The 236,106-nt window shown below is 38.1% G+C and overlaps 4 protein-coding genes across 16 annotated transcripts; 1 reads left to right on the forward strand and 3 right to left on the reverse strand.

Moving 5' to 3' along the window:
- Positions 1–5,982: 5,982 nt before the first annotated feature.
- slc2a2 (solute carrier family 2 member 2) lies at positions 5,983–16,055 on the reverse strand. Its single transcript, XM_015361168.2, has 11 exons — positions 15,948–16,055; positions 14,362–14,457; positions 13,672–13,859; positions 13,319–13,443; positions 12,729–12,844; positions 11,405–11,567; positions 10,376–10,563; positions 10,164–10,268; positions 9,057–9,158; positions 8,607–8,810; positions 5,983–7,465 (listed from the first exon to the last, which is right to left on the reverse strand). Exons 1-11 carry the CDS (start codon positions 15,960–15,962, stop codon positions 7,262–7,264), a joined length of 1,506 nt encoding a protein of 501 aa, XP_015216654.2. The 5' UTR covers positions 15,963–16,055; the 3' UTR covers positions 5,983–7,261.
- A 2,167-nt stretch (positions 16,056–18,222) lies between these two features.
- Positions 18,223–136,309, reverse strand: tnika (TRAF2 and NCK interacting kinase a). 9 transcript variants are annotated; one of them, XM_015361160.2, is made up of 35 exons: positions 136,227–136,309; positions 135,968–136,034; positions 121,204–121,269; positions 83,063–83,119; positions 79,804–79,929; positions 72,919–73,029; positions 72,689–72,779; positions 71,011–71,141; positions 67,397–67,451; positions 64,629–64,707; positions 63,756–63,931; positions 61,678–61,744; positions 60,038–60,236; positions 52,785–52,901; positions 50,142–50,228; positions 46,941–47,141; positions 46,071–46,409; positions 40,130–40,294; positions 38,995–39,240; positions 38,418–38,521; positions 37,950–38,101; positions 36,548–36,642; positions 35,045–35,068; positions 33,002–33,180; positions 32,555–32,666; positions 30,684–30,851; positions 30,038–30,140; positions 29,425–29,595; positions 28,749–28,892; positions 28,280–28,414; positions 27,918–28,018; positions 27,110–27,259; positions 26,424–26,583; positions 23,714–23,853; positions 18,223–21,957 (listed from the first exon to the last, which is right to left on the reverse strand). In XM_015361160.2, the coding sequence occupies exons 1-35, from the start codon at positions 136,247–136,249 to the stop codon at positions 21,874–21,876; spliced, it is 4,425 nt and encodes a 1,474-aa protein (XP_015216646.1). In that variant the 5' UTR covers positions 136,250–136,309; the 3' UTR covers positions 18,223–21,873. The 9 variants fall into 9 exon arrangements, with proteins under 9 accessions (XP_015216646.1, XP_015216648.1, XP_006637755.2 ...); XM_015361162.2 differs by lacking the exon at positions 50,142–50,228; XM_006637692.3 differs by lacking the exon at positions 46,071–46,409.
- Positions 136,310–161,285: 24,976 nt separating this feature from the next.
- On the reverse strand, positions 161,286–210,382 carry pld1a (phospholipase D1a). 5 transcript variants are annotated; one of them, XM_015361282.2, is made up of 27 exons: positions 210,316–210,382; positions 188,401–188,574; positions 187,644–187,813; positions 187,256–187,398; positions 186,626–186,734; positions 186,359–186,424; positions 185,923–185,981; positions 185,428–185,520; positions 184,949–185,101; positions 184,291–184,440; positions 183,376–183,459; positions 181,926–182,007; positions 180,114–180,224; positions 179,677–179,868; positions 177,736–177,958; positions 176,448–176,549; positions 173,355–173,483; positions 172,795–172,913; positions 172,572–172,685; positions 172,332–172,442; positions 172,097–172,185; positions 170,745–170,858; positions 169,024–169,073; positions 167,346–167,480; positions 165,178–165,331; positions 164,750–164,867; positions 161,286–163,118 (listed from the first exon to the last, which is right to left on the reverse strand). In XM_015361282.2, exons 2-27 carry the CDS (start codon positions 188,540–188,542, stop codon positions 162,894–162,896), a joined length of 3,237 nt encoding a protein of 1,078 aa, XP_015216768.2. In that variant the 5' UTR covers positions 188,543–188,574; positions 210,316–210,382; the 3' UTR covers positions 161,286–162,893. The 5 variants fall into 5 exon arrangements, with proteins under 5 accessions (XP_015216768.2, XP_015216769.2, XP_015216767.2 ...); XM_015361283.2 differs by lacking the exon at positions 210,316–210,382 and adding an exon at positions 202,307–202,456 and having other exon boundaries at positions 177,736–177,955; XM_015361281.2 differs by lacking the exon at positions 210,316–210,382 and adding an exon at positions 202,307–202,456.
- A 7,916-nt stretch (positions 210,383–218,298) lies between these two features.
- LOC102694830 (transmembrane protein 212) lies at positions 218,299–224,544 on the forward strand. Its single transcript, XM_015361084.2, has 4 exons — positions 218,299–218,559; positions 218,988–219,047; positions 221,440–221,763; positions 223,071–224,544. The coding sequence occupies exons 1-4, from the start codon at positions 218,401–218,403 to the stop codon at positions 223,089–223,091; spliced, it is 564 nt and encodes a 187-aa protein (XP_015216570.1). The 5' UTR covers positions 218,299–218,400; the 3' UTR covers positions 223,092–224,544.
- The last annotated feature ends 11,562 nt before the right edge of the window (positions 224,545–236,106 follow it).

Raw genomic sequence — 236,106 nt, forward strand, 5'->3', positions numbered from 1 at the left:
CACTTTGTTACTTTTGTGGTCTTTTCCAACTACTGAGCCCTCAGGGTGCGTCGCAATAGTTGTCTATGAAGTGTTGTGCACATTCCACCTACCTCAGGGCAATACAAACTTTTCTGAGAGACACGAGTATTACATTTCCATTGTATTGTTATTACTATAATCAAAACGCCTGCAAAGGCCATTTCGTTTATAAAGATGCGGTCTTTCCTAGGCCCTGCGTACAGGTCCGTTAATCAACAAAAGAAGTTGGGAAATAGACAAACTCCTTAAGGAAATAATAAACGATCGTTGTAATTATACGGCTTCTTATGTTCTGACCGTGTAAATCTGCACGAGATGAAAACAGGGAACTATATTTTTTTATGAAAGCAGTATGTTTTTTTAACAAGAGCGGCGCAGAATGCGTAATGGCTGATCATTATGTTTAAATCTTACTGCGTGACAAAATGCATTGCTTATGACATGGGTATGGCATGTTCACAAATTGCTAATGACCCGGTTTCTAACACCAGTTAACCTCATAAGCAGCAGCAAATTCTAAGACAGCATATTGATACTGTAAACAAGACTAATCACTCCGCTGCAGCTTTCGTGTACTTCTAGGTTGTCAGTAATGCGCAATTTGTCCAATAGATGGCACTGCACTCAAATCAATATTTGCACAATACCTAAATGTAGTAAGCTTTTAAATTCGCAGTCTTACTGATAAGGCTGTATCTTATCAATTCTCGTCATATCTCCAAGGTCATTAAAGAAAGAAAGTATTATAATATATTGAGCAAAAGAATGCTGACAGTTTTCTGAAAAATATATATTTTATATCTGTTAAGTTGTAAGTTGAAAGCTGAACCTGACGAATATGTACATTTAAATGACCTAGCTTACTTTGCATCAGCGTTTCTTGACAAACGCACATCACAGCAATTCCTTGTAATATTCACGCTGTACATAATCTCTCTATATACTTAAAAATATTTCATCTTTATGCATACATGTCCTTAAATGGTGGGAAAAGTTACTTTTAAAAATAATCTATTACAGTTCCAAGAGGTCACTTTTTAGAATGAATAAACTGGAGAAATTACCTTAGTAATGCATGACTTTATGTAGTGAGTATACATGCATTATGGACATTACAATAACTGGTGCATTTTAAAATGATACTCTATTTCCATAATTTCTTAACTTTGTTTAAAAAAAGGAAAAAGTTGTTCCTTGCGCAGATAACTTTTGATTTGTAATATATTACTTCCGGGCAGCACAGTGGTAAACTGACACATTGCAGTGCTGGGGCCCTGGGTTCAAATCTGGGTCTTGGGTGCTAAGTGTGTGTAGGTTTTGTGGGTTTCATCTAGGTGCTCTGATGTCCTCAAAGAGTTCAAAAACATACTGGTAGATGAATTGTCCTCTGGGTGCACCCTGCCTTGTGCCCGTTGTGCGCTGGTATAGGCTCCAGCTCTCCCTTCATCCTGAATTGGAAGAAGTGGTTAGAAACATTTACAGCATGAATGGATTACTTCTACAAACTTTCTCCAACACTTCATAAACATGTAGCACATTTTGTATTGTAGTAAAATCATTATGCTTTTAGTAAGATACTTCTATCAATACAATCGTATCGCCTTTCATACAGATTTAATCAGTGATTCTAAGAATCATCTTAATTTCCCCCTTGATTCGTTGTCCAAGGTTGCAGAATTAACCTTGCACCCCTAGAGGGCGGTGCGGAGGTGTTTTGTTGAATGTGAGCCAGACTATGTTAAAAAGGACCATACGGAAGCCATTTTAATAACAGACCCCTTGAATGTGTGAAAGATGCGTCATTCTCGTGTTCTCAGTTGAGCTGCATTTATTTTCTCTACCTTGCTGTTGAAGGGAAGCAGGGTTTAGAATTTTATTAATTGACGTAGTTTTCAAGTCCAAAACATGAAAAACCTTAAACTGTTAAAAGAACAAGTATGTTATTTTAAAATACACAGCTAAGCATTTGGCAGAGATTGATTTAAAAGCATGCACCTGAAACGTCAAGTTCTGTGCTTGCATTCTCTTTTGGGATGTTGTGAGATGAAATTGAGGTTTTTCTGCCTCGTGGGGGGGATGTTTATAGCATCAACCATTGCTAACTGCCTTTGTTTTCTGTTACTTTTTGTTTCTTGTTTCTGAAAAGCATGCAGTATTCTTAATGTTACTGTTTTCCAGTCTGTAAAAAGTGAGAGGTTTGTTTTTGTTTCTTAACAGATTTAACACTTCTGCAGTTGTAGACTTGCAGTGTCTCAATCTGACGGAATACTTTCTGATGAGGTTGCACTGTTCCTCAGTTTGATGTTTTTTTCACACACAGTTCTCTTCAGGTGATGAGGCAATCGCTGGCAAGTGTGGATTGTGCATGCCTTTCAGCTTTTCAGTTTCCAGTGAATCACCAGCTCACAGATTTGGAATTTAATAATATGGTACTGTATTCTAATTTGAGGGAGTCAGACACTTCAAAATGAAACATAAAGTTCAGTAAATACACTCCATTAACATAAAGTACAGTCTTGTCAGGCTTTTAGATACAAAATTAGAGTCCAGAGCTGAAAAATATGTTTACAAGTCATTTTCCAACCAGTTAAAAATTAACAGATACCAGTATAAAGTCCTCCTTTTTATTTGTCCAAACAGTTGGTTGCTGAAGTTCAAATTCTCCTCTGACTACAAGTTGCTAGGTGCTGCAGAACTCTTACCTTCTGATATCAGTTTTTTAGAACTCTTAAAATATTAAAAATCAAAGTTTGCCGAAGATTTTTTAATCACATTGTTTTATGATTTTTTTTTTCAAATGGGGGGAAATATTAAATGTGAAATAAGACAAATTCTGTTCTCAAAAATCCTATTACTGGTGACACAACTGAAAATATCGAAACCTGTCCTATGAATTAATTAAAATATATCCCAAGATTGTTCACAAAATACCAGTGAAATACCTGATTGTAATTTTCTACTTAATTACATTTTCACTTGATTGTAATTTCCTATTTAATTCATTTTCACTTTACCTTTTTAGTTTGTTTTCAGTGTGTACTATAAATACTGCAAATACAGTATATTCATTATATTATCGTGTAATAATATCAAATGGAATTGTGTTTATTCTTCACTGATGCTCTTATTGAAGCTTCTAAACAAGCATACTGTACCTACTAAGGTCTGATTAACCTTAGGTTAATAATTTTAAGATAAACATCTACCCACTCTTCTGATATCCTAGTCTGAACAAAAACAGCCCTTTATAATACTGATTTTTATGCAACAATACATTAATTAAAGTGACTGGGAACAAGCAGCAGGAATTCAATAATTTTTTTATTAAAAACAACAGTATTTTTAAAACTGCAATTTCTAAATATGCAATAGCAATGTTTCTTAATCTCACAGTCCAATGTGTTTTTGTAAGCATTCTTGACTAGATAGTTTTATGTGATTCCTTTTCATATTTTACATTAAAATCCACAAAACACATTCTGATTGAGAACACATTGTATTAAGGTTAAATACAGTACATTATTAGTCTGGATCAACAGAAATGGTCAAAGCTACACCTTACAATAAGTAGTATTTAAAATTAAAATAAATAAGTTTGAGCAACTAAATGATCTTTTTTATGCTTGTTATTAATTCATATCCAAAATACAGAATTACAGAATAGCAAAAGCCCACATGTCTCACTGTTCTTCTGTGTCTGAAAGCTTTGACAGGTTTGCTTCCTTTGTGTAAAGATACTGTTTATGTCTGAGCTTTTAAGATCAAAAACATTCAGAAACTGGTTATATAACAATTCCCCTATGCCTTGGCGCCAGATGGAGGGGAAAATGGTCACTTTTCATCTGTTTCAGCATCTATGGGAACAAGATAAAAGCATAACTAACAATCATAACTAAAGCCTCAAGGGTTGGTCCAAGGTTATGCAAATTATGAGAATTTCATCTAGGAATGTCAAGATTCACACCTGACTGGGAAACAGTAAAACATTTTGACAGGTTTTCACAATCAGCCACGTCAGCCTCTGTGCCTTCCATTAGCTCACAAGGTGTATGCCTATCATGTTTCAGAGCCTGATCAGTCAGCTCATGTCTGCCCCTTCTGAATGACAATTCTTTTCTTCCTCTTACATTGCATCATTAGAAAATTCTTCTTGCGTGGGAAAAATAAAGTCTTACTATACTCTGGGACAGTTTGTAATACCGAAACAGACTTGCTTGTAGAAATTTGAAGCCATTGCCTCAAACACCGCAGATATTCCAGCTGAGCTACAGGACGCTTTCATTTTTCTCAAGGCTGCGACAAAACAAGCTGGGAGTGTAGCTGAAGCTGTCCACTGGCTCCTCCATCTCTTTCTTGCTTTCTTCCCTGTCTTCCTGTGTGTGCAGGGCCTGCTAATGCTTTTGCTACACACTGTACACCGATCGATCAATCAATCAATCAATCAATCACAAGCATCATCATCCTCATCATCGTCATCAACATCAATCTGGTGACAGACTGGTGTTCCCTGCCTTGTGCCCGTTGCTTACCAGGTTCGGCACCGGCCCACCCCATGAACCTGAATTGGACTAAGATGCTAGAAAAGGGAAGGATGGATTGATTTCAATAAATGGTAAGGAGAATAACTGGTTCTTACTGTAAGTGCATTACAGATGCTTAACTGGTATGTGTCTTTCTATATGTCTTTGTTATGCTGTGTTTTCAGGATACATAAGTTATAAAAACATGCAATTAACGAACATTAGGGCTTGTGACAGCTGTGCTTGTATTTGCTTGTCACTGGCTGCTGCTGACTGAACATGAAACATTAATGCAAAGAAAGGAATTCCTGGAAAGGCACTTAGTCCTTGCAAGATATGGGTATATATCATTAAAGCTGAACAACCGAATGTGGCACAGTGTGCTTTTAGTTAGAATAGTGTAATGCGTGGTGTTTAAATCGTTTTACAGTACAAATTGAATTCCACTAACCTACACCGTTTGATTTGTTTAAACAAAAAACATTTGCTTAAAGTTAGGAAAAATGTAGGTATTTTGAAGGCACTGGAAATACTTTTATTTTGGTATAACAGACATGGTAGTTTATGTGAATTTCATTAAATACTTCTTCATTATACATGTAATCAGTGAACAAAATGTGCTTCTTTGTCACTAAAGTGAAGATAATGATTATGCAAAGCCAGGCTGAGTAATGCAAAAACACACATTGAGACGAAAAACCATTCAGCTGCATAAAAGTGTTACTGTTGTTGCTGCAAGGCCAAATTGAACACTGCTGTACAACTTCAGCATGTGTTCTACTGTATCACATCTGAGGATCTAGGTGTAATTCTGTTCACACATTTCTCCTCGCGTCATTGCACACTAGCCCAGCATTTACAGCATATGTAGACACAACTACAGACAGACCTACTGTAACAGTTAGTAGTCTTGATGTGGTTTCATGTCTATCTCATGTGCCAGTCAATGTTGGTAAATTATTTTGGAGCACCATGCTTTCATATAAATCTCAGTGTTAAAAATTCTAAGTGTGTTGTGAGAAAAAAAAAATTAACACAAAGTTTCAATTCAAAGAAAATTAAACTTTATTAACTATATCTAATTGAAAAAAAAAGTGTTTTTTAAATCCATCATTCAATTTAGTTGTGGCTATATCTACAGTATATAAGTTATACCTGTAAATGACATGACTTAAATATGAAACAATACCCTTTCGCCTTAGTCTTTGAAGAAGACTTTGAACTGAAATATCGGGATAGTTTGCCTCATAAGTAAAGTAAGAAAAATTAAAAATTAAAGATTAATAAAGCATTTGGAATCTTGAGCGTGGTCCAGTTTGGGGGACTGTTTTGACCTGTGCACTGGGCTGAATGACACTTTCTGCTTGAGGGTGACTCAATACTTGAACACACTCTTCATAGTTGTGTATACACAAGTAGCTCAAAAAGAGACATGACTATGTTAGTCATATACCTTATGTATTTATAATTGTAGTATCACATAATTACATATAGTTTTCAGTGTGGACATGTTTCTAATACTGCACATAAAACATTTAATAAAAAACTACTTAATACTGTTACATTCTTGTGGACCATGCACACTACCTGCACATTAAAGAAATCTCTAGTGTTCTGAAAAACAGGAAAGGAAACAGACTGGGAAATCGAGCAGTTCCATTCACCTTTTCATGGCTACATGAGTATAAATGAATATAGATAAAATTATTATAACATCTTGTCTTCTCTGACCAGGTTTTGTTGCACTATTATACCTCTGTGGTAGCTATAATAGTTAAGGTACAGAACTTTTATATCCCCAGCCTGATCCCGATCAAATTCAGTGTAAATATAGCGATATTTCTATATGTTATGGTAGTAATAATTTTATCAGGAAGTCATCCATTTTATCTCCAAAGTATGTAACATCTACAGGCTTGTGTTTACACAGCATAATACCACAATGTTGTCTCAAACAAAGTGTAACATTAATACAGTGTTGTCACAACACTGCTGCCTGGATGATTTACAGTAGTGATATCTGCTTGTATGCTAGACCACCGCTTCCTGAAGTGTCCGTCGTGGAGATCTGGTGGGGTTGTGATCCCGTTTGTAAACAATGCATCTGAAAATTGACTGATCTAAAGTACAAAGGCTCTAAGCACTGGCAGTTCTATTTTCTATCACGGTTTATATCTGAATCTTTTGTCCATTCAACAGCAGTCCGTGGCCATGCATGTTACTGACTGCCGAGGGAGGACATGTCTTATCGTAGGCACAACAAATGACAAGGTGATGTCTTGGACACAATGTAACACAGGCTGCGAAAATGCAAATATTTCCCTGTATGCCCACTATAGCTGCAACCAGTAATGCATGCACCACTGCCAAGTGTAATCTATGTGGAACAGCACAAGGAAGCACTGTGCTGTACTACATAAGCACTACTCCAGTGACCTGCTACTCAATTACAGCAAACGGCAAAGTACTGTATATCTTCTAGTTCTCCTAGTGCTTGACCATGTTTATATTGTGCTTTACTTTGGATTCCCACGGTCTATATCGTAACTGACAGTTACGTACAGTGACTTCACTTTTACTCTTTACTCTATTTTTATCCACTGTAAACATTTATAAGGTGATGTTCTCTCAGTTTGTCTGTCCCATTGTGTCCAGCACAGCTCTGTAACAGTCATCTTGCAGCACAGCTCTCTGCTGCCTTCTTTTTTTGTTGGAGAATGTTATGCATCTGTCGATCCTGCCAGATACTCCATTTCTGTTGCGGTTTTAAGGCCAGCCGGTGCTGTGTGTCGCCTTCGTCGGAATTCAGCTGAGATTTCCTCAAAAGTCTTTCCTTTTGTTTCTGGGACTCGACAGTACGTGAACATGGTAAAGCAAAACAGCAGCACAGTGAAGATAATGAAGACGTAGTTCCCACACAGAGCCTGGGATGTACAGAGAAGAGATGGTAAGTTATCACACAGTGATCACACATCACACAGTTGTCTTGATCACACAATTCAACTCAACATTTAAGCCAGTGAAGCTGGATCTTCACCAATAATTAGCCAGTGGAAACCCAGGGCTGTGAACATTCTATACATTGACATGAATTTCTAATCACTGCCACTAGAGGTTTCTATGTCTATATCAAAAACGCCTGTTGGTAAATCAAACTAAGCAGCTACTGACGGTTCAGAAGGGAAACGGGCGCAGCGTAATGTAAGAAACCCTCTTGGAGAGGGAGAGGGAGAGGGAGAGAGAGAGTCTTTATTGTCACCAAGTTGTTTTACAGCAGCAGTGTTGGTGTACAGACAAACAGAAGAAAAAAGACAGGAACAACAATATACATATTTACATCGGAGGTCAAGAGTTAAGTGAGGATATGGCTACAGGTATGGATGAGAACTTAATTCTTTTGGTTTTGGTGTAGGGGAGTCGGTATCTGCGTTCTGATGCGAGTAACTGGAAATTATTAAACAAGGGATGTGAAGGATCTTCACAGATGGATTTTGCTTTAGGCAAAGCATGTGAATGACAGATAGAGGAGAGGGCTGGGAGATCAGCCCCAGACACCTTCTGACACAGAATCTACTCGGTAAACAGCAAGAGGACTAGATAACATCTTAAAGTTGATTTTCTTTTTTCATTTCTTCCCATGGTTACTTCTCTGTTTATAAAGAAACATCTTTATTTTCATAAAGAAAAGTATGGCAGTGCTAAAAAAGACCTCTCTGTCTGTACTGTATATACAGGAAGCTCATCCCAGCTCATCTCTATCTACTGTTTGGGAAGCTCACCCCATTTTTTATTTGTAAGAACTTTCTTTACAAATAAATACAGAAAATCTCTATATTACACAGTATTACATTTGCTGAGGTGCATGAGCTCATCCACCCCTGTACGTAATTTCAAATCACTTCCACACATGAAACAAGCTATTCATGTTAATTAACATCACAGGGTTCTGAGACACAATCCTACACCCTCTATTTTCCACAGATTTTCTGCTTCCTCATCCCATGCTGAGCTCATCCCAGCTCATCTCCAGTATATGCACTGTATGGGAAGCTCATCCCAGCTCACCTCTATGTATGGGAAGCTCATCCCAATGATGAAATTGCTGGTCCAGTTGCAGCAGCAGGCTAAGGCAATGGCAGCAGGACGAGGGCCCTGACTGAAGAGCTCCGCTACGATGAACCACGGGATAGGGCCCGGCCCAATTTCAAAGAAGCACACAAACAGGAAGATGCCCGTCATGCTTACATAGCTCATCCAGGCATATGTGTCCTGAGAACAAACAAGACTGAATCTGTTAGAATAACAACACACACACTTTCATTAAGAAGAAAAGTAAGTGCACAGCTTGTACCCTAAACAGCAATACCATTCGATGGTGTGAACTGTAGTGCACTATGTGAGAGGAATCTTTGTGGGTCTTTTTTTGAAAGAATGTTGTCTTGTTTTGCAGAAACCTTTCCTTGCAACATGTGAGATCTTACCAGGAAGAAGCAAAAACCAAGAAATACAACTCACCAGGTAAACCAGTCCAACTGTCATAATCACAGTGCAAATACACATTCCTGCCAATCCAATTAGACACAGTGTGCGTCTACCTGCTCTGTCCACCAGCATCACCTGAAATAAAAATCAGAGCACGAGTGTTGTTGCACAAGTGGCATGAGGAAGCCATTGTCCTGTTAAGACCAAACGTGTCCAGTGTAGATCTTATTTTTTTGCTTTTAACTAAATACTAAGTGATTTGTCAGCAGAATTAATTTAGTTTAGGTGGATTGTTAGCACCCAATTGATCATACACTCAATACTTTAATTCCAATTCACTCGCAACTATTTCCTTTGTTTTGAATATGGCATGTCAGCATTAGTCTCAGCAGGTAAGTGGGAGCTTGGCAAACCCCTCAATTTTCCATTTTAGCAACCAGCACATAAAGGTGTTAAAAATTAGCCAGTTCCTTAATCTTCGAAAAACACACTGGGTGCAGTGTTTTGGGCAAATGATCTCACAATTATTTGTTAAAAGAAGCCGCCCTCAGTCATAATTTTTGGTGACTCGCTTCTTTTGAAATGAACCCTGTAACTGAGGTGAACGCCCACAGCAACAGTTCTGAGTGGTAAGCTGGACATGGTCCTGAAAAGATCAAGTTACAAATAAAATTCAATGGCTAGATGATTAATGGTACGTTAGATCTGACATGCACTTTGTGGGATTTCCTGTTTATCTTTTAACTTTTTATTAAAGAATCCAATTTTCAATTCGCAGTTACAGTTACAGTTATTAGTGAACTGGACAAATACTCTGGATTCATGTTGCACGCAGAGCAGGTAACTGATTAGCCTTTGCTCTTTGTGCTGCCTGTCCTTGATTTTGCAGATACATTTTGCCTTACTTTCATGATAAGATACAGAACCATTCCGCTGGGGAAACAGTTTGTTTTGGCCAGACATGGGATTTAAATGTGCTACTGTACATCTCTCACGAATATGGTGGAAGGCTGACAAAAATATTAGGAGCCCCAGAGCTAATAAATAGATTAATGGCCTAAGCTTTTTACACTAAAGATTACATCAAATGGAGGAGATATAAAACTTTTTCCTTTTGATTTATATGCGATGGCGACTTACCGACACCAAGGTGAAAATGGTGTTTATAACGCCAACTCCGATTGTAGCGTAAACGGGCTGGGTGACACCGGCTTTTTCGAAAATACTGGTTGAATAGTAAAAAATCTGAGAGAAGTAAGAAATCTTGTTATTCCACATGAACCCGAAGACACAGAAAACGATCCGTAAGATCAGAAGGCTCTTGGTTTTGCAAGATCATGGTGTTAACTCACCGCGTTGACTCCGGAGAACTGCTGGGAAATGTGCATCATGAAGGCCACAAACAGGGGCTGCCGGTACCTGCTGGAGCGAAGGAGCTGTAGGATGGAGACCTTCTTCTCCTTCTTGGCTTCTTCCTTTTCCTTCTTCATCTCCGCCATGTCTTTGGTGGTGTCATATTCTCCTCTGAGCCTTTTCAGACCTTCATGAGTTTTAAAACAGGACAACAGAAGACTGCTGAACATTAATGACAGGACGCTGTGTTGATGGGACAGGTCAAAGTGTCACTCTTTCATGCAGCAGTACATTCCCACGGTGAAATAGGTCTGTGACCTCCGGTCAGATGGGAGTAACACACTTACACAAAACGCCTCAAAACTTCAAACGATTATTACAAGAAGGCTACAAAGGCAGGGGTCAAATGGGAACACTGATTTCAGAATAAACAACAAGGCAGGGACACCCTACACGGCAAATGGATCAGTGGAAATCAAACATGGATTGCCTGCACTAATAATCAGGCTGCTTATGCTTAACACTGTTTTCATTTTGCTCACGAACGAATCCTCCATTGTCACCTAACATGGAACGACTTTTTTTTACTGTGAAGCTAAGCCAAAAGGGGGCAGATGCCAAAACATTTCCAAGCAGTTTTCTCTGAGGGGTTTGCATGTGTAATAACCATGTGCTACGGTTCTTAACATAAACGTTAATGTGGGGGCGGTGCGGTGGCTCTGTGGCTGAGGATCTGCGCCTGTGGCTGGAAGGCTGCTGGTTTGTATCCCGCGGCCTGCAGAGGAATCCTACTCTGTTGGGCCCCTGAGCAAGGCCCTTAACCCCAACTGCTCCAGGGGTGCCGTATGAAGGGCTGACCCTGCGCTCTGACCCCAAGCTTCTCTCCCTGTCTGTGTGTCTCATGGAGAGCAAGTTGGGGTATGCGAAAAGACAAATTTCTAATGCAAGAAATTGGATATGGCCCATAAAGTGATCTTTTCTTATCTTAAAGACAAGCTCATCACATGGGCCCTCAAACGATAGCATACATTTCTGAGCCTCCTCTTCTTTGCCCGCTTTGATGTAGAGATAACGGGGGCTCTCCGGACAGAAGGGCAGCAGAAAGCTCTGGAGGATGGCTGGTGCTCCGGACAAGCCCAGGAGAAGCGGCCACATTGTGGTGTTGCCCAGCAGGAAATCCAGACCAATGACCTACGTACACGCAACAAGAGCAAGTCACTGGCAGCCGGATAACTAAGGGCAACGTCATGCAGTTTTCAATAGTCAGCAACAAACGAAAGCCACTGTTCATACACACAATGAAGGGAACATCAATCTCCGCATATTAACATTATTAATTATTACTAGCATGTAGACTACTTTTTAGCTCAGCTCTTCTATTCACTGTTTTTCAATAAGGTAAAAAAGAGATCAGTTTATTACAGGTACAGAGTTCTCGGTAGGGGTTGTTATTTTTAAGTGCATTCCTAGAGACATCACACGAACACATTTTGAAAAGGCAGGAGAATCTGAAATATTAAAAGTAAGCTGGGAGATAAAGTGAAGTTTGCTAATATGAATTTCGCTTTTAGGACACAGTCCCTTTTGCATGCAGGTACATAGGAATTTGAAATCAACCTTTATCTGCAAGTACCTTGCTTCCTGTAGGGGTTGTGTAGTGGGTTTGCCTTTGGACCCATAAGTGGTGCTTCATGAGTTCAAGCCCCTGTTGTAATTGCTGTTGTTATACCCCTGAGTGAGGTACTTTACCCCACTTGCAAAGTCCACCCAATTATATAACTGAAGGTAATTCCAGCAACAGACCGGTGTCCCATCAGTGGATAGGGGTTATGTGGTCTCTAGTTTACTTAATGTTACAACATAACATAATGACCTCTGGTATTGACGTGACCTGTATTTACCATGGTACCTTTATGACAAGGTATTTTAATTATCTAAGTGTATTCCATATTATCGTGAGGCTGATGTTTTAAAATAAAAAGCTGGATGAGCTCCTCAGATCAATTAATCAACTTCTACTGGCTACTAGCAACTAAATGATCTATATTGGCCAAATGTCATTCTCTCAATATCCTACCCTTTTCTATGTCCCTATGTTTTTATATGTAGCCTATGTTCTTGTGTTCATACATTCAGGTTATTTTGGACTAATTCTTTAACATGGAGAAAAAGAATGCATTTGTTTTATTCTAAGTTAAAAAAAAACAACAAAAAGAACAAACCAGCATGCATCTAAAACTCTGTCAAGAAAAGCCAATACTAAAATTACAAATTATGAAAACTTTAACTACATTTTTACACCTGCATTTTTTTACACAAAAGAAGATCAATACCAAGCATTTAAACACATACCTGGCTTATCAAAATTCCACTCACAATAGCCAGCTGGTGTAACGTCCCCAGTGCTCCTCGATATGCTGTTGGAGCAATCTCTCCAATATACATCGGAACAAGCCCAGATGACAATCCTAAAATGCACCAGTGCAATGTTATGGTACAATATTAATGCATTTCACCACATTTCTAGAAGCTCTGGCAAATTACCAGTGATTGAAAATGTAGGTAATGTGCTATTTGAATGTGGTCTTATATAGCCAGTGTAACATCGTAATTCCTTATACTTATATCAGAGTTTACATATACAGGTATAATAACATTCATAATTATTTATCATAGTTGTTCCCAATAATCTGAATATTACAACACAAATACACTTTTACAATACATTATTCATTGTTATTATTTCTCTTCAGGGTAGCCAACAGTTACCATGCAAAGGTGAATTGCTAATCAAACGTTAACATCCTACGGTAGCTCAAAATCATTCTGGATTCAATGCGAGGTGATGGCTATGTGTGAATAGGTCTTACAGTTCTTATTCGGGGGAAAAAGCTAACAAGTAGAGGACCAGCTCATGTACATAAGTGATAAACACAAATTACCACAGTAAAAGCCCATGACTGCTCTCCCAGCAATGACCATGATATGTCCTGGCCCCATTTTAGCTAGGCCCATCAGCAGACCTCCAACCACAGCAAGGATGTTCACAGCTAGCATCCCTGTTATTCTGGGGGACGAACAAGCACCAGGAACATCACTGATACATTCTTGCACTCAAACCTCACATTTTCATTACAGCATAGCTTCCTACGAATAAAATGAATGTGCATTAGGGGATTGTCCATGTTCCCCTAGTTCTGACAATAAAAAGTCTCCAGTGAGCTTGGTGTTGGTGGGTTATCAATGGCCGATAAGAACAAATTGACAGGGAATCTGCGAGGCTCAGTCTTCTCACCTCCCTCGTACATCTCCAGCCCACCCGACCAGGAAGGAGGAGAACACACCTCCAATGGAAAATATAGACACAGACAGGGACCAGTACATCCTTACGGAAGGATGCGGTTCTTCAATTCCACTCCCATTGGAAAAGAAAGATTCATTCAGTAGCACACCCAGAGTACGTCCATAATGCCTTTCAATGATCTGCAAAGGACAAACAGTAAGAGGTGCCTTTTTTCATATTTTCATCTTTCCTCAGCCAAAAGTGATCTGTAAAGGCTTCTGGAAAAGCTTTGTGAAGGTGTCTATCGGCTAACTCCTGGTAGCACACGATTTAAACAATAATAAAAATGAACAATCTACTTGTAGGCAGCTCTTTCAACTGATAAGAGCTATTTTTTTGTCATAAAAAACTCCACTGCTTCTGAGCAAAATATTAGCTGTAATCACAGCAACCACGAATAATTAAAACCTTCTCAAATAAAGATTTCCAGTTGTTATCCTTTCCTTCAAATATCCAAGGCACTGCTTCATTTAGAAACTGCCATACTTAAAATACGTTTTAAGGGAAATTAATTTTAGTGGATTACACTATTTGTTTTTGCATTAAAGGGTATTTTAGACTTCATTACTAAATCGACATATTTCATTGTCAGAAACGAGGACGACTGCAATGTTTTTAGCCTTGTTTTAATAACCTGTATACCTTCTGCGGAGCGTTAATGACCCCCAGGCTGTATCCGTACTGTAGAGACCCCAATGCTGCTGTGAAGACCGCCAAAATCAAAGTGCCAGATATTTGCTACAAGAGAGAAGGGTTACACAATTGAAGGAATATACCGCAGCACATGTTAAAAGTAACAGCGTTTTGTTTTGTTTTTTGGAGAAAATAAAAGTCAACTTAAAATAGCGTCCGAAAATATTTAAAACGTACGATAGGTTTAGTTTTTTTCCCCCACCACTATCTTACATTTTTATTTTTCTAACGTGAGTGTTCGTAACGAGATGCACTGCAAAGTGCCATGGAAATAAACCTGGGCATCTGCGAAGTACACTATACCGAATCCACTTCAGTCTAAGAAAAAAAGTGTTTTTCTACTCCATATGGCCTGAGTCTCATTTCCTTAGTCATTGGTACATTTCAGGATGTCTCCCTTTAATATTCATACACAGACACATGGTCTGATACGTTTAATGAAGCAGTCCAACAGATAATACGAGCCCCGACCCGTGCAGAGAAAGACCTGCAGGCAGTCCGAATTCTTTCAAAATGCATGTTTGCTATTTATGTAAGGAGTCGTTAGGTCTGCTATATTTACGAGCAGAAACACGAAGGTGCCAAACGTTAAGCCTGATTCAGGTCAGGTTGAAGTCAACAAGTGCGGGGATAATTTAAACCCAAGGAGGCTACAGCAGGCGGTAAGTGCAGCTAATATCTTTTCATTAGACTCAAGGGTGACTATGACTTCTTCACATACCGCACCATATGGTTTATAGTTTTAAACTAGCATCGGATGCTGCACATTGGTGGTGGTGGAGGGGATCTCCATTACCTGTAAAGCGCTATGTAAGCAATACAATTATTATTATAAACGGCCCTTAACGAGTGCATTATTTAAATGACATTTCTTATTGTTTTCCATGTTTGTACAATGTCATACCCATCATGAAAAGATTTACATTCAAGTCTGTAGAACTCGATGGTCCCTATAGATTGTATTAGTCTAATTTGTATTCATTTTCTCATTAAATGCATTTGTTTATATCACTAATAAAGTGCTAACATTTGTTTTTGGTTCGTAGAGAAAATAATTTTCTTATATTTTATATAACTAATTATTCAAGTTATACACAATTATAAGAACCAAGTCCTTTTCGTGGACATTTTAAAATCAACCCCGAGTTATAATTAATAAATATTTTTAAAAACGTAAAGTTATTCATGACTGAATGATGGAATATCAAGCCGCACACAGGTCGTCAAAGAAAACACCTCGAAGTAAAATAATTGAAAATGTAACAAATGAATGAGTAAGAACCTTGGTAACGTTTTCATTCAATGCTACTGATAATAAAAATACAATTAATTCTTAAATCCACATTATTTAAAACAAGTTTAAAGATCTCAGTGCACAAAATAATAATGGATTTCTCCTCATGTACACCTGTAAATCAATGTCTCCAATATCAAGCCAGGCTGACACACACATATATACAGTATATATATATATTAAATACATTAAAATTAATAAGAAAAATACATCTTGGTCATTTGAAATAAATCTCTATTACCTTTACACATTCCATCTCTTCTCTTGTACTGTCTTAGCCCCTTCCCAATGTAGGAATACTCCAACAGCAGTTCCAAGGTTCATACACACAAGTGAGTTAATCACTGATTCCCAAAGTACCTCTGGATAATAATCAATCCAGGTGATCATGCTCCAACAGCATGCTGCCGCCTTCGCCTTCTCGGGAGAACACAATCAATCTGGGAATCCATTTTCCATGGCCCGTCCAGAAAGCTCTTCTGAATGTGCTTAAACCCACTAAAATAGGTCTTTCTCAACGCCTCTAGTTCTTATCAAGTACTTCAACGGTTGAACTGTGCCTTTTTTCTAACCCAGAAATGATTTCAGTGACGTTTTCACTTCATTTGATAAAATATTTTCCCATTTTCAAGGCATTTGTATTTTTTCATTGTCCCTTTAACCTGTTGTGTCTTGTTTCAGAGGAAGAAGGGTACTTGCTACCGACGCTTCAGTTTCCTCCTCTAAACCTGTCTACGTTGTTAACATTTTTTAATTTAATGGGTAAAATAGTTTGTACCTATAGTGTAAATGTCATTTTTCCCATGTACTGTAAGTGCATGTTAGCATGCTCATTCTAACAACAGAGGCTCATCATGGGCATTGAATATAACACACCACAACAAACTAAATGGCCTGTCTGATGTTACATACTGTATACAGTCCCTATGCAGCAAATAGTTTCTTCTGAGTTACAGTATAAAGTACATGTATTGGAATAGCAAGTCGTTGACTAATACAGAGGAAAAAAAAATATTACAGTCCACACGTTGTAATACAAATTATCATTAAGCAGAGATCAAAGTCTGAAAGTTATACTGAGCACGATGTTCTATCAAATAAGAAAAGATTGCTCAAGTGCTGAGACAGGCTTTCTTACGTACGAAAATCTGAAGGACATGCAAATTTGTGCAGTATTATTGCTTGACTAAAGCTGAAGGAAGAAAATGCTTAGTTCCATTTGAGCTTGTGCTTTACCATTAGTTTCAGAATTAAACTTAACGAAAAGAGACATTACCAGTTAATTAAATCTCTTTGCGCGACTGTGTGGATTCAGAAATGGATTATGTGATTCAAAGCTCTTGCCTTCATTGAGAACACTCAACATCTCTAGTGTGATATGATTTCCGTAAGGCAAATATGGCAATTGTACACAGTACTACGATTAAGAAAACCTGTTAATTATCCCAAATGACCTTTTTTGATTTGGCCAGCGAGAGAACATGCAATCACACATTTTGTGATTAGACATAGTGCCTATTAGGAATTAATGTTATTAAGGTAAATTTGTATGTACGTGTATGAAAATAAACAAACTGTGGTGATTAGTCAATTAATTACAAATAAGGAATCACATCCTCTACTTCCATTAAGTGGTTATGAACCCTGAAATTCCTAATGTATCGCTAACAGAATCTCAGATTTTATCATATATCGTACTCTCTGGAAAGTGATAACTTATCATTGACAAAATGTAGTCACTACCATTATCAGTGCAGCCTTCATGAAAAAGTGCAGCTTGCAAATGGTATTGTTTCTGAAAATGCTTAATGGAGCCATTTTAAAAATGATTATTAGTAGAAACAGGAAATTAGAAATACCAATACCCACATTACTATACGAATACCAAATACACGCCTGAAGAAGGCTCCACAGCCGAAACGTTGTTTCCTTTCTTCTCTTTTCAGCGTGGAACAAAACCTTTTACTTGTTCCGCGCCAAATACTATACATGTATTGTAAACGACTGACAAATCCACCCGTGTGACATCAAAGTGTGATGATATAAAGATTGGTGGATTTCACTGATGGATTAAGTGCAGTAAAATGTTATCTGTACTTAGGGGACCCGGAGCCCATACTGGCAAGCAATTGGCGCAAGGCAGAAGACACCCCGAACACGAAGCCAGTCCATCTTAGGGCACACATTCGCACCAGGGCCAATTGTCCCCCCAAATCACTTAACCTTTGGACTGAGGGAGGGAAACCAGAGCACCTGGAGGAATCTCACACGAACACGGGGAAAACATTAATTGCACCCAGATACAGTAGCACCCCAGGAATAGAGTCCAGGGCCACAGCCCTGCAGAGCAGTGTTACTGTGCTGCCCTGCTCAGATCTCATTTGTGCTCTAATTTTTAAATATGTTACAGAAAACAGGTATTCAAAACTTGCAATGGCACATAACTTTGTGTATGTGGATAAAAACAGCACAGGACACAACGCAAAATCATTTTCAGGAACGAAGACAAACCAAAATCAGGTGCTAATTTCATTTATTTTTTTTTTAAAAACAGGACATTACTAATGCTTTTCATTTTAAAACAAACTCGTGACGGTACTCGGGAAGTCACAGATGAAGAGTCAAACTGTAAATAAGGAAGTCTTTTAATGTGTTCCAGTCCAAGCCCATAAAACCCCAGTCTAGGTATCAGTATCAGGAAAAAAAGAAGAAAGTGAGTATTCCTTTTCTCTCTACACCAGCTTTCAGATCTGAACAAGTAAACACGCTAAAATATTTCCAGAAAAAAAATCAATTCAGCAGTACAGCTTATTGCTAAAACCCTGTTCGAGACCTAATACCCCTAAGAGTCATTTTCCTTTAAAATTACTTATTCTCTTCTTAAAAATAAATCATTATGATGTGCAAACATTACATGTGACCTATTAATCCCTAGATCAAAAAGCTTTCTAACTAGTTTCCCCTCCTATTATACAGATATGAAGAAAATAATGCTAAAACATCCTTTTTCAAATAAAATGAAAATAAAATACCAGTTCTAATATATTTAAAAAGTCTAGCATTTTACTCCATCTGAACATTCTTTATGTTAAGTTCTTTACACATATCAATGGAGACCCACCAATTCACAGAAAAAAAGAAAACATTTCTTGTTTCAAAAAATACAGTGCACACATTTTCCGATCAAAAAAATAAAAGCATGTCCTGTACATAAATGTGTGTATATTTCAATATATACACACACACTTATTTTTACCTAGAGTGGTTAGCAAGGAAATTATCACGTATCCCATAATTTATAAGAAGAGATTATCTCATTGAATCATACCTGCTCTAACAGGGCCATTCACAAGGGGAAAAGAGCTTCTCCCAGATTCTTAGGCTACTGATACAGTAAATGCACAATGGAGAATTATTTCGAAGACAATGGCACAGCTCTTGAGGTGGAAAAGGGCTGGTCGTGAACATTCAGGTATCTCAGTTGTGAAAAGTGGGTGCCAGTGCCATGTGTGTTGCTACTTTTCTGGCTTGTTTCCAAGGCACAAGGCAAATGCATTATCCTGTTCCCTTTTAAAAACGATTCCTGCTGTTAAAGAACATGTTTTTTTTTCAGGGACTGATTGATGAAATAGACTGCAAATATTTTAGATGTGACAACAACAATGTGTGTCAAAATTGGAAAAACATACAAAAGAGGAATCAGTCCATTGTCTGTTAAAATCTTTTTCAACTGAGTAAATCAATCCAGTTTGAAATATACATATGTCTTTGTTGTTTTGGGGAAAATGTGTCTGCAGTAGTTTTACATAAAGTTTGTATCCCAGAGAGGAGAAAATCAAATTCAGTGTTCATGACTAAGTAACTAAAAAAACTATTAAGCAAAACAAAAAAATAAGTTATCAAGTGTCTATCAAAATGGCCTGTTACACCCCTCATTTAATATCATGCAATGCAATGTACAATTAGACGTCTTAATGGCAGGAGTGCCAAAAAAGTTCTGTGAAGACAAAAATAAATGTTATTCATACAACTACTGTACAATGAACTTTTACACTCAACTATACAAAAGATGTACATAGAGCTTGGGAGTTCAGGATTGACTGCATTTCAGTGCTTTTTCTGTTGCGGTTTGCACTGACTGATAATGTACTGTATGAAGTCACACACACTTTCAGAGGAAATCTCCTTGCATAAAGACCTGGAGATTTCCTCCACCAATATTGTAGGCAGTAAAATAATACAGTAACTCCAATCCAAGAAAATGAACATTCCCATTTGATCAAAAACCTACACAGACATGTAACAAAAAACAAACTTGAGTCTAGGCTAGAAAAAAAAAGAAAAAAAGCACACCATGACCAGAATAGCTTATTACAGAGACAAAGGTAGATTCAGAGAATGTTATTTTCTCCGATACAGCAGTTTCCAGTCTTTCTAAATGTTGAAAGACGGACATTTACAAGTCAAGGGAAATTCGCCCTGCCTTTTTCATCTCAATTTGGCTCTTACATAAAAAAATGATCATTCCATCAGTTCACTATCACTCCTTGTCACAGCCTTGCATTTTAAATTTGGCCACATTTTGGCAGTTATTTCCCTATGATTTATAAAATTTCTCTGAATACTGGTTTTTTACGTAACATCTTTGAGTATTTTGGCGTTAATTTCCAAGGTGGTGAACACAGTGAATTAAGAATGTCAAACAGAATAGAGAAGAAATAAAAAACAATCACACCCCCCTCCCCCCAAAAAAACGAGGTAGGTTAATAAGAGGAAGCGCAACACACATATATTTTTATTTTTTGCAACAACACCCTTAATTTGCAGGCAGCCATGCTTGTAGCTACTTGTCCAGAAAACAAATGAAACGCTTAAAAATGTGAACATTTCTCCCAACACCGTTTCAGTGCAACGGTTTGGAAACAGGAATATGTATTGCAACATATACCCTCCAGAACACAGAATGTACATTTACAGATCCATAAAAATACAAGTTTCACTCAGTACACTGAGTGCACTTAGGGGGTTCCAAAACGTCCCAAGTGGCAAACTTGGTCACAGCTGGCACCAAAGAACAGGCACCCTGCACAGAACGGCAGCCATTCTTCTCAGCTTGACTGCTTGCTTTCAGCATCTGAGCATGGCACTGCCAGTGATGTGTGCCAACCTTTGGCCAAAGGTTACTGGTGACTTCAGTACCTCTTGCTGATAAAAGGATTGCTTGTAAAACTAGATAATTGGAAGTTTAGCCCACTGACACCCTTAGCACACTGTTTAACCAATCCTTAGTTAGGTCTATTCTGATGGGGTATTCAGCTCCTTTGTCGCTGTTTTAGGGGCTCTGCTCTGCTGAGTGCACAGGGTTGCAAGCTGGTAGTTATTGATTTCAACAGTTCAGTGGGTATGGCACCCCATATTAGATGCTGACAAAGTGCACCGAGCTTTATCTCTCCTCAGTAGCTAGTGAGGTAGCTACATTTGGCAAGGACAGTCCTAACCAACTCTGCGATATGGAGAGCACACTTTGTTAAACACCAGGAAAAAGAGAAGAGATAACTGCATGGCTTTACTGTTTATCCTGACACAGAAGCATTTAATTTACACTTTTCACTGCTTTGCTTTTTTTTTAAAAAAAAGATATTTGTCTTGTTATATTTGCAAAGGTAGAGTGTTAAACATGTCTAAACTCCAGCAGGCAGACGTTTCTGCAATCTCCCTGGTCCAAAGAATAAAACCCTGTCCCCTCACAAACTCCCATTCAATCACCAAAAAAATATAATAAGGGAAAGATAAAAAAACGGATGATAAAGTACAAAGCGATTGACAAAGATCTTTTCAGGAGACCTCCGTAATGCCCTCAGCCACAACACAGAGGCACTACTGTTCTCTTTTCCCCTTTGGACGTTGTTCATGGTGCGATACGCCATCTCCCACCTTCACGAGTCTTCAAGATGGTGCAACACCAACACGAAATCGCCACACAAGGGTTTTCTTTGTTCCCTTCTGGTGCAGGAATCCAACGCTCACGGCCAAAGTCTTTTTGTTGTTCATTTGTTCGCTTGCTTTTTTTTTCCTCCTTTAACTTATTATTTAAAATTTACCTTAAGTCTACAAATGTAATGCTGAGACGATCAGAATTCACCATTTGGATGCTAGTAAAACGTCTGTTACCAGTTCATCATAGAGTTTCTATTGAGGGTCATAAAGAAGACTTGACTGCTGCCTCCAGATCGAACGGAGGCAAAGAACACCTGCCGAGAAAAAAAAAGAAGTGTTGCAGGGAGTTAGAATTGTGCGCAAAGGATCCGTTTCTTGCTTTTCATCCCCAAGGACCCCAAAGCACTTGACATACAGGAGGGAACCCACTTCGACCACTACAGAAGTGCAGCCCACTACTGGGTGGTGCTTGGTATCCACTATGCACTAACCACCCCCCTCTGCAGCAGTTCCAGCAGGGCAGTGAAAGATTACTGCAGCAAGTCAACTAAGGGGAAACTTTAGGGAAGCCAGATTGTGGAACACAAGAGAGAAATTAAGTCATTAGGCATTTCCTTGGAAACCCTACGTTCAACCTTGCTTAGCTGTGGAGACTGGATGAGATCAGTACTAGGCAGCAATGCTGTAGATTTATTTTTAGAATGGATATAAGGTATGTCTGGTGTATATGCTGAATGCAAACATTTACAAACCCTGATGCAATTGTTCAGTCACAAAATACAATGGGAAGAATACATTCCCATTTCACTATAGGTTATCCAATTGTACAAAACGTTTACTGGCCTCAGAAATGTCTGCACAGTACTGGACAATGTGCATTTCTTTAGATGATACTTATGCAGAAAGGGAAATGGTTACTGTGACGAAAAATGCAGTGCGGTCCAAAAGGTAAATGGCGCAGACTGTGTCATCAAGGACACAAGCATCTAAAAAATACATTTCATATCTGTGCGGAGGTGTACCAGAATGTTAACTGAGTGCACAAAAGTAAGGAATACTTTTAAAATTTGTCTATTCCAACAACACTGAAAATTGTGTACTGCTGAGCAATAAAATTGCAGGGAACATGTGCTCATGGGCAATGACAGTGGAAACTGAACAGTTTCATACAGCTGTATTGTTACCACATTGTAGCCTAATCTCATCCGATTTCAGATGCCAAGCATGACTGGGTCTAACAAGGGGATAGGAGACCAAGGAAAATCAGGATGTTGCTGCAAGCAGTGTAGGTGACCTGTTAGTAGCACTGTACTGTATGAGGTGATGTTAACGTTAACGTTAACCCAAGTGTCCTGGCTTCCTAGTACTACAGTATGCCCTGCCATTTGGAAGTTCTGCCTAAGCTGAATTAGTGTAGGAATGTCTCGATTTATCACCTGATCTGCTGTGTATTGAGGCTGCTAGTTCATAATTAGTGCCAAACACCAGCCAAGTAGCTGCTGCACTTCAGTGGTGGATGAAGTGTATCTCTCCTCAAGTGCTTTGGAATCCTTAGAGATTAAAAGCACTACATGTGGAGAAATTATTAGTGATATTAATTACCACTTCCTTCCATGTAGACAGGCCACCACTGACATAAGTATTTGTCACACAAAGTAAGTGCCCTCTGGTGTGTAGTGGTGTTGTCATCAGGAAAATGAACCCCATGTTTACACATGTACGAACTTTCACTGCTCCGTGGTACCATTTACAATGATAAAGTGTTTGAATAGACAAATACTTTCATAAGAAGTGTTGATATACGATAATGATTCGCATTAGATGATGAATTATTGTGTTCTACCATGTCAATAATAAAAAATTTGGCATCTCATGTGAAAAAGTGCCCAGTTATTAACACCACCACCCCTTTCTGGCAGAAAACCTTGTTATATGCAAAGATGCGCAGCAGCAGGTCCCATTACCAAGACCTTGAGAATAACTGAAAAACCGCGAGCAAATCCTTTCTGGGACCCCTCCTGGGACCCTAGCTGTCTAAGGGAGAGAGACGAGATGCGTTCATCCCGTTACCTTGTCGTTTCTTTCGCAGAGGAACTTCAATCGCTGAGCTCGCTTGTGCATGAAAACTCCGTCGAGGTGTCCCGTCTCCACGGAGCGGATCTCAATGGCCTTCTCTCCCCAGCCCATGATCTGGTTGGAATGGATGTAGGCTGGAAGAAAGAAGGAGAGGCCTTACTCAGAGGCCTGCTGGCCCGGACCTGTCCCTCGTCAACGACTTCTGACGTCCAAGAGAAACGCAAAACCAGGAAGCGCGAAGATTCGGCTCAGCAAAGCAACCTGCACAAGGAGGTGATTATTGCAGCAGTTTCTAATGCCAAAAAAAAAGTTTCCCCACGCATTCTGTAGCTGTTTTTTTGAGTGTGTGTTTAGGAACTTGTTTGTTGAACCTGAAATTTTTTTCCCCACCCGTGTCTTCAGAAGAGAGATGCGTAGACTTCCGGCAATCAACTGCAAAGTACTGTCACATAGTAATAAGAAAAATAATTACCTGTTTTTTTCAGGTCCACAAGATTATCTGGGTCCAAAGAGAAACCCACTACGTCCCTGTTAGGTGTTATCTACTTAAATGCTAGTAAATGGTAATAGAATGTTGTACAAGTTAATTCTCGGTGAAGGCAGAAGCACTGACACTTTTTTGTATCAGAAGCTAAATCTATACGGTTTCAGATTAAAAGGCTGGGCTTTACAACTAACTCAGATAAGGGGGTAGCATTAGGTCTATGACTACTCGCCAACTTTGGGATTCCCTACCTTGGAAGGGTAAAGCTTAGTAATCCTAACCCGACTGATTAAAACGTAACAAAATAAAAAAAGACACAAAAGATCAATTAAGTTTGAAAGACAAGACAAAAAACAAAGATAACACCCTCTTACTTGCTTTCCTTCATTAAAACTAGTGTTGAATTCTAATATAAATGACACCTGACTTCTTTCCCTTGTGTTCTAAATTCTTACTCATGATATGTGTTCAGACCCTGCATCAATCTTCATTTCAAGCCATTACTGCTGAATATTGAGTGTGTCATAATTTCCCTCAGGAAACTTAAAAGTCTTCAGGAAGCTGGCAGAAAGATATCTTAAAGCATTCATTTACACTGCCAGGCAGTTAGTATGAACTAGGCAGTACACCTAGGTACTGTAGCTAGAGCTGAACCATTTCATGACCACAAGGACTACTGACCCTACTTGCAGTTAATTGGCAAACTCAATTATTGACACAGTTCTGCAGGACTTTTAGACCTTTAATTATTTATGCAAAAGAGGATGAATTTGGATACAAATCAGTCACCGAATTAATTGAATAAAGAATGTTAAAAGACACTGAAGGTCTGACACAAGTGCAAGGAAGAAGAATGACTTGTGATGTTTTACGATATATGCTGGACAATCTATCAAAAGCAGCTGACAGCTCCCATTTAATAATTAATGAGCCTCATCATTAGCTAAACCCCCAACAGGGCTGAAAATTAAAAATTCTCTTTTGAAACGACCAAAGTCAACAAAAGTGCTGCATAATGAAGCAGAGCTAAGCACTCTAGTGGGCTGGCCTTTCACATAACACCTGCTTAGTATCTAGCTAACTACTGAAAAACAAATCAGCAAGGCCTCTAGCTACATTGTCGGCATGAAAAAATAGTAGTAATTAATACAGAAATGCATTAAAAATTCCATTTAGAGATCAGCTTTTCATTTACTGAGCTTGTTTGGAATGTATGCTGAGCACTACTGCACCAATCCCATTCATTGTAGTATTTTATTCCTGCTTGCCTTTTCTAACTTTCAGGTTTCTCTATATTAACTTTGCTTTACCCATTTGTCACTAAAATAAGATGCAAACATTTTTTTTTACAAAACCACAAATCCAATTTCCATCTATCCAGCATCAGTAATAAGCATCTACCAGAAGCATACTGTTGGCTACAAGACAGGACTGAGAGTCTAGCAGGGCTACAGACTAAGACAGCTTAGACGTAGCCAGTCAAACCTAACCACATATCTTTGGAAAGTAGAGGCACCTGGTAAAAACCCACACAAAGCCGGTGAGATCATGCAAAATCAACCAAAATCAATTCCAGAACCCTCAGGTTGGCCATGCCACCTGCAATTAATTTTTTTCCTAATCTATTAACATTTTAAAACCTCCTGATTCCAAAGGCTCAAAACACACTTTTTTTATAGTCTCCACACAGAACCAACTGCAAGAACCAAAAATGCCAGTGCCTCCTCATTACTGAATTACTGAAAACAATGGTAGCTTCCTTCAAGGACTTAGAAAACATTTATAGGATTGTAATGGTTAAAATGGTTAAGCAAGACAGGAAGGCCTGGATTTGTGACCACTAGACTCTTCAAGCAAGAGATCTTCATCCTGAAGCAAGAAAAAAAAACATTGTAAAACAAAAACAATTATTTACTTCTACTACGGGAGGCTGGAGTGGAGTTTAATTATCTTATTATTCTGTTGAACCAAAGTTGAAAGCAAAAAAATAAAATCAACAATCAAACAAACAGAAATAAAATAAAGGACAATAACAAAAAGCCTATAGGCTAGGGTGGGTGGTGGCGGTGATATTCACCTTTTAATTGGTTTGACTCCAAACCGGAAGGCTTTAAGCACCCCAATGTGTTTTGGGGTGTCTGTCTGAGGATAAAGAATTGCACCTACCGGTTGATTCAGAAAGCCAACCGGCTGAAAGCAGAATGAGCTTATTAAACCTACCAACAGAGGTGGGCATCTCTCCCCATTGTAGCACCACGTCTTTTGTGATTCTGCCGTAAGTGTTCACATAGACCCCCTCATCTTCATAACACAGAAGCATCTCCATTCCGTCTGTCTTGGGAAGGATCACAATGGCATGTGGAGTGATACTGCTCTGAATCTGGGGGAGGGAACATTGCAGATAAGCCTCTGTAGAACAGATCTCGATGCACAACAGAAACCAGGTGTCACTGGTACACCAACCCCTAGGCCAGAGCTGCTGCTGTGGAGAAACTGCTGCAACAATATGATCTCCCACTCAAAAGCCACGACAATGTACGTTTGGAAACCACACAGATGCCTGAAGAGTGAACTTTCCGGTTGCTTTGTTTTGCTGTCAAAAAGTCTTCAATTTTGATTTAGGTTTGTCAAAGGTCGTAGATCGGGGAGAAACATGTACATGACATCTGCTCTTGTATCTCTTTTTGTCCGTTTTCTAAGTTTAGAACTGAAAAGCAGAAATCTACTTTTATGTTCTTTTCGTGGAAGTATGACACTGTCAATGCGCTGACAACATAGCTGTAACACTTGAGAATAAAACATCCAAAGCAGCCAAAGAAATTCAGAAAGTTTACCTTTGCTGACTCTACTTTAAAACACTTGGACCATATTATGGTATAGTGATCCATTCCGTCATCTTAACTTACATGGGATGGGATGTAGACATCATAGGGATTCCCTGAATCCACATCAATCACGTGAAAACCAACGCTGGACCCATAGATAACCTTTAACCGCTGCCCTTCTTCAACAGTTAAGTCAACAAGTTGGGGCTTGTGTTGCAGGTCTGTAAAAGACTTGAAAGAAACACTGACAGCGTGAGCTATCAAGTCACATGAAGGCCACTTCCAAAACATATCCTGAAGTGCCAAAAAGCAGGTCTGTCTCCTTACTATTAGTTTGCCCTCAGCAACAATACCTTTTAATAGCTCTGCCACATTCAGTCAGATGAAAAACGTTTACTCACTAGAGAACACAAGAAAATGAGTTGCTTATGACACAGAATGGCAGTGCTGAAAGTAAAAAAATCTGTTGACTGTTTTTGCTAAGCTTCTTTGTGGAAGCTTAATTAAAAACCAGAAGGCCCAGTTAAAACTAGATGTTCAGAATGTCTAAATGAGATGACATGGTGCATTCAGAAATATGCGCTGTATGTTCACATTTTTATTTGATAAATATACAAGCACTGAATGACAATGTTTTATGGTTTTCATATTACCAGTATGCTAGTTAGAAGTATCTTACACTATCTGGAAACTATTAATATGACAAATACTGCAAAACACCCAAATCAGAACAGATTTCTATTATTTCACTTAAGACTCTTGTTGTTCATCATGTATTAAAGTACAAAACTGCCAACGTATTTTATTTTGCTTCCCTTTGATAGAGAGTTTCTCAGAAGGGATCTGGGGACACCATACAGGCCGCAGGGTGCTGTAAATGTGTTCATACCTTGAAAGCCATGAATTTATGGTAGGGTTTCGGAGCCCAAGCATAAATCTCCACCGAGTTCTTCAGAGCAATCACCAAGAACTTGATTCTTTCGTATTTTACTGGAATAAAGAGTTAGCAGACAAGTTACTTCAAAAGCAGCTCTTGGATTTGCAGGACAACAGCTTCTGCATTTCAGTCTTTAAACAAGCCAGCACCAATACTAGCTGGCACGAGATACTGGTATTTCTGAAGATCAGTCAGCTATAACAAAACCCTATCCAGCTTTTGGATTATAAAGAAAAAAACCCAGTCTTTGTTCCTGTTACTCTATTAGTCCTTGTTGGATTTTATTGTTGACAATGCGTAGCTCAAAGACGTACCGACTTTGTAGTGGACACAGCCCTCCAGCTCCCCCACGGTGATCCAGCCCTGCTTCTTTTCCACTTCTGGGTCATTGTGCAAAATCCGGTTCCTGAGCCATGACAGGTAATACACCCTCAACTTGTTCTTCTTTCCTATGAAGAACAGTACCACATATTAGTGGTCAATGGTGTGCATCTGCTTTTAGAATTCATCATTTCCCAAAAAAGAAACTGTTAAAAATCATCAGATACATAACTAACACCAAATACAAAAATCACAATCTTACACTCGTTATTATAATACAAGACTAATCAGTAATCTTTTCATGTTCCTCTTTTATCACGCAACAATGAAAACATACAACTCTAAGTGTGCTGTCATACTAGAGACTGCTGTCTTTAATAGTTATAACTAATCTGAATAAAGGGCAAACTGAGAAGCCTGAGGGAGGGTTTAATTGGATTTTAATGCGGACTATTAGCATACCAGATATAGTCACCAGGACATTGAGCCCCTCCAAAACATCCATCTGCTGAAAGCGCCTCCTGTTGATAAGGCTGTAGACCTTTCCCTGTCCACTCCTGTCCAGCAGCATCAGTCCGTTCTCAGTGCCCACTAGCAGGTTCACCCCTGAGACAAACAAACACATGCTGCTACAGAACGCTCCCACCAGAGGGCACTATGGGCAGCCACTGAGGAACAGCAACCATGCCGTTTCGTAAACATGGCGATCTCCAGAGCCAGGCTTCTAATCACAAGTTTTAAAAGATGGAACAACATAGGTGCTTGGAACAAGCCACAAGTGTTAATAAAATTAGGGAAAAAGCAGCATAGTTTTTAGGTTTTCTCACTGAAGCTCAAGTCTTACTTTCTTACAAGAAGATACACTTTCCAAATAGAACCAATATATTGAAACTGATTAAACAAAATTGTAGTACATAAAAAGAAGATATATTTGGCTACTTTCCATTGTGAATGCACTTTGTTTTGCAAGGTAAACTTTGCTTCCTGAAACATTCCCAGCTTTTATTTAAAAGACGGCTTCTCCAAGTTTCACAGCGATTGAAAACTGGAACGCTTATTGAAGCGGTTCACCTTTTCTCACACATGACTGGGTGCTATCAAGCAAATCTGAGTCTGGTGGTCCAGTGACTAAACTCACCCCACAGAGCTGCACACAGGATCTCCGAGCTGAAACGCTTCTTGTACTTCCGGATCTCTGGGGTGTCGCTGTGCGGCCGAATGTTGGTGGGGTTCACATTCACCACCGAGATCTTCCGAGCTTCATTCAGCTTGGCCTGCTCCTGTCGGAGCAGCTCGTTGGCAAACAGAGCTGTCAAGTTCATAGTACGCAATTACAGAGCTAATTCCAGGAGAACTACACATATTCAAGTAACTACACATTATTCCTGACAAACTAATACACAAGTGTTATGTAAGATAAAACCTGAACAAATAGTCAATATTATTCCAGGGCATAGGTCTTCAAACATTGATATGATTGCTCAAGGATAAAAGATAAGGCTTCTACAAGCTGTTACATCTAATGTGAGAGACAACTACACTTCCTTTCTGATCTCACTTCTGCCTAGACATGCTGGTTTTCCACTTCAACAGCACCATTTGTTCAAAAGCCAAAAGCATATTTTAAAATCTGAAACAGATCAAATTGCTATTAACTGGAATGTTGTCTGTTCCTCTTTGGTGGGTGACAGAACAGCTCCATGCTAATTTGTGCATTCGCCGTCCCTGGTCTCTGTCCGGCGCAGACTTACCTGCTGCCGAATTCTCGTCGTCGTCGTCGGTGGGAGATGTCTGATAGACCCGCGGGTCCACAAACGGGGTAAACGAGGCTTTCGACCCACTCCCGAGTCCATACTGTCAAACACAGTGTGTCCGGGGTTAAGACATTTTCTTCCTCGACCCTCATTTAGTTTTTTAAAATCAGGATTACAATCCAAAATCATTTCAACCGTCTTTCCAACCCTGCTCCTGGAAAAACCCTCTTTTTTAATACTGAACAATGCAATGAAGAGACTGAATAGAAAGGACGCTGTCAGTACTTCTATGTGGCTCCTACCCCAAGATATATCCAGACAACAGGGAAATAGCTTAATATGATTAATTCGCCATATATATATATGCACTCTTGACGTACAAGGTAAAATGCAGTATGTAACACAACATCATGAAATTGGTCCACAGAGAGTAAAGGAAGTTGAAAGCTTTAAAAAACAAAAGATTTTTGCTCTAGCTCGCTGTGGCTACAAAAACACAAACAAACCAAAAACACCAATACGTAAACCAACATCCAAATGCAAGAAGCAAACGCAGAAAAAAAATAAATCACCCCACAGTCACGACAAAGAAGACAGGAGAAGATGGAAGGGGGTTCTGTCAGACGGCTTTACCATCACCTACTTCTGCGATGGAATCCAGATCTTGTGCATGCAGACTTGAAACCCGTCCCAGGGCCTCGGAGGGTGTACCCGAGGGGGAGTGGCTTTGCTGCACCAGATCGGGCAGATTGATGTGGCCCGCAAAGCCATTGCTATCGGTATGGCCAGAATGTTTTCTATCGCCCAACGTCTGCAGAAAGAATACAGGAAAGCGCTATTCTACACCAAGATCCAGCACACCCTACCCCGGCCATGCAGAACCTCGCAGGCAAGCTCTGTTATGGCGAGACGGAGATATTAAAGGAAGCAGGTGGGACAAAGCAGGCCTGGGAGCCAGTCCTAATGAGCATGCTCACAGAGGATACCACCCCTGATTTTCTGCCCTAGCTTCTTAATGAGGGTCACAAAGTTAGTTCCCACAAGACTTGTGTTGACCAACAAACTGAATTAATTCATATGCAAAAGCGTTACAGTAGTGCCTGACAAGAAATGTCATGGAGAATTCAACTGGTAGCTGTATACCAATAGTAAAATGGAGATTTCATACATCACTGTGAGCATGTGCAGAAAGGGGTTCACAGAAATAATGGGAAGAGATGCATGAAAACTCAAATAAAAACAGCAAAGCACACAAAAAACGCAGAATAATTTACAAGCCCTTTAACCTCAGCTAGTGATGGACAATGAGTGGGTCTCACAGAGACCAAAAGATGGTTTGATTTAAAGGTCTGAAAGCTATTTCTTTTAGCAGATATAGAACACAACAGAATACTGTACTGTATATACATACAGTATGACAACTTGAAATAACTTGGTTATTTTGATTTATAACTCATCTACACAGAAATCTACTACATTCAATAACCTTTCTTTGATTTCACTTGACTCGTATCCAGAATTGCCACATGAGACACTTTCAAAAATTTCCTCCCCAAAACATTTCTTGCTTGGGCCTAAAATGGAAAAGGTCTTTTCAGCTGCTTTGTTTTCGTTTTGCACAGAATTTTCTACTTTTCCATCCTAATTTCATTAAATCCTGAATTTAAATTACATGAACATTTATGAGGGAATCTCCACAATTAAGGCAATAATTCTTTTTTTGTCTTGTTAGTCACAGGCAAGATTTGAAGGCACACGTTACTGGCACTTCCTGTTTGAAGTCTTTTAATCTTCACCACACCAGGATGAAGCAGCTATTCAATACATTTTGAAAAGACTGAATTCATAAGTACAATTTCCTACCCATTATTAGAGTTAAAAGACAGTTGCACATACAGTTTATAGTACTACTTACAGTAGTCTTGATGGCTCAATCCATGTGTCCAGAAATCCTAACTGTACTGTGGGCATTCAGCACTACAGGACCCCGTATTAGGTCAAATTTACTAACATGTTTGGAATATTCTTTCTCTGTGGGGCTGGCTGATTTAATGACCTCTATAAATGAATTGTTCAGGTTAACATGGAGAAAGTGCTGCAATTAACTTTAAAAAAAAAAATTGTAAGAGAGACGGAATTAAGGATTGTGTATGGGGCCAAACCCGCTCAAACTTGTTAAATAAACTGCTGCAATTAACAAAAGAAGCTTGTGATTACATCTTCCACTGTGATTTTTTTTTCTCCACTGAAGAAAAACACAGATGGTAAGATAACACAATGAGAACAAGTTGTTCATCTGGTAGGACTCTTACCATTCACTGAGGACAATGAATCCTAAAACGTGCCATGTGTCTTTACATTACCAGCCTGAGGCACATCTTTAATTTACGCTACTTGCAATGCGGATGTGACTCTAAGGAGGCTGGGGCCGTGCTCCAAGCTCAGGTCCAGCTCAATGTCTATTACTTGCAGCTCCCATGGCAGAAACAGCGCCAACCTTGTGGATGCTCTTACCTCTCTCATCATCAAGGTGTCATCCTTGGAACCGTTGCCGTAGTTGTCTCCGTGAGCATCTTCATGGCTTCCCATCATATAAGAGTCGCTGCTGCTGTGCACTGCAGAAGGCCTGTTCGGGGAGAAAGACAGACGTCAGCCACATTTGTCTATGTGTATGGAGGAGGCCTGACACTCCATGTGTGTAGGTCCCCCTTTACACAATTGCAGGGCATGCTGTAATTGAGCTCTCTGAAAATGCTGGTATGTGAGGTAAGACCTGAACCACGGCTGAGTCTTGGCTGCACCCAGCTGATAGTACAGACAGAGGTCCTGCACTGGTTCCAAAGACCTAGAGGCCTAGGAAAGGCGAAGTGAAGCCTTAAAAGAAGATTCGCCTCGATTAAAGACACTAAAGAACATTCATGTCATTTTCCATTTGCAAATCAAATTCCAGTGAGCTCTTACATTATCCGGGGAATGTCGCTGACTGGAACAGTGCCATCGTGAGTCTCATTGTCAGCATCCTCTTCCTCGCTGCTCTCCGATTCCTCGCTGGAGGAGGAGTAATCGGTCACTTTGATGGGCGGGCGGTTTGTCTCGTCAATGCGCAACTCCCGCAGCTCCTTAGCCAGGGCAGTCAGGTCCTACGAGGAAAAGGACAGAGAAGGAGAAGGCCGGAGGGAGGACGTTAGATGTGGTCAACGTACATCCACATGTGTTTCTTATATTGGTTGGACTGGGCACACCGAACAGTCGTTGATTTATAAGTTGTGTGCAATGCAGAGTGTCTTTGGGATAACAAAGAGTTTGGGAAAAGACACCAAGGGGATTAAGGTTTTGATAAAGGAGAATCAAGATCAATACAAAACAACTTTAAGTACAGGCAGTAATTAATTTGAGGGCAAATTAATTAACAACTTAAGTCTGTCAGATGTTTCAGGGAAAGTAAAAGACACCATTAGTGAAAACTAATGAAAAAATCCTCATTAATTTCCCCATGTTTTTAGCCTTTATTTTGCCTCAAGCTTATTTTCCTTTTCCTTCCTTATTTCCTTCAAACAATACTTATCATTTGATTAAATTCATTAAGAGGAAGACTACAATTTCCTAAGTCTTAATGGAACATAGCTATGTGGATTGTGCATTTCTGGTTTTTATTTTATTTAATATTCTTCGTTTTAGGATTTTATAGGAGGTGCAAAATGAAGTTTCCATTAAAACAGATTAAGGACGTTGAAATGTTGGTGGAGTCCTATATTTGCCTTGACCTGAGAACAACAAATTAATGATGTATGGTATACAGTCAAATATATGACATGCAATTACAATGCCTGATGCGTAATAATAATAATACATAAGAAATAAGGATGAGTATACAGTTAAATGACAGCCAGCACCATGTTACCCAGAAGATTCAGTCCACAATTGTAGGTTAAAGGTCCAGAAAACACAATATTATTCTACTTGCTTTCACCTTACTGTGTACCACCAATATCATAATAGAGAGAAATCACTGTCATGTCAATAAGTTCCTCCTAAAGAGGTTCACACCATCTTTCATGACCAGTGATGATTCTGTGAACAAACTGCTTAAGCAAGACCCAGATTTTTCTTCCTCTTTGTAATAAAAAGTGTTCTTCTTAATGAGAATCTGTACTTTTATTTCCAGGGGAGGGGAGTTCATGTTTATCATGCACTGCAGAGCACAAAGGGCACAAGAGCAGGAGCACAAGAGAATACTGCAGGCACCAAGCCTCTGACTGGAGGGGCTCTTCTGCAGGGGCGACTCATTCTATCACACAGCATGCAAGGGGGTGATCAATTTCTCTCCGAGCACCAGTCTTACCATCTCCTCCTAGTGACCAGCACAGTCATCGGGTGGGAGGGAGTCAGGGAGAAAGAAACCCATTGAAAAACCTATAAAACTCCACTCTTTTTCTGTACTGCTGAGGGGCTTTAGAGTTCACCTGAGGGACTGTCTTTGGAAAGAACAGCCTTCCAACTGGAAGCATTTTTCAAAGACTTCAGACGTTTCATAAAACATAAAACTATATGCACAGCTAAAATACTTGTCAATTGGTTAAATTCTGAAAAGAGAACTATAGTAAAACAAAAATTCTGAACATGAAAAGACCTGTTACTAAGCTTGTACAGATGGTAAGCACAATGTACAGTATATACAGTACTTTAGACAGTTTTTTTTTGAAGAACGGATAACTACTGTTGGCCACACCTAAAAGGGACACTTGTGGCCTTCTCATGCCACACTTTCTGAGAAAATGGCTGTGCAGGCAAGTGCAATAAATTGAAAGGCTAGCAAATTACATGGTTCATACTGTATGTACGCTGGATCAAAACCCAAACTACTTCACTTCTGTCTGAGCATCTGACCATGTAAGAAGGAAACAAGACTCGCCCCTTTTTGATCTTCAAATGCTGTGGCATTCCACCTAGGAGCCTGAGCAGCGCCAGAGAGAGACAGAAATGAAGAGGAAATGTGACACTAACCTCATCTATGGCTTTCTTATAGCTCTGAGAGAAGGAAGGAGTCAGCGGTAGAGGAAATGGAGGACAGCAAAGGCAGAAGAAAAGGGAGCAGGTGAGAGAGAAAATGAAGACGGGTTAGTTCACAGCTACCGGCCAGAATCCTATTTACTTCTAGGGTATGGCCTTGCTTGCCCTCTTCAACACCACACGCCTACAACATGAGACTGTGGTAGAGTCACTGTTAAGAATAAACTGACACTCAAACCGGTTTCTGGAAAGAAAGTATGAATTTCAATAACATTGATAGCTGGCTTGTACCAGACTCCCACATCCCTTTGTGGAAAAAAGTGTCTCCTGTTGTCGGTTTGTACAGTATCCTGTGCTGTAGCTAGAGTTCACCACCCCATATTCTACAAACTCAGTGTGTATTTTTGCAACTAATAACACAAAGTATTTTTCCTTAAAAAAATCAGGACAGGAAACATATTTCAACTCTAAAAGGACATACAGACCACAATGTGGTAAAAGAATGCTACCATTCACCTAGCTTTACCGTAATAAATGCTTTGCAGTGCGCATATGCACCTGCTTACTAACAGAGAAACTTTATCAGCAAATGTTTTTCAAGCATTGTCTAGAAAGAGATACACATTGGGATTCACAGTTTCAATTACCAGAATCTAAATTTCTACTAATAAATTCTATGAATAGAAATATATAAAAATTATGCCATTTGAAAAAGTTATCATATGGATCTCCTGTTTACATCAATAACAGCGAAAAATACTCTAAAAGATCTGAAACAAACAAGACCAAATCAACAAAAATCTCCTATGTTGTAGTGCCCTTGGGGGCATTAGCAAAACAGATAAAGGAGTAATAAGTACATGTACTTTCCTCAGAGAAAACTTTTAGAATGTCTTCTAACAGCCTGATAACATGTTGGACTTTAATTTCAGAGTTTGAATACTTCTCTTTAACCAATGTCAAAATGAAGCTGAATGACGTGCTGTGTTCTTATAGATAGGGATCCCCAATAACCTTGGCAGTCATTTCCCTGTCGTAGTTGTCTTTTAATCTTTTCCACAGGCACTCACACAATACTTAATTCTGTTCTTCTATCAGCTTACTTAGATAAAATCTACTTGTGCATATTTTCTTTTTGTCGAGCACACAACCCTTACATAAATATATGTAGTAAGCATGCTAGGACATGTGGACCCGTTACAAGCAGCAAACAAACAACCAGAATGCTAAATGTTAAACAAAGACAGTTGATAACAAATGGGTTTAGTAAAATGAAGTTAAGACTCGGTGATGAAACTGCACTTTGCATCTTTTGGAGCTGTGAAAAAGCACATCTATTTGTCAAACCTGATGAGTAATGTGGATGGATGTCAGAAATGTCGTTTTCAGCTGTTAAATTAGCGCTTAGCCCCTGCTGATCCCCGATAGGCCTGTCAGGGGGTGGGTTTGAGAGTGACCATGGGGAAGCTCGCTTTGGGATATTCTGGACTGACTCACAGCAGGTCTGCTCGGCCTGGTCACCTCCCGCTCCTCTGGTTTCCCCTTGGAGGACTCATGAGTCACCGCAGGGGTTCCTTCGGGCTTATTTGATCCTGTCAAAGAAACAACGACAGGAAGAATGAAAAAATGAAAAAAGTTCCTGATTTTACAGAACTCTGGAACACTATGCCCTCGGACTGTTATCCAGGCCTCTAGAAAGTGGGTGGTTTGTGAGTCCTGCTCATCAACATACTGGTTCTTTCTTGTTGCTTTTTTCCAGCACCTTGTTTCAGCAAAAATTAAATATAGCCATTAAAAAATGTGCTTATATCCCTCCGAGCAGCCAATGATGCAGAGCCGCCATGTTTACTTAGGCAGCTGCTACAAAGGTTGCCATAGAGGCAGATCAGAAGCTAGCAACCGTTTTGTATGGATCACTGAATCTGTGAAAAACTATGATCTGCACCGTCAATTTTTCACACACTCCATCACAAAATTAAAAGGAAAGCTTCCCCAGGTAATATTTCATGCTTAGGAATGAAAGCTTATAATATTATAAATATATTCCTTTATCCATCCCTTTTCCCACAAGAGCATCCCATTGAGCTCAAGGGGAGAACAAAACAGTTGAGCTTTTTCCTTTGGTAACACAACAGAAATATACAGGGTACACTGCCATTCATGTCGCCACCCAATGTGCAACGACCTAGATTTCACACTGCCTGCTGAGAAGACTTCGTGCCAGTTTGTCACTGAAAAAAAATTGAGTGGTTTGATGGAAAGCAGACACCAAAATCAAGACATCTGTATGCTGACGCCTCAGAGGTGATGTTCATGGTGCTACGAGAAAGGGAGAGGCTCAAGCCAGCTGGAGCTCAAGAGTCTTGTTTTCATCGGGTCTTTTGCGGTCACTGAAATTCATCAGCACTTCATCACAAAGATTCAAATCCACATAAGAAAAGAAATACTGATGTAACACTGTATTGTCAGTTGTGAGAAGCTGTAGCGTAGTTCCCAAGGAACTGTGAAGAACTGTGAGTTCTTAGACTATTTAAAAAAAAAACACTCCACAGAGGCCTATGGAGTTGATGAGAAACATTTATTTCTTCCCTCTTTAAAGTAAACTAACTGCACATTGAACTTGCCAAGTGTTCTATACATTTAGAAAGGATACTGCTGGAAAATGTGTATATGTATTTCAGCAGATAAATTAATAAGAACCTTTAGAGATGTGCAACATTGTCTCTCTTTTCGTAAACGCTGGGATGTAACTATGCACCGGAAGGGGTGGAACGGAAAAGGCCTCAGTACAGTTATCTTACGGGCCCAACATTAGCACGTCAAACAAGAAACCGCCCCAGCGGACACCCCTGACAGCAGTGCCCCCCCGCGCAGGCCCGTCTGTGCAGGGACCCCTTACCTCCGATGCGGTTCCTCTCGCTGGAGCCAGCCTGGGACCCCGGCTGTGACCCCCCCTGGGAGCTGGGGGTGCTGGAGCTGGAGGAGCTGCCGCTGCTGGTTCTCTGCAGCACTGTCTCCAGGGCAACCTCGGCCTTCCGCAAGTCCGGGTTACTGAATAAACACACGCGCACGGGCTGTGGCTTAATAACGGGGCAAACAAAAAGCCTCACAGCACGCCCGCCTTCTTTTTATTTAGATTTTCCATACGCCAGATTGAAGGTTACGAAAACAACAGCTGTTCGGTCAGCCTCAGAAAAGAAGTGATTAATATTTATGAATAGTTTCAAATATTAATAACGAATCTGCTTGCAGAGCATTACTGTACAGTACATTAGCTCTTTCTAAATTCTTTTTTTTTTTTAAACAGGGTTTTTCACCTCTTTTGTTCTGTAATTTAAGTAACCAGTCTGCCCCTTTTTTCCGTTACCTGGCGTGGATAAGTGACCCGGCTCTGATTCCCTGGCTACCTCCGTTGCCAGGAGAGTTCTTCCTCACCAGCGCCGGAGAGATGGATGTTGTTCTCTGGGGCACCTGCAAACACCCCCCGTAAAGACAGAAGAACAAATCTGAAGCGCAGGCACAGTGGCATTTTGGAAAAAAAAAACTGATACATTTTTTTAGAAACTGTCTTGCAAATTAATGCAGCCCTTCATTGCTCTTTTCAGTGTTTCAGGTGCCTGACCTACGTATTTAAGTAGTTAATACACATCTGCTGGTTCAGTGCACACATTCACTTTGCATTTGTGTTTAAAGATAACCTGTATTCTTTTGGGGTTTCATTAATGTTTATATGCCGTTACACGTGATCTTAAACTCATACAGTATATGGGCTGCTGGGTACTGCCCGACTGCCCTCAGCAGCTCATCTCTGCGTTCACATCCACACTCCGGTACATAGTACCACATGACTACTGCACTTTACACATACCTGTTTTATAATAGATTTTTTTTAAGAACGCTGACTACAAGAAAGCTTAAGCCTGCGCAGTCCCCTGCCCTCTGACCTTCGGTGGAATGTCTTCCTCCTGCCTGAGCCAGGAGCTGCGGTCGAACTTGTCTTCCCGGCTGGCGATGCGTGGAGGCAGGGGGGGTGTCTCAGAGGTGGGGTCCGAGTTCTGCCGAGGCATCTCTGGCCGGTGGGAGATTATACCCTCCTGGAAGGCAGAGACGCCCTTAGCTGACTGGTCGTGCAGGGACTGGGAGCCTGTCATGGACGATCCGTGGGATTTCACAGGGACCAGGTGTGCCATCTGCACCGGGGAGGGAGAAACTGAATAAAACTGACAATGTCCTGGAGCACATCAATCACAGTCACATGGCAAGTAAATGACCTACAGTACAATATGCTGTTCTAATCAGCTTCTGACCTCCTGGGACTGAACTTTCCATGACATGAGATGCACCCAAGGAATGACAACAACGTGTGTAAGTGTTATAGTTATGAAAGTTTTTTTTCTATATTACTGATAATTTTTTTTTTCCCAATATGTGTTGCATTATAGAATTCACATTTATTAAAGGCAACTGCAGTCCCAATTTCAAGGACTGGTAATTATATCTTGGTAACTAAATTGTCTTAATTTGGAGTTAAGCACCAAATCATGACCTTTGTGAAAGTCCTGTATGGTCACCATGTTACCACAAGTGAAAGCGAGGATTGCACGAATTGTGACTTAAACTGGCCCTTCCTGCTCACTAGTCACTGTGATGACTAATGTAATGTGATGTACCGGGAAATAAGTACAAGTTGTGCAGCAGATATTTCACCTCAGTAATGTTCCAATCTGATCAGCATGCAGAGTTAACAAGTAGTACTTGTCTGCTAAACCGTCTCAAAGTCGAGAGCAATATTTCTATTGCATTAAAAGAGATGTATTCACAATGCCTTTTTACAATGTAATAAGGCAGCAACAAGTCACTGGAAGTCCCGTTGCCTCCTTCTGAATCGCAGAACATGGTGCTGTACATATCTGGAAATGGTCTATTTTGTCTTGTAAATTGGAGATTTTTACATGTTACTCTGACATTTTACGTTCAGTGTGATTTGAAATGCATTTGCAAATTCTTCAAGGTAAGAAGACAGAGATTTGCACAGATAAGGAAGCTTAGCTTTCTCCACAGTGCACAATCCTGGGGTACCTGAGGCTCCACCGGACGATGCATAGGTGGGGTTCTGGCAGGCTGGATTCCACTGCTGCTGAAAGATTCAGAGCGGGGTGGCAGAGAGGGGTCAGAGATCCTGTTGGTTACTTTGTGCTGCATCCCTGGAGAGCTCTGCCGGTTCAGCTTTGAGCGTTCTTCCACCTGCAAATTCCCAGTCAGGAAGCCTATTAGACCAGGTGCATGACACAAACCTCACCAGTTCCCAGCCCCATTGACCTGCCCCCTCCCCCCCCTTCCAGACAGACAGCTCTCCCAGTACAACAGTGACCATCAGAGTGCCTAATGCACAGCAAACTGAACCAACATCTGTTTGACATCTGGAAATTCTTAAGTGCCTGCAGGTACTATAAAAAGTAATTTCTATGTGAAATGAAAATGTCTGCTAACGTATTAGAAAAATATATGCCTTATATAAGGAAAGATATGAAAGAGATTTTTAAAATGCTTTTCAAATATTAGAGGGTTATTGTAAAAGCATGAGTGGATTTCTAAAATAAACATTTGCAAATCTTGGCAAAGAAAGTTAGTTTCCCACATTTCTTATTGTTACACTATCAATACATTATTTGCAGGACATTTTCAGTCTGTAACATTATTGAACTTCTTTGCAAAGTAAAAGCTGTGATACCCTATTACAGATGAAAAGGAAAAGAAAGCAGCTCTAATCTTCAATTACTGCCTTTTGACTTCAACAGAGCTGCTTCCATTTTCAAAGTTAGCCAAACATAAATCAAGGCTTTGAAGGCAAAGCAGGTCCCTTTTATGTTCAATGAGTATTTCCTCTCAATAGAAATGTTTTATGCAGTTTTTGAGCATTGTGTCCCTCATTGTGCTGGAAGAGAAGTCTGTACAGAAACCAGCCAAGGGCCAGCCACCTTGTTCACTTGTAAGTACCCGCAGAAGCCCCACAAACCAAATAAAGAAGAGCAAACTCTTAAGTCAGCCCATCTATAGATTGAATCACTCAGTCAAAACACCTTTCAGAAGACTAGAAGAAAGTGATGGGATAAAAATGCTGCTTTTCTTGCCACCATCTTTCTCTTAGTATTCCCAAGGCTAGGTAGAAAAAGGGAAGGAAACATCTGAGGAAGTCCTTAGTGACTTCACCTCATATCTTTTCTATCATCTACATATTGCCCCCAGGAATAAGTTAGTACTATAAACTGCACCCCTTAGAGATTTGAAATGAATCTATACAGTATGTCAGTGCTAAAGAGCAACCTTGGAATGGGCAGCCTGAAAAACCTTTTCCTTTTACTCCACAAATTGCCAGGTTCAAAAAAAGGACCTTGGATAGAAACACCTTCTCATATGCACCCTAAAAAACACAACCTCGGGAACTCAGTCATGCCTTAGGAAAATGTTCTTTCTGTTTACATGACAGACTATCTAAATTAGAAATCTAAAATTCACAGGGAAACAATGACACAGTGAAAGTCAGTGAATACAGAGAAAAAGTCCTATGTTAAGACAAAATAAGAAAGTCACAACACTATCAACCCCTTTTTCTAGCAAGCCACCCAGCTGGTTGGTAATTGCACGATGATCAAATAGGTTTATGCAACAACTAAGCTAGAGCAAAACACCACCCTTAAAGAAAAGCAATCATTGAAATGCACCCACAGTTTACAAAGAAAAGCCCATTACCTACTGAAAGAAAAAGGCTGCCATTAGTAATTCACATGAGCAAGTATCTCCTTCTGGAAAGGTACAAGATACAGGAGTACACGATGCTGTTGGGCTGAACTAATGCTCAAACCAAAACATCCGATTTTAACCATGTACCTGACTAGATTAAGCTGACATCCCAATGCCTTCCTACACTCCCAACTTTAACCTTAACCCTTTCGCTGCAGTTATAAAGTCAGTGGAACCGTAATACTCCTGTATCAAGTCACATCCGGAGAAACTTCCTCAAGAGCCTGCTCCGGGAAAAGAAAAGACTGTTATTGCCTCACCAGAGGAATTACCGGATAGCAAGATCTGAAAGAAAGATTTTCAGAGGGGGGAAAAAAGGAAACCGGGCCAAGAGTTAAAATGGTATTTCTTCACAAATTGATTGTGGCGTGGGTTATTGTTGGCTGTTTAGCAGGAATCAATGCATTTTCCCCATCCAAGAACAATACATTATATAGAAGATCTGAGTGAACCATGGAGTTTTGTGAGCAGCGGGGACGTGACAGCAAGGAGGCAACTGATTGAGCATGTGAGGATTTCATGACTGAAATGTCTTCTTGGTCTTAAAGAATTAATGGGCTTCTAGTTCTGCTTTGGTTTTTGTGGAAGTGCAGCCACTGTTGCTTTATAAGCAATTTTATAATACAGGCCAACTCATGAGGGATGCAGTGACAAGATGGCACTACATTCTCTAAACTCAAAACGTCTATATTGGAAATAAGAACTAAGCTACCCTATTTAACACCTGTCAGAGACTGGAGTCTCCTGGTGTATGTGGTATATAAATATATCAGGTGTTGTCTTTTATAGAATTGTATTTTCTATATTTTCTTTGTATTTCTTTGTATTAAATACAATTCAATTCTGAATTGTATTTTCTTCTTTTATAGAATTGTATTTTCACAATAGCGACATGTTGCCATCCAACATGTCGCTATTGTGATCAGGGGTCATGGGTTAAGGGAAAGTCCATCAACTGGGATAATTGATGACAATACCAATCATCATTGTTCTATGATCCACATATCATAAAAACTAAAACAAAAGCAGAATCGTCTTGGTTACTTTATGCTGTATAGCATGAACAGTATCATGCCACATGCACTTCTACGGTTAGTTAAAATCTATTTAAACAATGCAATTCTTTCCAGGTTCTAGCAAACTGATTTACATGTGCTCCAGTGCACAGATGACAGAGAGTTTGAGTGGAGCAAGGGACTGGAGAGGAAAGGACAGTGATAATTTCTTATGGGTAGAAAACAAATGCAGGTGACATCACCCTTCAGCCAATAAAACCAGGTGATAAAAATCACATGGATGGACATCACAGGCCAAAAGCAGACATTATCAGCAGGTGGCTGACTGTCTTTGAGCCTGCAACCCAGCATTTCCAACAGCACTATTTGCATGGAGCGGTGGAATAGGCCAGTAGGACAAGCCTGGGAATTAAATACAGCAGACTTGTCCCTAAACTGTCTGTAAGGGAAGTTCAATTCTGCCACTGGCACACGGGATTCTGAAATGACTCCACTCTGCCCATTCTCTCTGTATGCTACAAGTGAAGTATTAAAACCCCTGTAATTAAAAGCACAGAGGACGTCTACCACTTTGTTCGTAATCCTTTGTTTGCTGAACCCTTATAATTGCATCAGGACACTAAATGCATTCAGGGTTAATTCTATGTTAGTTTTGTATAACACGTAGTTTGAACTTTTTACATGCTTCGCAAACCCTAAAGCCTTGTGTTCAACTGCCTGCTTGCTGCCTCGCATTTCCAGAAAGGCCAATTCACCACCAGTTTGAAGGTTTTGCGGTACAGCATTGCTGTGGATAAATGACAAAACCTTTTGCCATCCAACATGTCGCTGTAATCCGGTCACCGACTTCTCAGGCTGAATTTTCTGGATGGGCTGGCTGGATGATCGACAGCTTCTCCAAGATTTAAGGCAGGATGTTCACAGCCAGTGAATGGGAGAACTCCGTTTAAGTGGGCCGTGACTAATAGGTTGAGTACAATTACAAGCCGGAAAAGTTGGAATGGTAGGCCAGGACATTGGAGATGGATGAGGAGAAAATGCTATTCAATCAGGGCCTTGAAAAGTCTTAAAAACGGGACAGGCTCAGCAAAAATGATCAAACTGGCCAGCTGAGAATGAATTCAGGGCATTTGTGGATGTTCATTTTTAAGCTTCTCAAATAAAGCAATCAGAAACACTTGGCAAAAAGGAAAGGGGGAGTTGCTTTAATGACACTTAAGGGCTTTGGAGATGATGTAAAAGTGGTCCACTGAAACAGAGAAATTTGCAGAGTGCTGCACTCCAGTCAGGAACATACTGTATAACACTAGCAAAACTTTGCATCCTGAGAGAAGAAAGCTTCTGTTGGTATCCTGCAGGCTAAATGAGTCTTTACAAGGATAAAAAAGTATTTAAGATAATGTTCACTTAAATCAATTTTGAATCATTAATGTATTTACAATTGCAACATTAAAGTGTATGCAGTTACTTCTAAATGCTAAATACTACAATGTAGCAAGTTCACACATATGACTACAGTGCCCACACTGTCTGCTATGCTACATCTGATTTACCTAAACGTGTTCTTAGATTAAAATTCTTCACATATATTTTTGTCACTCATTAATTTCAAGTCTTGGACAAGAGAAATAACTGGAGTACATTTTCAGAAAGGGCAATGGTTTCAACTTTTCCACAAAATGTTACTGATGCATATTTCCCCCTATAGAGTGTTTTGAGCAGTAATTCTCAGTGAATTAGGCAGATAACAAACTATGCTTCATCAAAGAATGGCTGGCAACAATGTTTTTGTTGTCAATGAGAAAGATGAAGGAAAACACTATTGTTCAAAGATATCTGACATGAAACCGTTATCTTTGACTATCAAAAGACAACAGTTAAAACAATTCATTTCATTGGACAGTGCAACATTATATTCCTGAAATTTCAATTGGTTAACTTGGCTTTTCAATTAAGATTTACTCCAGCCAAAGTAACACAGTTCCATTAACAACACAATAGCTACATTAGAGGCTCTTTTTATTTGTAATAACAAACATGAACAGTGTGCAGACTAAAGACTTACTGAATATTACTATTTCTTGTCTTTTTAATATTTATAGAACAAATTTAAGCAGTCCTTTACCAGAAAGCTGCTTGATCCTGTTAAGGGCTGTGGTAACCAGCACCCCATCCCAGAGGCGCAGAGCATCAAAGGGGAACTACACACTGGACAGGACACTCGTTCATACCAGGATGTGCACACAGGCTGAGGGTCTGAGAGGCAGCACCACTGGATTGCAGTGACATTTTGGTACACTGCTTAAGCGTTCAATGGAAGACACTGTGTAGAAATACTATACATGCATATGTGTGAACTTACTCCATAAAAGATGCATATCTATCGATTTATGTGTAGGTTACATACACAACGTAAAATGGGTAAAATACCTCATCAAGATCTTGTCGCATGTACGATAGCAATACATGGTTTTCTATCTATAAGGAAATGGAAGTGACTTAAAAAAACGGAAGACGTGAAGTTAAAGACTTCACAGTAGGCCAGTGACTGCTGCCTATTGCCCGATGTCAATAGCTGGCAGAAGGTGTGTGGATCTGAAAGGAGAGTTTCCTGGAGAACAAGATCGGGAGCTGTGGGGAGAATTGGAATGAGAAGACTCGGGGGAAGGTGCAGGGGACGACCTAGGAGACAGACCCATCCACTGCAAGTTCTGCATGGAAACATCATACGTTTTTCTTCCCATGTTTTTTAACTCTGCGGCCCACTTTTGGCCTACTTTTAATGCGCTGCTACCACCCTGGGCCAACAAGTTCTGCTTTGGCAGATGGCTCAGCAAACCTTTTAAGGTGTGCTCTTGGGCAGAACCAGAGAGAAAAGCCTCCGGGGAACCAGCATCACAGTTTTCCAGTGAAGAAATGGAATTCCTCTTTCTGGGAAGGAGTCCCACAGGCACCTTTAAAAACTTATTGGAAGACTCTGAATAAGAACGCCTTTCTCTTGGGGTAAACATGTGCCTTAATGAGTTTTCAGGGGCTGAGCTCGAGAGCTTAAATTGCCATGAGCCAAAGGGCCCCAGGTCCCACGGTTCTTCTAGGTTGCCGAGACTCGGACACTTCTGAGGCTTACTTAAATCCTCTCTCCAGTTTTCATCTTCACTATCAATCTCAACCTCTATTCTTTTACAAGGGGAGTTAGAATTTACCCTTCTGCAAGGCTTGAAGTCCTGGGGAAAGACCTGACTTGCAGCTTTCCTGCTGGGGCTCCGTCCTCTGGCCTCAGCTCTTTGTTCTTTCAGCTCTTTGACATGTAAGTCAACCTGTTGTTTAAGTCTCTCCTCTTCGGTTGTCATGACTGAGATCTGAATTTTGGGTATGTTCTGAGGCAGGCAGCTCGCTTGCTTAACCGCCTCAGATCTGCTGGAGGAAATCGGGTTAGGTGGATGGAGTGGAGGTGCATGAGCATCTTGCACTTGGCGGAGGTTGGGAGTTTGATGGGTCTTAGATGGGAGGCGAGGGGAGTGACTTTGAGACCGTTTCATAACCTGGAAATGGGATTACAAAAGCAGTTACGAAAAGGTTAATGTCAAAGCAGATTACAGCAAACAAGCACCATTGCACCGTGCTCCGACTGAACACAGATCGTACGGCATACAGCTTCCATGTCCACTGAAATGACTGTACCCATCAACCATCTCTATCTGTGCACATGTAATCATTTTACACATTTGTGGGGAAGAATAAAAGTTCAATACTTGAAAAGATCCATCTAAACCTTTCATTAATCTTTGCGCTATTTGCTCCAGTTGGATCGTGTTGAACGCCACGATCCTCGTAGTTTCCAAAAGGTACCCAAACTCTGTCCAGAAGCAGTGTAGCCCAGACAGAACGCTTTAACAAGTGACGGCTTTGGCTAATCTGAGAAGTTGTTCTGAGAAGAACCAGCAACAGGAAGCGTCTAGGTGGGGGTTAAAATATACAAGATTTCCCCATCCCAATGGGTCTTCACACAAATCCTGAGAGAGAAATTTTGTGCCATTACTGTAAGAAATGAAGGTTTCTACTCCTCTCCCTACCTCTTTGGCCCATGCTGGTTTGTCCGAGGGGTTCACAGAGTCCTTGTAGTGGTAGAGCTGTTTCTTCTCTCCAGCCCTAGCCTCCTGCTGTTGCTGCTGTTGCTGCTGCTGCAGAGAAACCAGGTAAGCCCTCTCCTGCTGGAGCTGCCTCTGCAAGCGCTCCGCCTGCCTCTGTTCCTCGAGCTGCTTCCGTTTGTACTCCTGCGGAGAGGAGGGAGAGAAGCAGTAGTACTACTACACCCCCGACAAAAATGTAGAGCCGCAGCAACACAGTGAAAAGATTTACAAATGAGGGAGTCAGCCCAGGAACTCAAGTAAGGATGATGATGGCACATTCCAGAGTAGAAACGAACTACTCGTGCACTTGGCTCTAACCTTCATTACACACCTGCTCCTCCTTTTGTTTATCCAACTATACTATAAAGAAGTCTTGTGTAAGAAAAGCTGCATTTTTAAACTGTGGAAGCAAATGAATAAGGGATCAGTGAAAAGTCAAACTATACTATCACTAAAGCAAAACTGATCACAATTGTAATTAGACTTGAGTATCTTCTGACCTCAGCAATCTGATAATTAAATAAGTAGCGTTGGAGCTAGGGGTGGATAATGGTTGTAGCATATGGGCAATTGGAGGGAGCGTGATTCTCATAGCATAATACCAGCAGGTTACACTGTCATTTTCAGAAAGATAAAAGTCACTGTTACTTCTTGAATGGACTACAGTAGAATATGGACATTTTGCACACAAACTCTAGACAGTGCTAGTAAAGATATTGGCAAATATGTGTATATAGTTCAAAAAGTAAAAATAAAATCCAGCACAGACATATACTCCACATAACCATATAATCCTTAATGGTGCATCTTTAATAGCTCTGCTGCCAGCAGATGACTAAAACGCAACATTTCGTCAGAATCTGTGTTATATTTAGTGAACCTAAACAGCAGTACAATTAATACCTATGAAGAATAATAATTTAGCATGTCTCTAGTTCATTGTGCTGCTACTCTGTTAATTAAAACACAATTTTACCACCACTTGTCGCTGCGAGCGAACAGTCTTCTACCTGGAAAGGATCAAGATATCTGAAGAGCAGTGGGGGAAACGTGACCGGGTAACGACGGTAATTCCTGTTACAAACGGAGTTGACCCGAGATGGTTGGAGTACTGACTGCTTCCACCCTAAATCATATTGCAGTTGTCTTGTTTAATAAATACAAAGTGTGTTTTTCCCCAAACAGTATGATAATCTCTTAGCTTTTCAAAAACTAAATGATACTGTCAGTACTCACCGACAGGCATTCTAATACTCATGTGGCATTTCTAAAATTCTCTCAGAATATATAAATGGATAGCACAGCTTTAAAATGGACCAGAATGTAAAGAGAATCGGGACAAAAAAGACTGGAGGCTCTGAAGGCTCTTAGCACATGCAAGTGTCTCAGCACAGTTAATGGTGCCATCGCGCACCCAGCCATGTTGTTGAAGCCGATATCCTGACTTCTTTCAAGAGAGAAAGAATGGATGAGAACTTTGGATCGATTAGCTGCTAGCAATGAGACGCAACTGGGGCCAAATGGCCTTTCCTCATTTGTAACCTTTCTTATGTTCACTGTGACCCTGAAAGCAATTACTCACAATCGGCCACATTTGCCCTGATAAATGCAGCGCAATGTGTTTCACCGAGATAAACCCAATGTTGTCTGAAAGAAAAACCGAATAATGTCAATGAAAAAGATTTCAAGAATTCCAGTGAAGGTGTTCCTTTTAGAAAGAAGTAGAAACCAGGAATCAAGTAAGCAAATTTGATCTTAACTCTAGTTTTGAAAACTCATTTCAGAGACTTATTTTTACTATTTGTATTCTGACAAAGGATAAGAAGCCGTAAAGAGTTCAGGAAAAAGCTGCAAAAATGACAGGTAAGAGAAACTGACCCCTGATTCACAGGGTGGGAAAGCTCATGAATTGAAAACCTTAGCATAGAAAAAGAGCTTAATCCTAAATCTGTATCAATTTGTATTTCTACAGTACTGTGACCCAACAGAATCATTTATAGAGGGGATGAAAAATAAATCTGATGGGTCCTTTAGGCAGCTGACTGCATGCTGCTGACTCAAACACAGACAAGCAGATTTAAGTCTGGAATATTTGCATTCCAAGTCATTTTCATGTATCTCCAAGTCATAGACTGATTCTAAAATTAACACAGGAAATAATTAAAAGAAAGGTAATATCTTATTCATAACATGACGCAGGTTATTCGGAACAAAATTGATGCAAAACAAAAGGTATTACAGGTAAGTAACTGGAGTACTAAAGTTATAAAAAACTTTGTAGGCTGAAGGAAACAATTAGACACTCCTTCCAAAACTGGGTCTATATACAGTTTAGTCTTATCATGAAGACTCACTGTACAGTAGATCAAAGTACCACAATGCTATTAGAGAATGCAACACTATATCATCTCATGGATGGGTAGGTGAGGAGTGATTTTGACTCTTGAGCACTGCATGGAGAACTCTTAATTTATATAGTGATTTCAGAATTAAAAATGGTTGCATTTGTATATAAAAGGTCATGCATTCAAAAATTGTTACAAACTCTAGCCATACAGTTTCTTATGGAACTATATCTAGAAGCAGTTGCAACAGCAAAGGCTCATTTTACTTAAAATAAAGTTTACCATCCACACATACTTTTGCACAACTAGCCAAGTACAGTATATATATCTAACAAATACAGAGTACACATTTGTACGCTCTATACTGAACTTAATTTGTACATTTACAATATATAGAGTTAGACAAACATGTTATAATTAAAGAGTTTTCTGTTGAACCAAAAAGGCTGATCATTTGTTCTGTAAAAGTAATTTCTAAACTAACATTCTTTCAACAGCATGCAATGGATGAGAGAGACACTGTTTCAGCCCCCCTAAATAGTTTTCACCTCTCATGAAGGAATAAATCTTAATCGCCTACACAATTATCTACTTCCAAAAAAAAGTCTTTCGGAACCTTTAGGCCAGTCACCGATCAATCCAATAACTGATCAATTATCCAATCAGCCTTTGCTGTCTCTGGTCCTACCACAGTGGAAACATCACTGGAACATGAAGAGGCATGCAGACAATGGGACAGCACAGCACGACACACAGCAGAGCAAGGGAGCTGGGGAAAGGCCAGAGCCCACTCCTTTACCAGAAGAAGAGCCTGTTCCTGCAGTAGCTGCTGCTGCAGGATCTCTAACTGCCTCTGCTCCTCCTCCAGCTGACGCCTGATATACTCCTGGAGGCGCAGTCAGCAAGCAGGAGAAGGGAAAGAAAGAGAGGCAGTGATTCACACACGTAAGACCGACCCAGGTGGAAAGAGAAAAAAAATGGCCACGTCGAGTGCTTTTAATGTTTTCCGTGCTGTATCTTGGAAGCCGGGGAGAGAAAGGGAGAGAGAGAGAAATGTTGAATAACACAGCAACGGGCCTCTTGCCAGTGTTTGGGAAGGGAGCAGGAACAGTTTGAACATCTTTTATAAACCAATAAGGAGCAATTTCAATTAAAAAAAAAAAACTTAAAAGAAGAAAAAAGTACAAAGACCACCACTAAACAAATATACGACATAAAGTTATAATCATAGACTACCAAAGCTTTCTCACAAATTATAACACGGCTGTAGTATTTCCTCTTTATGATTAACTGGACTGCTCGAATCTTATTTGTTTCACTGACCTGTAGTTCTGCCTACAATGTAGTTCTGCCTACATTGCCAGTCCTTACTAGCCCTGTCATAGCACACATTATACTAATGTACTGTAGCCCTGGAAAGGGAAGAAAATACACCACACTGCAAAATATCCAGAGCTCTTGTTGCTTTATCAAGTTTTAACTGGAATTGCTTCAATTATTCACTATGATGCTGACTTCAAAACATTTTACATGATATTATCAGGATTTATTTAGTCTTTTTTTTCTCCCTGCCAATAAAGTACTAATTCAATGCCCTTAGCTCCTTTTTCAGTGTGTGATGTGCTAATAATTCACAGATTCCCTCCTATCCATCAAATTCATGCAAAGTAACAGAGGAGATGGTGGAGATATAAGATAGCAGCAATTTTATCCCTTGTACTGACTTACTGACCGAGAAAGTGATACCACTGATAGAGCGAATTTGCATTCCTTCCTGTCCTCTGATTCATTATAGCACTTACATGTGCAGCTGTAGTGCTGGAAATCTAATAAGCAATAGACAGTGAAGATACAGACCAAAATGTACTGTATTCATAGTAACTAAAGCATAACAATAACAAGCAGAAACAGAACAAGTTATCTCAACATTCTGATTCCCAGTAACATGTATTTAAACAAATATATGTGAAGCACTAGCACACACAACACATTACGCTTTGACAAGGAGCTGAAGCATTTGAAGTGCTCATCACATCTGCTACATTTTTAGCATTCAGGGATATGGACCTGCTCTCTGCGAGAAGGAAATAGCTTGAGCTAACTGTGACAGACGGCATTCTCAACCTGTTCACCTCTGGAGAAAGTAAACTGAGCTGTGAATGCATGGGCCTTCCTGGACACTTGGTAATCACTGATCCTCAGTGTCCACAAACCTCCCTCGCTCCTGCAGCACTGCTCACTGGCCTAGGCAACATGACCTCCATGCCCTCACTGCCTGAAGAGAGATTATTAAAGCAGTCCCCAGCTCCAGCCCAGAAATGGTTTTCTTCAATATACAGTGCAGTGCAGGACAGGAACTCAAAGCTAAGAATAAAAAAAAACCAAAAAGGGGCTTATCAAGTCAAATACACGAGAAGGGAAGATGAATTCTGTTGTTTTTTTTTTGTCTTCCAACTTATCATTTAAACTGAGTCCAGAACAAAAAATAATACAGTACATTTCCTCGGGCAAACTCCACACTATTCCTAAAGCGTACAAATATTTATTCCCTATTGCCTGCTCTAGGAACACCTAATGAAAAAAAAAAATCATTCTTAATGAAAACCCTGAATGTCTTCACTTTTAAGTCTGTATTTTGTTGTTAGGAATTCAAAACACAACATTGTTGTGTTGTTTTTGGACACTCAGGAAGAATTAAAAGCACACTAACACATCACATAAATGTGTAAGAAACCCTGTCTTCTGAGATCTTGAGTCGGTGGGTGTTGGCTGGCTATTTATAGAAAGCTGGCACAAACTCTTAAAACCCTACAGCTAAAGGGAGCAGATCATGAAGTATTACTGTAACATAAGGAGCTAGAGAAGAGGATTGTGTTGGATGGGCTAGAGAGACCTTTTAGAGGTCTTTTACAAGAGATTAGACATGTTGTTTCGCCTTTTCATTTTCATAAAATAGAGATTGCTTCTCTTCTGCAGCACCCAGAGCAAGGGGTCAAAACTAAATTTCACCTGTCACTCAGACGCTGCCACACCTGGACAGAAGCGAAGTTTCTTTCCCTTAAAATGAGTTCAGATGTGTTAAAATGACATTCTCCTCAGTCTACTGATGTGTTTTCCTTCGCGCAGTAATACGTTGCTCACCAACAAAAATGCCCAACGTCAGGACCTAGGTATTTTTTAGGATACAGGTATTTTCAAAACGTGGGGCAGTTCAAACTGAGAGATAACAAAATGTTTAAGGGGAGGAAATTCCAGGCGGACATTGGCTAAAAGTGTCTTCGCCACCAAAAGGTCAACTCCGGCTTCTGATCACTCGCCTCGCCTCAGCCTGCACGTGACTGGCACGTGAAAGAAAGCCGGGGTAAGTCAGCGGCAGGGGTCGCGCGCCCACACGGAGCGCGCGCGGGCTCCTGGGGGGGGGGGGGGGCGAGCTGGGCGTTACCTGCTCCCTCTCCGCCTGCCTCCTCTCCTCCTCCCGTCGCAGCTGCTCCATCTCCTCGTACCGCCGCCGCTGCTCCCGCTCCTGCTGTTTGCGGATCTCGCGCTCCCGGCGTTGTTGCTGCCCAACGACAGGTCAAAGGTCAGCGCGCAACACAACACACCCGTCGGTCCATCGACATGTCCCCTCTCTTGAGCCGTAAAACGTACTGTATCCTAGCCTAGCCGCTTTCGGCAACCAAATTCTCTGTTTCAATTCTCTTTTCACGTGATTGTATAAAAATGTGAAAAGCCTTAATGTTGGGGAAAAAAGGGTGTCCAATTAATAAAATGCTCACGTCACGCAGGCACTAGGCCTCAGTTAAAGGTGAAACTCCCAAACAGATTTTTAAACTATTAAAAAATGTTTGGAACGTGGTTAAAAAAAATGAAGAGTTATGAATTCAAGTAGACTTTGCCAAGAGATGTTTCACTAGCTGTGCTTGAGCCAGAATTCTGACACTTAAAAATGTACATATCAACCATTCCTAATGCTGAAGATTTATATAATAATGTATTTAACACGTTTTTTTAAAGTCAAAGCCCTTGATTTTCCAATCCCTTGGTATACCGCATCAACAACAACAACAAAAAAAAATGAGAAAACTTAAAAAAAACAAGCAGGATTGTGGAACAGTATTCTACTTTGTGTTCATAGAAAATCTTTACGAATTCATCTGCCTTGTCTCCCTCCACACAGAAGATACTGAACAAAACAATGAAGTGAACTCTCGGTTTTACAATAGAAGTACTTTACAGTGTGTTTGTTATGAGGCTGATGTGCTGTCAGATGATAAAAATTTCAAGGAATGGTAGCTGTAATTAAGGAACAGTATGCTGTGTCTAAACATTCCAATACTTAAGTAGTGAAACATGTTTTTTTTTTAATATTTTGCTTTCAAGGTAAATGTTTACACCACGTTGGGCACACTGTTTAGCAGGTGCATAATTCGAACAACTACACAACTACGCTGTGATTGTTTTCCACTAGATGGCAGTATTGTATATGATAGTTTTCTGCATTGTATGACTGATAGCTGGCTTTTTTGGTGCTGGCTTTACTAACATAAATGATGATACCCCCGACATAAAGAAATCGGAGGAACCTTGAATACAAAGGAACTAGAGAATATGAAATGTGTTGTTCCAGGTGGTGCATTCAGCTGGGAACACAGCCAATTCTTATCATGCACCTTCCCTGTGCAAAGAATCCCAGCTGCAACAGCGCTGGCAAAGCAGGTGCCCGAGCTCTGAGATTTAACAGCTGAGCAAAGTTTTGAAAGGGTAACTGGCTGCCTTGAGAGTAACAAAGAGGTGTCACCCATACAATGCCCAACACAACAGCATGGAAGGACAAGAGTATAACATACTGGGGGGCCTTCTTGTTGGCTCTTAAAAGATGGACCAAAGATTAAAAGCAATAATAAAACTGCCTCTCATAATGCAAAGCCCTTTCACTAATGATAATATTATTATTATTAATAATAATAATAATAATACTTAATTAAGGACAACAATAATTTTAATAATAAAAATGAAAAGCTGATCCTTCATTAAAAAAAGATTTGGAAATGTTAGGGTACAAAAACGAAATGGTGAACTCAAAATCTTCATTGAGAGCAAATATAGGTACATTTGTTTTTCTTGGATTGGGAGGTTCAGGACAGCCTTTTCCTTTGGAATTCCATCACATTTTAATGGACTGCAATCATCTTGGTGTCGCACTGGGCTAAGTCGATGGCACAAGTGACAAGTGAAGAGTTACAAATTCTGAAAACAAATTCATAAGCACCATTTCTTTAAATCACCCATTTCACATTTTCCCCATTTGTGATCAATACCCATAAAACGTCCGGGAGTTTTTGTATTTTGTTCTGCAGTGTTTTAAAGCATCTAATATTGCAAATCTTGTGTAGTGATTTTCCACATGAAAGTTTGATGATTATAGAAACCAACAGCTTAAGTAATTAAAGCCTTTTAAAGCCTTGCATTTACAGTATCTATACAAAATGTAATTTCTGTCCGGAACGTTCATTATTGCACTTCAGGAGTCAAATTATTCTGCAATTATGAATCAAAAAGGAGCGCTTTTGCAGGAAGCATTTTTTTTTATTTGCATAGCTGAAGACCTTTGTTTCGGTCCCTCTGCTGGCGTGACACGACAGAATGAAAAGTGTCACGCAGTATAAATCTGAGACAGAAGGTTCGTTCTGTCTGCAGCGACGTTAGTTGATCAGGTGAGAAAAGCCACAGGTTTCCTATGAAAGCACATCCTATACCACAGGGTGTACGGATTTCTGTTGTGAACTAAGCACATTGGAAAGCTTGAAACATACATTCTGCTGAAAAAATACTTACATAAAAGAACACAACTGAACAAATTAATAAAACAATATCTCAATAAAAGTGTCACATACAATTTATACAGATTAATTTTCAGGCTTTAAATATTTTATTTATCTTTTTATTTATGGTTGAGCGGACCGTTTCTAGCATGTTTTGGCTTAATTTTATTAGGCAATGAACTGAATTATTCATCGTCTCATATAATAAGTTATGTTAATGTATAACATTAACATCACATCTGCTACAGTGCAAAAAGGAAAGTAAAATCTCAGCGTATGGAGCAACATCATGAATCTTGGAACCCAAGAAAAGTTAATCAAAAGCAAGGTAATTCAAGGTAAATCAAGGCATTTCTTAAAGAAAAAAATATATATACACATATATACCCTTAATGCATTGATGGCATAAGTATTCAGATTCAAGAACTCTGTATTTAGTGGAAGCACCATTAGCAGTACTCCCTACCTTCTTTGCACACTAACTTTGAGCAATTTTTGCCCAGTCTTCTTAGCAGATTTGCTCAAGCTCTCTCAGGCTGCTTGGTAATCGCTTATGAACAGCAGTTTTCAAGTCTTTCCACAAATTCTAAGAAGGATTCAAGTGAGGACTTTGACTGGGCCAGTTTGAAGTCTACCACGCTGAAACAGGTTTTCTTCTAGTATTTGCCTGCGCTTTGTTCCGTTATTTTTTCCTTCAGTTCTAACAAGATTTTCAACCCCTTCTGAGAAGTGTACCCCCGATGCCTTGAGGCTGTCACTACAATGCTCAGCTGTAGGGATGACATTGGTTGGGTGTTGTGCTGTGTTTGTCTTGCATCAGACGAAAAGCTTTGCAATTATACCAGAAGTTCTAATTTGATCTTATCCGACTACAAGTCCTCGGCCATGCACTGCAGTAACACTTAAACAATGTGGGATACAAAGCGAATTTGCCCCCTTGCTACAGTGGCAAGATTTTTGAAGTGGTCGGGATATTGTTGTCTGTTGCACATTTTGCGCTGTCTCAGCCATTGAACTCTGTGGCTCAGATCTGCCATTGGCATCCCAAACCAGCTTCCTCCTAGCTTGGCTGCTCAGTTTGGAGAGAGCCTGATCTAGGCAGTCTCAAGGGGGTACGATACACCTTCCATTTATTGACAACTGAGTAGACTGTGCTCATAGAGATATGCAGAGACTTTGATATTTTTGCACCCTTCTCCTAATCTGTGCACTTTAATTTCTTCATGCCTGACTTGCTTCGAAAACTCCTTAGTCTTGTTAGTCTGGTTGAAGCCTTCCCTGAAGTTCACTATCTGTCCAAGGAACCTCACAGAACCTAAAACAGGTATTTCTAGTGTGAAATCACATGAACCACTATTATGGCACAAAACGGGGGTGACTCACCTGTAAGGCTTCTTAAGGTAACTTTATAGTTTGCCATACCACAGGGTTTGTTTAAAGAAATCCATTTTCCTTTCATATTATCTATTTTTGCTTTTTGCTTTGAATGTGTAGACTAGACTGTGTATGTAACTATATAACAATAATTGCTATTTCAAAGTGCCATGATTACAAGATTTAGAGCAACAAAACGTGAAAACTGTGCAAGGGCCTGAATACAGTAATTGACAAATGCATTTATGCCAATCTAAAAGCAGATAGTACCACATTTTTTCTTTCATGCAGCATTTTTACTTAGTACATAACATTCCACCCAAAATGAAAAAAAGCTCAGTCCTGCACAAAATCATAGCAACTTGGAGCCTATCCTGGAATCAAGACAAAACTACAGCCTACATGGGCTGTTAGTCCAGTAGATAAAATTCTATAATTGAAACCAGAAAAGGTTTACTGTTTTTGAGCAGAAAGAGTTTAAATTTAGAAATCAGTGCTTTGGCTAAAAAAATCATTGTTTTGAAGCTGTCATGTCAGTACAGAGTGTTCTAACCACAAAGCACAGCAAGACACAGAAAAACACAGTGCCAATGTTAGGAGTAAACCAAGAGTCAAACACTTCTGTATTAGAGCAAATGGCAGCCTCTTCACAATAGCTGGGAGATGTACTTAGTCATCCTTGACACATTTCGCCCACATATTTACATGCACACTTATTTTCATAAGTAAGAAACACAGACAAACTCCAGGTTTGCCAAGCTCTCACACAATTGCATGCATGTTTCAACAAAACAAGAGCTTTGTACTTGAACAGTTTTAATAAAAGTTAATAATACACGTTTTAATTAGAAAGTAACAGTTAGAACATGTTTTTGCATATTGCAACAGGGAAGCCTGAAGTTCTGAAGAACATTCCTAATATTACATTTTGAGCATGAAAATTTACACTGTGATATTGAGATACTGTGTAAAAATACATAAAAGAAATGTTACTAACTTTTTCCACTTCCACTGTTTCTCATTTTTAAATTTCAAATTAGCTTCACTTACGCTGCTTTCATTTGTAAAAAAACAGCTGTTTAAAAGTTCCCATTTAAGGCAGGTTTCCATTACGTTCATGTACAGACTACAGCAGGAGGCATTTTACTATAGAAACTGGGGCTCTGCTAAGAACTAATTGAAAAAAAAATAATTTCCTCTTCCCTTCCCCCTGAAACAAAACTAAACATGTAATCGGGTTTTACACTTCAGTTCAAAACAATGACACAGCAGTGTACAATTTATGACATTTTCTGCACTCTCTGCTCTCAGAATGAGACAAAATCAATCCATTCAGAAGTATACAAGTATGGGAAAGTTACTATGAAAGCACAGTTGGTAATCGGAGCAAAGCTGTATTGCTGACCCCATATAGTTGGCTGGGTTTACTTAATCCTGGCTTCCACTGCCAGGAGGGACTTCATCACAGTGCAAACAGACGTCACTCTTTGTGGAACAAGTGGCAAATTGCCCATGCTCTGGCCAGAGATATTGCGCTCCAGATTTTGAAACTACTGGCATTTACTATTCAAAAGACACCTTTCTCCTAAAAAAAAAACACCTAAAAACGAAGAATCTTCTGTACACTGTGGTCAGTGTACAATCTCTCAAGCAAATCAGCAATGCACTTTTACCACCAAGAATTACCCCCTAAGAATTAAGGTGGGGGGTGAGATACGGGGACATTTCCTTCATAGCATAAACTGAAGCACAAACATTCCGGCATCACTGATTAGTTGCAAAGCTCAGATGCTGTTGCTGATGTGGGTAAAATCTGGCCTGACCTCACAGAGCCTTCCTGAAATATTAATGCTGCCTTGAAGTGCAACATAAAAGACTACAAAAGGCAAAAAAAAAACAATGAAATCAATCAAAATGAAAAACTGTCCAGCACATATTGTAAGAGGTGGCAGTGCATATGTTCTTGACTATGTTAATCAAATGTGTGTTTTTTTTTGGGGGGGGGCTGAGTTATTTGTATTCATTAATGTTGGAGCACTATGGTATGTACATACATTATCCTAAAGCCACTTCATCCCAGTGAAAAGGCACAGTGAAGCTGGAGTCAATCTCAGCAGGCTAGGGTACAAGACGAAGAGAGAACATATCTCTCTCGTGAATGGAATTTCAGCCAACTGCAGTGGTTCAGTAGGCGTGTTGTCAGTGCTACTCGTTTTATGAAGTTCAATTTCTTCCTGGGTGATAGGATTATTTTTACAATGATCAAGAAACTACAGATGATAACAGTTTACGAATTAATCATTTTCTCAACAGTAATTTATTACTGCAGACAGCCATTACACGACGGGGACAGATTTCTGCCGCTCTGACTGAAATGCTGCGAGATGGCAACTCGATCTTCACCTTCTGAAGGGTTATATTGATGCCCTGAAGTAGCATGCTTCAAATAATACAATAAAAAGGTATCCATTAAATCCAGTAAATATTTCATTACTTTATTATGGATTTATTTATTATTATGGATCCTACAAGTGTAAATAGTGATTTCATAATTGCTGTGAAATCCTGTTTATAATTCCTGTTTGAATTTGAACTAAATTCAAAGAAAACAAAACACAGAGAATCAAATCCATGGTGCAAATAGCCCATATTATCTGTCTGAGCGATCCACGCGCTGGAGTTACTAGAGATTTTGAATAAAATTGCTTCTCGACAAAAACTGTAAATGCAGTCATAACCTTGGTAAAATATGTTCAAAAGGATGATAATTGTCTATCATTACAAAAAACTATGATGAACTATTGTCCTTTGTTGTATGAACTTTTCTATAGACTTTTACATGGCCTTTCAAGGCAGTGTTAATATTTACATAGGCTTCTGTACAGTAAAGCCATTCTTTTGCCCACATCAAGCATCTGAGCATGGTCCTGAACAGTGTTGGATATAATGACTTAACATCAGCACTATGCTTTGCATGATAATAGAAATTGGGCCTTATAAAAATAACTGCTTACACTTAGAACAGCACTTTTCTGGACACTCCACTCAAAGTGCCTTACAGGTAATGGGGACTCCCCTCCACCACCACCAGTGTGCAGCCCCACCTGGATGATGTGACGGCAGCCATAGTGTGCCAGAATGCTCACCACAGACCAGCTATCAGTGGGGAGGAGAGCAGAGTGATGAAGCCAACTCATAGATGGGGATTATTAGGAGGCTATGATTAGGGCGGATGGGAAATTTGGCCAGGACGCCAGGGGAACACCCTTACTCTTTTTGAGAATCACCCTGGGATTTTTAGTGACCACATAGTTGTGGGGACCTCAGTTTTATGTCTCATCTGAAGGACAGCGCCTGTTTTACAGTATAGTGTTCCCAGATGCAATAAAAGTTCAATTATACTGGGTAAAAAACTATGTTTCCTTTTCAGACCCTGGAAAAATGATTATGATGCACAGCAAGACTGTACCAGCTATAGTATAGTAAAGTGACTCCTTACCTCTTCCAGCCTTCGCCTCTGTTCCTTCTGCTCCTCAATGCGCTTCTGTCTTTCAGCCAGCAGTTGGCGCTTGTGCTCCTCATTCTGCTGCTGCTCCAGCTGCTGTCTTCGCAGGGCCTCTGAGCGCTCCTTATTGGCTAGCTGAAGGCGCAGGAAGTCCCTCCTCAATGTGGATTCACCAGGGATGTTGATGAGGGAGCTACAAAGAGGGAGGAAAATGGTCTCAACTCGCCTGTTGTGATGGAGGCCTCCATGTGGGCTCTCCAGTCAGTGCCAAGCTTAGCTGTGCAAAGAGTGCACCTAGCTTCGAAACCATAGGGGTTTTAAAAGGTGACTCAGTTTACCCTTACACAAACTACCTGCCTTAAGAAACTCAGATTATTCAAGTTTGCATTGTCCTTTGTGGAGCTACTGCTGACATATAAAAAAAACTCATGTCTGTTGCTCTGTGATATTTTTAATCCTTTATTATTTAACAAGATGCATCAATTGAGAATAAACACTCCTTTACAATGATGACCTAGAGAGTACTAATTTGCACAGCGGGGCATTTACTGCAGTAATGTTCATGAAATACCTTACTCAAAGGTGTAATAGCAGTAGTTCATATAGCAGGATTGTGGATTTAAATTCTGAGTGAAATCCAGAGCCCTCACCACTGCTCCACACTAAGATAATACCTCTAACTCCACACTTAACCAACTCTCTTCTCTTCAAACAGAAAATAATAACAGTGGTAATAATAATGAAAAATTGTCAAGGCGAAATTGATCTTCTCAGGTTTACTAGCTCAGTGATGTCCCGTGGGCAAAAGCAACGAATATTAAATAAAGACTCAGCTTGCAAGATTTATACTCCAATTCTCTCGCTCTGCCTTCTGAAACAGTACCTGGATTGTCTACAGAGATTGTCCAAGAGACAACTATCCACAGTGATGCCAATTCAGATCTTTTTCAAAGAAGAAAATCATGAGAGTCATGTCTGGACCAAAGTGTTTCCAGAGTAAAAAACAAACAACCAAGAATTGCAGCCACAAGCTTGGCTTCTTGTCTCCTTAAAGCAATGTGATATTATTGGTGGATGTACAACGAGAGCCTGACCTGAAAGCACCCTGTCGTTTCCTGTTTCCCTTCATGTTCAAAAGCAGGAGACAGCAATTACCCTTGTTTATACCCAATATTGTCCTCCTTCCTTGGCAGAGGTGTTAACTGCTTAAGATGCACACATTTTCAAAATATGGAAACAGACCCTGCCACAGAAGCCAACACACTGAACCTCTAGCTATTATCCGTGTAAAGACAATATGGAAAACGTTTCAGTGTTAAGACGCATCAATCCTACCAATACCCAGCAAATGCAAACAAAGGAATATTAAGGTTGAGTTTAGGCATGAAGTATTATTATTCTTTTTTGCATTGGAGGCCACCCCAATTATCTTGACCACCCATGAAGTAGGTTCCTTCAGCACTGTGAGCAAGCCAGATGAAAAATACAATAACAATTTATAGAAGCTGTAATGATTGTGGACTTTTTAGGTTCATCATTACCCACCCTGTCACAATTAGCTAAGTATACAGTCTTGTCATCTTGATTCGCCAATTTAAGATGTGAGGAAAGTGAAGGTGTACAGACGACCTTACCTGGGTTCTCCCATTTCATTCTCCTCCTCCTCTTCCTCGCTCCCACTGTACTCATACTCAGTCTCATCTGAAACAAAGGCAGAAGGAAACGCACACCTTGAGCATTATATTACATTTTTTAGTCTCTGGACAAAAGGAGACTGTTGTAGACTCTTATGGTGAAATCCAGTGAGCAGTAGTCAACGGGCTTGGGCTACATGCAGACTCGAAGTCTTTGATGCCATGTTTTTCAAAAGGAAAAAAAGTGCAATTTTTAAAGCAAACAATACAACTCCAAGGGGTATTTACATACAAAGAAATAAAATGCATATAAGCTACTTCACAAATCAAACGTATAAGGAAAAAAGAAACACTGAATCTCTTCAATTTTTAGGGGGATTTCAGCCTTCACCATAACTATTGCTTAAAAAAGCAACACAAAGCTAGAAAATGTCAGACTCAAGCAAGCCCTTCTTTGGAAGTGTTCCAATTGTCCATTACTGCCACAGAGAACACTAAAATGTATAATCAAACCATTTAACAGTATTTATCTTGTCCTGTTTTAAGATTCAACTTACTTTAACTCAATATCAATTGAAGTAGCTAAATTTAGCTTTAACAGAACTGTGGCAGTGTAACAACACATTTCTTTTGAGACTTTCTGGATTTGTATAATGGATTAAAAGTTTTATAAGCTGCAAATGACCCAGGTTCCTAGATGTGCAGTACCACAAATTGTTTTGCAAAAAAATATATAAAGATATTTCAGGATAAGAATGACTGCTTACAAGATTCCCTCTATATCTCAAATAATCTGTAAGAATATAACGCATTAATCAGGATGTCAATTAAAATTGGTATTAATGAGACCTTACTTTAATTCTGCATTTCATGACAAAACAGTAAATGTTTCTGGACTTTGACCTACTGTAAATCAACACATAACCAAAAACTCATTGCACTGTGGTAATATTGGCTTCATGTTCAAAATTAGTTTAATATTCAGTTAAGCCTAGTTTATACCTAAGCCATCTGAATTTTAACCATCATTAACCATAATTTTAATTTTACAAGGAGCAACTGCTTTTTCGGTCTTTAAATTTTAGAAGAAATAATTTAGAAATAAACTAGCAAAGAATACACAATAACACAAATTGTCTGATATTCCCAAACATGGAAGCTAGCAACTTAAATGGAAAAAGACTGGGAATTTCACACCCTTTTTGATTTAACTGTGAAACCCAACAAGAATCATCTTATGTTGGTTTTGTAGTTTGTCCTACTGAGAAAACAGCAGAGTTTACCTAGGAGGAGACCAGTGAGGAAACGGTATGGAGCAGAAAGCACACCTGTCTATACCAGAAATTCCAAAGTCAGCTACTGTTTACAAGAGAACCGAGATCTGCAGTGTCAAAAATGGCTGAAATAAATACGACAGAAGAGTACGTATTTAAGGAGCTCACCACATATGATTCAGTGTTTCTAGAACATGCGAGCCTGACGTGTTGAATGCATCATTAAAAAAATGGGGCCACCATTTTTAATTAGACTACTCTGAGTACACTCAAGTAGTTGCCAAAAAAGTAATTTTACGTGTGGTTTCAATTTAATGCAGGAATGCAGAAAGTCCTGCTCATTTCTGACATGTAAGTTACGTTTTCCCTTCACACAATCCATTTTCAATTGTAAAGTCTTGCCAAAATCACGATAAAACCCAAATATAGCTTTAGAGCTAGTTCCCAGGAACTCTGAAAACAACAGGTGTGCAAAGCAATTATTATACTATCTGCTACATCCACAAGAAAGCTAAATCTCTTTTGTAAGAAGTCTATTAACAAAGACATATGGTGTTAAGCACTTAAAATAGTGCAAGACTGGCATAAACACTGAAACCTGCCCCACCAAGAATATCACAGTTGGTAATAACGTCTTCCTGCATTACCCACACAGCTCAATTTGATCATTTCAGCCCCGGCTGACGATTATGGTGCTAGTCATCGTGAAATGAAAGGGGGGCCCAGTTTGGGCGCTTTGGCTGAGCTACTGGCCACAGCCCCTGCAAGAGAACGGGGGGATGAGGCTCGGATTCGGGGGCTCACCCTTCTCCCCCCGCTTTTTCTTGGTGCGGTCGATATGGTCCTTCAGCTGGATGCGGACCTGCCTCTCGTTGGTCTGGTCGCGGATGAAGGGGTGCTTCAGCAGCTGCTCTGTGCTGGGCCGCTGCCCGTGGTTCTTCACCAGACAGCTCTCGATGAACGACTGGAACTTCTTCGACCTGGACCAGGAGCAACGCTAGTTAAAAACGAGCGCCTCTGCGTCTTCAATTAGCCTTCCCTGTTCCTTGGTCTGCCTGCCCTCTTTCTATTTTTTAGGTAACGGTTAAGATACTGCGCAGTGGAGATTTCTGGTTCATTAAATGGCAGTGTTTCGATTAATCTTGACTGTTTAACATGCAGTCGGAGACTTATCTGTTAAAAAAAAACATAAAACGGACACCCAGTAATCTTGTGCACTTGAACATTAAGTTTTCCCGATATATTCAGAAGCACACCAGCATGGTTTCTACTTTAACTGATTTCTTTTCTATTCTTCTGGAAGGTACCAAAACAAAGAAACACTACCAACTATTATTAAATGTACATTTAGACTCTGCAAATCTCAAAACATTGCAGGTGTACAGTATGTCATCTTCTACACAAGACCTTTCCAAACAGAAAGTGCACTGGCAGTACTGACAATCACTTCAATGTAGGACTTGAATTCTGGGGTCCTTTTCTTTCATCAAAATTGCAACTCTATAAAATTCAGAATCATCCCAGCCGTCACAGCAGGACTGTTTGAGGTACTGGAGACTGATACAAAACAACACAAATCAAGGAGCAATTCAACATAATGAATGGCTGGTGAACTCATTCATCTTGATTTATTCAGTCTGTTTGGTGAGAAGAGGTGTAGAAGTGGTAGAAACTCACCACTTCTTTGATTTCAGCCTTGGGGCGGGGTTCCTTGGGATAAGGAATAAAGCTCTCATCGGATGCATGTCACACAGAGCTGTTGGGGAAAAAAAATCAGAAACATTGAAAAGAGCACCCTACAGTTTTGCATAGAGAGAACTTCAAAATTCAACCCAATAATCAAATCTAGCCATCTCCAACTATACAAAATCCACCAATTATTAATATAGCAGACGTATTAATAAATAAGCCCATTACAAGTACACCTCAAATGATGCTGCATTTTAATGCATTTTTGTTGGGGGAACATTGTGATGTGTGATGTGAAGGCACTGTATTCTCTCCTCATGTGTACTCTGTGCTCTAATTTTCTCAGATCCCCCAAAGACATGCAATCTATTCTATATTGTTCTGTTCTAGGGGAGAGCGGATGACCAATACTGGTGATATGACTAATACAGAGCCTAGCATGATGTCCTGAATGACCTCCTCTCATTTGCAGTCATCCTGATGATCTGACATTATGAACTAGTCCTGCAAAACGTTCACCAGCTAGCATTCCTGAAAGATGTGTATTCAGCATGTCCCCAGATCCAGCCCCTTTAATCACCTTCTTCTACAAACAAAACACACTTTGTTTCAGCCACAGTTCCCCCTTATCTCCTATTGCCTACTGTCTAACCTCCTGGAGATAGTACTATAGAAAAATCAGAAAAAGAAATTATGAAAAAAGAACAAAAGAAAAAAACTGCCTGAGGGACTACTCTACAGAGAAGAGTGATTATTTCTGGACCATAAGTTTGGCTGTACTAGTTTAACATTCTCCTCACTTCTGGGGGCCACAGGATACCACGATGACTCATGGTCATATTATGCTCTTTTTGCACTTATTACCTTCATACATTTATTTTTAAGGACACATTACTGAAATAATATTCACATAAAACACAGCTCGCCCTACTTCAAGACAATAGGCTTCCACTGACTCTTTTTTCTTTAAATTCTAAGTGATGGAAAAAAATAACAGGGCTTACATAGTGTAGACCAAACACAGACAGCCTAATTAAATCAATCTGCAGCTGCAATTATAGACAAATTTCAATATCTAACAAAGCTTCTATCTGCCATTTCAGGATCGACAAATGCACATCTTTTTAACTGTTCCCCAACACTGCTTTTGCCATTCAAAAACTTTCATTTCGAATCTCAACCATTTTTAGGTTTAAGAAAGTAGCTCTAAATTTAGATTTTTAATTTGCAGGTATTTATTCAGCGAAAATCAACTGGTCTACAGTGAAAGCTGAGGTTGCTTATTAAGCGTTTCCAGAGTTCTTGCAAAGGTGTCAGCTTTTAGGATCAACAGGTATCACCATTCGCCTAATGGAACAGGAGTTCTTGGTGTGACAGAAGGTAACAGTTCCAAAGATGATACCACATTGAGAGCATCTATCTGGCTGTGCTAATGCAAAAACACGTTTGTTTCTGAGCTGCTCTGAGTTAATTAACAGAAATCTTCCCATCTGCAAGTAACCACAGTCATTTTGGACAGGGCTCTGGATTGTAACTGAACGGCTGTAGATTCAGATTCCCAGTGAGGCACTATTGTGCCCTTAAACAGGAGGCTTCCTTCAGGATGTTCCAATAAGTTTCTCTAAAGTGCTATAAATGGATTCAAATTTAAATTAAAGCATGAGAAACTAACTTTAAGAATAATAACTAACCAAGCTTTCTGAATATGAAACAAATTCATCTCCAGCTGGCAATATTGTGAGCTGTACAATACCCCTCAGACCAATCACTAAGACTATAGAATGGGTAAGGGAGAAAGACATTAGCTTTTCTTAGGAAAAAAATATTACATAACGCCAGTGATATTCACAATGTGGTCAGTCTAGAACTAATACTTAATGTAACTGTCGAAAACAAAACTACAAATAATTGCCCTGGTTTCAGACAGAAGTCCTACACTTATTTTTCAATGGTACAGGTTTCTGAATAAGAGACATTAAAGCCCGCTCAAAACGCATCCTTTGGGGTAACTGTTCAGCATATTTTGTAGCTTTCTATAAATCCTCGACATAATGATACAACTGTCCCCCTTTATGCAGGCCCACTTATAACTGCTGTTCTTGCATGCTGCCATTTTTCAACACCGGACCAAAAGACCCCAACACTAGAACGCAAGATATCTCAGCCTGTGCACTTCCTTGGCAGCACAGGCAAACAGTCCTTTAGCTACAGTATGTGCACTGGAAAGTAAAGCTGTTGAGAAATTCACACAGGGGAACTCAAGGGAAAAAAACCCATAGTGTATCGGTAGCTGTCAGTCAAGCTAAGACACTGTTTTTTCTTTTCAGTATCAATAGTGCTGGATGGCCTGGTTCTGTACCTCACCGCCTGAGACACTTACACATTTCCTTGTCAGCCTACTCAAAGAAGCCCCACGTTATCGAGATCACCCCATCAACTTTTACACTGAGTAGCTGTCAGGGCTGCCTCTCACTCCACCAGAATTCTACAACCAGCGTCTGCAACCCTGTTTCTTTATTAGTAGCAAAGCAGGCACAAAGTCAAGAAATACCAGGATCTAGACATTAATTTGTGACTGTTTTAGCATGGATAAAATTACTCAAGCAGATCTATCATCTTTGTAACTGCCGATCTCTCAGTAATATATTTATTTCTTACTGCTCTCCGTTATGCGCGGTAGGACTGCCTCTTTCTTTCACATACCCGAATAAAGGTATAAAAGAGTAAAAGTCTAAAAACTGTGAGAATGTACTCACGTGGGGCTCCTTCTGCCATCTCTATGGCTGTAATTCCTAACGACCACAGGTCACTCTGGAAGGGAAAGAGAAAAGAGCACTCTTTAAGGGTGTGTTTATTCCTGGCAGTTAATCATACTACTAGCTGTTTCAATGTATTTTTTCAAACAGAAAGAAGTAAGGTTTGCAGATCTTTCCGCTTGGCCTTCAGTGACTTCACTGATGTGCGAGGTGCGATGACATTAAATAATGTTTAGAGTCTGTACAAACATTCATCATGCTACTAACCAAGAACTACAAGAACTGCCAAGTTTAAACCCACCCCCATATCAAGAGGGTAAAAAAGGAACAGAGAACGTTTATGTATTTAACAGGCATATTTCTGACACTGCAGATATTTTAATCTTTTCTCTACAAGATTAACCTCCTGGGCAGCCTGTGTGATCAAAGAAGTGTATTTTTTCAAATTTCAAAGTTCAATTTTGACATTTAGAGGAGTGTTACTGTATTTCATTCATCTAACCTTCATTGCACTCACTGAAAAATTGGTCTTGTTTTAAATTGGATACCACCTCAAAAAACCTATGTCTTTGCTAAACTCAATTGCTTTTCACCTTGACAATCAACTAAATAGGAAGGCACTGCTTTACTAATTTGATTCTCAACAGATGACAGCTAGATGCCCTACAGAAAGCTTGCTAGAGAAGGAAACGTCTGTTCAAGTGTAACCACGGCCGAATCTCCATTAAGTAATTTATTAGCATTAAAATCAAGTGTCCAACACGTAGCACCCCAGAAGAGTATATTGTCTGTTTACTCCAGCTGGGCTTCACTATTTATTTGTTTGAGACCATTCAGTAATTTAACACTTTTTCACTCTGTGATTGCTAGGCCATCTTCGACAACTTGTAGGGTCTGAGCACATACGATCTCTCTCAGGGATAATTTTAATGAATCATATACACAGGACCTGCATATCAATTAGATACATACAGTATGCAGTGCAAGATTGATGCCAATGGTTTCCAAGTGTCTAAACATCTCCATTAAGGACTTGTTTTATTCCCTTTAGACCTACTGTATGACCTATTAAATAACTGCATTACGGAATGTAGAAAATAAGACAAACCGAGCAGTAAAGAATTCTGTTAATCTGTATCAAACAAGAAAAATGTGAATCTTTCAAAGATAATAAAAAAATAGGGAGGGATAAGGAAACTTTCTACTTAGAAGCAGGTTTAAAAAATTACTCATGAGGGCGTAAAAATCCTCAACTGGAGCAATGGAATTTGTTTCCATAAATACCTTCACGGGTAAAAAAGAAGTACTGATCACCATTTTGCACAGCATTTTCTAGCAGCAATTAGTAACAGGTTTATCGAGTTGTATTTATCTGGCTGATACAGTAAAACAATTTTAGAACACCTGCAATGGATTAAATGTGCTTGACGTAAACCGTGAATACATATTCAAATTTATTTCAAAGTTTTCCCAGTTGTTAATTCTCCAGGCTGTGAATTCGAATTTTACTGGTGACAAACCAGGACTAAATTTTAGTGTTCCAGCTTCCAATGTTTCTCGAGCAAAAGCACATGCAATGTTGTCCGGCACTTTAAATATAAATATGGAAGCAAACACAGGCAAAACAACCAAACCAACTCAATATCAATACAAAAATCTTCCTTGGGAAGTTGTACTAGCCGTCGCTATGTGTAAGACAGAAATAATGATCACCTATTGTTGTTCTTGGCATCATTCAGTGTAAATGAACCCCGAGGATTTTATAGTTTGGTGAACAGAAGCTCAGGTGATCTCAGCCCACCGTGATTCACTTGGTAACTTCAGAAATTTGTAACTCGTGCAATTTCTGCAGCTGGGCTGGTGGAAGTGAAGGGTGATTCATGGCAGCTCAAGTGGACCTGTCATGTGTCTAAGCCCTGAGCTTCCCTGTTGGGCTGTCTTATTAAAATGGTCAGTGAGATCAGTAGCAGTATGGAAGACACTCTATTACAGATAACAGACCACAGGAATATGGTAGGTTCCCGCTTCCAGCTGTGAGACCTGTTAAAATAGCTCTTTAGCATCTTGTCCAAGAGAAAAAGAAACGTCTCTTTCAAGTTTTCTGAAGGCTGAGCACAAACACGCTCGTACAATGTGGTCGGCAGTGGACGTCAGTCAACAGAAAAAAAGAACTTTAACACCAGTGTTGCAACAAGACGCAACAAATATTCGATGATTGTTCACAGTGGATTGAAATCCCAGTTTTCAGACAGCAACACACACCTGGGTATCAGGGAGTGGAAAACCTCTACATTTCCACAACAGAAAAATCAAATAAAACCTGACCAGATAAGCAGACAGAAGGCCTGCTTTGATCTTTTTTTTTATTTCAATTAATGGCAGTCCAAGCCATTAAACATTTAATTCTGGGATCTGATCTTATTTGGTATGAATAAATTAAAGATCTGGGAGTATGTGTGTGGGGTAATATATGTTGAAAGTGAATTTGAAAATGGCATTTTACATTTAATAAGGCACTTATATTACCTTTAAAAAGAGTATCTAAGGTAGCATAACTCTTAAGATTTCTATGGCTGATTTCAGTTTTAGACATCCAAGAGCATGACTGCATTTAGTTCTGAGCCGAGTGTGATGTGAAACCCCCGCAAACACCTAATGAACTTTTCTTCCCTCCTGAACACACACATGCATTTCATTTATGACCTTTGTGACTGTAGGCTCTGATATTATAATACCTGTCCTACCAGACATTAACATTTTCAGCAGTTCAACAAACCCTGACAAAAAGCTGAAAGTATATTCAATTGAACACCCTCAAGGTTAAATTTTCCAGTCAGTTCATAGCAGTGATATTAGCATCAGGGATATGAATTAAATATTATATAACAACGCATGAAAGAAACAATGGAAAGAACACATTAATTTAGATGGAATTAAGGTTCAAAATTGCTCAGAAACATTAAAAGAAAAAGACCCCTTTGTACTGATAATCACATCCCTCAAGCTCTTTTACACATACTTTGCTCCACCGTTGGAATGAAGGAAATGGACCTATGACCTTCCCCCCAGACAATATGAGAGACTAATAATGGGCACCCAACTCCAACTTTAAGCCTGGTATATGCAAAAGCTTCTATTTATCAGCTCATCAGCAATATGCTCGTTGAGGAAATATGAAAGCAGGGAGAGTTATCAAAATATTCAAAGTGAGGTCTGAAGTGTCACTTATCTATTAGCAGGCACTCAGACTGCAGTTCTCAAGTACTGGTAAAGACCTCTTTTGGAAAAATGCACTTGAAATGTAGCCAGGGTCAGCTGTGAAATTGTTCAAAAGCCATGCTTCCTCTTTCACACTGACACACCACTGCTGTGATATGTGATGGGAAAAAGGAGATTTGTGTACCTTACGATTGCATTTTTGATGTTACCATTTGGGATGTTGAAAAAGTGTGGTCATGATCTTGTGAGGCCTTTCCTTATAAAAACGAATGATTCATGGCAATATGTACTGTACAATTTGTTTGTTGCTTTCTGAGAAGGTCCCTCAAAATTCTACAGACGTCTTTCTTCTGAAACAGATGACGTAAACAACGTCTAGCTGAATTAAAAGTTACCTTAAAATCATATGTGGCGTCAGGGTTTTCATCACATGCAATGACTTCAGGAGCCATCCAGTATGGGGTCCCGATGAAAGTGTTTCTCCGACCAACTGTTCTGTCCAGCTGTGCACTGACACCAAAATCAACTGGAGACAAAATCATTGCAGATAATGTAAAAAAAGCTCTGAAAACAACACAATGGTCCAGAATAGTAACAGGACAGGAAGATATCAACCTTTTATTTTCAACAGCCACAGGCAAAGTGGAGGCATTACATCTAACAAGGCCTAGTTGTAGCCAATAGTTTGTGACTGAAGGCTATGTTTCCATGGTAACTCAAGTATGTCAGATAGCTGCAGTTCCCATACCCAAAAACAACTGAAGTCTCAGCTTTAGGCAGGGCGATGAAAACTGAATGGCCCAATTACTTTTGCTGTTTGTATTTTTCAAGAAGAAACTAAACTAAAACTGACTTTTCCAGGCTTAAAAAGAATTCTGCAACTGATTACGCTGTCAAGCATCAGCTCCATCAACTTGCTCTGCAGAATTAACGAGCTTCATTGAGCTGTCGTATTTCCTGTCGAACAACACTGTTTTGCAGTCATCACATTTCCTGTGTAATGATACAAAAAAACGATGGTCTGACAGTTGTAAGCAAAAAATTAAGTTGCAAACATAACAGCCTTTTCCATTAAAACCGATTACAGATTATAAAGCACTGCTATCAGTCTTGCACCGAGACAGACTCATTTCTGACCTAAAATGCGAAGCCAATCAGATATTTCACTTAAGTAGTACACAACATTTTGTGTTAAAACTGTGACAGATGTTTTAAATACCACAATAACTAATGTTTATTAACATCAGGAATTGCACTTCCTAGTAGGTAAACTGCTATATTAAAATGAAAAAGGTGTTTTTAAAAAAAAATACTTAAATTTCTTAAAATTGCATCCTGACAATAACATTCATATTTGCACTCATACTGACCTCCGATATTTTTACATATTTTTTATAACAGTTTCACTCTGTGTGTTTTACAGACTAGTGAAAATGATAAGCATTAGTATGTACGTCAGAAATGTTATTCTGATGCGAAAATAAGTACAATTCTCTATGGTATCTTTATTAGTAATATAAATTCCAGTTTAATCTCATTCCAAAAAAAGTTAAAAATTAATTCGCAGAAATATTAAGAAGCTGCTTTTAAAGCATTTGGAATTTAGAAGCCATAGACAACAGTTGGAGAGAAATAGAAATAGTGCAACAGCCTTGAAGACGAAGATGAGAAGGTATCTGATCTTAAATACAGTAACAACACAAGACAAACATTCTTGTTTAGCTGGAAAGTTTAATGTACAGTATTTACCAGCAAGGCCACTGACACAATTCTGAGTCATGCTGAGCTACCCGGTTAATACATTAATAAGGCCCACTTTTTAATCAGGTGTTAAACCAAGAGTTCGTTTATTGGGCGCGTTTCATTTCAACAATGTCATGAGGACATCATCTTGGAAAGCTTCAATGGACATTTGTTCTCAAAGTTCTTTTTTGTCTTCAGGAGTAAACCCTTCCCTCAAAGAGATATACAGCAGAGTACCTCACGAGACCATTCAGATTTGACATTCCAACAATTTCATGAAAGCGGTTTACATTTACTGGCAGCTCATTTCAGAGAAAGCCGGCCTCTCACCTAGTTTCACCTCTGCGTTTTCCGTCAACAGGACGTTCTGCCCTTTTATATCCCGATGGATGACTTTGTGCTGGTGAAGGTGAGTCAGACCCTATAAGAGAGAGATGAGTAGCGATGCGTCAGTGAGCACAGACAGAAGGGGGAACAGGATGGGAGGTGGGGATATTTTCTTTAAATTACAAGTATCTTGAAAGACTACAACTTGAATACGTCCCTTTGCCTTTCCTTACCCTCAGGATTTCTCTGCAAATGTAGGCGGTCCATTCCTCCTTTAGAGAGTTCCCCTTGGTGTTCTTGATGAGATCGGTTACAGAGCCCGCACCACAGAACTCCATCACGAGCTGTACATGGTAAACACAACAGGAAGAGCATTACTACTCAAATGCATCTGTAGAATACTGGGGCAACCAGTACAGTAGACAGTCTCAAACGGTATGTCACAATAACCTCACACCATGGTGTTTAAAAACAGATACAAGCAGAATACCGAGAGCCATGAAAAACAGTAAGACTTAAGTAGAATTCCAAGACTGAAACGTATCAGAAGAAAGAAATGTTAATGATGAGACTTAAAACTCAGGGTCCCATGAAATGAAGATTTGTAAACACAGCTTGAGCAGCCTGAAAAGGAAACAAAAACACTGCTGGTACCTGAAATTGTTACAATCCAAATTTTACAAGAAAATGAGTAAGCTAAAATACGCTGTACTCATTCTAACCTGACAGATCTGTTTAAGGGCAGTGTTAAGCTTTCTGCAAGGAATGTGGATGTTTTCCTCATGTTCGTGTGGGTTTCCTCCGAGTGCTCTGCTTTCCTCCCACAGTCCAAAGACACACAGATATGACTTGCTGGCTTCTGGGAAGATTGGCCCTGGTGTGAGTGTGCACTGCTGTACATTCGTCTCTGTATGCCCTGCAATGCACTGAGTGTGATCTGCCCTGCACCCATTGCTTAGCGGTTGTGACTCCCCGCAAGCCCTGTACAGGGTAAGGCCGTCAGAAAATGGATGTCAGTCCTAAAACATTTAGTTGGGCTATGCCTGGTTAGTAAAGGTGAACTCTAATGACCTGTCCCACAGTCAGAAACAATCCCACACATCTCATCGTTTGTTTCCTCAAGAATAACTCGTAGCCAAGGCCACAGTCTTCGGGCAAAGAAGGAAAAAGCAACAAGATGGAATCCTGCTGCTCTGACAATCTTTCTCGACTGTATTCCAACTCTCTTGGCTAACCTCCAGATACTATTCTTTTTCAGTACAGTAAATACCAGCTGGTGATCCCTGTAATCAAGATGCCACAGTTCCGTTGTTCTTTCGGAGATTAATAAAGAGGTTAGAAAGCAAAGGCCCCCCAAACTAAAACAGCAGTAGAACGTGCTCCTAATCCACACTGTTCACAGTACCCCTTATAATTCATGGACTTCAAATCACAGGACTGGCCTAGAGTTCACTAGCCTAACCCAACAATGTGCATTCATTTGCACAATTTTCTTCTGTCTTCCCACATGCAACTTGCCAGGAACTCGAAGTCACCTTTGATCAGGCAAAATTGAATAAATCTGACAGAGGGCCACACATCAATCTCTAAAAAAAAGATTACCACGTTTATTTCATCCTTAAAAGGTCACACATGACAAGAATTGTATTATTCTCAACGAGACTGAAAGAGGACATCAATTAAAGAGGAGCCAGAGATGGCACAGTCGTACTGCCCTGACAGTTATTTATAAATTGGTTTAATCCCATTTAATAAATGGGCTACTTTTCTGTGTATGGAAAGATAGCAAACTGTTCAGATTCACTGCATGATACAGTAATCTCAGATTTGAACCAGAACTGCAATGGTTTAAGGTTTTATTCCAAGAATTTAGTTCACCTTTTTTGTACATTAAAATGCTATCATGTGGCCTTAGAGGAAAAGTTGTATTTGAGTATGTGTAATGTCTCTCCGATATATATATATTCACAGCAAAATGCCAGTAAACCTACAGGTATTTGTTTCCAAACAATCAGCAAGCTGATTAAAACTAAATGCAAATGTTTGTAGAAATTGTTAATTTCAATTAAATTATATGACATATATGCAAATTGTGGGTCAGTCTGATCTGTATAAAACATTAAAAACAGGGATGTGTGGTGACGAGGAATTGTTTTTGTAGAAACTTATCTGTTTTTTTTTTAAGTTGTGAAATGTACCAATCACTGGAGTGTTTCTGTTGAAGATACATTATAATCAAACCTTAATCCTGCTTTTATATCCACACCTCTGACAAGCAGCTGGAACTAAAAGCCTTGAAAACATTTCATAATCATTTGGCAGATTCTTCTCCTCAGTGCAGTGGCTGACACAATGCTGCTATTTTTTCCCCAATATCACAATCTACAGTCTTTCTTTTTTCATTTAAATGGAAGAGTACCGGACTTCTTTAAGACTCTCAATGATTTACTGAGTCACAGGGGCCAATTGCCTTTCTTAATATGCATTGCTAGGCAATCACAAAGCCCATTTTGTATAGCTTGGGAAAACTATTCTATGCAGTGCAGAGCTACTACATTCCCCTCCCCAAATGACAAATAGTTCTGGTCTTCATATACTTAAGTTTGATTCCATAATATTCTCTGTAGGTTAATTCATGTACTGGACCACAATATGTCAACACCACTAACTAACCCAACTGGATTTTTTTAAAAAAGCTTATTTTCATTTCTTTTTAGTGAGGTCAGATTAGATACTGGGAAATATTTTCTGAGAGAATTTTATGCATTTTTCCAAGTGGTTATCAGACAATTGAGCAATTGTTTTTTTTGTCAGCCCAAGAAACTAACTGTGACAACGGGCCCTGATAAATAACTCATGGATATTTCATTATTAAATTCCATTTGCTTAGGAGGCACAGGATGTACTTAAAAAAATCTGGCATTCAAAATTTATAAGCAGGGCACACGTAGCAGCACTTGGTGTCTACATGTAAAATAAATTTAAGAGAGGCAGAAAAGGCAATATGGTGCAAACGCTTGAATATGCTGCTTGGTAGACTGAAGTTTGCATTAGCAATATAAGCAGCTTTGAAGATGGAAAAAATGAGAAACGAAAAGAAAAAAAAAAGATTTTGAATTAATCCAACACATACAGAGAGTCCAGGCAATACAGAACAACAATTTCCACCATATATACACTATGAATGCTTGTTCTAACAGTTACTTGAAAATCCAAATGGCTTTAATTTAACAAAATTAAACAAATTTAACAAAAAAATTGCATACTGTAGGCTATTTGGAATGCCAGATCCTCTGATCTCAAAAGAGAAAAACAAAGCTTTTTAATTTGAGGGAGGGGGACATGTTCATTTATATTCCAAAACAGACCAATAGAGCTATTATTTTTGAATTTCCAGTGCTCTAAAAGATCATTAGTTAGTTTAGTACCTTTATTTTGGGACACCGTTAGTATGGATGTTGCTGCTAAAACAGGTTCTCTGACAAAAACAGAATGATTAGATAATGTCCTGGGGCTAAGTGGTGTGCTAAAAGAGCATACATTCCAAACTAACCTTTATTAGCATTGTTCTGAGATGCAAACTGAAACTCTGTAGAGAGCCAGGAATTATTGCTACCAGGAAACAGAAAACAAGGTCCTTAGGAATGTGAAGGCTGACAATATACTGTAGCTCACAGAAAAAGAAAACAACCACTTACTGAACACACCTTATTTTGTGCATAAACTAGCAGACAACATACAATTACTACAGGACTACGATTTAGGCTTTTGATCAAATTTCCATGCTATATAAATCGGTAAGAAATCCAGTCATGCTAATTGCCTGGTTTCTAATTAGCAATGTTTTTACATGGGAAAATGCGTTCTTAACTACTGTATTAGTTCAAGAACTTTCCTTTTTTTAAAAAAAACCTGCTCAAGTCTCAGTTTTTCATCAACTATATGAACTAACTCAGACAACACATCTCAAAAGAATATACTTTTTCCTCAAGTGATAATAGTACTCATTGTGCTAATTGAACAGAATCATAGGTGTCTCTCATTGAAAACCACAAACTGCTACATTTGATAACCTTCAGTGGTGGACTTCAGTGGTGGATTGAGATGTTTTACTTTACTGGTTTTAGTCTTGATCTCAATGGCTAGCCAAAGTGTTTCAGTAAACCCACACAAAACATTCAAAACTTCTAAAGGGTTTGCTGAAAAGAGCTGTTGGCAGGTGTCTTGAACCATAACATATTTTTTCGGTTGAATCTCCCATCATTAGTAACATTGCAGGGGTATACCTCCATTTAATCTTTACTTTTAGTAAATTTCACATAGGGAAATCCAAATACAAACGCTAAAACTTGGCTCATAAGTTACAACACTTAGTTCTTGGGACTGCACACTGTAAGAGATGCTTTTGTAAAGATAATACACAATGAAACTTAAAAATCACAATATTGATTTTACAGTACATCTTTGAGTGGGCTGATCATTATTGTTATTGCACTGAATTCTGCTCACCAACACCGATAACAGCTGAAAGAAATGTCTATTTGATCATTTCAATACAATGTCCACATACAGTATTGCTTATCATATAAATTAGGAAAACAAATAGGTCAGCATATTGCTGGGGACAAAACTCAGATTATTTAGCAATTATCAGACATACTCCTTCTACGGTCCTTCCTGATAGATAAGCATGAACTATTTGAAAGCTAAAAGTCTGTCATTAATTTGTGCCTTCAAGCAAGTCCATAAAAGAAAGTGTCAAAGTTCAGATTTACGACATCTGAATGCAGAGCACTGTTCTGAACCTTTACCAGAAGAGGAAAAAAAAATGAGACACAGGTCATATTGTCTGTCCAGACTACCCTACACATTACTCATAACATAACACAATTCGAGCTGTAATAAGCACAAAAGATCAACTGTGATATTAGAGAAGACTGCTGACTATTACACATATTTTATTCCTCACTTGGGGACTATTTTGGGAAACAGCTTAATTGTGTCATGAAAAAATGTGCATTTGTAAATGTGTAATAATTTGTGCATTTCTTCCTTACCGTCAGCTAAATTCAGAGATTGGCAAATAGCAAAGTCTCCTGGGCCACAATGAGTGAGCGAAGTGAAGTCATACATGTACACATGATGTTGAACAAGTTTAAAACAAACATAACATTTCATGTGTTACAATGCATCACAACTATTTCTGTAACTTTAAAAAAAACAATTAGAGATGTAGGCACTGAAGTAGTTCAACCGCAAACTAGTCTTAACACAGACCAAGGTATCAATGTTTCTGAGGACTCCAAATACACAAGAGAATATATTTAAGTGTTTTCTTTTCAGAGAACTTACACCCAGAACTCAGTAACAAGCAATACTGTAGAACCATCAAACTACAACAGTATGCCTAAAAAACAGGATTGAAAAAGCAAAGAGCTACAAAGTTACTTTTGAATCTTAAGTTGTATTTTATATTTTTCACCCAGCATTTTTCAGATTTTACACTTCTTTAAATAATGGGCTCAGAGGAAGGAAAACTGTATGGTACAGAAATGATTAGGAAAGGCAAACATATCTTCTTTTGAAATACTGCAAAACCCACATACCAAACTTTACTAAGGACCTCAAGTGTCTCAGTATGATTTTGTTTCTCACACTATCCCGGTTTTACACTACAACAAATGTCTGTAATGGACTGAAAGAAAAATGGATGCACCAAGAGACAAGAAGTTGAAGTCTGCTGGCCTGTACTCTGAATGAAACATCGCCCTTCATCTGAAAGGTCTCTCCATTCAGTGGAAGCCTTTTGGCACTGACATGTGTCACAAGTGAGCTTTATTTCCCCTTGATCCTTATCTATATTGAAGGAGCTCCTTTTCTCTTCACCTTGCTATCAGCCCAGCTCCGACCGCTGATAAACAAAAAAGGAATTACTTGCCGATTATCAGGACTGCCCTCAATTTCTACCGACAGCCAGTGAAAAGTACAATGAATAGCTCTGGGTTTATCTCCGGATAGGGATATGACAGCACTTACAACAGGCAGGTGTATCGATGGGAGACTTAAAATACATCAACTTGCTTCTTCTCTGGGACAGAAGTTTTAAATCCTGTCAGCCAGTGCAGGAGTATATCCAGGAAGGATTCTGTGCATTTGCATTAACTATGTGAAATGTATATGAAAGCACACCATGCAGCTCTTTTAAAATTGATGGGTTCCTAGTCTGAGCAGATTATTGGATCCAATATTTAGTAACATTCCAAATAAATTCCATGTCGAAGACCTTGCACAACCTCATCACAGCAAAATGCATTTGCTACCTAACACAAATCAGCCATTCCCTCCCCCAAAACTCCTCTCTGTCCAGTGAACAAGGCAAACAATGGATATCTACCACATACCCAGACACTACAAACCTCCTTCTTTTATTTCAGATTTGTGATTCTCATTCACTGTGACCTGAAGATGCAGCTTAAAAGCCTACATCACTCATACACGCTTGGGAGGGTTTAAGAAGCATCATTTCTTGTCATTCGTGTTCTCTTGTGCACAGTTGGAATTTGATGTTGTAACCCAAGCAGAGGAGGGAAAAAGCAGAGGGTTTCAAGAGCTTATAATAGGTTTTTAACAATATCAAAAATATATCTATCATACAATGACTGATGTTGATGCTTACTACAATGCGTGATCTCGCGTGTTTCTCACTGCAGATGTGTCCGAAACAAAGCCGTTCATTTATTTGCTTGAATCACATCTAATCCTCACGTTTAACTGGGGCTGAATCATTCATCTCCTCTGCGTGGCGGGCTGACTCAGTTCATAACAGTACACTGTAACTCCTTTCGCCGATTCCCAGATCAAGCTGCTTGTTATTTGTAATCAGCCACATCCTTTTTCTTAAAAAGATACCATTAAGGGATATCAGGGAAGATTTGAAATGGTATGGCTTGCGTTATCTAAATACGCATAATTCTCTCCCCCTTCTCTCTGTGCTTCAGTATCTACACAAGGTTCAGCCATAGCCAACAAATTACTTTCACTTTTTTTTTGTCAATTTACACTGGTATTCAGAGAAATTATAAGAATAAAATCAGCCACTTAAAAAAAACTGTACATACCCAAAGCTGGTCATCAATTCCTGGAGGGTTCTTCTTGATAAAAGCACCATAGTAGGTGGCGATGTTCCGATGATGTGAATATTTTTTAAGCATGTTAATTTCTTGTTTGATCTCCTCCTCTTCATCCTGCCAGTAGAAAAGAGAGATTAGTATGGGGGCTCCTATAGCAATTTCTCTTCTGAGCTAAACAGATTGCAGCTGTAAATTTGCATCAGATTTGGGCAGATTCTTGTTTTTCGCATGAAGCATACCTGCTGCCAAATTCTTTAAATCTTCCATCTTTTTTAAAACTCAGGAAAATGGATTACTCTTACAAAATATCAAAACTGGGAAATGTGATTGAAAGCATTGCTTTAGGGAGTGTCACCTTGCTTTAATTGCTTAAAAACCGGTAAAAGATACCATTCAACGACTAAAACATTGACAAACCAAATGGAATGTTTTAATAACTAATATTGGTAACACATTTAATATTGAAAGATATGCTGGCTGTATAGACTTGAAATGACACTAAGTCTTCATGCGCAATGCAGCCAATGAAACATTACACTTCCAGTATCATGAGGCGAATATATATTGAGGTCAACGCACAAAGTGTCATGATGGTCAGTTCGATTTTTATGAAGTGTGAGCCACTGAAATGTAATGTAATGGGATGGAAAACTGGTTTACTGATATTAGAATGCATTTTGGAGTACATCAAAGGTAACACTAAAATAATGTGGAAAAGAGACATGGCACAACGCCAGATAAGAGAATAAAGAAATAATGTGCTATGGTTTTCTGAAATCATGCTTTCAAATAAATTTCATTGGCTCCGTTTTATACATTTCACAAAGCTGATGTTTACAATCTTGAGACAGTGTCTGTATTTGTCCTGGGGGTTAAAGTGCAGCATTTCTAAATTACACAGCCATTAGCCTTGGCATATTTTGCTCTTGTGGTCTCTAGTCACACAAGACTGTCCCTTGATACAGATTAAATGCAGGGCTTAACTACATCTGAAGCTTTCATTTTCTGCTTTACAGCAATTAAGGAAACTGCATGACTGCCTCTTTCCCTACACATAGGTGACTGGATTGAAAATAGCCATTCCTATGAGCAAATCCATTCTATTGCTGGCAGTCTGCAGCTTGTTTTAACTACTCGATACTGGAAAAACAGAATACTGCAAATCTTTCCTCCTTCCCAAGCAGCAGTGTTTATAAAAGGGGCCAGTAACCAAAGGAGAGCTTACAGATCTAATTAGCAAAACCTGCCACCCAGACAGAAATCGGGAAGGATCTTTAAAAACCCAATAAATAACAGTCTAGATTTGCAGTACAGAACAGTAAGATCACGGGCAGCTGGCAGGTCACGTACTACACAGTATTTCTTGTCATTTCTACAGACTAGACACATTTTGCTGAACAGCACACAGAACAGCGCAGACTCAACAGTGAAGAAATGGCTGATTGTAGATGACCAGCAGCATTTAAAATTTAAAAATGGCATTAGTGGAGGGGAAAAACAAAACCAAAGAAAATTACATGAAAGACTTACACCTCTCTAAAAATTCAATGGAGCTAATTAGCAGAGAGAGAAGCTAGAAGGAAATCAAACATATTAATCACTGCATGCCTACTAGACCATAAGAATAATAAGAGTCACTTCCAATAAGCTACAAAAAGCTAGCTGCTGGATCCAGCAATCTGTGAAAAAGTTTTAAAAAAGCAGTAAAAAGAAAATATCGGGGGAGGGGGAATAAAAATAGATACATCCACATTGCCCCATTAAAACATCATGACAGCTCTTTCATAAAACCACCATCAGAATATAGAATGTAAGAATGGTCGTGATGTGCTGGCACGTTAAATGTCATGGAAAATTACTGGCAAGTGTGAAAGCACCAATAGAAGCCGGGATGCAAGTAAGTGTCCAAGTCTGAGGACGTAGCCGACTCTACAATGAGCTTAAGAACGGCTCATGGCATTTAAACTAATATGACAGAAAGGAAAAAGGAGCTCAAACTTGTCACTCAGAAATGATATTCTAAAGAGGCACTCATGAAAAAGACATAAATTATTGAAAAGTGTCTGCAGAAGAGAGAAAACCCATCTGGCGGGTTGAATGCTTGAAATAGTCACAACTTGCCATCATCACATGATGTGAAAAATGCGAGTGAAAGAGGTTATTATCAAGGCTCCATAATGGCTCACTGCTCACTGTAGAGACATTCTGTAGGAGATATCAGAGCTTTCTTCACATTTTGTTTATTAGACAGGTAAAAAAGAAAGTGTCAGTGAAGAAATGTCTAAAAGAAACTGATGGTGGTCAAAATCTGAGCAGTAGTCAAGATCTGATTACAGACACCAATTTAACTCAGGCAACTGAAAATGGAAAACTACTATATAACCTATGCAACCAAACATGTAACTGAATACCAGATAAATATTTTGAAAAGGGTAAAATGTGAGACTTCTTTAACCTGTATTTTGTTAGGTATTCTCAAATTAAAATTATGGCAGTTATTAACAAGGCTGTGAAAAAGCATTGCTGGGCAATAACCTTGTCTAGAATAGAGGGGATTTCATGAAGGAGACTGGGGGACACACCATATAGAATGTTTTAAATTTGGCGTGCTTGTGTATTCAAGGAAAAAGATTCACATATAAATAAAACATGGTGTTTTTTTCCCTAAATGCAAGGCAGAAAAAAAGGCAGAAATCAGCAGGGGTTCATCATTTATCCACAAAGCGCTATTTAAATTAGGAATTGCTTTGTGTGACATTGAGGAAAGTATACAAGGGAAGGTGAAAACCCCTCATACTTTGCCATTACTCTGTTCATTCAGAGCAAACAAGAAAGCCAATAATGTTCCACAAATGTTACAGGCTCAAAAACATGAAGGTATTCTGTTGAATCATGGCTTAGTTTCAATTAAAACCATGTTGGTTTTGTTTTTGCCTCTTCCCTGTATTCATGTGATAGTTTTTTTTCCCCTGCTATGGGTGAATCCTGACATCTAAGTTAGACCATGTACAATAATAAACAGGATTTCAAATAATAATGGTGAAATTAGCTGGTAACTCATTTTTGCTGCAATGCACTAAACCTTTGAAAAATGAACCAAATGCATAAGACATGGTGTATAGTTAATGTAGCTCTTGGGCTCTGTATAATCAAGACTTTCCTCCATTACAGAAAACAATCCTTTTAATAATCAGCACGACTTAAATGATAAGGAGCCTGACTGTGGAGGAGAGGAAAGCAGCCTTACCCCAGTGACGTCCATGACCTTGATAGCAGCAAGCTGGCCGGTCTTGACATGACGACCCTGCAGGGGCAGGAGAACGGACGGAGTTATTGAAAGCATCCATTAAAAACACAGAAAATGATTCAGCCATCTAAACAATTATTTCACTCATGTGCACACTGCTATTGTCCTGATATAGGGAACCTCCTGTTTCCATTGAGCATTCACTGCTACTGTAATTTCTCTCTTCATTCTGGACTTTTTTTTTTAATATGGAAAACTCTTTCATTTGATTCTTCTAAAACATAAATATATACATGCGATTTTTGGAAAATTCAAAAGTGCTGTACTATGTGTAAAACAACATTGAAGGAAAATAAAGCACAATGAAATGACTGAAGAAAAACAACACTAAAAGAAAACTAAATGCTACAATAAAAAAAGATTTCCACTCTGTGGAGGTTAGTCTTACATAGGACAGGAAGACCCGAATCAGAAGAATTTCAGATTAAGAGTCTGACCTGGAACTAGACTGTTTACTATCTGCTATGTACCTAGGAAAACTTAAAAATAAAAATTTCAGATTTCACAGGGAGCCAATTCTATTTACATAGGTCATAATATGTTTTAGTCAGCACATGAACCACAGACTTCTGTGGCAATATTAGTTTAATGAAGCCAATATTAGTCTTAGGTGATACCCTGGTAAGGCGTTACAGTAGTATGAAAATCAGTGGTTAAAAAATAGGGCTATTAGGGTGTAAATTTATTCTACAGTACAGTATTCTTTTCAACTCTCTTTTTACCAGCATAAAATGGCTGCATTGTTATTAGTTATTAACAATAATTCCAAAAACAATTCAACAATCTGCACTTAACGTGACCTAAATATATAAATGATATAGTAGGTTTATTCCATGCTGAAAAAAAAGAAGAAAGAGAACAACGTTTCGGCCGTGGAGCCTTCTTCAGGTGTGACACCTGAAGAAGGCTCCACGGCCAAAATGTTGAGTTCTCTTTCTTCTTTTTTTCAGCATGGAATAAACCTATTACTTGTTCCTTTGCAGCCTACGCATGCCGACGCAGCTACCCACCTAAATGATATAGTTATACAACTACCTCCAAAATCTGGACATGTTCTAGAGAATCTTTCTCGCATGAACAGAACAATTATGAACTACAGGACGTTACTGTGCGATTCTGTTCATCATTCAATTCTTTTACCACTTGGTTCAATGCAATGAGTAATAACGAATTCTTAATACGCTGGCAAGACTGGAGCAGAGAACAAAAGCCACAGGTTAAATACATCTCAATCAAACTCTAGGAATTTAAAAAAAGTCTCCCTCAAGCAAGCCAAGTAAACAAGTTTGTTTAAGAAACATTTTTTATGGGATCATGACAGCATATTAAGCACTGTAGATAAGATAATTATTTTGTCAACTCTGTTAGCATATTACCACCTAGGGCTTATATATATATACTGCAGTACATTAAAGAGGTGCTGTATCAATTAATACAATTGAACAAAATAATTGCCTGGTATTTACATTTTTTGATTATGTAAAACACCTTCTCATGGTGAAAATGGATTTGCACAATAAAAAGTATTTATATACATTATTTTTACCTCAAGATTTAAAGTGAAAGTACACAGAATTCAGGTAGCTCTCTCAAACATTGCAGTCCTGTTTTCAGCACTGTATATGCACACAATACTGCTTGAATTAGGCCTCAGTTTCTTAGTTTGCCACTGAGTGCTGGTGTATGTGAGAGGAGCCTTAACCTAAACATATTGTATCCAATGGAAATACCATAGCATTTCAGTATTGCTGAGCACTGTGGTAAGTTTCTCTGAACTCAATTCAAACGAACTGATTACAAAGCACTTGATGAATGACATTTCCAGTTTTTTGCTTTTGCAATGAAGGTAATAACTACCTGGAAAAAACACACTACAGAACTTTTTACAAAGCCTCCAAAACTTATTATATTAAGGAACACATCTGATAAATGTCAAAAGTGAAAGAAAGCCATTCCTAATGCATGAAAGTTATAATCTGTAAGACACTATAGCAGTGCTACATGTCCAAAACACCCTTGAAGGACACTACACTTTAGAACAGCTTCCAGTTCAGTCTGGGTATTTTGCTAAAACTCCACAGCTAATTTACGATCTGTACAACTTAGATGATTTTTTACTTTGTTCTCGTATGGCCACGTTTCACTACAAAATTAAAATTAATAGTAACAAATTAATATTATCATAAACCTAAATTCCCTCATCTACTGTAGCTCCATATGACTCATTTTTTAAAGCAGTCCTCAACTTAAATTACAATTTCACTGGGTGTACAGTACCTATGTAAAAGTAAGAACTATATTAGCTGTAAAAAATGTGCTTTCATACCTCATTTACCAGGCTAATGGGGCATTTCATAAATTAATAACCATCAATGGATTCAATTAATTCAAAATAAAAAGGAAAAAAATCATAAGGTTAAGTGAGACTTTGTGGATACAAAACAAGACCTGGTATAGACAGATCAAATTTGGCATGGTGCTAATTCAACTCCTTGAGTATGTGTAATTGTTACTCATACATGCAGATATTTATAAAAGAGAAACACATTATCAAACTCGGCTGTGATGAAAAGGAGAATTACACTTATATGTCGAGATGGACCTATCAATGTTTTGTGAATCCCATATTGATCTCTGCTTTTCTGTCAGCAGGATCGGCCGATACTGATATGATCCAGGGGTGGGTGGTTAGGGTGTTACTATTCAGCCAAAGACGCAAAAGATGGTAACGGCTAAAATTGTTTTATGAACAAGTAAGACCACGACTGTTGCAGCCAACTCACGTGAAGTAACAAGCTGCAGTCTAACAGTTCTTTTATCTAAGGAAGATGACCAAATGCCATAACCTGAAAAGTATTTCCGACCAGGAAAGGCATAGGTGAGATATCAAGGGGCAGAATCCTACATCTCCAAAAACCGAAAATGGTTGGTTATCTATAAATTCCATTATTTTGGTGATGATTCCTTTTGCTTTAGGGCAATTGTTGCTGTACTTGTGGTATCTCTCAAATGTCGCCTGCACTGACTGTTGTCTTAATGTAAATATATCGGGAACTAACGGAAAAAAGGGCCATAAGGATTTTGGCAGCTTTCAAGATTTCAAGTACATTGAACCACGCAGTTCGGTACAACTTGGAACATTTGTTCATTTCACATGCTGTTTTAATAGGATTAGTATTCTCAGAGCAGACTCCAAAACGGAAAAAAATTAGGAACACATCTAAATCTACAATACCAGGGTTTACTGAGATGAGAGAAGTCAGAGCACGAAGCTACGGTGCATTTAACCTCTTTAATTTGCATCTACAGTACACACAAGTTGTTCACATTTCTGAGCAGACTGGTTCGTGACTTTTATGAGTTTATGACAGTGTTCCTGTGCCATACATATTAAACATATTATCTGCAACTTCACTTGTGATGTCGCTGCAGAGAGCAGTGCTTTTACTAAATGGTGGTTATCATTAATACAGTCCTAAACCATAGTGGACCATAAACCATAGTTTATGACCTTTGCAGATCTTGTCAAATGAATATTTATAGCACTATGGCGTGTATGATATAGTGCTATCACTTCCTGTAAGACAATAAAGAAAACCCTAAAATGTAATTAAAAGACCAGGTTTGGTTGCTTTATGATTGGTTGTAAAAATACCCATGCATGAATTTTGTACTATTTTCTTGATTTTGTTAAAAGGCTTAGGTTAACATAAAAACTTGAAATAATTCTAATGCCTTATCAGAAATCTGATCAATTTCAAAGGATCACAAAAGAGCAACTCAGACAACAGACCCTGATTTCTCTTGGGCCCCTGTCCAAAAACTTTTCACGGGTCTTGAAAACATTTGGCAAGGATCAATCAGCTGACCATTAGGACTTAAAGTCACAAGACCTCTGTTGCAATAGGAGAATTAGAGCACAAACACTGTAAAACCATTAAAAAAAACTGTGCAATTCCCTGAACAATAGGCACTCTTGACTCACAAAGCTGAGCAACAAATGACACAATGCACTGTGGCAGTCAGGGACAAGTAATAAACACAGAAGCATGAGAACAGTGTGCAAGAGACAGAGACCACAGTTACAGAGGCCTAACCACAGTTTCCTCACACTCCTGAGTCTGTAAATGGAGTAAAACAGCAGTGTCTGGGCATCTTGGATGACAGCTCTTTGGCTGCTGAAAACAGTAGCTAAAAGATGATGCAGTTTGGGTTTTGCGGTTGCATTTTAAGACTTACCAGATTTTGCAATAGATCTCACAAACTAATGACGTCTACAACTAGTCTGGAATATAGGAAAATAAGCTTGTGCTATGAATGCTTTTGACATAAGTATTAGTTGAGCATGCATAGGTCAAAACAATTTGCAAATGAGAACTTCACATACACAGGAAGCTGGTAAAATATAGCACTTTTCTAAAGGTAATCAAAGGTCAACTTTACCTTCCAAGAGGAACCAAAACTAGTGCAGACCGTAACTCCTCTGAAAACAGTGTACACCTGTAAAATTCTGCTCTTTAAAATGTATTTACCTAGTGTGTACCGTCTTCAGCTGAGCTAAGAGGAAGTGATTTAACTGAAAGACTGAAAATTAAACATTGAACACATCCATAGTGATCCACAGTGTTAACCACTTTTTTTAGCAGTAACAAGTGTGATCCAACCACTTCCCAACAAACCAGGAAAAAATGCAGCAAGTGACACTGATGAAAAGGCTGCTTCATATTCAAGAGTCATCCCTGTAAATGACCAGTCACATACATGTATCTAACAGAATATCTACTGTACACTTCTCAATACAGCTGTCCTCTAAAAAGAAGCTAATGGTACTGTAGCTGCTATTGCAGGTTAGAAGAGCAGTCACAAATAGGCTATGCATACTACATCACAGGGGTACCGCGCCGAACCGGAAACAGAAACAAACAATAGATCTTGCATGTCTACAGTATGTCACTGGGGTGGGCAGGAGAACAACATTCAACACAAGGTCAGGGCAGTGTAAGACACCTGATGAGGTGACTGAAAGCACAACCTCAAATTTCAGAGTTGTTTAAATATTGCCTGAGATAAATACCTCAAAACAGGAGAGGTGTACACAACTCATGCACAAGATGAATGAGAGGCTCTCTAAACCATTTATCATTAACAAACCAACCCAGTGAAAAGCTGATTGAGGCCTGCAAACTCCATTCATATATTTAACATAGTGCAGATGGGAGTCTTTGAGGGATTAATGCATTCTCACAGTACAACACAGATGCCTTGGATCTGACCTTGGCTCAGACAGATGCTTTAGTTGTTGCCTAATTAATTTTGTTACTCATTTTTAAACAAATGAACAGGAGAAAAAGATTTAAAGATTTGCTTAACTCTTATTTTGAAGTAAATACTGTCAACAATTAATGTACAGGTGGCTTTTCTCCTCTGGTGCAGAAATGTTAGACAGGCAGATTCCATTGACAACACTGCCTTCTTTTCTAGATAAAATTCCAAAAAGAAAGATCATAAACACACAACATGAAGTTATGGAAGACACTTGAATGGCACACATTTGAAAGGGGAAGAAACACAGGCATGTTCAGATGCTAGATTCTTCTTTTTTCCTCCTCTTCAACAGCCACCTCCCACACAGCAGCTCACTGAGTAGAGAGACGTGTTTCCATGTTCTGAAATCTCAACTGTGAGGGCAACACAGTTTTTAAAAAAAGATAAGCTAAATAGGCCATTACAGAGTTAATGAATAACCAGCCCAACCAGTAGGCTGCAGTGAAAATGGAATATGACAGTGGGTGTATGTGGCTGACATGACAAAGAGGATTAGCTCTGCTCCATGGCAGTACATCAGTGAGAGAAAATGTATTAATAATGAGATAAATGGATCTCCCCTCAGTAATGGGCCCTTGCTGGCTCTTTTCATCACTATTCCCTACTGTATATAGTCTAGTACATAAAATCCAATCTAAAGTTAATGTGCAGAGCTACAAAAAAAGCATTTTTAGAACCATAAGCGCAGCTGTAGGACCTAAATACCATAGCATTCTTTACTTAAGGGTGCTAGATAAAACACGTATGATTTTATTCTTTGAAATGCAAGAGACTGAAGTCCTTGCCTATACACAAGTATCACGAGTCCCATGATTCCCATTAATTTCCTTTTAACTCTCTACTACGGTTGAATTTAAAAGGGTTGAGCCGTTACATGTGTGACACACATTCCTCTAACTCACAAGCTGCAGCATTTTTATGAGTGACAGTATAGTAGTTTTAAGTTCTTTCCATGTTACAGCAACTGGTAATCGAAGCAGTGATCTTATCAAGCTGAATGTTTTGCTATTGTATCCAAACTGCAAGCGATGTGGGATTCGTTTGGTGGTTTTACTGCAATGCATTATGGCTTCGTGTTGTAGACATTAACATAACTTATTAAAGTGCTAGAGACGGTTGATAAAAAACCCCGCCACTCACATAAAACCTGTAATGGGTCTGGCAACACTACAAGACAGAACAGAAAGGATGGAAAAACACTGGGGTCTGATAGCCAAAAAAGTCCAGATTCATTCTTGAGCAGTGTGCACTGACAGAATTGTCTTAGTGGGTTTGAACACTAACACAGTTCTGTTGATATAGTAATTAAATCAGATACATCTACAGGAAACGCTTCTTGGTAGATAATGGATTATACAGGCTGTTGAACCTTATTTCAGACTCCGTGGTCTATTAACACCTTATAGATTCACCTTAAGAATGCAAAGCTGCTCTGCATATGATCACCAATCCTGGAGCACTGCAGAATATTTTTTGTTTTTGAGCTCTTAGTTACCCAATTCATTCATGTAATTTTACATTTTCCCTAGCTCTGCAGTAGCTCTTGAAGGATCTTCATTCCATCGTCCTGGTCTGTAGCCCACGAAGATTGCTATGCACCTCTGACTTCAAATGCAGTGTGTACTGAGTAACTACCCTGAACACTTGTGTTCACACGTAAGACAACCACTGCATAGAAAGGAACGTGCTCCACTTCAAAAGCCCAGTCTCATAAACTGTGATTTAAGCAGAAATGCATGGACTACTAGAGTGACAGTAACTGTTACAGTGTGACCTAGGACAAGTTTACAATGAACAAAGCAGAGGAATTAGACATTTGAGGCTGTCTATTTAAGTAATAAAATATCAAGGAATTCACTGCGTCTCTATTCAGAAGTCATGATGAAAATGAACAGGCAGAAAATACTGGGGGCTGTACTAACAGACACTGCATTTTAGATTTTTTTTTTTAAACTGTGGTGCCAAGTCCCAAGGCGGTGATTAATAATAGCAACTTAATTTCACCAGAAAGGAACTTGAAATACCCGGTATCAGGAAATGAAAAGACATCCCTTTGTTGTCAAGACTGACTTTCCAGTTCAATCAGCATGCACTGAGGCCTCATACAGTGTACTTTTTAACATTCGAAAATTAAGAACTTTATTCAAGACTTTCCAGGAGTCAATGCTTCCAAAATCACAATTAAGGAGATACAGTAGTACGGGCATGGGAAGCCAGGTTTGAGAAGCTACAGATATAACATGCTGAATGGAAGATTGAGGCATGCACCTGTGAAAGTGCCATCTAGCAATGCTGCTCACAGTTATACCGCAGAAACATCTCCGTTTCCTGTCGCAGTGGCAATGACTCAAAAGAAATCGGGAACCACCTCCAGTGTTAAACATTGCTGTTTCCTGGCTGTAAACAGTGGCCATGTGACAAAGAAACAATTTGTTGCGTCAATAACATGCATGTGCTCAACCAAGGATACAAACTACACTTCGCAGGGACCGTTTGTCATTGGGGAAAAATGCCATTTTAATCCACTGCCTTTAGAAGACAGTTACATAAACCCAGAAGTTTAAGTTTGGAAGTGTACAGTACACAGCTATTTACACAAAGAAAACCACGTGAACTGCATTATCCATCAACAAAAACCCATAAACATTGAACACTTAATATGCAATGTTCAAGATATCAAACGTTCTTTTTGAAATACAAATAAAAATATAGAAGTCCATGCAGGTTTTTGATTTTTTTCTCCAAATATACAACATACAAAGAAGAAAACAGGATATATTGTGTTATAGACCATTAACTGTGCACCACTAAAGCAGATTTACCACCCAAAGGGTTTAAGCATCAAGACATATTGCTATTTGGATAATTAAAACAGAGCCAGAACACATTAGTCCAGCCCATCAGGAACAGGATCTCAGTACAAAGTAGGTCAGCACAGGCTGGATTCTCACTCCTGAAAGAATGTCTGGCCAAATGGAATTATCCACCATACTTTAAAACAAGCTTTTCCTGGGATCCGAGTAAAAATGTCAGCTTGACCTACATATCGATGGACACCCAGAATGTATCTCTGTCAAAGGGGACACACCCACCACTGGGGTAGGAACAGGGCAAGCTTGTTCAGCCATATAGACTGCTAGGCACACCAACAAGAACCTCAGGCACCCTGTTATTGCCCACCTCTGTCAAATTATTCAATGAGTCTCTGCTTTATTTGGAAAACAGTAACAGAAATGTATCATTGCCACAACCCACAATCACTGCTTCAACGGAATGTGTTTTATCAAAATGGGTTCAATGCAATTTAATGTGTGCATGCTGTATAATACAGAAATAATGTTTTGTAAATTTCTAAATTAAAAAATGAGAATAAAGGCAAGGAACACTAAGTGGACAATTAATTACTCTTCATCTTTAAAGAAATGTCTTTGAGCTGTTAATATGCTCTACTGATACCAGTTAAAAGTTTTTTTTACAATAAGGACTCCACAAATGATAGTAAGTTGAAAAATTGAATAAAAATATATACAAGCAATCAATTTCTAATACTAATAAAAGACTGCCTTTATCTACTACTATCACCATTTAAGTATTTTTGTTACAGTGTCATGCACTGGTGTGCTCTTGAAATAAATGCATACATTTAAGTATTCCAAATTGAGCAGGCAGCTCTGAAGAGACATGCACAAGGGCTTTTTATTTTGTGAAGAGGGACCCTTGTGGATAACTCTAGAGAGCACAAAGCAGAATTAAAAAGCAGCTGAGAGAGTGTTTACAAGCCATCAATATTAACCACAGCAATGAGCGCCGTGCTGAAAACCGAGCGTCGCGCATAAAGCCCCAGAGCAATCGGAGGTCCATCCCTTTGACCTAATTGCCAGCACAAACTCAACTGATGTCTCCATTAGTCACTCCTCTGCAAGCATGGCTCCCGGCCACACGATTCCATTCACGACTCAACAGAAAGACGCACCACCGACGCCTAGCGCCGTCTTGCACCATCCACAATTTCTGCATGGCAGTGCAGTGTTTATCTATAATTGCATGTGTGCTTTTCCCGTTTGTGCTGCATGGTGAGGCTGTCAGAACGTGCGCATTACAAATGGAACTTGAAACCCAAATATCCCCCCTATTTGTTTATGTGGAGGTAACCTCGCGGCCCAGGTGTCTTTATCAAAGGAGCATGTCAGTATCCAGCACGTGGAACTTTCTGCACTTCTCGACACGCAGGTGCGACTGGCCGTGAGAGGAAAGTGAGGGTCAGAGAGCTTTTTTATTTGGTCCAAGACCATTTGTCATCTGTAAAAAAAGAACCATTTCTGAGCTCTTCATTCATAATTCACAGACCCGCAGGATTTAAATGGGTTTTACTGGTGGTAATGAGATAAAAACAGAACCGTTTTCCAGGGCAAGCAAATAGGTCACCCTTCCATCGCATGTTTCTGCTAATTAATACTTTTACGGAGATAACAGGGACAACAAAAAGAGGCATGCTGGATATCGGCAAACTCATATCTTATTTTGGTAGAAGTCTCCAGCTTCTATCCAATTAAATTTAAATGAGATCTGACAAAGAAACTGTTTTGAAGCACATAGCCCTCCACATTAATTCATATTGCTGATGAAATATGAACAATAAACATCACATAACAGAAAAATGTACAGATTGGATGTCTTGAAAAATTCTAAAGCTGTAATACAGTAATCTTCATAGCATTTGTCAATCTTATAAAAAAACATTTGTTTTTGTTAAATGCTATTTAAGGGGGATGTGAATAAATGTGACCTTCTTGTTTTCTGAAATTTAGTGATTTATGGCAAGTATGAATTTGCTATTATGAGTACACTATTATGACAAAGGGGAATTTCTCATTTACAAAATTCCTACAATCTGTAGCTCATTTTGCTGTATGATGATTTTGAGCTCCTGTTTCATTAGATATACATAAATCTGGAAGACACTGAGCCAACACAGACACTGTTTTAATGTGTAAAAGAAATCTAACGAGTAATCAAGTGATGTTTAAAATGCTTCAGAAAAAACTCTTCCCCTTGAAGAAAGACAAAAATGCGTCAAACAAACTAAAGTATGTTACCCAATGACCGTCACAATCAAGAAATCTGTTTGGTCCCTATCAGTCTGCATACCAATTCAATTAGGTAGAGGATAGAACAAAATTAAAATGAATGACAGTTCCGTACTGTATCTTAGCAACGATTATTGCACTGTCTGTAAAGAGTAACCAGCGTACAGATTATTACATACAGTAGCTCACAATTTTTTGTAGGTCCTATACCAGTTCAAAATGCTAATACAAATACTCTTCCACCAACTTTCCGTTACAGTTTTACAAGAAACATTAATTGTGTTCACTGGTAGGTCTTTCAAGACAAAACTAAGAACATAAAATGGAAATGTACTACAGCTGGGACTTTTTTGTTGACAATCCAGTAGCAGACTATGTACTGTATGTAAAGGGAAATTACAGCAATATAACATTTTGGGAAAACTGGGACAATCAGCTTAATTCTCAATAGGCAGCTCTGAAGCCTGCATTCCTTCCATTGTTTGTAACTCCTGACTGCTGTAAATTTTAATCTGCTCCACATGGTAATTTAAGTAATGGGCAAAAAGCAAATTACTTTTTTTTTCTTCAAACCACACTACTGTATATACTGAAATTTTTTTAAAAAAAACTATATTTGCAAACTTTCCCCAGAGCATTTTCAAAATATTTTTTGCAAACCTGAGTGATGTACAGTATGAGAACATGTACTGTAAGCATCAAGTAATATTTCAGTATGTTATTAATGTCTTGCCTACTCATTACGTGAGGTGATCGGATGATACAAAAATTACAATGTACACAAAGCATAATACTCTGGGCAAATTTACAGCACATACTGTATATATGTTGGCCCAAGATATAAGACACATGTAAAATGTTTATGGTGGTCATCAAAATTATACCCTCACAAGGTACTTGTACAAAAGTTCTTGAAAGATTTTGACCACAGTTATATAATCTGAATGGGATAAGTGTAATAATGGCATTGATTTTAGGACCTCTGTATGTCTTGAAGTTATAAATCATTCATAATTTGGGATTTTTCAGACTAATATACTTTTTTTATTAAAATTACTTATATCAATCTAAAGAGAAAAGCTTCCTGTTAAAAATAAGAATCCCTTCAGCTGCTTCTCAGAGACAATCCTGTAAAAGAGATTGTTTTCTTAGTCAAAACACCTGGAAAAAAAAAGAATTCAGGATGGTGTTAAAAGCTAAAATGACGAGGTGTCAATGGTTGACCACAATCATGGCAATAGGTTAATTGACTACGGTGCATTGTCGTGATATGCTGAAGGTCTGTTGTTCAATCCCGTACACAGCCAGAACCAGAAGATCAGAAAATAAATTCAGAGATTTGCAGGGCTTCTGAAACACCAGCGAGGCCAGCATTTACCTCGCAGACACAAGGTACAAAAATATAGTACATCCATGTCCACGCAGTCTCTTAAGTATGAATCATGATTTCCTGCAGAGCTGCACAGAAAATTCAATATATGAGCAAAGCAACTCCTCCACATACATGCAAAAGAACCACCACGTCAGTAAAGAAGTAAAACAAAAAACAGGAAAGTTACAGAATCATTGTAGGTGTCTCAAATAGAAAAGGTGGCTGCTGAAAATTGTTTTCAAAAAATCAATTGTTTGAAAAGGCAAAAAAACGAATGTGATCAAGCAGGACTTTCCAATCCTGGTTGTTGTGATCTCAGTGTCTGCTGGTATCCATTTCAGTTAACTCTTAATTTCTTTAAAGCAATCACAAACATACTGTATCTATCTGACTGCATTCTGCCTTAATTTAGTTGATGAACCACTTCCTCACTTCCCCACCAGATCTGTGGTGTAACTGGTGCTGCTGGTATATAATGGGTGCCATGTCTCCCTCAGCTAGGCAAGAAACTTCAGTGGTAGATGAAACAGGTCCCTCCCCCATACGTGAAGCGCTTTTGACATACAAAGAGCTAAATAAAAGCAATGAATCATAAATACCAGTGAGACCCTTTTGAGTTGTTTTTACCCTTTTGGGATGGAAATGTTTTTAGTTTACCTGCAAAAATTCCTAACACAATAACTTTAAGAAGAGCAATCAATTGTGAGTTCAATTAAGGGTTCAATTGCAAAACTGGAGTTACAGCAGGACTGAAAATCAGCAGATACAGGGTCACCAGGACCTAAGTTGGGAAACACTGCTTTAAAGGCTTATGCTTTAAAAAAAACAACAAGCAAACAACTTTGAATGCCGAAATGACATTAGCTGATTTGTTTCAAGGAGCTGCATCAGAATGACCTAACAAATAGATATTAACAAAATGACCTAACAACCAGATTATAGCTTCTTTAAGCATATGTGATGTACATAGAAGAACTGTAACTCTGGCAGTCCCACTATTTTCAGCTATTTTTTACCTAATGAAACTGAAAATACCGAACAGTAGGTTTAAAAACCTCCTGAAACACAGGGAATGTTCACGAGGGATCTTCATGGTTTAAGACCGTGGCACTGTCAGGCTCTTGCCAGAGGAGAGGTTACAGAATGTCTTAGAAGCACACGGTACTACACAGGCACAGCAATATAAAATGATCTGATGAGAGTGTTCACTCCAAATGGGAGCACTGGGGATTGTCTTTTTTAAATAGCTTTTTAAAGAGGTATACAACCATTTTGGAATTCATGGGTCATGCTCTCCCTGAGCAACCAATAGGTCACACCTTAACCCTAAAACCCGAGATATAAATCAAACTGGGTGTACGATATTACTATCCTTGGGGGGGGGTGGATCAAATGCAAACATGACATCTAACACAAACCATACAACAAAAGGTCAAGTGAAAATATCAGGAGAGTGAATCATGGGAACTGGCTACAAACATCAAGACAAAGCAAGTGAAGCAAGAGTCTACCAAAATCAAGATGAAAATCAGTATAGTGCAAACAACCCTTACTGTAAGTACTCTATGAACAGATTCTTACCTTTTAATTATATTTAGCAGATGTCTAAAAATACAGTATGCACACCTTAACATCTTGGCTTAAGTCCTGGCTCATGAATCTTACTGCCAGAGAGTATGGAGTTTTAGAGTTTGTGGTTGCAATACTGTGACCATGCCAGTATTTCCCGTATAAACTTGCTCAGACAATGCTGTATATGTTTTTTATAGACAAGTCTGAAAGCAAATAGTTCAACAGTTGTGGTAATATATCAGTTTGTTTTTAATTTTAATTAATAGTACTGAAAATGATTGAAGGTGAACACCAAGTTGTCAAGACTTTTTAAACAATTAAAAATATTGATATTTTAAGAGTAATGTATCTAATTATTTCAAAAAGGGGTATTATTTTGGCTCTGAAATTGTAATGTAGTAAGTAAAGTAGATCTTGTCATAATTGTTTAGAAAACAACCCAATCCAGAGAAAAACATGTCTTGTTTTGCAAGATTATTTTTTTGCAATAGAAATCCAGACAGCACATGATAAATTATGCCTGTGAAGAAATTGAGAAATGTAACCGTTTCCTGACAAAGAAAACTGCAAGTATTCACCAAAAAGTTTTTTTTTTTTAATTACCATATTTTGCATTACATCCTGACATAAAAGGCTACACTCCAGTATTATCTTACAACACTGGATTCCATCTGAGCAAAGCTGTTTGTAATGTACATTGGTCTTGAACAAAGAGAATCACTGTAGATCTTCAATATTTTCAACAGGGAATTCAAAATCACATTCTCACTTTCCCACAGTTTGGAGAAGTGATAAAATGTTCCTCACACAATTCGTCCCTGTTCGTGCAAATGCATGTAGCACTGAATTGAACTGAGCTCAGACCTGGAATAAAAATTAGCTGCATTTTCATTTCTTGTAGTCCTTTCAGTCTGGTGTTAAAATCCTCCCTGTTAACTCTATTTCCAAGCGGAGAGATGCACAAGCATATAAATATAATTTCTCTTTGCCGTACACTGCATTCAATTCTAACTGGCAAATGGGTGTGATTAATCACACTATGGTCACAATGTTTCTTCATTAAGAATCACAAATCAAAAAAGAAAAGGCAGCTTTGCACTGACTTTTAACAAAAAAAGGATATTCCTGGCTATTTTAAAAAATAATCTGTGGAAAAGTAGTGTTAAAATCAGATGGCTTTTGCAAATTCAATAATGCCTTTCAGCTGTAATATGGATGATATGTTAACACATTAAAAGGCACAAAACAAGCTTAAGGTAAAGAAGTAAAGAAACAAAAAATGCAAAGACAATTAAATCAGTTTATCATAATGCAAAATGGAAGATTTATAAATCTCTCTTATGTTTTGGGGGGGGATTTCTGAAGTAGTAAGGTAAAAAAAGAATCGATAGAAGAATTCACAACTCGCTGAAAATCTTTAATGTCTTTAATAGAAAAAGGCAGCCGAGCTTACAAAGCAATTACCATGCAGGAGGAGAAAAAAAATAAAAGGGGGCTTTTAAATGACACTGCATGTAGGCTTCTAATAGGTTACGAGCTGCAAACTAATACAAAACAAGGCATGTAGTTCTAAGGTAACTGCTGGACCAAGATTAGTGTTCCAACATGTTGGTGCTTAAAAAAACTACACCCCACCCATCCAACAGATTCACCCAAATACTAGAATCTGAATCGCACTTCACAATGATCTGGTTGAGGACTTTCTCTTCCATCTAGGTTTGTAATTCGGGGTCGCTCACATGCAGTACAGCACCTGCCATGACAACCTCAGCAGAGGCCTGTAAGTGCTTTCAATTCACTGTGAGGTATCTGTCAATCTCTCCTCTTGGGATCAAAGCTGGTGATGCAGACAATAATCCCCCTAAATTAGAATGAACAAAATTGCACTGCTGGCTTTTTTACTTATTAGATATCAAACCTTCAGGTATTTGATTAAATGTAGAATCATGAATTTACGTTGCCAACAGGACTCATCCCCACACTGTGTGCACGCATGTTTGTCACATAGGATGGTTAACGGCTAGAGAAATTAAATGTTTGGAGGCTGGATCGTCAGAGGAAAACCCAGAGTGCTCACAGAGGAAAACCCAGGAAGATCTGGTTCTTTACTTTATACACCTTTAAGACAGAAATATTATTGCTGGATGGCAGGATTGCATCAGTCTCTGAATGATGACCACTGATTAATGCCAGTACAGTACCACAGAAAACAGCACCCAAATAAGTGACCTCCTCACTGTTTCTTTTGTCTGCTTTTATTTTCCAGGTGCATCCAACAGGACACACAATGAAATCCATGGTCATCAGAAGTACAGTAGGAGACATTTCCTCCAACAGCAGACATAGGTAGAGATTATGAAGATCCTACTACGCTAACATCTCTAACCTGCATGTTTCTCATTTACTGTTTTAAGTTCCACGTCATATTTTGAAGAAAATGTCTGAAAAGTTAAATGTTTAGGCCGACCAGTCATGCAATACAACATTGGTAGCCAGAAAAGTGCTTACTGCCCAATTAGATTTTCGCCAAGATCAAGAAACTTAAGATAACCCGATTGTAAAATCTTAGATGAATCATGGTCATTTTGAAGTTACTGATGCAGGAAACAGGAATGACAAAGAGGTATGCTTGATTCTTGATGTCATCTCTAAATTAACTGCCTCAGGTTTAGATGGGCCAATACAATACCATTTGCTTCAGTTGTCATACCATGAAAAATATTAGCAGTCTGTAAAAATCAAGTTGTCACCTCTTTTCTTTCAGATTATTCAAAAAACAGTGGTGGAAAGTAATGTTTTCTTCACAAAAACAGCTAAAAAATTTTCATAAATGGGATTTATTACAGAAAACACCTGGGAAGTAAAACTAATCACTTGAACTATTTTTGTTGCTTCAAAATGTATTTGAAAATGCTCAAATATGTAAAGTTGCTGTGAACAGATAGTACCTGCATTTCGCACTGATTAAGACATTCCTGATAAGCCCTGATTCTTTGTATATTCAAAGGAGGCAGCAACTGTATTTAAGCACAATTATAAATAGAACCCAAACAAGCTCATGTCAGTGTCAGAATAAAGCCTACACACAATGGCAGCTTTAATTACTATAACCTCTTGTCCTGCATTTCTGAAGGGTAACAATTAAATAAATGCCTGGTTTTAGTCATGATGGAGAGAAATGCGCCCACGAGACTGCAGAATTATAAGCACAAGCACTCACACTTCTCACACAGTCAAGGCCACTGGAAAGATGCTGTCACTTTATTTACAAGGTGGGATCAATAATTTTTGGGGGGGGATTTACTGCACAGCAGAGAATCAGGGGCTCTGAAGTCTGGTCTGTTCAATTTCATCACTAACACCGAATTCCTCAGCACCAACAAAATGGCTTTGGCACAAAACAGCAAGAGTCTGTTTAAGTCTGCAATCACAAAGCCATTTAGATTTTTAGCACCTCTCTCTTCAGGTAATGTTAGGAAATAAAAAAAACATGGAAATGTTGAAACATTCTGACTAATAAAATCAGAAATTAAAACCTTGGGATGAAAATCCTTTGAGAAAGTGGCAACATCCAAGCATGCTGTAGTAGACCAGTACTGTAATGATACCAACAGTTTCACAAACTAACCATGGTCAGCCATGATATTCACTGTTGGGAGCTGTAAAAGCCAAGGAGGTTGTCATGAGACAAATTTGATTGCTTTAAACTTTGGTTGCACAGTTAATCTGTTAATGATATTAACCCCACCCCCGCGTGGGTAAGTAGAGTGCATGGCTTAACACCGGTAATCCAAACCAACTGGACTTGAGCAGCTACAGCTATTTCCTAAATCCTGTGGTTTGAGGACAGACCCAAATCTTACAAAGAACTCAAGTATACCATTACATTTTCCCCTTTTATCGCTAGTTTAGAATTTGTGCCATTTGTACCACTTTGCCCAGCATTCTTGTGTGTTTGTTCAGATCCTCAGCAGAGGCAGGTACAGTATAGCGCTCGCAGTAATTTCCCTAAGGCTGTGACCTATTTATTCAGGTGATTGCTGGAGACTTACCAAACATACATCTGATTCAATCAGAAACATACACACCTTATTTCATTGCAAGTACCAAATTCATGTTTTTACATGTTCATGATTAAATAAATTATGACTTAATAATAACAAAAGAACATAATTAAATAATAAACTTAATGGCAGAGTTAAGCACACAGGCCATAAAGTGTCTTTCCTTGAGGTGAAAGAAAATGTAGGTCAAGGAAAAAGTAGCCAACATTACAATTAACAAATACTCTACAAAATAATGAATATATATAAATACACTTAATTTAAGACGTGTAAACTGCTCGTGCATTTTTGAAGGGTAACAAATCACGCAAGAAATGACTCATAATCAGAGGCATGGACAAAAAAACATTGAAAGATTTGTATTATTGAATAATGTATTGCTTTAAAGAAATCTAAAATTAATTTACTGTTACTTTAACATTCATAGCACTGCACAAATCATAATTGTCATAACTAATTAACTCAAGTCCAGAAAACACAGGGATCACTTTTGTTTAGCCTCCTGTAATTAGTAGTTTATACACCCTCCTCTGAGGGAGAATTCAAACGAGATGCCTCCTGCTGTTAGGCATTAGGATTTGCAGTATGCTTTGGATCACTGTCATGGTGGGAATGATCATTCAGATCAGCTTCAACTTTCTAATGATGGACACTGTGCCCGGAAGTGGCAGATTCAGCTTTCTGTGCATTCTAATTTGTAGAGGTCCATGACCATTCACCTGCAGTCTTCAGGGAGCTCTCTGACCTTAACATGCTGCAGAATGTCTTGTGTGTGTGTTACTTCCTTTTATACCCTTGGGAAACAGGAAATCTTTGGAGGCCTCTGTATAGTTCTGGATGCTACTACTGTACTTCCAAAAAGCAGAATGTTATTACAGAATTTTTTATTTAATATGATGGAATACTTATAGGTATTGTATGAATACATTTGACCCTTGTGTTTTGGAATTCAGTTATATATGTATACATGATTTTGCTCTGTACCATGGTATTAATTATATTTCTTTATTTTTAAGACATTATCCAATCCATAACTCTTGTTCTTACAGTATGTCAGAATGGGTTCTGAATAAATCTGGAAGCACTGCTTCATATTCTGTAATTATCAGTATTGCAATATTATATGTGTAAAAGAAATCTGTGTAAAGAGAAAACAGAGAACAGCTTTTTTCATTAGTGCTCATTATTCTAAATAAGCAAATTTAAAACAAGACAATTGTTTGCAAAAACTAGTTTTCAAACAGCTAAGTTTTACTTTTTCTAGGTTGATATATGAAACAAAAAGACTTCTTTGTAGAACATACCATAGTAAGATATTTTCTATACAAAACAGTTATAAAGTATTGCAGAACTAAGTGAAAACAAGCTCCTCAACTTTCTTTCAGTTTAGAGTAAAGAATTAAGCTTTCTTCAGGGTTGTGATTTTTCTTTACTTTGTTTGGTGTGAATGACCAAGTAGCAAAGCAGTTTATAACCATCTCATCAAAACTGCTTGCTAACAAAGGAAAGTCATTTCTAATTCAGTGCTTTATTCCCAGAGCTCAACCGGTAAATAGTCTAACAATATCACATTAACTTAAACTGCACCTGGCTTCATTTGCTTCTAACAGAAGTTATTAAAGCATAAACAGTGAATTATGTCTCTACAAGAGATGGGTTCAAGGTTGAATAAAAATAATTGTACTGAGGTTTCACATGAGAGTTCACATAATTTAATATTCATCTTCATCGCAGCTTGTTAATTTCACAATGATAAAGACATATAGACCAGAGAATTGTTGCAAGCCTTTGAACTAACTTTGAACTAGCATGTGAAATGGATACAGGTGCTTAAAAATGACATCACCGTGAAACACGACAAGGGTTCATGAACTGATGTTCATGACTGCTTTGTTAACTTGAGACTTAGTGTTCATGCCTTCTCAGATCTCTCTTGCACGAAACAAAATGACAAATCTTGTTTTATTGCTTTGCTGCACAACAGAGGGTTCAAGAAAATGGAAAGCTCTATAACCCTCCTTTGGTACTTACAGCATGAAGCTCCAAGAATTTAATTCCCAAACCCAATCCTACTTTTCCCAACTGTTCTCAAAGATCACTTCCGCTTCCTGTACACAACACCAGCTGTCAAGCAGGCAATGTTTTGTACAGTAATGACCGAGTACTGCAGCTACATAAAATCAATAGGCAGATTTCAGCACATCCTTGGACAGAACCATATAAGGATGTACTGTACACAGAAAAGCAGCAATTAAAAACCAAACGAGTTCATTCTGCAGTATTAAACACAAAAGCACCGGGGCCCCGTAACCTTTGATCTACTCCGGTAGATCTAGTTGTAAGCTCGCATGCTTTCACCCCGAGAACTGCCTCTCTCCTAATCCCACGGCAGAAGGGAATGAAAGAGGACAGCAGCGGCACACGGACTCGCAGGCTGCTCCACCTCCAGCTGGCCTGCTCTGGGTAACGCGGGAGACAGGCTCGGCTCACAGTCTGCCCGAACAACGGGAGGCTGCATGCGGAGTGCGTCATAATCCGGTGGCGGGCATTAGCGAGGACGTGGGGCATCAGATGGTAGGCCAGACACCCAGAGGCTGTGGCATCTGGAAGTGGGGCAATTGCAATTAAAAAGATCCAGCCCATCACTTGGTAATGAGAAGAGAAGGTTTGAGTGGGAAGGAAAAAAAAACAGGAAGGTGGAACCACCGAACAAGGCGTCTAAGGATTTCAAAGTCTTATTGAGCCCCAGCTGCTTAATATTATCTGTGTGCTATTTAAAGCACAGTTCCTAACCATCAACTTTTTCTTTACATTTGTTTCTCCACTCTCCCTCCCCCTCTCTTTCGCTTTCTCTAAGAACAGGACCCCAAACCACACTCTCCCATCTGCAAAGACGGATTGGTGTTGTAATACCCTGCTTCCTTCACTGATAAGCTGCTGGTAGAGTAAAAAATAGTTTTACCATATTACAGTACATGCACAGTCTGCCCAGGATCCTAGAGATAAATGACACAGCATTAACTGGCTGCAAATGTCTATTTCAGTGCACATGATTGAAGAGCTAAAAAAAAAAAGAAAACTGAACCGGGGTGCTTTTTTTTTCCCGATGCTGCAGGTGGGTACTGTTCACAGGCTGCACAGAAGATACAAAGCAGCTCAGTTTTGGGAGCTGCAATTATCTCCGAGCTGTGGTCTCAGAGATAAGAGAAAAATACAGACTTATTTCGAAACCTTGCAGACACTTGTTGATTAGATATTTTGTATTACACAACACAATAAATCTATTATTGACACATGGGAATGCATTCATGCCCAAACTAGGGCAAGGTTCCTCTCCCCACTCCGCTGGGGTGTAAACCAGAATATTATGCCCCAGGGGAGGGGGTAAAGAAATGGGTTAATGGGTAGGTATTCACAGATTCATAGCTGCCAAATGTACAGCTGGCTGATGAATGGGACTGGGCACAGCTGCTGCTGATCTTGTACCACATAACACAGTTCACGGGTCAGTTGGATAGGTAGCGAAGAAGAGGACTCCCTGCACGTATGACTGTGAATTTGGGTGTGTTCTTCTTTCACCAGCTGTTGACTGATCAGCACTGTCTTAACTTGACTCGGTGCTTAATCTAAAATCTATCTTGCACCAGACAAAGGAGAGACAAGAATATACATCTCCATTTCATGTTGTCAATAAAAGTACAGCATCTATAAAATTAGCTTCTACTTAATATACTGTATACTGTAATACCATCAAATACAAGAACAGAACAGGGTCAAGGAAATTTTAGATTTATGTTTAGATTTAAGTGATTTTTAACAACGGCTTCTAGTTCTATAGAGTATTGTGAACCTACTGTAGGACAGCTCAGCAAATACCTTCTAGTCAGGACTACAATAAAGTCACAGTTTCTAGGCATGAAAGAATTGTTCATGAGTAATCAAAAATACTCATCTAATCATTAATACTCTATAGATCATTTCCTTTATCTAGTAAGCATAAGAGTTCAGGACCAAGACTGTTGCTCTTCCACAAATTTATAAAGCAAAAATGAAACAATTCAGACACTTTGAAAAATATATTACAGCAGCATAAATGCCAACTGCTTGGCAACAAAACTACAAATCTATTGGAAATGGAAAAATTGAAAAACATTAGGCAGAAAATCAAGGAGAATTATTCCAAATGAACCGAATTCAGAACATTTATTTTTTTAATGAGTCGCTGTGTTTCATTTCAGCAATATTAGCCTTCCATTTTTTTCCTCAAGCCCTGAATGTTTAATTTATTGAATTACTACAGCAATTAACCTTATCTAAGGCACGGTTTTAACAATAAGCAAAGAACTCAAAAAAAAAATTTCAATTTAAAACCAGATGAATGAAAAACATTTTTTTTTTAAATGCCATGACAAAAAAAGGTAATAAACACGTGGGAAGACACTAAGATACTGGCAAAGCAGATGAAGGAGCTCAGTTTTCCAGCAAGCTGTTCTGATTTTTTTCTCCTAACTGCAAACTACATTTTTATGAAACTACATTTTTATGAAACTACTGTGCATGAATAATGAAATAGTTACTTCGTTTGAGAACCTCATAATCCTCAGTGTTACTTACCACCTGAAGTGCAGAGTACAGCCAGGTTAAGAAGAGTCACCCCAAAGTGAGACAGACAGCAGTGTCCCATGTTTGCTCTTGATGGTATCATTTAACCACTGGACCACCAGAGTTCCCAATGCCTATCAGCACTGGAATGACGAACCAGCTATGTTTAAGCATTTAAAAAAAACTTAATCCTTGACCTGTTCGTAACCACAACTTAATCTTTACATTAACTACAGTATTTAGAATCATGTGTCCAGTGCACAGTGGCATTTTCTACATGGACAAAAACCATACCAAAATGTTTTTTGTAATAAAAATATGCTCTACTTTAAAATGCAATCTTTAAGACCTACATATCTCAGTTGTTCTTAATACGTGAACATCTCAAAGGCTAATGGCAAAAGGATGCAAAAAAGGCTGTTAGCTCAAGGTTGTGCTGGAGTAAACATCAGCGTTTATCATCTGTTAGGGAAGAGCACACTGGGGGCTTGCTTTATTACCATTTAGACTTAGTAAATTAAGCATGTAGTCCATTAAAAACAGAGACATGCAGAGCAGTTCAGATATTGCATCCAAAGCAAAACTTTCAACAAAGAGAAGAAATAGCAGATGAGGACTACAACATCAGTGAAAGGAACCCCTGGGAATCAGGAGCTGATCTACAGTAAGCTTATCTGTTTTCTCTAATCCATTCAGCTCATTATCCAATTACTTCCCATGCTTCATATCATTCATGCACAACCTGCCTTCATACTTTGTCCTGCCAACATGCACCCCCACTCACTCCTTCCTGTTCTCTATTGGGTAACTGCTGACAGGCAAAAAACCCAATAAAAGCGGTAGATATTCATAACAAAACAGTAAAGAAATGAAAATATGCTGCAATACATGACAAAGATTGACATTTTACTGCTTAAGCAATTAGATTGGCCACTACCAGTGAACATTTGGGAAGAATGAAGACTTAGGTAGAAGGCAGATTATGTAACACATTGACATCAGATTTGTATCCAAGACTCATCTAAGCTGGCCACCAAGTCTATTTTTTTCCATTATATTCAAAATTTGATACAATATGTAAAGTAAAAACAAGACAAGAGTGAAATATTTCTGGAGCATAACGGTATGAAATGAAATCACAAAATGACATGCTATCATCTTTTATGGTAGTCTCAGAAATACGATCTTAAAAATCTTAAGCAACTATAGGCCAGTTTTGACTTCATCTGTGCAGTCTGTCCTGTAGTACTGAGCCTTTATTATTGGGTCATTAAATTTAGATAGGAGCATCAGGACATAGATATAAAAATGTCAAATTTGGATAATTTAGTTGCAAACATACAGTACATATTTCCATACAAATTCATGCCACCACTCCAAAAAGTCTCTGTATCCAAAATAATAATATTCTTAAAACCTCCTTGCCTTTCAAATAAAGAAAATCACACCAAGAATTAAGAGAGCCCATTTTTCCTCAAAATACACATGATTAGTGGAGCAAACAGCATGTACTGTGTTCAATAGACGCTGTACTGCATAAAACCCAGAAGCAAGGAAACTCATCTGTTCCCCTTGAACACATCCTCAGTCCCAAATCTGAAAATGTTATTGAACCTTCAAATGAAAAGAGGGCTTGATGGAGAACAAGAAATAATGTCCTCTGCAGTCAAAGTTAAAGCAAACTTTCAGTGCAAGTAAAACCCTCAGTTTTGTTAACGGTCTCCTCAAGTGCACAGATTAACAGGATTACTTTGTGGAAAGGACAGACTGTTAGGACAAAGTTCAGCATTCAACATGACCTTTTTGCGCAGGATAAACCACTTTTTGTTCTGTCCCCGTCACTAGATAGAATTGTGAGGAAAATGTGCTCAACTTAATGGAAAACCACGAAACAGATGGCATGGGAAGCAAATCAAATCTTCCATTTATATCCTTGTAATGGACCTCAGCATTTATTTCCATGCAAGAAAACTAAAATGCAGCATACAGTGCAAGCTTACCAGATTTAACAGTGAAGGACATTCTAGCAAACATAAGGAGTTTGCTCAGTGAACGACATTCTATTAAGTGCCTAGTACTTCATTCAGCTTTAAGGCCATAGCTTTACTATGTCCTTATATTGTTTTTACGTTTCATTCCCCCTTTTTCCCACAGAAAGCACAACAGCAGTTTTGGTATTCATTTCAAAGGTGGCACTGAATCACAAAGAGAAAAACAAATAAAGGCGATTAAAAGCGACACAAGCCAAGAAGCTTGTGACTCATTCGGCAAAATTACATTTGAAAGAACAGCAGGGAACCTGACTGGTTGTCTCCTGTTCCGTCTCATAAGAAATCTCCAGCACAAAAAAAAACACAGGCCTATGGGGGCCTATGAACTGCAGATAACCAAGTAAAATCCAAGCAAGGCAGTAAAACCGCTGTCTTTGTTTGAAAAATCAGGAAAAGGCATTGGATGTAATTGGATGTAACTGCTGACATTTCTTTCAAAAAACAGTTGCAGTCTCAAAACAATTCCTAATTCTACCCCTAATCCATTATGAGCACTGCAAAGGAAAGACATGAGACACAGATGAGACCCCTAAAGAGACAAGCCCTACAGCAGAACCAGTTGAGACACTCCTGCCCTTCTCTCACATCCCCAGCACAAGAGATACAGTACATACAGTACAATCCGTATGCTGAAAATCTTTAAAAAAAGACCACTCTAGTCAAGAAGAACAAAAAACCAAATGACAGCAGGTCTGAAAGATTTGTTGTATAGTAATAAACATTTTTCAGTTTAAACAAGAGAAGATGTGACAGAAGTTATCATAATTCAACAGGTGATTCTCAAAGCTCATGATGGACCATGCATTATAGGATGCAAAAAACAGAAACTATAGTAGAAGGCTTTTTAGGTCTGTAAGCATCTGTGACAAGCAACATTTCAAACACTTCAAGCTTTTCTTTAAATCTTATCTACAGGATATGTAGAAGCATGTCACACTAGAACTCAAGTCAAAATTTGAAACATTCAGTATTTTCTGTATTTGATATAATATGTTAATATTGTACTGCATTTCCCCCGAATGAAAAAAAAACATATAAATAGAAAGTACCTCCAAAAAGTCAAGTACATAATCATCCAAAAAAACATCCATCACACACAAAATGGTTTGCTTCAGACACCAATGGCATTCCAAAACTATTTACAGAATGGTTTCACTGTTTCATACCACATTGATATTGCTTGCACAGAGGCCATTGTTGTGCACAAACACTATAAACAACATAAAGTATTTGTTATATTGTAAATCTTGAGCAGCTACTGTAAGTAATTACAAAAATGTTGCACAGGTATAATTATCCTGCAGACTTTGTGGAATCTAGAAGTAGTGTTATTGGGGAAATAGCAGAGAAAGTAACAACAGTGCAGAAAAAGGTAAATTTACTTTAAGCACTTTATTTAAAATGTTTTGCAATAATTATGCAATTGCGTAACAATATAAGTACAGTATGCTTTCGAATACCCATGCAAATACCATACAAATTTATTTTTTAAGACTTCCATTTTTATACTTTTTCACATTTTCAATTTGTATTACAATGTTATAAACATACAGTACCACACAAAAGCCTGGATCCATTCTTCTTTGAAATCTCCATTGTTGGGAGTTTTCGGACACCAGACAAAACAAAAAACATATTTAGAGTTATCAATTTTAATTATACCTGTGATAGAGTCCAATATCTCTTAAATGGTTTATCATGCTGAAATTCTGAATTTAAACTTAAAGGCTTCAGAATAACAATCCAAAATCTGTCACATTTTTTCTCAAGCATCTTTAATCATCATCTCAAGCATCATCTCTAATACTTTCAGTCTATGATGTACATTGTTTAATGAATTGTTTTCTCCAAGCACTAGTTTTTACAATGGATTTAAACGGATAAGTCACATTAAAAATTGCACTGTTTTGTGTTCAATGTTCAAGAAAACGTGACACACTTCTTCCCAACAACCCAAAGTTAGGATTTAACATTAGCATGATCTTACATGATTTGCATGTTTGAACTTGATTATAAGAATTCCTCAGATGTATTACTCACAGATGTAATTTCACAAGTTATAGTGTTAGTCATAGGTTTATATGAAACAACAAACATTGAACAGAAACAAGCAAACTTATTGAAGCTTTTTTTTGGAGGCACAAATGGTAATTTTACATAGCAAAATGAAACCTAAAATAGACTGCAATTACAGAAAAATTGTGAACTGTTAGTTAAAATGTATTTTCAGAATATATACCATCTGCTGCAGAAACTTTTTGGGGAAAAACAGAGGTTTGCAGATTTTTAATATTTAGGCAATGTCTTACTGTATATGGTGTTTTATGTACACTGAATTGACCATTTTCATATACTGAAATGTACAAAATACGAGGGAAGATAGAGTAAATGGGCCAGTAAACACATTTTCATTGCTTTGGTGGCAAAAGAGAGAAATCGTTTAATTTTGGCTTGTTTCCTTGTCACAATTCCTCACTCCTGGGTTCAGGCAATCTCTGAAAGACCACACAAAGTTATCAGAAGAATAAAAACATTTATTTAGCAGTGGCATTTTACCAAGCTCCATTGTCTCCAATGTTTTTAATATCTGCTGCTGGTGTTCACTGAGCCTTCAGGGTACCAACATGAAACAAGGGAACCTACTGTACATTGTAATTGTAATTATTCAGGAGATGTCTCTCTCTCTCGGTTTTCATTTGTAGTCAACCTGTCATTTGACTACTATTAAACATGAAGTAACAACAGAACACACTGGAGCAAAAGAAACATGCACCAAGAAGAGCAGTTCGCAAGCTCACCCAAAGCACACTCAATTTCTCCTACTGGCATCTGGTGCCAGCTGGTGTGCTACCAATAACACTTCACCATGCCTAACTAAAGGAAGTGGAGCAGGCAGGTCTTTCCATGCAGACACGGTAAACAGGAATGTTCAGATACAAGGCAAGTGGTTAATAAATTGTGCAGTTAACTAGTAAAACCACACCTTAAAAAAGACGTCTGTTCCTTTTGTTAATGGGAAAAATTGCTATAAGGTACAGTACATGCCTACTAGGCTTTCTCACAGCATTCTGGAGGTGCAGGACTTATGATGACAGGTTGAAACAGCTAAACCTTCGCAGTACTGGTAAAATCTGGGTCCAGACAGGTTTGTTTGAATTAGACCAACAAATATGCAAATATGCATGGACATAAAACGGAAGAGGTCAAATACGGTTTATAAATCTCAAATAGCACCCTTTTAAAGAAGAGACTAGGTCGTGTTGGCAACAATTTGCAACATCTACTGTACAGCATGTACCCTGGGAACATTAAAGAAGTGCTTGGGATGTGCACTGCTATCATAAGACATGTGGCAATGAATTAACCCTCTGATCACCTGCTTTGAAACACCTTGATTAAAGATACTGTCCTAAATGAGAGTACAAATCAATCAGACTCACAGGAAGCCAAGAATGCAGAAATGGCAAGATGATTCTTGGGAAATGAGACGACAAACTGAAGAAAGGCACCTCTTATGTAATGCTACAGTTTCTTCAGATACAGTACATGTTCTGTATCATAGCAGCTCACCCTTGATTGAACACCTTGACATCACTTGTCAACTGTCCTGGATCTATTGCTTTTAAGACAGCCCACCCTAGCTCTGTCTTGAAGCTTACAAAAGAGAGCTCCAACACAGAAACCTATCAAATATTCAGAGGGAGAGGTTTAAATAATTCATGTTATAACAGTATTTTCTATTTTAAGAGCTTGTATGAAACCTTAATAGTTTTTTAAAGGAATCTGTGCCCAGGATATTTGTTTTATTCAAGTGGACGCAACGAAACTCGCTGATGATAAAGAGAGGAGCAGGACTTGGGCTCAGGTGGAAAAATAATTTCAGTAAACAAGCAAGGCAACACAGGAACAACTGAACCAGAGGCAGGATAGGACGAGATCATCTCACAAAACATGATGCAAGAGGAACTGAAATTGAGCATTTACAGTAGCACACAACATAAGGCATTACAACAGGAGACTCCAATCTAAATGGACAGTCTCTTTAAAGACTCCACTGCTCACAAAAAGACTTGGCTTATACAGGAATTTAGGATTTTAATAAGGAAAGGCAGAAGACCAAAGAGGACTTGGAGAAAATCTGACTTATATGATATAAAGAAGTTTGGAAAGATTTACTGCATAAAAACAACTGAAAACTAAGCAGAACTTTTTTTATTCAAAACTAATTAACAATGGTAACTAGACCTCAAGGCTGACGTTTCTAAAGTCCTTTTTTAATCCATTTCAGATTTTCCAGTTTAAACCTGATATATCTGGAGAGGCCATAGTTGGATTCTTCCTAAATAAAATTTGCTCAATTCAGAAGTTAATATTTTAGTGTGAGGAACCCAGCACACAAACCTTAAATTTTATAAAGTCCTTACAAAGTGACTATAACATCCCCCTGAAGTGGTCCGCCTGGATTTGTAATCTATAAATAGCAGTTCATAATTCTGCTGTTTTATTGCTTGCATAAAGGATGAAAAGAAAACACTGCTTTTTGTATTGATTCTAAAATATTTTGTAGATTTATGGAGTGTAAAATGACTGTGTAAAATGACTCCGCTCCTCTTTCGCAAGTCCATCCAAGAATCTGAACCTATTTTAAAGCTCTTAAGGTTCTTGCTCAGCACTTATTTGCTTGAGGATGCAATGTGACTCATATTATAAAGACCATAAGCTCACATCTGACTTATGTCACAATTTGTTTTGTATTATAAAGTTCAAATAACCTTCATTGTTTAAATGGCAGATTTGAGCAAAATGAAAACATTTCAAATTCTGGATTAAATGACACTGAAAAAATGAGGAATTTTCTGTTGACGTATCGAAATTTGGTTGATTTTCCTTGATCGTAAACAGGTTGGATAGGTAGAAGTGGCTTGAAGACTTCCTGGAAATCTTCTCTTACAATTCAAAACAAAAAACAGCAACAAAGCAGCCAGTTAAATGCAGTTGCTTAGTTTTCCCCCCTTCTTGTTAATACCATCTGCTATTACTGCGAAGTGAGCTGTACATGTACGGGCTTGAATATCTTTAAACTGCCAGGAGGAAAAACAGCCACGTATTGATTTTTATCTCCCTGCTGGAATCTCAGAAATTCAGAAAAGAGTCCCAAGCAGAACAGAGGTAGATGTAATGATAATACCAGCCGGGTAAGAGGTTTTAATTGAGAATTTCACTTGTCTGCCTTCTTTGTGAAGTAGCTCCAATGGGACACTGTTCTTCTAAGCAGTACAAAAATCGTCAGCCATACCCCTGAATTGTTGATACTAACATTTTCCAGCATTAGTATTTAAGATCCTATTGGTTCCATTGCATATTTGTTTCCTGAAATTCTGAAGGTATTTTCCCCCACCAATAATGGCTAACATGAAGTTATCTACCATTCTGATAATATTTCTATCAGCTGCCAACACTGCTTAAAAATCAACAGGCAACACTTCAACCTACATATACAGTAATTAATATAAGTGTACCTCCAGTGCACATGACAATGGCCAAATGCTGCTCTAATGCTTCAGTTAATCTTTAACCTTTGTAGTTTAAAGGGGATCTGCAGTCCCAATTTCTCAGACCGGTTATTAAATCACAGTAACAAAATAAATTCACTGACTTTATAGAAATTATACAAAAATGTAAAAAATTCTGAATTAAGCACAAAATCATGAACTTTGTAAAAAGAACTGTAAGTCGGCATGTTGTCCCAAACCCCTGGTCTCACCATGGACGAGAGCAAGCGTTTGAGCAAACTGCAATGTGATGGGGCCCTTCCTGCTCACTAATCACTGTAATGACTAAAGTAATGTGATATACGTGTGAGTAAGGACAGGTTGTGCAGCAGACATTTCACCACAGAAATGTTCCAATGTGATCTGCATGCAAACAGGTAATTTGTATGTGTTGACAAAACCTCGTCGAGAGCAATATTACTATTGTATTAAAAGGTGTCTTCACAAGCCTGCTTCTTTACAATGTCATTGGACCACAACACGTCAGTGGAAATTTTGTTGCCTTGTTCTGAATCGCAAACTTGGATATTTAGTCTATTTTGTGATGTTAATTGTAGGTTTTACACGTTATTGTGTGCATTTTACTTTTATTGTTCTTTGAAATGCACTCATCAATGCTGATTCTTGTATAACCCTGAATTATAAGAATAGCATTGCAGGTCCCCTTTAACAATATTGGATTCTAATAGACCAAGTTAACTTCAAAACGCAACTGGGCAAATGTGGTATGACCTCCAGGCTACTAATTGAGTACAAAAATAAAATGTAGTCAAGGTATGAAAATGTTTCATTCTATCTGGAACAAAAGTATATTTAAGGTGCAATAAATCTCAAACTACTTTTGCATGTCTTTCTAGAAATGTCCTTGACTTTATTAAAGTAATATGTTTCACTGTGCAATATTTTGTACTGCATTCTTAAGTGTTGCTGCTTTCCGTCCAGAAAAACTGTACAATTCTAAGCCTAGAAAGCAGGATACTCCAAAACCCCAAAAGTATTCTCAGCGTGTAACAGAAAATGAAATGCTTCTTCGCTCATGTGTTGCAGATAAGATGAAAATGAAAAGTTGAAAAATTCATTTGCATAAATTACACAAGAATATATTGGACTTTGCATACATTGTAATTATTTTCTTCATCAGAATTTTATGAATAGGTAATTAAGAGTATGAAATAAATGTTTTTTTTCTCAGACAATTAGTTATGAAACAAGAAAATAAAAACTGTACAGAAGCCTCATTCCTCCAAAGTGCTTTTGGTGTACATGGGGTAATTGTTTTCAAATACTCAGAAAACAAATTAAGACATTCTTTTAAGTTCATGTACATCCTGGAATCATCAGGTGTAAAACATTTCCTCCTTTTCATGCAAAACTAGCTCTTCATGTACCGAACACCCAGAAGGTGAACATACATAATTTAACATAGTCCCTCCCAACGTTTTCAACCGTGGTGATATACTGAGCTTTCTAAACCCATAGAACAGATTCATGAGGCAAAATGACAAATGTGACTGTGGAATATTAGGTTCAGAGCTCTGCGGTTAGATTATAATCAGACTGGAAAAGTTACAGTCTGCAGTATCTGAGGAGAACAAAATGGAGAAATAAATCTGCAGATGCCATATTCTCCAGGGACAAGCAGTCACACAAACACACCTACTCTTATCAGTTTTTACACCCTTTCAGCTTCATATTTCATACAACCTCAGCCTGCACCCACCACCCCATAAAGATGAGTGGACTTTACATTGATTGGTATGACACTACAAGAAATCAGCCAGAACACAAGAATACTGCTTGAAATTTGTTACTTGCCTTTTCTTTAGATTTCAGATGACAAAACCTGACATGTACTGTACTATTACATACACATCACTGTGTTCCAGTGTGGGAATGCCAATCTGCAATCCTGGAAAGAGCAGTCACTGCACCAACATGCTTCCATAGTTTGACCTTGTGTAGTTTCTCCTCTGTTAATGCAATCAAAAATTGCCTGCAGTTCTGGTCAGTCATGGTTCATCTCCTGCACATGTTATTCTGTGAAGGTATGGGCCAGTTTGACAAAACCTAGGAGTCAAGTGTGATATGGTTTCCAATTCAAAGTTCAGCAGTGATAATAAAAATGTCCAGTTCCACAGGGATAATAAAAATTAGGTATTTCCAAATCTATCCACATGCAGGTGGTTGTTAGCATTAGGTTTTAGATTATTAGTTCGTCATCTACTAAACAATAAAGAAATAAAGAGAATTCAACTACTTTAGCCACAATTACACTGAGCCTGTTTGAAACCAGACATCCAGCCCATTTCAAGTGATGGAAAGACCTTTTTACTAAAATTGTGTTTAATATTTTTAGTTTAATTATTTTTAATAATCGATAAATATTTATAATAATTGATAATTATCATTATTATGCCTTCACTGTGGTGAAAATATCAGCATACAGCTTGGGTATCTGTAAGCAACTTACCGTATCGGGCCTGAGGTATGTACATGAATTGCATTTTCAAGAGTTTCCAAAAGTAATCCAAAGGAAATCCTAATCAAACCAAGTAATCTGGCTTCCAAAACCAGGGTCTTTGGGACTAATTTTCAACTACACCTGTTTTATTATTGCTTATATACTGATTTTACAAGGCTTTTGTAAAAGCATAATACAAAGTAAACGCTTTTAAAACTTGTCAGTATTACTGTATGTATTTTATTATACTGAAGATTGAAGTTTAACTCCAGAGAATAGCTTTTGAACAAGTCAGGTTTACTTGCTTATATGGACCCTACATCATTCTTGTTTTTTTACCACTGGTTTAATTTCTTGCACTATGTATGTATGTATCTCACACTCCCTTTTATCTGCTCCCTTGCCAAACAATACAGGTCCTTGCACTAGGAGAATTATTATAAAGTTGTCAAGATGAAAAAATATCCCTCACATTCCAAAACAACTTTCTTCCTAATGGTGTAATAAACAGAATTACAGTTGAGATCAATACCTTGTTCCATACATCATCTTATCTCCAACGTGCTTCATGGGTGTTCCTTTCAACTAGCACAACACCAGATTCACAAAGTCAAATTCCCAGAGAACAACACCCTTCTCGACCAGCACAATCTCTTACCTAACTGACAAGCAGCTCAAGACCATTTACCCTGTCCTGCATTTTAAACTCTTTTCTGCACATTTAATTAATAAGGTCCAAATGAAGTGTTTTACAAATAACAAAACAAAGAATCAAATAATAGTCACAGTTTCAACATGTAGTATGTATTGAAAAGATGTAGAGCAATTGAATTTACAATGGATAGTTATAAGGTGAAAGATCTTCTAAAAGATTAACCAATATTAAATACTGTTTTTTCCATTACTGATTGTGAACCCCATGTTCATTGTTAAAATGTTTACTGGACTGTACAATTTAGACCTATCCTTGTACAAAACTAATACCAAATTCAAAAGATATATTTCAATTTAATATTTCATTAATACTAATCTACAAACCTCGTATAGGCTGATGTTTGCCTTCGCAAACCAAGAAAATTGTCTGTATAAAAGATTAATTTCTTAATAGTCCTACAAGGCCTATTTTTTAAAACATTACAAATGGGAAAAAAAGAGGTTCAATATTATTTAAGTTTAAAACATCTTCATCTCATCCACACGTACATGGTGAAAGGCACGTGGTTTTAAAAAATAGCACAACAAAAAATAGGTCAGTGTGTTCTAATATAGCTTCAAAAATCACACTTATTTTACTGGTTAGCTGAAAACAGAATTGGAACAAAACACACAGTTTTGGGTTTCTACACAAACGACATCCAAACGTGTATTTTATTTTATACACAAGTGCAGAAAATGTTCTCAGGACGCATGACTAGAAATTGTATGTTTTACATGGTAAAGTGTGGGAAGAGGATGATTACAGATACAGGAGACTGAAAAGCAACTTTTGATTTTAGGCACACAATGTTGTTGTGTAAGGTTTTGTTATGAGGCTGACATCCTGAGAAAAATGTTTTGACAAAATTCACTATTTCTGTGTTGCCACACGCTGCCCTGATAGCAGAACTTGGCCACTCTTCACTAGAAAGAAAATTTCTAGTGCCCGTCACGCAGGTGGCAGGATGTGTCCTGTACAGTACAGCCTTACCCAGTTTCACCACTTTGAGCAAACACACTAGAGGGCTCACAGAAAAATGCCTAAGCCACTGAGCTAACCCAGCCTACAACCATACAGGCTTCCTCTCATCCATCTACAGTATATACTGTATTGTGTGACTGGCAAAGTTGTCTTCAATTATCTTAAAGCTCTAATAATCTATGGAAACACAATAGCTTCTCTGTTTTGACAAAGCTGAGAATTCTACTACGATCAAGACAAGTCCAAGTTCAATCTCTTGAAAGTGTGTGGCAAAACATTTCTCCTGAAGTAGGCAAGCGCATATCTTATGATAAAGGACTTTGAACAGAAACAAACAAGAGTAAGAACAATTAACCTAAACTTAATTACACAAACACATTTCCATTAATCTGCCTTCTTTTGTGTAATTCATGCAATAGCACAGAACTAGACATTTCTTTTCATGCAGAAACAGGTTCAAAACTTTCCTTGTTCTTTGTGTACGTCACTTTGTAAGACACCACAGATCGTCAAAAATCAAATCCTGGCTTGGCAAAGTAACTTGGCTTCCTGATGATCGAAGTCAAAAGCCAATATACTCAAACACTGAAAGAGAGGTTGCCCTCCTGGGTTTTTGATTTAACTTAGGGGTTAACTAGCTAATTGTCTGATATAATTATGCGCCTCAGTTTTCATTTCTGTGTTGAAGACAAGTGATAAAAGACCAAATTATTTCTGCCAGGTCACACCGGGGGAATACTGCTCCCCTCCCCCTGACGCTGACGACAGTGTGGACGACTCCAACATCCCAGGTTGTGTGATTTCCAGTGACACTTGACCGTGGGCAACACATCGGCCCTCATCTTCACAAGACGGTGTGAGGTCACCCTGCTCCCTTTGACTATTTTAAAAGCACATCTTGTTAAAAATCCATGGAATTACTCTGTTTACAGGCCTGGCAAATTTAAAACGGTGAATGGAAAGCACGCTACTGTTGCAGATTATTTACTCTGTGTTATCCTGAGTGAGCTTGACAGAGGCTCCTAAGCTTTTTATTTTTTTACTAAGAGTATCTTCTTCTTTCAACTCTGCATCCTAAAATAAATTAGGGAGACAGGGATTGGACAGAGAAATCTGAAGGTTCACAACATAGTTTAATCAATTCTGGATAAATGTATAAATGAATAATAATATTTGAGCGTAAAGTAACAGTTACAGTACGTACAGTAGTTACTCCCTGTGTTAAAAAAACAGTTTATCTGTTCACACCTAGACATGATTTGAAGTAGCCATTACAAATATTTTATTTACACGGAGCTCCTGATTTTAATGTTTTATATGGGGGTAAATTTACAGGTGTGTATTCTCAGAAAAAAAAATCAATTTCAAACAAATGAAGTTTTCCGTTTTGTGTGCACAACCTCTAACATTGTTACAGCACAGGAAATTGAGTCAAATCCTAAATGCAGAGCGCAGCAACTACTAAGACGTGCATAATGTTGGGATATGCGTGGGCACTGATGGGACACATTCCAGCTATAATGCCAAATGGGAGTGAAGAAATTGACATTATTTGTTCCAGTGACCCAATTATACTTTTACCTGTCAGAGAAGCCGGCCTGTTTTCTCCTCGTGGAAAAATGGTCTGTGGGATAAGCCGAGTGCAGCTTTTACACACACTCTTGAAGAGGTAAATGGATTTAAACAACATTACCACTAATGTAAAGCATTTGGTCTCACAGCCCGTCCCCATGCTGGTCCTCTTTTCCAGTTTTTTTTTTTGCTCTCCACATAAAAGGAGAGAGCTCTAGCACTGCTAGCTAAGACTGAAAAGAATGAATTAAAAAAAAAACACTGGAGGTTGGGAAGAGTTATTTCAAGGAGTGAATTAGTTGGATTCCCATAACAAATTGCTCTGAAATCGAATGTGCTCCCTATGCAAATCACTCATTGAGATGCTGCCGTTTCAAGTGACAGAGAAGCTGCTTTTTTGTTCCAGACACCTGCAGCACTACTGACTTGCAAATGAAATCGAATAAGATACTGTCATCTTTGAGACACAGCGTTTGCCTTCCTTTTAATGTACCTAAAAGAATAGCATGCTTCTCTTGCCTACTGGTTTTACATAAAAAGTACAGGGTGGTTTTCAGTAACAAAACTGTCAAGAACGAGATGAATTGTGGCTTCCATTTGTAGAGACCACTAATGCCCTTCTTCCCGACTACATTTCCTGATTTATAATAACGGATGTCAACTTGTCACTATGAGTGTGAATTTTAATTATTGCAAGAACTGCAAACAATCAGTATATAATATCTCAATATCAGTTTGTAAAATCTTTTAGTTCACTCCCTCAAACACTAGAAATGCATTAAAATTGATCATGGATAATGTACTAACCCAAGTTGTAAATGCACTTAAAGTGGGAGGAATAACAACTCGTAATTTCTGCATTCATAAAAAGAAACATCCTAATCTGTTATAACCTGTACAGTAGAAGTACATCCTAAGCCACTGAGACTGCAAACATTTATAACCCTTAATAATTGGACGGCATCTGGCCCAGTAGGAATTAAGGGACCTGGACAACCAGATTCTGTCTGCTTTTCTATTCCAAAGTTTATCCCTTTATGTTGATATGTGCAACATCTATAATCTTTCAAAATTTGTCAAACTGTTACTAAAAAGTACTAAAAAAACATGACTGTCTTTCAGTCTAGTTGCACTGCGTAGCTTGTTAAATTAATTATTATTATTAGGAATTGCTTGCATTTGTGCAGTGATTTTCAAGCCAAAGTACTTTACACACGAGAGGGAATGCAAGTCATCCCCCACTAAAATGAAGCCATTAAGTGCCAAGAGCTCTACCACACCACACCAGGTAGAGAAGAGAGAAATTGCTTCTCCAATTGAATGAATGGAGAATTTAAGGAAAGCCAGACTGTTCAAGCTCAAAAGTGAATTTGAACCAGGACAGTGGGGTTAACACCGTTTTCTTTTGAAAAGTTCCACATGATCTCCCATAACCAAGTTAAGTCACGGCCTTGCCTCACCTCCAACAGGACAGTGTCCCTGGTCACATTACTAAGACACTTACTTGAAAACTCTGGTCCAGAGAGCAGAGTGTATGTTTCTCTTTTGACATGCACTTGGACTAAGCAAAAAAGAGAAAGCAGCCAATTTCATTAAAGTCTGCCAATATATTTGATTTGAAGAAACACGCGCACACAGGAGAGAAGCAGGTTTCAAGTAATATGCACAAAAAGACCGATCTTTTGGATGGCAAGTCTCAGTTGTTCATTTCTTCCACCCCTCAGTCTCCATTCAAATACAAGATTGAAAGCCATGGATTTCCATTCCAGTGGACAATTCCCACAGGGTTGTAAAAAAAAGCAGCTTATGCTTTCAAAGTGTCAGCTCCCTAAGAGATAGTGCTAAAACCCATCTTCTCAGCTGAATGCTTCTGTAAATTTGTGAAACTAAATTATTAATACACCAAGAAAGCAGGAAGAGTAATGTTTAATGCCACATCTGTTTCTTGCCTTTTACATACTCTGGTAAGATCATGCGTTATGACTGTGTGTTTTGTTTTCAGATAATGGGATGGATTTTAAATCAATAAGGTCCAGTTTATAAACGCAAAAGGATTCCAATCTTCCAAGAAGAGACACTGAAATCGAATACTCTTAAAATCTATCAAATTAAAAGAATATGTAAAAGAATTTAAGAAATCAGTCTATATTGAGATACAACACATTAACAAAGCAACTGCAACAAATCGTGAAGTATTCAAGGAACATACAGCAAGCACACAAAAACTGTTTTTTCCCCAAAAGAGACAACCTTCTAAACCCTGGAGGCTCAAAGGAAGCAGTTATTCTACGTTTCTTATATGGCTCCAAGTCTGTAAAACTTTTTAAAACTAAAATGGTGTGATGAATGAAATGTAAACCATTCAAACATAGTGATCTCGGTTTTCTACAGCTAAACCACAGGCAGTCTAACAGTGGCTATTCATTTCCAGAACTGACAAACACCAACCTTTTCACTTTGAATCTGTTTTTCCACAGCTCAGCACCTCCAGCACCAAGTGGTAAATGTTTAAGATGACCCCTATGGGATGGGAACTCTTTGAAGAACTCGGCAGCACTCAGGAGAAAAGTTTCCTTTTGAAATACAAAATTGTCTGTCTGGCTGCTGTTCCCTATTGAAATCTGGACATTCTAGCCCTGGATAGATCCAGGAAAGGTAAGATCAGAAGTGAACATTTGTTCACACTACATTAAATTTTCATGACGGCATTCCAAAGCATAAAGGAGCAAAGATCAGAAGCTTTACCTTGTACACCTGCCCATATGTGCCATTTCCAACGAGTTCAACCAGTTCAAAAATTCCTGCAGGGTCCTGTAAAAAAAAAACAATGAAAAATTAGGATAAAAAGGAAAGCACTGAATTAAAAAAAGTGAAAAAGTGTAGAATGTTCTTGCTAATTTTTTCATCATTGGGAAGAAATATTATAAATATCTTTTCAAAATAACCAGCAGATCTTTGATTTATAATTGTCTTAAGAAAGTCTGTAATAAGTCTACAGTAGTATAGTATTACAGCAATGAAACAGAAATTTTAGAAATCGGATTCTGTTTTTATTGGCATCTATGCGCATCTCCACGTGAGTGTTTCTTTATTTCTTTTTTTTTACTGTAAATTTTATATGGCAATTTGCTTCTTTACACAAAAAAAGAGAATATTTATCTTAGACATCACTTACAGCACTTGCAGCATTACGTTAGAGGAAGTGAATTACAAAATGCAGACCATGCAGACAGTAACGTCCTGTGGCTTGAGCAAAGTTAACCTCATTTGTCATGTTACTCAAAAATAGAACATGAAAACTAACATCTGCTCTACAGGTATATCGGAGAGCCACAAACAGGTAAAACCAGGTTACATATCACACTTCATACAAGCACAGTCTTGTCCATGTTCCACAGGAAAGAATCCTCCAGGAATCCTACTTAATTCTCCATTTGCACACGACCAGGGATTGTTGTTAGCAGATAAGATAGGTTGTAAACAAAACGCCATTCAGATCATCCAGCTTCTTTGGCTGGCAGAAGCAAATAGTGACACAAGAATCTCAGCTTTTGATTCTGAAGAAACTTGAATCAGATCCTATCCATAATCCTCTCTGTTCATAACCAAAAAAGATTCAGTTCTGTTAGTCTGTCAGTGTAGGATACTGGTTAAAGTTGCTTTAAGCATGGGTATATACAATATATGGTTCAAATTCCAGAGCAACAATTTAATTTTTCTTAACTTTAAGATCAAAACTACACTCAATATTATTTCAATTGTCTAATGTACAATTACTAGGGTATTTGTACTAGGTTTAATATAACTTCCTTTTGTTAATTCTATTGTTTTAATTAAATGCACTAACATTGTTTGACTCTTTTGGAGAGTCCGAACAGAAGACAAGGTTTTGTGAGTGCATGTATTCAGGTTCTGCTATACAGTTTATTTCATATTATAAGACAACTAGAAAGGCACACTTCTATTGAGCAAGCTGGAGCATTTCCAAACATGCATCACAAAACAGAACACAATGGAAAAAAAGAGAAAATGAAAGGAAACTGAGGCTTTCGTTTAAACTTGTTAAACCACACATTCATCACAGAGCTCACACTTTTTTTTTGGGGGGGTGCATTAAATTAAAATGTACAGAAGTGTAGAGTTATTTTGTATAGGAAATGGAAATAAACAACTTTCAAAAAGCATGAAAACTTGTGTTTGGGTAGCTATATTTAAAAATGCACAAACTAGGAATGCTAAGCCCCAGTGTCATATCAAACATGAAAGCACCATGCCATCTAAAATTAAAGCATAAGAAAAACACACCTTTACTTGACATTTCAGGTAGAACTGAAAATGCAATGTCCTCATTGGCCTTTAGAAGTACAATATACTAGCAGTATATTATAGTAGCATATAAGAAGGATTTAATACGTTATTTTATTGAAAACTGCTCTTGCACCATGTGATCTTCTGGGGGCTGTGACAGTAACATCCATGACAAACCACCCCCATATCAGCATGTGAGGATGTGCGATATCAGCGAGCATCCCCTGAGCACCGCTGATTGGCTGGGGGAACACTTCTCAGGGAGTGCAAGAAGCCGGGAGTTGAACAATGATGCACAGAAATCACAGCAACAGCGAGGGGGTTTGTGGTCAATTAATGCCCAGCCAGCCAGCTTCCACCACTCAGAAGGACACTGTACCCCCGCCGTGTACTACTGCACACAGAGTAATCCAACATCCACAGGGAGGGGAGCCTGACTTGAGGAAAAATAAAACACTATGCACCTATAAGGTGACCATCCCAGGAATTCTTTGAAAAAATTTAACACAACACCCTCACAGATAATCAACTATATTCTTTTCTTAGATTAAAAGCAGGTTCTTCCCTACAGTTGGACAACACCGATCTGATCACAATAACCTGGGTGTCAGCCACACGTTCTGAATTCTGCCCATCTAGGTGGAGTGTACACCATGCACAGTACTGTAATCCCACATAAGACAAAAAATACGGTAAGCACAAATGCATCTGGAAATACTGTGAAAAATAAACACTCCAAACACTAACCACAGTTGAAAGGGAACTTTGCTCTCTTATGCCAGCAGGAATTTCTTAGATCAGATTTAGCAAGGGCAGAAGTGACCAGTTACAGCACACGGTCGCACTCGTTCACACTAAATTTTTGAGGTAGGATTGAAGAGACAGACAATCCCCGCCTGTACTATGGAAGGAAGATGATCACTCAAATTAAAAATAAACCAGAAAATTCCAAGAGACTGCTTTGTCAGGGTGTAGCCTCTAATGCAGGTTAAGTTTCAAAGAGAGAAGAAAAATGGCAAGTCATCTCAAGCAGTGACAGTAGGAAGTAGATGATAATAATGCAAACGAGCTGTGAAGTTATTGCCCCAAAATTCCCTGCTATCTACATCCAAATAATGAAGATTACAAGTGTCATTTCTTGGATGTGAACTCATCCATTCATGAAGCAGACACTGCGTTTTGCGGAATAGTTTAAACTGAATGAAAAGCTAGCAATGTTTTTTTTTTAAAGAAAATTCAATAAGGCCCTACAACAAAATGAAATGTCTCCTGCACCCCCGTAATTTTGGAGATGAGTAACAGAGCCCGAGCTATTATTGTTCTGTGCCAGAGATCCGGGGTGTCTAATCTACATGCCATCATAAATGCAAGGCTGAACACAGGGGTTTGGAGAAAAACCACAAAAATGACTCTGGATTCCTCTGCCTGCAGTTGCTAAGCTATTTGAATAATAGTTGGCATTCAAGTAACACGCATACAACCTTTTCACTCAATGCTTGCCTATTTTCAAAATCAAAGTCTATAATCGCTACAAATCACAAAGAAGTTTGCATATCTCACTAAAAAACAGAACATCAGGTGAGCAATCTGCATGGTTCATTTTAGATATAACGTATTATGTAAGTTTTGTGGATTTACTTTAAAAATCACTTTAAATTAGCCCTTCTCCTTAGAAAATGTGATTTTCATGCTTTTATAGCAATGTTTTTTATTCAATTTTTGAGTCAAAAGTGTATTGTTCTGTCTTAAAATAAGAAAACAGACAGAGTAGGTTTATAAAATGAAAATCAGAATAAATGAATAATGGCCCATGACAGAAACAAATTAATGCTTTTACAACTTTTACTGCTTACAAAGCACCAGGAAACATAAAAAGTGCAGCCACTGAGATTTCAGCACCATGTTGCAAAGTGTTTTTAAGTTTCCATCAGAAACCAGAAACATTTCTAGAATGAGCAGTGTACTGCATCTCTCCGCTCAATAGATTTTATAAAATTACATTTGATATCATCTCTCACTGAACAGAGCTGTATATTAAATTACAAGATCATGTTCTGAATTGTCGATCAAGGTCCAAATCAAAATCCAGACAGACCAGTTTGCATTACTACTCTCAAAATGTCATATTATGCTTGTGATTCTTTGACCCCTGACATTTCAAATGAGCAAGGAGATTTTCCAGCATGAATTCCACAAAAACCACTAGCGAGAACCAGGTAAATCCTTCAGAAACAGTTTGTTGACGTACTCTGAAAACTCACTCTGTAGGACACAATCATTTTAATTGAAAGACTTGAGAAAAACCCTCCCAATACAGATATTCGGTATGTAAATAGGCTTGGGTGTCATTTTGTCCAATAGGTCAGTTGCTACATGATTATGAATCTGTCATGGTTGATTTACATAGGAACTTCAGTTGTTGTGGGGAAAAATCCCATTTATTGGCATCTCATTCCTCCTTCCTACATTTTACAAATTAATGGGTGGAGAATCCCAGCTCTCTCTCTCCGATCCTGTGGATGGTTCAGCATTAAGCAAGATGTTAATTTGTTTCATTGTTAGAGAGTGATGTATGTCTGCAAACAGTTCCCTTCGTAGGTGGTCTGCAACTGCTGTCACTGAACAGGACAAGAAGAACCTGCAAACTTTGGAAAAAGGGGATCCTGAAGGGTGTGAAAGACTGATGTAACATTTTGGATGCACTTCTGGAGTCAAAGACATCCCATCTGATGTGTCATGTCTGTGTAATATCTGTGAAACAGCTTAGTGCTCAGGCCCTTCATTACTACTTAAATCTTTGTTTGACTGACTGAAACTTTGTTTGACTGGCATTTGAAACACGTTGTTTTGGATAGAATGGAATACCATTTAACAACACACAGAGACAGATTTAGTGAAATTTGAATCTATTCAAATAGATGAGCATATCTCAGAACTATACGACTTCACTAAATAGGCATAAAAAACTGATACCCACGTTAAAATCAGAGCAGATTTCATCCACTAGAAAATGGTTAAATTACAAACCAAAGGAGGCCACATGCCTTCAGTTTACTCAAAAATACAACCAACACAGTTTGCAAAAGTTATAAGAGAATACCAATAGACCAACAGCAGATATTTCCCACTACTTTCTGTTAAGGGACCACACCAATATCATTCACAAAAGTGTCCAGTAGTGACAGAATATAAGATAAAAAAAATTAATAAACTGACATTTTTTAAACAAAAGAGCTACAAATCTTGTCCTCAGTCATCATGTTCTTGGTCAGGCTTTCAGTTAGAACAATGTGTACCAATAAATAATTTGAGAAGTATAAATACTTTATCATCCAGTTCCTGGTAGCTTTAAGAATGTATCCAAGATGGTAAAATGTTGTTCTGGACACAAAAAATGAAACAGTGACTTATATAAGGGTGGTAGGCAGATGGACAATACATCATGTTTCCCTGTAGCATAATGTAAATGCTCCTCACAAATATCCTTCTATTTAGGAACAAGTAGTAGGTTGCTGAAAAGAGAAGAAAGAAAACACGTTTCTGCTGTGGTGTCACACCCAAAGAAGGCTCTACAGCCGAAACGTTGTGTTTTCTTTCTTCTCTTTTCAGCATGGAATAAACCTATTACTGTACTTGTTCATTTGCAGGCTACGCATGCTGACGCAGATACCCACCTGACCTACAGTACTTCATCCTTCTATTTATACCTCTTCATGGGTTGTTGTAACATGCATATCAATATATTGTACAGTATCTGAGGTGACACAGGGAACAGAATGTTTCGGTTTCACCTGAGGCTGTTCTATTTTATAGCCACAATAGCTTGCACTTACTAAGGCCTACATGTCTACAACAGGGTCTACTTTATGGCAGCCATGTACTGTAGTGCTTGAAATACGGTGAGGCCAAAACATGTTCTCTGCCACACTGCAAATCACCAACGGCTCATAAATGTTACAGATTAGAAGACCGACTTAATTTTTTAAACATTTTTGGGAAATAAGAATTCTTCTTAATCCTCCCGAATTAAGTGCAACTTTAGGGATTCACCTGATCCCTAACAGACTTGGACAAAACTTAAATTTATTCTCTATCCTGCTGATGATTGCCAGCAACTTTGATGGTCTTTGGAAGCTCTGTACAATCATTCACTCCTAGAGACCACTAATACTTTTCACATTCACAGGCTCCTCTCCTCCTTTCAAAAATGTGAAGAGCACACAAATATACTGTATAGAGCAATAGATTAAGTAATGCACCTTTGTATCATTTTTTCCAATCAAATGTGCCTCATTTCCCATGACAGGATTTAGCAACTTTAAAACCACAAATATTCGTCCCAATATGGTAAAATTATGATTGATCTCTCATTTATCTCAATTTATCTTATTTATCCAACAAGTTCAGAAACCGATGCCAAGGAAAGTGTCAGTTTCAAGAGATCAATATTTTATTATCCTCAAAGCTGAAAACCCCATGGGGTGGTCCTTAGAATGTATCGATGCTGACTGTCAAATCATCTTTGCATTGGCCATTTTCAAAACAACAGAAAGGAAAATGTCTGGAGAGAATAAAAGGTGTAATTTCAAAACAAGCCAAGAAAAAAATCCATACATAACGACGCAGTTCTTCTATGCCTTGACATAAAGAGACTGAAAAATATTATATGAAGTTTTAAAAACAACCTACCAGTGAAAGAAAACTAGCTAAAAAGGGAAACTTCCAATTAAGACAACAAAAACTGGAGCTCTAAAAATTCACAACCTCTTCATTAAAAAAACTCCTACTATTCTTTAGTTGATCAAGGCTAGAAATAAAAATAAAGACATGCACAAAAAAATTGTTGCCTCACTAGAGAAGAAATGATGTCACTGCTAATTGAATTCATTACCTTTTTCTGTCTTCATGAGAATCATTTATTTCACATAGCCAAATTCCAGTTGGACAAAAAGAAAATAAAAAGGTCCACAGAGAGCATCAGATCAAACAGAAGACTAGACAGAGAGTAAGAGTTTAGATTTTAAAGCACAGCCTTAGGGTCGAAGACGATATGAAATTTATACTGTATTGCCTTGAGGGCTGTGCCTGGTCAGTCATACCTACTGCATTTCTCTCACTTCCATGCCAGAATAAAAAAAGTCGCAGATGCACTTTCTGCAAAAGACAGGCCTTGCTTGTGGACTTTTTTAAAATAACTCTTTTGCCAATATACCAATGTCATAAATAAAAGAAAAGATTAAGGTGGAGCAATTTATGGACAGACATTAGGGTGTGAAAACTGGGCTTGCTATCAGAGCTTTAGAAATTGGCCTAGAAAGTCTAAGTTGGAACACTGGATGTACAGGAGGCCTGTTCCTCCTGGTGAGAAGGTGGCCCAGTGGCCTGTTTCAGAGGCAGGATTCAACAACACCACTTATTTCGGATCCCATAATGCACTGCCCCAGACAGTACCGCAGCAGATGCTGCTGTGCTGACAGACTATATGAAATGTCATTTCTCACGGGTCTCGTTAAAGTTTTTAAGAAATTAATATTTTTAAATGATGACTCCTCCCTCCCAGGTAATCCAGTTTCCTCATCTTTCCAAATACATGCTGGCTATGTTGACAGGTGTCTCCGAAGCATTCCTGCATGTGTGTGCCCTACAATAGACTGTCACATTGTCCAGGATATAGCCATGAAGTGTGCCCTAGGAGTCTGTAGACCTTTTCCAGGATTAAGCTTTCTGATAAAGGATATATGGATTTTCCATACAGATATTTAAAGTATACTATACACATATCATGAGTCCTAATTTTTTTGGTCCTTAAATTATGACAAAGATTGCTTGGATCTGAATTCAAGTCCTAAATCCTTTTTTCAATACAAATCAGTCAATGAAAGACATGCAAGGATTTACTTCCACACAATACTGTCGTGTTGTCGCATAATTATATAATATTACTTAAGCATAAATCAGTGCAAACACCTGTCCAGGCCCTAATTCTGAAAGGGGCCGACAGAATAAGTAAAGAACACTCTTAATATCTACAGGGATTTCCGTCTGCATGGCCTGCTCTTTCCAGCTGGAATTAATCCTCTCTCCCTTGCCTCTAATTGCCTGACAGCCAACGTCATCCAGGAATACACATACACAGACGCAGAATGTATAACTTCAGCCACTCAACACAGCTTGGTTCCCTATTAGTGCACTATGTTGTCCATATATATTGTGAAAAATAACCCAAAATGACAGTATTTCAACTGTCATGCATCTTTTTTCCCTGTCTGGCAGTTAATGTCAACTTTGCTCATTACAAGTCACCAAACACCATTGGAACAATGGAAAAGACAGCATGGAATCATTTCTCAACGGAAACGTATACCATATCATCTTCCTATGCAACAAACAGCCAAATACATGTTAAAGTCACCTTCACCAGATTTTCAACTATGTTCTGTGTCTATCTTTTTAAGATTAGCAATCATACCACTGTCTTAAATTGTAATGCAAATAGAAACAATTCTAACCTTGTTCAAAAAATTAAAGCATCATACATTAAAATAAGGCTAAATTCCATCCTACGCCACCATTCTGAAATCAATCACTTTACAAAACCCAAATGACAGCGTAGCCTTTTGTGACTGTTAGCTACTATAGGTCTCCTTACATCAATGCACAGTATTATTTATCTCAGTTTGATGAGGAGTCTGACTGCAAACAGACCTATGAAAAATCAATCCTTCTGTAACACTGGCCTTCATAGGGAAGAACCATTAAGGATTGTATTCCTATGAAATAAGAGGAGATGGATCTCTCACCATAGTAAAATAACTGCATGAATATATAGTTGTATTTTAAAATGTCAAAAACAGAGTTTTAGCAGTCACGTGGCTCAGAGATTTACTCAAACTGACTGGCCTTTTCATTCTAGGTCACACAAAAAAATAATAATCCTTCAGCAGTAAAGTCCCAGTGAAAATATCACCATCCAACAAATTGCAGATTAGAACTATACACAGTGTTTGGCACAGCAAGATGTGCCTTTAGAACTATTTTTCAGGCAGTTCTCCACAGTACAGACAGAAAGATTAAAACTAAAAAGTGAGAAATGTATTGCAGGTACATATTTCGTATGTAATCCTTCCTACTTAAACAAAGACTATACCTAAGTGTTTTTGATTTAATGTGAACTAATGTTCTTGGATTGTAACTAAGCACAGTTTTGCTGATGATACTGCTAATGAAACAAATAATAAATACACAATTTAAATAAACTCTTCCATTTACATGCAGAAAATGGGCCAATTAAAACGTGCTTCAGGCGAGAACAAGCAGATTTCAAGCTTTGCAAATTGAACGGGGAAGATGGGCAAAGAATCTGCTTGTCTCTACCACAGCTCAGCCAAGTGCTTCCTCCCGAAAAGTCTTGAATGGCTAATGAACGTTATTGTGTATAAACTCCATTCAGTCTTCAGCGATAGCTCTCAGATTCTCTCTCTTCACAACAAAGGGCTCCAAGACAAACTGGGCACACAGACTCTTATGTCGTGGCTCGCCATTTCTCCCACCTATTCTCAACGGCAGTAAAAAAAAAAAAACATGCAGCCTACCAAGCCTAGCTAGTTGCTAAACCACAGTTCACAAACCTCTGAAGAGACTCTGCAAAAACCAAGCTGGAGCTGAAGTATAAAGGACTGCTATCAGCGAAGTTCATGCAAATTTACATGAGACCACGAACAGCCAGAATATTCATACTATAGCAACGATTTCTCAGGTGACAATGTGATTCCTGTATTTTATTTAAGTTACACAGCTAAAGACATTACTCCTTCTTAAGTACCAATGAATGTAACAAGCTATAGAGTACCGTCAGTATTGGTGTAAAGATAATAATGAATGCATGTGCATCTGCAGGGTCTTCGGTGCCGCTGTATAACCTCTCTCTCATTTTTCAGTTCCCTCATGAAGCAATGCAGATTAGCTGCCTTGTCATGCACTGTACACAATCTCATTCCAAATCACCATCATCTTTAGTAATGAAAGTGCCAATTTATTTCAAAGGGGAATAAAAGCCCTTGTTCAGCTTATTAACATCAGTTGTTCTGTGGCAGTCTCTCTTCCTGTTTTGCATGAACCCAGGCCTTCATATTTTGACCTTTTCCACCACTTAGTATGTAACAGCAGTATCTGAGAGGCCTGGCTGACTTCTTGTCATCTTACCTAAAGAAAAAGAAACCAGAAAGGAAGATTTGTTTTGTCCAAGACGTAAACAGGTCACCACACACACTACTGTCCATCCTCCCTCTCTTCCACAGTGCCACAGCGAATGCTTAACTCAAATCTCTCAGGGTAGTTTGCATAAGCAAGAAAATGGTTTACAAAAACCATTCATGAATATCTGAGAGGAGCCATGTGATTGATTGTTGTGTTATTACTGTTATTTATCATTATAGTTTGTATTGTCTTGAGCTGGCCAAACACTAGAGATGACATGTAAAGTTCATCTAGATGCCTATTTTGAAGCCAATATTTGAATTACAGGCCGTGATTATCTATGGTCATATACTAAAGTGTTAGAACCTCTATATATTAAAGCAAAGGTTTATCACTTCAGATTTCCTAAAAGCCCAAACATTTTAATGTAGCCAAAATATCACCCTGGAATTAAACAGTCCCCAAAACACCCAGTGAACAATTACAGAACTATATACAATACACATAGCATTCAAAAACTTAAAACACTATTTATTTCCTCCTGAATGCAACATTTATTATTAAATTTAACACATTCGCTGTATTTCCTCCAGCAAAATGCCCTTATGCATAAATGGGCACCTTCCAGGTCATTACTGTTGGAGCTCCAAGGCAGAACAGAATGATTGTCTCTTTTCCCAGATCCCACTGGGTTAAACAAATTTGATCTCTTCGTGATCTGGCTCATCCTTCACAAGGAATGGCACAACCATCAGAATTGCACATGCACTGCTCATGGTTGTAAATGTGGGATGCTCAGGCAGCTCATCGTCTGAGCATGTGCAAGCGTTCAGCTTCTGGGTGACCTATTTTCAGAGACTGGCTGGACTGAGGTTTCTGGGAGCAGAGTTCTCTAGTCACCTAGTTAAAAACAGAAAGAATGCAAAATATACCAACTCAAAATTAATGAGAAACAACCACAAATAAAAGGCGACTGCTTTTCTTCATTAATCTCCGTGTGAACAAAAGATATTGCTAGCCACTGTCTTCCCACAAAGTCCTTCCAATAACTCAGCAAGTAACTGGAGAAAATCGATTAATTCATTTCTAATATTTGAGCAGATAACACTAGTAATTGACCTTCTCTTTTGGAAGTAAGGGCAAAAACATTTTATAAAACTAAGCAATTTAAGGATCAGCTGTACTACATAAAACCTGTCTGGAAACCTATACAGAATGAAGCCTTGGCTCAAATCAAATGTTGTGACTTAAGTACATTTTATAGACTCATTGCAAAATAAAGGTTTTATGAGACTACAGTATTAAATGAAGGTGGAAACTCTGTTCACGGGCACTGAACAAATTGAACTACCATAAAGCCACTAATCTGGCCCAAAACAAGTGGCGATAATTTACTTTTCAGGATTCCTGAAATGCTCAGTCTTGTGTTAAGGACTATTGCAACAGACTCCACACTTCTGTGGTGTAGTTAGGCTACTCTGTGTTTTTCCCAACAGTTGTACAGTAAACAGTTTAGGTAAACAGAGATAAAAAGTAAAACAGCTGAACTGTTTGGTTCATTAGTTACCAAGATTGATAAATGGAAGCTGGTTAAATTCAGACCAAAAACACAGCCCACACATTTTCAAAATAACCTACAGTATATACAATTCACCGTACGATATGCCATTACACATTGCAGAGACAATTTGGTTTTTTCCCCCATCAGGATGCCTTATAGGCACTTATGGGCTAAAACAGAACCCATGGAAAAAAATGGCAGCAAAACAACCCAACACCAAGAGATCATGAAATGGAACTGCTTGGAAATTGTGGTCAACCGTTTCATATAAATGTCCAAAACACCTGACCTGTTTAACAAAACTTGCACTTGTTTTAATTGTGCTTTTAGAATATTCAACAAATAAACTCTTCATATCTAAACTATTCAAAAACACAGCCAAATACAACTTGGAAATTGTTCCTGCCCCTCAAATAAGACACCAGCAATTTTAATTGGTTCTCACAAAGAAGTTTCAGGTGCAGAGCAGAGTCAGCAGCATGATTAAGGAGGTGGAAGGGGAGAATGACTGGCCTTCAGTAGAAATAATACTGTAGAAGAGGCACTTGCAGAGACAAAATCTCCAGAATAATTGAAATCTCCAGAATAATGGCAACTCCTACTTGCCCTACTACAGTGCATTCTGTTAACTCTTTCTTCCACAATCCAGCCTTCTCAGTTGTTTTAGATTTATGGATATCTAGCAAGAAAAGGTTAGACCTGTGTTCTACACATAATAGGAACATTGACGTCTAGCGCTCCATCCTCAAAGCCACATCTATCAGTCCAGTATATGTGCAGTATTATGATATTGGGGAATATTTACACGGAGAAACAAATAAGTGGAACCACAACAATAGGAACAAGAAATGAATGACTTTTACTTTGTCAAACTTTCCCTCCTTAAAGCATTTTTTACTGTTTAATTTGGCAAATACTCTATAAATCAGCTAAAAAAGCATGAAATCCATACCACAGTGTTAAAGTACAAGAAAATCATCTTACACCCTTAATAGGCTTGGGTATGAAATCTCATGGGAGAGACATATGAACAGCTAGCCATCTGTATAATTCAAAGACAGTTTTTCATATCACAGCTAATTGGCTAATTACAACTCTTAATAGCGTGCTTCATTTTCCATAAAAGGCAAGACTTGTATTTCCAATGATATATTATTTGGATTGCGTTTCTGAAAAGGCCTCCAAGTATCAGAGTAAAGTCATTAATGGTTATCAGTGTTATCTGTTTTTACAATGTATCCCTGGTCTATTTTGCCGTGGAGCAAAGTTTTATTGAACCCTACCAGTTACACCTCCCTATTGCTGTGGGAATATAAAACATATACTGTTCATGGTATAGGTGCAGTGCCAATAGACAATAACTGAGTGCCATTTGCAGTGAAGCTATAACAGATAAGAAGCAAAAAAATCTACAACATTTGTACAAGTGCACACAGGCAGCTATTGCATCCAGCCATTATCTCCTGTAGAGCATCTTAATTATCCTAAACAACTCAACACACATCACTGGTCCTGTTTTTTGTTTTTATTTTAAAAAAGGTTTCCTACATTTCCCATACCAAAGTGAGTTCAGACCTGTAGCACTATTACAAATGAAGACTTTGTGAAACAAATATTCTGCAGCAATCAAAAGTGAATTTTTTGCTTGTGCAGAGGTATCACATATGTACAGTAGCTCACATGGTGTAGAAATACATTGTTACATACAGTACTACACACAGGAGGACTGCCTTCTTGAATAACAGAAAACACACTTATGCAAGTTACAGTCAATTACATCTTCATTCGTGTATATGTAGGACACGTGACTGCTAAATGATTTGCCTATTATAAATAACTATTCTGTTGCCTGGATTTTAGGCTGTATGGTTCAAGTAGAACTCAACATTCAAAATGTAGTCCATCTCTGCAAAGCTGCTAATAGACATTCCAATACCAAAATACATAACATTGTTGAAACTCTACATTCCGGGTAATCTTAAATATATGTATTTGATTATGAACCATGAAATTAAGGGAAACGTCTAAATCATAAATGGAAAAAATATGTTTTCAGTGAGTAAGCATTGTAGGTAATACGGATGAATCTATCAGCATTTTACAGAGAATTAAAAAACTCGTAAAAATTAAAATGGGAGGCAATATCCCACAATATGTTATATATCTCAAAGATATGTCCCATGTCTTTATGTGCCCTTAAATTAAATTAACAGAAATGCTGCAGGATTAACATTGTTAAGATGATCTGTTTTAGCACTGCTTATAATGATGATATTATGCATAAATTAACTTAAGGCACTAACGAATCAAAACCACATTAAAGCAGGTAAGGTTACATCGCATAATAACTCATTTTGAAAATGAGCACTCCACAGGATTTAGTTGGACACGTTCAACTTGACACAAATGGTGACAATAAGGTAACAAATACACCTTGCGATAGGCAAAAACAGAAGCTAGCAGCAAAGCCCACAGCGTTACCATACAGTATATTAATAGAAAAATTGAGACAAAAGAATCGCCACCAAACATCTAGCATTGTGCACAAACCGAGCCATATTCAGTTATCATTTTCGCTCTAATGCTGGCAGCATGAAGCTGGGTATTAAACTGAAAAACGCTCCATACCGTGAAATGCTAAAAACATCGTACAGTACATGAAGATATACTGTATATGTTTGCTTGGCAAACAAATATGGTATATTAGGTGATCCGCTGTAAAACTGAGAGGCTCTAAACTACATCTCATGCCGCGATTATTGGGTGGTAAACATTTTATATTTTCCCTTCGTAAAGGCATTATAATTTGACATCACCACAAATCACAATTGTGACATTATAAAAAAAGGTGGGATTTTCTTGTCTTTTATTAGCCGTGGTTTTCTGTTAAATGTTCTGCAGTGTTACAGCAAATAAAAACCCCGGATTACATAAGAATTTTGGATTTTTAGTCTATGTCCACTCTGTCTAGAATTCAGAAAATTGTTTTAAAAAGGATTTTCACAACTCTCCGTGATCCGCTTGAATGTACTGCACTTGACTGATTTTTTTTTGTAATGTCTGTCAAATAGGGCTATATAGGGAGAAAACACAAGCACAGCATTTCTGGGGTGTGTGTTTCTTTATGTGGACGAGTACAATCCAGCAGCCTGAAAACCCTATTGTATAAAAGGTACTCAGCAGCATTTAAATATTAATTCAGCGAGAAATATGTTTCATTTTACTCCAAGCTCGTACTACATTAAAAGCAAAGGTGCAATTGTGATAAATTGTGAGGACATCGTCGCCCGTTACATCAGTTCAAGTTGGTGTCATCTCTGGCTGTGCGTATTATTCACAAGAGCTTGATCAGGTGCAAAGCGTTCTCATCAGCCCCATTTTCTTCGCCGTCTCGATAGCAAAAAATTCACTGACAATTAACATCCAATACTTATACAAACTTACCCTCAAAGCTGAAAGGTCTATTTCATCCAAGCTTCTGGCTGGAGAATCGCTCGCCATGTTTATTTCACTAATGAAATTAAACAAGAAAGATAAATGAAAGGAGACAAAATCCTTTCTGTGCGGTGTCCTGCTAAGTTTGTGGCAAACGCAAGGTCCCGACCGTTTTCCTTAAAAAAATAAAAAATGTAAAATAAAAATCCCTGCTGATATCAGGAAATACGGATAATATGTACAAGCAGCACAGTGCTAGAGGTGATACCTTGATGTATGTAATGAGGACATGCTTAGCACCGTATACACGGCGTCCACACGAACCGTAAGCTACAACAAAACAGAGCGAACGCACAGATAGCAGATCTGCAAAATACTGTCAATCAGAGGCTTCCCGGGAGTGGTCAGAGAGAAGGGGCGGTCGGATTGTTTCCAGCCGCCCATTCTTTCCTTCTGAGCGAGTATTTTCAAAGCAGGGCACTGTTTTAACAAGCAAGATTTTCTGATAACAGGTAACTGCAGAGCTGCAAGCATACAATAACGATACAGTCCGGGATGCTTTTAAATATCATTAACTGATCCGTCAGGGTCTAACTCCTTTCTATATGCCGCTGATGTGCTAACTAAAAGACTGAATTGAGCGCTAAAATATTTCAGTTGGACTGTAAACCGCACCGCCTTAATGAAACGGTTCTTGCATTCAAACATAGTCTTAAATTGAAAGCAAAAACTCCACTTACCTTACCTGTCTTATTTAAGCAATTAGGTATCAACTGTGCCATTCATTTCCAATCCTAATACAATAAATTGTATATGGCCAATAAAGTGATCTTACATACGACCTGACGCATATACTTTTCACCACGAGCTCATTGGAGCCACACTTAAAGCACTTTTCATTGAAACGTTGAGTAGATAGGCTTGTTGATTGTTTGAGAAATGTTGCTCCTTGGGATACGAAAATACTGACCACAAGTCATTTGATTTAATTAAAACACTGGATCCTCAGTGGTTCGTGTGACTTTACTATGCATTTGTATAATTAGGCATTCAAAAAAGCAACAGTTTATGCAGTGTAAAAACCATGAAAGATGTGATCAGAACCCTCTTGGAAGTTATGAAGTTGTCCTGGTTGCTACAGTATGTACATGATTGAAAGCCACCAATCTGTGAGAGACGTTGCCTGGAGAATGAGATATATCAGCATATTAGTCCAGACAAATCAGGAAACTGGCTGTGTGAGGGACAGACCACATCATGGAAAGCAGAGGGTGATTGCTCTGTGCAATACGTTTCAGACTGCACTGAATACACTTTTAGAAATTCTAGGAATAAATAACCCGAGCATCAGCAGCATGACTCTTATTGTCTGTCTTACAGTAGCATGTTAATGGTAATAGCCAAGTCCTGTGGTTCTTAAAACATCTGGGGTGGAAGAGATGGAGTGCTGGAATGTTTTATTAACTAAGGAAAGCCATTTTCATATCCTTGACAGACCTGATGGAAGGACTTGAGAATTACACAGACTGTTGGTCTTTTCAATACTTATAATACTGAATAATTCTTTACCTTTATATAGCACATTTCTGGATACTCCACTCAAAGAGCTTTACAGGTAATCCCTTCCACTACAATGTGTAGCACACACCTTGATAATGCAATGTGTGCAGTGTGCAAGTACACTCGCCACACATAAGTGGGGTGGAGAAGTTTAAGCCAACTGTTCAAGCCGACAGCGACCAATCAACCTTTACTAGGTGACTACAAGCCCACAGCAGTCTGTCCAGAGGCTGATCAGGTCTGCATGTCAACAGATTGTGTCAAAACTCAAACCCAGTACTCACTTCATAATTTTATTTTCACATTGATGGGGTTTTGTGTTACATGTCAAACACATATCATGATTCTTTTATAGTATTTTTGTTCATATTCTATTATTTTAGAATTGAATATGAATATTTTAGAGTTGAGATTCATGCTTAAAATATCGAATTACTGTACATCCTTTAGACCTGAGTGTAGTGTTTCTTTTACGTGTCGGTATATGATTATTATTGTTGTTAGTTAGCTATAAAGAGATCTACTGAACCTTTAATGTGTTTCATTTTTTTTCTCCCTGTATCTTTGCAGCCTGTGTACTGTTATGCTCAATAAGTTTAGAATGCATGCTTTGTCTTGTTTTTTCATTGAACTTGAATTTCAAGCAATGCTAGGCACACACATTTGTGGAAGCTGGCTTGTTTCCCCGAATGTCTCACTTTGTGGCTGTCTGTGCTTCTGCTTGTTTGTATTCCTTAAAAATGTTGAGGGTGTGTACCTCTCAGTAAAACCTATTGTGTTAAAAGCATTCTCGCACCCTTGTAAATGTTTATCATAGTGAATTTATCACTTTTATTTTGACTCTTGTGCTGTGGTTATAGACATTATACTGTATATTCTTTGCACTCTCAGTATGGTTTCTTATGACTTTACTGTGCCATTGTACTTTAAAACACTGGTCTAAGAGAAAAAACATCCGTAAAAAGGTTTATTATTGTATGTTAAAATATTACCATGTCCCAGTCTAGTAAATTTCAGAAAAGACATGACAAAATTATAGCATATAGTGAAAAGAAAATCATGATAAAGTCACCATGCTTTAGTTTTATAGGTGAATCTTCACAGTGGTTAATGTATTTCCTGTCTTGCTGCCGTGTGACAAGTGTTGATTTTGAAAGACAACTGTTATCATTGTGCTTATGCAAAAAGAACATTTAAAAACGCCTTAAATAGCGCTTTTCAGTTCACTATTGAAATAGCCATGACAAACGTTCTTTAAGTGCTGTTCTTTTCCAACTCGAAATGCAATACAAAATGACATTTAAAGGTAATACAATTATTATTCTATATATTCTTGTACTACATTTGAACTCTCTCATGACAAAAATGATATTATAAAAACAGTACTATGTTGAATATTACCAAAGATACTATTGAAAATACCATTACTGGTTTGTACTTGTGCAGATATGGATGATCTCATTAATTAAACAAAATGAATATTGCAAACCACTCCAGAAGTTTTGATGGTACACTAGTGTTAATACATGATTGAAAAGGCCTATGCCACAAAATGGCTGAAATCAGAAAAGCATTCTCTAAGCCTTTTTTGCCATTCAGATCCCATGAAGAAATACATTATCCAGTCAGTCTGAAACAAAAGAAACAGTGTTCATTTGAAATTTTACACTTCTGCATCATCCTGGAATTTCTGTTTCTTACTTTAGATTTCTTTTTCTGCCTGCCGCTGCATAAAAAGTAGCATTTGCCCAGGAGCCTTGCTATGCTACAATAAGTTAAATAATTGTTGTTTTTAAAAAGTGCATCGAGGGAGATCATTCCTCAAACTATTTCACAAAACAGACCCATCGTTCAGCAGCGCTTGTACATTTTATCTTTTAAAACATCCCATTGTTTCATCATCTAGCTGCAGCAGACTGGCTAGGTACAACTTTAGTTTCCTTTCCCTCTTTAGCAATGGAATTGACCACTTGGAAATATTGTGCCCAAATGGACTCCTGTTCAAAACTGGATTTTTAAAGTGGCAAACATATGTGTTCTCCTTTATGTCCCATATCTTTGTGCTTCCACTGAAAACTTTTTTTTTACTGAGGCATATTTTTGGTATGATCATTGAAGTGATTTGAATGGACTAGTTATAAGCCATCTGTTTCTGTACTCAGGTTCCCCTCTTTTCTCTTTCCTGCTTTACCAGTTATGTCAATAAAAAGAAATGTGTATCCTGCCCAGCTGCTATACACACTCAAGATGATCTGAGGTATTTAAAAGACACCTATCCCACACGAATTTCAGGCACCAGGTAAGGGTGCCTTTTAAATAAATCCAAAGATTTATTACATTCAAACAACCATTATCTTCTTGTAGGTTGCCACAGCCGAAACATTGCCACGCTCTCTCGTTACTTTCAGTGTGGAGCTGACTTTTACAGATGGCACCGTCTGCTAGTACTGTACAGTATGTACAGTATACATTAAGTATTTGTAGCATTTTTACCCATGTGATTAGCTGAGGCTATAGTGATATTTCATTTTAATAGGCCGACACAGATATTCCATTTCAGCAATTGGTAAGCAGTTTTTTGCTCTAATAGATTTGTTTTAAGTGAGTTTATGAATGTCACACTATTATTGTTGCAGGGTAAGTACCTTGCCCCAAAAGCCAAGAAGAGGAAGTAAGGGAAAGAAAAAGAATTGACTCAAACATTTGCCGGTTCTGAGGACACAGGCCTGCGGCCCTAGACTGGATTAAATGACTCACAATTGAACTGGGGTAGAGATCACCCTTGAATGCCATATTACACCACCAAGTTAGTTTCTCAGAAAAAAAAACAAATGAATCAGCAAAATGTAAATTGCTTTTAGGATTGTTTTCCTAGAAAATCACATTTTCTAGTCTGTTCCATGTATTTTAATTCATAGACTGTTTTGGGATCTGTCTCATTTTCCATTCCTTCTTGGAATACAATTTGAGTTTTCTTCACCTGGATGAATGCCACCTTGTTACTAAACTACAGTAAACAAACATATTGCTAAGATCTCCATGATTTTATCCTGTAGTTCCAGGTTTAGCACCCAAGAATTTGTTGCATGATTTTAAACCTTTCCTCTATGTCACCACATGTACTGAATCGAAATTTCCCCCAAAAAATATTTTTTGAATAATTACACATTACTGAATAATGGAATAACATGGACATAATGTTTAGCTTTCATGAATGTTTATTTCCTTATGAAGTGATTGCATTTTCTACTGGGTTTTGAGACAGGCCCATTTAGTATGTGCATTGACAAATGTGTTTACTGTTTTAGATAGAAAACTGCTTTTCTACAATTTTGATTTATTGCGTAGGTTTTCCTCACTCTTTAGTAACCTCCTGTTTTACAGATTTGGAGTCACCAGATATTTGTCTGTTTATAACCCTGCACTGTAACCCTTTAGTTAATAAACTCACCTCACGGCTACAGCATTCATGTCAGCAGCACCAGAATGAGGACCAATAAGACCTCGTTTGATCCAAACTTGACAGAATCATTCCCCTGTAATAGCATAGGTGAGAAGGGTGCTGAGGATCTCTGACAACCCAGCAAGTTCTCAGGCAACTGACACATCACGGAAAGGAGCTGCTTTTCCATAGTAAGACAAGGACACCCTAGATACTGTAGTTTCAGCTTACAAAACCCCTGTAGCACCTACAGTAGCAAGCTCAGGAAATCCCAGTCACAGTTGTTTAAAGACCTCAAAGTCAAATCAGCAATATATGGACTACACAGTTTAACCAGTTCTCTGAAGTGCCTATAAAGTTGAGCCACTTAAACACCTCAACTACTCCCCTTAATCATGAAAGCAAACCAAGATTCTAAAACTGGAAACTGCACACTGACAGCTTCCATATCTTGAGCTGCATACCAGGTTATAAATAGTCAATGTTAGATTTTTAGTAGTCACCAAGGCCTTTTCAGAAAGGCTTTGGTTCTCTTCACTAAATGACTGTGTGATGGAAGGTATCTAATTTGTTCTTCTAATCACCACTCCTGATCATCATTTCTGTCAATCAACGCATCACAAACACAGTCTGCCAGAATACTCAGTCAGCCTTCAAAGAAATGGTCAATGGCTATGCCATGGAAGCACAACACAGGACAAGTAAAAGAGGTGACTGGCCAATCATCATGGTCATTTTTGTAAGCTGAATAATGGTATCCCTCTGTCTTCCCACTGTAAATACCCCATCTTCCATGGCATTTGAAATGGAGCTTTGTTCTCCCTACTCAGACATTTAAAATGACAGCTTACAAGTACACGGTTCAGTGGCTGAAGTGATTTATCCCAGCTTTGGCTGCAAATTGCAAAGCATTACAAACTTGATATTACTACTGAAGTGGTGGATTGTTAAATTGGACTGATGGATGACACTCTGTTAAGATAAAGAAAATGTCATTATGGCAACTTCAATTATATGTCATATTTCATTCTGTTAGTTTAAACCAAAATTATGGATTTTTATTAGATCTGGCAACTCATATATTTCATTGAAACTCAAAAAGAATATCTTTCATGCTTACGGTGTATGTTGAGACCATGTTAATTTATGGTAATGAATACCAATTAATTCATGCCATTTCACAACATACAGGAGGACAGAACTGTATAGAGACATATCTGATCCCTTTTGTGTGAGCCAGCGTTTGATAAATAATGTGTAGTTGTCTAGACTGTAGATCTGATGTTTAACATGACGTAGTTGCACATGACAAAGGTGTTATAAAGCAGAAGGTGATATTCTGCCAGTCAACCTTGAAACTGTAACTTGTATTCTGTAGAAGACGATAATCCATGGTAAAGTGAATGAGGAAAAAACTGAAAGAGAATTTCCACCTTCTGTAAATACTCTCATGCAACAGGATGTATTTTTCAAGAAATATTGGAATTTACATGTTATACCCATTCCATCCCACAGGCTGTACAGTACAATAACCTAAGTAAAGCTAGTACTCATGAAAGTAGAAGTATTAAAGACATTAGTTTGCATTTGTAAATAATAGTAATTGTTCATTTTTACTACAGTCTTTGCAGTTTTCTATGTTTCTCCATGTGTGTATGCAGGGTTACTGAGATGAAGCAGAAGATTTTATGATTGGGTGATACTTATTGTACAGGTCATGCCCATTACTACATGTACACTGCCTCTGGTATTGGTACATTCATTATGATTTCACAAAATCACAAGACACAATACATACAGGATGGAGCCCACCTCAACTGCCACTGCCATTTCATTCTAGCAGCCCTACTACTCAGAAGATCAGGAGGAGAAGTGGAAAAACTGCTTCGACAATCGAATCAAGGACTCAAGTTTAGGTACAGTAGGTCAGACTATGTAAGCCCATGTTGCAATTTAGCTAGTACAATGGGCATTGGTTCATAGTTCAATCCAAATGAAGGTATCTCCTACAGCATTCCCAGTCCCAGAGGTATTGATTTGGAAGTTCTGGACCAGAAGGAAAAGCGCCACCTTCTTTTCTCTCTCAACCATTTACAGCAGCTACAGTACAGTATATTGTTTTCCTTACATGTCTCTTGTCTGAATACTGACCAAGCCTAGCCTCAACCATAAGAAAGTTCTTACTAGCAATATCAGAGTTTAGTGCAATCAGCATCAGAAAATCAGAATTCAGATCTCTTGGGCTGTTGAAAAACATTTATAATTCATCTATCCATCCATTTGCTGACCTCTTCTTCCAATTCAGAGTTGGGGTGGGGGTGAGACTATCCCAGCAAGCAACAGACACGAGGCAGTGTACTCTCTGGATGGGATGCCAGTCCATTGCAGGGCAGACTCACACAGCTCACACAAAGGACCAGTTGTCCATGAAGATAATTTGCCTACCAGTGTGTTGTTGGATTGCGGGTGGAAACAGCCTGAGGTAACCTGAGGTAACCCAGGTGAACATACTATACAAACTTCACACCAAGAGCATCTCAGGAATTGAACCCAGGGCTCCAGCGCTGCGAGGCAGCAGTTCTAACAACTGAGTCACCATGCTGCCCAACATAAAAAAACTAAATAAAAATAAGATTAGTAGTAGTAAACTTACAGTATCAATATATTAGTAGAGCATAGTTCGGAGATATGGAGTTATGGACCTAGATCAATGAACATAGTTTCAAGACACTGACAAGAGCCATCTAGTGGTTAAATCTGTTGTGAACATTACATAGAAAAATAATATTAATGAGTGTATGCTTATAATGCGTGTGGAAACACTTCTGTGCAAGGAAGTGTTCTGGAGGGATTTTACCGGGCACACCAGTTCTCCGGCATTCATTCGTGTTGTGTGTGATTAATGGATCACAGTCACGCACCAGGATAATACTACATATGACATATGTTGGGGAAATTTTGGTTTACAGTACATCTTTTTTGCAGCTTCCTTGAAAAACAGTGAATATCTGGAATTAAAATACTCAACCAACACTTTTTCCAGTGAATCTCAGTGCCAAAGTTAAACACCATTCCAGCATTCCTTGAAAAATGAATGTGCCACCATGTGAATTACTTGAAATGGAGGGAATCTGTTCAATCACAACCCATTGTTAAACTTCTGTACTGAAAAAAACAGTGATTCTCTTAACATGCAGTTCCTTAGTCCTACACATTCATTAAAATGCCCATAAACAGCATTATAATTTAAAGTTGGTTAAATTGTGGGTTATAACTGCAAAACGTTCAATAGATCCTCTGATAATTAATATTTATGCCTACAGTGCATGCAAAAAGAAATATGTTTCAGATCTAAATAATTTTAAAGAAATTTGAAGAATCCGAGTTACTGTATACCGAGGGTACGAAAAACCTGGTTCTTCCTTACAGCCACCAAGTCTATTTAAGACAATTACAGAACTATCTGCCACATCCAGCTTTTCTAAATCCTGCAGAGGCCCGATGGCATAGGCTTCATCACGGCGTCCTGACCTGCTCAGAGTGCCTGGCCTCATTACTGTTTTTATCCTCCTGGTTCCATCTGTCATGGGTGTCGGTAGGGACGAACTGTGGAATGGCAGGAGAGTGGATAAAGACCCGCGGAACGGGGAGTTAGCCCGGGCTCAGCGGTGCAGGAGTTCAGGAATTGCCGTATGGAAACCTATGCCCTCAGGCCACAGACGGAGCGGTGATCTGGTGCTAGGCGGGTCTCAGGACATCCGAACATCAATGCTGAGTGAAGGGAAATGAGTGACCAAGAAATATATAGCCCCAGACAGAGAGACACCAGAAGGACAGCAAAGCACAGGAAACTAGGGACAGAACAGGGTAGGAGTGCCCTCTGGCTGCAGAAGGCGTGACACTGTCCCTGTCTCGGATCCCGTTCCAGTTTTAATCTTGTGTGTCTCCCATTCAGACGTTTTTTGTAGAAAGGGAATCAGCGTGAACAAAATAAAATTCTCCACTGCCTTCAACTTGACAGTTTAGGAAAGCAATACTATAGCCAATAAAATGCTTTAATATATCTTTAAGAGTTAAAATGATCTCCCGGCTCCTGGACCCTGGACTGCGCCCCGGTTTCCCCTTTGGACTACCTCAGGACTTGTTTGTCTGTGCCACGCCCCCTTGAGCCCTAGATCACAGCTGTCACGGCCCCCTGTCTGTCATCCCATCCTGCTCCTGCTGTGTTTCCCTTGAAGTCTTATTCCAGGCACTTCCGGATTATATCGTCTGCATAGGGTCCAAAATATTCACTACTCGGGAGTCAGGACTGGCTCCTCTGACAGCCCTGGGTTCAATTCCTGGGTTACTGTCTGTGTGGAGTTTGTACTGTCTGTTCTCCCCATGTGTGCTTGGGTTTCCTTCCACAGTCCAAAGACAAGCGAGTGGGTTATTTAGCTTCTGCCTTCAAATGTGGGTTTGCGTCCTGTGTTGTACTGGTGTCCAGTCCAGGATGTATCCCACTTTGTCAGCCTGATAGGAGCTGTTGCTTGATAGGATGGGCTCTGGCTCCCCTGTGACCCTTTATTGGATAAAACAGTTAGAAAATGAATGGGTGGTTAATTTTGTATGTTTTGTAAGGTTTTCTTTGGAGGTAAAAAAATGTGGAGGAAAAAGTTGAAAAGGGTTGTCCATAGTGTGAGCAAGAGCCTTCCCCTTCAGTAGTTTTCCAGGGAGGAAAAAGAAGAGCTGCTGGCCCCTGGCATGAAGAGGAATGAGCAGAGTTGTCTTACCCCTTATTGAAATTATTGGTTGTGGAGATTTATTTCTGTAAACTGAGGGCTTGGAAGCCATCAGTAGAAAAGAACCTGATCCTTCAGCAGAACCTTGTGAAGACATGAAAAAATATGTAGTTCACTGAAATACATCTGGGAAGTCTCTGTGAAGACAGAACTATGTTTCTGCATGTCAGCTCTCTGTTTTCTTTCTGCATCTCACTCTAGCCGACTGATTGCTAATGCCAATTCTGGTAAATCAGAAGACACAGTGGGAAGTTTCATATACACTACTATCAATCATGGTCTCAGGAGGTAAAGAGGAGATATGACTAAAATAAAAGTTTCACTAAAAATGCCTAATCCATTGTTTTAGGAAATGGAAATAGTTTCTCCACTCCTTTCCCTCTGAATTAAGTAATAATTCCACTGAATAATTAGTTGCCTGTGCTTAGGTCTGTGACTCACTTGGCAATTGGGTATAAAAAGAAATACCACATTGGAAAACCTTTTTCAGGTCATCTCTTAATCACATAAGCCTCCACCCTCTATTATAAAGCAGTATATTCCCAGTGTATGGTAACCTAGAGTCTATCCAGGAACCACAGAGCATAAGCTGGATGGGATGTCAGTTCAGTGCAGGGCACATGTTCACACAAGTTAGAAACTCGAATTCATCCAGCCAGCATGTCTTTGGAAGGTTGGAGTACACTGCAGCATATGGACAAAACTCACACACAAAACATCAAAACACCACTTTAAAAACTACCCAGTGCAGAAACTGCTGTGGGAAACAGCACTAACCACCATGCAACTGTACCATTCCTCACAAGAAATACAAAAAACATTTTCACAGGTAACTACTGTATGGTGCATACATTGTTTGTTTGTTTATGTTGTTTTAAGAACTAAGAACCCTAAGAACTTACAACCAGTTGCAAATGAAAGGAGTCCATTTAGCCTATCATGTGTGTTTGGTTACTAGTTGGAAGTTTAGTAAAATAACAGAATCCCCTGCATAAATCAGTGCATCCTGTTTTCAATACTGAATGCTCCTAAATGTGTATCCTAGTCTTTGCATTGCTGTTCATCTTAAGGAAGTTCCCTGACTTCACTTGATCAATGCCTTTCAAAATTTCCATTCACCTATCTATCCATTTTCTAAACTGCTTTATTAAGTACAGGATTACGAGGAAAGCTGGAGTCTAACCCCAATAAGCATCTCTGGGCCATCTTTGGAGCAAAGCAGAACATCTGGAGGAGAATTACAAATTACACACAGATAGCACTCCAGGTCCGGAATAGGACCCAGGCCCCCAGCGCTACAAGGAAGCAATGCTAAACCACTGCACCACTGTGCCACCCGATTCAAAATTTGAAATATCTAATATTTGTATCTAATAATTTCAGTTCACTAAGTAAAATTCTCTCTTTCTGGCTTAAGCTTTCCTTAGATTGTCTGAACGAGAATGAGATTCTCTCCAGGTTAGCAATTGATCTGGTAACTTTCCTTTGTACTGCCCCTAGAACAGCAATCATTTTCTTTTTGCGTGGTGACCATAACTGAACTCAATATTCCAAGTCATTAAAGAATTTTAATATGACTTAACCTTTTTTCTTTAAATTGTAAACTCTTAAAGATATATTAAAGCATTTTATTGGCTATAGTATTGCTTTTCTAAACTGTCAAGTTGAAGGCAGTGGAGAATTTGATTTTGTTCACACTGATTCCCTTTCTAAATAAAATGTCTGAATGGTTAGCACTGAAAAAAGATGCCATTATTAAACTTTTATCTCCATTTTCATGTCAACTTGTCATCTTCCAAAGACGAAATTATAACTTTCACTGATAATCAATTAGTTATAATGCTGAGTGAAGCATGCTCTAATTTTATCATCAATACTTCACAATATTTTATCGTGTTAAAATTGTCCACAATCTAAAAGATAATTGGTTTTGGATTGTTGTTTTTTTTTCAAATGGAGCTTAAATTACTTGATCATAAGATGAATGCCATATGTTCCAACTTGCTACACAATGTATTTTGAAAGAAAGTGGATTGTGATCTTGTTGGAACAAGAAGATGTTATGGAGATAAAAAGATTCTGAAGTAAAATTTGGCATATATTTGTATAAACAATTGCTTTGTTCAGTATTTCAGTGTCCCACTTTTGGCTACTATCACCTGCTCTTATGCAAAAGCAACTTCCATAGTGCACACTCTTCCCAGCTAACTGTGTGATTTCTTTATGTATTTCAGAAACAGAATGCTTATATAATGTCTTTGTTGTATAATTCATTAGATGGTATGCTCTGTTCTGTTAAAGTGAGTTAATCACGAAAGGAGAAATAAGATCTAAAATAGTTCAAATGACTTGGTAGCGACATAAAGTTATCTCTTCTGCTTCACTATCAAAGCAAATGTGGTTTAAAATTCACTTTAACACAATTAAAATAATGAGACTGTACTGCACCTAATTTACTCTGCTTTGTCTGCACTTACATAACCTGTTTTTTATAGAAGGCTGTTTTGCAAGGTAAACACTAGAGGTACATTTCAAGGACAGTCAGACACTTCATTAATTTAAAAGTATCAGAGCACTCCACACCTACAGAGACAGCTTGTCATCTTCATTAATTGAAATCTTGCATCAAATAACAGAATGCATACTGAATTTAGAAGACAAAACAGGTGTGACTCTATTACAGAAATTTCTCATAAAGCCAAAACCATTACATCTCGAAGTTTGGCCTTGTAAGAAATCTAAACAAATGTCTAACTGCAAAAAATATTATGAACCTGAATGGAGCCTAAGTTTGTCTTCAGATATTATGTGAATTTAGGTGGTTTTTATGGTTAGAATTAGATTTAATTGGAAGTAATATTTGTGATTTATCTAGATTTACTTTTTTCTGATATTATTTGTATTGTGTTCCTATTTTGAATTTTTGTTTTATTGGGTTACATTAAGTATTACACCTAATAAGAAATAGTAATCCAAACTGAAAAGCTGAATCTAAATGTAACACTGTCTTGATTTCAGTATTTAAAGCAAAACAGGAGATTTTCACAAAGTTGTGCTCATCCTAGACCAAACCCTACCTCAGTCTTACCCCAGTAGTAGTTTATATCTCCAAAAGTGTTTGGAAAAAACAAAAAAAAGGCAAACAAAATGGTAATCTGTTTGTTCAGTTTAGTTGGAAGTTGGAAGATTTTCCCCTGCTGTACTGCAACACCACGTTTTTAATGCAGGGATAAATTATGGAACCAGGATCTGTTTGTGTTCCTTGTGATCGTCCCTTAGCACTTTCTATTCTCCAGAGACAGCTCTCAGCTGCTACATATAACAAATATCTCAGTTTAAATATATCTGCGTAAAGAATAAAAAAAAAAGTGATTTTCTTTTGATTGGTATGAGTGGAGGTCAGAAATGTAAGGTCCCTAGTAAAAGAATGCAGAACACTTGAGAGGCAAGAGTCTGCTGTGACACATACACAGTATGGATCCTTTAATTTCCTGATGGATCTATTTGGCTTCTGTACAAACATATTTTACTTCAAATTATTTGCAAGAGAACACATGACCCTGTGCCAGCAGCTATATCACCCTGCAGCTCTCAACTGGCTATCCACTGAAGCTCAGCAGGGTTGAGTCTGGTCAGTACCTGGATGGAGACCTCTATGGTTGCTGCTGAAAGAGGTGTTAGTGGGACCAGAGGGGCTCCTAATGCCCCAGTATAGTGACAGGGACACTATACTGTATTGGGCGCCATCTTTCGGAGGAGACTTTAAACCGAGGTCCTGACTCTCCGTGGTCATTAAAGATCCCCGGGCATTTCTCGATAAGAGTAGGGAGTTATCCCAGTGTCCAGGCCAAATTCCCGCCCTCGGCCTTTACCGTGGCCTCCAAATTGTCCCCATGTATGATTGGCTTGCACTTGCCCTGCGGTGGACTGGCGCCCTGTCCAGAGTGTACCCTGCCTTGCGCTCATTGCTTGCCGGGTAGGCTCCGATTTCCCCCGACACTGTGTGGTACAGTATAAAGCAGTTTGGTACATGACATACCACGGAGGTGGAGCAGTGGCTCTGTGGCTAAGGATCTGTGCCTGTGGCTGGGAGGTTGCTTGTTCGTATCCCGCGGCTGGCAGAGGAATCCTACTCCGTTGGTCCCCTGAGCAAGGCCCTTAACCCCAACTGTTCCAGGGGTGCTGTATAAATGGCTGACCCTGTGCTCTGACCCCAAGCTTCTCTCCCTGTCTGTGTGTCTCATGGAGAGCAAGCTGGGGTATGCGGAAAGACAAATTCCTCATACAATAAATTGTATATGACCAATAAAGTGATCTGATCTGATGACATGACATGGCCCTGTTTTGTCTCTGGCTCGCATACAATCTGTACATCACTCCCCACATCAGTTTACACTGGCAGTAGCAGGATGTACAGTAATTGTGCTGCTGATTTTAAAACTGCTGATGAAACTAACTACAGTGGATAGTGACGAGTTTCAGTGGCGCTATTTAAGAAATGCTTTTTTAAACATATTAATTGAGGTTTTCTCTGATGCTAAAGTACTTAGGTTTATCTTAGCTGTGAGATACTATTAAATGTTAATAAGATGCTTATGACTGGGACAGCTGTAAACATAACTTTAAAAACTTTCTTAAAAAAAAACTTCTTGGACATATCACTGGTGGAACCAGAAAAGCTAAATAATATATATTCCGTGCCTTTTAACAGGACAGGTCTTTTGATCCTTGCCTGTTACCTTTGTTTATTTTTGTCCAGTCCAGGACTGTGTTGATGAACATAGTAAAATTACTTTTAAGCACAATGAATCTTTTGTTGATTAGAACTGTTTTTGATTATCTCTTTGTTGCCAGAAATGTCATTATGAAACAGAAGTGGAGCTCTTCAGTTCTATCCCCATATTGAATCTAAACATTTCCAACTGTGATTAGGATAATTGATAGGAACTTAATAGTAAACATTAAGAATAGAGCATATGCCTCTGAAGTGCTCTCTTTCAGTCGTAATGACTCTTATGCAGGGTGTACGGTCTCTGAATGCATAGAACAAAAAACATGTCAGCAATTTGAAGACTCAGAGAGCACTTTGAACTGAAAATTAAATCGGTATTGTTGCTCTGTTAAAGAAAGGCAAGCATTATCATACAGGATATCACAACAATTTTGTACTCGGCTCTAACTTTGCATTTCAAGCAGTGTTGTTTTAACGTTCCTTTGAATGATAGCTTTTTCCAAGGGCTCATCAGAGTTATAGCCGCAATTTGAAAGCGTGTAACTTCCCTGTGTGTCACAACCTGGAATTGGAGACATGTTGTTCCTCCTTTCAACTTTGTGAAATAACATCTTTTGAAACATGTTGTCACTAACTCCGCGCATGCAGATTTCATGGACAATGCATTTTAGTACTATTTTTTTTATTTAAAGAACCAACACTTCTAGAGTGTTGAAGTTTTGAATATATATAAATGTACAATCCCAACAATAAAAATGACTGTCAAATTCTATTGCCATCTTACCTCAAGTTCGGCTAACATGAATCAATTTCATAAGCCAGTGCTTTAGTTACTATGGTGTTTTTAAAGAAAAATCCTGTTAGATTAGAGCTTGACCTGTACAGACATTAGAGATGGTAAGTCTATAGGTCAGAACCCTAAATTACGTGTCTGAACAGTGACCTGAAGACATCTTTGAAACTATCGTGCCAAGACATGATTGTGATAAATTACTTGCTATGAGTAAGAAAAAAATATGCTTTGCGCAACATACTGTATTAATATTGTTAAAATAATGACGAAAGGGTGCTTGCATATTTACCAGCAAACAAAATTTAAGAGATTTAAAAAGGTTTTCTCTATGTTCTAATTGTCCTTTCAAGATTGATATTACTGTACAGTATATTTTGTCTGTTTATGTAACATAATTTTAATTTCTGCTATCCTGATTGCATCTTAAACACATTGTATTAAAATTAGATTGGGAGTTTCTTTTTCAATTAATGAGAATGACACTGCTGTCTTTAAAAATAACAACAAAAGTGAACTAATTAAAAAACTTTGAATTAACTAACTGCTTTCAGTGACTTGTAGAACAGATTAAAATTGCATTTTAGCTTCAGATATGGGTGTGTCTCAAACCCAGGCAAAGCCATTGCTTATGATATTGCAGTGTAATAGTTCCTTTAAATTGGCATAGACAATTAACCAGCATTTTGGGGCAGTTGTGCCCAGTGCATACTGTACATATATATTTGCAATTAAATTTGTATTTGAATGCTTTTTACGCACACTGTATTTACAAAATAAATAGTGTGAAACATATTCCTGTAGTTTGACTGCACTTTAAGAACTATATTCCACAAAGACATAAGATAAGTGGGTAATTCCTAGAACAGATCAAGATAAAATCACTCTTTGCCATCACAAAAAAGAATCGCCCAGGACTATTACATAAATATGATCTATATATCACATGTACAAATAGCATGAAACACCATTTTGATGGTATTTATTCTAAAATACTACTGTACATAAGGTCCTGTTTTTATTTAAGTAAACAAGATCAAATATAGGAGTTTTTTCTAGGTACAGTTCCTCTCACAGGTTTGGGCACTGCACTATTTGTGCATTATAAAGGGTGGTGATAAATTATCAATTGTCTGTCTGCCCCAAGGCAAAGACAAATTGTTCTTTAAACTAACATAAAGTTACACCTGCTTTGGGGAGTAGTTCTAATGAGTTACATATTAAAAATATATGGGTGTATATATAACTTTTATTTTATAGTCATTGTGGGGAAGCAATAAAAAGACAAACAGAATGTTAGGATATATCCTATATATGTCGGAGCCTATCCCAGCAAGCAGTGGGTGCATGGCAGGATACATCCTAGACCGGATGCCAGTTTATTGCAGGGTGACGATGTATAGTGTAGAATTTAAATAAAAGGACGTTCGATTGAGATTGTTAGATCTTGTTAAAAAAATGTATTCCTTCTCGGGAATCAGTCCATAAAATGTATATAATGTATATATTGAGCTCAAAGTAATATCCTTGTGACCCACCCTGCAGCGAGGTGTCATAATCAGGAACGCTGACAGTCAGATCTAGGTAAGACAGACACACAAAACAGCCATTAGGTAAAGAGACAGTTCTCTTTAATTTACAGTGCAATTGAAATAAACCAACACCACAAAACGCTTGCTAAGCTGGTCTTTGAGCTTCTCTATAGACTTTTACAGTTCCCTCTCTCTTACTAGCAACAAAAGCACATGTGAGGCTCCAAATCTCAGATGGCAAAACTCAAGAGCTCCACTATTTTCTTGTTCAGTCGGTTTCTTCCTTATATCCTTCCCCTATATAAAAAAGGATCTGCCCCCTGTTCCCAGATGGCAGGTCTTGACTGATACTGGAAGCCTCAGCTTCCTCGTTTTTAACTCCTTGGAGATCTACAGGATGACCAGTGAAACATGAACCACAGAATACGAATGGAAACTAAGGGGAAGTGAATTTAGAACTTGGAACCACAGGATTTTTTTCACACATAGGGAAGGCTGTGTGAAGTGTGGGAGTCTGGAACAATCTACCAGCTACAGTATGTTGTTGAAGCCGGTAACCTGGCTCATTTCAAGAAATGACTGGATGAGTTATTAGCTGCTAAAAACGGGAGGAGCTTAGATGGGCTGAATGACCATATCTTGTTTCAAAACGTTCTTTTCTCATAGGTTCAATAAGTACTGTAAGATTTGAAAAATATTACATTTTGTGTAAGAAACATCAAGCTGCTGTATCCATGTAATATTTTACTGTTAACTTGCATATATGAATATAGGATATATTCCTTGCATATAGGATGCGTTTTCCTACATACAATTTGATTTTGAACACACTGTTATTATGGTGACATGCAGAATTGGACTTCATATTTAATAATGTTTAGGACTTACTCAAGGAATGTAATACAGAGTTCACTGGAGGGCATGTCTTTATGAAATCCCCTACAGTATAAATCTATTAAAGTATTCGTTATATGTCAACCAGGAGAGACAGAGAGAGACCCTCTTTCTATTGCATAATCAAGAAGACCACTGAGGTCAAAGGTGAAAGCCACACCCTGTGTTTGGAGACTACTAGTCACCATGTCACATAGTCCAGGCTTGGCTCCTGAAAGGATTGTCTGTACAGCATGTTCAAGGATCTGCTGGCAAGATCAGACATCTTCTCCAAAAAAAAAGATATGCTTTTTGTAAAAAAATCTTTAATACTCAAAGTGTTTTATAATACAAAGAATACCTTTAGGAATATTAAATAATGGAAATTTGCCTCGTATCTATACAACTTCCCAAGTCTTTGTACTGTGTTTTTAGCATACTTTTTTAACTTTCACAACTTTTACATTTTTGACTTTTCACTCAGTCCTGTATGTTTTGTAAGGGTTTAACATTGTTTTCACTATACTTAACAAACAACACACAATTTCACACAAATCCACTGGAATGTTCCTGGCAGCACATAACAGCAAACCTTTAAAACATGGGAAAGTGGAAACATCTTTGCTGTAAGCCAAAAATATATATATAGTTGCCTTTCACAAGATAGTGAAAGCTAGATTAAAGATAGACATTTCTGTATTTATACATGTGCTGGCATTGGCAATGCTTCTTTAACTGACATTCTAGAATGGCACGTTGAGCTTTGTCAGTATACGGAGAGTGTGCACAAAATTAAACTGTTACAGTTAAGGCACAGATTAAAGCAGAACTGCAAGCTGATTGCTAATTGCAAGTCACAAGCCCAGTATCGTGTAGCAGATCTCTAATGGGCAGAATCAAACAGACCCTGGCAAACAAAGAGCCAGATTCAACTCCTGGCTGTGGAATTTATGACTGTCAGGTGAGCTGGTTATGCTTTATGTGTATTAAAATAAACCGATGCAATCTGACCACGACTGTACCTGCCAACAACCACGTTCAAAAAGCACAGAAACCGACACCACAGCTCCACCTATTGGACACTTGCAGAGGTAAACATTAAAGCGGGAAGACATTACGGCTCCGACATCAAATGAGAGGACAGGCAACTAAAAATCTGAAATTGTACCAAAGAACAGAATGGCTCCTGGATTACAAGAGTGTGAATGATAAAATCCCAGTACACTAGATCCACTCGTTTTTTCAGGTCATCCCTAATTATAGCCTGTAGGATAGGGATGTTTTTACTACCTCAAACGCAGGTCTCTTTAAAGAAATCTCGAAATTATTCTTGACCACATTTTTACTCATGGGATGTTCTCGGAGGAAGATAGAATATCTCTTAGTAATGCATGTTTAATGAAAATTGAATGAATTAATAAATCATTTGTATCGTTGCTTTCGTTCACGAGAAATAGCACCTTGTTTTCCTGGTGATAACGTGACCACGCAGTGACCCCGTCTGCCGAGTTCAAGCGCTCTGTTACAGTTTTGCTCGTACCCTTAACATTTTAAAAACAGTCAATAACCATAAACATATGAGCCTCTACAATACTAAGACATGACGCATGCCAACAAGTTAACCATCTATGTCATAAACCTGTGGGTGTAATGTATGTAAAATCACCGTGATTGTAAGATCTATGGTTTTTATTTTCTAAGGCACGTTTTCCTTTCTTTCTCTACAGTGACACGCTGTTGCCAAACGCGTAACTGTGGGATACCATCGCGACAAGTCCTCAGCAGCATGTCATGATAGGGACCCCCTGTATATGACATGTATATCACGGCAGTGTTATAACACTGGCGCCTTGCTTCAGTGTTACCCTGGCACCGCTGTCGCAACAAAGGTCTTATATCAGGACATGAAATAGGATAGGAGGTGTGGAGTGCGATATATAGACTCTGTGTTGCGGCATGGGGTCTGCATATCCTGTCGGGGTATGTCATATCTCGATATAGGACCTTTTATGTCGTGACATAGGGCGGGGCATTTTTGCCTGGGTATATCATATCGCGATATATCGGCTTCATGTCGCGACATGAGCAGGGGGGGGGGGGTTGTCATATCGCGATATGTGGACTCTGTGTCGTGACATGGGGGGTGGGCGTTTTGGCTGGGCATGTCATATCGCGATATAGGACCTTTCATGTCGCGACATGGAGCGGGGCATTTTTGCCTGGGTATATCATATCGCGATATGTGGACTTAATGTCGCAACAGTGGCGCCACGCCATTCGCAATAGGTATCGTGACATGCTATCGGAGTCGTGAACGCGCTGTGGATGCCATGTCATTCTTTGTCTGCTATTCAGTTTTGACCTCAGTGCAACTTATCTTAGATTGATTAGTAATTTGAAACCAATGGATGTGTTACTGTATATCCAGCGTGCTCATACAGCACACACGGTTGACCGGGCGACAGTATTTGGACCAAGAAGAACATCAATCACCTGTGTATCTACATGTTCTCGGAACTTCCGCTGTGGCGCTTTACCCAATCAGAGTGTCGATTCTCACTCTTCACCCAATCGCGGCCCGAACTGTTCGGGGGTTTAGCCAATCACGGGTCTGAGAGCTGTTCAAGCTAGCGGCGCCAGGTGGATCGGCTTGTTAAGTGTCAATGAGAATGTATTTTTCAAATGCTTTACTTATTTGCAAAATAACTACATCGGCTTATTTTTAACGTCTTTATTGATTCGCAATGTCACGTACCCTTCGAAATAAATACATTTTTATTTTCAATATACCTGTCTCCGCTGCTTTCTGTAATGGATACTGTAAATTGTATTTGAACACTTGTAATTCTGCTTTTTATTTAAAACAATAATAGAAATGTAAAGTTGATCATTATATTATTATGCTCGTGCTTTCAATTTTGTTTTTTATTGATAAATTAAATCTATCTTGAAACTAGTACCTAAAAATGTGAATATGGGCTCTCGTGTTGTACCAGCGGTAATTTGGGTCTCTTCACCAATGAAAGGAGTACACAAGCAATACATTTTCGAGAACATGCCTAACACCTAACCCAACGAACTAACCTAAGTAACTCCTCCCTAAATGTAAGACTGTTTATTCCCGTAAAGGCTGGAAAGTCTTCCGTGAACTGATCAAAAGATCACAACTTAAAGATCTGGTGGTCGTGACTTCGCTGTTTTGTACGTCACAGAGTGACGTCACAGTCAGGAAAAGAAGGCGCTATATTGAAATATATTGAAACTTCCACCCCACCCGACCAGACAGACTCAGAAAAAAAATTGCCCCCGTTGTTTTAATCACAATCAGGAGTTCAAGTACCGAGTTTATTCGTACCTGTGAACTTCCTTGTAGACAGTCACATGATTACCCGACAAAAGGCACAATATCTCGGAAACGAAAGCAGCAAAAACGCTACATTATAGGCTACAAAGTATAAAGACATGCTCGTTAAAGCCTCTAAGTAAGAACATGCAATTGTTTGCTAGTGTTCGCTTTTTGAGACTACCCCCACAACTCTTCTGATTATGGTATGTGATATTCGTGACAAATTTAATTTTCCTGCTCACACAAACGCACAGAAGACACTGATATTACATACAAAATCCACCACCGCCCCCCACCCGGGAACACAATTGCAGAACTGTTACTCTCGCACCGGTAACACACGCTTGAACTCGGCAGACGGGGTCACTGGAGGTCAAAGTCACCGTGCGTGGTCACTTGATCACCGGGAAAACAAGGCGCTATATCTCGGGAACGAAAGCAGCACAAACGCTACTTTCAACGGCACAAACCGGCATTTTCGTCGTTCGTGCTGTCTAGGGGGGCAACTTCGCGGAGCTCAAGGTAAACCCTGATTGTATTTTAAAAACAATATTTCGGACGGATGTTGAATCTTTGCGTTTTTCATTGTGTTTTGCAATAAAAAACTAACTTCAGAGTAACTCGTAAAACTACTGAACAATCTAAAAGCAGGCATACGAAATACTTAGAACTGTTACAAGCGACAAGTGAAAATGAGCTCTTGCAGTTCTTTCTTTAGCTAAAGACAAAGTCCTCATATGAGAGACCTTTGCGAACTAGCTGTCATTTGAACTGGAATCTCTAGACAGTGACGAGATTATCCCCATATTCAATTCCAAACCCCGACGCCTGCGTCTGGTCTAGAAGGCCAAGACCTCACAACAGAGGTAGGCACTGGTTGTTTTTTTGTGTGTCCCCGCCGTGGCACAGTAGCGTTCGGCAGCCTAGGTAATTGTTGCTTAACCCGTCGGTGTGTGTGTGTGTGAGAGAGAGAGTATATATATATAAGGTTCTGCTAATTCTGCTTGCGGATTGCATTGTAAATTGGAGGGGTGCCCCTATGCTGGCAGGGCGATCAGTTAGAGTCCGGGCCACCCACTTTTGCACAGGCCCACCCAAAAATCAATTCCTGGCTACGTCCCTGCTACAGTACAAAGGCAAACTTAAAAGATTCCAAGATAATCTTCCTTTATTAAGTCAATACAGCACATGGAATGTAGATCTCCACATGCAATATAACAGAATAACAGAACTTCTATTCTGTCAAGGATTTATGAGAACCATCCAAATAAGCACCCGGATCACCAAATATTATTACGTATTATAAATTTAATCTCGTTTTGAGGACGAATGAGTAAATTAAATAAATTAGTATTGTTTACATCATTTGGTAGGAGAGAAACAATATTAATAGCATATTGATTGGTTTATGTAATCCAGTGTTCTCTCTGTTATCTTAATGCACTCTACACAAAAAGAACTTCCTAGGAGATAACATGGCAACAGCTAGAATGAAAAAATGGTAAGAGGTTTGTGTTAATGAAATTAAATTCAATCCATTTATCTCCCATGCTGTTTCTTACCTCTTTCAACATACACACTAACTGATTTACTGAACAAATTCAAGGTAACATTAAAAAACGTTTTATTTCATCTGTATCATTTAATAAGGTCATTTTGAATTAAACAGTATTGATTTCTGCCCTGTGCAATTCTTTTTGATGTGCTGAATGCTATCAAGTTATTTTCATTGTCATAATTTTTTACACATACAGTACATCACTATCATTAATATGAGGTTTAATAGCATAGATGGATAGCTACTGGGCTTGCTGGGATTATCTAATTTTGAGATTGCACAGGCCCTGTCTTTCATTTACATGCATGATATAGTTTCTTAGTTGTGCTCAAAGGACAGCATCAGTGACTATTTACTGCTTTCAAATTCCTGTTTATAAAGAGATGACCTCAAGCAACTTTCCAAAATTTGCATTTACATTGGTTTCTAATAATGATCTTCCATATTAGTTACATGTGACTGTATTTAATAAGCCATCAGGCATCAATTGCAGTTAATGCCTACTGTCTGAAAAGGCAAATACTGGAATAAGATGAATCTATGTCTGTTAACAACTGACATCATCAGATGCATAATTATAGCCATACAGGTACTTCCTTCTGACTTGTCTCTGCACTGGACTCCAGCTAAATACTGTATTTTTAAACGTGCTTATGTAGGGGACAGCATGGTGGGGCATTGATTAGCATTGCTGCATCGCAGTGCTGTGATTCTGGGGTCAGTTGCTCCTTGCTTCTCAGGATGGGCTCTGGTTCCACTGCCAATGCTGAACTCGATAAAGTGATTAGATTAGATACGCCAGCAGCCATATCACCCTGAAACTCACAACTGGCAACCCAGTGGAGCTCAAGTGGTCAGTACCTGGATGGGAGACCTCCTGGGAAAAACTAACGCTGCTGCTGGAAGAGGTGTCAGTGGGGCCAGCAGGGGGTGCTCACAGGGGGTCTGTGTGGGTCCTAATGCCCCAGTATAGTGACGGGGACACTATACTGTGAGAAAGGTGCCGTTCTTTGGATGAGATATAAAACCGAGGTCCTGACTCTCTGTGGTCCCTGGGCGTTTCTTGAAAAGAGTAGGGGTGTTACCCCGGCATCCTGGCCAAATTTCCCATTTTCCTTTATCAGTTCTGGCCTCCTAATAATCCCCATCTATGAACTGGCTTCATCACTCTGTTCTCCTCCCCACTGATAGCTGGTGTGTGGGGAGCGTACTGGTGCACTATGGCTGCTGTTGCTACCTGTAAAGTGCTTTCAGTGGAGTGTTTAGAAAATTATTATTATAATTTACATATTAGAATAATATATACCATGTATATATATTTTAATGATAAAATGTAATACATGATATTATAAATAATATATACAGTACAAAAAAATTATCCTAATTCCAGCACAGTAATATCTTAATATAATGTGGTTACCTAAATTGTTCACAATATAATTAAAAACATGTTACTAGTGCACTGCAAATCTTTAACAACCCTTGATTGAAATTCTGCACTTTTAACTGTACTGTAAGTCATGATGTTCTATTTATTGTTCTCCACATTGTCAGGAGGATGAAAATGATGCAACAACATAAAACACCTAAGGCTTTTCATAAGTTTGTTTTAAAATTTAAAAAATGTTTTGCTACCAACATGTAAAACTTTAAGTTTAAAGTTTAATGGTAGCTGCCAGATGTTCAACAAGTCTTACATTTGTTCTAAATTTCCTTTATTTTACTTCTTCAGCTTTCTAATTCTCCCCCTTTTGGCATCATCTGAGAACATGACTAAGCATACCAGAATGTATTACCAAATATAAATCAAGAAGGGTTGTGATCCCTGAGTAGACCCTTGTTGTACTCCACTAATCATGTACTGTAACTCCAATTGGAACACTTGTTCCTTTTCTGTACTGTTTTCCATCCCTTAATTAACTATCAGTCCCAATACAGTAGCTTTCAGACAACTGCATGCAATTATTGTCTTATTGGACTGAAATTTCTATTAACATTTCTTGTCTTTTTTAACTGAACTGAACTACACTAGCAAATCCACTGTCTTGAGTGCAGTTTTGCTAAGATCCTCTAACATGTTGTTTCCTTACATACAGCTGTCAGAATACCATCAGGCCCAGGGGAGTTGTTTATCTTAACTGCTTCTAATCTCTGCAACACTTCTGCCTCTTCTCTGCTGATACTACTTAATTTTGAACTTCGTTTTTTTTTTCTCAGCCTGAGGCTTACATTTGTTTTTCCTGGGAAACCTGTGAGTGAAATATTAATTTAATACATCAACCTTTTCCCTTTCAGCCTCCAACATTTTCCCATTTTTTTCTCTCTGAAATGCCTTATTTCATCCTTTACTGTTGCTTTGCTTTTGTAATACTGAGAAAACATTACATTTTTTTTATTTTGGCCTCCTCTGCAGTATTCTTTTCTGTGACCGTTGCTGCCTTTCAAATATCATAATTTTATGTGGGCTTGTAAAATATTGTAATTAAATTGTTACGGTGACAACAGCAACATTCAAAAACTATTCCTGACTGGATAGGTACATAATGCTACAATTTCTCCATCTCTCCACATGTTTACTCATTAACCTTGCATGGAAGCAGTCTGACATGGGAATCTAACAGGAATATAATGTACAGGACTACCACTATGACACAGTGTTGAATGACTGCAAGCAAGACAATTCCAATGAGAAAAAATGACAAAACAATGAAAGTTATGTTATGGAACATACAGAATCCAATCTATTTTATTTCTTAGAAAATTGTTTTTAATAGAATTTCCAAGTTACAGTTAGCCCTTCACAGAAGGTGTATACAATTAGTGCCATGGTCAGTCACCTACTTACCTGTGACGACCCAGCATAGTATTCATGGTTGTCAAATAAGACATGGCAATGTGAACAGTTATCAATACGAGACGAGAACACATAAACACGTTGTCAAAAACAATTAACTGAACTGGAGCCGAAGATGGCAAGTCCTCAATGCAGTTCTGTTGGAGTAATGCAACAAAATACCATCTAAAACCTTTAACATAAGGAAAGATTATGTAAAATCACAAGGAAAGAACATTCAACAGATTGTCGTGTTATTTTTTTAAGATGAGATGAAGAACGCAAGAAAAATTAAGACAGGCAACAAACTAAGGGAGTCAAATTGTTATTCAAAAACCCTCTTGGGAAGTGAAAACCACGAGAGCTGCACTTTTCGAAGTTAGAAGACAATTTCGACTTTAAAACAAAAAGTAATGTGTTTCTGTGTGTAGTTGTTCAATAATATTATGAAGTGGAGCTCATTATGAGTACAGCTGCATCTTGGTTCCTATTTCTATTCTGGACTGGAGAGCTTTCTGTACAGAGTCTGCATACAGAACCAGTCTGCCACCTGGTTCTCCCGTTTTTTCTCAGGTGCCCCTATATCCGATGGCATCCAGTTCAAGATGTAGTACTACAATTCACCCTATGCCTGTAGGACTCGGCTCTGTCTAACCACAGCCCTTTATAGTTTGAAACAACCGTGCATATGGATGGATAAACATTATCTACACCCTTTGTGAAAAAGGTTTTGTCTTGACTCAGGCACTGTGCAAACATGCATTTAGTGGAAATCAATTTTGTGAACACTTAAAAGCATGGGAAGGGATCATAAAAATAGAAACGTATTCCTACCTGTATTTGACAATGAGCAGTGCTAACATTGAGATTCATGAAAGTAGCTACTAAGAGTGCAAAAGAGATGCCTTTACTACTTTCAGGAGGTTCTACTACATCTTAATGTGCTTTTACCATGGCAATAGTAGTACCTAGGTCAATAAAAGCTGATTTCTTAATATACTTTATCAGAGAGCAAAGAGAGTAAAAGGAAAGCATTCTAGCTGCATATACATTAGAGGAAATAGATTATTTTATAAGAAATGTATAGTGTTATATCAGCATGTAACAATTTTAACGATTAAAAAAAAATAAAATCGTGGAATAAGAACATAATAAAAGTTACCAATGAGAAGAAGCCAATCTGAACTAAGTATCTCATTTGGTTGTTGATATTTTAAAATCATTGGCTGTCAAAGTGCTTTTTGACATTTCCTGGTCTGAAATTACATCTTAGACACCAGTCTCTTCTTAATCCATTGTCTCTTCGATCTTTGTAGATGAAAAAGCTCTTCATTAGAGGTCAGCTGCAATCTGTTCTCTATACGACGTCACTGGTTTCAGAGAAGTTTATTTCCTTATAAAAGCAGCAACTCCCTTCCAGGAGCAGTAGTTGTGGGCCGTGAGCTCTGCTTGAGAAGTGATGTGCAGCTGAAAGAGGGGTGTCTGGTCTTATGTCCAGGTTTCCATGGGAACCATGGCCTCTTTTGTCCCTACTGAAGGCATAAGGTTCTCCTCACACAGGAAGTACAAGGGGAACTGCACTATGAAACCCCGAATCCTCTTCAGCTCCTCGCGAGCTCTGGCGGGATCGTCCGAGGCCATACTGGAATTTAAAATGAACCTCTGCAGTTCGGCCATGCTTCTCACTAGGCTGGAGGGCAGACAGTTAAACACCTGGGGAAATTGGAGCATGAACAAGGTGCTTTCAGTAGGATGTATGTGTACACAGGAAATACTTTAAATCGTTTAAAAAAATAATTCCGATTCATACTCAGTTGAATGTGAAACTAAATAACTTCGTAGTTTCTATTCTAAAGTTATCAAGATAACCCAAAGGAGAGCCTCCTTTGTCCTTCTAATAACCACACCAACACTCTTCAAAGACAGTTTCTTAAATTGTAAGACCTCACCCAAAGGTCAGCAAATTAAATAACACACAGGGTCGTTTAAAATTACTGTCTATGCAAAGGATTTTAGCTAACTATTCTAATGAGCTAAACCTGTAGTAGTATTTAACAAAAAAGTCGTGTATTTTTTTAATGATATACTGTATTCAGCCAGCTATAACATAAATAATCAATTAACTCAGCCTAAAAGGGTCCGCTGCTCTAACCCATGATGACATTGAGCCACCTCTTAGTGTCATTTCTATAAATTACTCTCGAACATTCCCCCCTGTAAAGGAGCTCACAAAAGTCATGTTTCTCTTAATTAATGGTTGTATCACTTTGACCTTGCAAGCTGTATGCAGAGAACTGCAGGACAGCTGTGGGGATGAGCTGCCAGGGGCTGCATTACTGGCAGTGTCAGCTCTTGATTGGTTTTGAAATGATGAATCCCTCGGTTTATTAAAATTCATGGGTAGGCCATGCAATGTCTAAGCTGGCGGCACGGAGAGTTAACATTCTCAGGCGCTACAACTTTAAATGCTACACTAAAGTAATGCATTTTCCCTTTACTTTTTCTGCTTGCTTCCAACTGGGGGGTATGCTGCAATGGAACTGAGCCTTTGAATTTTATGAAGGCCACCATTCTTTTAGTTTTAAAGCTCCACCCCACCCCCCCACACCTATTTGTGCCAGCCAATTCGTCATCAACGGGAGCTCGGTAGAGATGAAGGCAGCACATGCGCGCCCTCTGCAATTCGCACGGACAGGCCGTCTGTTTCTTCTGCCACACTGCGAGTCCCCCAGCTCCAGGGGGAGAATTGCAGGTTTGGCAGGAGGACAGATGAAGCTCATTCATAACGACGCAAGTGCATCAACACCTGGCAAAGCCACAGGGGTTACTGCTGTCTGATAACCCAAGAATAACCTGGGTGAGCAAACGTTTATCGGCTTCTGACAGCAGTCAGTTGTGCGCAACTGTCTGGAGAATCCTCCAAAAAAACACCCTCTAGTGGAATGACTTTGCAACTTTCAGCAAACGTTTGAGTAGAGGGACCTTTGTGTGCTTCACAAAGGCCCATTTATGGGTTAAACAATTTGGAATTCTAATATTTGATGACGGATGACTTTTATGACATGGGACATCCAAGCTGTAAAGCATTACAATGTATTATCACCCCTGCACAACATAACCAAAAGGGCTTTAAATGTGCAAGTGTGGTTGTTACATTCCAACACAAAACTGACAGCAAGGATCTTTTGTGAATGACAGAAGATCATGGCTAGTGACCTTGGTCTAGTCAAACTGAGGGCCTTGTCATTTTTGGGGGCCTCTTCGTTATTCCCTGTGTTCCCTGCAGATCTTATTCAGTTCCTTAGACCACTGGGGATCCTGTTTTTTTTTTAAATTAAAAGTACCTTTTCATAAATGGTTGCATTCCTCGCAGATGTCCCAATCCACACTTCCTTGTAGAAACGGTCACTGATAGGATCTGTTACATCAATTGTGGGATCTGTGAATGCCCCAAGAATGATCCTGTAAAGAAAAAACGCCATTTTTTTCACATTTGAAAACGACATATTTACTTTGTAAGAACCAAAGGGCACAAGTGGAAACTGATGGCAGGGATGGTTTGGACAAAGAACAGGAGACACATCTTTACATGATCATTGCCTGGAACTACCAAGCCATGTTGCTGATACCCTAGCTTCTTTCAAGAAATGTCTAGATGACATCAACACATCGATTACCTGCTAGAAACCAAAAGAGCAAGATGAGCCGAACGCCATCCACTTCCTTATATGCTTCCAACGAAGAACACGAGCAGCAGAAAAAACGGACTTACTTGAAGCACTCCAGACGAAGCTGAAGGGCAAACTTTCCTGCCTGATAGTCTTCCCCATCCATCACAGAAGGCACCATCTCTGTGTCCTCAAAAATCACGGCAACCTCGCTGTCCCTCTTCCCCAGCATGCTGCGGTCGTTGATGTTCGCAGAGCCTGAAACAGTGCAAGAGACAGACAGAAAACATCTGCTTAAGCAGGCTACATAATTTCATAACGTTCCCTTTGGGGATCGAAATGACCTGTCTGCAATGAGGAAAGCAAGCATGGTTAATTTTGCTGGCTACAGCATTACTAATTGCCCTGACAGAAGCCTTTATGAGCTTGTGGATGGCGCAGGCTCCTCCGAGGACATACAAGCACAAAGTCCATGTAAGCACGGTATGTGACACTAAATGGTACAGACTGATGATTGCTGCAATAAAAGCCTCTCATGTGCTGTCAATACAAGTACTGGAAACAACAGTCAATCTGTAATAAGATACTCGAATTCAACAGAGTGCTCTTGTTGCTGACGTGAATGCCTCAACAAGAATGAAGGACTTCCAAAGACAGAGTGTTAGTATCCCAGACCCAGGTGTGAAATTCCAAGCTGAATGAAAAATGTCATCTGCAGTTTGAACGCGGTGACCTGCTGTTTTTGCTTTGATCTTTTTTTTTAAAGCAGTAGATGTTGGTATTAAGTGACCCTAACAATTATTTGATTTTCTGCAGCTGGCTAATTCAGCCATCCACTTTCAGTTCCCTTGTCCCAGTGAGGGTCGCGAGACAGGCTAATTCAATAGTGTGTAAATAGAGCTCAATTCTGATTTGATTCAGGTCAGAAGTCAAAATGATCTGGTGGCCTTTACTCATTTTTCCTAAGTGAGGTCAGCAAAGGTCCCCATTATAACATTGCTAATACTTTAAAAAGGACAGACAAGACAAATATTAGAAGTACAATTTCAAATTGCCAAATCATTTCGGCTCCTTGGATTTCCCTGACTCCAGAATAGCATTGTTTTTTTCCCACATGCAGAATCTTCATTAAAGTCAAACACCACTTACCAAACATTAGTCATCAAGAAAGAAAACTATTTTTGCATTTATATGTTTTAAGGCTCTTTATAATCCACTCTTCAAATAAAATTCAAATGATATTACAGTGAGGAGGCAGACTTCTGGAAATTAACACTACAGTATGTACGGATAAGCCTGGTTACCAGCATTTGAAACTGTATGGAAAAGTCCAGACACTGACAGCTGGTGATGATATATTAGTGGCAGCAGGACAAATGCCTGTATGCACAGCCTGTCATATGTTTAAGATAATGTCCATCTTGAATAAGACGTTGACTAAGAAATGCCAGAGCAGCCAAACTAAAGGCTTGTGAAACTGACATCATCCAAAGCTAGACGGACCACTGTTACAACCCAACACATCATCCCCAGCCCCATTTCCTGCACTGCATTGGTTTCTGCAACTTCTGTCCAACAATCATATAAATGATTATACCCAGGTGCTGCATCCTAGAAAATTGTAACTTCAAAATGAGTTCAAAGTGTTGTTTGAAGACAGTGTCATAGATTATTTTTTTAAATATAATTTCAGAAAGGTTTAATACATTTTTAGAAAATATTTCTAAGATTATTTTTGGTCAGTATCTACTTGAAAGGCCAAGTGTGAAGCCTGTTGTATTTTATGAAAAGAAAAACTTTGGGGCCAAAAATATTCTTCTGGGATGTTTAATCAAAAAATAAAATTCATAATGCCCACACCATCAGACACACAGGAGGAACACAGGAAAGACATTGTACAGTATTTGACCAACTGCAGATACATTTTGTCAGCAGCAGGGGGAGCTTAAAACGAATCCAGACAATCAATTGCAATCTACCGTACTAACACAATCCGCGGAAATAGTCACTTTTGGCAAAGCAGCAGGGCTATGTTACAAAGCACAAATTTGGAGTATGTATGTACTTCAGAATGTTATTTCATACCGTACTAAGAACTTTTTTTGTTTGCACTTTAAGATTTTAACTCAGAGGTCTTGTTCAGCATGAGGAATATAGTATACTTTGAATGCATCACCATTTACCTGGTATACACATTTCAAACTACCTGCACAGTTGTTGAAGTAGTAACTCCTCGGCCTTCTGCTTCAAATGCCCCATCTTGTTCACTCACCAATAATGACCGTGTTGTCATCGGCGATCAGCATCTTGCTGTGGACGTAGATGAGCTCAGTCACCAGCCTTCCCTCAAGCTCGGCATGAGTCCTCAGCCCACAGAATGAGATGTAGTTCATCCACTGGTCCCCCACTGGAAATACAATACAATAATCACAGGTCTCACAGTGGAGCTACATTTATGGGTCTTCAGCAGTCACCCGTGGCCACAGGGCAGACCACATGAGCCCTGAAAGGCCAAACGTTCTGAAATATAATTAGTTTATATAAACTAACAAAAGTTCTTGGAGAACTTTAATGCTTTGTTCGGACTATCTGAGATTAGAGAGACTAATAACAGATGGAACTATAGGTAAAAACCAAACCAAAGTAGTTTGTCTCAAGTATTAATATAGAAAAAGATCTCACAAAACAGTGTCTATTAGCAGATAATGAGTCTATATCATACTTTTTGTAGAATTATTTTCAACAAAGCACCTCAGAGTGGATACAGTGGAGCAGAAGAACAAGCTGAAATCAGGATCCCTAAAGTGTTGTACATCTTCAGATGATCTACCTGATAGGTAGAAAAGAGATTCTATTTGGAATGTGAGGTAAACTGGCCTTGAATCCACTTTGTTTATGTACGAATTTCTGTGTTCAGCAGAAAGTGGAACAGAATATTTAAATTAGACAGAAACCCCAAAAGATACACCCCACCCCACACCACAGCACTTCTGCACCAGGGACAAAACAGCTGAACTTTGTAGATAGTAACCACTATCATGAAATTTACTGGCTGGACCTTTTCTAATTTAATGTGTGTTTAATTATTTTAAATCGTCCAGTAATAACCCATTTATTACTTAAACGTGTGTAGTGACAGCAGCAGGATACCTGCATATCATCGGTAGATTCAAATACATTTAAAAAATAACATGTCAGAAGATGAAACAGGAGGTTTCTGAAGCATGTCAGTCATGACAATTCTGTAAGAAATTCTATCAGCCCTAGAAACCAGAGATAACTCGGGAAGAAAACTACTGTGATAGCCATTACATTATTTTTCACGTATCATCCAAGGATGGCACAGTGGCGCAGAAATTAGTACTGCTGCACTGGGATCCTGTGTTCTGTTCAGGACTTGGGGTGCTATCTGCATGGAGTTTGTACTGTATGTTCTTAGCGAGTTCATGTAGGTTTCCTCCAGATGCTCCCTCACACAGTCCAGAAACATATACTAGTAGGTTAATTGGTTTTGTGGAAAACTGGCTCTGGCATGAGCATGTATGTGTTTGTGTCTGTCTGTGTGTGCCCAGGGTTTATACTTTCTGCGCCCATTGTTGCTGGAATAGGCTCTGGCTCTCCCACGACCCTAATTTGGATGAAACAGTTAGCATGTTAGCATGCTAACTGGACATTTTCTTTTTCACTCAGTTTTGTTTAATGAGTTTGGAAAGCCGCCACAAAATTTCAGCCCCCAATGTCAATGTCAAGACCCTAAGATCTAATTTTGATATCTCGACATTCTCCAGTGTATTTTTTCAGAATACTGAAAGTAGATATAAAGTATATAATTAGAAGACGGCATACTTGTGAGACAAAAAAGCTCCAAAAGTAAGAAATACACAGTACATCTAATGAAATGTAAGAAATGTATAGCTAATATGACCTTATTGCCAAAACAAAACACTTACTTTCTCTTTTCAGCTGTGAAACAATGGAATTATCTCCCCTGATCATCGTTCTGGAAAATAAAAACAACCGTAATTACTGTACATTTTATATATAGTACTGCATTTTCTTAGACAGTTATTACTGCACTGTACGTGCAAATAAGTACAGGTTGTGCAGCTGACATTTCACCTCAGAAATGTTTTTGCGTGATCTACAGTACATGCAGAGTCAAGTCAAGTCAGTAGTTTTTGCCAGCAAAACCATCTCAAAGTTGATAGCCATATTTCTATTGGATTAAAAGAGATTCACAAGCCTGCTTGTTTACAATGTAATAGGGCCACCACACATCACCAATGTACTCTGTACATTTGACTTTTATTGCAGTTTGAAATGCACTTATCCTACCCCAAAATATAAAAATAGCATTGCAGTTCTCCTTTAATTTACCAACAGAAATCATTAGCTCAGTTTTATTTGCCTGTCTTTGTAGGCTATTGATTTTATATTTGACATTTCAAAAATTTCAAAATTTCAAATTTCCAATCATTGACTTGGTCTAAAACGTTTCATGTATCCCTATTTAAAACCACTAAAAGTAATAATACAGAATATCAATCACTTGCCAATAAAGAAAATGAATAGACATAAACTCATACTTGACAAATCACACAGGTTTTAAATTGAATGAATCCACACAAGACTGAAAAGCTCTGTCTTTTTCTGAGCCATACAGCTCTACAGCAGGAAATTTGAAACATTACAGATCTGGAACACAGGTTATTTATCTGAGCTTTGAAAAGAGACCAAATATTTTGATTATGTGTTACTCCAACTACAACAGCTGATCCCCCTAAAAACAAATACTAAAAAATGCAAAGTAAATCTCTTAAGAGTCAAAGACTAAGAAACGTCTAGAGAAGGAGACTTTTCTTTAAATGGAGGTGTTTGTTACAATTTGCCACTTACAGAGTGCCTGACAGACAGTTCTTTGTACCTGAACAATTCTGAGATACTTCACAATGTGACTGCTTTTGTGGCTGTTGCCCGCAAAGAAGCCGATATAGTTGGGGAATTTTAATATTAGCATTTTACTTAAAAGTCTTGTTAGGTATTCATTTGCACAGTAATACACGTGTTCTGACCCGATAAGAGATAACATTGTTACACCATACAATTTTACAGATCCAAATTGAATTAGGAAAATCAATTCTCAAACAGTTGTACATTTACTGTGCAACATTAAGAGCTTACTGCCCCAAAACTCAGTGGTTTACAACCAGATCACACATAGAAACAATAGACACTGAATACAGTCTCCCTGACTTGTCAGTCCTCACAAAAACCTGAATCTTCTGCTTTTTCTTAGTCATGGAAAGATGGCAACATTACCTTGGACCCCCCTTCATGCATTAAAATTATTTTTTTAAATGTTCTTAAAATAATATGTTCTTATTCTTACTGTAATAATTAAGCAGATGTGATAGTGACAGTGTCGCTGATGTCTCATAGTATTTAGTGCTCAAGACTGAGACAAAGATCTTGCTCAAAGTAATAGCCAGAACATTAATATTTCTCAAGAGTTAAGATGTGAGAGCTCACAAGCACACTGTAAGCACTGTAATGCTAGTTTTTTTTTTACAGCGGAGAATAGTAATAAGACTGACAAGGAAGCTGTTGAAATTCCTGTGCTGTGGCAGTCTCTACCTGTGTTATTGAAAATCTGAACTTTATTTCACCTCACCTATAGTTAAAGTGCATGACTGCCTGGATAGAATTGCCTCCTCCAGTTTGGATGTCTCCTTCAAACCCAGGCAACAAAGGGGTCACCACATACACACGGTACTTTTTGTCTTCCCTGGAAGAAAGCAGAAACAATGGAGGAATAATGAAAAGCCACTGCACAACCTCAAGCAAGCTCAGGTCCAGCTGGGGTTATGAATTATGAAAAGTGGAATAAAATCAAATTCTGAACTCAGAAGGCAACAGAGGATATCTGGTGCCATTATTTTAAAAGAAATGCAACGCTCATAAAATTAAAGAAGTAGTACCTCTGACAACAGAGTTGGGATTTTTAAATTAGTCTGTGTCATTAAGTTCTTGCTAGTGTTTCATAGAACAGTATAATGATCTCCTTTATAACCACAGACAATTTTGCTGTATAATGAAGATATTCAAATACTTTGTGATAACAGATAAGAGATATTACAGGACAAGCAAAATATGTACAGTCACATGGGTTTATTACCAGTTTGGTACAGATTCCAAACCAGAACCTAAGAACCTAGACCAGCAAAGTACTCTCATGACAAGCATCTTAACCAGCTGATTACATCACCCTTGGTTAAATATAGACCTTCTTATGACAGCTAGGCACACATGAATATGGAATTTATAGCTGGTGAGCAAATACTGAATAGACAGCCTCCAAAATGACTTCTGCCACGTACAGCCTGCTCTTGGCGGTGCCTAACTTCTGGAAAATGTTGCTCATTTTAATACACACAATAATAATACCTCAAACTTTTACATTTCTGCACCAACGAAGCATGAAGGGAGCACATGGCCCTGTTTGCAGGCTGGCATCATGTTTGAGATCAGATAACACACCATATGCTTGAATTCATTTCTTGGCTAAAAAAGTCACTTTCAGAATTCATCTGTTTCACTACTCTAGTCACTGCCTTTTTTCATTGTTTTTTTTAAAATTCCACTGTTTAGTTTACAGGTCTTGTAAATTGCATTTAAGTTAGGTATTTATCATTTGATGTAAGTGTGTATAGGTTTATTGCAGACACCTGGGCTGCCAAAGGCCAATACAAAGTCCAAGTCAAGCCTGAGTCAGAGGAAAACAGCTATATCGACTCTAACTCACACTGAATAGGCAATAAAAACAGATACTAAAGCATAGCAACTGCTGTTGAATAACACAAGTACCGACTATTTCTCAGTAAAGAACAAAATATTTACTGAAAGAAATGTAACGAATTGATTTACAGGTCAAAAATAACCAAAGCTTAATTCAAATGATATTTTCCACATACAGGACACACACGTTTTTATTATTACAACTGAATAAGAAAAGAAAACATTTACTTGTAAGCTCTGTTGATCCTCTTTGCAATGGCATCTCCAATTCCATTTAAAACGTGTCTGTTGTCAGAACAGCTAATGAAAAACTGGTTCTAAAAGACAATAAAATATACGGTAAGAAACATATTACAATAACCATCCCTGAAACAACATCTTAACAGTTCTTGTGGGAATCTAACTTTGAAGTTCAAAGAAACCTTTGTTAATTCCATTGGATCGTATTGGCACGAGAGCTGACCTCTATGTAGATGTAGTGCTTGCTGTTTTCAATCACATGGAGGTAGGCATTGTGGATGGAATCCTCATGGTACTTGATTCCTGCAGACCAGTCAGCTGCAGATCTCAAGATCTGGAAGAAATGGTCATAAATCTAAAAGAAAACTATAATGCAGCATTTGAAATTCCAGTAACTTTAATATCAAATAACAATTTGACAAGGCAGTTCCTGTCTTTCATTAAAGCCCTATTATTATCCTACCTGTACTTTAGTCTGGATGCAATCTGGAACCTGGTACCGCAAATCGTTGGCTGTTGTGTGAGACTTCGGCAAAAGGTAAGGATACGAGAGGGATCTGTACTTTGGCTTCATGATCTATTAGAGAACAGAGCGAATTTAGCTTTACATGCTGCCTGTAACATGCTTGTTTGCTACAATAGCCCGAGAAAAGAAACCTACTAGGTATATGGAGGAACAGACTCACTTTAGTGAAGTTCCATCGTTGTATAAAGTGTCTTGCCACATCTCTGGCTGCTTTCCCATGAACCACTGAGGCAATGTCATGCCAGGGCATTCTTGGAGTGGTGTACCTGTTGATGAAGTCTGTAGAGCCAATGAGTTAGACTGGCAATAAAGAGGCCATTTCATGCTTCAAAGGTTATTTACTGTACATTACATAACTTCAGCTTTCACACTATGCAACATAGCAGACAGTACACATGACAGCAGGATACCAATCCAATAATATAATTGTGCTGGGTCTTACTCTGTTCTAGATATGAATATGAATAAGAATATGATGGTGTACTGGACATCACTGTTATAACTCTGGCAGTTTTAACGCTATAACATTATCTCTCTTTCACTTGAAATCCAGTCAGTGCAGCCCTTTGCAGCAGTCATTTGTTTCGAAATAAAGATGTGTTTTCTACACACCTCAAAAAAGAGAAGTAAGAAAATCCTCAATACAATGGATTCAATCATCTTTGCTCATGGGAGCAGGTGCTTAGCCAGTGTCAAACAGAAGTACAGTACAGTACCTACCATCGAAAGGTTTGTCCAGCTGCACCCAGTCCTTGAAGACAAAGTTACAGTAGTCCTTGCCATGCCAAAAACGCGTGTTTCCCATCAGAACGCTTGCGTCTTCCTCTGTGTCTCTTGATGGCTTCAGCTCTGTTGTCACAGAGAAAAGCACAATTATTGTATTACTTCAGCTCCTCTCAGTGTAAGCCCTGGGATACCACATGAAAACAAAGCTCTTCACTAATTTTCTACTTTATTTTATCATTAACCGTATGGGTGAGCAAAACAATCTTCTCGTTGATCTTTTTTTGCATTTTTTAAAATGTTAATGCTGGAGTTGTCATACAATGTTCTGGTAAAGTTAACTTCACTAAAAGCCAGGGTAATATTGTTCTATGTACTATGTACCTTGTCTTAGTAACATTCTACAGCTGTGACTTGTTATATCAGCTGGAAATGTCTAGTACATTTTGGTTAAGAAAAAACAAGCCATGGATGTTTTATAAAGTTTTATCAGGAAGGACTTCTGGTAATCCAAGGAGGTGCACAGGCCTAAACCTGCCCAATATTAAAGATATGACTTCATTTGAAGAGAAATTGCAAAGCTACAAGAGGGTTATGGAAGTAAAAATTGTTTTACAGTAAATGCAGTGGGATTGGTTATGTCATTAATACATAAACATTACTAAGGGACACATCTTTGCATTGCACGCTTCAGGCAATTTCTGTACACCTTGCAGAAGAATGAAACATCTGAAGATGCTGGAGAGTGCCTTCAAGGTTTTATATGGAGGGGAAGATATCATTACTTCAAAGATCCACAGTTACCACTGCCAGATATGACTTCTTTAAAACGTTTGCAGCATGAAAAAATCTAAACAATGAAGGTTAACCTCAATGGAGCCTGATTTTAGAAGAGCAATATTCACATTTTATTCTACTTCCATTAGCCTAAGATTTAGCTTTGACAAGTAATCCAAATTATACTTTCTTTTGTTTCAGCCAACAAACTCTTTTGATGCGCACAAACACCAGCCAGCACATCTCTCTTTTCAAACAAGAAAAGAGAGAGACAATGGGTTAGCAGGTTTGTTTTCAGCCTTCGAAATCTGATTAAATATCAAGGAACACCAGCCCACATATGAAGCACCTTCGCAACATAAGCACACACCACATTTCTAGCACAACCAACGGCCAACAGCTGCTTCAGAAGGAGCCAGAGTTATTCAGCAAGGGAACCAAAGCCAAAACAAAAGGGGTTACAAAGCGTAGCAGACATTCAACACATCGGAACAGGTTTATTTCAGCAATACCAATACAGTGAGAGATGAATTTCCTCTGACAGACACAGAGGGTGACTTTCAAAGCTTTCAAAAGTTATGTGTTGTTTTGGAATTCTTACATCTGTCCCTGAACAAGGAGCAATTTTTGATGTGAAACAAATGTGTTGGAAGAACCTTCCTTACAGTAATTGTGCTAGCATCTGTCAAACCACCAGAATATAGTAACTATTGCTTATGTTTATTGTGCTACTCAACCAAGGTAGCATGCTTAGAAATGGGATTTAAGGGTGGTGAGACAATAATTAATAATTTACTGTATCAATGCAATAAAATAAACAATCTAACAAAATATATACCTATGCTTTGCTTTCTGCAGGAAAAAAACATAGTATACAATAGTTGTTCATAGGTACAGTAGCTGATGAATGAAGCTTCTTACAGAGTACATCTTTAATGCTTTTTTAAACGTCTTCGTGTTCTGGGTCTAAAACAAAACAAATTAGACTGATAACTTCAGTTTAAAATTTAGGCCCCTCAAGAAATGGCAATTTATACACTGACATGCACAGGAGGCACAACCTTAAAATAAGGTTCCTTATTTCTTCCTTCAAATAATTGATTCCCGACAACTTTTTAAGCTTCACTCAAAATGTTTAGAAATTCTCATTTCAGTCTTGAACGTGTTCTGCAATGTCAATAGATTGTTAATGCATATCACAATCTCTGCTTCATTCTCTTCAGTTTGAATATTTTCTGCGAGTTTGTACACCCTTTCAGCATTGTTTTCAACACTTGCAAGAGAAAAATATATATACAACGTAATGTGTGTATTTTCAGGAAAAACTCACAGAACTGAAGGAAAACCAAACTAAGCAAAAGAAAAAACACTCCGATTTTCAGTACTGTCCAAAGATAAGTTATGGATTATTGGCCTTTTACTGGTCTCAGTTTATGAGAGCTGTATGAAGACAGAAGAGATACTGTATTTTATCTAGTTTTCCCAGTGTGGATTAACAGCTGCACTACTGTTATCCAAACAACTGATAATATTACAATGGAAGTATTACTACTGTATGAATAACAGTCTATGTGATCTGGAAGCCTACACATTTTCTCATAATATTCTTCATTTAATCTTTCCAGCTGAAACTGGGGACTGGGATACATTAAGGGGAGTTTTTTTAATTGTTAAAGGCCCTTTCTTGACATTGTGGAGAAGTGCAAATCCTGAAACAAGGTGTTTGTTTTGGAGCTACAGGCAGACAGACTGGTATTTCAATTTGATGTTAATCAAGAAGACTGTCCAGTATTTTCAAATGGTACCCTCTCTGTGGTTAGCGAGATCTCACCTAGGCCTAGATAATAAATAACAAAGTACACAATTATTTTTTTGGAGAATCTTTTGTTTAGTTTTTAGCCCATGATTTTATTTTTTAGCACCAATTTGTTTCAGTTCTGAAAAGTTATGTAACAGATGTAATAAGGTGAATAAACAGGAAAAGAGCATTGGAAAAATGTCTACAACTCTGTATGTGTGGTATGTATGCACCACTATATTCCACATTCAGGTTATCTCAATGACTTTTACTTCTATGGGATATGCGGAGCATAGCTATGACATAGTTTGGGAAACTTACAGTACATTTCTGTTTACTATTAGACTTTAAAATGAAAGTGTATGCATGAAAATACAAAAAAAAACTAAGTCTTCTTAGTCTCTCACTGTAATTGTGCTGAGATAACTGCTGAAAGTCACAAGCCAAAGCTCACAAGAGAAATGAGAGTTCATGAAGCTTGGTGACTTTCTCCTCCAGCACACAAGCACACTTACCATCCTTAGACAATCCCTGTTCCGGTGCACTGTGGGTTAGCTTCAACTGGGCCTTTTTACCTGGGATTAAATTCTCCTGACTGCTAGTAGTCTGAGACCAACCTGCAGAGAGTTGCTGCATTTTAAAGCTGTTTGGTGGAGTGAGTCCAACAAGACGGGGAATTGGTAATCTTGGTGAAGCCCAGCCTTTCTTTTTTACTTTAATTCTTAAGAGTGTCTCTGAACACTCCAGAGGAATCAAGCCAAACTTTACCCACTCCAAAGAAGGAATTATTAAAACATTCCAGTACATCATAATGACATCCAGTTTATCTATATGATTTGTTTTCTGGGATTCTAAATGAACAGTTATTTTTTCCAAAATATGGGCATTACCAGAGATCTGTTGCAGATTAATATATGTTTGCAACTTTTTATTGTCTTCTGTTCTAAATCATTCTATATTGGTTTGTTGTAATTTCTCTCTATATTTGTACTTATGGTCATTAACATTGTGGGAAACTGCAAAATTCTCAGGGTTTGTATTTATATTATTTTCGTTACATAAACAAGGTCTCAGATAAGAGCTGAAATTCCAAAAATGTAAGCAGTGAATGCATTCGTTGCCAAAATACTTCCTACAAATTGGATGTACACAGCAAAGATGCAATTGTTTCTGAATGATATTCTATACAAATTCTTGAAAACACAAAAACAAATTGAGCTGATTGAGCAGTAATGCACAAGAACAACTAAACACCATAATTAGACATTCCTATTAGGACATATTTATCGGCTACCAGTTTTTGTACTTGCATTTAGTATTGTATGACAGACAATGTAAAGTAAATACATCTTATTATTGTGTACAGTGTTTAGTATCGTATGTTAAAGAAATGGATATTGATGGAAGCCGATCTTTTCATATCTGGATCTGTACAAACAATAACAGATCCATTTTATATTGGCTTCTTGCATTTAGTTGCCCTGATTAAAAGGATATTTGGATAGAAATATTACACTCTAAAAGGTGTACTTTTACTTTGGGTTTATGAATTTTTGTACAGCTTTCTTGAAGAGAAATACACCTTTACCACCCCATAACTGCCACCAGGAGTCAGGCTTCAGAAGAGATATTACAGAGAAGGGATTAGTACTGAAAAATGCTAGTTAGATGGGAACCATCACATGTAACAATTGCCACCTTTACACACTTTGTTCTATTACCTTTCAGCACATGCTTAAGCAAGCAAATCCTCAGTTCTTTACCGGCGTTTGACACGTAGCACCAAAAACACCTGGAACTTACTTTCCTCTGTGCTGTCGATGCTGTTGACACTGTCGGTATGACGCAGGGTGTGCTTTTGAAGGTGTTTGTAGAGACTGAAGCGCACATGCTTCCGTGTGCGACTAACCCCCCTCAGCCTCGGCACATCTGTTGTGTCGGCCGATGCTACATTCTTGCCATTACTGTGTGCTGCACTGCCACCAGGGAGTCCCGCACTGGTTGAAGAAGCCTTCACACTGGGCTGCTGGAAGAAAAGTGTACGCCAATTACCGCTGGAAAGTAAGAGCTTGAGTGCAAAACAGCTTATGGTCTAATCTGCAGTGTTGCCCTATTTTATCTGTTCTCTGCATTTAAATATTTTATTGACTGCTTTTATTCATTTTTTAAAAAAAAAGCACTGTACATTATAAAAGGTGTTGTAATGAACAACACACAAATAACCTCAAGGTGAAACTAAGCTGTCCGAAGGTCTGAGAGTCTGAAGGTGAACCCACATGCAGGGCAAGAGCGCGTGGTGTGCTAGCAGTCTAGGGACACAAGCAGAGCATGGTGCAGGCACATGATACAGGGTTGTCATCCACAACTAGCAAGTGTCAAAGCTGAGAAACACTGTAGCGCAGCACCAATTCAATCCAAGCCGAGGTGCAGAAACAAGCTGTGTCCATAACAAGGTTTAGGCAGAGCACTGGGGAAATCCAAAACTTAAGGTTGGGAAGAAGCGGGGTAGAGAAGCCAAGAGAAATCCAAGCAAGGAATGTTAAGCGACTGTAGATGGTTGTGATTCAGAGCAAAACGTTAAGAGAACAAACTCTATACCAGAGCCATGAGTATTCGGAGAACAATCTTGCATGTTAAACATCTTGCACCACCTGAGGCGCGCATGGTTGTAAATTGCCTATAGGTAATGCAGATTTCCTGTCAGAATGCATTTCAATGGCAGCTGGCACTGGCGGACAGGTGAGTCGGTGTGGCCGGCTGCCACGGCTGAGCTAACTCACTCAACAGAGTTTCACCAGAAGCGAGCCTGACAAACATTTCCTGTTTCACAGAATCACATTATATGCTAGAAATTAAAATATTTTCTGGGTTGTACAGTGACAGTATTCAGTAATCAGGAAAGGAGGGAAAAGTAGAGAACCTGTGGTAGTACATCTAATTTTCTAGCAACCAATTCAGACAGGACTTAAACAGAGATTTAGTTCTTTTTCATTCTCTGACACTGTTGCGGTTCTGACACTGTATCTCTAGGACAATGTCCACTTGCTCACTGGTCCCCAGAAGTACACCACAGCGGTGCACCGAAAGTAAACTGCAGAAACTTCCCTCAGGAAGGAGTGGTGTCCATCACTTGCTCATGGTAACGTTTTGGTGATGACTGAATGGAGGTGTCTCCAGGCCTGAGAGGTGGGAAGCTGCTTCCTGATGTTCATGCAGGGCAGTGTCTGGTTGAGAGCTCAAGAAATCCCACTTTTCTGTGGCCTTCATGGTGATCCTAGCTATGAATACTTTCCTAAACTGAAAGTGTATTTATATGAAGGAAAACTAAGGCTAAATATGATGTTTTTTCCAAATTTAGTACCAGTAATTTACGATGCAAAGCTAAACACCGTTCTAAGAAAGTATCTTATGTTTTCCAAGTACCGACAATCAGTACTTAACATCCATCATCCACTTCTTGCCTGTATCAGTTGATCAGTGTCTTATTTTTATGGAAATGTATAATACCTAAAGATGTGCTGCTGCTTTAAGTAAGCCTCCTGCCTTTAATTCATCAGAGACATGGTATACATGCAAATGTTAATACAGTAGGATCTAGGAGCTGATTACCTGCAAGCAGCCTCCCACGAGCTCAGACATGCACAAAGAAAAGATCACAAGCTCAATTTAGTTATCAACGTGACCAAAAGTGTGTATATGCAAAGTCCAGGCGAAAAGGTATTTGAAAATAAACGGTTCTCTTACATGTTCATCGGAAACCGCTGTTGTCCTCATAACACTCCCCACATCAGTCAGCCTGTGCTCTCTGTCATCCCATCTCCCATAGGCCAAATCAATTCCACCTACAAAGGCTACCGATTGGTCAATGACAACGACCTTCTCGTGATGTGCCCAGAGATACACAGTGGAGGAGACGTGATCTGGGTGTCTCATCACCTTCATGTGGAAAAACACAGCAGGGATTTTTTTTTAAAGACTGGACCCTGTTAATAGCTGTTTCATCACTGGAACATGACGAAACAACATAACAGAACAGCTAAAACAGGAAATGCATTTAAAAAGTACAAGGAGAAGATATCTGCATCACCACTAAATTTTATAAATACTTAGAGCTTCTCGTCTCCCCTATTAAGAAGATTCAGATTCCATCCCAGGAGCATCTGAATGAGTCCACAATGTACCTTAATGTTAGGGTGAAGATGCAGTAATGTTCTCTTGCTGTACTCGCTGTTGATTCCCAAAGCAAGTTCAACTTCTTTGTACAACATCACAAAAATCCGCACACCTTGTTGCTAGAAATGAGAAAAGAGCATGCTGTCGGTAGAGGGCTCATGATTTCAATCGAGCACTGTGACTGAAAACAAGAATCAACGGTGAACTGACTGAAAGCCTGATAATTTATAATTATCAGGTATATACTATAATTAGTTACTGAATATTTCTTTAACAAATGGGAAAAAAGTATTTTCATTAATGCTGAATCTAGACTGCATTCCATCACAAGACCATTTTTCGAACATTTTTTGGTGTACAGCTTTTTGTTACACAGTTCTGTCTCTGAAGCATATCCTGTTCCTGCTGTCTATTGTGCAATAACAAGAGCTCCTCAATTTGTTCACCATTTCTTTCTTTTCAACACTATAGCTCAGACATCAATGAACCTATATAAACAAACAATATATTTGATAACTACACAACAGGTGATACTGTTTGATGAATCTGAAATGAAAATTAGATGAATATGAAATTAGATGAAAATGTAGTTCTATTTTTTTCCCGTCACATAGTTTATTAAATACAATACTCATATTGTGAACTGACAGTAGATGAAATTCCAGACCACATTTTTTGTGTTATGTCCTTGTATGGGTCATAGAGCTCTTTGCAATTCTCTGCCTCAATAATAACAGAGTCATTGTCCTGACTGATTGTCTTAAACTATACTTTTCTTAAGGCAAACTGAATTCCAAGAGATGGTTCGATACCTCAGGTTTACTTGGCCCATGATCAGGGTTTTGAGTGTCAGAACAGGGAAACTAATGGCACTGGGCTCAAAGGCACCCCTGCAAAGCATTCTGTGACTTGTTTTAGGGGTAGTAGACCATTGAGGATTGTATAATGAAACAATGAAATATCTGTATTGCATTATGTAGCTATTTTTGTATTTTTATGCTCCTAATGCATACACAGAAGCAGAGAAAATACAGCTGTGTATAAAAACATAACAGGATGGACAGCTTTGTGTTTTGCTTCTCTGGTGATGTGCTGTTCATTCTGCGAGTGTAGATTGCAGCATTGACTACAACAGAAGCAACTGATGTATATCAGAAACACATAAAAATGATTCAAAAACAGTAGTGTAGATTATCCTTAATCCAGTTTAGGAAATACACATTATAAGCATGTATCTTACCTTACTGATTTGAAATACCATAAACCTCTGAGTTCAAGGTGTAGTCCTGAATTTACTCGAAATCTTCTATTTTCTTAAAACATTTTGCAAATAGTAAATTCATAGCAGGCAATGTTACCAGACAACCGGTCGAGCCCAAAACAAACATAACATGTTGTTTTATTTAATGTTAGGTTTGTATCGTGAGGCTCTACCAAGTCAAACAACTCAAAAACCTGTGCATTCTGCTAGATACAGATTTCCTTCTGCTTCTGGATCTCTAAAGCCTACATGAATCTTTACCTGAATGCTTTCCCATCCCTCTGAAATATATAATTTAGTTAATGGTATTTCATTAAAGGCTGTTCCATTGAAATATCCTGCTGGATGAAGCTATTATATTCTTCTGTACATGTTGCCCAATTCTGACTAATTATTGGGATGAGTACCTACAATATAGTGCTTATTCACAAATCTGGAAAATAAAGAAGACAGCACACTGCAGTTTGTAAAGTTGATGGCAACTGAAATTAAAATGGCAAATACCAATAACCTCCTAAATTCTATGGGAACTATGGGTTTAGGATGCAGTGCTACTCACAGCTTTCCTCTTCAGTATATAGTCCAGTCTCCAGCGATTCCCCTCAACAACAGGCCTCTTGAGAAAGATTTCTGGGCTCAACCTGTCAAACACACCAAAGACATCAAATACTGATGTGATGTTTTTGAAGGCTATTCCCTGTTTGATGCAATTTTTCACAAGCTAACTACAGATGGGTAACTATATTGGTTTTTTTAAACGATTCCTAAAATACTGGAGATTTGTGACCAGAAAGGAAACATTAAAATTAAACTTGCTAGACTGTAGTGTATATCAATGAAAACAGCTGTGACTTTAACATAGTTTCGTTGTTAATAATGAAAGACCACAGAAAGTAAAGTGTCCTGTGGAAAGGCTTATTATTCAAATTACTGTTTGGCTCCTGTAACACTGTCGGTTTGTAGCTAAAAATACACCCTTCCACAACAAGTGATTTAGTGTATGTACTAGGAGTTACTTCCTGAATTCATATTTTTCAAAACAGAACTTCGGACAAAATATGAAAATAGTTTTGCCACATGTTAGACTTCTCAAACAATCCAATGTCAGAGAATTCTCAGAGCACATTGAAAGAAAAGAGATACACAGGTTCCTCATATGCTCACCGTTGAAGACTACTGCATAATGCCCTATTAAGATAACTCTGTAAATGAAATAATTAATTACCTAGTTTAATTGTTTCACTCTTATCTCTGTGCAGTGAAACCATTGTTAAACTTTTATCAATGTAACAAGAGAAAACAAATGTAATAGTATCTGAATACTTTAACATTCTCCTGAAAGTGATACAGTATTTCAGTTCATGGTATTTCATTAAAGGTTATTCCACTACAATTTCCTTCAGGATGAGGCTCTGCTATTCCTCTGTAAGCCATTTCCTGGCTACAGTGCCAAAACAGAGAGCTTGTCTTTTCAGTAGGGTTTGTAGTTGATTGGTTTTAAAGCCAGGAGGAATTCCAGTAAATAATAGACACTTGTCTTCATGCTTCTAGTTTAGCAAAATCACAAACAACAAGCTTCAGTGTTTTGGAAAAGTCTAATGAATCCTGTAGGATCCTAGGATTCCACATACAGTAAAAATGTACTGTAACTGTAATGTGGTCGACAAGAAGAAGCCAAGAAAATTTGTAGAAAATTGTAGCACTCAACCTTGACCATAAACTACATGTTTTAGAAAAACAAAAATGAAACAAAAATGTGATCAAATTCTTTTTTTTTCTACGTTGTTTAAATGTATAGACTGTGAAGGACTTTTTGCAAGAAAATGAACTTTAGATAGGGCTTTTAATTATTGTCACTGTTTCCTGTATTATAGTTACAGACCTTGAATATAGAAGTATAGAACTAAGTTCATATCCTTTCTACTTTTCTGTCTTTTGCCATTGTTTTCACTTTTTAACTTGTTAAAGATTACAATAAATATTGTTAACAGTTTTATGATAGAACATACCACCAGTCTGTGATGAAAATTTCTTCTTTAGCTTCCTCCAGAGCATCGGCCAAATCATGCATGTATGTTTTTCCATTAACATACCTGGAAAGCACATAAAAACACTTCCTCATAAAAATCCGAAGTGAAAGTAGAACACCATAAAAGGCTTCGCTTGCTACCACACCATAGAGTGCGTTTTACAAAGCCATTAAAACCTTTAAAGAAAAAAAGTTTTAGAAAGAAACCTGCGGCACATAAACGTATTGATACAAAGACATCCATCCACCCATTTTCCAGTAAGGTTATCTGGGGAATTGGAGCCTGTACTCTGTTGGCAGGCAATGAAAGCAAGCTACGATACAGCCTTGAATGGATGCCAATCCAGCGCAGGGCACACACAGACACAAACACACACACACATTCACAGCAGGGCCAGTCTTTCCAAAAGTCAATAAAACTACCTGTATGTCTTTGAACATCCAGCACCCGAGGAAACCCAAACAAATGTGGAGGGAACATACAAACTCCACACTCTAGGCAGCACCCCAGGTCCAAAATTGAACCCAAGGCCCCAGGGCTGAAAGCTATCTATTTCTAAATGATTTTCTTTACCTTATCCTAACTGCATTGATCTCAGTATTGTAGCATAGCTACCCCACTCAGGGTGGAACAATGAGGAAAGAGCTCCACACCCGCTCTTCATGAAATGACCAATTTAGCACCGACCACCTACTTAGTTGATGGAGTATCTGGAAACAAAACCGAGAACATGCAAACTCCACAAAGACAGGTCCCCACCTAGAATCAGACCCGGACCCAAAAAGCCAGGAAGGAATAGTGTTAACCACTGCACCATCATGTTGCCCTGTTGTTTTTACATTAGTATCTATCTGATTTAAAATCTTATAAGGTATGAAATAAACAATGGGATACCATTTAACAAGTGTGTTCTCCTCTTCTCTTGCAAAGGATCCGAATCTGTGATCCCGAAGGAAGGGCTTTCCGTGTTTGTGCACGAAGTCATCAATAGCTTGACCCCACCATCGGGCGTGGCGAAAGCTGACACACTTCAGCACCAGCGTCCTGCAGACATGAGGACAACTGAAGCACCTCTTCAAATGCATTCACAAATGCTTAAATTCTTTTTTTAAACCGATATCACAAACGTTATTTAAGGATTCTTTTTTCATCCTGACTCTACACAAAACATTAGTGGCAACAGGCTAGCATTCCCACATTTCCTGTGCTTTATCATATTAAGCCAAGAAACCCATGCATCTTTTTTTGGTTGCAAAAGCAAAAGCCTGAAATTTCTGCTTGCATAATTAAGGAGAGTCAAAGTGCAGGGTTGTGTAACAATATTCAAATATTCTTCAGTTCCCATAAAAGCTCCCTTCTTCTTACCAAGGAAATAATAATTACTATAACTTATCATTTGAAATTACTACAGAATAATGTAGTATATCATAGAAACCCAGATGTTTTTTCCACGTATACAAACTTAGAAATATAAAACATATTTTTTGCAATACGCTGATATCTGCATGTTATAGGTTCACTTGAAAGGAAGATATTTTAACCTTCCAGTTACCTGGAAAGACTGTCAATTCGAACTCCATATTTTGTGTCTGTTTCCTTTGAGTCCATTTTAATGTTGAACTCCTTGTCAATCAGAAGAACAAACGAAATGGCTCCTGTGTCTAGTTGCATGTACATCAGGAAAGAGTCTTTAACAACCAGCCACCTGCAATTGGAGTTGGTTCAAAAGACAGTGTCAATATTTACTTTTCCTAATCCCTTAATTAAAATGGAAGACACTGACAAAGTGTACAGTTAATTAAATCTACAGCTTTAACATAAAATAGGGATTGTGTGTTTTTACTCTAACCAGAATATATTGGATTTAGAAAGGCATTTCAAACTGTATAAATTCTCACAGGTTTATGTGGCATCTGCCAAGAAGAAGCATTCCTTTTAAAACCTACACAGGTCTAGGAAGACTTAAGACATTGAACTGGTCGAACCTCTTCTCACTCGCTAAACAGGCACTAGAAACTAAAGCACACTGACCTTTTAGACCAGCGATAGCAGACTTGACTGTGGCCACAGCAGTTCAAGCCTGGTATACGATGACCACCAGATCGCTTCTGAACCATGCCTTCTCTAAGAGAAATGTAAAAAGGATTACAGAAAAATGAGCAGCATGTGGGGAAACACTTTCAGCATCTCTAAGGTGCCTGGTGGATTCAGCTTCCAGAACTATCTAATCCCGAAATGAATCAATCAATGGAAATGGATTCTTCCTGTCAAAATGTTAATTAAGGCCTTTTGTTCCTGTTCAGAGCACAACCGCATACAACATAACAGCAATAGTAGACAATTTCTAAATGTGGCACAGATTAAAAAGCCAACAAAACCACATGAACTCCTTTTAAGATGACAGAGATTTCAGACTTGATGTGATTTTTTGTTAAGTTTTCAACTCCGATTTTTTTACTTTCACAATGTAGCCAGAAAAATTTAAATATAACATTGGATGTAAGAACAGCAGTAAGTATAGCTTACAAGCCTTTGGGTCCCAAATCATGGATGAAGGACATCTGACTCACATCAATAAACTCCATCTGTAGGAAATAAACACTTCTTTGTAAAGAGACAGTAAAATTTGATTTATGTTATTGATCAGATTTTGTTACTACAGAAAAGCTTCAGAATTGCAGAAGATTTAATGCTGTAAAATAACTATTTGTGAGCAGGGAGACTGATTCTGGCAATAAAGACTGCTAGGAAGAATATAAGGATTATTGTAAAAAGAACGGATTGTTTTATCACTGGAATGTAAAGTGCCAAATACTGCATTAAATACTGTGTTATTATTAGAGTCGCCATTCAGAATTCTTTATCTCCTCATAGAAAGCCCATGACACAATTAAAATGTTAAGTCTTTCATTCATAAAATTGATAAATACTGTGTGCTAGTGAACTACAGGAAGAAACTTACTGTGGCGTGGTAGTTTCTATACGTTGACATTCGTAACAAGTTGTTCAAGTAGTCTTCTAGTTGTTTCTAAAAAATAGTGACAAAATTTCACTATATTACCATTGTTTAAACGAACAGATTTATTAAAAAGTTCCAGCATGTTAATATAATAATAATCTCTTGTACTTTTGCTTCTATTCCAGAAGAAATATACTGCATATCTGTGGAGTCCTAAACCCCAAGACACATGCGAGATTTATGTACATACTGTACAGCAGTTACACTCACCTTTCTGCTAGAATATTGTTCTTCTCTGACCAGGTTATCTCCCCCACGTGGAAGAGAGGGCATCTCTCGGACTTCATTCTTCTTGACAGTCTGTCTTCTAACTGTGTGTCTGGGAAGGAAAGGAAAACAATTTCACGTCATGCGACTAGAGCGTTGCTACCTAAAGTCCTCCTCAGCTACACATACAGCAATGTATGATATTGTGAGTTATTGCATTATTTAGCCCGTAAAGGACATAAGTGAAATATAAAAGAAGAGCTAACATTTAAATACCCAAAGAGGAGCAAAGGATTGAGATGAATGCAAAATCACAGGTAAAAGTTTATTTAAGGAGTTTAAAATTTTATAAAGAAGAGACACAACATTTCAGCTGTGGTTGCCTTCTTCAGGTATGTGAAGGCTGAAGAAGGCTCCACAACTGAAACGTTGTGTCTCTTTTCTTTTCCTTTCAGCATGGAATAAACCTTTACCTGTTCCTTTGAAGCCTATGCATGCTGACGCAGCTCCCTACTTGAAATTCTTAAACTCTAAATTAGTAGAGCCTTTCAGCCTACAAATAATGATCTAGCAATTTCTTCTAGTTGAAGTCTGAACATACTGTAAGTGGTTTTCATCATCTATGAAACTTACCTTCTAGAAGGTAATGGGATCCTCATAAGGGTCTTGTATCGAAGGAGTTCTCGGTGAAGCTCTAGAAAGTGCTTCTCTTTTCTTTTTACATGCCAGGTAAAATTTCCATGTTTCAATTCAATTTTGAAGACAGCAGGAAGTACCTAAAAATAAATAACATTAAATACAATTACGGTGTATACAGCACACCAGTAAAATAATGTTTGGATGTTTTTTTCCTGGTTAAATTTTCACAACATCATCAAACTTTTAAAGTGCTATATTTAACTTTAATAGAATGTGCTGCATCTCCAAACATTGTCTGGTTTTCTCTTCTTGACCCCAGTAGCAAAGGTCACGTGAAAACCTTTCAGAAAAGGAATTCAAGCAAAACTGCTACAGTACCAACCTTTGAAACACTCCTCTGATTTGTTCTGTTAAAGCGATCTTGTGCTGATGTGAAACGTTCCACTTCCAGAATTTTGGCTGTAATGGGAACACCTGTGAGGAACACCTTGGCTTCTGTTTCCTTAAAACCTCTGGTTTTGTAAACTGCAGAAAATGGGATCCGAGAGACTTCTGAAGTGGGACATACAGAACAAAGCCTTACTGAAGTGAACATAACCAACAGAAAGACCATGCCTACCCAGCTTTGGTTCCACAGCTTAATCAGAAATTCAACTGCCTACGTGTAATGAATTGGTTAACTATGCACATATTTGGTACTTCCTGTACAAGAACTTCAGAGTTCACAAAACACACCTAAAACACACCCGAAATACTGTTCCAACAGCTGTGACCTGTATTTTGAGAAGAACTTTGTAACATGCAATGAAGGAAGCCTGTCACTGTGTACTACACAATGAAGAAACTATCAAAATAATGAATTACAATCACAAATAAAAAAAAACAACTAAAATAATAAATCATAGTGAAAGGATAACTATTTATATATGTCTAAACTGGTGTCTACATTACAGGTGAGTTCTAAAACATTCTGGGAGTGTAAGTTCAGTGACAATGGTTTATCATGCTTTTTTAAAAGTCTTATACTGGACTGATACTTGTCAATACAGTAAAAGTGAGTCACATATCTTCTACGATTGTACCTGTTGCCAAAAAAAAGTTTTCTGGGGGCTCTTACAGCTGGCTCTAAATTACCTCACCTGGATGATCTGAACCACTCCCATCAAAGTCCACCTCTTCTCCTAAATCCAGGTCTCTGGTGTCCAGGCTCTCCATGATTTCGGACATGTCGGAGGCCACCAGATGTAGCACACTTTCAGAGGCTTTATGTGATTGCAACATGCTTAGCACTCAACCTGCAGAGCAGGGACCACCTAGAGAGAAAACAACCGGCATGTGAACTTGTTTAAGGCACGCACAGCACTTGGTCTGTGCTGTTCAATTGACTTAATTCAATTAAATGTTTGTTCTACCACATCCAAAGCACTGGTTTTGTCCTCTGACACTACAATGAGAAAAAAAAACTGTGTTACAGGTAACGGGCTTGTCTGGCTCCGCTGCAGTGATGAAATCCCCTAGGAAACAGACTAGTGTCAATTTCCCCAGCTGTGGGAGAACAGGTTCTATGGCATGACTGAATACTTGGCTGTCATGAGGGAGGTGTTTGTGAATTAAGGGTTGGGATGCATCCTGGTAGAATTGGATTTAATTCTTATTTAAATCCTGTTAAGGACAGAGCAGTACTCACTCCATATGCGGTATTAAGGGTTATTTCAGTAGCTATCTTTTTATTATGCTTGACAGACAACATTTAAATGTAGTGTACACTATTATTTTAATTACACTAATATTTTAATTGATCAAAAACTGGAAGCATCAGACTTGTGAATTGAGAAATGCAGTACAAAGGGAGTGCTTGATTAATCTATTTTCTAAAAGCATTATCCAATTTAGGGTCACGGGGGTGTTTGATTAATATAAGCAAAAAAACACTATTTCTTCTACCAGTCATGATTTTCTGTACCCTGCACAAACAGATTTTCAAAGAATTTTATTTGTGCCCTTCAGAATGTTTGCGGAACTGTAGTATAATCATTTGTAGTAAATAAGAAATGGTACCCATTCTAACTGAAGAGTTTCAGAATTTATTTTGGCTGCTTATACCACATGCCAAGAGATTATAGTGCATAATGATAGATTCTAAACCCACACTTTAAAAGCATCTTTGTTTCAGCATCATTAGCAGTCTGCACACACCCAGAATGACTAATTATTCTGTCTAACTGCTGTCTGTGTCCATGGGATACCATGATTTCACAGAAAGATTTTACTGAAAAGGGTCCATTTTGTGCTATTCAATCCTGTGTCACATACTTCAGACATATATTTTTTTTCAGTTTAGAATTCAGAGCACAGGGGTGCTGAAAAAGAATGCATAGAATTATAGGATCAAGCAAAGTTGTCTTTGTAGATTATTCCTATGATTGTAATTTGGTATCCCCGTAAACAAAAAAGTACCTTCATATACAGAGACACCTATGAAACTAATGAAACTAACTCTTTTTTATAGGAGGCAAGGCATGTAAAAAATAACAGATCACTGCAATCCTATTGCTAATAACAATTCTCATAGTTCTTTTTACTAAGGGAAAGATGCTTTGTGCTTAGTCTGTAGAAATGCATCAAGTGTGGTACAGTAGTTCAACAGAATGTTTTTACACTTTATTGCCTGTAAATCAAATAACAATATACATTGCAGAAATGTTTATTTTAAAAGTGAAGCAGTGGCAACAAGACATAAACAAGACCAAGCATTGTTGATTTCACATATAGTAGCTGATGACACTCACTCCTTTAAGTAATGGTGTGAGCCTCTGGACCAAACTGAGAATGTAAATGAGATTTTGTCTTCAGTGACTTGTTAAATAAAGGATTATTATATGTTGTGAGTTTTCAAAATTTCACTCCTCAATTTTTTCCTGTTGGCAGGCATCGATTGCAAATCTTGTTTTATTTGTGTTAACTATTTTTGGAGTTTAAGGAAGAAGGCTCAAGAAGTCTTAAAGCTCTATGCTGTAACAAAAAAGCAATGTCTAGTTTCATTAGAAACAGACAAAGCATAAAGAGTGAAGCACAGACCAAATCTTTTGAAAGATTTAGGACTGTCAATTAGCAGGTTACATCACAGATTCCTTGTCAGGTTTACCATACTTTACATCACTGTGCATTATCTCCCACCTGTACTTCCCTCTTCTTTTACTATGGTAAATCACAGTGAACATCCAGAAATACATCTGTGGTAACAGTAGTTTTCGTTACTATGCTTGTGTCAGCATAAAGTGGTGGCCAGGGATGTGGGCTCATCAGAGGGATGTTTTGGGTTCAAGTTTCGGTTGAATGGGGACATCCTGTTTTTTTTTCAAGACAACAGAAACTGGGATGAACTCCAACGCCAGTACATCAGGAAGTTAATGAAGGGCCAAAAAAATGTATTTTTCCTGTCCTTGAGAAGTAACATCACAGTGCCTAATTTTAGCACATCTGGGCTAAAACTAGAGTCTAGTGCAGTTCCCAAACTACATGGAGTTAGTCTGTTAGCTCAGGACCGCCATTTTAAAATAGAAATGACAGAACTAATGAATGCTGTGTATCTGCTTATCCAAAAATTCCTACCTTTATGCTGTGTCTGAGCAGTAATGAACTCATTATGCAGCATTAACAGGACAGCTATGGGTGGCAAAATAAAGGAGGCCATGTGTCAAACCAATATCAATTACATAACAGTAAGTAATAATTTCCATAACACAAAATACAGGAAGACGCCCATTCTGAATCCCACATGAGCTCTTCTAATTGTAAACACAAAATTATATTCTCCTTACTTCAGTATTTTACAAAAACAGAAACAAAGTTTAAATAATGATATTGTGGAACTGAAAACAAAACAATACAGCTTCACATTTTCCCATAATTTCTAAAACATTTCAAAATATAATGTTTAGAGTACCAAATGTAAACCAAAGTATGAGAGACTCTGCTACAGATACAACTGAGTGATTCTGTTGTGCTATGACATGACCATGAGAAACAACTTTAATACAAGCAGCTATTCTTACTACAGGAAGTGGTGACAGGAGAGGGTCCTTTCAACAGCAACTATTCAGATTAGAACAACAAAGTATATGTTTCCAAACCACTTATATACTTCCCTAAAAAAAGAGGAAAAGCACATTTGCAGTTTATATAGAATTGTACAATCTGTTCATCACACAGAATGCTTTCTATTTATTTACCTTCATTCTGTTGCCATTGATAGCAATATTAGATAGATTTTGCGTCAAAGCAATGGACCACAGGCATATCACAGGGCCTTCCCTTATCCTGGGACTTTACATTCTTATACAGGTATGTAATATATATTCTGAGGGATTCTGTCTTCTCCTTGTTTTTAAGCAAAGAAGCACACAACTTAAGAATCCTAAGCAAAGCCTTAACCACTAGTGGAAAACAAAATATTGCCTTCATCACAATGAGAATCAGTTTACATTGTATGGGCGACAGGGCCTTCTCCTGCTATGCCCCCAAGCTCTGGAACTCTTTGCCCAAGGATATTAGAGAGTCACCTTCTCTAAACTCCTTCAAATCCAGACTCAAAACCTTCTTCTTCAGAAAAGCCTTTACTTAACTGGTTCCATTCTTCACCCCTCTGCTCTTCTTAATACCACCTTCCACGGTCTCCTCTATTGTTATTGTTGTATTGTTGTAATTGTAATTGTGTCTTATCTTGTGAATTCTTCTTATTTATTGTTGTAGTCTTCTTATTTATTGTTATTGTCATCCTGTAAAGCGCTTTGAGAAGCCACCTTTAAAGGCGCTATATAAAATAACGTTTATTATTATTATTATTATTATTATTATTATTATTACATTGCACATTTCAATTTGTTTAAAGTATAGTCTATTAGTACCAATTACAGAGCTGCTTGTTCATACTGTTTGAATGCTCTCATAATCAAAATTAATGCCCCACAATCTATACAATATGAGTCCAACCTATCTCATTTTTTCATTTTAAGTTAGAAGCATAGACGCAAATCCCACACAAATTGTTACTCCTTGTGACTTGGATGAGATTTTTGAATTACTGAGAGAAGGGCTCTATAAAAGCCAAGTTATTCAAACTACTCTATTGGACAGTATTACTTTTCATCCAGCCATGACTCATACATAATTAAAAGTAACCAATGCTATAATGCTAGTATGCCAGTAAGTTAACTATTTCTCTTCCTACTTTATCTTTTGTAAAACAATTTTAATGGCCTTCTTTGGGATATGTTCTATATATATATCTGGTTCCTTTTCTTTTACTAATATGCAGCATTTAAATTAATGTTTTAATGGATGTTTGCCATCCAGGTGAATAACTGACATCTTCTAATCTTCCACTGCATCATGCTGGTGCCTTCCCAAGACTCACCTATTCATGCCCCTGACTTAGTCCCACACATACTGTACATGGTAATGCTAACTGATTGTACTTTTTATTACTCTTTTGATGTGTATTATTGTATATTATTATCTTATTGCACTGTACTGGATTTTAAAGTGCAATATTGTACTACAGCCCTTATTATAGTGTCTGTATTTTTCTAACCCTGGCAGCCTGGATAAAGGCACCAGCTAAGTACGTAATAATGCATCGTATTAAGAGGCAAATAGCATGCAAAAATCTACAGTTGGTTTTGTGCTGAACCGTGTGACCATAGTGCCTATAAAATCAATACTGAAAGATCGAACTAGAGAGGCTGTAATCAGAACAAAAAAAAAACATCTTTAAAAATGAAGGCAGAGCTGTAGGCTGCAACTAAAGAACAACAAAATTTCTGATAATTTAATGAGCAAATACGACTGTGATAATAAAAGTAGTCTTTAATAAAGCCATTTGCCAAAAGCACAAACACTTTGGGAAATGTGTGAATTTCTTATATGTATACTATATGTACTTGCTTGCTTCATTACCCTTTCAAGAGCTGCAGGAAATGAAGAGTAAACAATAACATAAGAAGTTCTTAAAAAGTATAATTTGATACCATGTTTATGATAAAATCATAACTACAGTATAATTTCAGTAAAATTCATACCACTTTATATTAAAGGGTAAAAGAGCTTCAGCTCATTACTTTTGGGGGATTTCCATTTGGAGTTTGGTTTCTCAGGAGTTTGCAAAATGACTGTTTGGACAAAGGTACAATTTCATTGTATTCCTGGTACTGTTCCACTGGTAAAAGCAGAATCCATCTGGCTCACAACCTTTGACTTTACAGTCAAATTGCCTTGAACACGAGTCATGCTTTACTGTACACCTTAGCCTTTTTTTCTGAATAAGTTAGATTTTGGTCTGAATTACAAGTCTGAATTGATACAGTATACTGTAGTTCAGGCTGATCAGACCACATTAAGACAGAGTGGTCTTAACTACAGTATGTCTATTTGTCTATCAGATAATATGAGTACAGTAACATAAGACCATGAGTATGTTACAAACAAGAATAGTTCATTTAGTTTCTAGTATCTAGCTGGTCTGGGAAATTCATCTAGATGTTTTGTGAGCAGTGACGGTACAGACAATATATTCCAACCTCTCACAACTCCTTCTGTAAAGAATTGCCTCTGATTCACAGATTTAAATGCTCTTCTCTTAAGTTTCCCTTTTTGGTTAATGTTTTACTGTTAATTCTGAAGATTTGACTGTTTCAATGCCTTTGAAAAGTTTGAATGTTTGATTCCTTGAAGCGTAGAAATGTACATGGTTGCTCTTCCTTGAAATGATTTCAGAGCAGTTATGTCTTTTTCTTTGGAGATGTACATTGCACACTCATAAAATGAACACAGTAGGCTAAATGAGCTACAGCAGAAAAAAAGGAGAAAGTGACCACTTAATGACCATGTGAAGTAAACCAAATGCTTAACCATGTTTTGAAGACTAGCAGACTCCTGCAATCTAATCTGATTGCTTGAAAAAAACTCTGCACTGTAACATATTAGCCAGCATGTACAAATTAGATTTGATGGTACACAACACCTACTGTATATCATTTATTGCAAGGCACACCCATTATAAAAGTTGCATAACATGGACTTACAGTTCCTTTAAAAGGGTCATTTTTAAGGTGGATGCACAGCAATAGCAGTTATATATGGCTTATATATACTGTCTATGCTTCTTTACCTACAGTAGAAGTAATTTGCGGGCAGGTGTGAATGGACAAATCTCTTTACTTCTCTATGGAAATAAACCATCTTGTTACAATGAGAGGGGTCTTTTACAGACTAGCAGGACAACTGTACGTACCTATCTAGGCTAATTATTAAAAAAATATAAAAATAAATTCCTTTCACATATTCACTTTCTTGATTTCTGGATGACTAAAAAGTGACCTGCTAATAATGTGTGCTCAGTCTCAATGATTCAATATTCTCCTTTCACTACATTAAACTTGAATTACTTTATTACAGAGAAACATTCAGGTTTAACATGATTGTTTAGGCAGAAAATAATAATTAGCCCTTTGTAGACTCATAGGTGAACAGATCTGATCGGTAGTTGAAACATTAACCTGAAGCCAGATCACAAAATGACTTTTTCTGAGAAATCCTGCACCAGTCCTAACCTGACAAAAGTCATTAGACAACTGAAAGGTTTCTGACCACAAAGAGAGGCCACTGTGAAAGGTATAGGCACTGAAAGACGTGGAATCATCACACAGGTAAGCTGAAAACACATTCTCATTTGCCACAGTGACCTTGCCAGGAGGCTCATCCCATACATGAACAAAGGGAGAGCAAAAGGCAAACTCTGACTGGAATAATAGTAATAATAAAAAATGACCCGATGGGAATATTGGTAATAGTAATATTACGTATGTTCATGTAGATTAGACACACAATCACGTAAAACCAGAAGGGCGACATTCTGCAGAGGTTTAAACGACAGTTAATGATCTTTCTTTACACCAAAAGCATTTTTTGTAAGAAAGCCATTATCAAGATGATAATGCTCTTATTAAAGTTATCAGCTTCAGAGGACAGAAAAGACAGATCCCCTTCAAGGCAGACTTTAAGAACCCCTGGGAAGAGCAACATGACATTCGGCTTTACAGCTGGTGCCACAGAAGACTTTCTTTCTAAAAAAGGTTTTGATTATTTCAGCTGTGATACACGTGGTGCAAATAATTTGCTAAATTTATTTTTATTTCAAATAAAATCAAACTTCACGTTAAGGGGAAACAGAATACAAGGAAGCAGGCTCTGAAGGTACAACATGTAAATTAATTACGCACTGTATGAATCTGTATTTATGAGCTTTGTACATAATTTACCACTCTTACTATAAGACTTACTGTACCTCTGCTGCTGGCTGTCTGGAACAGCAGACTGCGCCTTACAATATGTACTGCACATAAAAATGTACTTCCATATTCACAGTCATATAAAAGTCACATTTTATAAAGTTGTAAACATATGGAGTGTGGATAATGGTGTCAGAATATAAATCAAGGTGCTTATTGTCAAAAATGCATTTCTAAATATATAAACCCTCCACTTTTCAAGGACAAAAAATTGCAGTGTAATCAGACAAAGTGGGCTGTTTCAAACTGTGAGTTTAATAGCAGGGCAAGCCTATTCACAATTCAAATAGAAAGACTTTCCTCACTTAAGTGCGTCATTAGCCAAGGCCAGATGTATATGCTTCCATGACTACAATACCAAAAAACGCAATCCCCTCCTTTAAAATGGAATGGGAATTTTGTAACCTCTTAGGGAAAACAGCCAATAAAAGTATTCAAAGATGTGAAACTTCAGCAATTCTGCTTCTTTGTTAGGGTCTGAATCCCAGGCAGGAAAAATTCCAATTAAAAATGTCCGTTCGCATTTTCAAAATGCCTGCTCATATTATACGGGTGAGAAATGAGTGGAAGTTATGAAATCTGAGTATCAGTGCGAGACAAAACCCGCTCGGAAAACCTCCAGCTGGTTTAGAAGGAAAGGGCCGAGTTCAATGAGAACAGAGGGAGGCAGCAACAACTAGGAGAAAGATAAGTCATCCGATGACGTAATGTTAATTACCAGCTTTTTCTAGGAGGTTTTCATTAAATCAAGGATATGACATGTTCATGCATGTTATACTGTATGCACTAGTGAGCCTTTTCATGATTGTGTTATCTTTCCGGAAATAACTCCCAAAGCCAATAACGGTAAGAAATTCTACCGCACCCAGTCTTTTAGAGTAGAGTACTTGCTACATCTGCAATACAGGAATAATATGTTATAATAGCAGATAATACTTAAGAAGATTATTTTTATTAGATAAACATTTTACTGTTGTCGAAACACAAGGCAAACACTTGTTAGTAAAATATTTTATGGCTCTCCTGTATCATCCACTGACTCAGATAAAGTTACAGCCCAGTTTGGAACCAGTCTCAGGCCTGAACACAAGGCCATCAACAGTATTTATTAGTGGGAGCAACTATCTTTCAGCTCTGGCTTTTGTTTTTTCCTTCTGAAATGTTTACTACGATAAAGAGTTGTACAAATTCCTATTCAATAACCAGCCAAGCATTTCTCTCAAAATATCTAGAGAACCCCAAGACTTTCACTTTGTTGATAACTGACTCTCGAGCTGTGACTTTATACTGATTGCCCAGTTGCACCCCACAATATTCACAATATGACTCACAACCTGAAATCCAGTCATACTTGTGTTATAATCTGTGACTTGAAAATTAAATTCACAACTACTAAAAAAAGCCATGACATAGACATTTTAAAATATACATATTTGGATTAAGTAAAAATTACATCATGTCAGCAAACAGGAAATATGAATGTTGCAAGACTAATGATAAGTGTGCAACACCCATAGTTTGTGTTAGGACTCAAAGAAGTCTCTGAGTTCTGTTAAGTTAACCATTACTTGAATGCAGATATTATTTCATTTGGGAGAAAAGAGTAGGAATTTGCAACATAATAAGTTCATAGACCAGTAAACAGAGAACATCAGCTTGCTTTGTACTTAAAGGGAGTACATTGCTTACATTTCAGTCTTAATGGTATTTAACACTGTCAGGTAGTTTCATGATACATTTAAATGTCTCATTGGTTCTAACAAAACTTCATGTTATTACAACAATATGTATTAAGTAAACTGATACCCCCTTACATTAACATACATCAGCATGTGAAATGAAAAGCACACTGGCAGTTAGCAGTAAGAAAAGGTGACAATTTTTAAGATTTCTATCTACTCGATCTTTGGTGGCTTCACTTACAGTACAGCACTCATGTATTTACCTGATAAAGAAAGTGTTTATGAACACTCTAGAGTCAACAAGCAAATGCTAAGTGAAATGTGTCTGTGTTACTGTTTGTATGAGGAGCATTGTACAGTTACACAACTGATCAAGAAAGTTCTGGAACACAAAAGTCAGGATCTCAAAATAATAATGTGCTACATCAAAATACAATTTACCTGAACTCATGATTTAGCAATCTTGTTTTTTTCTATGCCACCAATCAAAACAAAACAACAGAACTCTCCAGTACACATATCAGAATCCTGCAAGAGCATCACTGCACTAACCACATCTCTGAGAGGAACATTTGTTCTGTTTCAGTTATTTTTAAGAAGTTTAAAATACCAGAATGCCATTTGACCCTAACCAGAATTGGCATGGTAAAAGTGCCTATTCATATTAGAAGCTGATAGCTGGCAAAAGTACACATTGGTGCCTAATTTCAAATCAGCAATTACTGCAAGACTAAAAAAAGATATTTATTTTATCAGATGTGAAGAGTGAACAGGCTGTGTTAATGCTGCAGTTAAGTAAAGACAGCTTGAAATGTATTTCTGGCTTTACTTTTCACACAGACTGCCTTTATTTCATTAAAATGTATAGTTCATATGTAAATGTTTCATTTAGTGTTCTACAGCTAGACTGATTCTCTCATTTCTAAAGATTATGAAGTTGGGAATTATTCAGCACCCACTCCAGAATAATTTTATTCTATTAATTCCAAGATGTATGCCAGAGTGTTTAGAAGGGAATTCCAAAATGCTTAACACCCTCAAATAGTTTATGGGGGGTTATAATACATTGTTAATAATTACCTTTCTAAACTAAAATGATGGTTTAGCAATACATTCCAACACTAATATAGGCTTCTCTAATAGGGAACATTTAGTTATTTATGTGCATTACAAGCTCACCGGATGACGTACAAAACGCATATATACCATAACACAACATTAAGTCACAAATCTGAGGTTAACAATTGGTGCTTCTCTTTGTGGACATCTAGGTCTTTTACAAATGAAGTGCATTCACTCACTAACACCACACTAAGTATTAGTGATTTTTGTACAGAAGTGCTACAGAAGTCTTGTATATTAATTTGTAAAATAAGGTGATCATGTTCCATTATGATGAACAGAAGATGAGCTCTAACGTGAAACTACAGCACTCACAAATGTGAATGCACTGCAGCTCTGAGAAAGACAGAAAACATCTGCATTAACTAAGAAAGTGAACGGTCTGAAATGAATTATCAAGCCAGGGCATGATAACAGGCAAGCTTAAATAAAGAGAGAGGTGTTGACTTTATGAAAATATATATTTAATAGGCCAAGCTACAGTATGTGAATTATCTATATATTATCAGCCTTGACAGAATAAAGAAGCTACAATATATTTTCACATAATAATAACTCCACAAGAAAAAAAATACATTAGATAAACTCCAAAAAGTCAAGCTAAAATTTGCGAGCTGTGCTTCACTGCATATTTTATGTATAGTCCACCTAGATAAAAATACACAAATATAAAATAATTTGTACAATCAGTCAAATTAATAACCGATTGTACAAGAATGTGGTCACTTTAAATCAATTTATTTCAGCACAAAATGTCAGTTTGAACTTTCACACAATAGATCCTGTTTTAAATTCCAAAATAAGATCTACGTGAAAAATTATTTCCCCTTTTTTCCAAAATTTCTCTGAATAGTTGTCATAGAAGTTCAAAAACAATATTAGTGGATTTACCACATCAAAGCAATGAACTCCACCACTTTTAAAGCCTGTGGTATCTGAGTAACAGTAGCAAGAAAACACAGATCAGAAATTTGTGTATATAACTTTGTGCACCCCTCTCCAATGTCCCACTTCCAGAGCCTATTCATTCTCCACTCTCACTTGTCAGGGGTGAAACCAGAAACCAGGACAGCTCCATCCATGAGCACCTTTCGAGCCTGCTCAAGACTCATCTGTTGACACAGGACCTGTGACCTGTGACCTGTGACCTCTCAGCTCTCAGTTACATTCTTCAGCATGTGCTTCTCTCTCAAGCGAGGTGGTGCAATTTGCTTGTTCCTCCTGTTCACTGTGTGAATGGAGTTCAGGAAACCGGGCTGCCCTCATTGCTGTTTGGTGTTTGCATTTTTGAATCAGATTGGTTCCTTTTTATGCCAAATGCGGCAATTGCATTTCACACTTTATTATCTTGTTGTATATACTGTACATGACTGTCGCTGTAAATTCCATAAAGCATTACAGGTATTGTAAAATGTAACATAGGTCACCCTGATTAAGGCCACCTGCTAAGCATACAACAAGAACAATAATAAATTAAAACAATAAAATACTACACACAATGAGAAAACATGTTATTCCAAAGTTACCTCATTTTCTGCATGTTGGTGCATGCAAGGTGACTTCAACATAATACTCGAACATGCAGTTCCTGTCAGACCTGTATGGCACTGAGGACTAGATCAATTTGTGAAAACATTTAAAACAGAATGTTCTGAAGCAATCTGTTGTGCTTTGCAGTGTCTAACATAAACATTTCCTCATGTTGCAAAAAGCTATGAGCCATGATAGAATCTGACCTTTTCCTACCTAATTAAAATAGGTTACGTTAAAAAGCATCGTTATCACTGTGATGGGGAGAGAAGACTTAAGATTGTTCTGAGGGCCATCCGTGCCATTAGCAACAGGGTGATGGGATTCTTCAACAATGTTTGGTTGAGTTCCGTGGAAAAGAACGACTGACTTTGCATACATTTTAAATGGAGCAAATAACAAAGAGTTCAAATTGCCCGTGAGAAAAAAAAAACATCAATTATTTGGCATACCTAACTTTCTAAAACCTTCAATTAAAAATGCACATAAAAACCCAATTTGTCATAAATACATCAGTCCCTGATAACAGCGGAATCTCCTCTGTATAGGCTCATTCCTGTATGTCGTTTTGGTACCAGAGTCTATACATCATGGTACTCCACATCGGCATTGTTCCTCAAGATGCAGCTTTCACTCCTGCGAGTCAGACCTTCCTATGAAATTTCTTCACAAATTTCACAAGCTTCTCCTTAAACAGACTTTTTCCCCCCTATGATTTCTAGCCCTTAGCCTTATTAACTTAAAGAACAAATGCACTCGGCATACCTGCAAGCTGACAGAAATGGCCGTTATTCCGCCCAGTGACAGAGATTCTCTAACCCACTCTTATGCCACAAACTCTGATGCTACCAGGGAAGCATCGCTGTACGGGTCCTATACTCAATAGTTGCATTTTTAGAGGGTTTAAACCATTTATGTTCTAAACAGTGCCGACAGGGAATATAAAGGATGCACTTCTATAATGTAAATATCTTCATGTATTTCGTATGTACATACAATTATTTTTGAAACCATAAATCATCCCATGTTTGTCATAGCCATAGCCCATAATAGTAAGATACTGATAACAACAAAAAAGCATAATTCAATGGAATCTGGGCATCACAAGTAAGCATTTCTGAATACCCTTTCTCAACACCAACAACAGCATGGGTTTTAATTTCTTCCTTTCAATGTAGCACAGAAAGCGCCCACAACTGATGACCTGCTTCTTAAAAACACTCCATGAAACACTTATTTTGATTTCTTCCACTTCGCTACAAAATAAAAATAATACATATACACAACAGCTTAAAGCAAGCTTGCATCTTTAAATTTTGAATCAACTCCTCATACCACTACCAGAAGAGTCCGCAATGCAATCATTAATTCAGATACTTATTTTTGTAAATTTGATAACCTAAAAATTAAAAACAATATAAGGAAGTCAAATAATGTAGGCCAAATAACAAACAGTAAACAATGTAAAAGGAAAAGTGTCAAGCGGTTTTTTAACATCCAATATTGAGTATACGAGGGGGCTCTGACTGTGTTTTTAACATTTTATAGAAATTTTGTGCAAAGAAAACTAAAATAAAATACTAAAGTTCACATAAAAGTCCTTTAATTTTGACTGCCAAAGAATAATGAGCATGTTTCAGAAGGCAATAACAGAGCTATTCTAATAAGTCCATGTCATATTAGCTAATATCTGTTTCTGGAGTTTGGGGTAAAAAGTATACATTTTTCAAATCAAAGTAATAAGACCAGGCACCATGGGTCAGCCATACAGTAACTACAGAGGAAAGATTTGACATTTCAGGATGTTAAAAAAGCAGAGTTCTTGTGCTGTACATAATTAGTTTTATTGACATAACATTTCAGAAAAGGGTATCCAAAAGAGTATGCTGGTATCCAAAAAGCTTATTTTCAAAATTGCTGCCATATATCGAAAATAGAATTAACAGCTGCCAGGAAATATTCAAAATACTGATTTTTAAATATTGTTCTTTATTTTTAAAAACATTAAAATGATTAGTGTAATGAAATACATTTCTGTAAAAAATATTATATGGAAACATTTTAATTTTTATTGGGAAATATTATTCAGCTTTTTTTCCAGGAAAAACTTGTCTCACATTCCAAGACTCAAACAAAGAGTCTCTCAGCTGGGTGTTAACAGTAAAGCTTCCAAAACACACAACAGTGCTGCCTGAAAACAAGCACCAGGACTCATAAAAGAGCTGCTGTATTCCCAACGGATCCCAGCATAGCACTCTCCTATCCTGTATCCAGTCAGCAATGCCTGTTCCAAGCTGAAACAAATATAGAAACACTAAGATATAACTCAGGAGTAACTGAACACCACCTGCAGCTCCACTAACCTGCATTCTGCCTGGCAGTAGACTCCACATTGTGCTCTTGAATTCTCCACTTGATTCAAATTTTCACTGCGGTGGCCGTTTCCAGTTCAAGCTTACAGAACTTCAAGCAGTGTGTCAGTGTAAAGTACAAGAGCCAGGGCTGACTAGCACAGTGCACACAGGCCAACTCCCTTAGGGCAGTGACTTCCCTATGCCAGTCAGAGTTTGAACCTATTAGACTTTCAGAGACAAAAAAAGGCTCCTCCCCATAACTTCCAGTCCTTTGGCCTCCTCTCAAACTTCAGCTCTACGGGCTTTTGGGAAGGACTAACTGTATCATGATGATTTTGTAAGCACTTGCCACTGACCTCAAAATCAACTGTCCCATTATCTTGAGCTACCTCATTCTCAATTGAGAAAGAGATCAAACTTACAGCACCTACTGAATAATGTAACCTTGCACAGAGAAGAGCACTTAAGATGTACAAATAGATTTTAAAAAACAGACCCTAAAAAGGCTTACTGTAGTTTAACTCACTATGTTCTCTAAATAAAGAAGAACTGCTACTCGATTTTTACATTTTGGGGTTAGAATGAATCTGCATTGGTGAGTGCATTTCAAACCGCATTAACAGTAGAATGTACAAGTAAAACATTCAAAATAAACAAAATTTCCAGGTATACGCAGCACCATATCCTGCAATTCAGAACGAGGCAACAAAACTTTCGGTGATGTGAAGCAGCCCTATTACAGTACATTGTAAACAAGCAGGCTTGTCAATACATCTCTTTTAATCCAATAGAAATACTGCCCTTGACTTCGAGATGGCTTTGCCAATAAATACTACTGACTTGTTAACTTTGCAGGAAGATCGCATTGTGCATTTCTGCACAATCTGCACTTATTCGCTTGCACATCACATTACATTAGTCATTAGAGTGAGCAGGGAGCAGGAAGGGCTACTTCATGTCACAATTTGTAGAAATATTGTTCTCGCCCATGGAGAAACCAGGGGTTTGCGACAATATGGTGACTAAGAGTACTTTCACAAAGTTCACGATTTTGTGCTTAATTCAACATTTGTAATTTTTTTCTACACTGTCAATGAGTTTATTTAGTTGCTGAGATTTAATAACCAGTCTGAAAAATTAGGACTACAGTTCCCTGTGAAGTTCAATTAAGCTCATCATCTGACCCAATACAAATGAAAAAACACGCATGGCCCATTCAGTATGTGTAGCAATATGTCCACAGATGAACTGTACAAAAGAATTAGGGCAGTGTTTTTTCAGGACATCACTTTGAATTGGAAATGGATGGAGTGCAGATTTACGGTACCGAACTCATCTTTTGAGATTTGGTGATTCATCTATTAGTAAACAAATAGATCACGTTACGACACATATTAATAAATAATTATTTGCATTGATATACCACTTCTCTACCAAAGGTTCCCAAAAAGCTTCACCTATATAAGATGACTCAGTGCTACACAGTACAGTGGTTGAGACTGACAAATTCTCTCCCCAATTAAATTAAGGAAGATTGTTTAAAGAGGCCCGATTGTACAAAGTTAAAGTGGGATTTATCCAGAACACCAGGGTTAACACCTCTACTTTTACAAACTGGGTGACTCTTATATTAGTCACCAAGGGTCAGGACCCTCATTTAATGTCTTCAAACGACCACACCTCTGACAGGACAGTGTCCCTGGTTACTTTGCTGACATTGATTGATTTGGAAATTATGGTCCAGAAGAAGGATTGACCACCAACACAACTTATAGCAGTAAAGTGTTTTTTCTTGGAGATCTCTCATCCAGTACTGACCTGAACCAGCTTCCTGAGATCTGTCAGGACCATGCAGTGTTATCACTTTGGTGTCTGATACTGCAGCTGTACTTTGCACTGTAGACAGGTGAATGTAAAACATTTCCCATTGCAGACAATGGGGCCAGCTACCTTAGTCAATTCAATCTACACAGCAGACACAGTTCATAACACCTAGTTTGTAAATGCCCTCAACCGTTAATTTGTTTCTGTCTATGTTCCAACTAATAAAGATTAGAAATCATCCAGAAATGAAAGAAACAGGTTTCTGAATTCTGTACCTTCAGTGAATATCAAATTATTAGAATTTCACGATGCCTACACTAGTAAAATAATATGAATAGAATCTATAGGGGAAGCAGGGTCGAACAGCCAGCTCCAGCTGGGATAGCATTGTTTGGCATTTTGTATTTCACACTTTCTTGGGGTTTTTCTAGGGTTTACAAATGCTCTTCCATGCTTTTCCATTAAATATAAGATACTATAGCTGTTAAGACACATGTCACCTGTCACATTTAGTTTTTTTAGATCAGTTATGTTTTATTTGTTAAATTACAAGAAGACTAGAATATAATATCCACCACCCACCTCAGTGGTACTGTGCTCTAGGTTTCTACATTAGGACCCCTAAAATACGGTCAAACGGCGACACGGACCTCCCATTCCACAAGACTTTCACAGTGTTAGCAGCATAAGTCACACTAACTTTGGATTTAAACTTTTTTTAGAGGAGAATGTCTGATTTTCTGATAGGGACTGTCATACTTGACAATAGAATTTATATAAATATTATTTTTAAAATACTGTATATAAAACAACTACCACTTTACGTGACACTTTAGTGACTAAAAGTTGATAAAACAAGGATTTCATATTTTTTCCATCCAAAATAATGGTGCCCTGTGGTCAACATGCCTCAACCATGCATGACTGAGCAGACAAAGGGTAAAAAATAAAGCCCATTTTGCCCAAGGGCTGCTTTAGCTCTATATTTGCCTGTACCATCAGATCACAATGTTACAAACGAATCACTGCTCTCTTGATCTTAGATACAAGAATGGTGAACTTAGCAGGGATGACTCAGGGCTTCAAAAACTCAGGCCATAAATCATTTATTTTTCAATTTTCTGCCCTGTCCATTTCTAACTCCAGAGCCATGGAGTTCAGAACTACTTGAAGAGAATATATAATCACAGACGGATATATAATGCAACACCATTCACCTAAAGACGGTTAAATCTCTCTTTTGAGGAAACAAACCCCTAAAGAGAACGTAAGTGTTATCAGTGTCTGCATAAACCAATGCTTCTTCAAGACAATCAAATATAGAATGAACCAGGAAAGATAATTCTAAACAATTATAAAGTGTATATACAGTAACCCCATGCATTATTACTGTGAAAAAGATAGAAGTGAGTTATCATTTCATCACTGAATATAACCTGGGGCAATTTTAATAGAAGGAGACAGGAAAACAGTTTTACAATGATATACACATAGAAAAAACAATTAAGTTCAGATCAGATAAAATTCCCCACTAAGATTTTAAGGCAGATACCAAAATCACCAACAGAATAAAAACAACATATTTCTCTGCTCTCACTGTAATGAACAAACCTCAGAAGATGACAATGTAGAGACCTATAAGAAACTAAGTAACTGAAATACTCTGCTAGGATAAGTTTTATTCCATAGCTTCATTATTATTTCTTCTAGTCAAATATAGCCATGAGTCCTATAGATGCACACAAACATGTACAGTATATGTGTTTGTGTGAAGTAAACAGCACAAAGTAGTGAACCCTATCTCTCTGCCCAAAGTCTGTGACAATTTAAAGATAAACCATTACTCTGCGAACTGAAACCAGACTTTTTCTGCTGTGTTCCTAAGATAATATTACGTACCATACATATGCCTTGCTTTGACATGATTTCCCTCTTTCTGTTTTAATTTTTTCTCTCCTTTGTTTAGAATACTGTGTTCTAAATGCTCGTTACTACACTGTACATTAGAATAGAATAGTAAAGGAATAGTAATAGAACAGTAAAGAAAGCTTTTATAAGGCACACTTCCAAATCCATACTGTCCATGCTTACAATACTCTCCAAAAATACAACAGAATTTACCCTCACCTTGACTTTAAAAACTTAAGAAGAGGAAATCGAATTCTAAACAGAGAATTAAGACTCTTTACAAAGACCTTCAATATTCACATGACAAAGTTAAACACACAAAGAGGTTGGAAAGGCGTGTGCAAGCCTTAGTTCTTTATTGATCACTTTTGTTAATATTAAAGTTAATGTACCTGCCATGCCCATTAAGTAAATATGTTTAAATCTTCCTGTGACAATGCAACAATGTTCTTTAAAACCTTGGCTCATAGGAATGAAAGATATTCGTTGTTTTATATTTTCAGAATTCAGAAGAGAATATCAACAAATGGTGCAACAGCTGTCCTAATCTGACACAGAATACATGGATTTGTAAACCTTTTTGCCCCTGAGCAATACTTAAACATGATTACCTGAAACTAATTGTAAAAGATTAGAGGTACAAAACATTTTGTAAACAAAATAAGCACAATTCGAACTAAAGCTGAAGGATTTAACTGTTAAAGATCATAGGAATCCAGCTGAAAAAAGAAGCATGACTATATTTGTATGGTAGCCTGTTAAATTACTAGATTGCAATACCACTTTTTCTTCCAAGTACGGCAAAGCTTATTTGTGATGGATAAAACGGTAACTGTATATTAATTAATTAATTAATTAATTAATTAATTAATTAATTAATTTCTTTATTAATGTAGTAATTTTCTTGATTCTTTATTGATAAAAATAGCATTATGGTACAAACCAAAATGTTAACTGTACATATTAATAAAGAATATCTGAGCTTCCATAACATATACATAAATTTGCCTTATTTTGCTCACGTTAGCAGTGTCAGCTAATAAACAAGGTGCTTCTGCCCCCTTGTGGATAAAGCTCTGCATAGACCCTTAAATCACAAGGGAGCAGGTGCACAAAGATTTATACCTAAGCATCTCTTGCAATAGGGAAGAACAGCTCTGCAAAGGGGCAGCATGGTAGCGCACTGGTTAGCACTTCTGCTTTGCCATGCTGGGACCCTGGGTTCAATTTCAAACTATCTGTATGGAGTTTGTATGTTCTCCCTGTGTTGGAGTGGGATTCCTCCTGGTGCTCACGTTTCCAGCACACCCAAAGACACTCTGGTAGGTTAATTGGCTTCTGGGGAAACTGGCCCTGGTGTGAGTGTGTGTGTGTCTGTCTGTGGTTGTATCTCACCCTGCACCGGTGGTTTGCTATTGCTCATTGTTTCATATGTCCGAAACACAATTTACACTTTGCAGTTGTTTCAAAGTGAAACTCTTTTTTTGGGGGGGGTTACTGGAAGATGTGATAAAAGGACGAGCTAGATGGTGATCGATAGCTTAACAACACAACATTTCAACTGCCAGATGTGAAAGAGAGACCCACATTACAACTGTGTTTGTAGCACAGTACTGTACCTAGTTCATACTTATTATTGTTATTTACAAATTACAGTGTAGGTCTCACTAAAACTGACTGTGAATTCAAAGTTAAAAAGCCAATAATTGGAAAGATACATGGACAGGCATGTAAATTGACATTTTTTTTGTTTTTAAAAGCAGATCAAATTCCAAACACTTTAAGGAAGAAACAAGACCATGCAACAATAAATTATACATTAAACAGGTATTTAATAAAATAGTTTGACACATCCACTGTACATTGGATAAAACAATCTATGAGACCTTCATAAGTAGCTGAGTAGTTGTTCACATGATTCACTGTAACCACATGTTCAGTTCTCTGAACACAAGAAAAAAGCCCAGTCCTTAATGACATCATTCTTTCAGTTTAGGTTACCAAAAAAGTTCTTAAAGTGAACAGTCTTTACTCACTGCCTCTACAAATGGATGTACTGCTTTAAATAGAATTAATCTGGATTTTGTACTGCTCTGGAAGCACTCTCTGCAACAGTAGTCTCTGTTCCCAGCACAGTATTACTGTTGGAGCTACTGCAAATGTTAAACTTTGACAATTACATTTGTTAGCATTGCTGTTCTAGACAATGATCATCTTTTTTGTTTGTTTAAATTGCAACTTCCTTTAACGCATGGTTTAATGAGATACACATTGACAAATTTAAAATTACTCTGCAAGTCTATGAGCACTTTTATCTTTGCAACCTGCCTTAAACCAGCAGACCTTATACCTATGGTATAAGAAAGTAAGTCGCTTTTAAAAGGTCTTTCATGTACTATATCTTAAAGAACACAATTCTAAAACAAGCAATTTGGAATTGCACAATTAGCTGGTCCTTTGATGAGACTTGTGTACTTCCCCAGTAAACACAATGTTCAATTTTTAACTTTTTGAACAGCGACATTTTTAAATGATACCAAGCTGTAGTTTCCAATTTATATTCTGTTGTTGGATAAATGACTTGATCTCTCTCAAGCATGTACTGATGGTCATATTTCATAAATACCTACTGTACCTAATTTCTTAATTGAACGTAAGAAAAATCATGTTCACCTTGAGCTTTCCACAAAAATCTGAATAACTACACACTCCACAACATTGTGTGCTTTGAAAGACAAAGTATGAATGTCTTAGTTGAATGTTTTGATGAAATCACCGGGACAACTTTCTTAAAGCTCTGAGATTTGTTATTCAAAGGTATGGTGTGTTACACTGGGCCGCTATACAGTGCCTACTTTATGTTTAATGCTGCATATTTTAAGTTTCACATGATTTGTGACTTAAGCCTCTACAAATAAGAACATGTAACAAGGTAAATAAGAAAAATACAAATACGCTACACGGATGTTGTCAGAAGATAATTAAATGGATATCCTGTATTAATACTTAAGACACTGTTAAAACCAGTGAAACGTAGCATATACTGTATATCTGCCTAACCACCTAACCAGGGAATTGTGTTCCATGGGCAATTCCTTGGCAAGGAATTGAGTTGTGATAAATGTTCCAACATCAAATTGTTTAACTTAAAAGGATTATATGAATATTTTGCTGCAACTGTCACCACTATGGGTGTCACCCACAAAGAAATCACTACTGAAAATAATTAAGCTGAAGTATATTACACAGGTATCACCTTAAATATTAGTTTAAGACTCTCTAATTACACCTACCCACAAAGTCAACTATGACCTATCCCTTCAATGTTTATAGAGTAACCATTTGCCTACCATAATATACTACACTTTATAGAACTTATAACCATACAATGACTTTAATGTTTCTCCTCTGATAACAATCATTTTCATGTAATCACTGGTAACAAAGATATTTGGCTGTAAAAGTTAAAAGGGAAGTTTAGTAGCTCACACAGGAAGTTTGCATATTTGATGCTAGAAAATAGGGGTTCTCTTTTTAAGGAAATAAAATATTTAATAACAGATTTTCGAATACGTACTGTACATAGAATAGTATATTTATTCCCCAGACAAATAAAGCAGTATAGAATGGAAGAAAACAAACTAGTAGAGTAGTTCTTTAATACCATCTCCCACAGCACAAAATTATATTTTCCTCTCAAGTGAAACGTTTAAGAGTTACTAAATTTATAAAATACTTCATTCTGGTATGACCGAATTGGTAATTACGCTGGACACACAAATTTGGACTAGAAGGTACTGTAAAGCCAGGATAAAACAATACTTTTAACATTTATGAAAACCTGCTTCTTAAATATGACACGCAATGTACACTCATGCTGGTTTAAGAAGTAACTCTAACCGAGATGACTGTCCCGTATTAATTTAGCCAATAGTTTTGTTTGATCACTCCCCTAGATTTTACATAAATTACGCAAGGACTAGAACAAAAATTAATAGATGTACACAAATTAGTAAATAATATACCCTTTAAACATGTAAAGTAGACCCTTGTTATACACTACGTGAAAGAGTGTGCTAATCACAAGCGACAATCTAAGACTCGGTCTCAGTTTTTAAAAATAACTTCGTACCCAAAATATCAATTAATCTTTACCGGAGGTGTATCTTCTCTTAAATATATTTGCAGATTCTCATGTTCCCATTGCAGATGACTATTATTTAACTTGCAATCACTGACCACCACACCTCTCATATAATACCAATACAAAAGAATTCAAACTATACCTGGATAACTGCAAAGAACGTGCTCCACAGTACAGCTACTGTGCAGCAACGCTTTGAGATGCCTGACACTAGTCGCTGGGGCGTTACAGCAGTTTCCTCTGCTGTACTCAAGACCCGCCCATTATCACAGTATTTACTGTACTGGTCTTTCCTGAGAAATGCGCTAGGGTGCCCTTAATCTCGAACCGGGACTTCAAAAAATCACACGGACTCAGGAAGTCAGCCAGAACTATCCCAAACAGGATGTGGAAGATAGTCTGCAATTTTTAGATGCTTTAAATTGTTAGCAAGCTGAGACTAGAGTGCATCCTCCACATTTTAACCATATAATATCCACCTATCATAATATAACGACCGCGGCCTTCGTTACGGAATGGAGCAGGCATAGGACAGGCTGAACAACACATTTAATAACTCGGACCGGGGAAAGTTAAACACAAGGACAGGGGTTACAGCGCTACTCCCCCACACACACACACACCCACCCACCGGTAGTCTAACATGTGTTTAGGTTGTGGAAAAGCCAGAAAACAAAACACGAACGCCAGGAAAGACCCATGTGAACATGTTAAGACCATACAAACTCCAGACAACTTCCAAACTCGAGTGCTAGCCACCACACAGCACTTAAGTAAAACCTGCAAAAAAAAGCTCAAAATGCTAATTTAAATAACTACAAATGACAATTTTGTTTTTAACATTTTTTTAAAGACAGTGCCAAAGTGCAAAACTCTGAATTGTAAAACTGAATTGTGAAATTCTTGCCTTAAGACCTAAAACTGTACTATGTCACGGGTGACACCTCACGTGGTCTGAACACATCTAGGATGAGGCTATAGCTGAAATAGTGCTGCCATCACAGAAATACTTTTATCAAAAGTACATGCAGCAAGGCATCATTGCAGGCAACACGTTTCAAAAGGCTGATGCCAACAGCACAAGCACAGCTGGTCACATTTCAAAAAAGAATTCTAACTAAGAACCCCGTTTTTTGCTGCCGTTTGAAAGAAATGAGGAACAAGTAAAGGCAGTTGCAGGAAGAATAAGTGCAGAATAATTCTGCGTGTACTGCACTGGTATTAACAGTGATATACTTTCTGGCTAAGAATTGTGAATGTTTCTGTGTGAGTATGCATTTAGTGCATGTGCTATGCTCTACAGTAATAATAATAATAATTGCTTACACTTATATAGCGCTTTTCTGGACACTCCACTCAAAGCGCTTTACAGGTAATGGGGACTCCCCTCCACCACCACCAATGTGCAGCATCCACCTGGATGATGCGACGGCAGCCATTGTGCGCCAGAACGCTCACCACACATCAGCTATCAGTGGGGAGGAGAGCAGAGTAATGTAGCCAATTCATAAAGGGGGATTATTAGGAGGCCATGATTAGTAAGGGCCAATTGGAAATTTGGCCAGGACACCGGGGTTACACCCCTACTCTTTTCGAGAAGCGCCCTGGGATTTTTTTTATGACCACAGAGAGTCAGGACCTCGGTTTTACGTCTCATCCGAAGGACGGCGCCTGTTTACAGTATAGTGTCCCCGTCACTATACTGGGGCATTAGGACCCACATGGACTGCAGGGTGAGCGCCCCCTGCTGGCCCCACTAACACCTCTTCCAGCAGCAACCTTAGTTTTTCCCAGGAGGTCTCCCATCCAGGTACTGACCAGGCTCACACCTGCTTAGCTTCAGTGGGTTGCCAGTTGTGAGTTGCAGGGTGATATGGCTGCTGAATACAGTAGAACAGAGCATTGCTATGAGAACTGATGTGAAACCGACTGACTCAGATAAATAAATCTTCATTTTCAGAGCAGGGTGGAGATTGATGAATGTATTGCTGAAAAGGGCATAGGTCTCAGCAACTGTCAGTGCCAGGGCTAGAATGTTATTACCCAGCATGCCTCAGCTAATGTGCTGGGGTAGTGAGGAGGAAATATGAGGACATGTGCTGCCATATCAGGAAAAGGAGTTGTGGCACAAACCCCTGTGCTTGGGAGATACAGTAGATATCACTCAGCATATCTGTTGCATTTTCTGGATATGATGCACAATCATCTTCTATGTACACAGGAAAGTAATCGGTTTATTTCATGCTGAAAAGAGAAGAAAGAAAACACAACGTTTTGGCTATGGAGCCTTTTTCGGGGGTGTCCTTTGCAGCCTACACATGCTGACGCGTATGACATACTGTGGTAATGCCATGGAACCAATAAGTAAAGAAGATACTCCATTGAGTTTTTGGCCTGGCTTGAGCAGATAATGCTCCTTAAAACAGGCTCCATCTTTTCATGTCTGAGCATTTGATGGTGCAGTTTGCAAATTCTGCATCATTTCTGCACAGTCATAGACTTTCAATCTATTTCCAGTTGTGCAAGTAATCTCAGCCTCTACTGCGAGCTTACAGTATATCTGTTCTGGTTATTTAGGGAAATATCACTACATATTTACTTCCAGACACACAAGACCATCATTTCCCACCATCATTTCAGGATCGATTGCCCGTTTCAAATTCTTTTTCAGGATGTGCGATTTCGACACTGCTTGTTGTCGATGAAGCTGACATAAGACGTGCTCTGCGCCTGCACGATCCCAGTCACTCGTGGGCTCTGAGCGTGCGCAGCATCCCGCCTTATGAAAGCAGTGAACCCCGCCAAGTCACAGGAGTGGGTACTCTGCTCTGACGAAGTTTTACACTGTCTAGATTTGGGAGGGGATGATGTCACCACTGTAATGCGGTCCGTTCACTGAGCCCTTTTGCACTCTCTCCTTCTAGATTCTTCGTTCGTAATAACCACTGATAGGCATCAGTCTGAGCAATGCGAGTCACTGCACAAGTCTAACGCTTGCCAGAGTACAAATATGGTCACTTGTGGGCTCAGAGTGTACACAGCGCCACTCCTTAGACATCAGTGAACTCAGCTGAGGTAAAAGACTGGGTCCTGTATTGTGGCAAAGTTTTGCTCTGGCGAGATTTCTGGGGAGCCTGCAAACCAAAATTTACTTTCTTTGTATGTCTGGGAGCTGATCCTTATTCTACATTCTCACAACTTACTTCCTCTACCATAAAATCAGAGAGCAGCTACTCAGAAACTTCAGGTTTCCTGAGGAACGCAAGCCCAGACAAGCATGATAAGCTGCAGCAATGCAAACTGGAAACTTTCAGAAGGATCAGGTAACCATACTTGAAAGATCATCTAAGGTACTCATTCTCATTTCTGGGAGGTCAAGGGCCTCAAGCAAGAGTCTTTATTATGTCTCCTAAAATGATCAAATTGGTCTCAAAATGCAAAGAACAATAGAGGATCTAGTTTCTGTGAGTTCGGGGTGGGATGAGTCAAAGTTAAGCAACAATTGTGAAGAAGCTGCAAGTGACACAAAAGAAGTAAACTGACAGAAACCACATGAATGAGCTTTACTAAGCCTGGAGGAAATGCAACTCACAAACAAAAGGATCTGATACTGAGCTCCACACGTACAGTACAACCTTTTTCATTAATGCTCTATGGAAGGAATAATTGTGTTCTTTGATTCTCTTCTGATAAGGTCGTTAATTAATGAAAGTTGCATTGTTGTCATGTATCTGTTCTATAGACGCTTTCAGGTATACCCATGTGTCCAGATTTGATTTTCTCTTTCCATTGGATGAAAAGCAAATGAATTTTCAAAGCACGTTAAAATCTTAAATTGATATGCGGAATAAACACTCTTGGACTTTAACTTAAAAAATTGATAGAGATCTTGGCCCACAACAATTGCTTATCCAGAGGATATTGGTACTAATTTGTATTTTTGGGTTGAATCCCCAAAGTGAGTGTGATCAGGGTGTTTTAGGTTTGGGGATGCACAGTTAGTAATGTGAAGAAAGGGAAAGGCACTTAATTAGTTTGTAGCTGGAATGAAGTGTTAGGTTGGTGGCCCCAGCTGGTGTTATAAACTATCCTGAACTTTCACACAATACAGGGAGTTTTCGAGCTGCAGAATTATTACCTACTGTGAAATCAATCTGGTTGACTTGTCCAGACATAGGCCTCCGATTACCAAAACCCAAAGTCTTGTGCTCACACAACTCAACAGTGAACTGGAGCACGTTAATGTATTTCCAGTAATAAGTTATTTAAAGATGCCCAGAAAAAGCACTGGTCCAGTGTTCCTCAAAGCCGAGTGAATGAAAGCTGTGCAAGGATTTTAAGGCCTAATTAAATTGTCCGCTACTCATGTGATCTTATTCTGTCTTGTGAAGCAACCTAAAGGTTCAGAATTGCATCATTCTGTGATTGATTTAGAAGTCAGTGAAACAAATAATAAGACATAAAGCAAAAAGCATTTTACTATTTTGTAAACCAGTGTTAAATATTGCAGTGTAGGAGCTGCAATATTGACAGTTTTCACAACGTTGCACGCATTGGTTCTATAAAAATTCTGCACACTGTCATGAGTACTGTACAATCATGAATCTTCTTTTGAGCTAAACACATTCCCATCTTTAAAGATCAGGCCTATCCATTAAACACAGATAATGCCTCAAAAAGACTGTGCAGCATTGCAGAATATAGCAGCTTGTGGCTTTGATGGTCTTGCAGTACTTCCTGAGCAAGCTTCCGCTGGTTTAATCCTGATACTGCTCTGCTGTCCTCTACTTACACGGAAAAAAAAAACTGTAACGGACAGAAAACAGTGGCATAGAGAACAGTTTCTGCTGCTGTCATGGGCCGTGGCAATACTGCATTAAGAAACAGGAAAACCCCTGCTTGATGCAATTGATGGTTTTATTGCATTAAGACTGCAAAGCAACTCCAAGAACACTTATTTACAGAGTCATGCAAACCATAAAGTGTAATTAATCATATTTACTACAGTTTGGTAGTATAACATAGGGATGCTGTCATGCCTTCAGGGTTTAAGTGGATGTTTTCCCAGACTATTTAGAAATGAATACAACTGAATTGCAACGTGGACACTAAGTTTGGAAAATTATAGTCTTAAGGTTTCAAGGTTATATCCCTGTTATGTGTTAGAACTGTTTTTCTCTTTTAAAATGAATTTCCTACTTAGGTCCCAGTAATATCTGGTTTGCCTGTTGATGTATCAGGTGATTGTCAAGGCTGTGGTAAATCTGTCAGAGGTTACAAAAGCCACCCCTTACAATCCCAAAGCACACTAAGCAGCTTAGTTTACGATTGAAGCCTCGTTTTCATGTTTATCTTATTCAAAGACTCTCTTTTGTGGTAAAAGCAAAACTTTCTATCATTCCACCATTGTGTTGATTGATGTTAAATAGTTAAATTAGTTTTGCTGTTTGGAAAGGAGTGGCATTGCTTTCTCTGCTTCTTATATTTTTTCAGGTAGTAAACTCGCTTCACAAGAGCAGGAGTGTGGGAAAGTAACAACTGATTTCTTACCTCAAACTAACAAAGAGGTACCTCATAATTTGCTCAGAGGATTATGTTTAAATTGATAGAACTAATGATGCCTGAATGTTCATTTCTCTTGACCTCTATTTGTAGAGGAAATTTGTCTCAATAACTATAGATGTATCGCACATTTCTGACTGAATATGAACATATTTTTTTGTTTTGGTTTTGTCAATACTACTTCGCCAGCAGCCATATCGCCCTGCAACTCACAACTGGAAACCCACTGAAGCTAAGCAGGTATGAGCCTGGTCAGTACCTGGATGGGCGACCTCCTGGGAAAAACTAAGGTTGCTGCTGGAAGTGGTGTTAGTGGAGCCAGCAGGGGGCACTCACCCTGCAGGTCTGGGTGGGTCCTACTGATGGGGACACTATCCTGTAAAAAGGCACTGTCCTTCGGATGAGATGTAAAACTGAGGTCCTGACTCTCTGTGGTCATTAAAAATCCCAGGGCATTTCTCAAAAAGAGTAGGGGTGTAACCCTGGTGTCCTGTCCAAATTTCCCATTGGCCCTTACCAATCATGGCCTCCTAATAATCCCCATCTATGAATTGGCTTCATTACTCTCCTCTCCTCCCCACTGATAGCTGATCTGTGGTGAGTTCTGAAGTTCTGATGCGCTATGGCTGCCGTTGCATCATCCAGGTGGGGCTGCACATTGGTGGTGGTGGAAGGGAGTGTCTATTACCTATAAAATGCTTTGAGTGTGCTTTGAGTCCAGAAAAGCGCTAAACTTGAACTTGAACTTTATTGCCATATGTAACCGGTACTGGTACAATGGAGTTCTTACTTACAGAAAGTCTCTCGATTGTAAAACAAGTGTAAAAAACAAAACAAAGTGCAAACAGTGCATCAAGACAATGTAGAAACAAACAATAGACAATGTGCAAGTAAACATGCAGACAGTTTGAATGTAAACAATACAGATGTGTAAACAATGACTGGAGACATACAATAAATAAATTACAATGAGGTAGATGGTGATGGTGTAGTTGTGGTCCGAGGGGGATGGCTAAATGTGTTCGCCAGTCTCACTGCTTGTGGATAGAAGCTATTGAAGAATCTAGTGGTAAGTGTCCGTATGCTCTTATATCTCTTGCCTGAGGGCAGTGGGGGTGAAGAGCTCATGCCCTGGGTGGTGACTGTCCTCTGTGATGGCCAGAATTCTACCACGGCAGCGGTCCTCATAGAGCTGTTTAATCTCGGTGAGACCGCAGCCGATGATCTTTTGGGCCATATTGACCATTCTCTGCAGTGCCTTTCTTTCTCGCGAAGAGGTGTTGCCATACCACACGGTGATCCCATTGGTGAGGATGCTGCTGAGCCTTCTTCATGATAGAGTCAGTGTTCACAGTCCAGGTTAGATCTTTAGAGATGTGAATTCCCAAAAACCTAAAGCTGGTGACTGTTTCCACTTCCGTTCCATCAATACTGAGTGGACTGTGAGTGTGTGGCCTGTGTCTCCGAAAGTCCACTATTAGCTCTTTCGTTTTCTTTATGTTCAAGTCCAGGTTATTGCTATGACACCACCTAAGCAGCTGTACAACTTCATCCCTGTAAGTGGACTCGTCATCATCACTGATCAGTCCTATTATAGTGGTGTCATCGGCAAACTTGATGATGCGGTTATTGCTGAACACAAAATACACTAAAAGTTCTGGTGTACACATTTTTAAAACTAATGAAACCACTTTTTATAATAACGAATTATAAAAAGAGCAAAAGAGTAAAAACTGTTTCATAGTCTAAACCTACAAATGTTCTCTGCTTTCCAGTTTTCAGCTCTTGCCAGTGTACCAAACATACACTGGATTAGAGGGCCATCTAGTGGTGCTTTTAAGGAATGCAGAACAGCAGCACTGATCTTGGAAACCTTTGGATGTTGCAATTGCATTCCTGTTTTGTTTATCACTTAATTCTGTGCGTTGTATAGGGGTGGTCCTGCTGTGGATAGAACACTTTTAAGCGACTTGCCAAAGCTGTGTATTCATGTGCACATGTCCAATTAAATTTAATAGATTCATAAATATATGCACATGTATATAGTGTTTTGAAAAGCCACTTTTAAAGGCACTACATAAAATAAAGTTTATTATTATTTATTATTATTATGTAAAGATTGGACAGTTTTAAATGAAAATCTAACTTGACAAATTTTCATATAATAAAGTAGATACACTCTTCAGTTTTTTAGGTACTGTTTGTGTACTCAATATGATATTACCATATTAAATTGATAGGGATGTTTCCCTTATTCATATACAATTTCAACTCAAAGAAAAAAGGTATTCCAAAGACATTTTTGTAGCAAAAAAGCATCTAATATGAGTTTGGATAGTTCAAGGTGCTTTTTATATTTTTTTAAAAAAAAGATGATGATAATCATTTCAAGGGCCAGTAAAATGCAAGTAACAGTTTTATGGCTTTAGTTTTAGATTTTTCTCTGACTTCCAAACCCAGCCGTGTGCACAGTCCTGTGAGTCCTGTGGACATGTCGGCATGCTCAGCAGGTAGGCCTGGTCCTACAGTCTTATCACCAACTCAATGTGTACACAGGAACCTATGTGTACACTGACAACGGTTTCTCTGGAAGCTGCACACAAAAACCTGGCACAAATGGCCAAGGAAGACTGAATTTCATTAACCGAACAGAGGTTAGTTTAAAATGGTGGACTTGTATCAGTTTGTCGGAGGAGGCCAGCTTGTTTTTGGTATTCTGAGCTTTCTGTCAGGGGTATTTGCTTTCTTTCCTGTCTTCAGCTACAAGCCATGGTATGTCGGATGGAGTATAAGGATTGCTGCTCCAATCTGGACTGGAATTTTGGTAGGTTTGGCAGTTATTTAATTCAGTTTTTCCTCCACACTATTTGATTAAATTATTTATTTCAAGGCAGTGAGTCTTTCGCAGTGTGTTAAGCTTTCCAGTTATAGACAAAGAAAGATGTGCTTTTGTTGTACATGTCTGTGGCATAATGTTATTTGACTAGTTTGGTCATCTCTTTTACTTTCTAATACTTTATAATTGGTTAACTTTTTTTAATATCAGTCGATAATATCTCTTTTAGCAATGGTTTCCTAAATACTTTTTCCCAAATGTCAGAAATATACTTTTTTTTTAAATAAAAGGATGCAAAATATCTACGCTTAATATTTTTGTAAGTTATAAATATGTAACGGAAGAAAATTCAAAGGAGGATCTGCATATCTTTAATGTTTTTTATTTTCTTTTATTCTTTTATTTTCTTTTTTCAGGCACTAATTTCTAGTATATGTGTTCTGCTGGCGAACAGAAAACAGACTGTAAGATCCATGGTAAATACTATCAGCACTACTACTATACTATACTTATAATACTCCTAATTATAATAATGGAGACGCAGGGGTTAGCATTGCTGTCTCACAGGGTTGGGGCCTAGGTTCAATTCCGGACCTGGGGTACTGTCTGCATGGAGTTTATATGTTCTCCCTGTTTGCAAAGGTTGTCTCCGGGTACTCTGGTTTCCTCCCACAGTCCAAAGACAGACTGGTAGGTTAACTGGCCCTAGTGTGCGTGTGTGTGTGTGTGCCCTGTGATGAACTGGCATCCAGTGCAAGGTGTATCCAGCCTTGTGCTTGTCACTTGCTGGGATAGGCTCCAGTGACCCTGTATTGGATAAAACGGTTAGAAAATTAATGGATGGATGCTTTTTGTACATTTGTGATTTACTTTTCAACAGACATCCTGTCATTTCAAACACAGCTTATTAAAAAACCTCCACCAAAAAAGCAGGAAAATGGCAGAAATGAATGGGGCATGCTTTCGGCTCTCCATGCTTTAGTACTCCTGGCACAACTGATGGATAAGAACTAAATAAAAACCACATGCACCCAGTGGGTGAGGCGCTGTTTCTTATTTATTATTTTAATGCTGTCGTGGACGTTTCACAACCAGGAAACCAACCCTGGAGACGTTTTAAATCTTGTTAAACCAGGCAACTGTGACAAAGGATTTCTAAAACACAGTTTCCACTTGCACTGTAAAAAGCAGGAAGGAGCTCAGGCATGGAAAAAATGCAGGAGAGGACAACAAAAACATTGAAATCTGTATAAAGAATATTGAAATACTGTATTTTTATATCTTGTTATATAGTTATATATTTATTTTATATCTTATTTCAACAGGGGTTGTTATTTATTCAGAATATTCCAGATGCCTGTGGTAACTCGTACTAGACTGGTAACAGACACAGTAAAGGTTTCTCTCTGTTTTTTATTTTAATACCCGCTTATTCCAATACAGGGTTCTGGTGAGCCAGAGCCTAGCCCTGCAGACAGTGGACACAAGCCAGGATACAGCCTGGACAGGATGCCAGGAGCTTACAGATGCCAGACACTTCTATATGCCAGGCGCACACACACGTAGACTCAAAGGGGACAATTTAGAAATGCCCATTAGCCTGGACAGCATGTCTCTGAATTGTAGGAGTAAATCAGAGCAGCAAAGGACAACCCTTGTGGCAAACACACAAACTCCACATAGAAGGCACCCCAGGCTGGAGTCAAACCCTGGACTCAAGACATGTATGATAGCTTGGCTTATCTCTCCACCACTGTGCTGCCTGAAAGCAAGATAAAACACAAAAAATAATGAGGGATCATACAAAGCAAACTTCAGGCACACGTACTGTGGTAAACATGGTGGAAGGAAAACCTGAAATATTTCTGAAGAATGGCTACTTAGTTTCGTAGACAGAAGTGGCTGTACAGTCTAAAACGTTTATTTTTCAGTTTCCTGATCCCCCAGTAATACCACAAACTTTGGACTTTGTAGTCTTTGAGTTGAGACAGGTAAAAATGTTAAAAAATGCTATGATAATGTGATAATTCTCTTATCTCTCCCAAATAAATATGTTCAAGGAAAAGCAGCACAAGACTTACACTAAAAATCTACTTCTTAATTTACACTGTAATCATTGCCAAATATCTGACATTTTGGCCAGACTCTTGACCTTAACCAGAGCCTCAGACATTTTGTAATGTTTTTGATATAAACTAATAACATGATTCGTAAAAATCTTTAGACTGAGCTTTGCACTACATTTTTCTTAAATATGTTTCTATTTTTCTCTGCACCGCAACTCTCATATTTTGGTCACGGAGCACATTCATGTACTTGTTCAAAAAATAAAAAAGTATTAAACCACATGTGCTCCACGAAAGTGTTACAAGAGAGGGAAGTGTAGACATTCAAAAATATCCAAGGAATTACAAGAGGTTAAGAAAAAGAACAGGACACAAAACTTTAATTATCTCAGTTGAAATTGGCAAGAATGCTAGACGACATTCGGGTAGAAAAGAAATTGACTTGCTTTTTGAGAACACAGCATCAAACCACAATGCGCCAGCCAAGACAAAAAAGGAAATTCTTGGCCCTTGTTTGTTGGCGAGACAGATGCTCTATAAATGGTCTTGAATGTTTTTTTTTTCCACAGAAATAATACGTTAGATAACAATTTCAAGAAGTCCTTTGGGACCAACGGGCTTGCTTTTTGTGGCAATATTGTGTGTTCAGCTGAACTGCAAGGAAAATTTTAAACTGAGTACTGTGTGTCCCACACACGACTAAATATTGGAAGCAGCTTTGCACTTACATGTGGAAATATTTATGTTTCATGCTTTAATCCCACAACATGGATGTCATACTTCACCTTGTTTTCTGTTGTAGTGGGAAACAAGCTTCACTTTCTCCATCCTGTGCACTGTGACCTCACCTGTACAATTTGCTGTTGCTGTAGCTGCCATCATGATCGGCCCCTGCTGCTACTACACGTTCGCTGGCGCGGTTGGCACGGATTATCTTGGCTACGCGGTCAAATTCCCCTTCCCGTACACCAGGTTTCTGAATGTGTGTCTGGACCCAGCCTCCTACGAGTGGTTCTTTCTGGGTTTGCAGATTGTGGATCTCCTCACCAGCCTTGGCATTTTGTGCCTTTCTCTGATCTTCGTCATCAGGTTGACTTGCAGGCTCAGCCACGCAGGACATGTCAATGTAAGTGTGTTTTGTGACTTAAACTCCCCCAGTTGGTAGAACTGCCAGTGTGTTCGAGTGCCCGCAGCGTTACCACCCTGTAACCTCGCACTCCAAGCAATGCTGAACTGCTCAATACAAGGATGGAAGACCTCTAAAGACAGCTGGTGCAAGAGGTGTGGTGTGCCAGTAGGTGGGGAGGATACAACTAGGAACTGGGCAGTTTGACAAACAGAAGGGCATGACGACAGTGGTGCTTGGGGGAGGGGGGGTCCAGGCGTACAGGTCCAAGGGAGTCCAAAGGGAAAATCCAGGGCAAAATCCAAGAGTCTGGAGCAGGGTGATCCACCCAGTACAGACATGGTAAAGTTTAAAAACGGTAGCGGGATCTGGTGCAGGGATGGGCAATAAAAGTGGGTTAATGGGGCCAGGCACTCCCAGCGCCGGACCCTGGCTCGGAACCAGATGGTCAGGACGCCATTGTGAAGCCGATGACGTCGGGTCTCACCTGGACCCGCTGGTAGGCGGGCTTCTGGGCGTCCATCTTCCAAAGCTGAGCCCAGAATGGTGGGAGCATCTGGCTTAAATAGGGAGGGGGCTGCATCGGAGGCAGGTCCACAACGTCAACTGAAACGGGAAACAGCCGGAGTAACCTTAAGAGGAGGGATTTACGATCATGACAGATATAGGGCACTGTCCTGTAGAAAGGACTGTCAATCCACATTCCTCACTAACAGAAGGTAGGGGTAGCAACAACACTGTCCTGACGAAATTCCGCATTGGCTTGCTCAGTTAAGCCTGGCTAAAGTTTAATTAAAGAGGTTTTAATTCAAGAGGTGAAGTCATTTTGAACCTCTGGTGCAGAATGGCAACCACATACTGTATGCCCATGTCATTGGTGGGTGAGGTGGGTCCCCTTGTGTACATACTGCATCTTGGGATGAAATGAGCTATAAAAATACCATTATTATTATTGTACAGTAAGTGTGTTTAGGTAGGAGAAAGGTACTCTTTGGGCCTTGGGGTGAAAAGTGAGAGAAAGAAGGTTGTGTGCAGCATTAAATTGTAAGCTATTTCAAGTGAGGTGTGTGGTCAACAAATGTACTATAGACGCCCGTGACATGTTATAACATTGTTGTAATGAGGTAATAATCTTGAATGATATAATACCATTGTAATTGCATGGCTTAAGATGTAATTTGGTTTTTTAACGTAATTTGGCTATTTGGTGTAAGATAATGCGATATATAATATAACCCTGTAATTGCTCCCAACATATAAAATACTAAGTTATGTTTTCACAATTGTTACCTTTCATATTTTCACAGAGAAGCATACAAGGCTGGTAGGGAGAATCTGTGGTCTCCATTCTGGTCCAGAAACCCCTGAATCCCTGGTTTTTTGCTATTGGATCAAGATCACAAAGTAAAAATTCTTCAGAAGGCTCCTGGATGAGGATCGTATTTTCATCAAGGACAATCAGATAACTATAACTCTTGGTACATTGAGTGTACTCTTTGATCATTTTATAAGGATTAACTAATTAAATGGATAAATAAGTGTCTTTTAAAAATTAAAATTCTTAAAGACATCTGTTTGTTACATATCAGACAATTTCTTACGATTATATTCCTGCAGAGGTATTTTATTAAACTCTCTAATATTTCATTAAATGTTTAACTAAGCTGTTTTTTTGGTTTCAAAACAGAAAATGCTCTGAAGTCACAGCATCATGTTCAATATTTCCCAAGAATGTTAAAAAGCAAGTGAAGAAATATTTATATATATATTCTGAAAATATAAATACATATCCAGTATAATATATCTAAATACTGTAAATATGTTTGCATATCTTTCTTGACATCTTAAAGTTAAGAATTATGTAGGCATCAAGGCATTTTTATATTGCTTAGTCCAAATAAAATGTTTTTTTGAGAAATGAACAAAAATAATGATTTCTGTCTTTCTGATAATGAAAGAAAAAATTATTGTCTTAAAAATCAAATCCATCTTTTGAAAGATGAATAAACTATGGTACCTTTCTGAAATAAGTTAGATGAAATTCTTAACATGCTTACATGATTTAGAAAATCTTACACGGATATGTAAGACACAGTGAAAATTGATGTTTATAAGAAAATACATTAATTTAATTTTAGACTTGTTTTAAGAATTGCAAACAATACAATGTAAATTAAATTAAAAAATACAAAATGTATTATTATATATGTATTGAATTTATTTAACTTTTCATTGTTATAGCAGTGTTGTTTATATTTGCTTCTCTGGGTAATATTTTTCCACATGTATTTCTAGCTGTTATAAAATGATTTTTCAAACAGACATAAGACTGGCAGCAACAAGATATTTCTGGTTGTCTGAGGAAAATGTTGTTATTGACACTATGCTAGGTTATGTCTGTCTGTTCTGAAACGCAAAACATGTTTTTCTTTTCCTGTTCTGAAGGTGTTACACAAACATCTACAGTAACACTATGAAGTAACGTACTGGGCTACATTAATATTTTGTTGCTTTAATAAATTGACAGACAGATCTTATTTCAAATGCAAAGTATAATGAGGAAGTGTGTATTAAACACATATATAAAGATGCTGAAATTGCCATAAATGTGGAGTAAGTGGAAACTGAAGCCCATAAAGAGTATTTGTCAAAAGTTTTAAAGATCCTCAGTATAGCATATCTGAAGAAGCTTTGAATGTCAGATGAAATTATTCTTAAGCCTTAATGAAAGTGTTTGTTAAGTCATTTTACAGAAAATTAAAGTACATTTTATAAAACCTTCCAATACTGTGGCCTTTATATAGTTTATACATTCACAGCTGAGTCACTTCATAAATTTCCTATTCTCTAGTGATTGATATTTGTCTGAAGAGGTCAGAATCATTCGTTCTTTCAGACCTCATATTATTCCTACAGCCTCCAAATAAGAAACACTCATTTCCCACGTGCACTAGATTACTTGTTCATTTTCTTTCTTAAGTTTTCCTTTTTTATCCTTTGTGGTTTCTTCTCACTAATTTCTGAAGACACCACATTGTGTAGCAACCATCGCACTCACAGTCACTGACCCCATCTCCTCACAGAGTATTTGCCGAAGAGAGTGCCTCTGGGAAGGTGTAGGAGTTGAATGATTCCTGGGAAAAGGACATTTCGTTCTGTACATAGACCATTAAGCAACACTTTCAGGAGAGAGAGGTTAATGCTGGGTACCAGTGTGAAACAGATCTTCAGTGTTTCAAAAACAAATAGCCTGGAAAGGTTGTATACATTCATTTTATCATTGATTGTACTATTAACCTTACCATTAATATACATTAGTAATTGAGATTTTACTCTTTTTTTTAAAAAAACACACTTCAGTCAGCCCCCCAATCTACTTATACATTTTTAAATCAGGTTTAACTGAAAAGGGTTAGAAAATGAAAGATAAATATTTTAATAAACCCAAAACAAGTACAGTGGAAAACAAGCTGTTGCTGTGTTCTTTGTCTTTGTAGTTCAGGACTGTGCTATGTGTGAATAAAGGCCTCATGTGGTTTTCGATTTTGATGGTCTCCATGCATCTGCACACGTATAATCACTTTAAAGCAAAATCTCTGAAAGTGAGATAGCACCACTGTTCCTCTGGCTGCTCTTAGCAGATATTCAGTTGTTTTTTGTGCTCTTTGGTCCTTGTGTGTATCTTGCTATGAGTTTACAGTGTTTGTACTTCTTGGTACTTCTTGCCTGCAGTGTGCCCAGTGTTTCTTAGTGCCATTAAATCAAATCTGCACTGATAGGTTTTTAAAAATCCTCTTTATGCTAGCACACTTCATAAATTAACTAAAATTTTTTACATGAGATCTCAATTAAGCATATTATACAACACAGGGGCCAAGATGGGTTTCACGATATGAAAACATGCTTTTAAAATAATATCTCATTACCTCTCATGTGCTATAAATACTGAGCTCTGCTTCTTTCTAAGCTCTTCCTCCTCTGCAGTGTACCAGGATGGAAGTAACTGCTTCACCATCTAACAGAGATCCCTGTGAATAAAGCAGACCCCCTAGTAATTAAACAGTGCAGGGTTCTGTGAGTTTTGTCTAAGACCATTGCATTTGGTCTGTAATATATAATACTAGAAGGCATTGTTCCAGGTGGATGCTTCACATTGGTGGTGTTGGAGGGGGGTCCCCATTACCTGTAAAGCGCTTTGAGTGGAGTGTCTAGAAAAGCGCTATATAAGTGTAAGCAATTATTATTAGTAGTAGTAGTATTATTATTGTTATTATTATTGTTTCATAGAATTAAACCCTAGAGTTTAGATAATATCAAGAACATAGAATATAAGAACATAATGTTTTAACATTACATTTAAACATGCAAAAAGTTAGTATCAAAAAGAGACCTAAGAATCCTTTCCACCCTTTTTTTTATGTTGCTTTAACATAATGTCTGGGTGGCTTGTTCCAGACACCCACATACCTTTGTGTAAAGATGTTTTTCTTTTCTCAACCCCTATGATACTTTTCTTGTATTTCCTTGTGTTCTCTGTGTTACTTTGATTGTGATAAATGCAATCACTATTCCAATTAAGTTTCATTTTGGTACTGTGCCTCTGAATAAAACAGGAAGTGTCAAAGAAACCAACTGTGATATGTATCATTGTCACAGTGGAAAGTGTTAGACTGTGTTCTAAGAGAGGAAGGATTTTAGAAGAATAAAAAATATTTTTGTTAAGAAAATCCCCCAAATTTCTACTTCATGTTTCCTAAACATTTTGTAATGTATTAATATTTATAATGTTGTCTAATATTTTGTCCTACGACTGTGTGGATTGTAAACATAACAAACATTTTATTCAATACAGGGTCACAGGAGAGCTGAAGCCTTTCCTGGCAAGCAATAGGCACAATGGATGAAACAGCATTCCATAACGGCCTGTAACAAGTAAGAATCAAAATAAATATTGATGTGTTTTTAAATTTTCACATACAAATATCAGTTTTAGAAATGTTCACCATTGATAATCTGTGCATTTCCCCAATCAGTCTCCCAGAAAGATTAGAGTCCAACTGACGTAGCAAGGTCTACAGAACCATTATGTGTGCTGTCTAGAAAACACAATGTGTTTTGCTGGAACCAGGATCTGACGAGACACTTAAACCAATTAATAGAAAGCTTGTTGTTAAGTACAAAATTAAATTTAGACACAGAGCAAAGAGTTGGGAAACAGTCCAGGAAGAACAAAGAACATATCAAACACCAGCAGAGGAACTGTTTCTTAGCACTACTTGTAAAAAACATGTGTACAATGAAATCATAAACTCTGGAGATTTTCCACTTTTCAAAGATCAAAGCCTTATGTTGGGGTGTAAATGATTTCAAAGTGGGAGAATTCCCTTTTTTAAGGGGGAAAGCAGCTGGGGCAAGTTGGGAAATCCAGCACATATGTTTTTTGTAACAGAATTAGGGCTGAGGACATCTTGCCAGATTACATTTTTGGAGCAAAATTGGCTTTGGCATTACTCAAAAGTGAGGGGAAAAATGACAGGATTTCATCAGGAAAAGTGAAAGCTATCAGACAACTCACAACCTCCAAGAGATGTGTTTTATGATTTAAACTGCATTTTAAATGACTGCACTGTGGATACGATTTTAAATCTTTTGCAAAATCAACTGTTTGAATTTAAGAACCCTCCTTCCCCCATCCCCACCCCCCAACAAAAAAAAACTAGTTAGCAATAGACATGGTTACCAGTGGAGGACATGGACAGATTTTTCTGCTCCATGGTGTCTCATTTGGCTGGGTCACTGCTGAGTGTAGTCTCGCAATTACCAGGCTTGTCCTGATGGTGGCAGCAGACACATTATCACCTTCTCTTCAAAACGGTTTTACTCCAGTCCAAAACGTATGCCTAGTTGTTCTAAAAGTGATTGTAAACAATTCATAGAAACATCTGGCAAGAAACGACATAGATATGGGAAAGAGAAAATAAAGTGAATGCTGTTTTCCATATAAAACACATTTTAGAGAAGTTTCAATGGAATATATTTAGACATGGAAAAGTGGAGCAAGTTTGGAGCTGGAGCAAATAAATTTCAGTTTTGCGTTGGCTGTCTTATTTGGATCGTGGGGTTTGTAGTTTGAATTCTTTTATTGTCAGGAAATGAGGCTCTGAGAACTGAATGTGTTTGCTATTGTGTTTGTGGGCAAGATATTTTATTAATAGACTTAACACTAAAGTTAAAGTTTTTAATAGCATTTAGTTGCTTAATTGTTTTATTTTTTTACAGTCATGCTTATCATACATGTGTTTTTAAGATTAATTTATTTATTGGCGCATGACTATTGGCAATTCTTTTCAAAACCAAAGAGCTGAGAAAAGGATTATTGGTATTTTGTTTAGCAAAAATTCCATCTTCAGTCTGTCACTCCATGATGTCACAGTAAATTGCTTTATTTTCCCATTGAGAGGGATTCATTTGTTTGTCATTCCGCAAGGAAAGATGCAACGATGAATGGAGGCTGCAATGTTGTCTTTGAAAAAATAAACAAGCCCATTTTATGAATGTACTTCTACTTTTTTTAACTCTGATTAAATTATTTTTCAGGCTGAGCTCAAACACAATAAATGTTGTTCAAAAAGAAGCAGAAAACATTTCCTATAAAATATACAGATTACCGGATTTCCAGGAAGCCAGGTTGTTGTAGAAGTGAAAACTAAATTGAGTAGTTAAGGCTCCTGTTAATTGTGTAAAAAGTAAAAGATGCATCGACATGCGCTCACCATTCTCACAAGCCACATTTGGAATATAATGAACTTACCCAGGCCTATTTTGGGTCTTTCTGCTTGTATGAGTCTGACCCATTATTGCTCCCTGTTAGCCTTTTGTACTTGTCAAAAAATCAAACTGCAGGAAACAGTAATTGCGCACTAAATACTCCACATTAAATGACTTTAGTCTGAAGTGTGTTTGCCAGTTCCTGTGCTGAGTGATCATAGTAGGAAAAAAACATGATGTCAGGGGGCTTGAAGATGACAAAAGTTGACAATGAGAGTGCTGTACATCTTTATAACAACACAACAACAAAAAGTTGTGTAGATTGTTATGGGCACATTTAACCTTTTCCTGTAGAAAATCCATAATTTTCTATTACAGTTAATTCTCTGCTTACTTTTTCTTTTATTTCCATGTGGGTCTCCCAAAGAACACCTGGTATCCATCTGTGCACCTGGTAATATACACATTGCTTACAAATGTTGACAGTATAATACAAATATATTCCCCTTAAATGTATTTTTACATATTGTTTTTTGATTACTCTATAAAATTATTTAGGAAGGACTACAAAGAACAAAATATTATCAACATATCTTTAAAAATGGTGATATTTTTATGCAGACCAACAGTTATGATTTATACATGATGTCTTAAAAGAAAGTGTTGAGATCTATTTGATATTCGTTGCTATAATTGATAGTGACTGCTTATTCTTAATATCACACCATACTACAGAATATGCAGTACCAAAATGCTGAAAATATATTACACTACAATCCTGAAAGGAGTTTCTTGTAAAATGCACATTTACATATTGTACTGTATGTTTGTAGGTTCTATAATACATTGCTTCGGATATAGGAACATGGTCTGCATAGCCAGATAATTCTGTATATATCATATATATATATATGTGTGTGTGCTATTATATCTGGGACAGAAAGGGAAATAAAGGGAAAGACAATCGATAAATATGTTGTGTCTTAGAAGCCAGCTTTGTTTTTATTTCCCTAACTATACAGTAGATTTGATTGGTGGACAGTCACACAATATGGAGGTTTAGGAATACTTTGCCTCATAGATGAAGAAATATTTGCATTTTGTTTCTGTTGCAGACTTGACTTTCAGCAGGTGCAACAAAGTTTCATACCCCCTGCCCAGCCTCTACCTTTTTATCTTTGCACTTTATTCTTAGGTCATCTATGTGCTAGCTGTCTCCATTGTTTGAGCAGTTTTCCATGACTGACATTGGTTTCAGAACATCTGCCCTAATGCACCATAACAAAACTTGCACTTTGATGTTAAGCATGCTTTTCATATTTATCCTGGCAAAGCCCATATATTCCTTCACATGCACTCATTGAACAAAACGTTTGATCTTTCTATGTTAGATGTTCCTTTCATGCACAGGTTTTAAGTCTAATAGATTATATTGTTTTATTAGCAAAAAATTAATAATGTCTATATATATTCTAAGTTCACTTTATGTAACAATCTGTGCTTTTACAAACGCATTAGCCATATTTTAGAATTCACGCATAACAGTATTAAAATACTAATACATCACATGTGTGGAAATAATTGCTTTTCATAATCCTATTCTGAAAAATGTATAATTAGTATAATCGTGGTGTAAATGTGTTATGTTGATTTTCTGTGGGGATTTGAAATTTCAGGATTAATAAAGTATGTAAAATGAGACAGAACTTTAGCTGAAAAGCATAAACGTCCATGATGCATTAATTACCTGAAGTGTTCCCCCTTCCCAGCAAGGTCATGGTAGTCCAGAACTGAACCCAGAAGCATGAGGTGAAAGGTGGGTCTACACTCTGGATAGGACGCCAGCCCATCATGGGGCACACACGCGCACACACAGGAGTGCACAGGCTCGTTTTAAAGACACCAATTAAGTGTGGAAGCAGAAGTTTCAAATTAATTACCTCACAATATCATACTTGTTAACAGATATACATGAAAAGAATTCACACAAGCACAAACCTTTGTTTTTAAAAATGTCCAGGACAATAAAATTGCGTTGCTATAGCAACGTGCATTTGAACAGCAGGTCCTCGTAAACATGGAAAACAGGCATGTATCAGCAGAAAAAAAACTTCTTTTCAGCACAGTCAGTGAACCAAAGTACTACTGGCCAGGTTTTACGGCTCTGTCTGCCCAGTGGCACCACCCTCTCTCTGTGCTCTCCCTGCTGAACGGCCCGGGGAGCCTGTGGAAACTGATCTCCTGGGCAACATCTGGACATCATCTGTCAAGGGCTTGGCTGCAGCATCATTCTGAGCAGTCTTTCGCAGTCAGCCTCGCTCCTCACCTGGCCCCAGTTAGCAGCAGCTCAGTGCACAACATCCCTCAAGATGCCTTGGTACCAGTCCTCCTGGGGGGGAAGAAGCTTCAACGGCTCAGACATGCACTCTGAGAAGGGAATGCAAGCAGGACTTTGATCTCCCTTTTTTCCCAAAGAATTCTGACGCACCATCTGGAAAACAAACAACCAGATAACACGGCAGCTTCTCACTGGTAAATGCTTCGCAGATTCCACTGCCCAAAGTAATAATAAGAAGAATTATGCAAAAATACTCACTCTACATATTATCCAAGCCTGTTTTAGTGAGTTACCTTAAAGTAGTTATCTAAAGTAATTTCTTTCCTAGAGATGCCTTTTCTAGTTTTTTATATAGCTATGCTCAGGAGGACCACATGGCCCACAAACTCCAGCACACTCTAAAGCAGAATGGATTTTTAAATGTGTCACAAAATTATATCAAAACTGAAGCTGTTACGTCTATGAATAATTTGAGTGACTAGTCTTTCCTAAAGTGCTTACTCAGAACTACTTTACACTGTGACCTTCTGAAGATTTATCATTAATACCTTTATGTGCCATTTATTTTATGTATTTTGAATAAGATATCACTGTCCGATCAGTAAAAGGAACTTTTAATTCGCATTATATAGTATTATATAGGAATGATTAAGGTGCCTTTTAATAAAATCCTATTTTGTTTAACAAAGAATAAAACTAAGTAATATAAAATAAAATTACATCATAATTTTAATCAAAGCTAAAAATCTAGTCACTTAAGTTATGTTGTGTTGCTGACTTGTACTAAATGCGTCCTAATATAAATTTGGGAAGTAATGTTCAATGGGTGCAAGTATTTTCGAATAAAATTAAACATAATAAAAATCTATACATTTGAACATGTACAAAGCAGCAGTGAGCCTCAAAAGTGGATACAGTTTTGAATGATTTAACAACTTTCAACCTGAATAATCTGCTGATCACTGATGCCCCGTCAGGCAGTTTCAGGCAATCAAAGCAGCTTCATGAATGACAATGTCTTGCAGTGCACTGGGCAGAATATGGAGCAGCCTTCCCAAGGTTGCTGGAGTCTGTAACTGAGCTGGTGCTTTTAAATCACAGCTCAGTTCTTATTTCTGTACCGTAGCCTATTCTATGTTTTAATTTTATTGTGTTTAACTTGCTTTTCGAGACTGTTGTGATACTGTTTTTTTATGCCATGGCTCTGACAGGCACTGAAGAAATGAAAGCTAATTATTGCATAAGTGAAACCATAAATACCATAAAGGCTGTTATTGTTATGATCCGTCATTCTATAACTTGTTCCTAGAACTAATGCTTTTAAATGGAAATTTGACATGTGCAGTAGCTTGCAACAATCAGAAAGCACATTCCTATGCAGAGCTGTCATTAAAGAATACGGATATGAACCATTCTTCAGGACAGGATTTGCTACATTAACTTATTAGTTTGCAAATTCTAACAGCGCCATAAAGAATAATTTCACAGAATTGATGTATTTGGGATTTTTCCATGATAAATCCTTTAACATTTATTGCTACTGGTTTTGTTACAGTAAAAAATTGAACAGAAAAATACAGTGACTTACAAGGATTAAATGGCTGTGTATCCTGTTTTATGATGTTTAAAAAAATCTGAAATCTAGAACTGAAAACGGTACAGGTTGCTTATAATAGTGCTCTTTTCTGCTACTTGAATAACTAAACTCACCTAAACTCAATACTTTCTCTCCCCCATTAGTTCAAATTTATAAGACTATAGATATTATGATAAGTTACTCAACACATCTTCTCTATTTTACTTTAGACCTTGGTGCCACTCTCCATATCTACTAGAAAAAAAAAACATGTGGAAACAGTTAGAAGAAAAATGAGTCAAATTCAGAATTACTTAAGAGTTAAGAATCATTTAAGGGAAAATATGCAGACTTTCCAATAATGTCTTACAAGGTATTTAACCCAAACCAGATTTGCGAGTGTTTGGTTAAATAGCTAATCAAAAGCAGAAGCTTAACTAATGCAATGTCTAAATTTATAAAGGAAAATGGGTTAATTGGTTAAAAGCCATTGGTGGTACAAATGGCTTGAAATTCTTCAGACTGGTGTTCTGACACTAGGAAAAATGTTGCAGGGAATGATACATAAATCATTGCTGAACTTACATTCAATAACCTAGAACACTGATTCTGACACCGAGAAGGACATTCCTTTAGTCACACAATTATTTTTTCTGCTTGCTTTCTTTTAAATAAATGGTTTTGTTCTCATGTAATAAAATATTGCATCAAATGCAATTGTCTTGCCATGGGCTAATGTTGGAAAGGTTTAATTGTCAAACCAAATCCTAAGAAAAAGGCACCTGGTTTCCACAGTACCTGTAAGAAAATTCACAGTACACTTCCAGATGAAAAAAACAACAACTGTCTTTTACAGAAAGTCTGATCTAGAACCTAGTGCAATTCTTTAACCCAATGTATTGATTTCTTTATAGAAGATCTTCCTGTCTTCAGTATTGGGTACAATTTTGACACGTTTTATTCCTGTGAAACATTTGATTAAATTTTACACAAATATTTTTGTAACGACAATATCATGGTGCCACAATAAAAAAAGAATTTACTGAATAACTTTGGAATTAACTATTCAGAGAATATCAGTTTCTTGCAAGCAAAACATGCCTTATTTTAACAAAGCATTTCAATTGTAATATCTGAAACATAACTGCAATACAAATGCATATATACTTAGCCTTAAAATCAACATCACTTAAAACTAACAAATTCAGAAAATTACAACATCTTTCCAGGATTAATGGCATTTGAATTGACATGACACAGGTACTGTAAATGCACCATACTCAAAACTGGCAACCCACTGAAGCTAAGCAGATGTGAGCCTGGTCAGTACCTGGATGGGAGACCTCCTGGGACAACTTAAGGTTGCTGCTGGAAGAGGTGTAAGTGGGGCCAGCGGTCGGTGTGGCTCCTAATGCCCCAGTATAGTGACGGGGACACTATACTGTAAAAAGGCGCCGTCCTTCAATGGGAAACCGAGTTCCTGACTCTCTGTGGTCATTAAAAATCCCAGGGTGTTTCTTGAAAAGAGTAGGGGTGTAACCTCAGTGTCCTGGCCTAATTTCCTGTTGGCCCTTACCAATCATGGCCTTCTAATAATCCCCATCTATGAATTGGCTTCATTACTCTGCTCTCCTCCCCACTGATAGCTGATGTGTGGTGAGCGTTCTGGTGCACTTTGGCTGCCGTCGCATCATCCAGGTGGGGCTGCACATTGGTGGTGGAGTGGAGTCCCCATTACCTGTAAAGAGCTTATATAAGTGTAAGCAATTATTATTAATCTTCAATAGCATCAAAAGGGTTGATCAAGAGGTGGTGTACTATGAAAAACAATGGCTAAAAGTGTGTGTGGCCACTAATGTAAGAAACACAGCCTGTCACATGTACTTTGCACCAGAACACAAATACTGTCTTGTGGGATTCTGTCCAGTTCCTCTTGTAGTGTCTGGACAAGCACATCTCTGTTTCTTGATAAGCAAAACTTATTGATTCCTTATTACTTTTTTCTTGTATGATTTTCACTGGTCATGATGCCAAACAGATTAAATCACCTCATGACCTGTACCAAATCAACTCTCTCTCTGATGTGCCGATTCTGTGCTGATGAAACACTCATATTTACCCAAATGTATCTCAGTTAGTTATAAAAGATATATTAATCAAAATGCCAAAAGCATATAATCGATATCCAAAGTATGTACAGTTTACATTTCTAAAAACTCACATTCATAGCATGGTATATTTGATGTGATATTTAGTATACAGAGTCATTCTTTCACCTTGTATAGCACAAACGGTCATTATGACAAAACCAGTAAATAAGAGCCTAATAATAGTTTTAATTTTGTTCATCCACATGCTTATGCACCTGATCCAACATCCACCCTCAGTCTAACCCCAACAGTTTTGGACTACGAAAATATTCTATGTGGAGACACATATTGCAAAACCGATCATATAAATTAAAAAAAATATATAATTAACAATGAGTCAGCATGGTTATTTAATTAGGGCATTGCACAATACAAAGAATGCAGCACCTCAAGAAGACAGTCTAGTTCAGGTTCATGGGGTCTTTCTGGAATTTTGTTTGTCTAAACTGAGGTTTTCTAAAAGTGTACAGATGAGTTCAATTTAAAAACACCAGAATATGTTTACAGGGCTTGTTTCAATTATTTCATTATGTCTTCATGTTTAAAAATATGAAGATTAAGAATTAAAAAGTTTTTGCAGAGGAGTGATATTCAAAAAAATCTGGGAATGTCTTATAGTGTTGTAAGTCAAATGTTCTGTTGCAGAAAAACAATAAAGAACCGCAATTTCCTCTAATATTCTGTTAATTGTACAAATGTATCCTGTTTCAAAACAGAATATGACTTTTGTTTTGATTGCCTCCTGCAGAAGTGGATCACTCTGTATCCTGAGAGGCTGTTTCGGTTTCACAAAGCATTGCGTTGGATGTTCCCCTTGGTTTCCATCAATTTTTCTAAGTCCCAGTTAGTTTCTTTAGCTGAAGTTAGAGTTAGTTAGAGTTAACTAGAAGTTAGAGTTATGCCCCATCAGGAAGATCCCACACACTCAAGACACTGATTAAGACAGTGAGGAGGTCATGCCATTAGTCCTGGTCATACTGTATCTATAGTCCTCTGGTTTGACATTGTTAATAAAGGTAGAGTAACAAGTTTTTTCATCTCTGCTCGAGGCTAAGGAGATGCAGTTCCATTCATTAAGTGACAGAAATTAATACTATATTGTATCAAAAGCATCAGTAACCTTTTTATAACATGGTGACCAAAGTTATACACAGCATTCTAAATGGATGAGGTTTGCAAATTATTGTACAATCTTAACATGAAGCCTGCATTCCCTTTGCAGTACAAGAGATGAGTTTTTTTTTCTTCAAATACAATGCCACAAAAAACTTAATCAATGTGAAATATATAGCACATTTTCTCTGATTAAGATTCTATTTATTTTTTGATACAGTATCATGTTGGAATGCATTCTTTAGAAACTCTGGCATGCTTAAAATGTTAAAAATTGTAACCAACCTCTTGCTGACTTAGGTTAGAATGAGTGCATGTGTTAATGTTCATTATAGTCATGCCTATATAAAAACTGCAACTTAGCAATTCAAAATCCTAATATTATACTGAAAATTACA

This window comes from Lepisosteus oculatus, chromosome 13 (genome assembly GCF_040954835.1).
Source record: "Lepisosteus oculatus isolate fLepOcu1 chromosome 13, fLepOcu1.hap2, whole genome shotgun sequence".
NCBI classification, from domain to species: domain Eukaryota; kingdom Metazoa; phylum Chordata; class Actinopteri; order Semionotiformes; family Lepisosteidae; genus Lepisosteus; species Lepisosteus oculatus.

Bases quoted from the DNA above. Each gene is read 5' to 3' on its own strand.
- slc2a2 (XM_015361168.2), bottom strand. The intron at 13,860-14,361 runs GTATACAGGTTA...TGTCCTTTGCAG, and splicing joins TCATTAACGCTCCGCAGAAG to ATCATTGAAAGGCATTATGG. The intron at 13,444-13,671 runs GTGAGAAGACTG...TTCGTCCCCCAG, and splicing joins GCTGGAGATGTACGAGGGAG to AATAACAGGGATGCTAGCTG.
- tnika (XM_015361160.2), bottom strand. From the start codon at position 136,249: ATGTCCTCATTACATACATCAAG. The intron at 46,410-46,940 runs GTAGGGAGAGGA...TCCCATTTCCAG, and splicing joins AACCAGCATGGGCCAAAGAG to GTTATGAAACGGTCTCAAAG. The intron at 32,667-33,001 runs GTAAGAGCTCAC...CTCCCCGAACAG, and splicing joins AGCGACATTCCCCGGATAAT to GCCTTCTGCAGTGCACAGCA.
- pld1a (XM_015361282.2), bottom strand. From the start codon at position 188,542: ATGTTGCAATCACATAAAGCCTCTGAAAGTGTGCTACATCTGGTGGCC. The intron at 172,686-172,794 runs GTGAGTCTGTTC...GTTCTCTAATAG, and splicing joins AACGATGGAACTTCACTAAA to ATCATGAAGCCAAAGTACAG. The intron at 163,119-164,749 runs GTACTTTTAATT...CAATTTCCCCAG, and splicing joins ATGCAACCATTTATGAAAAG to GTGTTTAACTGTCTGCCCTC.
- LOC102694830 (XM_015361084.2), top strand. From the start codon at position 218,401: ATGGTGGACTTGTATCAGTTTGTCGGAGGAGGCCAGCTTGTTTTTGGT. The intron at 218,560-218,987 runs GTAGGTTTGGCA...TTCTTTTTTCAG, and splicing joins CAATCTGGACTGGAATTTTG to GCACTAATTTCTAGTATATG. The intron at 219,048-221,439 runs GTAAATACTATC...TTTCTGTTGTAG, and splicing joins AACAGACTGTAAGATCCATG to TGGGAAACAAGCTTCACTTT.